This window comes from Poecile atricapillus, chromosome 4 (genome assembly GCF_030490865.1).
Source record: "Poecile atricapillus isolate bPoeAtr1 chromosome 4, bPoeAtr1.hap1, whole genome shotgun sequence".
In the NCBI taxonomy this organism is placed as follows: domain Eukaryota; kingdom Metazoa; phylum Chordata; class Aves; order Passeriformes; family Paridae; genus Poecile; species Poecile atricapillus.
The window spans coordinates 63790821-64034613 of record NC_081252.1 but is presented as its reverse complement, the minus strand read 5'-3'; the positions used below and the strand labels follow the sequence as shown (position 1 = coordinate 64034613).

Here is a 243793-nt window from a genome sequence, read left to right as displayed (position 1 = left end):
AGACTGGACCGTTTCAATTAACAGAGAGATTGGGGGTAACGATAAAGCCTTCAAGATAAAGCAGGCCCCAGTACAACATTGTCTCTTGCAAATATCCAGGAATGTAGCAATCTCTGAGAGGCTGCCTAATGAATTGTTTCAAGTTTTCTTCCAGGATTTTGAAAACAAAAGTCACACTTACTTAAAAAACTGTATTTTGCTGCTGATGGTCATTTTTCCAGTGGCAGAGTCAAGAGGAGAGCAGAGTTGTACATGGAAAATCTCAGCCTGTGTATTGTGTGGGTTTGTCCTTGGCCAGGGATCCTGTTTTTGAGGGTTGGCTGCAGAAGAAGGGGTGTGCAGAGCGGAGCCTCCGTGGCCCTGGTGTGTGTCAGGGCTGTGGCTCACTAACTGCTGCAGCCTCTGGTGCAGCCGTGTCCCAGCAAATTGTTGTTCCTCCCGTCTTGGAGCTTCTCGTGGCTCTGAAGAGATGCTCTGCTGTCAATGCTGGAGGTCTGGCCACTTTGATCCTGCTGTCTTCTTAATCTGCCAGAGGTTAAAAACATTGATAGAGCTGTCATGCACAGGTAGCTGTACTGGAAGGACAGCTGCTGCCTGCCCTGTGGATAGCCACGTACTCCTGGGTATAAAACAGATTCCTGCACCATTTCACCTGTATCAACTGCTTGAGCTTTATAGCTGCCGTTTACCATAAACACTCATGATTGCTTCCTCCTAAATATGTGCAATTAGGTCTTGGACAAGTCCTGCTCCCCTTACAGCCTGCCATAAAGAGCCAGCAGTGGAGAATGCTTTCTGTGGCTTCAGCACCTCTGCTCAGACTGTAACTTGGTAAAACCTCCAGGCAGCTGGAGGTGGATGAAAGCTGTTGACTGGGCACACAACAGCATGTCAGCCTCGTCCTACCAAATTATCAGTAACCTTCATCAATAAAAGAGAAAAAATTAAATAAGAGTATTTTCAGTATTCCTCTTATTACTTCATGTTATCAGAGTCTCATGAGTGGTTTCAAGGAACAACAGCAACAAAACCCTATATTTAAAGACTGCAAAGTTATCTTCTCTTTACATCATTTTCTAGAAAACAGCCCCAGTAGCACCTGCAGACCCCACCAATTGTGGTATCAAAGAGCTTCTCAGCATTTCTGCTCAACAGCAAACTGTGTGATTTTACTGTGATTTATGTCATATTCAGTATTTTCCTCCAAACACTGTGTAAATACTTTCAGGAAAGATTAATGGGGAAGCTATGTGGTGCAAACCTTATTTATTTTTTTTTTTTAAATATGAACAGCTACTATTTTGAAGGATTTTTTTCTCTGACTGTTTCTTTTCTCAAAATGGGAAATAGTATTCCTGAAAAAGGCACCAAGACTTGTCACCAGAGACACTACAGAAGAGCTCTTTGGTACAGCAATTATAAAAGGTATATATGCTATAATGAAAAAAAAAACCAACAAATCCAACTTTTTAAGTAATATAGAATAACTAGAAAATAGTCATTAAAGGAAAAGCATGCAAAAATCAAATTTAAAGGGTCAATTTCAAAGTCTTAAGTACTTCCAGGCGGTGTAAACAATATGGAGACACCATACTGAACACACATAAGAGAATGTGATGGGACATGAAAATACTGTAATTAAACAGATGAATAGAGGAGGCTATTAAAGCAAAAAATATGGGAACACTGTGTAAAAGGGCAGACACATTAAATGAAAAGCTTTAAGGCAGACTGAAAACAAAAAATTAGAGGAACAAATTGCCAAAAGCATTTTTGGTGGATTTTTTCAAGTGCACCAGAAATTCAGTGGATATCATTGAGTCTATAGGTCAATGTATGAGTGAATTATTAGAGGATAGCAGAGAAAATAGGAGTCCCAGGCTGACATGCTGAAGAATTATCTTCACCAATGTTGATGACAAATGAGCTTTGGAAGATTCCTTTCCTTATGATAAATTTGTCCATTGTCTCCAGTTAAAACATCAGTGAAACAGCTTTGGAACCAGTTGCTTAAATTAATATTGACAAAGCATCAAGACAATGGATTTTCACCCAAGGACTCTAAGAAAATTATAATTTTTGCACAGCTGAATGGAGAATGTAACTTACTCTTCAAATTGTCTTGATTGTTTGTTGGTTTGGAGTGGTTTTTGTTTGCTTGTTGGTTTGGGCCCTTTTAACAAGATCTTCAAAAAAGATCCAAGAGTCTACCAGGAGAGCAATAGAGTTTGACTGGAGACTTGAAACATCTCAGGATCTGAGCTACTGGTACAAGACTAATGCATTTGTAGGCATCAAGAGAAAAGACTGCAGTGCTTGGAAACTTATGTTGCAAAGTGTGGGTGGCAAACCTTACAAACTGCTAAATAGTGCAGTGAGAAAAATTTTGGCTCTGTCTGAGGAATAATTGCATTGGTCTGAGACACGCAAGTGCTTTCTCCCTGGAATTGTATATTTCCTTTGTATGTAAAATGCTGAAAAAGAAGGCATTTACTGCACTGTTCAGTTTAAAAGGAAAGTAAGAATCCTCTCAGTAACAACATGAAGCAAGAAAACACCAATTTTTAAAATTTATTTTGAAAACCTCTCAAACTGGCACAAAGGCAGAATGCATGTAAGGAGGACAGTGGAAAAAGGAGAGAAATAAAGCCCATGCTGAGTTCAAAAGATATCTCTGGCCAGCCTCAATTTTTTCAGTCTCTACAGAGGTGGTTAATAATGCTGATTTATTTCCATTATTTTCTTTTATCATGTTCCTACTTCCCAGGTCTACTATTGAAACAGAATATGGGGATTTGGAAGTGCTAAAGAAATATGTTGTTTTAGCACTGCTTCACTGTATTCCCTTTTCAGACATTATCTTTCTCTGTATCTTGATTCACTACACATATTTCAAACTCAATGCAAGCAATAGGTTATTAACCTGATGATGAGGTAAAAAATTAACTGCTATTTAACTCTTTCATAATTTATCAATCACTTTTTTCAGTTATTAAAATTGCATTAAGGGTTTCACTCTAGGGGTTTAGTTATTGTGGGCACACAAAAACCTGCTTACCAGTGTACTCCTGGGGCTGGGAAACTGGACTAAGAACCAGGAGATGCTGATTCTGTTTCCACCTCTGTCACCCTTTGGACAAATTGCAGCACTTTTCTGTGTATCTGCTTCTCTCATCAGATGTCAAGGCAGCTGCTGTCAAGAATGATGGAAGCTGAGAACTTTGTATCTCTAAGTACTGCTCTGTGTCTCACAGGTCTGAATGAAACAAGGAATTGCAGTCTGGTGTCTGTGATAATTAGAAAAGAAGGTGGCATGCATAATCAACGAAAATGTAATTATACTGAATGTATAATTATGCATGTATGCATTATTGAATATATAAAAATACAAAAGTAAAGAGAACAGGCTGGCTAAAAGCTAGCATGGAAAATAAAATATTGAACAGAAAAAGACTGCAACAACTACAGCAGGACAGAATGAAAATCACAAACATCTAATGAAAGCCAGTAGGAAACTTGGGACCACCAGGGAATTGCTTACAGCTCAGCTTTGTTCTCTAGATGAAGAAGAATATTGAAGTTTGTCTTTAGGCTGCATAGTAGGATAAGTTCAATGACAAAGAATGAAAAGTTGCCTATTCAACATAACTGTCAAAACTGCAGATTTGTTAAGACTAAGCCCTCCTCCCAAAGCACTGCAGTTTCAGAAAAAATAAAATAAGGCAATTGGTTTGTATTTCTCTCTAGCTCAAAACTGCAGACTCAGGTGAAGACACAAAGGAATGTGTGTGCACGGTCTCCTCAGTTAAAATATTGGAATGTTACAGAAGTGCAATTTCTCTCTTTTTGGTGTATTCTTGATTCTTTGGTGTCAAACCCAGAGCACTTTTCTGTCAGATGTTCAAAGCTTTTAAAAAATGTGAGTACCTTGACATGTTTCCTGTAATCATGGCAAAATAAATGCAGTCTGGGCCAGTCTGTTCAAAAATGACAATAGTGCAATAAATCATTTGTAGGAAGCTGTTCTCCAGTGAATGACTTATCTTGCTTTTAAGCTGATGCAGCTACAGGCTGTGAAAGCTTTATAAAGGCCCAGGGAGAATGAATGGATTGATGGAGACTTTGTGGTGGATCTAAAGCAGGTACCTGTTCCTGTGCTGAAAAATGTTAACTAAGAATAAATAATAAAATGTCCAGCTATGGATAAAAAAGTGAACAAGTGGTTCCAGTGGATATAATCATATGGAACAAAAAAAAAACCTGCAGGGGAAAGAGGATGAAAATGAGTTTGAACTGTGTCTGTTACATTTATTCCATGACAGTTCTGTACAGATATGTAAGTAGTCTCAGAGGCAATTATGCTGGGAACTGAGTGATTCTGCTGAACCAACAGAGTTTTCCTTCTCTTCACCACTGATCCATGCAATATTGATAGTGTGTGACACTGAATGTTGCACAGACTCCTCTCAAGCAGCGAGAAAGAGAGAGGCTGTACCAGCCACTGCAGGAATGCATCAAGAGCAGTAACTGAACCTCCAGTCAAATCCTGGCTGTGTCTGTGAGCCTGTATGAGCCATGAATTGGTTTTTAAGGTTCTTATTTTCTCAGTACTCAGATATCATAGTAGCATTCCTGCGGCATTGATTTCTGATGCTGGATCTTGAATCTGGTATCAGTCAGTGGAAGGGAATTCAGAGAGGGAAAAATTCTAGGTCCAAAACCACTATAGCAGTACAGAGCATCAGGCATTGCAAAATGTATTTGCTGTGTTTGAGGGTCGTGTGGAGGCTGTTACACTGCCTGTCCCTCCTGGCTGCTTGCTCGGTGCGTGGTGTCACCTTTGTGCAGCTGAAGCATCCCTCAGTGGGTCCTGCCAGGCTGTCAGGATGAAACTGAAGCCTCAGAAATGCAAGGAGTTGTTTCAAACGGTGTGCCTGCTCTCAGCAGCCATGAGAGGACAAAAGAGACCTTCTACTGACAAAAAAGACCTCAAGCCAGGCAGAGCTGCCCCTCCCCTGAGACTCCCACACCCACCACATCCTAAAGGAAAGATTTTATTCTGAAAAATCTGCAAGTGAGTTTGCCAATGTTGCAAATCAAGTGTCCTGAGTGTGGAGAAAGCAGAACAGTCTGAGTGGGCAGTGCATTTGCTTTGCCATTTCTAGATTTAGGATTTTACCTTGGTTTCTTGGTGTTTCACTTTGCTAGAGAAAACAGATGCTTTTGCTTTTGGTCTGGGGTAAAGAAGAGTGTAATAAAATGAATTTTAGAAAGTAGTTTTATTGTAGGAAACAAAAGCCTATTAATAAAAACTTTTACATCCCTTGGGATAAGTCCCGAGGAATAGATAAACCTGTGGAATATTTATCCCAGTTATTCTTCACAAGGGATGGGTACTGAGATCAGAACAGATGAGGCTTGTCTGTGTTGACTTTTTGAAATTCATGGATCCTGATGGACAGTTTGCTAAATAGTCAGAAACCCATCTCAGCTGTATGATTTAACAGCTACACAGAAGTAATGCTGATGGCTTGTGCAGATGGCCTTGCTGTAAAGCTAATTCTGAACATGTTGGAATCAGTGCAAAAAAAATGACTGTGTCATGAGGAATGACTGTGCTCCAGAAGGAACTATTTCATCTCCATGTCTCTGACCATGTCATGTGTTTTGTCTACTGCACCACAGATACAGAAATCACAAGGGGATTAAAAAATAAACAAACAAAAAACAGTAAATGTCCTAATGTCCAAATCCCATATTTTTAGAATTAGTTAGCAAATAACATGGTACTGGAAACATTTCTTTCTCAATAGAAAAGATCTAGCAATGACATTTTGTGAAGGATTTAAAAGAAGCTGGAAAGAAACAAAGTCACTATTTTTTATATCTCAGACACAGAAAATAGAAACCTGGAAGTTATCCATATAACTTAAATTGTTGAATATTATCACATTGAAAAATTTTCATCCAAGTAATTTTTACATATGATATAATTCTGTAGAGGGACTTCATAAAATAAGAAGATCCCAACAGTAGCAATCTCTCACAGGGATCCTGTCAGAGCTGGGGACACCCAGAGTATCCAGCCAAGATGGGAGCAAGTTGCAAGTTGATGGAGTAAGAGGCATCTTGATGCTGAGGGCAGTCAAGGTCTCAATTTGGTACCCACTGCTCTGTCCCACTCTTTGTTTCTAAGTTTAATTTTAATTTTTATTCTGTGTGGTATTGATGCATCCAAATTTATATACAAACATAGCCAAAGAATGCCTGGAATAATAAATCACAAGTGATCAACACAATTTCTTCCTCAAGCTGGTGACTCTTTAACTATTCCCATACCACCACTGCCTGTCCCTGAACACAAATAATTTGTATGGCTGATAACTAAGCACTTTAACCAAATGGTCTGGAAATTGCTCACTAAGGAAATGGAAGTAGTTAGCAGCTGCTTATTGAAACTGGCTCAAGGTTTGGTTCTACACAAAAGATAATATATAAACCCAAAGAAATTATAAACCCAAAGAGTTTGTAACACTCCTGTTACAAATTCCAGCAGTCTGGAGCTCAAAAAACTTTATCCCCATCCATCTCCTTTATTTCTAGTCAAAAGGTATAAAAAGGAAGTCTTAATGGGACATTGGAGTCTAACTGTGGCAATAAGATTTGCTTATTGTGGAGTACAGACTATACTCCTGTGTTACTCACATTTTTAAGTGGTTTTATGCAGAGAAACGTGTGCTAGAAAGAATAGAAGTATTTGGACTGTGAGGATTCAAGAGGACTCACACTGGGTGTGATAAAAATTATAACCTCAAAGCTGCTGGGTAGCTTGAACTTCACATGTTGGTATAACCCTCATGAAAAGGGATATGTTTTGGTTTACATCTCAGTCCTAAATAATAAGTGTCCAGTGGTCAGTAGGTGGTTGACAGGTGGAAATTAAAAATGTTGGTCATACCAGCTCATATCCTGCATCAGCTCAGCCTGCAGCTCCAAAAGGACTCTTTTCCCTTGGCTTGGCACTGAGGAAAAATGTTCATAGCACCCATCATCTCTCATGTTTTAGCCACAAAAAGAGTCACTTCCCCAAAGTCATGCAAAACCCGATCATTTATAAAACCCCTGTCTAAGTTTTATAGCAGCTCATGTGCTTCAGTAAAGCAGACATATTACAAAAACAGGGCAAGATTTTGGCAGTAAAATGTAGGTCCTGAAGCACACACACATCTTTTCAAAAATAATGGGCTGTATGCATGTGTATCTCACACTCCATCCTGAAAACTTCAGCCATTATTTTTCTGCCATCACTTTAATATCAAGTGCAGGCAATGATTGTGGAAATAGTGATAACAGAGCATGACTTCTGGGACAATAAGCAGCTTGGCTTGTCATCTGCTTTCCTCTGTCAGGAATAAGAATGGACTTTGATACACACAGTCACTTAATAATTTTCTGCCTACATGTTTTAAGGTTTCTCTTATAAATTGGTTCTTGCTGCGTTCTATTTTTGTGAAAATGGAAGAAGCTGGCAGTATTTTACAATTGTAAATGAGTGTCACTCTCTTACATCTCCTTTATTCTGCTCATTAATTCTCTTCTGTCAGGTTTTCATTCAACTATATCTTTTAGTGAAAAGGTGAAATAAAGAAGTGAGCAAAGGACCCTGATCAAGTTACTTTTTAACTGAATAAGCATATTGGAAAGAGTATTTTTACATTTTAAAACAAAATATCCAGAAAATTTATCATAAATTTGTCTGAAAATTCCTAAGTTTGCTTTGTTTCTTAAAAAGTTAGCAAAAAGGAGTCTATGAGTTGATCAGAAATTTAGACAATTTACTTAATTTACACTTTCATTCATAAAGAAGAAAATAATAACTTTACTCAGTGTAAATCTTATGGAATAGAGTCAAGTTTGTCCAAATATGATGAAATTCCCCAATTTGAGAAGATGTGCTCTAATTTCATAACATATAACAGAAATTGTTAATCCTGCTTAAATTACCTGGTAACCTGAACATCTCACAACTTATTCATCCACTTCCTATTCCCAGTGGTACCCAGGACAGCTCTCATGACAGGCAGCAAATAGAGCAGTGCATGGGAAGGTAATTCTGTATTTTGGACATTGGTTCCATTTGCTCCTGAAGGTGAGGATCAATGCATGGGAGCTGAGTGAGTGGCACAGACTGCCTCACATCCTTATGGCTAATCTCTAATCTGCAAACCAGAGCTGTTGTGTTCCACCTGCTTGTTGGGCAACCTTTGGTTATGATAACCTCTGAAATATGAAGGGATTTTCTTCAAAGAGTGATTTTGGCCTGGGAAAAATTGTGCCAGGGATGACGCTAACAATGGAGCTGTATGGAAGACTGCCTGTATTCTAATTTAAAAATTGGTAGAAAACAGCAGTGAAGGTGGAAAATGCAGGAGAAGGAAAAAAAAAAAAAGGAGTAGAAATGGAAGAAGGAGAGTTAAGCCCTTTAAAAATGAGGAAGGATTCTAAAGAATCCCAACCATGGAAATCTAATTAATTAAACTAAGTAATTATATGGCTAATTAAAAATATCTCAAAAGACAGCTTATGTAGCTAATGTCTTTTTTGGTTTGTTTATTAAAAATTCTTCTTTACACCTAGCAGAGGAGCAGAAAGCATGGGAGAGTTAATAGTGAGCTTTTCTTCAATTTCTGCACAGAGTGATCTCAGAAGTCTTTTCAGGAAAACAGAAATCACTGAAAAGTGTATGAATTTTCTAAGCATTTCTGAGTAAACAATGAAGACACAATCTTGCTCTGTGCCCAAGGAAGCTTGGGGCAGACCAGGGCAGAATTAAGATGCTGCTGAAGCAAAGACAACACTCATCACTTATCACTCAGCAAAATCAGAGTCACACAACTCCAAAGTGAAAATCTGTAAACTTAGATAATTTCCCCTTGATCTGGAGCAGACTCCTGCAGAGTCTCAGGTTCTCACTGCAGAGAACCAGTGTGTGCAGAGCAGCTTGAAATGGAACACAATCCTCCCTGCTGTCTGTGTTACAGCTGGTGTGTGTTTGGGAAACCTGGGTCCAAGCAGTAGCTCCATCTAACCACTAGCCAAGAGTGAATGTCGTGAATCTTTGGCACTTCCTTGCTAATGTTTACAGTTATGGCTTGCTTGTTCTTGGTCTCCCATGGATATGGACACACACTCAAGTGCATCTGGCCCACAAGTGAAGTTTTGTGCTGCGTGAGATGCCCTTGACTACCTGAGGCAGAGAGGGTGGTCAGACCACAGAGCACCTGTGCCTGCAGAACTGACGTTTAGAAATTATCTGAGTGCACCAATGTGGGATGGATTTTATGCCAGCTAACTGCAGACAACTGAAAGTTTAGTTCATGCTCTCTCTACAGGGTAAATAGAGTCACCAACCTGGATTAATTTCTTTGGGTTTAAGCTATCTAATGTATGTGTCACAGATCAATCTGGGGAGATACAAGTCTCTCCTCACTGAGTCCTAAAGGAGCTTAAACTAAAGAAATTACATTTAGATATATTAATTTGAAGGGATACAGGCTTGTTGCATCTCTCGAAAAACATATATGCCTTCCCTCTTTGAGAAACAGCTTCAAGGCCCTTCCTGTTTAGTGGCTTTGCAAGCTCACCACAGACTGCACTGCTTAACAGAGCTAATTTACTTCTGGATTAGAGTAAATTTGCACCCACACAGTGCAGGGGTGCAGAAATTGAATGGTCCCATCAGTCTGTAACACAGCACATGGTGATAAACTCTGCCAAGAGCTGGGTAATGAAATCACCAATGAGAACAGGGGTGCCATTGCCTGTTCATCCATGCAGATGTGCCTGTAGCATATTCAGGCTCTGGCTCTGCCAGCAGCAGCTTTTCTGCATGACTTGGTCTGTATCTTGAAAAGTACTTTGTCATCTAATTCCCATTAATTTCAGATATCTCTGAAAAACCTTGTGTACAGCCTGTGGGGTAGGAGTTGCTCTGTGTCTAACCACTATTTAAGTCAGTTTGTCTTTGACCTGGAACATGCTCTCTTGGTACCAATTGCTTTGATAGAAACAGTCAAAATCTCAGGTGTGTTTTCCTAATACGCTGTGATGTATGTGTCTCGATAGCTCAGTAGACTACCAAGTCATTATTCAAATAAATATATTTTAACTCCATTTAAATTTAAATTAATGATATTCAGACAAAAACTTATGCTTTATTACAGCTGAATGTGAAAAATAAAATTTGGGGGGCAGTATCCCCATGGTAGCACACACATCTTCTTTTACCACCGTCACTCATGGCATTTTCTGCCACCCTTTCCAAAAATCCTTGGGGAAATATTCTTAGAGTTTGGATAATTGATTCAAGCTGATGGCTTCTGCTGAGTAATTACACTCAGTAAATGGCTGTGAATATAATTTTCTATCAACCAGCAATTTATAATCAAACCTAGTGGGCTCAGGTGCACAGCGTGAGTGCCATGTGAAACACTGGTATGCAGAAGGCAAGTGAAAAATTGTACTGGGTGCTATAGTGTGTTGACCTGCACTGTCTTGAGATCTGAGGTTTATTCTGGGATTTGATAAAGTAAAATAAGAAAAGATATTAAGTAAATAAATGAAGACTTCAAATGATGTGCAGTCATTTAAGAAAATGTGACTACATCAACTGATTAACACTAACATTAAAGCCAGGTTTAGATGAGTAAAATAGGTGTATCTTAGAAGTGGGCTATTGTCTGTTCAAGACCAGGTACATCCTAACCAATGTCTGTCTTGTTCAGCCACATTTTAAAATGTGAACAAGTTTTCTAGTTTAAAATGTTTGCAGATCCACATCTACAAGGAATAGGAAAGCAGCTATGAAATTTCCCAATAGTATACTGTGGTTTAGACCTTTTGGAATGAGAGTGAAAATATTTTCTTTCTAGTTAGCCAAAATCCAGTTTTAGGACTATAGGCAGCTGTGCACAAATAAGGATATTTCTCAGCAGTGTGGGCCAATCATCATTTTCAAAGAAGATATTAATTTCCTAGCCTGCCTTTGGTGTGTATCCTGCAGGATGTAGGCTCACCTTTTTGTTCAGCTACATGCAGATGGACAGATTACATGGAGGTCAAGGGACCCACTCTGTAGCAGTTCATGAAGAAATGCAGTCTGCAGTGTGAGGAAACACACTGGAGCAGGGGAAGAGTGTGAGGGGGAAGCAGCAGCAGAGACAACATGCCCATGTGCCCCTGTCATGGAGGAGATAGAGGTTTTGGGAGTCAAGCTGAACCCAGAAAAAAGGGAGGGGTAGAGGGAAGGTGGGTTTAAGATATGGGGTTTATTTCTTACTTTCCTGGTCTTTTAGTTATTGGCAACAAATTGAAATAGCCTTCCCCAAGCTGAGCCTGTTTTGCCCATGACCGTAACTGGTGAGTGATCTCTCTCCCTGTCTTTTTCTCAACCCATGAGCCTTTTAAATGCATTTTCTTTCCCCTGCCCAGCTGCAGAGGGCCATGATAGAGTGACTATGGTGGGCACCTGACACCAGACAGGGTCAGCACACCACTAAAGTCAGTCTGGCTCTGCCAGACAATTATTTGACCTGACAATAAACATTCTCAGGCAGGCATATATACATCTGGGAATAGGCAGGTTCAGCCCTGCCCTTCTCACAGCACCAGACTTCTGGGAATTAAAGGCCATGAGTTGCCAGGGAGCAGCCACAGCCTGCACTCACCTCTTTGCAGGCTCATCTCTCTACACCTATTGCTTACGTAAGATTTCTCTGCAGCCCAAAACTTCGCTTCACAAGAGGTCAGATCAACAGTGCAGCTCTTTCACTCCCTGTAGGATGGAGCCCCCAAAAGGAGACTGAGCCAGGAGTTCACTTGTGATTGCACAGCATAATTTGCAGCCTTCCATTAATCACCAAACCTCCCTGTACAATGTGTGGGAAAGGTGGTGCCTAGCACAGGGATCCCCAGAAGCCACTCTACTGAACACCATGTCATCCAGGCACCCACAACAGGAGCATGGACTGAGCCCCAGGTGGGACACACAGGTCTTCCTAGAGAATGGGGGATGTGTCCTGGAACACAGAAATGGACAGTCTGAGTCTTCCCTAAATCTCTTACTGACCTAAGTCTCATTTCTTTCCCGTTTCCAAAAGGATATATATACACATACATGTTGCCCTGAAAACTAAACCTTCTGATCTTGTTTTCATAGTTTTAGTTACTTTCCCAGGAAAGTAACTGTAAATGTAAGTATTTACACATTCCTTCTAAGAAACATCTTTGATGGGCGTTTCACATGACCAGTGTGATTGAATAGGTGATAATTTAGTTATCTAATCCCTGGTCATTGTCAAAAATCTATAAGTACTGGAGTCAGAAAATAAAGTTAATTCTTTTCCTGTCATACCATTGGGACATGTTGGTGTGAATCATTACGTGTCCTTTAGCGACACACACATACTTGCATATATGCAATACATGCATACTTGTACATATGTACAATTTATATGTATGTTTATTGTTCAACCCCTGTGCTATTGTGAAGACTTTATAAAAATGGAATCCTTGTAAGCTGTGAGAAGCCATAAATGCACATACCCAGCAATTCCACCTAACAGAGATTCCCCTCTCTCACAGTGGCCCATTTCAGACACTAGTGCATGCTGTCGAAGAATAAGCTGAATGGAGACAAATGGCTGCTGTGGCATATTCCCCTCACTTCTGACATTGCCCGATTTCCTGAACCAATGACTGCATCAGAAGACTCACATCTCAAGAACCTTGATGGATTTTTTCCCATGAATTTCTTTAATCCTCTTCTGAATCTTTTTATATGTTTAACATCCAAATCACCAATGTAGCAACATGCTACATTTCACAGAAATGAATGTTTTGTTTTCTTATAAACCTACAGCCTGATAACTTTGTGAGCTTGGGTTACCACAAAGAGTGAATAATCATTGCTTAGTCATCTTCTCAGTAAGTTTCAGAATATGTTTTTATTTTTCCCATTTCTGTCTTTTCAGTTTCCACTCCTCTGAGTTTAAATTAGTTCAAGTTTTTTAAACTCTTCAACATGACCCATATCACCCCCCTCACCAATCCTGTTTTTCTTGAAACCTTCCTAAGTCCTTTTAAATCTTTTTTGAGATAAGGAAGCAGAGCTGTACACAGAATGGAAGATGCAGGTATATGTATATGAACATATATTTATCTGTAGCTGTTTTTTGCAGGAACATATCTATACCTTTTAGTCTTCCACTAAGCATTGTGCTATCCACAGTCTTTTCAAATGCTCCCTCCTTCACAACTGAAGCTAATTTTGAGTCTATTATCCTAAAGGTTAAATTTAGATATTCTTATTCTGACTGTATTTGCGTTTATCAGTACTGAATTTGAGCTGCTATTTTCTTACCCTGCAACTCAGAACCATGGCTATCATTATCTACTGGATTAGTTGTGACTATTCTGGTATCAAAAGTGAACTTTGTGACCTCACCATTCACCTTCCTTTCCAACTCATCTATGAAAGTATTCAACAGACACATGGACATCAGAGTGACTGGCAGTAATAATGTTATCTCATTACTGGCATTGCTTCAGCAACTGGCCACAAACTGCTTTCTTAAACAGGACAAGGAGTTCAGTCTTCATGACTCAGTTTATGGAGCCTCATAACAAGTGAAAATGTATGTTAGTATGCAACATAAAAAGAGATGAAGGTAATTACCTCATGGAGGTAATTCTCTTTGGCAATGGAACAGTCATGACCTGTTATGCATCCTTTATTTATCACAGATATGATTTGTCCCCTGTAACCTGCTTAAAGGTAAAATATTTGGTACTCAGAATTATACAGTTAATTATACAGTTGTGCTTCCCCATCCAAAGTCTGAGATGTACAAATGAAGACTCCTCTTTCCTCTGCCTGGGAACTGACTTCCAATTTTTATGAGTTGTATTCGTGTTCAGTTCTCTGTTAATAGAAACTAATTTCTGGCCTCCAGTGCTGAGCATCTGCAGCTGTTTTCCTGATCCTTCCAGGACCACATTTCAAAATGGAATGGAATATGCACCCCCATGCAACTTTCATTCCCAAAGTTGGATGGGGAAGTGTAGCCATTATAATGATATCATTACTTGTTTGGGAAAACTTTGACCATTTTTCCTGGAAGACTTTTAAAATGAGGTTCCAGACACTCATTACCCTTTGTGGTTTGGTTTTTTTCCCCCTCCATGAAACTGTGAAGTGAACAAATTACTGAAACAATGGCATTTGTATGACCTCCTTTCTCCAAAAAAAAGTGAATTTGAAGGTACACCTATAGAAAAATTACCAGTTTGGACTTGCTATGCTAAAACTTTTAGGTAACATGGTTCACTAAGAAGAGAGCGACATTTGGATTGATAATTCTAACCCAGTAATAATGGGCAGGAATCAGAGGCAGAAGTGAAAGAGCTCATGTGACAAGCAACAGTTATTACTGCCCAAACACAAACCAGGTTCAATCACATTCAGAAAAGCATCTTTCCAATTGCAAGAGCAATCTCCAAAAGCAGACATTTCCATTACAAAAGGGAGAAGAAAGGTTCAGTAAGAGCAGTGCAACCAGTAGAAATGCTCAGAAAGAAATGGATTTGAAGTGAATTAAGGCCAGCAGAAGGGGCAATAAAAGGACTGCAGTCTTATCAAAAAAGCATTCAGATATTAGAAGGATTATGATAAATATCTTCCAGAGACAGTAAGTGACATAAAAGACATATTATGAAAAATACATTCAATGAAGTACACTACAAATCATTATGAATATTCAATTTCAATCAAACTAAAATGAAAGAGAGTACTCAGGGACTCTGGATTTGAATCTGAAAAGACAATTAAAAGAAAAGAAAAAGAACTAAAATGAGAGAGATAATAAGTATTATCTTATTTAAAAATGCAGAGAATATTAAGTAAGATTTTCACCTACAATATGGAAAAAATCAGACAGCAGGATTTTATGCATCTTAATATGCTTAAAATATGATCCCTCAAGTTTTGCTGTTTATTCTGGGAACAGAGATCTGTATGTTTGTCTCGAGCTGTTCAGGATCATTTTTAAGAGAACTAGATATGCTCAAATGGTAGGAATGATAGCAGGAAAAGTGAGAGTAATGCAATTTGTGGCAGATTTTTTAGTGTGGTAGCATTGAACAAATACTGAGAAGAGGAATAAGGTGTATAAATATCTTAGGACAGAGACAAGTCTGTTCAGATCACTGGGACCATACAGCTGAATATCATAACTATGATACTGAAGCATACTAGTATTAAGTAAAAAAAATCTCCTAGTAATGTTTTGAAAGTTTTTACTGGAATTATTAAAAACATGGATATTTTCCTAATCAGTTCATTGCATTTGTTAAAACAGTTTTTCAGAATTCTAACCAATTTTTATGTACATTGGATGTATGAAATACATATTCTACTCAGTAAAATGAGGATGTTTGATTTTGCTTTCTTTAGTAGGCTGATAATTTTGATTAAATTTGTGAAGCTTCCAACTTAAGGGTTATTCTGCCTGAGAAGAAAATATTTGTTGTGTTTTCTTCCTTGTCCTTTGTTTTCTCACATCTTCAATCTTAAAGGCATCTTTCAGGGAGAAGAGGCTCAGGACCATAAAGGGTAAGAAATATGATTTAATTACAAGCAAATATCGGGTCTTTTTCTTAATTTCTGGTCATTTCAGGTTTTAGATATTCATAAAGAAATGTAGTTTTATGTGAAGATCTGTTTAGTGACAACAGCACAAAAATAGCAAAATAATTTGTTCTCAGCTTTTTAATAAAGCTGCAAGCAGAATGTGGCTTTATCTCTACAATCTCCCCCATCACAGCCACATAGACAGAATTAAAAAAATAAAAAAAGAAAATGCAGCCAACAGCTTCTAAATGATATCAAATTCTTGAAAAATTGCTGGCAAGTCTATGAAAATACACATTAAGATACTGGTGCTGCATTTCTGGATAGAATAAAATATCTATTCACAGAAATGGAATTAAAACCAACATATAATTATTTTGCCATAAAAAGGAGCCAAACAGATCCCTGAAACCTACTTCAGACAATACATTCAAGCTAATCAGTGTGTGGACCATTTTTATATCAGAGTTTGTTTAGTTTATGTGTTCAAAACTAAGAGACTACACTGACACTTTTAAGAATAGGAAACAAATCCCACAAAAGGATTTTCCTGTTATTTTACTTTGGATCAGGACAGTGTGTGTCCCTGTCTTTAAGGCGCTGGAAGATAAGGTCACCATGGTCAGATGCCATACTCCCATGTCATATCAAAAGACACACACACACACACACACACACACACACACACATGCATGCATTTTAATTTGTAGCTCACATCCACTGAAATATTCAACAGAAGATGCCCTCTGATCACGATGGTGTAAAGGATACAAATCTAATTTATTTTATCCACTGCTGAAAATCACTAACTTCATGTCATTGTCCATGAAACCCTTGCTTAAAACAGTCCTACAAATACCAGTTTTCCATTACTTAAGTACAGAAAGCAATAGAATAAAGAAAATGTGCACATTCTGTCTCTGTCTTCATTAACTGAAACTTTTAATATACCTCAGTCTCTTCCACTATGTTTGAATTCTTTTTAGCACAGTGAGCCTTTTGTCTACCTCCCCCTGCTTCCCTTGCCTGCAGTCTAAGAGTTTCTGATAGTCTCCTGAGCTTCTTGACAAGAAAGCAAGTATGACACATTGCAAGATTTGCAGTGTCTGTTGCAGGACGAAAGACACACAGTGGAAAAGAGGCTCTACAGCGTAGAACTACCATCAAGGCATTCAATAAAATCAGATTTTGCTTTTCATAGCAGATCTTTTACAAGTATTGGATTCCAAGATGTTGTGGAACTGAGTTAACAACAGAAAATTAACTACATATTAATACCTGAATTTATGTTCCTCAGTTAGAAGTATCTGAATTTTTTCCTTGAATCCTTGTAGTCTGGGGAATCTAATTTTTTGCCTTGAAATACATACTATTTTTTTTTCCATTCTTTATTAGGATTTATGTAGTGTTCTGTGACACTGAAGTGAACTGAGCAGGAGTCTTAAGTGACAATAAAATTTAGATTTTTGCTGCTGAATATAATGAAGATCTAAGGAAATACATAGATAGTTTCAACAGTTACTACGTAGAGGAACATGGAAGAGTACCAAACATCTGGCTTCATGAATCTGAGATGAATTTAAAGCCCTGTTTGGGATTGGCACCTCACCTAATGATACAATCACATTTTAATAGGTATTATATTTGTAGGAACAAATGGTTCATGTCTTTCAGCATCTACAGCTGTTCTTAAGAACTTGATAGACTATGTGGCTTTGGAAACCCATGTAAGCACAACCTCAGCCTGTACATCCAGTCCTGAGGGCACAGAGGTCTAAGGAAACCCACCCTGAGTTCCTCTAGTGAATACTGTGTAGCTTCTTCTGGTATGATGGTATCTGTGCCTGCCATTGCTAGTTTGTTCTCATTGACTTGAATTCACTTCACTCTTCAAACATTTGACATCTGCTTCCTCCCTTCATAACACTTTTTTCTTTGAAAAATATTGCAGAAGTCTCTCTGTCTTTCTTAAGTTATGATGCAATTTCAAAGAGAAATGGTTGTGATCTGGCTTTAGACAATGCAGGATCTGTGATAGGTCTATACTAAATATTCTTCCTTTACCTTCTCAAAGCCAATCAAGCAATGACCAAAATACATGCTTTTCTGATTGAAGTGCATGTGGTTTACCTTTTGCTTCCATTTTACTTGAACTTGATTTAAACTTCTTGATCTCTCATCAGCCTCTCAGAGTTCTTTATAGCTTGTGTTGTTACCATAGTTGTGCAATATTAAATGAAAAAAAATTCCTATACATAAAAAAGATTCAAGAATAACACAGTAAAATCACAAGAGAAATTGTTCAAGGTAGTGAACACACCAATGAGATTTTGAGTGTCTTACAAAATCTGGTGTTCCAACTTCTAGAAATTGCTGCATATTGGATATGCTCCATATATGACTCCAAAGCAGGTGGGAGACTAATATCTGGAAATTAATTACTTGTATGTGCAGTTTCTAGGAAACTCATTGAATTGATTAATCAATGTAATATTTTTCCAATCCTGCTATTATGATCTTAATAATTTTGTTGTTTTGTGAGTTAAACTACAAATTTCAAGTATTCATTAGTTCTCATTTAGAGAATCCCCCAAGGGGCTGACTTGGTCTGGCTTCTCTTCTTTATGACTTTTACAGAAACCAATGGCTTTCCTGTGCTAGACATCATGCAAAATAACATAAAGAATCTGCTGGACCTTCCTTTTCTGTCTAAGACCTTGTAGTTTCTGTGAGCAGTCAGTATCAGTCATAGAAATGTCCCAGAGATTGTAACAGGAGGAAAGGTAGATCATGGCATAATTTCCTTTGTGCTATTGTGTGAACTGTGCAAAGCTGACAGTTCCTTTCTCAGTTTTAATTACAGAGACATTAATTACCTGTATTGTATGCATTAAGTAAAATGCATAACTTTTTAATTAATTTTTTAACATTTCACAACTCTATTAGAAAGGTTTGCATATATAATTAAGTCAAATAAAACATGGAATACACTTGAATGAAATGTGATAATTTGACCAAAGACACAAACAACTCCATTGTTATGAATTGTATCTGCTAATACAAAAGGGTCCATAATGACTGCAACTTAGAGTCAGTAAATTACAAGAAATACAGTGCATTAATTGAGCCAGGAAGATTACTGATACCCTTGGGAGTCAGCTTGTGCTTCTGTCAACCCTGACTGATGCTTACATTAGAAGTTACTGCTTCATGTCTGGCATGGCTGTAATATTTAGCTTTGTTGAAATAGTTAATGCTGAAATAACTTTTTTTTTAATAGTGGGGAAGTATGAACAGTTTTTCCAAGTCAGAACAGTGCCATTTATGTCATTAAAACTTCATGAGTTATGACTTCCCTTGGTTTTTTTTGAGTTGTGAAAAAGCAGTACCTTTTATTGTATTCCTCTGCTTAATTATTGACAGGTTCTCTGGGGAGTTTCAGTAACATCTACCTTATATTTCTAACATACTTTAATCACAAGGTCTTCTGCTTGCTTGCAGGGATGCAAGAACTACAAAACCATCACATCAGAGACTATAAGAGGAAGAAATCAATGGAAATCCAGTCTTTTAGGCTCTGTTGCTGTGATCATTAATCACCTTCCCTTACACTGTGAGAAAAAAAATAGTTCTCAATTTAATTTTAGTACTGAATTCTAAAGAGGCATTAAGAAATGCACTTACTTCTCTCTGTTGAATATGATGAATTCTTTCCTAACGGTTTCCAAGCACTGCTGCAGGTGTACGTTCTTTAAAAAACAGCATGAATAGGTTGATTAAAAAGATGAGAAATCATAGACAAAAATCACAACAACACAAACAACACTGAACAAAAAGGCTTATGAATGAATGCTATCAAGAGGCATTTCATAGACTCATTAAATTGGGCTGTGATAGCACAATCAATCTCATTCTTTTGAAAGAAGTTCCCCACAAAGAATTCCTGAGGATTTTTACATCTGATAGCTCTAGGAAGAACAGCTTGCATGAACATTCAAAATCATTAGGAGTAGCAACGTAATTTGTAAAACCTCACTGAAATGATAATTCAAGTCTGGAAATTATTATTAATCTGCTCGGTACTCTTGACTTTTCATACAACGCATCTTTCTACATGGGACACATTAGTCAAGATTGGAAGAGACAGCTTTAACATATTTATAAATAACAAGACTTTTCACTGCATATTTTTCATTTTTGGTAGTAGTAGCAAATAAATACTCTTTGTAACTATTTGTCCATGTGTGGGAAGTGTTTTTCGCAACTGGCAACACTTTTTCATACTTTAAATGAGCATCTGTGATAATCTTAAAAATTATTATAGCTTAAAGATGTTGTTACTGCTTGAAAAAAATGGTTGCTTTTCATCTTGCTTTGGAGATGATTTATGCAACGTAAAATGACAGATAGAGAGGCTGAGTCTATTTTCAGAGATGATAAAACAGAACTTAACTGAGTTTGCCTATTAGAGTGTAAACAAAATGCCACTGACTGCAGTCACAGACCCCATCTTACCAGTGGGCAGGTTTCCTTAGCTCTGTCTTTGGATTTGTTTTTGGCAAGTCGCTTTTTCTTTTTATGGAGAGGCTTGGACTCTAAAATCATTTCTTCAAGTTCAAATGTGGGATCACAGTTCAGTCTTCCTTTCTGGTACAAAAGGATTCAAAGTTACTCTTTGAAGCATCCTTGTGCTTTTTAATTTGCTTGGCAAGTGTTAACAGCAGTAATAATGAACCAGCTCCTCAATCACATCTGTAAAATGAAAACTCTCTTTTTAGGCCTGGAGTGATGCTCAAAGTTTAAATAAGGGAGATAAGATAAAAATCATATTATAAAGCAATTATAAAGAGTTAGATCCTCTTCCTAGTTATAAACAGATCCACTCCTAGAGTGACTAAAGTTATGTTACTCCATAAGAGAGATTAATCTGGCCCAGGGTCTTCATCAGAATATCAGTTAGTGCTATAGAGCATAAATGACACTGGTAATAGTGCAGAAGAGCTGAGGAGCACCCCTGAGACCTTGCTGAAATCTGATTATCTGAAGTGCTGCAGTGGATTCATTTACTTAGATGCTGTCCATGAGAATAAAGGAAGGAGCAGGTCTGTTTTGGTTAGCAGCACTTATACAAAAAGGAGTTCACAGTATTATAGAATCCCAGGTTGGAAAGATCTCAAGGATCATCTGGTCAAACTTTTCTGGTCAAAACCACAATCCCCAGTCTGGACAAGATAGCCTAGCAACCTGTCCAGCTGAATTTTAGGAGTCCAGTTTTAGGAAATCCACTGTTTTCATGGGCAGATTATTGAAATGGCTGATTGCTGTTGTGTGAAATTTTGCCCTTGTGTCCAACTGGAATCTTCCCAGGAGTAACTTGTACCCAGTACCCTTCGTCTTTTCCATGTGACTCCCTGTAAAAAGGGAGTCTCCATCTCTGTAGCTAACCTTTAAATAATGGGACATGGTGATAAGATCTCCCCTAATCCTTCTTTTCTCAAGGCTCTACAACCCCAGTTCTCTCAGCCTTTCCTATTATGGCCTATTTCCCACTCCTCTGATCATCTCTGTGGCCCTTCTCTGGACCCTCTCCAGCCTGTCCACATCTTTTTTGTGTACTAGGGACCAAAATTGAGCACAGTATTCCAGGTGTGGCCTGGCAAGTGCTGAGTACTGTGGGGCAATGGCTTCTTTATTTCTGCTGCTGATGCATTTGTTGATGCAACTCAACATCCCACTGGCTTTCTTTGCCACGGCAGCACTCTGGTCACTCATGTTGAGCTTGCTGTCCACCTGGACCTCCAGAGCTGCTGGAGCTGTTCCTCAGCTGGGTAGACCCCACCCTGTGCTACACCCCTGGATTATGTTTTCCTAGGTTTAAGACCTTACACTTGTTGAACTTCATAAGGTTCTTGTTAGGTCTTCCTGCAGGTAGTTCTCCCAAAGTGTCACCTTCCCCACTCAGCTTGGTGTCATCAGTGGACTTCCTCAAATACATTTGATCCCATCATCCACATCACTTGTTAAGGTGTTGTGCAGATCCATTATTGATCCCTGGGGGATCCCACTTGTGACAGGCTGCCAGTTGGAGAAGGAGCTGTTTTCCAGCTCCTCCAGGGTGCAGCCCATCAGCCAGCTCCCCACCCATTTCATGGATCACTTTTCTATACTATAACACATAAATTTTTCAGAAAGGAGGCTGTGGGAAACTATATCAAAAGCCTTCAAGAAATCCAGATAAATGAGAGCCACTTGCCCCATGTCAACTGACCAGGTTACTTTGTCATTGAATATGATAAGGTTTGGAAAGTACCATTTGTCCTTGGTGAATCCTTCTTGGCTTTTCCCAGACAGGTGCTTCATTCTAATCTATTATTCTTTTTCTGTTCTATCCACTTTCTATAAAGGTTTTCCTTACCCATTACACACATTACATAAATATTTTGGATTCTCCATAAAAAAATGTTATGTTAATTTGTGATGCTTGAAGCAAATTCTAAGATTCTTTGTTATACCAGGAGGTCCTTCACAAAAACAATTTGAATTGTATAGTGGAAGATGTTAAAAGCAACCTGTTCTCCTCTGGGACTTCTGAGAGTTCAGTCATACCCTTGTCACTGTCAAGGTGGAAGTACTAAAATAAGTCATATATAAATGACAGATATTTTTAGTTACCAAAGACACTAAACATTAAAATCACATCAGAAGCTACTTGTGTAATTTGTGATGTCCTACAATGAAACATTTGGTTTAGAGATCTCTCCATCATTTTTATTCCTAGCAAATTTTGTATAGTCAGAGCTTAATATTTAGATAACTGATGCTTTTTCCTGCATACTATCCAGTCAGCTTTAGTAGAACATATTTGGTTTTTATTACTGGCACTTTACAGATTATTTATATTTATTAATAAATAAGTAATTCCTTAGGTTTCATCAATATCAGTTCCTTCCCTGAGCATCCATAGTTTTTAGATTTGACTGAGTAGTTAAAAAATATATCACTTTGATTCTGAAGCTTTAAAAATAAAAAAAATTATATTTAAAAAAAAAACCTAACAACAATTTATGACTCCAAGCTGAAAATGTAGAAACTAACTAAGCCATAAAGAAACACATGTGCCAGTTAAATAAGAACTATGTTTATGGAATCAAACTATAAGGGAGACATTAAGCTATGGGACATTGCTCCCATGGGTTTCCCATGTGCTCTCCTAGCTGTAGAAGGCAGACAAGCTCCTGACAGTCATGGCAAGCTGTCAAAATTTATAAAACTCTCTGGCTTCAAAACACTCTGCAGGTCACAGGGCCCCAATTCACCTTCTCACCAAAGGCTGAAAAACAAGAAATATTTTGTTGTGTGGCCCCAATTTATCAGTGAACATTTTGCTGGTGCTACAAAGAGAATGTTCCTGGAAAATGTGTGACCAAACTTGGTCTCATGAAACAGCAAAGTTTCCATAAAAAGAAATGTTGGGCTAGAAAAGGCACTTTGATTCTCACCTCAATGTTTTTCCTGACACACTCTATCAACCAGGTGGAACAAGCCCTGCAATATCAGACTATTCATAGAAGAGTCTGGTAGAGCTTGTAATGGGACTTTCAGATTAATCTGGATAGATAAATTAAACATTTTACTCCTATTTCCTTTTAAATGTAGAATATCACTTTGCTTCACATATTACAGATTTTCCCTTCCGTTTTATAGATGCCTGCCAAAACACAAACAAAGTGAATTCAAATGTGTAAAGAAAATCTGTCTTTGCAGGGTCTGAGAGTCTTGGAACCCCATATATGTTGTATCTTTGGGTATGGGGAACTGGATGTCCCTTATAAAGTACTGTGTTGTGAAGTTTTCCACGTGCTGATAACTGAGGATTAAATTTTAGCCAGGAGTAGGAAGTGTAAACAATCGGTTGAGTTTTGCCTGAAAAGCAAGTCCACCCCTCTGATATCCTAAAGAGCATCTAACTTCAAAAAAGGAAAAGAGGAAAGCCAGTCTCCTGTCATGTTGTAGATCCACACACCAGGAGAATGGAGTCCAACAGGCCAAGAAGGGCTTTGTTCTGCATTGCTCTGCCTGGGACAGCAACCTCAGTGTAGGGGGGACCCTGTCATGGAACTGCAATTATTCCAGCTGCATGGACATCAGGTGAAAGAGTCGTGGCCTGGTAGATATGACATTCACCTCTCCGTGTCTCTTGCACGAGGATTGAGCCAAGAAGTGGAAGGAAGGACTTTCCTCACAGGTGAGCATTGCTCTGGAGAGCCTGTAAGAGGGACCTGCTTGCCTTTCCCTTCTCCTGTTGTGCTTGTTACCTGCTGTGTTCTTGGTCTCTCTCCCAGTTCCCTGAGGGAGACGCTACTTACCCACCCACAGCTTTCTTCTCCTGCAGGATGTTGCTCCCAGAGAGGATCTGGTCAGGTGCCAAGAAGCCCAGCAAATATGGAGAGCAGTGTCTTGGCAGCACACCTGGCTACCTTTGCCCCATTAGGCAATGCTCTCTCTCACCTTTAGCATCTGAAGGGTTGGATCCTGTCCCCATCATGTTTATCATGAACTCTAATGTGCACCTGGATGAAGTCAGGTTCTACCTATTCTACCTTCCTCATCTTTATTTACAGTTGCATTAAAAAAAAAACAGAAACAAACCTTGGTATGCTACAGATATGTTGTTTGGACAATAATTACAGTGCAATATGACTGAAGAAAGTGAAGCAGCATATTAACTCCACAGTCATTGTTTTTTATTCATGGCACCTTGAAAATTATCAAAAAGCAACTATACAGAAAATACCAACAAAATGGGACCACAGGAAAAAAGAAACCACCAGATTCCCTCACAGAATAGGGATGTTTTATTGCGAGAAACTGTCACAAAGGAAATAGGTCAGCCTTTTGGAACACTATGTTTTAAGTGAAAAAGTAACAGCATACTAGGATGTTAAGAAGTTTTCCAAATGTTATTCAAATGTCTAACTTTCACAGCCACAACAGTCTTCTTGGTACTCTTTGTCTCGGAATTAACTCTGGCAATCATTTACTCTGACAGCTGAAATGCAAAGTCTGGAAAAAGTTTTCTTTTATTTGAAAAGGAATGAAAAGTGAGCCAAGGTTAATTAGTTTTTGTTGTGATCTATTGAAATGGGACGAATTTTCCCTTAGCTGTGACTGAGTAAATGAAAGTAGAATCCCAAATAAATCACTGAAGAGCAATAAATACAAGCATAAACAAGTAAAACGGCAGTGATAATTAAAGTTGGAGTTTACAAACACTATTCACCTGGAATATCGACTTACGTTAGGAACAAAGCCTGGGGTCACAGCTTTCTCTAGAACAGCATCCCAGTTGACATCAGCTAGGTATGGAGAATTTTGGATGTCTGCAAGGCTTGAAAGGCGGCACTCTGGATCCTTAGTGAGGAGCTGTGATCAAGCACAAGGCATTTTCTAAGGGACTGGATGCCATATAGAAGAGTAAATACATCACATACAGAAATTATATGATACATATTTATAAGGAAGAAAATAGCTAGGGAATCTTCTAACAGATGTTAGAAGTCCCATCTAAAAAAAAAATTAAAAGTAATAACTCATAGGATATGAGTACAGTTTAATTGCCACCAGATGGCTGTTGCAGGCATGAAGTGTATAAATGTATTAGCAACAAAAGCCTGCTTACAAATACACAAGAGCCCACACAAAATGAAGCACTACAGGTCAATGCCATGCAATAATTTGTATTTTCTCTTTAATATTTTGGAAGTTACACTGACCATCCTGGCAGCAGTTAAAATTATCCACCTCACTGCTCTATCTATTCAAAACTAGATTGCTAATTGCTGCGAAAGACATATTTTTTATTACTCTATTCAGACAATCACAAATATTTCCTGTTTAAGTATCAATATTGATGATCTTAAATACCTAAAAGAGACAGATTTTTTTTGCAGTTTGGCCAGGCAATTAAAGCAAACAAAAAACTGAGATTTTAGGAAGAACAATTTTTAGGGTTGGATGCACTCAGAAAGAGCGCTTCCTTGTAGCCTAGTGATGTTTCCAGCAAAGTGGCTCGACTTTTGTTGTTGCAACTATAGTAACATGGGACAGGAAGAAAAACAGCCATTTTAATTTCTAATCTCCCTATCTGGAAACTGCATCAGAAATTCAGAGGGCAGAGTGCTCCTTCCCTCCCTGTTCCACTTGCATATCCAGAACTGGGGGGAAATGGGGTCAGGGCAGAGATGAGGAATTACTGATCCCCAAACATTTACTATCACTAATGAATCAGCTTTAAAATAAAAGAGATATTAAATTTTTACTTCTTTGAAGCCATGAAAAGCCTGAGTCTAAGCTTAAGAATACTGGATCTTCTGAATAAAAAATATCAACCCACTAACATTCAGAACATCCTAGATATAAGCTCCGTTCTCTTATCCTTGAAATATTGACTACCTAATGTGTGTGTTTGTCTGATGCCTTTTCCAGTGTTGGAGGGGCTTCTGGAAGAGGAGAGAACAGAGGACAGAAGGTGTTTGTGCTTTCTTACCTTTTTCAGTAGTGCTATCATGCCCTTGCACCATGTGGATGAGTAGTGAACTCTTTCAATCTTGAACATGTTGAGTATCTCATCAATGGGGGTGGCTGAGTGAATTTCATAGGGCCTCTGGGATAAAGTTAAATCAATATGAAGTCAGCAAGAATGGATAACTGAGTGCAGACTATTCACATTTTCCTGAGCTCAGTATTTTTATCTTAAAAATATCAAAACCACGAAAACATAATGATTTTGAGACTAATCCTTTGTGTGTGTTCTTTTCTTTGGATGTAATGAATGTAATTACTCATAAATGCATTTTCTCTTATGAAAGGAAGTATCAATTCAAATGAGATTAATAAATAATTTTGTTCCTGAGGCATTCTATGCAAAATGTGGATTGTTTACTACTTTTTTCTTGTAATACTAGTGATCAGTTCTTGCGACCTAAACCAACAAAATTGAAAAGAGGCGGCTGAAAGGAGCTTTGTCATCCTAACTTTACTGAGTAGCAGATAAAGAAACTAAAAAATGCTCACAAAAGTATGTGTCAGAATCACAGTAAAAAAAAAAGACCCAAATCCCAATCCTTGACTTTTTTTAAAATCCAAAATGAACACACTACATGGATCTGATGTCATGTGCTTGCAGTGCCTAAATTCTTCTATAGATGAAGAAAAGCTCTGGTCTTTGGAGTTCTTTGTTCATGAATTTTTCTCTGATTTATCTGTTATTACATGCAGAATTTGGAAGTAAAATACTACATATAAATTTATACTCCTGTTATTTCCTGTTATTTTGTAAACAAGGACAGAGAGTGAATTGCTTGTGAATTAAGTTGTACCCAGCAGGTGATAAAAACGTGATATGAGATCTGCAGCTAAATGTCACCCTAGCAGCAGTGTGAAAATTAATGTATCATAATTCATAAACAACATAGAGCTTCCTATCAATCCAATATCCTGAACAGCAAAGGGCAGATGCTCATTACCTTGACTAAGAACTGATTCAGTCCTTGACTTTTGCTAGTATTGTAGAAGATTATAATTTAAAACTATTTCTAGGTGTTAGTTATCTAATCTGTTAAGGAATCAGAATCACACTTCATAAAGACCCAGGACATATTCTGGGAAGATTCATGCACATATTTAACTTTCATATGAAACCAAGTGCATTCCAGGGCACTGGAGTGCTCTAAAAATAAATCCAAGGAAGGTCTAAATCTTTTTGCTTTGAGTCACATTCAGTTAGCCCATTGTAATTTAGCTATATCATGTCCATATGAATTCAACAGGACCTAAATGTCTGATTTAAATGCATAATTTTCTTGAATTGGGTTCAAAATTGTCATTAGAAATAGTCTGTCATATGCTTTTCTCTACATGTGGTAATGTTGCCATAAAATAGTTATTACAAATGAAACTTTTACATGATTTCTGTCACCCAGAAGCAACCTACTGTTACTTTGCTTGATATAACAATGTGATCAATAAGATCATTGAGAAAGAATGTGCTCCAATTCTTGAAAATGGCAATTAACTCTAAAATTAGCAACTATAAGGAATTATGAATCATTAAAAGTTTTTTGTTAAGGATGTTTCTGCCCATGCATTTTTCCTGACAGGAAAATCCCTAAAGTTTACTTTATTTTCAAGATTATTAGCATTCTAAAGTCCTAATTTTTTGAGATTTGCAGAGATTTTACATGTTTTTATTAATTAATTCAAACTATAAATGGCCATTATAAATTTGGTCTCTTGAGGCCCTTCATATCTCTATCTCCCCTGTTTTTCAGCTATTCAATCCACTCAAAGGTCCTATCCCTTCAGTTCTATTTTGTGGAAAAAAAGAAAAAAAAATCTGGTTTGCTTTCTTTCAGGATTTTTTTATCAAAGTCTGTTGTTTATTCACATTGTAGTGAAAGTCAGAATCTGGGAATCCTACCTACTACTCATTCCTTCACATTGTTGTCTCTATTGAATTCATAGTATAGACATTTATTGTAGCATATTTCAGCAGCTGTCTGTAGCTCAGGAACAGACTGGCACATGGCACAGTTTGCATCATACAGTTAAACTACTGTTAAATTTCATGGACCTTGTGAAAAGATCACTGTTTGATGCAAGGCTGTATGAACTTGCTTTTTTTCTTCTAGCTTTTTTTATCAGCAGCTGGATAAGGAGAAAAATGGACAACTTATTGAGAAACCAAAAAACGGTGCAGAAAGCTCAGTACTGGACACAACACACTCCTGTATCTACAGGCTCATTTCAAGCAGAACATGTTTTTGGCTGTCCAGCAGCAGGAAGCCAGAAATGAGAATGGCTGGAATGCCTTGAGCACCCTGAGCAGTGGAGGCAAATAAAAACAATAATTCAGCTCAATGAAAAACAACTCGTTTTTACTCATTTTTCTTTTACTTATCACCTCTTGAATTCAGGCTGTCAGCATCATACACTATGCACAGCTCCGAGGTGGAAAATCAAATTTGTGATGTTCCTTATTTCTAATGCTCCCTCCTTTCCTGCCTCCTGCATGCACCAGGCTCCAGCTGCAGAAAGCCCTGTGCCCTGTGGCTCTGCCCAATGCCACAGCCTCCTCTGTGCCCAGGGCTGCTGCTGCTGGCAGGGTGGGTTTCTCTGAGCACCCACTCGTGTTCTTGGTGGCAGTGGGGCTGTTTCCTTGCTGCTGGACAGAGAGCTGTGGGAGCCTGCAGGAGCAGGGGCTGTGCGCTGCAGGTTTAGCTCGCAGAATTGTGTGCAAACTGTGCCTTCGTGCCCATCTGCTGCTGCGGCACACGGGGCTCCAGAGCTCACAGTGGTTGAGACAGCATTGTGCCTCGGGTTAAGCACATTTCCTCAACCCACTGCTGCTTCTCTTGTGTCAGCTTAGGCCTTGTCCGGTCTAAAAAAATTTTAAAAATATACACTTTTTCCTATCCATACAGTGGCGTGGGGTGCCAAGCCATCCTCTGGCTTCCTCAGTAACCAAGAGCTGCTCTTCAGGAGAAAACAAGCAGCTGGCTTGGGTCATTTGAGTGGGTTCATATGGGAATGTTTTTATTTTTAAAAAATCTAACAAAAAATTGATTCAGTCTCAGCTTTGTTTTGTTTGTAGCCAGACTGACTTATTGAGGAAAGACTGTATGGATCTTGGCAAATGGACATAATTCTATATAATTTTTCATTTATTAAAGTGAATTTGTCACATCAAAGTGATCTCTTGTGATTAGTCTTGGGAGTTCAGCTTTCATTAACAATCATTCATTGCTCTCCTTTCTTGGAGACACTCACTGATGAAAGGTTTGATATAAAACCATCAGGATGTTCTCTTAATTTACTGTAAGTGCAGCCAGAACTACCATATGTGGCAAGGACTGAGGATGTATTATACTTATCACTGCCAGACTTTAACTTCTCAGGAAGAATGTCAGTCTAAAAACTCCCTAAGGTTTGAGAATTATGGTAGAGAAAAAATGATAATAATTGTTAGTTTGCTGTTTTTGTTAAGAAAGGTGTTTAATACTGCTCTACTTTGAGAGATGAAACTCTGCGTAGGAGAGTCTTTGCATGCGAGACATTTTTGTCTCAGGAGCACGGCTTTTGTTATTTCTATGGAAATACAAAATAGATTGGCCAAATTTTAGGCCTTTGAAAAATGTAGCTTCTGAATTAGCAATATGCAGACACTCTGAAATTATATTTTCCATTTAAAAATAGGAATAATAATTATTCTTTATTTTTATTTTCCTTTATCTATCATCCTACATGAAATTGTGAGATCTTGTGAGCCGGATTGCCTGGCAAGACGAGGTAGCAGAACTGCATTAGTGTCATAACATAAAAAAGCATACTGCAATGCAATAAAATCCCTTTTCCAAAACAGGAATGAAAAATAATTTAAAAACCCCAAACAGCTGCTTTAGCTACGTCATCACCATGAAATATTATCTAAATTACTGTTTTCCATGGGGAATAGTAAATATTAAAGCAACTGACTGAAATCCTTTGAACCAAAAGAATTTTCCATTATCTTCCATGATATTAGACCATGCTCAGGAAGATTTTTCATTAAGCTTATTCACATAATTGATTAGATAAGAAACAAATGCACTGGCAAATAATAATTTTCTGTAGCTGGGCCAAGCATTTTAGGATTACATTAGATCTCTTATGGTATTAGCCAAGAGAATCAAAAATATAATATATATATATGATATAAATAGCATCTAAAGTAACTAAACTTCTATTAAAAAAAATAACATTGTTTGCAATTATAAACATTATAAAATTATAATTATAAAATTATAAGCATTATAAAGAAGCCATTAAGCATTGGGCCTTTACTTAGCCAAATTGGGGCAAATTTTCCTAATATATTTGAGTATGGGGTGAAACCCTCCCAAGAGTGTTTTCACCTGGGAAAGAATCAGAACAACATTCCTGACCTGGGCCTTGTACACTCAAATTTCATCCTGAAGAGTGCACTCAGGGGTACTGCAAACTTGATATTTTTGTTAGATAACAACAAACTTCATTCTTACCCAACCCCTCAGTAATTCATATGCTGTAATTCCTAATGACCACCAGTCTACTGGGTACGAGTATCCTGGACCTCCATCCATAAAAGCCTGGAACACTTCTGGAGCTAAAATAATAAATCAAATTGAACAAAAAGTATTTTGTTAAGGTTAGACTACGGGTATTATTTCACAGCTGAAAAATTAATGAAGAGTCAACAAACTGGAATTAAATAGATTTGGAAGCACAGCATTTTCAGGGTGTACTTTCAGTGCTTTGTTTTACTGATAACAAGCAACTTTTGCCAGTCCGAGTATTTCAAAAGTCAGTAATTTCATATATTAATTCTTACCTGTTTCATTTAAGTTTTATGTTATGTGAATAAAAATAAGTAATAGGAGGGGAATTCTTGGTCTGAAGTGTGACTTAGAACATTTAGGGCAATGTAAACATTTTATGGGAAAAATATCTGCCAGGTGAGGTGATTCTTCTTGATTGATGAAGGTGTTGGATGTGGTAAATCTCATCCTTATTCTACATTTGGATAGAACTAATCAGAAAGGCTTTAAAGGTATTCAACATAGGAAAATGGTACTAAATAGAAATCCTGACACTGATTTTATGACGTGAGAAACTGTCACGACTGGAAGAAAACACTCTGTCAATGAAGTAATGACTTCCATAAAAGTAATTTCTGTGGAGGAAAAGAAAACAAATTTTCAAAACAAGGATTCACTTTGTCTAATTTCATGAAAAAAACTGTACTAAATAATGCTACTTTAATTTCTTCAGAAAACCAGATATAAATAAGAGTGGATATGAAATGAAATGAAATGAAATGAAATGAAATGAAATGAAATGAAATGAAATGAAATGAAATGAAGTGAAAATTTGGTCATGCTTTTCTAATCATTTAACAGCAGAATCTCATTACGCTTTGTGAAAACAACACTTTCACTGGAGATCATCTAAACAACACTGTCCTCAGCCATCATGCCAGACTACAATTACCATGTGAGCCTTTTCTGGCCATGATACCGAGTCTAATGTACCACATTGCCCCCTTATTTGCATGGCCTCACTTTGTGATGTGCACACTGCAGTGAATGATGTAGTCTGGTCACACTTCTGACTGGCAGTTTGGGATTCCACTACTTATGGCATCTAGAGAAGCACCTTTAATAAATGGAAAGGCATTCCTTTTAGAAGAGTTTTTACAGTCCTTGCCTTATGGATGGCAACCTAATGATTTACAACTCCAAACCTGACTTCAGAAAGTCTTCGAGAACCAAATATAAGAGAAGATTTCAGCATCCATTCATTAGTTATGACAAACCTCTAATCTGCAGAATAAAAAGCTGTGAATGTATGAAAGTGGTCTCTTTGACCAGCAGGATCATGTCTAAACATGTTTGGTATGAGACCTGCAGGCACCTAAATAAACATTTTTTCTGGAATGCATGTGTTTGGAGAACAGATGACCAGTGGATCTCTGGCAGAGGAAAACTTATGCTGTGATCCAGTATGACATAAATCAACAGTGCCATAAAGAGTCATTACACTGACTTAACTCTGTCTCACCTCCAGATGACATAGCTTCCCTTGGCATGCTCTGTCTTTGTGTGTATTTTAACTCTTATTTGCATGCTGCTGGTGTGTAGGCACATCCTAAAGGAGTGCAGTCTATCAGAAAGATGGATGGTGAGAGCATAAGCAGGATTCTTTTTATTACTTTAGTGGATCGATGCACTTAAATTGCACATCAGGCACCAAACTTGTATTTTGAATATCACCATAGGAACCTTGTAGTGAAGGTTTGCTTGATTTAGCCCCATTTGTTATGGTTTTTGCCCACCATGCCTAGATGATGTACAATATCTCATTACAGAAAATAGCCTTTTGGCATTTTTACTGAACTATGCAAGCGTAATACTGGTTTTGCTATTTCTTTTATAGATTTAACATTTTAATAATGACACAGGTCACTATCTGATTTCTGTGAGATAGAGGTAAAAGCACTTTATTGATGTAACCTATGATATTGCCAGTATGGTGCAGGTGTTTTGCTAATTTAGTGACTGAGCTATTGACTTAAATTTTATTTTGTTTTATTTTATCTTATTGTTCTAAAATCCGCAAGGTCAACTCATCCTATATTAGGCACATCAGCAGAAAATGTTTTCTTTTGCCCTGGAGTTTTGAAGCTCTTTTCTCACCTTATGCTGATAGCATTCTTAGGTCAGAATATGAGCAGTTAAGGTCCCAGTTTTTAAAGCAGACAGCCCCTTTTTGCCCTCACTAACAGCATTATTTTCAGTCCAGCTGGAATGCCTCTCTGCTTTCCATCAGCTCCACTGAAGCGGTTGTAAACACTTCCCATGAGGGGGGGACTGGCAGAGGGTGCAATATGATTTGCAGTATCCTATACAGGTTTTTTCTCAGGGTGAAGTCTCAACCATGTTGAAGCCAGAAGACCTTTCTCTAGTTTGACAAGGCAGTTAAACACCCATTTCACACCAAGCTTGTGCTTAATGTGTCTAAAAGTCTTTTTGAACTGAGACATTAGGTGCAAACGAAGGGCTCCAGGCAGACTTCTGGAGTTTGCCTGCTCATTCAGAAACAGAGCATGATTTTACAGAAAGACAGCAGACCCTCCAAGTCATAGAACTAGATCTATGAAATACAGGACATAATATTAAGTTTTGCTGTAAGAAATAACTGTGCCTGGAGAACCAATTCAGAGTACAAATTGGTTAGGAAAAAAGCAAATAAAAACTCTGAAAGATGAAATTGTGCATTGATTTTCTTTAATATTGTTACTTAAATAGACTATCTGTAATCTTTTAAAATTTGAACTTAATCCCAGGGTCAGGTTGGACAGCCATCCTGCAGCCCACTCTGGGCAGATTCTTCCAAAGGATGACCAGATTTGAGCTTGCCAGCTTGGAGCAAGGGCAACAGCTCTGCTGTGTGTGCTCATTGTGAACACATCCTCTCTTGCCATAACATATTTAGGACAAGAAGAACACTTCACCTTTCACCCCCATGCATCTACATGGGCAGAAGTATTCTGCCTTTAAGAGTTTGTGTGAGCAAGAGCGAGAGTACCTGCAAGAGAAAGGTTCATCTTTTTCCTTCAGCAGCTTCCACTGAACAAAGGCTTTTCAGTAAAATAAATGGTTTAATATTTGGTTTGATCCTGCACTTTGTTTTGGCTAAGAGCTGTAGTCACAATCGCATGCACTTAGGGGAAAAGCAGTAGATGTTTGCATGGCAGAAGCTCAACTTTTAAACAGTGAAGATAAATCAAATCTAGCAGCAAGAGTGAAATCAAAGAAAAGTAGAGAAATGTTGCAATTGGTAGATCCCACAGGTCTTCACAGCTCCCCTGACCTAATTTCTTTGATGTGGTGGAGAACTGCATATTCCTAGAGCTGCCTGAAGAATGACTCAAGAGCAGGAACCTGGTGCAGCCTCACTGCTCTCCCTGCTTTGAGCAGAGTTGGAGCAGAGCTCCTGGGGGCCCTGCTATCACGAGTCACCCCACAATCCTGTGATCCTGGCGAGGCTCAAGCAGCCAGCTCCTCACAGCACATCTGAGTGGGATCACTGAGGCCAAAATCCTCAATGGGATCTTTACAGCTTCTTCCTCTTGGCAGTCATCATGAACTGCATGGACACTTCACCTCTGCTCTGATGCTCAGACACCTGGAAAAGCTATCACCCAAAGCAATGGGAACTTTTAAAAGTGTGGAACTCAGAAGACTGCAGTCTTTTTGTTTGGGTTATTGCTTTTCATGTTTCACAAAGTGTGATCTAACACCTTTCATGCAGCTTTTTAAAAACTACAAAGAAATACCCTTTAAATACCACTGGCATTCTAAGATAGTGGAACTGTACTAATTTTAACAGAGCAAATAAAATTAGGAATGTTTCTTTGCCTTATATAAAAATGAATAATCACACATACTAACTTTGCCAACTAGCCAAGCTAAAAGTCCTTCTATTGTTTATTTTCTGCATCTATATTTTTCTCTTAATAATACACTTTCATTATTTTACTGTTTACCTGCTCTGGTTTCTTGAAAAGTTACACAAATGAATCCACATTTGTACTGTATTGTGTGCTTCAGTGCATTTCTTGGTTGTCCCCAATACAAATACCCAGTCAATACTTTTTTTCCAATAAATTAAAAGAAATCCTCTTCAGAAATGTATCTTTTTATGCTTTTGCACTGTATCTTTTTAATAATGCCATACTACTACAGACTGTAGAAAGTAAATAAATGGTTATTTCTCTCTAAAATAAAACCATACTAGAGGACAACATATAAACAAATTGAATGTGAAAGCAAATCTAGTAGGTCTGCATCCATCTCAGAAGCAATAGCATACTGGGATATCCTTACTCCTGTTCTGAAGGTTTGTGCAAAAGGGAGTAATTTCGGACAAATCCATTAATGTATATAACTATCCACTGGAATTTTTACACCAGTCATATGATCTGCAATGTGAACTTTGTAGATGATGCACCTCATATTGTATACATATTTTCCTAAAGAACTGTAACAAAAATAAAGTTATAAAAAAGGAAATTTTATGTACCTGGTTGGTAATTATCTACCTTTAATTGTGGAAAGATATTAGTATCTAGCAATATAATTCATGAGCTTGAAATAAAAGAGAATATCCATGTAAATGCAAATAATGCTAAACCAAATTTTCACTATTTTTTCCCATTGTAAAATTCCATTTTGTACAAAGAACAAAACATTTTAAGTAGGGTTTCTTAAAATCTGCTGAGTATTCATTGGTATCACAACTTCATAAGCTGTAAGTGCCCTGGGTCTCTGAAATTCAGACTATTTTTAATTTGGTGCTCAGAGGTGAGTTTGAAAATGCTGTCCATGATAAAATCATCAATTTGAGGTCTATCTCTTGGTGTGGTAGGCAAGAAGAATGGCTGCTATTATTTCTAATGGAGCATCTACATACTAACAAATCAGTCTATTCAAGCAATAACTTGCAAGTCAGTCTTGCAGGATGGATTACTCTAAAGAGCTGTCCGTCCATGAAAAGCTAAATGTTGGCAATGACATCTGGTCATCAGTTCCTGCACAATGCCCTGTGACAGTGTTATTAATATGAGAAACTGAGAATGAGACAAAAAAAATTCCTAGTGTTTTTGTCTTTTTTTTTTGTTTTGTTTTTTTTTGAATGATCCAGTTCAGGTGGCTATGTCCAAAACATTTCTTAAGAATGAAATCCCTGACATTGCTCATCCAATTGTCTAGCTACAGCTCTCTGATGTTTTTTTGCATCTCAGCAGAGACCCTACATGTCACTAAGGGGAATCAGAGGTTTGTGGTTTACTGGAGAGGTTGCAAAGCAACACACTCTGCTGTAGTCATTGCAGCAAAACATACTTCAGTGGCATGGGTCTTATTGCAGTGCCTGAGATTTCAGATAGAAAATACATTCCAGTGCCATTAACCGAGATTCAGCATAATATCACACTGCCAGGTATCATTCTCCTTCCACATATTAGTCCCTGATCTTGGGAAAAAAAATGTGTGTATAAATTGATATATACACATATATATAATACACACAGCATAAGCAATATTTTGATTGACTAGCACAGGACAAGCTGTTGAAATGTTAGATGTTTGCAAATTTTAAATGTGTGAATGATGATGCATAGAGCACACTTATAGCTTCACCTTGCTGAATCAGGCTTAAGGCATGACAGATTGAGCTGAATAAAAAATTAACTTGATTTTTGGAATAATATTCCAAGAACCCTGAACTGAGATGTTTCAGTGAAATGTTAATTGCTTTCTCAGCACTGCGATGAGAACATATTATTTTTCACTTTCCCCTGAGAAGTAAATTCAGGGGTCAGTAATTTTTCTGGATTTTTTTTTTTAATAGAAAACAGAAATTAAACTACAATAATGACCAGTGATCTTCTATCCAGGGTAGAAGCTGTTTCAAGAGCAAAATGGAAGAAAACAACTTCCCTCTCCCTGAATATAAATGTAGATTAAGTAAGCTATCAGTTTACCTCCTAGTGTTTACTTTCTCATGTTCTAAAAAGGTCTAAATTATAATGGTCAGCCTTCTGACTCAGACCTTTAGACTAGCCAGCTGCTAACTTCTATTTTATAAGGCAAAATGCTGCTTAAAGCCTGGGCATGGTGGGATGGCAATTTTCTACTGTGAGGTTTATACTTGTTCTAGCCATGTAACTGATTTTGCACCATTATTCACATTATACACCTCAATAATTTTAATACTCATATTTAATGCAATTATTCAATCAAAGTAAATAATTTAGATACCATTACCTGAAAACAGACATGGCATTTAGAATGCCTTATTAGTTTTCCATATGGCTATATAACCTCTCCTGTCCTTATTCAGCGTGCTATCCTCGTACAACACCCTATTTTACTCAACCACTGAACAGAACTCACTTCTTGACCTTGCACAGAGAAGTCCTTAGTGCCTGAACATCTGGATCAGCCTCAGAGAAATAACCTCGAGTTGCTGCCCCTGTTGAAAGAAAGCCCAGCAGCCACGAGCATCTTGCTCAATCAATAATGGTCTCCCATTATTGAACATGAAATTGTGCCCAGGCACCTTTGTTACTGCATACAAAAGCTCACAGTGGCTGCAGGGCCAGTTTGTCTAGCAATGTTTAGACAGGATTTTGTCAAAAAATGTCCATTTGGTGTTTGGAAGATTGTTCCAGTGTATAGACAGCAGCTCTTCTGCCCAGTACTGAAATTAGAGGGTCTGCCTAGCTGGGGATTTTCAGGACAGGCTGTGCCTGACACACCAGGACTGTTACATGCTCCTGCATCACATACTCCTACCAGGTTAGAAAATATCTTTGCACCAGTTTATGCATACAAAAACCTGGGTGGGGGTTGGCCTGACCAAGAAAGCAGGAATTATCCAGGGGGCAGAATGGCCCTGCTGGACCTCTGCTCCCCTCAGATCTGCCTGCAGAGCTCCACAACACACCAGGCCCTTTCAGGCAGGTAATAAATAAAAACCCAAACAAACAATTCAACAAACAAAAAGCCCAAACCCAAACTACCTCTTGAACTTAGAGTGGGGTATTTATTAACTGAAATAGCCAAAGGAATTATTGTATTAGTAGTTTTGCTGGAAGATGGTAGCAGGTCAGAAAGTACAAAGTGAAGAGCAGCTGGAGGTAATAACTTTCCTGATCTCCTGAGGCTCCTCAGCTGCTTCTGTTCCTACTCATTAGAGCCAGAGAGGAACCCAAACCTGAATGCCTGCTCACAGCTGTGTTTAATCCCTTCAGCCACACAGCTCCTGGCACGAGCTGAAAATCCCATCAGTGTGGGGAGTACTGATTTCAGCACCTCAAAGTCTCACACAGGCACTCTGAGTTCTTGCTTATCAGAACAAACAGAAGCCTCCCTTGTCATGCTGACATCGTGAGATTTTCCTGGGATCAAAGGTCAGGTAATGATATGACCACAGAAACTCTGCAGACAGGCAGTCAAACCTCCAGTGGTATAAAGGTAAGCTTTTCAAAAACCTAAACACTGCCTTACCTGCATTCAAAATGCAATAAGCTGCAAAACATTATTTTTCAGAGCACTGTTTAATATGACTGCAAGAAAGACCAAAGCTTGACCACTTTTGAAACCTCGATTCAAGACTTTCCCTGCTATATTTTAACTATCTGAGGAACAAATTTAGCTCTATGGGATATTTTTTTCTACGTGAAAGGTTGCTAGCAGGACATCCACTGGCTTTCCTCTGAGTTCAATAGTACACTTACACAGTATTAATTGATAAATATGGATGACACATACGTTTTAGTTCAGTGGACCAGTATAAATCCACAATCCTCTGGTAATCTCAGGCATACAGTCGTTCTTCACCATGACAGCAGCCTATGAAAGGAGCTGTGAAAACCTGAGATAACACGCCTGTGAGATAGGAATGGGGTAGTTGAAACGTTTCACATAATTTATGGCTGATTTTATTGACTTTGGATTTTTGTCAGGTGTATTTGTGTAACAAAATGTATTTTACTGGTTTGATTTGAGGTAAAGTCACAGTTCATCGTTTGAATATCTTCAGTCTCTGCTGAGAAAAACATCAAAGACTCTACCTAGTTCCCCCAAACCCTCCTACCACTAAAACCAAAAGCTCCCAAAACACCAAAAAAAACCAAGCAGTAACAGAAACAAAACCACACAAAAAACACACATTAAAAAAACCAAACAAACTTTAAACCCCACAAAATATAACCTGTGAATGGAAAGTTTTTGCAACATTCAAAAATTATACACAGATCTATGGAAATTGATCAGTCCAAAATATTTCAGCACACATAAATTTGCCGAAGTGAGGAATGCTGAAACCTGTTATATTTTCAAGATGTGTTCTACTGTTTAACTTTTGGGTTTATAGCTGAGTACTCTATTGCAGGGTAGAGGGCCATCACTGCAGATGGGTGCCTAGCACAGAGCATATTCTTTGAGACACACAAATATTTCTTGCAGCCTTGTTCATGAAGGGAGCAATTTAAGAAATATCTTTTTTTTTTTTTTTTTTGTGGGGTTTTCTTGTCACTCATAAAGATGGAACAGTGTTGAAAATAGCAAGGCCTTACACAGGTGCTTCTAGTCAGGTGAACACACACTTCCCTTTCTCATAAGAGGCCAAAGTAATATCTTTCTGCAGGAGAAAAGAGCCACAGCTGAACAGACCAGCAGATTCAGGGACCATGTCCTGCCCTGGCTTTTCCTTTTCCACATCCCAGTGCAGAACAGAGGGAGTCCTCCACACTGCTTGTGGTGGTTTGCTGCCAGCAGCTGTGCCTGCCAGAAGCCAGCCTGGTCTCAAAGGACGGTTTCCTTTGCTTGCCAGGGTAGGATGGCAGCCTGAAACAGTACGAGTTTACAAAGAGCTATTCCTACAATAAAGCCTTGACAACACCCTCAGTCATGGGTGTTGTAAGAGGTCTGAGCAGTGAATTTATGAAGGTAAAATCAGGCACAGATGACACATAGGTTTCCCAAATCAGCAGAAGGCACACATTGCCTTCCACAGTCCCAGCCACCTGAACAGCACAAGACAGAAACTAGGAGGACCCCCCAAACTCTAAGAAGTTGATCTCATTTCAGCATTTCAGGGCACTACCTTTGAGAGGAAAAGCTGCAGAAGCAGCTGGAAGTATCCTGCCTTGCCAGGCTGTTGGCCTTGTTCTTTTCACATACACTGCTGTCCCTGTCTTTGCTCCTATGTGTGGGGGGTATTTCACTTGTCTGAATGAATTGGCTGGGAAGTGAAGGACAGGGTTTCTAGAAAAACATTCAGGTTCAGGTACAGTGCATTCTGCATTAAAATTTAATAAGTAGGGAAATAGGGAATATTTCAGGCTGAAATATTTGGGACTAATGTGAAGTGGGATTAAGCAAAGACTTTGGGGCTAAAAGGCTAATGTGAAGTGGGATTAAGAAAAGGCTGCAGGAGCTGACTCACACCATGCTTAGCATTACAAGATAGGCATCTTAATCAGAACAGCTAGGGCATTTTTACAACACAATATCAATTCACTGTTTTTTTCCTGGAAACCATTTTTATTCGGTCATGCTGCATGTGAACAAATCACTCCCTAGCAATTTCTCAGCCTATTTCAATCAGATTTCAAAGAGGAATGAAGGCTTTAGAGATAACATTTTTCTGTTTATTTCCTTAAATTTGCCATAGGAAGAAGTGAGAATTCCTGTAAGTGCTTCTGCTAAGGGAAAGGCTAGAGAGTGCCCTCATATCTGATGAAACATAACAGGATCCACATGAGAGTAAGACTTTATAAACCTTCAACAGGGGGAAAAAGCTTTCATCACATCTTATACTGTCATCATTGTGAAAATCAGCATAGAATTAGGCATGTCTTGCAGAAACTGCTGACTTTCCTTGGTTCTGGTACTCAGCAAGTACCATGCTTGAAGGTGACTTTGTCTTGTTTCATCAAGATTAAATTGTGGTTTGAATTCCTGATAATAGAAGCTTACCAGCCACCATAGAGCCAACCTCCCCAGTTCTGTTTTTTTCTGGTTGTCTCATAGTCTAAATGTCTCAGGAGAAGCCACATGGAAAGCCTTTGGTACAGCCTTACAACCAGAAATCACTGCAACAGAAACGTCCGTCTTTGTAGCATTTCACTGAAGTTAGAATTCTTCACAAAATAAAAGGTATAAACTAAAATAGGAAAGTTGCACCAATGAATGTCATATGGCTGGCTATATCTGTCACACACTTAATATTTGGTGTGTGGAAGCTTTGATATCCAAACTGTGCCACAGAGAATCCTTACCCATCACTTTTCGTCTGAAACAGAGGATTTTTACAGCTTTAAAAGTTTTGCTGTCTTCTTACAGCTGCAAATAAATGCAAGGGTGATTCTTCTGACTCTTTCTGAATGGCAAAGTCTGCAACTGGGGCTTTTGCAGCTTCTTTGCATTTCCAAGAGGTGAGTAAGGTGCCATGAAGAGAAGGTAAGTTTGTGGGTGGTGTGTTAACCTTCATAAAGGAAAGGAGAGAATTTTTTTGGTACTGTTTTTTTGTGTGAGGTTGATGGATATGGTGGAGATCTGATGAGTGGGGAGGAGGCTTCAGGAGTGGAAGGACTACATGAACTGAAGTGAACTTAGACCAGATCCATTAGTGTGAAAAGGTAAAATCTTTTCCCTGTCTCCCATCTTTCCTTTGACTCCTACTGCTCTGTATCCCATGCCTGTGCTGTGCTGCTCATTTCATCTAAGCAGATATAACATAAATTCTTGTAGTACAAATATGTCATATATTCTTGTCTCAAGATGTGGGGATTTACAGAAAGTAACACAGCTGAATTTCTCTGGAATTTGAATTCACGAAACCAAATAGAACTGACTAGGAGAGTGTAGAAATGAAGCTCCTGTATAAAATAACATCCAAACGTTCTCCATCTACAAAGATTTTCACTGCTGACACACATATTGTAGAAAAAAGCTTATCACATCTACTTTATGCTTTTACAACTTAAAATCCTTTTGTTATACCATTATTCAGCCTTAATGTGTAACTTTTCTTGCATTTTTAAATATCTTGAAAACTTACCCATATAGGGTTTTGTGCCAGCCATAGAAGAAGCTTTTTCTGAGCCTTTCACTATGGTTGCTACATTGAAGTCAGTGATATGAACATGTCCTGCAATTACACAAAGTAAAAACAGAAGTTAAAATAGCACATCATAAAAATATTCCTCACTTTATCTAACATTTAAGTGATAATGGAAAGAAACATAATTGGAAAGATATGTAACATTAATACAAACTTAATATTAAATGTTACTCGTAACTAGAAAAATCAGTTTGGAAGCACTGTGATGGAATACTCTTCTTGTGTGGTTGCACCCACAACCTGTCTGCACTCCTGAGCTGGTTTTGCTGATCACCCCTGAATCTTCTCATGTCATGAACAAAGTTGAGAAGTGGGCCCACAAGAACCTCATGAAGTTTAGCAAGTCCAAGTGTAAGGTACTGCACCTGGATGGGAGCAATCTCAGCTGGGAGCACACACTGGGAGGTAACTCACTGAGAGCAGCCCTGCGGGGAAGAATTTGGGGGTTCTCATGCATGAACAGCATGACATGCCAGCAGTGTGCATTTGCAGCCCAGGATGCCATCCTGGACTGTGCCAAAAGAGGCACAGCCAGCAGGCTGAGCAAGGTGATTCCTCCTACTCTGCCCTTGTGAGACCCAGCCTGGAGTGTGGTGAGACACTGGCACAGGGAGGCTTCGGATGGGCCACCCCTGGCAGGGCTCAAGGCCAGCTTGGGTGGGGCTCTGAGCCCCCAGCCTGGTCTAATGGGTCCTGTTCCTGCCCACAGCAGGAGGGTTGGAACAAGATGACCTTGAAGTACCCTTCCAACCATAACCATTCTGTTACTCTACGATTCTCTCTGTCTTCTCAGAGTAGTATGTAACATGCAGAAGCAGAATGTGAAGCTGTGTATGAAATTTGCCTCATCTCCACCTATGGTCACCCCTCACATCTCAGGTACTTGTGACACTGCCTACAATTGCATCCACTACAGGTTACCATCAGCCTTTTTCTGAGTCTTTTCAGGGCAAAGAAGGAGGGGAGAAGAAAAATTTTATTTTTATCACACAATAACTATAAAATTAGATCCGTACTAGTAGAAGAGGTGTATGTAACAGGAGCAGATCCCAAATAATCACTCATTTGACAGCAGGTAGCAAGATGAACAATAAGTGGCAGAAGTCTGAGAATGTGCTGCTTGACCAGCCAGACAGATGATTTATCTGCACTTAAGAGGCTGAACAGCCCAAACTTTCTATTACTTTTTTCCTGGGAGAGTTTATGATAAGCATAGGTTCAATTGCTCCACCACTGTGAAGTAATAGTTGTTAATCCTGATTTGTTATAGGCAGGTAAACTGAAGAGAAATCCAGTTTGAAACTATGTAGGGTGTTAATTTGACAAGTCTTCTGTTAGGTTTTGCATCTTTGCTCAAGGACTAATGTTGTGGAGTGATGCAGACACTATCCTCTCTGTGATTACATCTGGCAATGCCATGAAGGACAGGGGTAGGTACTCCCCCATTTTAGCTCTGCACTCAGATCAGGATTAATATATCTATCATGTTGAACTAGACCCCTGAGTGACAAATTTGTGTGGGGGGTTTTTATCAAGGTCTCAGTCTCACTCAATCCACAGACTGGATATGGGTTTGGGCATGAAACACCAGGGAGGCTTTTAATCATGTTTGCTGCCAAAGATGAAAAGAGTGTAACAAATGACTGATGGATTTTTCCCTGGTGCCTGATGGAGAAAGAGCAATCGCAACAAAATCATGCTGCTGCAACAGTCTAACCTAGATCCTGCTCAAAGTCTGCAAGAAATGTATCAAGCAACCTGTAATTGTGCAGCTGTGCATGTGTGACCTGAAATTCTCAGAGGACCCTAATTTGGCCAGATCTGAGCTGATTTTGAAGAGGAAAAGGAGGAAGGTACTTCCCAGTACTAAACTTAAAGCTGTTTCTCCAAATGGGAGAAGTTTTCAATGAAACAGTTTGCCTGCTTTTCCACATTTTTTTTTCAAAAAACCTTCTTGCATTTTATTGATGCCTTTTTCCTAAGATGCCCAGGCCAGGAAGCCCTCTACACATGGCAGAGAAAAACTGTGGGCCAATGAAAGCCATCCCTTTATAAGAGGTGGGAAGTGTTATGCTGCCATAACAAGAATTAGTGTTCACAGCCCAGCTTGACATAACAATTCCAAGGTGGTATTCCTACTCCCTGGTGGATGGAGTGAAGCATATTTGCAGTTTATTTCTGCCATCATAAAACACTGTGGCAAAAAGCTTCTTCAAAATGATAACTGAAAAAAGCCACCTCATGGCAGTAGTTTAAAGCAATTCTATGTACAATGTTGCAAGGATCTTGGTAGCTTAAAACTTTCTCTTTTTTTGACAGAAAATATAAATATAAATTTCTGCCACTTAAATGACAGCATTGCAAGTGATGATCCATTAGAGTGCCAATATGACTGCCCATGCAAAACATCTATTGCCTCACATCTATTCAGACTGACCCAAATAGAGGATTTGCAATGAAAATTTCCTCTACTGCAGTACATTGTTTTCTCTCCCTTTTACTAGATTTCATTTAACAAAACCAAAATAGCACACAGGAAATGTTGTGGGGTTTTTTTGTTAAAAATGTCTTTCTGTTGGGTAAGGGCTGGAATGTGAAGGTAGGTTCTGCATTGCTCCTCTGTATCCTGCTGCCCATACAAGAGACGGCTCCTGTACATGAGGTAGGGCGCAGCTGGAAAAGCTGCCCCTTTGCTTTTTCCCATCACTGGGCTGCTCCACAACCCTCAGACTGTCTGCAGTCTGCCTTTGCCTGGTGCTTGAGGGGCTGCTAATTGGTGCTGGAGTGAAAGGAAGGTGTTCTACAGGCAGGGGAGCTACCTGCTTGAAGCTGGGGGCATGGAGAGGGGGTTTTGCAGGACAGGGGCAGAGCAGGAGTGGACTCCCTGTGCCTGTGGTCAGTGAAGGAAGGGTGTTGAGGTGGAGCTCTGCCTATTTGTGTGTACCACTGCATGATTTCTACTCTTGTACGGCTAAGAATTAGGGGGGTTTGGTTTTGGGGTTATTTTGGGCGTTGGGTTCTTTTGTCTTTTGTTTTCTGGGTTTTTTGGTTTGGTTTTTTTTTTTTTTTTTGTTTGGTTTGTTTTGGTTTTTTGTTTTTCTGGTTTGGTTTGCTTTGGGTTTTTTTTAAGTTTTGTATTCTTGGTGTGAATATTTTGAGACAATTAGAGCCTATTGAGTTCCCTATAGGAGTCTTTCTAATCAGCCTCTAAGACAAGTTTTTACTGCAACTCTTGCACATTGGAAAAGAGAAGGTTGCTATTGCTGCAGTGAATGTGCTGGGATTCCACCTGCTTCACACTGTTTGCAAAATTTCTGTTTGGGGGAACTTTTTCCCATCTGATCTTCACACCTTGTGGTTGCTCTCCCTTTCTGGGTATGATTGTGAACAGCTAAATGTCCAAACTGTACTTTGGTATAATATTGAAGTAAGCAGAATGTCAGTGTCACTTGGATTTAGCCTTTATGAACAGTGAAGCAGAGCAATGCACAACAGATTCAGCAGACCTAAACTCGAGTTAGCCCAGGGAAAGAGCTCACTGCTTAATCCTTGGAGCTGCATGGCCCCATATATAATAAGATGATTGTAGAGAGAAGGGAAGAAAAAGCAAATGGCCACATTCCTTTGACTCTCTGCAGAGTGGCTTTTTCAAACCATCTCAGACTGCAGATTTCACATACACCAACACATTCATTTGAAAAAGAAAATATCTCATTGGAAATTGTTTCAAAATTACATTCTTTCAGTCAGCTTTCAGTTAAGGCTTTAACTACCCACAGAACAATATATGACTCTGGAAAGCTTTATGTGATGTGACTTTTTTCTCACTTTTCAACATGGCCTGAAATTGCAGTATCTGAAGTAAACAGCAAATGATCTGTGTTTGGATTTAATTTTTGAGCATATCATAATGACAGAACAAGTCTGAAAGTTGGCTGAGGTTAGCTGGTTAACATTCAGCAGAGGAATATGTACATGGCTTGGAGCCTCACTGGATTTCTCAAGAGTCTGAAACCAAAGAGGTGAATGTGATGTCAGAGAGAAGAAATGCTACACTGGAGTTAATGCCATCAACTCAGCAGCACCAGAGCTGATTGTAAATCTCAGAACAGTAACATTTTGAAGTACATTCAAATCTGACTTGCTCTCAGAAAGTCAAACCCTATGAAGAATTTAAAAAGCCTCTCTGGGGTCATCTGTACCATGTATGAGAACCTAAGCTTGTACCCACGCGAGCTTGGCATGACTTGGCAGTCTGACACATATCATTAGGGAGATTGGTAGAAATTGCATGGCTGTAGATGGGTTCAGCAAAGCTGTGCACTTCAAAAAGTTAGGCTGTTGAATGGCCATGTAGGCATGTAAGTTTAGACACACTTTCAAAGTCTAGACACTTTCAAAATCTAGACAGCTTCAGGTCGATGTATTATGCTGGAACCTTTTGTCGCATTAATCAGCATTGGAGGATTAAACAAGATAGAGTCCCTGCAAATTGTCTCACAGGCATCAGTATACAGCAATAATATTGTCCATTCTGGTATTCAGAAGTTAATATTGAGATTCCAGCAATTTATTTTTGGGTAGGTTTTTTCATCCCATTTTTGGTTTTAATGCCAAGATTGCTCATTGGCTACATCTTTCAGTTTTGCTGAGAGCTTTCAAATGAGAGCTGAAATGTATTCAAGGAAATAGAGTTTTAAGGAAAACTTTGATGATCACAAATCAATATAATAAATGAATTCCAGCTTCAATTAATTTTGTTCACTCATAAGTGAAATGATTTTTCTGAGTAAAATACATCTAAGAAACACCCAAAACCCAGTAACATGTAAATAGCCCTGTTAAGTCTAAGAGTGAAATATTAGATCTGTGATTTCAGTATGGAGAGCCATCAGGAGACAGTTTCAAAATTAGAAATAGCAATCATTTAGTGAAATTAGCAAGTAGGTCCTTCAACATTAACAACTAGCTAGTGAGTCTTCACATAATCTGTATTTAAGCTAAGGATGCTAACACGGGATCTTAAGGAAGATTAAAGTTCTCTTCACTCAAGGAAGCACCAGAAAAGGTCTCAGAAAAGGTTACTGAAAGCTGTTAATTATATGGAAATCATGAGCCAGGAAATGTTTCAAGCACAAGAAGCTGGAGGTTGGGTGAGTACGTGCGAAAGTCCCACAAAAACTAGTCTTTTTTATATTCTGCTCTATCATTCACTTTTTTGAGACTCCTGGACATAAGAAATTCAATTAGATGGGTTGTTAATCCACTGTGGTTGCTCTTCTGCTCCAAAATGGAAAGCCTGGATATTCATAACTTTATCTATGGCAAGAGAGAGAGGGGCAAAACATCTCCCCAGCAGGGAGACTTTAAAAAAGCTGAGGGTCTTCTGCTGACAGGAGGGTGCTGACAGAGGTTTTGAATATCTTGAATCCTGTGATTGTAAGTTATTTTTCATCAAATCCTAGAATTCTAGATGTTTGGGGATTTTTTGAATGAAGAATGTTTTAAAACATATTAAAGAAAACACTTTTCTTTCTTGAAGGATGGTAAATTTCTACAATTTGTTGCTCCAGGAGGTTGTGGGGGCCAATATCAGCTGCAGCTTCAAGGAGGCAGCAAACAAACTCATTAACAAGACTTCCTTCACATTCTAAATGGAATATACAAAGATGTTCTACTATCGTACCACAAAAATTTGTGGGTAGCTTCAGGCAGCATTGCAGCCTCTGATGGCAAAGAGGCAAAAGGCATATTCCACAAATTATGTTTCCTCTTGTCGCCAGTTACAACAAAATACTGGGCAAGGTCTTGGATCTGACCTAGCAGGGAGTTTTTCCTCAGTAAACAAGCAGGGATTGTGCTGCATCTCATGAAACACTCTTGTGGAAAACCTGCCTAAGAGGAATTCAAACTTTTGCAGGTTTTTTGTAAACAGGTTGTAATGATGGTGTGGTCACTTAGTACAAGGCTCAGTCTGGATGCAAAAGTAGATCTTGGAATTTCTGCAAAACTACCAAAAAGGTTAATTTTAATGGCGCTACCAAACAGCTATAGAAATAATGTCATCTTCTCTTAAAAAGTCAATTTGCTAATCTGTTTGCCACTGCTTGTTTTTCTGCATTTAAGAAATTGTCTCTTTGACATCGTAGTTTATAGATTGTGCAAACTTTTAAAGATATCTTTCATTTTTTGATATTTAGAAAAAAATACAACATGAACCAGAATTAGATTCCAGATCAAAATGCTGTAACTTCAGTTATATTTTTCTAAACCATTAAAATGAAAGGAATAGAAGAGGAACCAGAATTCTGTCATTGAGAGAACTCTAAACTACTTTTCTCTGTACAATACAATTGTAAGAGTTCTCCTGAAACACTAGGTAGGTGCTTCAGCTGTCACTGGAATAATTCTGTTTCAGATATATGTTAGCAGAACAGAGAACTACTGCTAAATTTAGAGATTAGTGTTAGTCATAAAAGGAAGAGCTTCCTGGGAAAACTGAGAAAGAAACATCATAAAAAGGAGCTTTATTGATTGAATTAATTTCCTTGGAGGGTCTGATTGTGGTTCAGAGAATGAACCCTGAAACCATCTCTACTTTCTCTCCTCAGAGATGAGATACATATTCTCTCCAGGAGACCATGCAATCGTCCTCTGATATGGGCTGAACACTATTTTTAATAGCTGTTTTTCCCTCTGTCACATACCACTATGCTTTTCAGGATCATCAAACATTTCCACTGATGCATCTGAACATGTGATCAGCAGTGCTGAGATGTGGCTTTGATGAAAAACATATGGACATTCCTCTGCCGGAGTGATTTTGAATATGCTGTATATGTTTCTGTGTTGTTTTTTTATTTGTAAATTAGATTGATAAGTTTTAAGAAAAATCTTTTGCTTTCATTACTTCTGTATTCCTGAGGTATGTTCCCTAAGCCTGAGGCATGTTGCCTAAGCCATACAGATAAATTATAGTGAAACTAATTTTACTAACCACAAATATCTATAATATGTATATGTTATGGTATATGTATCTTGGTTATATGTTATGAAAGTTAGTAAATTTAACTGCTTGAAGATGTACGGCAATGTGAATGGTGCAACATTAAATTTTTACTTCAGCCAGAATAAGTTTCTTCAGTGAGGCCAAAGAAATCTAAGTCACTGAGACAAAGTCTCAGTCAGAAATGTTTTGCATAGAAATGTTTTGCATATCCAATTACATAATATTTTGTGTAAGTATAATTTGTTTAATGGACTGTAAGAAGGACCTAGGGGTAAAGTCAAGTGTATAGGAAACTGTTGTGCCATCTTAGAGGCCACAGGCTAAAATAAAGCTCCTTCCTGTGCACCTGGTTAGGCTCATATTAAGTGAATTTGTTATGCTTACTCTGCAGCCAAATATATTTGTGGTGCATATATTCAGCACATTTTTCCATTAAGTGAAATCTGATGATTTTGTTAAAATGGTGTTACAATGTTGCAGCTTAATCAGAGCTGTTAGGGACTTCAAGAATAGCTTTCTTGCAAAAGAACTTCAGTAAGGTAAGCCTGAGGTAATTAGTACAGGACAGACACTTGTCCTACTGATACTGACACATTTAGTGAGTCAAAGTCAAAATTCAGGGAATTCCTTCCCCCAGCCACATGCCAGGTCTTTGTACCTGTTTGAACGCATGAATTGATAGCTTCTGCTGACCAAGATTTGTGTGCTTGTCTGGAGAAACCTGTTGCTTCACCACCTGTCTGCAGGTGTGCTCTGAGGGAGCTTTTCTGCTGCTTTGCAGAAAAGAGGCCATCCATCCTGAAATTTCCAGGCTGCCTACAGATAACTTTGTTGCTGAATAGTTTATAATCACAAAAAAAACCCCTTCATTTTGCATTGTAGTACTCACTCTGATGTAGGTTCCTCTTTGTGATGCTTGAGTGTCCCTAGGAAAGCTCTCACACGAGGCTCGTGTTGTGCACTAATTGACCTTCATGAGGGGCAAGGAGAGCTAAAGGTGACTGTGCTTTGAAGGCAGTCAGAGATTTAACATACTCATTTTGTCTTGCTGTTGACATCTTGAATTCACCAGGACTTAAAGGCAAAATATTTCTATTTCATGCTTGTTTTCTGATACTAGAGTCTTGGGGAACATTAACACTTACAGGTCTGAAGCATTAACTTGCTGAACTTCTAGATGGTTTAAAACTCCAATATTACTAAGCCTTATTAGCTTTCAGGTTCCAAAGAACAAATATCATCTATGCAGAATGTTACCTCTTTAATCAACTTTAACTTGTATACCCAGCAGCTCTGAGATGGATTTTGAAGCATAATGCTATCACTGGCATAATTTTAATATTCTAGTTTCTCAGAGGTTATCTACTTTTTATCAATTTCAAAAGTAAATGAAGCACAAGACTTTCCCACAGTAGCAAGCACACATCTCCTTTTTCCAGCTAGGCTTTTTCCTCTATGTAATTCTGTTCTAACTGATACCAGGTTAATGCCCTCTTTACCTATATTTCTCATGTTTTCCCTATAAACAGTTGCAAGAAGATACATAAAATTTTATCTAAATACTTCTTGGAGAGAGTATATGTTTAAAATTTAAGTTTAAAGAAATCAGCTGCTTTTCTTTCATACTGTGTCTTTTATCTTTAAGAACTTGGAATTAGTAATGAAAGCGCAAAGCTGTTTATTGTTGTCTACTCCTTTTTATGTTATTTAAGCCAGAACTACATGTAGGGACACAAACTTTGCAGCCAAATTTCCAAAATCCCTATCTAGATTTTAGAAAGTATATTTTAGATATCTACATGAGAAATAATTTGCTATGTGGAATTTCTTAGCCCTGCAGAAGTTCTAAAAGAGGAAATAAAGTGTTTGGTACTGTTCTATTGATAGGCACCTAAAAAGGGTTTATTGTGATTCACAGAATCCTGTTAATAAAATACTAACTCCTTTTTATCAAGTGTCCCTGCTGATCTCAATTCATATTAAATTCCTTTGTATTCAGACCTTGAAAATTGCTGATCCACAATTTCTTTGGCAATAGGAGGGAAAACTCCAAAATCCACAAGGTGTTCTGAGGGAGCTTTCTGAGAAAGCCCAGATTTAGGTAAGAATTCAACATCAGAGTTTGATTTACAAAGCATGTCATGAGCATGCCACTGAGACCTCAGGAATTAGAGATTCTGAGAAAAAGCAATACTCACCATGTTCATCCAGTAGTATGTTGTCAGGTTTGATGTCCCTGGAAAATAAAGAAAGGAAAATGTTACATTTTGTACCCAAAGGAAATCTGCAATTTTAAAGTTTTCCCCATTTGGGTATGAGGACTAAGTCACTTAAATCATTACAAACCCTAAGAAAATCATATAATATGTAAAGGCAAATGATTTTTATCAACATATTTTTGCTGCCTTGAGAAAATATGCATACTAAAGAGGCTCTCTGGGTTTCCATTTAGTGTTTTGTTTTCATATGGTTAGCATTGACATGGGTCTGGTTTTCAAGATTATGTGCTTTATTCTTTATAGCAGCTGTAAAAATGAGAAGGCAGATTTGCATCTAGAAGGTGCCTGATTGCTTCATGGATTCCACATTTGACAGAAATCATTTAATTGGAAACATGGGTGGTTTACTCTGTCTGCCAGACCCTGCTAATCTGCCATGCATGGTCACTCACATACTGCAGAGTCCTGTGATCTGTCTTGTGCTGAGTATGTCCAGCAGCTCTGCTTTCACTCCCAAATCTCCACTTGGCTCTCTGTAGCCAAGTACCATGCTGGGGAAAGGAGCAGGGATAAGGGAAAGTGGAGATTATGACAGGCTGAAGCATCAGCTCAACTCTGTAATTTTTGGCACAAGAGAACAATATTGCCCTAGAGAGTTGCACTTTCAGGATTATTTTCTGTTGACCTAAGTTCATACCGCTGTGAGGAGGGATGGAAACACCCCACCACTGTCAGGCATTCCCACCCTCTTTCTTGGTCCAGAATTATTGCCATTGGTGTGGGCTTGTTCAGGTCCGTAAACAGAAGATTCACCTCTTCACTTTGCTGGCTGGGTCAGGCCCTGTGGCTTGGTGAGCAGTGTTGGGTGACCCTGCCTCATCACTGGCTGCTTGCACTTCATGCACTTTTGAAACTGTTTGCTCTTGGTAAGACATTGCCAGAGCAGCAGAGGCATCTGACCGCCCTTAGCAACAGTTTTGGCCCTTGGGCTGAACTTTCAACTTTAGAATGTCTGCAAATGAACTTCAAACAGTCCCACCTCTGTAATCTCTTTTAGGTAAGAGATGGCTTGATCATTTAAATTTAAACATTTCCTAAGAAAGTTTTTTCACAACGTGCCCATAAATGGAATAATCAAAAAGTGAAGTGTTACAAAAGTAAAATGTGTTACACCAGAATATTTTTTTTCCAAATTTAAAGTAGAGAAAGACTTCTAAAGTAAACATTACACAGGAAAAAATATAGCAATATCAATTATAATATGTTTATTTCTTGCATGATATGAGTTCAGTCATCACCTAAATTTCATGTCTTTATTGACGGAAGGAAACCTACTCTTAGCGTTCTGCATTCCACAATTTCTAGCCCTTGCTGAGAATCATATGAAATTATGAAGTAATCCAAGATTATTTTTATAATTTGTATAGTGGCAACTGAGGAAACACAGAATAAATAAGAAATTAATTTGAATAATTTTCTGGAAATTTGGAAATTATGTAGAATAAATATATATATATGTATATGTATATGTCTTTGTAAGGAACAGGATCTCATGATGAATAACTATCTGGAATGGAAATTTAAAGTTATACCAATATTTCAGTGTGAAATACTTTCTTCTGAACAACTTACGGGCTACCTATAGCTGTCTAATTCAGCAGCAGTTCTAGTTATTTAAAAGTGTAATAAAAGGAACATCTGTCCTAGAGCCTGTTTCACCCAAAATATTCCCAAAATCACCCAAATCTGTCTTTCCTGTCCCATGTAATCACTTGGCATATCATTTATCATATTATAATCTTTCCTTCCCTGATTTCATATGGGTGAAGTAGTGAGACAAACTGTAGGAATAAATATATTTGTTTATATTATGAAACATGGTTGTGTTTGTTTGAATTTGGAGTTTTGTGTTTTGTTGAATTTGTTTGAATTAGCATGGGAGATTCTATGCAATTCTAAATGTAATGTCATATCTAATCTCTCAACTGATGATATAATTTTTGAAAGAGCTACTGCTCAGATGGTTTCTATATTTGCTAGTGACAATATGGTCTTTGGTTTCTGAAAACTGTTTTGTGATAAGAGTTTGAATTGTGATTTCCTGTTGAATAGTCTTTGTGGTTGATTTGTGACTTGAAAATAGCAATAACTTTCCATGAAAGTAAGTAAGTAAGTAAGTAATAGTTTTGACAGCTGAATTAAATATTTTAAACTTTATCTTCACAAATTTTAACTCTGCACTTCTCACATGTGTAAAAAGATTGGGGGTCATACACAAGTATATTTGGGTCTTTTTGTGGCTTCCTAAAATCAATGATACATTCAACAATGCTCCAAACTCTTTTCCCCAGTTTAAGAAAACTAAGAATTAGAATTATACAGTCATTAGCACTTCACCAAGAATAAAACTGTTCAAAAGGTGAAATTCATCTTTATGAGCTACTGTCATGTGTATAACAATACAGCACCCAGGGATTGCTCATTACAAGACAGTGCCTTTTCTATCTTTTTTTTGAAGAAGAAATTTTAATATCTGCTATGGTATTGCATCAATAAACAGACTATACATTTTTATCGCCACCAGAAAAGACATCAACAAATCCACTTGACAACTGTATGTATCATCAGATATATTCTTCATTCAGTTTGTGTCCGTAATGTTTGGAAAGTTGAGTGGTAAAATTAGATCTGTGCTTATCTTTCCATAACTAATTCAGGCAGTGGCTGATAGTTGTTACAGATGTGCACAAACCATGAAGCCTTTCCCGCCTAAGGGATGTTCCCCACTGCTGGCTTTGCTCATTTTGCTCCCAGGCAGGATGTAGCTGGCACCACAGGGCGTATGGCCTTGCACACAGCAGCGCAACCCCTCTGTCCCTGAGGCAACCTGATGGGCTCATAACCCTGCCTCAGACCTCAAACAGGCCCTTTCAAACTGCTTTCACAGCCAGTAAAAGTCGTGGGCTGTCTTCAGCCAGGAGCTAAACAAGTTTATTAAGTAAGACCCTGCTGTTTTGGGGTCACACGCCTGGAGACATGCCAGAGACACGGATTCACGTGGCAGGTGAGAAAGACGAGCACAGGATCACCATGCCAAGTGTGCCTTCCAGCAGCTCTCTGCTGTGTGATTGTCCCCAGCTTACACGTGCTCCAGAAGCTCTGTTCTCCATGGGAAGCTGGTTGAGAGCTCTAGAGACCGTGAGGAGCAGGGCACTGCGCTGCCCGCTGCCAGCCGGCTGCAGGCCAGAGAGGGTTCCGTGGCATCGAGGGGAGGACTGGGCAGGCCCAGGTGCATTGCAAGCTGCTGGATGTGTTCAGAACTGAGGGCTGCTGGAGTCTTATATTTAGTTCCTCTAGATAAATACTCTAATTAAATTCACTAAACCACTGCTTTGGTGAATTTAAAAGATAAATCCTCTTTAGTTAAGCAGTTTAAATTCAAAAATACTGTGTAAGTGAAATTCTGGTTTGATTACACATCAATTTTTCTGAAAAAATTTCCCATTAGCAAGGTGTTTAAACAGCAGGGTGTGAAATGCAGCACCTTAACTTCAGGATTTTCCTGTTATACATATACCTGGTTAAGAGAATTAATTGAAACCCTCATTTCATAATCCAAGTACTTTGAGCCAGCTCATAGGAGAAATTGAAGGACTTTTGCAGGGATAATCACCACGGTTTGGAACCAGACATGCCCTGGGCTTCTCTCTGACCATTCATCAAGCAAGGACAGGCGGAGCTATGGAAACATCCTTGACACTGATTTCATAAATACAGCTTTGTCAGTCTGTACAGCACTCCAACTGTTTTTGTACACAAAAATATTAGGGCCACATAGAAATGAGAGTAGAAAAACCTTCAAAGTCTTTTTCTCAGTGACAGGACAAGGCATAACTAACATAAAAGCTGACTCAAGAAACTCAAAGGTGTGAACAATTGAGAAAAAAATGAAAAACCCCACATTTAATTGCCACTTCTTGATATTACCTGTGAAACCACTTCTAAATTTTTTTAATTGCCTTAGCTACTAATATCAAAATAAAGCTGCCTGAAGGATGAAGGTTGAGTAAGAAGATGTTACATATAATTTCTAAGTAGGAAAGAATGATTAATAATCTACCTGTGTCTTCTATAATATCTAGTCTGTGTGTGCATCCCATGGGCTTGAAGATTTTCTCTCTGCCTGGAGTAAAACCATGCACATGGCTCAACTCATGCTCACTGCATGTGCCAGTCAGTGTCCTTCCTGGAAAAGCTCAGTGAAGCAGAAGCAGGTTTCTAAATCAGGAGGTGGAGAAGTCACGCAGTCTTCATCCTCATTGGTTTTCAAGACCTGACTGGATAAATCCCAAATAACCTGTTCTGATCTGAAGGCTGGCCCTGCTTTGGGAAGATCATTATACTGGAGGTCTCTGGAGGACCCTTCCACCCCGAATTAGTTTGAGTCTATGAAAAATAATGTAACCAGCTTCAAAGACTGTCTTACTTTCCTTCCTTTTGACTGCAAGGAATTTCATGAAAGATTGAACGAACTGGTGAGACAACTGTATATGTGGAATTTAGTGAGCCTTTGATATAGTCCATAGCAGCTGGCAGCAAGGGAGAGCTTTCAGCTCTTAAATTCTATCACAGGGATTGAATGCTCATGAAGAAAATATTAGGAATAAATAGCCTATCTTCATCCTGAAATGAGGTTAAAATTGAAATGCCCTGGAGTTCAGCACTGGAGAGGTGTAACACAATATTTATTAGCTATGTAAGTGATAAAAGAATGAGGATTATATCACCTGATGAAAACTGAGAAATCTCAGTAGGAATGTTCAAATCTAGATGACTGTATTGCCAGTGTCAGGAATTATATATATGTGTATATATATATATATATGTATATATATCTCAAAAGGGGGGAGTATGAATTGCTCGCCTGGATTAATGACCATAAATAGCCTTCCAGAGGTCATACTTTTGTGTCCCTAATTAGATTCAATAATTCTAAAAAAAGGACCGAAAAACATGTGATGATGCCACTTGCTCTAAAACTTGACATTCAGTACAATCTCAAAAAAAGTTTCATGTGATATGATCAATCAGGACTTCATAATTTTTGTCTCTGTTTTCACTGAGTGGACTTGAAACATCTGTCTCCAAAAGAAAGGAGTATCTCTGGTGAATTCAACCATGAATTTCCCAGTTTTCTCAAGAAAAAAATTGATGGCTGGTTCATTGGCTACCACTTCACATTGATTACAACTAATTTTAAGTAGGTTACGGAAAATTGTTGGAAAAAGGTGCTATGCCTTTTAAATTTAAAATGCCGTAGGTCCTTTCAGTTGTATAATTTCTTAGGATCTGTAAGAAAATGGTCAGGAAAGATCAAAGACTAAACAAAAAAATTCCTTGTGAATAAAGTACAAATAGATTAGATTGCTCAGTTAACAGCAGAGACATGTAAGACGTGATGAGACAAATAATAGTATCTACATGGTCAAAAAACCTTCTCTATTTGCTTTTGGAACATGAATGTAGATTCATATTCCCTAAAACCAAAGTAAGCTAAACAAACAGCTTATTTATATAACAGAGAATTAAACTCAAGTTGATTACTACAAGACATAATTTCATAAAAATGCTTCTGTGGCTTAAGCAAAGATTTAACCATTGATGTGAATAACAAATACCAGCTAGAGTTACTCCAGCTTAGATTAATCGAGTTGCTCAAGGAAAGCACTTCTACAGAAAATACAGACACTGTCTACCCCTCACCTTTTTGAAACACACCTGTAATAACACCAAACACAAGATCTGTGCTTTCCTTAAACCTGTGGGTATTGAAAAATTATCACTGGATAATCCATCTGTTTTAGTCTTCCTTTCAATTTTGCTGCACACTTATACAAACCACAGACTTAGTTTCTGCCATGTTTAATTTTGGGATTTTTGCTTTTGCCTACATTTTCTCATTTTATCAAAAGATTTCAAGTGTTTCCAACACAGGGACAGCTATTCTTTGCCAGTCCAAACAGCTTTTTAATATTATCGGCTTATAATGGCTCTGTATAGGTCTGAATTCACTGGTGTAATAACCCCTAACCCTTAATTTGGTATCAGCCAAAACTCAATACATTTTTTCAGATTTTAGTCTGATATGTTTAATTCTTTGCCTTGCTGGCTCAGACCAGGATCTAATATATTATCACATTTCCATTCTCTTGAGATTCTAAACTCTGACAGTACCATATATGAGCATTCCAGTTGATAGCAGTTATGCCAGCATGACTTATAATGGAGTATTTCTACTTTTTAATGATAATTGATTTCCTCAAAAGGAGGATAACTGAGGCTTCAACTTTCATTAACCAAAGGCAAATTAAAGAGAAAACACAGTTCTTTACCAACTGATGAAATTAAGCCTTAGATTTTTAGAAGTAGGTTCTGCCTGATTTTTTTGACTAGAAAGAAGACACATAACCACTTTCATTCAAAGGACAGAATCTAGCATATAAAAGACAGGGTGAATTGCAATAAGTGGGTTCAGACTGAATATATAAAACAACTTCCACAACAGAAAACAGAGAGAGGAACAGGATTCCCAGAGTGGTTGTATGGTCACCATCCCTGGAGCTTTTCAATACATAAGTCCCTGGGAAGAGTGGTCTGGTGTTGCATCTGATCATGCTTTAATTAGAAAGTTGGACTGGAGACCTCTAGGTTCAGGTTCCTTTCTACCTGAATTTTGCCTATGATGATTCATGTTTAGACAAGTTCTGCAGGGAGAAAAGAGACCTTTCTCCACCCATCAAGTCAGAGCAGAAGTTGAGTAACTTCCTATAAATGACAGCCAGCATTGCAGCCCATAGCCAGCCTCTTCCAAGGCAGTGGTGATGCCTAGAACCCATGGAAAACAAAACTCCGTGGTCCCAAGGTCTGGGTGTAGTAACCCAAAATTTATATGTGAATCACTGAAAATTCATTGGCTTACAGTGAAGGCAGCCCATGTCCTTGAAGAACATGAAGGGATTTTTTCTTAAAGATAGTTTCAACACATCCACAGAGAAATTAAATTAGATGGATTTTGCATTCTCACAAGGATTCAGAAGAGGCAGGATTGAGAAAAAGGCCCATGAGGTCAGAAGAATTATTACATCAGCTTCAGCAGACAGTGTTTCCACTCTAATAAAGGTCTCTACATTTTTCTCTTTAGTGCTAACAACCCAACTCTTGTGTAGGATAAACGTTAAAATATTGAGTTAAAGGTTTTTTCTTAATCATGTAGCTCGTGTCTAATGATAATATTTTTAGTATTTTTTTTCTCTACATAGAAATTGGCATTAAGATTAATACTAGATGCATAGCAATTCTCAACAGCCATAAAAAGAGCAAAGAGTTAGGAAATATAAGCTTCAGCTATGGGTTATTTGAGTTCACATGAGACATCACTGGATGAGAGCACTGAAGTGAGCCACATAATGTATGATAAAGGGTTTTCTGCTGGTTATGGAAAGAAAGGTAAACAAATTCTGATTTTCACAGAGAGGGAACTTATTTCCTTCCCATTTGTTATTACACTCACAAATAATACAAATGTCCAAGACAGGCAGTTCATAAAAGAAGTGACTGCATAGATATTGAGGTTTTCTTTAGCTGAATTTATTGATGCTTTGGATAAAGGAAAAGTCAATATATATTAGCTAGTGTACAGCCAAGAGATTAATTTTTCCAAACATGTTTTTGTTGTGTGAGGGTGGCACAGGAATGAGGTATCTTCCAGAGCTGAACTGTGCAGGGCACCTACCAGGAGGACTGGCTCAAGAAATAGCCTTAATGAAATGTGATGCATCTTTTCTTCTTCTCTTCAGCACCTCGTCACTCATCTTTTTATTTTTTTGTTCCTGACCAACACTGTTCCTAGTTTCCAGAACTGCTCAATGGTTTTAAAAAAAGATCATAGTAAGAATCTCAGAGTTCTTTATTTACAATTAGATTAATGGAAAATGAAAGGTTTTGACAGCTCCAGACCTCTGATTGTTCATATACTACTTACTTAGATCTCAGCAGTAATTGCTGCCACTTACTGTCCTTTCATAAAAAAAATCTTCAGAGCCTTCGGTTCCTGCTCAAATGAATGTTGTGACATTATATGACCCTGTGCATCACTGTAACTTTGAAATTTAAATAATTCAGTAAAACTGAAAATAAGCTGAGAAGACGAGGTATTAGATTATTCTGTTTTTCTCTGCAATTCCCACTCCTGAGCTTTAATTCAGAAACAAAAAATCACAACTACTTCCAACTACTTGTCTGGTAGCAAGCATTTGCTCCTAATCAAACTCCCATCATCCGGTCCATTATCACATTTTGGTGCCTTTTCTTTCTGTGGGACCGCCTGTGTGGCAAGACCATTTTCTAGTCTATGAAATATATAACTGCTGTAATAATTTTGACAAGTGAAAAAGCTCTCACCCTTGAAGGCCTCTGGAGGCCCTACCTCTCCCTATGTTCATCTAAAGAATATCTGCACACCTGGCTTAAGGCTTGGGATTGTAGTGCCAGTTATATAGAAAAAAGTTACTGTGACGCTGACTTGTGGGGTGCCTGGAGTTCCTTTATACTTTAGTACTGTTTTTTACCAGGTGTCCATGACATTGTTGGGTTTTCTTAACACTTGTACTAGCCAATTTCATTTAGCTCTGAAAATAAAGCTGTCAAAGAAGATATCAAAACATGTTTATTTACAAATGCCTTAACTGGAACAAGCTTGTTATTTTCCAATTTTATCCGCATGTGGAAATAGACAAATATGAAAATATCTTCAATTCTTTCCTTGTAGCAATAGGTGGCAGTAATGATATCTACATTTGTCTGGATGGTGAGTGGGCTTTGGAAGCACTATATTTGTCCGTTTTAACTTGGATAAATAACTGTAGTAGATATTGTTATCCCAGATTGAAGAAAACTACCTTTTTAGTAGTATTTTTAAAATAAAGGAATCCTATAGTTAACCTTTCAAATTTCTGGGCATATATAGCCAGATAATAATCTTCTTTGGGTAGGTTCAACTTCTGAATTTGCACAGATGTCAAATTAAAATAAAATTATTAAACACAGATTATTTCATTATGCTTTTCTTATTGAATAACCAAAATTGCTTTATCACAGAGGTAATTCTATACTGCAAGAGGAAGAAAAATAGGCAAAGATTCTTAAATGTTATAAAAGCTTGAAAGATTTGCCCAAAGGAGTCTGTGAATCTGTACTTTGTCTCCTCTGTGTTGCATTGTATGGTATCTCAGAGAAAGGGATTAAAAAGTACCACTGCAGCCTTATAAACTGAGCTTTTATATAACAAAGCCCAGGCTATATCATCCAGGATTTGTCTTCCTGACACAATGGCTCTTTTTCAACTAAGCATTTGCAAGCACAAGCAACTTGCAGGCAATCTGATGGTTAGTTTTCATTTTGCCTGAAGGACTTAAAGCAATGACAAATGTGACACTTCCTTTGCTAGAACTATTTTCCAGAGTTAATGTTACAGAGGTACAGGTCTTGGAATTCCATGCAGAGCTGAGGGGAACCCGGGACAGCTGTCAACACTGATGATGCCAAACATCACTGCATTTCAAATAAAAACCTTCTTCAGCCAAATGTTTCTTCAGATCATGTGGAGGAGTCATGCAAAATCACCACAGAGCAGTAATTTTTGATAATCTTACAGCTGATGACTAATCTTTTCTGTGGTGTAGAGTCAAGTATTATGAGACCTTATGTGTGTACAAGTACAAGGGTCAAACCACTCCGTGTGAAGCAGCTTCAAGAGCAGGTGACACCTCTGATAGCCACGGGAAGGGAACAATTCATTAGGCATTAACTGGAGCATGGCATTTGGGAAGAATTATCTGGTACAGCAGGAAAGTGTATGCATTGCAATGGTGATGCTTCTTTCCATGACCCTGTGTAGAGAGCTTTTGACTAGAAATAAGGGAGAATGTACTTGGTGTGTACTCTGCCAGCAATTGCAAAGCTATCAGTCTCCTTCCAGTAGAAAGCAAAGGCCCTCTTCCAATTTTCACAGGCAGAAATCCATGTGTGAGATGAGAGAATGAGAGAAGAAATTGATGACATTTGCCCTCTGCCTAAAGACAAATCAGGAGAGCATTGTTACTGATAAGCACATTTGGATTCATCTGTTGTAAAAAGCCAGCATCGTAAGTGCGGTGTTTTGTAATGACTGAAATTCATATAGCTGCTCCTTTGTTTTTCTCCGCATGAAATATGGAATAGATCCATTCAGATGTATCGCATCCCCAAGAGTTTGCTCAGCTTATCAGGCAAATTCAAAAAGAAAATTAACAAAACTCCAAGCACACAGGTGTGCTTGTCAGCCACTGTTCATAGTGTGTAATTACTGTATAATATCCCTAATATTTACCTTAAACCCTCTACCAACTTCTATACCCAAAAGTTAATGTGCCACCTGCTAGAAAAACAGTATCCACAGTAATATTATCACATTCTTTAAAAGCTGTTTCCTTCATCCATACCATGGTGCACCAAATTACACTCAACATGTCTGCCAACTAAGGTGTGGTTCAGCACAGTGCTCTTCATGTGCAGGACAAAGAAAGAAACAGCAACTTCTGAAGGTTTCAGGCTTTCAGCAAGTGCCCAGGCCAATGCAGCAGTGAAACTTCCCAATAAGGATGTTTTCTGCTGATCAGAGTTTCAGCAGCACAGTGCAGCAGGGAGAAGGGCTGCAGGCCAGCAATCAGGAAACAGCCATGCATGGCTGTGTTGCTCACTCTGGTCTGAAGCCTCAAATCACCCTCACCACTGACAGCATCTCCTGCTGGCTTGTACCTGTGACATGGGTACAAGTATTCAGACCTTTATTCCTCAGACTGACCACCTTGCATCCCAAAATATACACAACCAGGACATATCACCAGGAGAATATTGAATGTGTTCCACAGACAAGTGAACTTTGACGTCCTTCATAGGCTTCCCCTTCGGGGTCATTTTATGAATTTAATATATGTAAAAGTTTGATGTGGTAAACCAGGAAGGGAGGTGCACTCTATTCTAGAAAAGAAAATTATATTTCATAAATTATTAAAAACTGATGTGCTACTACCTGAAATGTCAGTAGCACATCCCATGACACCTTTTCCATGTTGAGCTTCACATATCGTAGTTATAGGCTACTATATATACTTATAATAATAAGGATAATTTTGCATGCTTTTAAGAAGGAGTATTTGCAAACAATATATATATTGCAATATATATACAATAAATAAATAAATAAATAAATATTACTGCATATTTCTGTTTAGAATAGATGAGACATGACAGGCAACATTTGACCCAAACCCAACTCCTAGTTTAGAACACCACCCTTCTAAGAAGTTTCACTGTTCTAGGAGATGTCAACAACATATTGCTTGTTGTTTGAAATCAAGCAGCCAAGTATTCTAACTCCTCTTGAAGAATCTGGATGAGGAATCAGGTATTGGCAATGCTGTTTGAGCCCACAGACTGTAGTGCCCTGGTAAACTGGTTTACTAGGCAAGAATAGAGGAGGGTTGAAGGTGAATTTAGACCGTGCAGAGAAACTGCTGTTACTGTAACTACCTGTACTGAAATGATTATCAGGATTGTTCTTGCTATTTATGCAGGTGAAAATAGATATGGGATTCTGATCTCAGGTTAAAACACTTGGATTAAATTCTATTGTGAATTGGGCATTTATATACCCATTTATTGCCATTAGATGTATAAACATCACAGTCACTGGAGTGCAGAAGCCATTCACATGACTGCCTATTTTTAGATGAACTGAAAGCTTTATAGATTCTTTTAGCTTTATAGATTTGTTGGCTAGGTTGGCTTGTTCGGACAGACAACTGAAAAAGTATAGACTCCCTCATTTAAATCTTGGTGAACTGTGGACTAAGTTTTTAAAAACATAAGAAGAATCTTGCATGCTGTGTGAAATTATGAAGACAACTGGGGATGTTCTCAAGTCAAATTATTGTAAGGTGTTATCACAGAAGTGCAGGCAGGTGTTTAAGCCTCTTGCAGGAGTCACGCTTGGGGCTCTCATTGTCTTGTTTGACGTCATCTCACACCATGAACAACGCAATCCTTCATACATGATTAATTGTGCTGTATTTCAGACACCTTGCACACTTAAGGATTTTTTTATTTGCTGCCATCAAAAAACCCATCTTTCTCATTTGCAGCATGAACCTTCTGAAGCTCTGTAATTCTTCTGTCTGTGTGAGGCTTAGAGGGAGAGGTCTGTGGAAGGAGCCCAGGGGTTCCTTGATTCCCTCCAAAGCAGGTGGACTTCACAAGTTCAGCTGTTTGTAGCATGCAGGGAACCTGGCAATACCACACAGTGGTACAACTTTTTGTTGCTTGTGTTCAACTGGAGCTACATTTCAGCTTGGGGAGTTAACATCCTGTTTCATGTAAGGAAACTTGTGACCAAGTGTTTCATAGGAGGGAACAACAGGCAATGACTGACCCCATTAACTGAAGAGTTACAGTGGTCTGATGTATAGTTCAAAAATCTAGACAACTAAAGCTTAATAATTCCATTTCTCAGTTGTAGATCTCATATGCTATTCCTTTTTGACACTGTCTCTTCCAAAAGCAAATATTAAACAATTATGATAGGACAAAAGACTGTTTGCTGGAAATGTACTTCCTTAAGTACATGCTTATAATTCTCAGTTTCAGCAGTAGAGGTACTCTGGGATTCAGGGAAATAAGCTGGTACTTTAATTACTGTTAACTTTCTTTACATATGTAAGTGCATGTATTTGCATTGGGGTGCACCTGTAAAGCATTTCTGTGACTTAGGAGATTTGCAGAAGACAGCTGAAGGATCACCACCAGGGGAAAATTCTGCAGCGTCTGAAATTAAGAGGCAAGCTATGACTCTCTGTGGGTTTTAAAGGCAGAACTCTAGATAACTAATATATTTAATTAGCGTAAAAGCTGAGAAATGCAGCAGGCTGGCAATAGGTTTTCACTCAGCAAGTCTTGTTAAGTGACTGTATTACTAATTGTTACTTATTATTGACAATACATCAATTATTTTTTATTTGATTTCATTCAAAATAGACCTCTGACACTCACTGAGTTGTCCTGTTGGTCTGATATTTTTAATAAAGATCACATCTTAATTATTGTAGCAACCTGGGGGAGAAACATAGGAAATATAAAACTGCATTTCCCCATATAATCACCTTTTCTAGAAACACACAAAGAGATTCATCTTTATGTCCGTGCATTAATTTCTATCTGCAGACCTCTAAGCAGAGGTTTTCACAGCTGGTAAATAAAGCTGTTTGACCCCTACAAGGACAAAGAAAGACATACTCAAAACCACTCAGCCTTCAGTAAATCTTATCCCTCTGACTGGGAATTCACATACTCCACCAAGCCCCTATTTCCTCTGCTCCTGCACACCTGTGTTTGCACTCTCTGCTCACTCCTAACTTTGGCTTTTAGGGTCTGACTCTTTCCATAGCAGTTCTCTCTTGCCCACTCCTACACCACTCACTGCACTCCCTGGTCTGTTCCTCAGCCATCCTAGTCCCCCTCTGGACATTTCTGCCCCACTTGATGTAGGTAGATGATATCCTTGTTTTGGTACCCTCAAATCCATGTATCTTACCATCAATTGCACTTACAAAGTACATCAAAATACACTTACAAATTACACTTCCTCTTTTATTGCTACTGTCTGTCCAAAGAGTAGATACCCTAAATATTTGCAATCTAAATTCAGCCTGATAGCAAAGACAGTATCTGAGTATAGAAAGAGGGCCCACAGTTATATCATAAACCCCTCACATTTATCTTCTAATGTAGCTGTGTCCATAATTAAAACCCCAAACTTAAAAAGAACGTTACATGTACAGTAAGAATATCACTAAAATAAAATTTGAGACTATGATGTGATTAGACACAGAATAGTCACTCTCAAAGGCCAAAAAAAGAGATTTTCTGATTTTGTATTGTGTTTTTCTTGGTCTAGAAAGGAACTCCTCTGAATTCAGAACACTACAAAAGTTTCACATCTATAACAAAATGAAGAGATAAATGTCTGAATTAAAATGGGTAGCCACTGGATAGAGTCTATTTCTCATTATTATTAGTCAGAATGTAGAGATGATTTTGATCATCACTATAAAGAACGATCCAATTAATCTGAACCCAATTTAATAAATTTTGGTTTATTGAGTGTGCACTGCCTACCAAGTGCTACTCCCACCTGCAAGGTCCCATTTTGGCATAGTATTTTAATGTCTTAAAATACTGCTGACAGTATTTCCTCATGTGCAAGAGCACCACAGATGTTGAATTGCAGGTTTGCCTTGTCTCCTTTACTGCAGGAAAGCACGATGATCCACACTGCATTATCCCGGGAAATTCCCCTGGGATAAATGTAAGCTGTGTACACACATGTTGGGAGAAGCAGTGGCTCATCAGTAGCACTGTCTGTCATACAACATCAAAGATTTGAGCTACTGTGCTTTCTCCTCTCTAAAACCCATCCAGGGGAGCTGGGAGAGGATTTTACAGAGAATATAGGAATGTTTGAAAATAACCTTGAGGGACTGTCCTGAGGAGCATCCAAGGAGGGGTGGAGAGAAGAAATGCAAGGGGAAAAATTGAAAAGGCAACTTCAGCATAAAAAACCTGAAGGCAACTTGTGTCTTAATTGCAGCCCCTGCTCGCAAGATAATTTATTTTGAAAGAAGAAACTGTCAGATGATCACAATTGCAACTCTCATTCTCTCATCTCTCAGTATATCTGTGAAGTCAAAAGTTGTTCAAAGGAGACCACATCTCACCTGAAATATTTAAGCTGTACTGAAAGCTTCTGAATGCATTTCCAAGGCACGAAGGAAGCTCAAATTGCAATATCCATTAATGAACTATCTTTTGCCATACCACAAACAGTTCACTCGATACCTGAGATACAGGAGACTACTGCAGGCATGAAGAAAGCAAGTAAAAGTGCACTTCTTTCTTAAGTCTTTTTTATTTCTCCATATATTAGCAAGAAGTACTTTGTAAGGAAATCTCCAGGGGAAAGATAGAATACTTTATGTATGTGTTGCTCATCCAAGCTGAAAAATATGTTGCCACCACTGAAGCAGAAAAAGGAGAAAGAAACAATTGTCCATATGTTGCTCTTGGTTCATACTTTGATTAGCATGAAATTTACAGTCTTTTTCCATATTGCCTTTTCCATCTACATACTTTAATCAAAGATTTTAAATTTCTTCACTGACTGCAAACAAAAAAGACTCAAGCACACTGCCTGCAGATCTGCCATTTCAGTGGAGAGAATATGCCTGCTCAGAGTCATGGTGGTGTGAAATTTCCAAGAAGCAAAGATATCAGAATACTTATAACATAAACACTAAAGCTTTGGGGGAAAAGAGATTAATGTTGTATCACATATGGTCAGCTCTTGTTCTCTCCTCTGTTAGTTAGGACTTCACATCATTGCTCATTTGATCTCTCTGGATCAGCCTTTCCTCCACTTTCAGCTGCATGGAGGGTTGGGGTAGGAGGTGGAAGGCCAGAAAACCAGGGTAAGCCAGGCACTGCCATATGATGCAGTGGATGCTGTTATGCCTCTGCAGAAAGAGTGCCTAATAATTTTAATTAGTTAGTAAAAATTATTTGCATGTAGTTATTAATACTCTTGATTATTATATTTAGCACAACAGTATCAACATGCTATTAATATGGTGGTCTTTGCTGGCATAAATCAGTTGGGAGCAGACATCCATACTAAAATCCCTTGAAGTTTTAAAGCAACACCAACAAATTTTTAATGAATTTCTGTGAAAGAAAGAGATGTCTGATAACTGGCCACAAAAAACTAGCAATATGCTAGAGAAGAAAACTGGCATTAACCAGATCTGATTTGTGGGTGGAGACCTGAGATAATCTTTAATATAAAGCTCTGTTTTAGTTCTTTCAGCATCTTTTGTTTCAGTGTCTGAATGTCTAAAAATGATTCATGATCAAAATTTTAATACTGAGGAGTGGGAGAAGGAGGGAAACAAAGCATTTAATTTTATTATCCATCAATAGGATGGATAAATTATGGAGATGAGGGATATGTAATATTTTAATACATATTATGAGCCCTAAAGCCTGCTTTTCCTAAAAGAATAAGTTTATGTAAAGGGATTATTAAAGAAAACCAGGAAGGGAAATGCAGAAACACAAACAGGTGATGGCAGCTGATCTACATGGGGGTGCAACCAATGTTTGTGTCTGTGGTGTACACAACACAATGGTTGACTTTCTTATTGGTTGTTTCTCCATAGACAAGGTGTAGATATGATTGAGACAGAAAGGAGTGTATGACATGAATCTAGAATAAGGAGTTATTAATTCTTCTAGACAGAATTTCAAACAATGTTATCTTAATCATAACTTTTTTACGCTGATTTAAAGGTTTTCCTGAATCCTCCCCTACTTCATTGTCATTTAGCTGCAACCGACAAAAAAGCCATGAGAAATCTCTAAAATTACAATGCCATCACTAGGGCATTGTGGAGTTATATATGTCTATATCATATCTACACCTGCCTGGGTGTCTGATTTTAAACAGAGAAGCAATCAATAAGAAAACCAGCTATTGTGCTGTGAATGCACAAACACACATTTAAGCTGGCCTTGATGATACAATAATGAGAAAGGGAAGATGAAAGAAAGGGAGAAGAGGTGACTTCATCTACTCACTTGAAAACTGTAAGAAAACAAGCAATTCCCTGCTGGCTTCAGTGAGGGTGTTTCAGCCCTGGGGTATTGAAGGAGTGAGGGTGTGATGGGCATCTTCTGGTATTTCACCTCAGTGAGGAAGGGAGAGCACATCAGGCCCACAATAAAAGATTGTACCTGTGCCAGTGGCAGGAACTGAAGCATCTGTTGGGACATCAGGCATCTCAGAGTGTTCTCTGTGTCTCTTTCCCAATACAGCCTCTTTTACTTTTTAGTAGTTTGTATACTCTGTACAAGCAATTCTCAGTATATTTCCAAACCAGCTTCATTTATTAGCAGTATCTTATCTGGTATATCAAATAGGTTTTTTTGCAGCTAAACAGAAGTAAAATTAATTTGTTCTTGTACAGAGAGAACTCTGTTCAGAAGCTGAAAGGCTTGTTCTCTCTGTATTTGTATCTTGTGGCATGTAATTCTTTGTTAAGTGCATGACTGAAATTTAGATACCCTTTGTGCCTAGAATTTGTGAATCACTTTCTTTTTTCATCTTGGCTGGCTCATAAGCATTCAGCAGGTGTTCACGGTTTTATGGTTTGCATGGTGCTTCTTTTTTGACTGGTTTTGATATGTTTTCTGATTTACTTCTCTTACGTAGCTCATTGCTCAGTTCCTGTAATTTTTCCTCGGAATAATGTGGGCTAGCACTTGTATAAAGAACATAATACAATGCCATAGAAGAGACATGGGAACATGAACTAAGAAAATTCAATGGATGAGTCTCTTGGTCTGCTATGATCTTTGATACTCCTTATGAATAGTGGTCATATTATGGTTATTTTTTCCCTAGTTCATCTACTTCAGACCTTACTACAGTTTTTCTTCATCTACACACACTTGCCAGAAAGTAAAGGACTACCAACATGAGCAGAAATCTGTAACGAACTAAGGAACTGTGTTTTATTTAGTATGTCCAGCTAAATCACAGATTGGCATTATTTTGCCTCTGACACCTGTCAAAAACTAGGGGCAAATTTTCCATTTCCAAATGGAATGTAATCTTCAAAACTGTTTACTGCTTACATACAAAATGGAAAATATCATGAAGGGCACCCTTTTAAACAGAATTTGTTCTTTTGTTGTATGTTGTCACAAGTGAGACAGGGAAGGCCCATTTTAAAGAAGTGTCCAACCATTTAGATGTAGTATCTTATTTCACCAGACCGTTGAACAACTTGGAAGACTCAATGATAATGAACAAACAGGTCCAGTTCTGAACCCAGAGTAACTCTTGTCTAGCTGGTAGCAGCAAGACAACCTTACTCTGCAGTGGGTCATCTGGCAGAGGAAAATGCAATGTTCAGTTTGCTGCCATTTTCCATTAGCTTTGGCCCACCCTAAGCTGCTACTCAGAGCTGGAGTAACTCCTGGTGCTATTCTCCCTTGGAAGCAGAAATTGGAGGAGTGGAAAACAGACCAGTGATCAGAGTAGCCACACAGCACAGACCTGCCAAGACAAGCTGATTCCAGTCATACTGTGCTCAAAAATAAATTTTTATGTACGCTTATATAGGTACACATACACACATGAATAGTTTTACATTAAATAAACCCCACTAAAATAAAAGTGTCCTGGGCACACTGATCAAACAGCTAATCTAGTATCCTAAAATTGCTCTGGAAGGTTACTGCAATTTCCATTCCAGACATCTGCCACATCTAGCCTCCTCTCTAAGCAGATGAAAACCAATGGAGCCAGACGACGATGAAAAGTTGTGAGGGCAATGCAGTTAACTCTTGGCTCTTAGAGAGAGAAAATGTGACTTTTTCAGTCATGAGTACAACATGAGTATGTTACCAGGGCAGCAGCCACAGCATTGCAGGGCCAGCACTGCTCTGAGCCAAGGCTGTAGCTGCAAGAGCGTCCTGGAAGAGACAACATGAGCTACTGCCGGAAGAACTCACTGAATGGAAACAGGCAGCCTACTTTGGTGAGGAGGCAGGTGGTTTTATTGAAATGTATGAACAGCAACATTTGTGAAAGGAGGAGGTTGAGTTACTCATGGCTGAAATAAGTTTATTCAGCCTTTGATGAGAAAACTTTTGTCCAATATATTATTCACTGGCATTATACAACCCATTCTGGAAGGAATGTGTTTAGTCATACCATCTTGAAATGGCAAAATTCTGGATTTGATCCAAGATTTGAGAATGTTTGAGATAGTATATACTGTAAGAGGGCTTCCTGTGTGTCTTGGGATCCAAAGGTCTAAAAGAAATACCACTCATCCAGCTTTAAAATAATCATTTTTTTTGTGTGAGAAATGTGGATAAAATATAATTACAGCAGGGCTGTGAGAAAATAAGGGTTTTCAGTGTAACTCTTACCTGTGACAACAATCTCAATAGTTAGCTGTTGTATAAGTTAAGTGAAAAATTTACTCAGATTAGTCTTCAAATAATAGCTTGAAACTTAGATATTTTCTTTTTAAAGTTCTCGTAATTCTGGGTGAGCATCCATGCAAATGCAAACATTTACAATAGAATTGCGAGACATGGAGCAGCATTCATAATTGTGCCATAATAAATAGATCCACTATTGCAGAATTATGTATGACAAATATGGATTTATACATATGGATGTGATTAATAAAAGTTGCAATTTTTTGTAAATATACCAGAACAGTAGTGGATTTTACTCTTTTTCTGGCTAAATTTGTCCCTGCAGTAACAATTGTCCTATTGCTGAAGTGATTGCCACATTCGAAGTACACACCACTAACCACATCAACAGACACAGAGGCATTGCAATGCATCTCCAAGGGGAATTGGTAGAGTAGTGATCTCTACACTTCTGCATCCCTTCAGACATGCCTGGGAATTCCTGTCCCCTTCAGCACCGTTTCCTTTTGTAGCAAACTCTTGGGGCCGCAGGTTAGAAAACCCCATTCCGTCATGTTGCTGGATGCAGCAGTAATGGAAACCTGAACAACTTTCACACCTGTATATTAGGAGGAGCTAAACTCCTGGTTCACTCCCCATATATTCAGTTTTTATGATACTGCAGTTTGAAAATCCACCAACCCAGTCTGATAAATAGTTTGACTATTCTTTGTAGCCAGGACAACATCTAGTAGCAGGCTCTCTCAATGACTCTCTGACTTATTAATATTTTTTTTTCCTTTTTGCTGCCAACACAATCAGTTTAAAATGAAAGATCTAATACAGTTTTGTAGGTCAGCATGTGAATGCTGACTGGAAGCACTTGGTAACAATGATACTGCTAAGGCCAGCTACCACGAAGTCTAAACACCAAGCAGATCACTGATTTCATCTCCAAACAAGATGGTGTGTTTGCAAGGATAAAGGAATGACTAGATGTGTCCTTACTGTGCATCACTGCTGGCTCTGCTCCTGAACTAATTTAAGTCAGTGCTGTGCTCTTGAATGCCAGACATACTACAGAGATTTAAGGCAGCTGAAGACCCATCCCACAGACTGCTGTTCCAGGTGGTGTTGAGATAGAAGGCAGAATGTTCTGGGATTCACCTGGCTAAATAACATATTCACTGGTGGATCATTTGTGATTTTGTGGTAACTAGTGAGAAGATGAGAGGCAAAAGACTGCTTGTGCCACAGTTGGGTAATTTGGGCAGTAAGCAATGAAGTGGGACAGACAAACTCAGATCTCAGGATTGACAGCTTCAAAATAAAAATCTCTTCCATAAGACAACAGAATCCTAGACAACAATCCTAGCTAACCAGTCAGTGATGCTGCAGGCTGAGTGCTATTTTGTCTCATCTCTTTCTGTAAAAATTTTGGTGCAGAGTGAAAGCAAAATCCAAACCCCTGAACCTGCCCCTGAATGGAGCCACCAAGCAGCTCTAGATGGCCATGCCTTCCCCCACCTCAGTGCAAATCAGCAAGTGTTGAACCACCACTACTCAAAAAAAAAAAAAAAAAAAGTCAAGTGTTTACTTGTTATGATTAAGTAATACAAAAGAAAGTGTCAAGCCCAGTTTCATAGTGGGACCATGACAAGGCAGACACTGTCTCAAAAAACTGTGAATAACCACAATGACTTCAATCCAGTCCTTCATTCTTTCCAGACATCTGTCACCTTTCTCGGGCTTTTCTTTGATACATTTTTATGCTACAGACTTCTAGCAAAATACGAGTTTTGATTACAAACTGGATTGTCTCATGAATATTTTGCCAGCCTATTTGCATAAAAGATCTCATCAATTTGTTTTTCACCAAGAACATTCCTTAAGGCATTAAAAACAAAGGTTGGCTCTAATTCTGAGCTCCACTTTTAAAATACTCACTGAGAAAAGAAAATTTATGCAAAATACATGGAAATGTTCTAAAATAGAAACAGTGTACTAAAGAATTTTCTTGCAATATTTGCAAGTTTTACTATATTTTGAGTTTTAATTGCAAGCAAAACAAGTGTTGCAATAATTAGGGGAATTTTGTCTAGCAGAGTTTCAGTAACACAACATATCCACCTACCACTGCATCTCTGCTCAGACAGATTTCATGCTGACCATTCCTCTAAAAGACTATACTTTTAATTGTATCTTTATTGTGAAATCATGAGGTAGCTCTGGCAAGGGGATGGGATGGAAACTCTCCATTAATATATTTGAAGGAATTTGTTTATACTGAACTTTGGGTGATATATGGCACAACTTTGTTTAGCTTGGCCTCTGAAAGTCACAGCCAGATTTTGCATACACAAAACTGTATTTTTGCATTCATATCACTCTAAATCAGAAAAGATAACTCTGAATTCAGCCTAAAAAAGAGTAAAATAAAGGTTCAAGTCCAGAATTTTATAATTTCATAGTTGCTATGTTAATATAAAAACAAAAGTTATCCCTGTTGCTTCAGTTAAGTGTCAAAATGTTTAAGGAAAACAGACCCTGATTCCTGACACCTTTTTTGAAATGAATACTATCCTTGCTTCTGTATGGCAGAAAACCTAACAGATTGCTATAATATGAAAAGTACAAAAAAGATGCAGCCTCTATCATTGTTACAATTGATCTGTGCTATTATTCCAACTTTCTCTTGTCTCTTCCTCCTGACCTTCATGCAGATGCTGCAAGTAAACAAATTATTCTCAGCTTTAGGTTCTATAACTGTTCCCTGATGTTGTGCGAAGCTCTTGTACTGGATTACAATGTTTTTGTGTTCAGTAACATTGGGGCACTGGAGAATTAAAAATAAATTAAAAGCAGCCAGGATGCTATTATGGGTTGTATTTAGTGTTTAAAGACCATGGTGAAAAAAGGTACATCATAGTATGAGATCAGAAGGAGAAAAGGGCAGCATGAGAAGGATACAAAGCTACTAAATGGGTGTGGACAGAAAGGTGTGGACACTTAAAAAGAAAACCTTTCAGAGACAAGTTCCACCCTTGAATAGCAATGGGGATTTTTCAGAGGTTTTGAATAAACAGAACTATAAAAACAGATATATGATAAAATTCCTCTGCTCTGCCAAAAGCAAGCAGCCCATTTCTCAAATGAAATTCTCTCACCTGTGAATGATGTGGTATCTCTGCAAATAATCCAAGGAAAGAGCCAGCTCACAAATGTACAGTTTAACAGTTCCTTCATTAAAGTGAACGTTCTGCTGCAAGTGGTAACGCAGGTCACCGCCGAGTAAGAGATCAACCACCATGAACATGTCTTCTTCATCTTGGAAGGAATACCTGGAGGAAAGAGTTACAGCTGAGATCTCAGGGCGGATGATGAAGTCACAGCTGTGCCTTGGGGTGGCTCTCATTAAGGAGATCCTGGGAAGTCCCTGATTTGCTCAAAAGGCGTGCACAGAAAGGCATTCTCAGTGCTGAGGTCCAGTCCTGCAAACAGGCTTCGATTGTGGTGGGACTCTGAACGAATCTAAAGCCTTGTGCTTTAACCCCAGTGACAGCTAAGTACCATGCAGATGCTCTCTCACTCCTCTTTCTCCCAATGAGCTGAGGAGGAGAATCAGAAAAAAGTAAAAACTTGTGGGTTGACATAAGAACAGTTTATAATGATAATGATAAAAATGATAAAATGATAATGACAAAACCAGTAATAATTGCAATGAAAAGGAGAGAAAGAAAGAAAACCCAAGAACAAGTTATGCATAACACCAGTGTTCATCATCCCCTGAATGATGTCAAGCCTGTCCCCAGCAGCAACCAGCCCTTCCCGTCCAAATCCTCCAGTTTATATGAGCATGATACTTCATGGTGTGGAATATCCCTTTGGAGAGTTTGGACCAGCTGTCCCAGCTGCGTGCTCTCCCAGCTCCTTGTGCAGCTCCTCACTGGCAGAGCAAGAGCCACTGAAAATTCTTTGACTTAGGGTGAGCACAACTGAGCAACAGCCAAAACATCAGAGTGTTGTGAACAATATTCTCATCCTGAATCCAAAACACAGCACTGTTCTGGTAAGAAGAAAACTAATTTTATCCCAGCCGAAACTGGAACATGAAGGCAAGCTACTGCCATACTGCTGTCTTATTTTAAACATGGATTAACACCTGAATGTCGATAAAACAGAATTTAAAATACCTTTAAGATTTTTACATTCTTAAATAAGCACATACTCATTCAGGTGACAAAACAGCTCACGAAGTAGTACCAATAAAATGGAAGGCCTTGAAACACACTTGGTATTTGCACACATACAGCTCTAGTTCAGTGATTTTGGAAAGTATCCTGGCAGCACTGAGATCTGCTGTCTCAGGGGTATTTCCCAGATTCAATAAATATACACAAGGTTCTATTAGCTGAGTATTTTTTACAACTTGCAGCGTAGGTCCAAATTCAATAAGGACTAAAACTGCAATTTTACTGCCTAAAAATACATCTTTTTTTCACTCAGCAACCTATATCTTTTAAAATGACAGAATCTTCATGGTTACTGATGAAATTCTTTTGGACCCTTTCCCAGAAATACCTACTGAACTCTCTGAGGACCAAATTTTGACATGATTTAAATCCTGTAAATCCAAAGGTGTAGCCAGTCAAGGTACAGTATGTATATACACATATATAGTGTTTGGGCAAGCAGGAATTTCCATGTGTTTCTACTTACCTTGGCTGTGCTGCCATTGCTCTGGTTTTTTATGGTCTGAGTGAGCCGACAGAAGCACTCTGGATTTCATTTCCAAATGCAACTGTATAAGATAAAGTTTTCCCAAAAGAGGAATGGCAAATACCTTATTTCTGATGTGAAGTCACTCTTTTCTTAGAAATTGTTTTAGAATTCATTTTGACGTGAAGTTATATTATCTTATACCAGATACACATGGACTACTGAGGGGTGATCCGCAGTGAAAGTGCCTCTTCTAGCACCTTTCCTCCCATGAGGTATGTAATATATGTTGGCTACAGATGTGATTCAGTTCTCTTGAACTGTGAAATTTATGCCAAGAAAATAAAAAAGAGAGGGCTTCCAGAAAATTTGTGCACACCCTCCCCCCAGAGGCAGAAAAGTCTATATTAGATTATTTTAATTGACAGTTACGTACAGTTTCACTTTCATTCCCAGGCTTGCACTTACTGAAATGAGGCACTGCTTAGGGCTTGTCACAGATGGTTCATTTCGAATTTAATGCTTGCTATTCTTTCTCAACACAGTTCTGAGAAGTGACTTTCTCTCATACTCTGCTCTTCTGTTGCATTTCTGTGGGACTGCCAAATGCCAGGAAGGTAAAGTCATTTTATTTGCATTAAGCTTACTTCTCAATAAGTCAAACCTCTGATGCAAAATGGTAAAGTAGGTGGCACATGATGTCTGCTTACCTCTAGAGAGGCAGAATTTTGTAACACACAAACTCATACGCAGGTCAAAAACCAGAAGGCTTCAAATATACTCAAATTCCTCCAAGTATTGTGTGTTACTGAGTCTGGAGCAATCACAGAAGTAGAGCTTAAATGTGTAGTTACATTTAAGGTATTTTTTTTCTTCTTTCGTTTTGACACTGTTGTTATTTTAAGTGAAGAAATTCTAGCATTTAGAAGAGGTAAAATCATCATCATAGAATGACTTTGGTTAGAAGAGGTCTTAAAAATCTATTTCCAACCCCACTGCCATGTGTAGGGACACCTTACACTAGACCAGGTTGCTCAATCCAACCTTGCCTTGAACACTCCCAAGGACAGGGCAGCCACAGTTGCTCTGGGCAACCTGTTCCAGTGCCTCACCATCCTCTGAAAAACGTCAGGTTTTCCCTTTGGTTTCCACTTGAGTCAGGTATAGATTTTGTTTCTTTTTTTATATTATTTTTTAAAAAATTGGAAAAAAAAAAAATGCAGGTTGAAAACTATTTAAATGATAAATGAAATATTGTGTCTTGTCTGGGACTAAAGAGCACTCTTGGTGCCTAAAGTCCTATGATGACATGTCAGTAGAAATGGTATTGATGCACCTCTAGTCTTGAGATATAAACATCCTTAGTCATTTTTAGGGCAGTGTGAAAGCAGATCTTGCAGTTACCAGTTTCTAAGGTACTGAATGTGGAGCAGGACTTTCTCCAGGTCCTCCTGTGCAGCTGGGTAACAAATGGTACTGTTTTTCTCCTACCCTGCTTTAAGGACTAACAGGACATTTTCTATCAGCTTAGACAAGTTTGGTTTGTCATGATCACAAGCAATCTAGTCCTATGCCTCTCTCAACCACACAAATCCAGTATTCCTTACATAGGAAATTAAATATTACATTTATCTTTTATTTTTTTTCAGTATTTCAAGAAATAAAAGCCTTTGATATATTAGTCTAAGAATTGAAATAGACAAGTGAAATATTGATCATGGGAGAAGGGAATATGAAAATGCTGCTGCTGGTTGGGGAGAGGCTGGTGGCAAATCAGACCAGTGAAGAGGAGTTTTTGAGCAAACACAGTAATTTAACTTTTGTAAGCTTCTTATCTGCTCAAAGGTAAATGACACAGAAATGGGTTGATTGGTTTTTGAAATAAACTCAGGGGTTGATTGGGATTTTTATGTTAACCAGGTAGCTGAGAAATACTTCTGAATTAATTTTAACATTGTGACTTATGTTGAATATTAATCAATTGATATTGAATACCAATAATACATTACTAGATACCCTAAAGACAAAATTTTAATCCTCCTTGAAATGAAGGAGTAAATTACTTGAAGGAATAGTTCTTGTTTGTTTCTTAAGTAGTATCATTCTCCAGTTATAGGAAAACTGTTGTAAATACAGACCCAGCCTCTGATTTTCCTTGGTTGAAGAAAAGTTTTAATGAATTATAATCATCTTTCTTCAAATTAAGATAAAATAATAAAGCCCATAGCAAACAGGGAATTGAATTTTTGATTATCTTCAGACTGGAAGATAAACTATTATTGAACATAGTCCTCAATGGAAACACATTTAAACAAAGTACTTTTTGAATAAGTTATATCTGTTTCCACATTTATACCTGTATTTGTTTTAATAATATCTAATTTTTGTATTTATATAATATTTTATTTATTATTTGTAACTCTGATTTCATAAAAGCAGTTACAGATAGATTAAGTTCATTTTTCCTCCTTTCATTCCTTCTTTTCAGTTAATCAGGGTAATTTTTCACTGAAATTCTTCCAGTTGAGGCACCTAATATTCATATATCTTGTTTCATATGAATTACCTGGGGAAAAGGACATAATGATGGATATTTTATATATGACTTAAATTAAAGATTAGAACCACATTAGAAAAATTTCATCATTAAGACCAAGCCTAACTCCATAATCTTGAGTTAATCAGTTAAAGCAAGATATGCACAGTTCATATGTTTAGATAACGCTTCTGCTTTCCACTGAATATGACAAATGATTGATCCTTGGTGTCTCCTAACTACAAAATTAAAGAAGGATCCTTTTCCAGAGTTCCCCTGGCAATATTAAAGGGACATGGTAATTTTTTCAGTGACATAACCCCTGCACCAGTAACTGTAGATTTTTCCAGTGTAGATGTAGATGTCATTTCTTGATATGGTTACCTTGCTTTTTTTTTCTTACCAGTCCATTTTGTGTAACTATGTTATAAAATGCTCCTCACCTGCTGTAAAGCAGCAACAGGTTTACCCAAGACTTGCTGCACTGAAAAAAGAACAGGCCACTTAAAGGCTTGAATAATTTGACATTTGCCAAAGAACAGTTTGTCAGAGAAGAAAAATAACACTCCAGAGCTCTCTTGTATGGGTATAGTGGAATAAAATATAGAAATAAGCTGATATAAGTATAGGTTATAATATAGGTGCCAAAAATAGCAACTTTGATCAGTCAAACATCAAATAATTTAAACTTCCCCATTCTGAGGAGGTGTGCTGAAAACTGTTACACCCACTGTGACTATCAATAGCAAATACTTACCTCTGAATTACGTTTTTCATAAAATGAAGTGTCCAAGCCAACCAAATTAATGTTTTTCTTTAAGTTTGTGTGTTCTGCCAGACAAGGCAAGCCTCAAGATTTATTAACTTTGTAAATACAAATATGTAAGTATTTTGAATGAATGTTGGAAATGTTCATAATATCTGTTTTGTTTACATTTCTATAGATTTCTTAGTTATTTCAGAAAATGGATAAACATTAGTGATTGGACTTTGAGATTTGTGCTTGCAAAGTCTTTAATAGAAGTCTGTTGTTGGAAAGAAAAGGAAAAATACCTATTTCCAAAGTCAGAAAGACAAGAGTAATTTCCACAAATGATGTTAAGAACAAAAGGCAATCACTTCCTTTATGTTTTTATAAAGATATGAAAATATATTTCAATATTCTTTTAGAAAACTTTTGAGAACAGGGAATTTCTTCTATAAGGAATTGGGTTGTTAATGCTTATATCTTCTCAAGTTCTACTTAGTGCTGAAGTGACCAAATAAAACCAGAAAGAAAAATGCCTAAATAAAAAATAGCCTGAAATTGAGTTGAAAGATGACTAGAATTTTTTTGATAAAGATAGTAAGAGACATATCACTACTAGCATAGTAAGTATTTACCATTAGCTCTCATGCAGACAAGGATTATTAATTAGAGACAGTTTAGTATTCATCCTCACATGGAAGAAAATTTTCTCCCTCCAGGAGGTTGAGAAAACTACAAATCCTCTTTGATCTGAGAAAGAACTGTTCATCATCTGGACATGAGCTGGCAGTGTGCACTCACAGCCCAGAGAGCCAAACGTGTGCTGGGCTGCATCCAAAGCAGCGGGAGCAGCAGGGCAGGGAGGGGATTGTGCCCCTCTGCTCTGCTCTCCTGAGAGCCCACCTGCAGTGCTGCATCAGCCCTGGGGCCCCAGCACAGGAAGGACATGGACCTGCTGCAGCGGGTCCAGAGGAGGCTACCAAGATGATCAGAGAGATAGACCCTCTCTTCTGTGAGGGAATGCTGACAGAATTGGTATTGTTCAGCCTGGAAAAGAGGCTTTGGGGTGACCTAACTGGGACTTACAAGAAATAAAACATGTAGGGACAGGACAAGGGGGAATGGCTTTAAACTGATTTAGATTAGAAATTAGGAATAAATTCTTTACTGTGAAGCCCTGGAACAGGTTTCCCAGAAAAGCTGTAGATGCCCCTACTCAGAAAGTGCTCAAGGCCAGGTCTGATGAGGTTCTGAGCAACCTGGTCTAGTAAAAGGCACCCCTGTGCAGGGAAGTTGGAACTAGACAACTTTGAGGTAGGTCCTTTGCAACCCAAGCCACTCTGTGATTTTATGATCATTCCCACATGCCCCGTATGCACCATCAGCATTTGGCTCAGTTGAGATACACAGACCATGCCATGGGCAGGCAGTGAGCAGTAATGAACTAAACATGAAAAAGCAAAATGCAAAATAACTGTTGCTTGCTCTTCTTTTTTTCAACTTTACTTTCAGCTGATGAAATAAACCTCATTACTATATTTTTGCTTGTGCAAACAGTTGTTGATCAATGCTGTTTTGAAGTGTTTAATTTCTTTGTGAGTCCTTGTCATTTCAGATAGTTTGTTTTAGAGCACATTTTCTTTCACTCCTTCACCTGGTTCTAATCAACTAATGTTTTGCTCCACCTAAAAAAACTTCTTTATTTCTGCCTCTGATTTTGCAAATGCTAGGGGAGTAAGAGGTCATTTGAGATGTGGGTTATGGCAATAACTGTAGAATTTGAAAAAGGGCAGGTTTAGATTTGGTATTAGGAAGAAATTCTTTACCCAGAGGCACTGGAACATGTTGCCCAAAGAAGCTGAGGATACCCCATTCATGGAAGTGTTCAAGGCTAGATTGGATGGGGCTCTGAGCAGCCTGGCCTAGAGGAAAGTGTCCCTACCCATTGGAAACAGATGATCATTAAAGTCCCTCCCAACCCTAACCATTCCATGAAAATATGGTATTTTGTTTGTCTTTCATCATGGTGTTACGGTAGGGAAACCATGTGGTTAAATGTAGGAGGTCATCTACTAAATGACAAAGAGTTCTTGCTGTTTCTGTTCTTTTTAGGCTGAGACTAAAAAGCTTAGATTCAGGGTTTGCATATGACCCAGTCATGTGAGATATTTACACTGTAATTAAGTAGTGTACATTCACTGAACATTAAAATAGACACATAGAATAATTTTGAATGGAAAAATTACTGACATCTTCAGATGTCAGTAATTCCAAATTCCAACCTCATCAAAGCAGGGCTAATTTCAAACTAGGTCAGGTTTTCTGGGGCCTTATCCAGGGCAGTTTTGAAAATCTCCAAGGATGAGAATTCCACAGCCCCTCAGAGATGCATGTTCCAGCCAGTCATTTAGTCTTGAAGAGACATTTTGCTTATACCCCGTTAGGATTTCTCTTGCTGACCTGTATCACTTGTGTCACTCATCCTTTCAGTGTCCATGAGTTTTTTCTCATCTGTAGGTATTGCCATCTTCATGTCATCAGCACCACACCTTTGGGTAATGGCTCTAACTAGTTCCCTCCCTCAGCTCAGCAGCATCATTTCCCTGCTCTCTCTAACCCAGGAAAAATTATGCTTCCTCAGATCTTGTAAAAAAGATGGATGAACTTATTCCAAGGAAGACCACTGCAGTAGTAAATTTTGAGACATTAGTGACATTAGTTGAAACTTTCATGAGCACTTGTTTCAAGACTAGAAAATTTCAAATAGGATGAATTTTTGGTACACTATGAACAATCAAATGGAGGAAAAAAGCTACACTGCTATCAATTACTGTGAATCTGGAAACATTTTTATTCCCATATATTAAGAGCTCTGTTTTTGCAAATGACTGGTCTCTAAAAGTGTTTTCTCATAATTTGTTTTTCAGGAGAAAATTAATTACTTTTCTGGCTCATTTGCTCATATACTTGTAGACTTAATGGCACAGTCTCATGATAAAGTCTGTGTTTTCTCAAATATTATTAGACCAATGATAAAGACTTGCAAATGAATGCAAAATAGGCTCATTTCTCAGTCTATTTGTTTAGGATTTTTAGTAGACTTGGATGCAATATCCTCAAAGCTCATTTTAATTGTTCTGCTATCATGAAAAGCATGGCAGCTTTCACCAGCCTCATTCAGTTTCACTCTCTGAAACCAAAGTCAGCTTCATTCTTCCTAAGTTATTTTCCAAGTGTTTTATCTTTCATATATCTTTGGTTGAGTGGAATAAAGAAAAGTCTCCACTATCTTCTGTTCTGTTCTATTTGTAGTCTTTAAAATAGGTACATCACAATTACACTTGAGAGCTCTATTCTGGTTGAGTGAACTAGAACATATATAGAAAGCACTTGGGATTTGTTGATACTCTCATCTGAATGCAGCCTCTAAAATCCATTCAGCTGTGTTGGAGATGTTCTGTGACTTGGCAAATGTTCACCAAGTTCTTCATTATCACTTTGTGTTATTATCACTGCCAATTTATAGCACTTCATATGCACATGGCACTACAGCAGTAGCAATTATGTGTACAGTGCCAACTAGACTCTCTTGTCCCTGGCTTGTCTCAAACACTTCCAATTAAAGCAGGCAACAGACAGCTTGTGTGATGAACTCGGGGAAACTACTCACACAAACAAGGGCCCCACTACCAATACAGGAAATCACCCACCTAGGAAAATAGGTACTTGAAAAATTTGTGGGTGAGGAAAAAGCTCATGGAGAATAATGGACTGAAAACTTGGAAATCATTTGAGATGCAGACCAAGATCTTAGTCTGTAACTTACAAACCTTGGTATATTCATAAATTATGGAATAACAGAATCTTTTAGATTGGAAAAGACCTGCAAGATCGAGTCCCACCATTAACCCAGGACTGCCAAGTCTACCACTAAACCATGTCCTTAAGAGCCACATCTACATGTCTTTTATACACCTCCAGGGATGGTTACTCTACCACTTCCCAGGGCAGCATGTTCCAATGGTCCATCCTGAAAAGTAGAAAATCAAGCATAAGAAGAAGGAAGCCGGGATGAGCAAGGACATCCTAACTCACCTCAGAGAGTAAAAGTAAGTGTACAGGAGGTGGAAGTAGGAGTGGGTGGTCCAGGAGGAACCAGGCTGTTATCTGGTATTGCAGAGATAGGGTTAGGAAAGCCAAGCTTGTCTCTCCAGTCCATGAAGAGTAAAGTGCAGGGCCACAAGGATGAATCAAGGACTTGTGCATTTTTCATATGAAGAAAGGTTGGGAGAGCTGAGACTGCTCACCCTGGAGAAGAGAAGATTTATTTAGATGGGATCTCATCAATGTGTACAAATACCTGATGGGCAGAAATGAAGAAGAGGGAGACAGACTCTTCTCTGTGGTGCTCTGGACAGGGCAAGAGGTAATGAGCACAAATGGAAGCACACAAACCCCATGTGAATACAAAGAAATACTCTGTGAGGATTGTCAAACATCGGTTTGACAGGCTGCTCAGAGAAGTTGTGGAGTCTTCTATTGAGGAGATACTAAAATCCCAGCTGGGCAACCTGTTTCAGGTCATTGCATGAGCTGAGGGCTTGCATCAGGTGAACTCAAGATGTCACTTCCAAACTAAACAATTCTGTTTCTACAACCTTTTCATTGCAGTAAAGGAGTGTTGAAGAATAGAATTTGAGCAGAGGTTTGTCTCATGGAGAGTTTCCTGTTTCTCTTCCCTTTTTCTCACAATCTCATTATCTGAGGTTCACAGCTCTTCATTTAGCAGAAGGTTTCTAAAGAAGTAGTTACCCATGCTAATAGCTAACAACAAGGATTTCAACCTGATCGAATAACCCAAAGTTTTAGAGCACAGAGGAATAAAATTGTGTTGGGACAACAGAAGTTAATGAAAGAAAACTGTTATAGGTCTGGACTTATGATTTCTTGAAACCCAAAGTTTAGCAATCAAACTTATGATAGATTACAATGAATGATTTCAAACTCTCTATTTTTAACTTCAAACATTGTTATATTTTAGAGACAATTTTGTGGGTTTTTTTCAGTTTTGGGAAGCAAAGAAACATCAAAATTGTAGCATTTATCATTAAGCTTCAATCATAAAAAATTTAATCTTCAGCACATGATTCATTGAATGAACAACAAATCACATACTGGGTTAAGAATAGGTATATTTTTTTGCTGTGTATAACCTTAGACACTGCACTGATTGTGTATGTGTATCTCTGTGGTTTTGGCACCCTGCATGCATTGAGAGGCTTAAAATAGTGCTTTTCTTTTTCATTTATTTAGGCATGAACAAGATTTTCCTCTGAGCTACACAAACCCCTTAATTTTCCTGGTATGAAACCTAGAAAAGGCAGATCAAGCTTTCCTTGCATTCATACATCTTCTGTAGTTAGTTTACTCCCTAGAATTGGACAGAATTCTTATCATCCCTTTTCCTCTTCCTGACTTCATTGTAAACAAAAATTTCTCACTCCTATATAAATAAAAGATTCATCTTATTTTGGTTTTGTTAGAAATATACAAACACTCTTAAAACAGCTTCCAGAGAATCTCTTCCACTCCAGTATAGTCCTGGTGAATAAAGCCAGCTACTCAAAAGGTTTCACTAAAGCAGCTTCTCTTATTTTCTGTCAATAAAATAGTTAATTTAAAACTGTGGTGCTAATGTATGATGCTTTCAATCACGTGTAGATGCCTACTGACATTCCTCTTAGTATGATGTACCTTATTTCTTAATTGTGGGCATTTCTAAAATGTTAAAATAAACTAAACAAGATGGACCAAAACGCTCTGTCAAATCTTTACTAGCTCGTTTCAGACTTACCCTCTTAATCGGCATGCAAGCTATTTTGCAAGCTTTCCAAACCCAAAAGATGAAGCAAAAATTTGAATAGTAATGTGAAGGATGTAGTGCAAAACAAATTAGGCTTATTGTTTCTCTGTCATTTTAAACAAGGACAGAAAGCTGTTTTCAGTTTCAATTTAAAGATAATTTCTTTCATATAAAAATTTCCTTACAAAATTCAATTTCCATGCAAAAAACAATTCTTCTGGAAGGAATGTAAGATAACTGTGATTTAAGTGATTATTCAAGCAGCATGAGCATGCATGAAATAACCTTTTCTTTTTACTGTTTTTTTTTTCATCCATACACTAAATCTAGGAGAACTAGGCAGGTGCTCAACAACTTACTAGAACTGAGTTTCTTAGACACAATTTTGTCCAGACTACCTTTGGGTACTGATTAATGTACTTTGGGTTAGAAAAGTAGTTTCTCTATGGTCACTTTGCAGTCAGCAGGACACCTATGGTTCTGCTCAGAGCTGTGGTAACTACCCTCTGGAATTTCTTTTCCCACTGATTACACAGGCAGGCCAAGGTGATGAGGCTAATGTCTGAAGTGAGGTGGGAAGAATTCAGGTTCTCTAGAACTTGTCTTTTCTTTTTGGGAAGTCCCTAATGTGGTCAGCACATCACATTCACATGTACATTTTGACAGGTACAAAAGGGTTAATAATTATGACTGTCAGAGATCATTCTTGTTTGATCAGCTGAGAAAAATATAAGACATTTTCTGACTTACACTGGTCTTACAAATTCTGAGTTCCTTCCTGTGGTGCATATCTTGCTTCTGATCTGTAAAATCAATCTGTAATTGATTTTACATTTAATTCCAGGAAAATAGACTTTCATCTATTTATGTTAAAAAGACAGGAAAGGCATTAACTTGCAAATACAAAATGTTATGATGCATAAGCCAGGAAAAACGGCAAATAATGAAAATTTCCCTAATTTTCTATCTATGTTGCTCAACTTCATCTGAAGAAGTTTTTGTTAATGTTCAATTTCATATAAGCAGCACCTTCTTTTTAATAAGAATAAAATTTAGTGCAAAGAGATAAGGAAAGAGCGAGGAGCCCTTCAGTTTTGGGATCCTGAATTAAGTAAATTCTTTAAGGCAGTTATAGGAGTAAGTAAATTAAATAAACATAGGCAATTCTTCTGTGCTCTTTTTTTAATTTCTTTTTTTATATTGCTGTCTCTACATTAACCCCAGAATATCAGTAAAGCTCAAAGGAAGAAAAGAGGCTCGAAAAATCTCCTTTCCTTAACACGTCTTACACCCACATAATGAAAAGCAATTGAGTTTCTCCAGATACTGCAGTGATCAGTCACAGCTGGTCACCAAGTAACCTGGATTGGCTCACAGCACTGTAAGGATTCAGGCTAGGACATCTCCATGGTTATTTCTCAGCTGGCAGCATTTTGTCCTCATCAATTTGAATATGAGCAGTCAGATAATCAACGCCCATGGTTCTGCTCATGCCATGCTTACTGCCATAGGAGGCAATGAGGCTTCTATTTGTATTTTGTGTATGGACCACTCTTCATATGCCCTCCTTTTCCCTCCTACACTTTTCTGGAAGTGGAACATCTTCCCTTGGTAGATCTTTTGGGTCCTTTCATTTTCTGAAATGTGCAGCACTGTAAGTACTGTTAGGAACATTCTTTGAGGCTCTCACCAGATACAGACCTTTTTTAATACAGTTCTTAGAGCATGGTTAGAACTGTATCTCTAAGAAAAAAAAGGAAGGAAACCTTTTTACTGCTTTATTTTATCTATGAATTAGGCAAATCTCTGAGTACAAATATATTTTTCAGAGAGGATGTGCTGAATGGGAATTTATGATCTCATCAAGTGAAAAAAAAAAATACCCAAATCCAAACTCTTGTTCTGCCTGTATTATCTTTGTTTAAATTTTCTGGGAATGCATCTCAATGATTCACTGTTCTTTATTCATTGTAACTGCTGCCAAAGAGCAATATTTTTGTCATGGCAGAAATTTATTTCAGAATATGAATAATCAAACCTTACTGCCACCCTTAGATTCAGCATCTTGTTTTTTCAATTCCAATTATAGTCTCAATAAATGTTAAGATCTGTTATAAAACTGAGATAACTCTTGCCTTTCTAATTTATAGTTAAGTTTATCAAGTTAATTCAGAGCAATCACAAAGATGCAACTTCAGATGTCAACTACTATCATTTAAATTACTCTGCAAAATTGTCTGTCAAGACTTCAGTGTTTCCTCTTTTTTTGAATTTAACATGTCAGTCATGTTATTTGTGGTAACATCACTTAGGTTAATAGAGGTGCAGAGAGGAGGAACATGTCAAACTGCCAGGAACAAGGGAGAGACCCCAATAAGAGCAAAGAACATCACCTTCAAAACCATCATTGCACTAAGGAGGGACCATGAACTAAATCCAGGGCAGTACAGAGGGCCTTTGTCATCAGGCATCTTTTTTCCAGATGCAAACAGAAGCAGACATGAAGGAGTAATACTGAAAGCTGCCTCACAGGCATTACTTCCCAGCTTCCACATATAGGGCTTCTTGAGTCGCTATTTCTATGTTAAGAATACAACAAAATGCAGCAGTTATTAATTAAATACAGTAGATATAAATGGACTTTCTGGTGTCTATCAGGAAGACTCTCCTGACTGCATGTTCTGCTCTAGTGCAGGCCACCTGCCAGAGACAGGTTGTGCTATTGGTTAAGAAGATGAGACAAGGAATAAATTGGATGGAGTAGCTGTGGATGGCCAAATTTACAGCTGAAGAGCTACAGTCCCATCTCTGTACTGATGAGCAAATGGCTGGGCAGTTGTTTTTTCCAGGGACTCAGGACAGGATGGTGTGTTGCTTCCTTTCCTGACTTGTTCTGCCTCTGGACAACTGTGTCCTGATCTTACCTTCAATCTCTCTTAACCCTTATAAAGAAAATAAGAGAGGAAAGGAAATTTAAGCTATTGTGCTTCAAAATTAGTTTCACTGACGCTTATAAACATCCGTGGAAATATCCATTTCAAACACTACAAAACACTACTAAAGCTGGGAAAGGCTTTGCCTTTTTTCAGCCTGGTGACATGACGTCTTCAGAGCAGGGCAGTCCCGACACTGAGGTGGGTGTAGATCTGGCTCAGGCAATCCAGCAGCCTGCATATGGGTGAAGAAGGCAAAAATCCAAACTGGGAACTCTTTCTTCTTCACAACCCACTAGCAAAGGAGTCAAGAGTCTATCTGTCTAACAGTCCTCCAGGCAAGACAAGAAGGGGGCAAGATTCCAACAAATTTTTTCTTAATTGACATGTCTTCAGAACATTTGATTTGCTTTAATTGAGGTTATTCTCATTTTTCTGTAAAATTCTCAGCCAAGTTCAAACACAGCAAATTTATCTTACTGCACACGGAAAGAAAATGATTATAAGCTGTCCCCCCAAGTTGTATTTGTCTTAATTTGAAGTAATAATTGAAGTGTATCTGACTCTCTGTGCTAAGGCTGGCAGCTGTAGTTAAATTGGATGGGACAATGGAAACAATGTATTCTTTGAATAAGCTAGTATGAAACTGAAAAACATTTGCATTTGGGACTGGGACCAAGAAAGAAACATCACTCTGTAGAACACATTAAGCTTCTAACAGAGGCTGATGGCAATTTACACACAATAGCATAAAGTGGGACAATACTTTTAGCATTCAAATATGTAGACTGAAGATGTAAATTTATCCTCTGACAGAGGGGACAAATAGTTGCAGAAATCATTCTTTGTGAATTCACGTGTTAACTACGGTCTTGAGTACAGACACGGTAATGCAGCAGAAGCAGTCAAGAAATTCTGAAATTCTGAGAATGGGGTTGGGTAACAGCCTAAAAAAAACCTGGCAGGGACAAAACCTTAATTTTTTTCTTGGTCTCACATTCTTCTGTAATTCTTAGGCCACGTCTTTAAATAGGCAGGAAAAAAGCAGGAAATTCTTTGTATCTATAAGTTCATCCATGTGCAAATAGGGAATCACCTGTACACACCCCTGAGCACTACACCAGTGTGATAAATCTGTCTGTCAGCTCTCCTCTCTTTTCTAATGATGACAATATTCAGCATCCTCACAAACTTGTCATTAGGAGGAAATGATGGATGCAGAGCATCCTGCACATCCTACTGAGGATGTTACCCCACTGCTCTGGTTTTTGGTTCTGCCTCAGGAAAGGAAATTATATTATTGCAAGATGTAGGACTGGTTGCTCTGCAAAACAGAAATTAAAAGAAAGGAAGGTTTTCAGCAATGGGCAAGGCACACACTGCCTTCTGTCACTGCTCTGCATTTTGTCAACAGCATCCCATTTTAACAGCAGCACATCTCTTCTGCTGTGACTGGTCAGATCCCCAGTTTTTTTAATCTGACTTCCCAGTGAAGGACTAATCAGACTGCACTGGTTTGATATGAAACAATCTGTTTCAAATGGATATTTATGAGAAAACAATTATAAAATATCTTACTCTTTACACACCAGCTTATTATGTAGACAGGAGGGAGCAAATGTTCCATGGAGCACTGTCATAAGAAAAGACCTGGTTATCCTTGTTTGACTTCTGAGAAAGGATTCCATTTGCTAGCAGGGAGGAACGGAGTCTGGGCTATGACACTGCCTAGATGTTCTTTCACATCCAGCCTGTGGCCTCCAGATCACATTCTCCCTTAGTTTCCCTGCTGTCCTGAACATGGGTTCCAAGATCTCCACCCCAGGTCACTGCCTGTAGAGATTTACATTGTACTAAAGAATCTCCCTTCCATTTTGGCTCTGCACCACATCACATCCACCCAAATTGCTTTCCAGTGACGCACCTCTGACTTAATTACTGAACAGTGATTAAGTTCACTCATTAAGTGCATACAGTTCATACAGAAAAGCAGATCCAAAACCAGAACCTTTAAGCAAGTCTTCTCACCCTCTGGGAGACAGGTCATTCAACAAGAAGCCCACTGTTTTTTGCATAGAAGTGACTGGCACTTTCTTACTTATGAAATGAAGAAAGAAAAACATTATTTAATCAGAAAAGCTAAAAAGTGGTCTTATCTGTAACATAACATTTATAGTGTGGTGAATGTGATGATGGTCTGTTCTCAGAAAGAAAAGAGCAGAGCATGAGATAAAAATTCACCTCAAATGAATCATCAAGAGAATAATATTAAAAATAAAAAAGGCTAATAAAATTATTTTCTGTAAATACCTTATCTCACAGCTTCAAGTCCTCTCTCACAATATGGCAGAAAAATAATTAATAACAAAAATATACATTCACACACACTGCACAAAATTCCAAAGAATTGGATAAAAGCAAACAAAGCAATTACTACAGAAGTAAAAGACCTATTTAGATATCTATAAGGGAGGATAAACTATTTGTTTGTTCCTTTGCTACAATTATAACTTTCTGCTTTTGTTATTGGCACTGCTGATGCACAGAACTGATGACAATTCTCAAAAGGATGATTTAGTGGGAACTGGAAAGGGAACAGATGAACATCAGCATTTAGTGGAATGTTAATAGGGTGAAAACTGTAAAGTCAGCTGATGGCAGCATGAGGCCATCAAGGTACCAGCAAAATTGAAGTTTGGTCTCCATGACAATGTCATAAATTGTGTATGAAATTAATACTTAAAAGGCAGGAAGGAAGTCCTCTGAAGCACCAGGGTTTCATCAGAGAGCACACAAAAAGGCCAGTAGATGCCTCAAACTAAATATTTCCAGAAAAACAGTTTAACAGCTGGGAAAGTCATTCAGTACTTTTTCCAAGTCCCCACCTGCATCAGGGATATAACTAAATTCTCTGTAGCAAAACCTTTGTAGCATTGATGATCTGCTCATAAATTCATCAGATCTGCTGACATGTACATTTGAATTTTTCAAAAATTCTGAAATATGCACCTATTCTGAAACTCCCACCTAAAGCAAATCATATTTTTTATGTATTTTTTATCAAGAGTTAAGATTTGGAAGGCAATTAAAATGTGTTTTAGGTGGTTAATAATTTCACCTCTAGCAAATGGACTAGCCTTGGATTTTGGTATTTAATTGCACTATATAACAAAAAAATTACCCAAAATGCTTTTAAACAATTGGTGAATATCCAAGTCAGCCTTCTATACCTTTTCTTATATGTAATTACAGAATACTGGGTATTTATTAATTTGCTTAGTAATATAAATTTGTGTGTGTTTGACCAGTAATTCACAAGAAAACATTGATTGTTTTTGCTTCGTTTTTGCTCTCTCGGCTTCTGTATTTCAGGATAGTGGGTCAAACCCTGAATTTTTTAATTTTGTGGAACTCTGAATGGTAAAACTTTCTAGGACCTTCCATTTCTTCCTTTTTTCACAGTCATGTCAATTACTATCCTACAGGTGCCAAAATAAAACACAGTAAGAAGCAGAAGACAGATAATGTTAACTGAGAGTTTATGTCTCAAATTAGTAAGAAATGCCATTTTCAAAAGGGCATATTAAGTTCACAATAAACTGCTTTTACTACATCAGTACACCAGTCACTTTTATGCTAGTTCCAAACTTTAAAAGACATGAATTCATGCAATTTCCAACCCACCTCATTTTTCAACCATCTCCTGCTCCAAATGAGAACACCCAGTTTCAGGGACCATGCCACCTCAGAGAATCAATCCCTTCATTAAAAGAAATCGGAAGTGCTCACAACTCATTAGCAATAATCTTGTCTATTAAATCATCATAATTGTCACCTCTCCCAGAACAGACTCATTTATTGTCAAGTGTTCTCATCCCTTACCAGCTCTTCCCCACACTTATCTGTGTGGTTCCAGAAATTTTTTTCATCTCAAGTCATATCCTTCTTTTCTCTTGCTCTTCAAGTTCACCTGTTCCAGGTCATCTGACCAACAGAATGCCCTTAGGATAAAGCACATTGGCAACCTGCTCTGTCTGCTCCTTCCACCCTCCACATCCCACTCTACCCACAGAGGCAACCTGTGTCAGTTTTATGAGCAGTTTATTTGTATTGTATCATCAGGATTGCTGTTTTTTGCAGGGCAGGACTTGTTGCTATCAGCAGAAAAGCTGCTGTGTAAATCCACTCCTTGCTTATCCCTCTATTTCTATGTCCAGGTTTAGCTTCTGTACCTCAGAAGTCACAAGATACAGCACAAATACACTGAGTTTTTGAAATAAAAGATATGAAGCAAGTCTCCTCCCCGCAGTCATCTTTATGCAGGAAAGGGAGAAATTTTCAAAGCCTTTAAAGAAGAAACTTATTTACCTTTTACTTATTGTTCATAAATACTTCTGAATGACATGTCACTCAACTATTTGTTCCCTGCGGTGAAAATGTATTTTATCCAAACCTCAGTTTAGTCAATAAATGTCCCTGGGGTCTATTGTTTTACTTAAAGAGCACGAGAAATATTCATGAACTATATTTTATTAAAGTGGTTGCTGATTTTATAGTTGCAGTTTTTGCAGTCAAGATGTCTAATTTGCCAGTCACTGACCCCTGAAACTTGGTTTCCACTTGACATGGAAAATGTATGATAAAGAACTGCATATTCTGACTTTGATCTGAACATCTAAGCCCTCCATTTGGAGGCCATGCACACATGAATCAAAGAAAAGTATAAAACTCTGGGGTATTTCCTAATTTCATAGTAGCAGCTGCACTATTAGTTCTGAACTTTCTACTTGACTATTCACTTAATGGAATGAAATAGAATTGTAGCAGGAGGCAGAATGTGATTCAAGCTCAAATCTGACTTTTGAATTACGAATGGCTCTATTATCTTTGCACCAAGAGAAAGGCAAAGTAGTAGCTAATAATCTGCAACAGAATTGACGTACACAAGAGAAGAGAAGTTAATTTGCATGCTTTTCAATTTTTATGGAAGACTGGAAAACAAAATCTAGCAAGCAAGATTAATTTATATGTTAGAAGAGTACTTTGAAGAGAAAAACACATGAAAATACATAAAGGGAGAGCAGTGAGGGAGAAAAATCACTCAGCAGGGAATTCTTCAGTTATTTGTCACAACTAGGCAGATAGTGATGCACGAAACAAGTCAACAATTTCCTAACAATTGGAAGATGTTCCCAAACAAAGACCAAAGCACAACAAGAATATTTTTGGGTGAACAGCACCACAGCCAGTCATTCTGTATGCATTTAAATGAACCTCAGATCTCTCAGTTTATAAATAAGATAACAGCTTGAGATGGCCCTGGCAGACACAGAACACATGTGAGCTGATCTTCAGCAAACCATCCTTACATTCCACATCACAAGCACTGAAGCCTGAAATGACAGACACTGCAAGTTCATACAGTTTTACCTCAAGTCAGGAAAATTGCTTCTGGCTTTTGGCTTGTTTTTTTCACTGATTTTAGATGTGCTTAATATGCTAAATTCACAGATTATCTTGAAGAGGAGAGATGAGTATTTCCCTCTTGAAAAAATAGTCCTCATAGTAGACTTCTCAGTGCTTAAAACAGGACAATCCCTCCTCAAAAAGCACCAAAAAACAAACAAAAAAAACCCTTGCAAAATAAAACTAACAAAAAAAGCAAGCCAATACCAGCTCCTCATGCACTGTCTGTCTGTGTTGTCACTTTGATATTTGACCTTCCTGTGAGATCTGACATACAGAGAAAGGGCAATTTATGAGGTTCTGGTCTATTGAGTAAAAGGAGCATCTAATTTCAAAATGCAGGTATCTGTGTACAGTGGGTAGACAGCATCTGTTTTACATTAATGGTCAGGAGAGCAGGTGCTAACTCTTCCTGTAGAATAGAAATAAGCACTATACTACCATTCCAAAAGACCTTTTCTGTTCTTGTGCCTTATACAGCTGTAAGATTCATCCATATTCCACCCATGTACTAATGATTTTCCATCAATCCCCCTGGCATGCTGGATGATCCTGGCATACCCTCTACACTCAGCCATTCTGAATGTAGTCAGTACAAAGTGACACCCTTTTAAAGTGATCCTGGGGCTGCAACATCACTGATGGCCCACATTTGGAGCACAATTCAAGCTGTATTTATCTAGACTTGAACTAATATTCAGTAGAAAACCCAAACCTTTTCTTACAAGTTCATCCAGCTGATAAGGATGCCGTGAAATTCTGTGGCCAGTCATCTCCACACATATGGAGGCAAAAGAGCCCAGTGGAGCAATGGGACAAGGGAGAACTGAACTGTTCCTTCACCTGGCTTCTCCCAGAGTTACATCACAGGAGATACAACTACTTGATGGACCACCAAGTCTAAGTCCCACTTCCCAAGGGATCCATGCTGTGTATATACATGTATATTATTTCCCAGTAGGAGACTATCATCCTGGATAAAGCCACTGGTGCTGCTTGTGAGTGCTGTGTGTTCTGCCTTTGTCAATCTGTGTGCCTGACACAAGTATGGGTGTGCTGTAGGGTTTGTTTACATATGTGGCTGGTGGGAAAACATGCTCAGCCTTACTCCTGGTGAGACCTGAAAGCACAGAGCTCTACTGGACTACTACACTTTGTAACCCATGGCAGAAACACTGATATTTCACCTCAGAGAAGTGAAATTGCACCAGCAACAAAAAGATCTTGCAATAGACTTCTTTCAAAATGGGAATAATTTTAAATCCCTACTTATCTGCATCTTACAGATCTGATTATAACAAACTCATTTGCTGATGTTATTTCAGTGGCAAAATCTAGATAAGACATCATGTCATTTAACTGTTACTTTCCAGACTTTAACACACATTTTTATGCTTATGGGTGTTCTGCTAGAAGGGATGGTGACATTTGAGTAGCCCTTTTAATTAATTTTGACCTTTTGCCATCAATAAATAATTTCCAAATACATCATGCCCTTGTTCATTGCAATTTTTTGCTGTAGATTGGATGGAGTGCTGTGTTTTCAGAGTAATTGGTAAACAATGCTTTTGATTACTAAGCAGAATTTTTCTGTAGAAGAGCAATCAATACTGGAACAATAGAACCACATCAGACTCAGAGACACAGACTGAGACCCAGCCAGAGGTGCTGGAAATTAACCAGAAATTCTTAAGTTCCCTAAATTATTTAATAGTGAGAAAAATCCAGGGCTTCCTGGCTGAAAAGCTTTGCTGAGCTAATCCTTCTGTATCAGCGGAAGATGTGTAGTGCAGCTGTAGCCAGTGCTGCATCAGGGCTAACCCCAGCTGGCAGCTCAGCCCCACACAGCCACTCACTCACTGCCCTGACAGTGGGATGGGGGAGAGAACCAGAAGGGGAAAAGTGGCTTGAGATAAAGGCAGTTTAATAGGGAATGAAAAAGGCACAAGCAAAGCAAAACAAGGAATTAATTCACCATGGGCAGGCAGATGTTCAGCCATCCTCAGGAAAGCAGAGCTCCATCACACATAACAGTGACTTGGGAAGGCAAACACCATCACCCCAAATATTATCCCCTTCTTCCCCCAGGTGTATGTGCTGAGCATGACTTCATCCATGAAGCCATATGATCTGGAGCATCCCTGGGTCCCTTGGGGTCAGCTGTCCTGGATGTGTCCCCTCCCAGTTCCTTGTGCACCCGCAGCCTCCTCACTGGTGGATGGGTGAGGAGCAGGAAAGTGTAAGCACTGCCCAGCAACAGCTAAATCCCTGTGTCACCACCTCTGTTTTCAGCATAAATCCTAGCACAGTCCTGTACTATGTGGCCAGTTAACCTTACCACAGTCAAAACCAGCGCAGCACCTTACACTCCCAACAGCTCAGGGCACAGACAAATTCACTATTTTTCTGTTGCAGTTCCCTTCTGTAACATTTACGAGTCTCAAACGAGGCAGAGTCAGCAGTGATTGCTTTCTATTGCTGTACTGTGATATGTATTTAAAGCAGAATTGAAATTCTAGTTTTTCACATTTGCAGGCTAGGTTGAAGTCCTGCTTGCTGCATAATGTTTGTCAGAGTATTTTTAAGTTTTGTGAGCAAGACATTAAAACATTTCAATTTGTCTCCAAGAAAAAGTATTTCCTTACATCCTGAAGTCCCCAGTCAATAAAAATGGATAGGCTTTCTATACAGATGCATTATCACAATGTCTTGGGGATTAAATCTCAGAATTCAATTAATTCTGATTTTGATCAATCACTTCCCAACTCCTTTGCAATTTAAAGAGCTGCACAAGGGGAAAAGAGAATATCCTAGATGCCCAGCTTCTTACTTTTGCCATTGTAGTTGTCATAATTTATTACGAATGCCCTATTTTCTTTGTGAACTGTGAATGTATCTTGGATTTAGAAATAACCACTGGGTTGTTTCCCCTTGCCTACTGCACAACACAAGCCAGAAGCATTTTACTCAAGCTTTCATTTACTGACAGTAATAATCAGTATTTGACTATATAAAATAGTTTAAAGGCATTTAAACAAATGGAATTCACACTTTAGCTGGTATTCACAAAAAAATGCAAAGATGTCCTGTGTGTACAAACAGGCTTAAAATGATTAAAAGTTAAGGTCTTGCAAGAAATTTATGGTACTTGCCTGATGATTAAAACCATCTTATGTTGTTTTGTTTCTTAAAACTCCCTCTCTTAGGATATCAGTGAGGTTAGATTTTTGCTACAGGATGTGATAACTAAACATATGGGAGTTTATTCTGCCCTAAAAATGCTCATACCCTATTTTACCACAACACAGACCTATTACAAGTAAACGTGATAATCTATGGCCAAAAGGAGCAAACCAATGCATAAGAAAACCCAGAAAAGATAATTTCTAATACATGATTCTTTCTCTACCCGGGCTTTGTAGATTTGAAGATCTCAAGAAAACCCTGCTACCACAGTTTGTATTATGCGACACTTTGTGATCAATGCGTATTTTATAGAAAGATGATAAAAAGTAAAGATCATTTCAGCCAAATCAGTCTTTCCTGAAGTTAGGTATGCGTGGCAAAGAACATCAGTAAGGTTTTCCAGCTAAAGTTAACTGTTATCTCCAAATCCTACTGAACCTTCTTTTCATCAGAAAATTTAGACCAACATGACCAAAGCAAAGTGCTAAAATCAGATGTCCTAAACTTTTGAGTAACTAATATGAAATGTTCGGAAAACCACTAACTTTCACAGCAATAAAAAGTGCCCACATTAGGCAATGTGAATGTATATTTTTTGCTTGCTAAAGGTCCAAGCTGAGACTATATTATCAACTGCTCTGCTTTTGAAGTCTAAACAGACATTGATGGAATTATCTGTAAGATTTCACTTTACCCTCCTCTTCCTGCTGCTGATCCAAAGGATGCACAGCTTGAGAAAAAAAAGAATTTAGGTGAAAAGATTGAAATAACAGTTAACAGTAGGAGTTAGTAACACATCCACCTGGTTTTTACATTCAACATCAGAGCAAAATCTCTCAACTCTTACCAAAGTATTTGCTAAACAAAGGGGATGTCAGCAATAGATGAGGACATCTTTCAAACCACTATCACAGCCACTGGCTTCTCGGGGAGAGCAGTGGTCTATGGGGCACTCACCCTCGCAGTGAGAATATTACATTCACAGTTCTCCTGAAAAAATTTTACTGAAACACCTTTGTACCCTGCATAGCAAAAACTCATTTCCAGACAAACACTACCTGAGATGTGACAGAACATTAATTAAGGGTCTGCTTAGTTACGATGGCTTCCATTGATAGCCAAATACACGTTTTGTGCTGAAGCTTTGACAGCAGATATTACATTTGGGAGACTGATAAACATCTGTTTTAACAAGACATTCCATGACTAAACAAGCTTCTCCATTTCTGATTAATTTTGTAAGGAAACATGTGCGAAGTGAGTAAAACCATTTAATTTATTCATTATATGGGTCATTAGATTTTCATTTATTAAAAGCAAACTTGTCACAATACTGAGCTAGGATTATAATTAAAATTCATATAAAGGCACTTTTGCTCCTGCTTCCTTTTTGTTTGTATTTGAATGGCAAGAAAACAAACAACAAGCTCCTAGCAGAAGCTCCGATTACCTTACCCTTCCAGTTTAGCTTAGGACCATGTCTTGCATCAGGACAGGCTGGGGGTTTTTTTTTGGATGAAAGCAAATTTTAAAATCACTAGTGTCAGGATGAAATTATAAATACAGAAAAAATAAGCGTGGTCTGAGGAATGAGTAGTATTACTTTTGAAAAATGGGCTTTACATTTAATATGCAATATTAAGATGTTAATGTTTTTTCTTATTTGGGAATTTGGGATTCTGAATTCTGAGAGATGTTTTGAGAAGAAACTAATATTAATAATTTTGACTGGTAGCAAAATATATTAAAATTACTTGACTTCTTTACAACTTGTATATATTATAAACTAGCAAAAATCTGATGAAACATCCGTATTTAATTTATTTTCATTTTTTCTCACTGATATATTTTCTTTTGACAAAGAAATATTTCTATCATCAAGAAATATATTTAAGTTTTCTAGTAAAATACTGATGAACATAAAATTGTGATTTTGTCTGGTAAAAAGAGAATATATTTTTATTTGAAATGGCAAACATGAGCATTGCTAATGCTCTGCTTTTTCTTCTGCCATATTTTTTCATTTACATGGTACCCTATGCTTTCTTATCATAGCAGGGTAGAGGGTGTCTGGGTGTTCAGGAATGTTTTATGTTTTACTGCTGGCCTGAGAGGATTTTTGAAAGAAGGTTTAACAAACAGTTTCTAATGGCAGTTTATCCATTTTTCAAGATGCAAAATTACAGGGAAAATAAAATAAGTGGATCCATGTCAGTAATTTGTTTCACAGTGAGACATAAATATCATCCTTTTACTCTTACTAAAAAAAGATCTGTTGCATTAGAAAAAAAACCCCTTTGATTTACAGTTTCTTAAAGTTAAAATATTTCTACAGAATAGTGACCCTTTCCTGGAATAAATCAGAAAATGAGCTGACTTAAAGAATGAATCCCTCTCTCTGATGAAGGACCCATGCACCGTGTGGACAATACTTAATGACTGAATGCCAAAGAGATTCTGGCTCTAACCAAAAGTACCATGAATGCAAACAACTTGACCTCAAAAAATCCTTTGAGCAGTTACTCCAGAACATGCATTTGGAAAGGATTAACACATTTGGCCACTGTGACTTTGCCAGCACCATGGATATTTGTCAGCAGCACAAAATCCTTTAGGGCAGACTTTACAAGAACAGAAAAAGCAATTGTGACACCAGCTTTCCTCTGGGATTCCCGAAACAAACACCATACTTAGGCACAGGAATTAAAGCAGTATTGCCCCATTCCTATCTTTATTTTCTCTATATATTTACAGAGTCATTCAAAAATTAATTTCACTCACCCAGTTCTACTCAGCTATTTATTGCAATATTATATACTAAACAATTTTTCAATATATAAACATTTTCTTCACTGAATATAAAATATTTCAGAATTAGGCATTATTATAGAGAACTGTGTGATAATGACTGTTATATGCTATTATTGTATCTTTCATTATATAAGAATAACAATGACTATTTATCAAAGTGATACTGTTTTCCATCTTCCAATGGAGTTCAAGAGACCTACAGAAATATTTGCTAAATAAATATCAAAATTACTGGAAAATACAAAAATAATAAAACAGTAGCAAGATAAAGTCTTCAAAATCAGGGATTTGAGCATACAAGGCTTCGAAGTGTCCCAAAATCTGTATGGTCTTACTGGAGGATAATGAAGAATATCATTGCTGCAGCCCTCAGGAAAAAGAAATTAAGCAAATCATAAGAGAGCACCATTGACACTTTGGAGCTGACTCAGTGTTATTAAGCTGCTCTAATGCAGCACTATGTTCTCTGTGCAGTGTTAATGCATGGAAAGAATGATATCTCAATGCACAGCACTCAAATTTACTTTGACCTAACACTCTGTTATTGGAAGTGTTGTCGATGCATTCTTCTTGTAGGAAGGTTTAGTGCCAACTAGTCACTGACCTGAAAATTTTAGAGATCATCTGGCTATAGAATGACATATACATACTGACAAAGATGTTTTAAAATTCAAGTCTGTGTAAAGTCTGCTAGAAACAAGCCATTTAGGCACTTCAGTAAGTTGCATGCATTTATCATGATTTGTGTTACAGGCAGCCAAAAGACCAAATTTTATTCCCAGAAACATTTCTACAGCCTTAAAACCTTTATGTGTACAATTTAGTATTACTAAATATCAAAGTTAATTTGGTCAATAATTGTTTGTTTTATTCAACCAAGTTTTTCAGATGTCATTTTCCATTCCAGAGAATCCTTGCATGTTCCTTTTACAGGGCACACTTCTCTTACATTCATGAGAAAATAAACTCCTCCTCTTTGTATCTGTTATGGTCACTTAAACATTGCTGAGACAGTCACAGCACTTGCCTAAATGAGGAAAAAAAAAAAAGTCTTCAGAAAGTTTTAGCCAAAATTAAACTGACCAATTGAAAAAAAAATAATATCTGTGAAACTTTGCTTCTAGTACCAACCTTTGTTGTAGCATTAAATATTTTTACTGACAAGCTCTGAGGCTGTAAATCAGCTGTAAATGGGCAGAGGAAGGCAGAGTTATGCAGCTATCAGAGGCTACCTGCTCTGCAAGGCAAGGACAGTCACACAACCATAATAACACCAGGCTGAAACAAAAGTAAGAACGGGGATAGATCCTTAAAAATAGATACAGTGATCTCTCAGATATTTAAATGTCTTTCTTGTGCCAACATTTGGCAAGTTCTTTGCTAGCAACAGAGCTGATTATTGACTACATACAACAATTTTAGTCACCTATATAATAGCAAATATGCATAACAAGATGATGTATGAGTGGTAAGATATTTGAAGCTTTGGGAAAGGGAGATTATATTTCCTTTATTTCAGAAAGTTTTACATTAATAATACAAATAGATGTACATTAATAAGGCAGGAAGAGGAAAGAAAATGGGTGACAAGAAGGCAGGTCCAGGGAATAAACCAGTTACACTTGAATAAGCTGAGGCTCCTCTGGTAACTGGTCCAGACACTGGCACGTAAGAGAAATTTGTGCCTTCCACAGCTTTCAATTTTATAAATTCCCAACCAAAAAGTCTCAGAACCTACTGAAAATGGAGAATAGCTCTGTGGTAACAGGAACTGATGTCATTCTGAGTCACCTTTGCTTTCACAGCAAGAAATTTTAATTGCTTTGTGATCAACATCCAAGAGATGTAAAGGAAGAAGAAAACTGTAAGAGCAGGTTTTCAACAAATAGAAACACTGTCTCTGTGAGAATTTATACTTTCAGATATTCATCTCAAGGAAAGAGAGATTAGAATGAGTATTCTGGGCTAAGAGCAAAATTACAGTGGCCTTATCAACTCCGAAAATTAAACTGGTATAAAACTGGTGATACAATTTAGACTTAATGCAAATCTTCTCATCCATACAGCCAGAACAAAACCAAACCCAAAATATATAATAGCTATGTCTGGTTATTTCTTGTCTTTAACCCGCTGTAAACCTTTCCCTTATGGAGTGATGAATGTTGCTAATTGCAATAAAAAAGCTGTCACGAATGAATGAAATAATTTCACACTCATTCTCTATGGGAATTTATATAAAGCTTGAAACAGCAGAGACTTCAGCAAAAAAGGAACATGTCTGTCATATTTAAATTAATTCTGTGCTTTCATAACTTTAAGTGAAAGACAAAAATTACAGTTTTTAAACTGTTAGTAGTAAATTCACTAGATCTCAAGAACCTCGCCCTGAAGTGGAAGAAATTCTCATCTTTATTCCATATATATATGTCTTTCAGTGTTATAGAAACTGAGGTGAAATAACCCCTAGGGTATGTTTTCCTTGCAATACTCTTCAGAAGGTTTAGAAGGAGTGTGGTGTTCCCAGCAAAGGGCATACACTTACAGGAAAGGCAAATGCTAGTGATGCACTGACAATGTGTGTGACAGCATTCAGCTGCAGACTCCTGACACTCGAGAAATTCAATGCCAGAGGAAGATGAAGGATAGGTAAGGATTCCTCTCCCCACAGCCAGCTCCTGATCTTTTATCTACAGCAGGGATAGATAATTTTGGCATTACAGATGTATCCTTTTTGCCTATATGGATGAGAACTTCATCTGAAAGGAGAGTTTAGGTAGCTTCATCAGAGAGACACATGCTTCACTGAAGGATGGACAGGTACCAGCTCCTTCTCAGCTATTTATACCTCTGAAACAAACTTTGTTCCAATAACCTGGCTGCTTCCTGTTTAAGCAAAAGCAGATCTGGCTGTTGAAAGTGCCACACAGATGCATCTTTCATTTCCTCCCTTTCAGCAGCTGTTTATGACTCACCATTAGCAATTTTAATTATAAAAGCCTCCAGTTATCATTTTTGTATTCTACCATTATCGCTTATTACTACACACCTAAATCTAATTACTATGAGGTAATTACTCCTGTTGAATTATGATAGCCCTCTATCTTTGATTTAAACTAGTAAAATCAATGGTTCTGCCTCTGAAGAAGCCACCACCAGAAAATATGGATCAAATAATTTTACACAGTGTTGGAAGCAGTATAATATGGATATTTAAGACCAGCAATTAGCAGGAGACTTTGTGAACACAATGACATTTAAATCAGTAGCGGATGTCTGAAATGCCAGAGGGAGTTATCTACAGAATGAAGGGGCTCTTACTGCTTAATGAGGGTTAAAGATTTTCACTGCCCTGAGCCTGATCCTTGAATACCAGTTCCAAAATTATATTTGTTGCATGGTGCCTTAGGCAGTCGAATTCTTGTGTTTCTGAGGAAGGACCTTTCATTTCCAAACATCTTGTCTGCCCTACTGGCACGCCCCAAAGGCACTGTGGTAGGGCTCTACCCAAAGGGAAACTGTCCCGTGTGCCTTTGTCTTCATGGAGCTGCTTTGCCAGATTCTTCAACGTGGAGTTTGTGGAGTGGCCTCATTGCTTTTGGTCTGTATCTCTCCACATTCCCCTTGAAGGTATAACTTTACAACCCTGGAAGTAACATGGCACATAATAATTTACATATCCAAAGATATTAACTACTATGATGGATGTGCAGGGCTCAACACACAACAAACACTCCTGGGGTGCAAAGGGTGCTCATGTCATCATAAGAAAAACCACTGAGAGGGAGTTTGAGGGAGTCCCAGTGTACAACATCATGGTCCCAGTCCCCAAACTCAGACTGAAGCAAAGCACCCTGAAATGAGCATAGCATGGGTCTTCAAACATCAGCAACCACTGCTTCACTCCAGAAATCCATTCCTAGAGGGCAAGCAGTGTGTTCCTCACTGATACAGACACAGCCTGAGGGGGCTAAATAAAACAGAGCTTTTAGCCACCACTCTGCTGTCAATGGTTGGCTGCAACAATTTTTAATCTTTCTCCAAGAAGGACTAACATGCAGTCCTGTGCTATGGGTAAATTCATTTACTACTTCATGAGCATTTTAATTTCTTGTAATAAGACAAATTCATCCCAGTTTGGGTTATCACAGTTCATTCTCCATCAAAATAGACCAGAACTAAAGAGCTCACAGGTTCTAGAAGACCAGCTGAGCTACAGGAAACCAAAACTTTGAATCTTTGGGATCTGTACTAAAACTATGGTGCCCCGGTATTTTCAAACACTGCAAATTATTTCCCTTCACATTTTTTTAGGCAAGAGATGCCAACTTCAGTTGAAATCTTAGCCTAGAAGAAGCTCATCTGCAAAACACCTTCCTGCAACTTAGATGGTAAGACAGCTACAAAATCAAAAGACAAGAAAGAACTCCAACTAATTTTTTCAAGGCCATAAAAAAAAGTGTTATTGAGTGTAGAAGGATATTAACATTGGCAATCTGGATAGAAAATTTTGTCTTCCGAAATGCAGAATATAACACATATATTAGAATTCAGAAAAGTAGATGGCAGATTTAAAGCATCTTTTGCTTTACAACAATACCTTAAAAGACAAACAAGAAAACAATCTTATGATCAAAAAAAAAAAAAAAAAGGAACACCCCACCTGAAAAAAGAGTCCTCCCTATATTTTACCCAAACTGACCCCAACTCCAACTGTGTAAGGTGTTGCTCTTCTGTGAACTGGTGAGATGCTGTGATAAGTAGATCTCATATGGGAAATAAAAATCAGGACTGTCAACATACCTTGGAAAACAAAGGAATGATGTAAATAAAAGCTGCTTTAAAAAATACAATACTTCACCCTGTAGTCATTTTTTGGCACAGAACCCTTAGTTTTCTCACCAGACTTAGATTTCTGCTCCACTCTGCTCCCTCTCTTATAAAACCAAGGTCAAGGAGCTTCTTTCTTCCTCCAGAAAAGTTTTTTCTCAGCCCTGCCACCTGCCCGCCCCTCCACAGAGGGTGGTGTTACAGAAGCCATCCTTGCCAACAGCCTCTTCAAGCATTAGGAGCTACTGAAGTGGCAGGCAAGGGCACACATTCCACAGCATCTTACGTTGTCTTTTTTCCCTCCCTTCTCTCTGTCACTCAAGAAAGGAGTCGAGACAAACTAGTCTTTAAGAGATATTTAGACTGGTTTATGTCAAAGGCCAAAACAGCATTACTGCAGGAGAAGATGCCACTTACTAGAATTATGATTGTTTCTGTTCTCAGCTTACTGTAACATTTGGGCTCTTCCTGGGGCAAAAGGTTTCTTCTGCAGGGTATTTAAGTGTCTGCTGCTTCCCAGCTGTTTGGGCACAATTCTTTCCTTCTACAGCATAGTTACTCCTCATAGTAAGTATGCTTCTGATTAAATTATGAGCCATTTCCATTTCTCTGAGGCCCTGAAACACTGGTCTGCTATGCCTCATCCAACTTAAAAGTTACTAGAATTGTATTTACTTCTTTACAAAGGCTTCTGCCCCATTCAATTTTATTTTTTCTACTTCTGAGACTTGTGCTTTCTGTAGGGACTTCGTAGATGAACCACACTAACCACATCCTCTACAGATCACTCTTGTGGGTACAGCAAAAGAGGATTCCAAACACTCTTTCCATATCCCCTTACAGGCCAAATATTAATCCATCCTTCACCTCCAAGACTTATTCCACTGTGTTACCGTGGCAAGGTTTTGGTAGCAGGTGGGCTGCAGGTGTGGCTTCTGTGAGAACTAAGTTAATTTCTCCAGGCTGAGCCTGTTTTGCCTGTGGTGGTCACCAGTGAGAGATCTCTCCCTGTCCTTATCTTGACCCATGAGCCTTTTATTCTATTTTCTCTCCCCCATCCAGCTGAGGAGGGCAGTGACAGACTGGCTTTGGTGAGCACCTGCAACACAGCCAGGGTCAACCCAGTACACTTAGCCTTTCCAGAAACCCCCATCACCATTCTCACTGTCTTTATTTCTACTTTCAGTCTATCTGTACTCAGATTATATCATCAGTACATAGAGCGAGAGGCAGATTTATTCCAAAATAAACTGAGGGTTTTGAGTATCCCCACAAGCCCTGAACCAGTCTCAAACCCTCCCCTGTAATTCCTTCTCTTTGAAGGCAGGCTGTCACCACTGTAATCAGATTCCCATTCAACTCACTCATTTTTGTAATGACCTAATTCTCCAATACATCCTGTATCAGGAGGTTCAGTCTGGGGTTTCATTTGTGATCCTTTTCACTCTCATCACATCTTTACACATCAAACCACTTTCAGAGTTTTCTTTACAGAGCTACCTCATAGACAGAGCCATCCTCAGGCTCTACAAGTGCCTGGTTTTTTTCAGCAGCCAAGCTTTGCATTTCTAAAATGTTACCAGAAATAACAGGTGTGCCAAAGCAAACCTTTCTTGTACAAAGCAGACCTTTTAATTGTCAAATTTATAGAATTTATAGAAATCGTTTCTCCTTAAAGGCAAGCAATAACAGCAACCATTTTCTCCAGTCCACAGTTACTTACTCGATGAAAGTTTATAATGCCCATTCTGATTTAACTTCTTGTGGAGACCATTTGTCTCAAAAGTCCTTGGCATAGCTTGTCTTCTCTTCCACTGCAGTTATTGCCAATATTTGTTTTCCTTTAAAAAAATCCTGATTAAACAATCAGCTCCTCCTTCCACTACTCAAGCCTCCTCCAGAGTGTTCATCTTTGAGCTGTTTGGTTTATGTATTTTAAATTAGGCAGGTTTCTACCATTTGTGATGCAGTGTCTCCTTGTATGCAGTAAGGTACAAAATCTGATTTCTTATGCCTAGCACATCACCCCTGTGGAGGAGCAGGGTGGGAATGCATCTTGCACTCTATAAATAGTGCAGTCAGTTGCTTGGGCCTTCACAGACATCCATGAGATGACATCTAGAAGGACCCAGGGTGAGGCTGAGGGTGTTTGGGGATGGGGGTGGAGCACACAATTTTCATTATCTGATCATTTACATACCACCAAGAATTGGGTCTGATGAAGTCACAGCCTGTTCAGACAGCTCTCCCCAGCTGCTAACAAGTATTTTTCAACTGAACACGTTGAATGGTTGAATCGGGCATTTGCCCAGCTTGTCATAAAATGTGACAACTGCCCTGCAGGTATCTGACCCCAGCTTTTGTGTTTTGAAGGTTCTGCTGCTTGAAATTTCTCTTAGAAGAAGTGGGAATGTCTCTGGCTTGTGCCAGTGAAACACAGATGCAACTTCTGGGGTTATTTTAAGAGATAGACCCTGATGCTCCAGAAAGACAGCTGAAAATAGGAGGAATTACTGTATGTGTGTGTTTCAACAAAATATGTCAGTGCTTTCCATCACACATACACACACAAAAAACGAGCATTTTAAGGTGGGAAACACTGTTCATGCAAAGTCAGCTGAATGTTTTGGAGTAGACTGGTTTATTTTGTAGACCCACATCAGATTCATTTTACAGAAAGAGTATTAAAATCAAATTTCTTCTCTATCAGCATTTAAGAAAATTTACACTGACTTCATAGTTCCGCTCTCTGTGGTTCTCCATGCGGAAACCCTCAGCTATCTTAAATAGCTTTGCTACAGGCTAACATTCATAGTTAAGAAATCATATATTTCTAGAATTTTTTTCCTAAGCATTTTTTACAGTAAGATACAAACTTTCTCTTAAAAATACCTATATAAATGTGTGCAAATTAGACTGTTGTGTACGCCTAAAATCCTCTCATTTTTGTCTCTTGTTTGAAACACTAAGCAAATGAAACCGACTTCAATTTGCAGTAGAATCAGTGCCAGCATTGGAGAATCAAGATGGTTCTGGATTTCAGATTTTTTTCCTAGTAGAAGGCAGACATTTAGAAGGAAAAAAAAAATAGATTTTAGTTGGTACACCATCTTCTGTTAAAACTGTTTCAGACACCTCTACACATGATTTTCATATAACTATGTAGTTAGCCTACAGCACAACAACTCCTACCATAGTTTTTTTACTCCTTATTACTGCATTAGTTAGGATAAAACTCCTTATTGTATTTGAATAGACTATTCTGTAAATAGCAGAGAGTCAAAATTACAGATCATCATCTCATAATAGTTTACATTTTAACAGAAGACTGCTATAAAAAAAGACACAGTAGTATAATATGTGACCAAACACTCAGGCAATCTAATTATTTAAATGTACATCACATTTTTAAGACTACTGACCAGAATGCAAATTGTGAGTTTTAACTACTGGCTTTGACTGATTTCTCTCTCTCTGCTGTCATGGAAACCTATATTAAAGGCAAAGAAACAATGAAACCTAATTAATGTCTCATCATTCTTCTGTACAGAAAATGTGTTGGGCAATACTTGGTAACATTATGGCAGCACATACAACACGGTTTTCAAATTCATATTTAAAAGATTTCTGCCAGAAACGAACACTTTGCTATAAAAATATTAATAAGTCAGAAGTACAAGATAGATAAAGGACAGTCTCTCCCACCACTCTTTCTCCAGATACATGTTAAGGGTTAAATTTAGAGGAGGAAACACCACTTTGAAATGTTCTTGCATTTAGACCCTGCAACCTGACAGCTTCTCTGTAAGATCAAGGATCATCTTGGGTTAGCAGCAAGAGCCTGTCAGGTTGCCATGAGAGATGTCAGGGTGTGGGTGCTGGCAGAGGGAGGCAGCAGCAAGATGGTGGCAAGAGGGTGTTAAAGCAATAATTGAGAAAGGAGGATCTTTCTTCATTAAACTCTTTGTCATCTGCCAGGTTTCATTCTTCTGTACTGTGATACCTGTGTACTTCCAGATCTGATTTTTTCCCCCAAAGACTCTGTGTTTTAAGTGGCACAAACCACCATATCTTGCTTTTCTGTTCTTGCCCTTAGAAGAAGGCTGTCCAAATGGTACATATGATGCTTTTATACCCTGCTGCAGCTTCATGTTACAAATTCAGTATTCACAGAGAATATGGGAGAGTATAGCATGGGTGAAAGTCCTGTAAGCTTAACTGGAATTTTTTATTTATTACATAATGAAGTTCTGCAAGTAGGTTAGATAGGAGATTAAGAGTAATATTTTTTTTCCCCAGTTTAAACAATGGATAGTCATAGGATTTTTTTCTTTACCACAATTCTAGACTGCAACAAAACCCATCATGTGTCAGGGAAGGAGATGCTTGTTGGACACTATAATTTAATTTCATTGTAACTTCACATCCACTTCTTCTGGGATTTATGAATGAATAAAACAAAGGCTCTTTGCAATGTTAAACAGAATCACTTCACACACAACTGAATAAGCAGGGGAAAAATTGTTTGAGCATATTGATTTCTGCTGATGAGCAGTGAATTGACTGTCCATGGCAGTGACAGGACCCTGGTTCCAGCTGTCTCAGGCTGTCAGCCTAGCTGGGAGCCTCAGCCATGGCTCCTGCCCTGTCCTGTGCTCAGCACTGCTCCCCAGCCTCACTGTGACTGACAGCCCCACTACTCCAAAGCTACTGGCAGCATCCCGGCTTCTAGTGTTCTCTAGCTTATAAAAAAATCATGCTTGCAAGGCTGTACAGGCACTGTTCAGCCAGGATTTCCTACTTAAACAGAAGCTGGACAACAATCTGGAGTGGCTCCTTCTTCTCTTGTCCCTGGGAAAGAGCACAGACATACCAGGAGTGCACAAGAACCTCGGTGACATAAGTTTTCAGTTGTCTCCCAGGTAAGACAGATAAAAGGAAAAAAGTATGAAATAAAACTGTTCATTAGAACAGATACAGAAAAATGAATATAGGGGGTCATTAAAGCAGGCTATACTTGTCAAAGGTTGTGATAATATTGATGAAAGATAAATTTCATCTGAATTAGGATTATCAGCCATGGACACTAGTTATGTAGATCCTGTGCACGTGACACCAACTGTAGCAAATGCACAGCTAAAGAAAGAGCCACAGGCAACTCTATATTTATTGATGGGGCATCCTGAAGCTGGCGTATCAAACCCTATTGAAAAGTTCATAAAATTTTCCCGAATTATCTACAGAAAGAAAAATAGAAGGAGAGAGGTATTAAAAAATATGTGGTTCCTCAAGCCACAGAGGAAACTCAGGAGATACATCTGAGCAAGCATTTGACTGTGTGTCACAAGTGAGTGACAGACCTTGCCGAGCAGGAAAAAGCCTATCGTGATTGATCAGGAACACAGACAGGCACTGCATGGAGTTATTTTAAGAGCTCAAAGGAAATAAGACAAGCTTGCTGAAAAAGCAGTGCCAGAAATGTTCAAACTCTTCTTCAGCACTGAACTTTGTCAAAGAGTCATAAGAGTATTATTTTCTTCCCCTGTTAGTCTAAATGAATCCTGTTGTGCTGTTTAGCTGCCCCATGCTGCTGAGGTGCACAATGGTCTGAGATTTGTACTTGCTGTGTGGGGGAAAAGCTGTTCTTTTCTTGATAGCACATGTGCATGAGGCAGTCACCCCAGAGCTAGTCCCAAAGACACCCTGTGCTCTGTGATTCCAGGTACAGTGATATTTTCAGTGTGTCACTGCTTTTTAAAAGACTGCCTCATCAATCTTTGTATGCTAATTGCTAGTGTCAATTTTTCATTGCAACTAAAATTCCACTTTCCACTTGAACAAATGCTAGAAAATCCTATGCTTCATTTGTACCATTCTGTAATTTAGTGATCCCAAATATGGATCACAATCAGAATTTTGTCATTATTTCATACTTGTTATACACTGTAGTCCACTGACTTTTAGAGGAGGGATAGGACCACTGCAGGTAGCTTGGCTAAAACCATACTTTTCTAAAGATTGCAGAAATGCAGGCAAATCCACCATGGCTGGAGATGAACGGAAGGCATTTCTGCATCAAACTTCCCAGACCCAGCAAAAATATGCAGGTGGTCACCACACGAGCTTGGATCATGCATAAAGCTGGTACAAAAAGTGGAAATTGTCCTACCTGTCAGCTCTACAGAGCTGGTTGCATGTAAGCCATGCTTATCCTTCCCTTAGGAATGCATACTGTACTGTCAAGACTACACAGATGTAGTGTAGTTTACTAAGTGATGAACAATAATTAAAAATACTTGAGACCAGCATAACATATTTTATTTCTCTTAGATGTTAGTATCCTCCATCGTAAATTATATCTCCACATTTTTTTAGTGCCTTATGAAGCTTAACTCCTAAAATTCCTTTTAAATCGGTATGGCTTAGAATGCACTGTTCCTTTTTATTCTATCATTTGATTATTTATCAATTACCAAATTTTCTCTATGAAGGAATATCTAGGTTTTGAATATTTTCTTCAAATAAAGGACATTTTCCTCAAGAGAGAATTTCAAGTGCTCTAGTTGAAGATTAACAAAATATTTCATTATTTTTAAAAAATGTTTCTGTTTTACACTTCCACATAAAGAACAACTTGTACAAAAATCTATAGTTCATCTCTTTCATTGGAGAGACAAGAAACAACATCTAATTTTATGTTCTGCTTTATTTTCAAATATCTGTAAACGACATCCAGACTTTGAAGAATCTGATTTATACACTGGCATTGGTTACACTTTCTAATTAGGTTAGATATTGTACCCACTGAAAGAGAAAAATGCCTTCTCCTTTCAGCCCACAGTTCACATTCTCACTGGGCTTGTTGCCATTTTTGTTCACACTTGTATTTTTCTCTCATTCTTCTCCCAGCCCATCTCTTGGTGAGGCTGTGAAAGTTATGGTCAAGAAGAGGAAGAATTATTTCTACAAGGTCTATTTCACTTACTTGTTTGTCAACAAGGTTCAATCCCACCACCTCAGCTTCTACAAGAAAGAATTTGCTCTCTGCACCCTGGATAAATTCTGGTTTAGGTAGTTAGAGAGAATTTGATGGGCAGAAGTAATTTTCCCACTGGCCATATCCGTTTTCAGAGGAATTTAAATAGTCATCTTCATAGCCCGTGACCTTTCTTTGTTTTGGATGTTAATTTGTAACATGTACATCACCATGGAAAAGGAACCTTAAATCCTCCCTTATGTGTCATGTACTTATGAAACATGAGAGTGAGCCTCATCTCATTAGAACTTTATGCTGCACAACTGTCGTTAATATTGAAACAGGATACTATTAATAATTTTCTGAAGTCTTAGTATCAGTTTCTCACTGCACTTTACAAGTACAATAAATATAATTTTCATTCAATAAAATGGAATTAAAAGCACACTTATGATGTAAAAATCTGTAGTTGACTTTTAAATTAATAAAAGATTCGATAAATTTTAATGAGTTAAGGCAGAGATTCTCCTAGGCAGGCAAATTTAATGCATTACAGAACTTCCTGCTTAGGTTTAATTGCACTACTTTCCATTTTAAATTCACTCTGATACAATTCCAACAATGGACATTTTAAATTGCCTTGCACTCATGATTTTTATGATTATTATTTAATAATTTATTTACATTTCTTATACCCTTGTATGCAGGCTTTTGACTCCTGTTCTGTCCTTTTGAGCAATTGGCAAAAAACATCCCCAACTTTTAATACTTGTCAACTTGAAAAATATACTTGACATTCTTGCATAAACAAAAAGGAAATATGACTTGGAGAACTAACATATCACCTGAAGCACACAGATATTCAATTACCACTATTACGATATCTCTTGCTAGTTCCATGGGGACTTTGGTATTTTTTAGTATCTCTGCTCTGACTTTTGCTTTATCCTGTTATAAATAAAAAAAAAAAAAAAAAAAACCTATGTGTTTTGTGTGGTTTGAAAAAGCATCATCACTAGAACTACAAATATATTCAAAAGCAAACCAGAAGTTCCTATAGCCATATAGGAATACTATACCAGTAGTCTCCAGGAACAACTGTAACATTTTTGGGCTAGTAGGGCTATCTGTAGGATCTGTTCAGTACCAAAGTTTTGCAGTGGAAGTATTAAGCATTTACTTTTATTCTGCAATGATTGCCTGCTTTGCATTCACACTCTGGATTGTTTTACAGGTGCACCCAAGACAGTTTTGCCCTCTGATGGCCATTCCACTGTGGTTGGGCTTTGTTACCACAGTGCTGAACTGCATCTTGTGTAATCTACATTTAACAGAGCCTTTACTACAGGCTAATTGCAGTCCCAGTTTCCACAGCATGGTAAGAATTGATCTTGACTGATTTATAGATGATATGTAGATTTATATGATGTACTCGTTACTCTGTCAAAAGAACCACTTTACCTACAGGACCTTGGTTTTAAGTCTAATTGCACACTCTAGCTATTGTGTTTAGCATTCATAACCTTTAAAGCAGAGAATGGAAAAAATAAAGAAAAATAAAATAGGCTCTGCTTGCCAAAAGTGTCAATTGAGGAGTCTAAAGCAATATTGAAGTGCTTTGTTTCTTTCCTGCATAAGGTTGAGAGCACCAAAACCCTACTTTCATGCTCTCTTCAGAATACCTCTGCCACAGCACCAGAGCTCTGCATCTGCCCAAAAGGAATAACACTCATTCCTGCCATAAATGTGCACAGGATTTCTGCAGCTGTCTACACCACGAACCTGAGACATGGCCAAGGCTCCCTCCAAGCTCATGAAGGTCTGCTTTGGGTAGCAGCTACCCCCCTGTGGAGCTCAAACAAGGCAAGAATTGCAAATTCATATGAGGAACACAGCTGGAAATTAAAATTTTTAAAACACAATGGATTCTTTTTCCCAGACATTTGATATTTATCAGTACATATAGTAAGATTCCTCATGCAGCTCTCTGTGAGAAAAGCTTATTAGGGTCAGCAAATAAAGGGTGTGTCTCAGTAAGAATACAGAAGGTACTCCTAAGAAGGGTCTCAGGATGCAGAGAGACACACAGGAGATGAAATACCTTGTGCAGCAGTTTCTAATGCAAAAAAGATCAAACCTTAAACTATGCCAAAGGCCAATTCCTGCTTTTAAGAGGAATGTATTAAAGCTGAGCCCAAAGATATATATTTCAAGGCGACAGAAATTTCTCACAGGAAACAATTAGTTGCCAGAATAAAATGTCCAGACCATGTCCCAATACTGTCAATTGTTACCTTAGGTTATTAAAATCAGCACAAAAAAATAAATAACTGTTGAATCCCACATTCATCATTTGGTGATGATGTTACAGCTAACATTCATTTAGCACAAACACCCAGGGGTTACCAGCTGGCAGTGTTGAGTCCAATGTAATTTCCACAGCTAGAAATAATATCCTGAACATTTACAACTCAAGTCAAATCTATTCTATACTCTTTTCTTCCAATTATCTAACACTTCCTGCTGCCTCATCACCTTTTTCTGCCCTTTTTCATCCATCATTATCTCTTCCAGGTCCCTAGAGAACAGAAAATGTTTTCAGTCTTTTTCAATATCTTTACCTATTTCAGATTAACATTAATGCAGTGATGAATTGATTTAGCTATTTGAGAAAACTACTCACCCTTTGCTTCATCTATGGCAAAAATAATTCACCCATCTAAGATCTGTGCAAGATGTTTAATGTATCTTCCTCCCTTGATTTACAATCTCTTCTTGGCTGCAAAAGAAACTTAAACACTGTCAGGTATCTGGAATGGACTAGGATTACACGGCCTGGCATTCATGACCTCAGCTAAATTCACAAAAGTAGGAAACACATGTTGCATCAATAAACTCATCAGTAACTGCTGTGCAAACACACTGAGACCAAATGGCACAGAAAAGTCTGTTCCTGGTCAGCTCCCAAACCCAGGGTGTGCAGGCTGCCTGCTGGGAACAGTCTGGCTGCACCTGGGGCTCCTCTGGGATGCTGCTCATGCCCCAGCCCACAGCAAGGCTGGGAGTGGGCCTAGAAACACATTTTAATATGAAACACTGGGTTTGAGAGCCCAGAAAAGATAAACACTTTTAAGTTACTGGTATAGACACACCCAATGAGGATGATACCGAAGTCTTGCTCCCCATACACCAGACTTGGAGCAGCTGGGTACAACCAGAGAACAATGATCATTAAGCAGCTGCATTACTCTCCAGGAAAACTGAATGTGTGTCAGGTTTTTTTCATGGCCTTTTTGGAATCCACCACATGCTATGAAGGCAGACATCAGTACAGCTTACCTTTCCTTTGCATCGGGACTTCTTACTGCTCACGGGGCTGTCAGGCCAATTACGAACACCCAGCCTGGGTCCTAGCAGGAAACAGCACAACCCCACTGCTCCCTTCCAAAAACATAATGCTACTAGATCATGAACTTTACTTGCAGCCTTTATTGTGGTGTCTCATAAAGCTCAGGAAACCAGTCACACCACATGTCAGGAAAGAAATTTTGAATCCTCCCATAAAGTCTCTTTGGTCCACATTGGGCCTCCTGCATCAAGGCGGGTTAAGCAGCCAAGAGACCACAGCCACTAAACAAACTCACCTGAGACAGACCTAAACCACCTCCTCTAGTTGCCTTGGTCTCTGATGGGTAATTGATGTTCCTCAGTTGGTCGTTTTCATCTCCACCCAGCAGTCAAACTCTTGGTCAGCTGTTCTTGCATCCCTAAGTTTGCAGATTTATGCACATTTTGGCACCAACCTGAAGAGCAAAGCCATGCTATGGGGTAGTCCAAGATGACATTGCTCTCAAAATACTCTAGAAAGAGCACCTTTCACAAGGAAGTGTTAATTTCCAGTTATGTATCTGTATATATGTGTACATTAAGCAATCCATCCAACACTTGAGACTGAACAAATAATTTATTGTCTCCAGAATGTTGGGTTTTTTTCTCTTTTTTACCTCCTCTTTCTTTTGAAGTCATGTTGGGGGATGAACTCAGAAATGCACATTTTTGCTGCAATGTGTGTTCTTCAGTTTACTGGATTTGAAACTTACTATAGCTGGCAACAGTAATGTACTTTTGTGGGTCTGTCATGGAATACATGCAGTTTCCATAGACTGATGAATCAAAACAAAAATACATCACAGTATGTAGCCACTCTGAGAATACAGCTAACACTTCTTCATGGCTTGTTAAATAAATCAAACTTACTCTTTTGTCTATTCTAGGAAAATTACCTATAAGCTAAAAAAGAAAATGGTTATTCGTCTCCCTCTGTTGCTTTAGAAAATGTTCTGGCAGGTTAAAAAATTTTAGCAAAGCTATTAAAAAGATCACTTCAATGTTTCAAAACTTTTGAGAAATGTTGAATTGAGAAATGGTCCAAATTTTTTTCCTTCATTTTTTTTCAGTTCCTCATCAGCATAGAAACCACTTTGATACATTATTTTTTTTGGTTTGAGAAAAAATTTCTGTCTTTTGTGGTAAGCCATGTTGTTTTCAGAGCAGCCAGTGGATGCTTCAAACATCTCTTCATGATTAAGGACAAGTCACACAATACCAAATCTACCTGCACTGGTACCTGGCAAGCAACCTGGCTCTTGGCTTAGTCCTAATGCATGTGATAAAAAATGCATTTAAAATGCGAATACTTTCAGGAACACCACTCATCTTGCTCAGGGGACACTCAGATATCTGGGGAAGAATGAACATGGATAAAATGCTGAATATTAGAAAGGAACAGTCTCAAGGTGGGACCAAGCTGGCAGCTGACATTTCTACAGTCCATTCATCTATGCCTGAAATACCCATGACAAATAACCAGGTCTGATAAAAAACAGGACTGCATTTTATTTCAAGAAGGAATCTCTATTATCAGAAATGCCTCTAATGGTGATAAAAGTGGCTTTAAGCATTTATTCAATTTCATTTATAAAATGAAGGTTATAAATCAACCCCAAACCCTTCCTGAAAAACAGTTATCCTCGAGCATTTACAGAAGAATGATTCCTTTCTGTGTCAGATGTTATGAAAGACAGTTCATACTTCAAATAATGTGATTTATAGGATGAGATTGTGAAGTTAAATTTAATAAAGCTCAGAGAAGATGCATGAGCCTCGAAAAGCTTCTTAATAGAGATATTTCAGAGTTAAGATGCTACCCTTGTTTTCTATGAACTGCTGTGTATTCTTGTGCAGTCTGTGGTTACTGATAGATCCAGCAGAACTACTCACCACAGAACGTTTACCTTCTTTCCTCTTCTTTTTCTCTCCACAAGAATTTAACTGGTGATGGATTGTATGCACACATCTCATTACTTTCTTTAGTTATCATGAAAATTAAAGGACTTTCTAGTATTCATGTTTGCTTCTTAAATTGCCAGCTTTTATTTTTGGTGATGTAATTTCTCAAAGAAATATTAATATTCTTACTTAGTATTCCCTTTTGTTCAAGGAGTTGTTAGGAGATTTATTACTATTTTAATTTTATTTTGAAGTCCAGATCATAAACTTTTGAAAATCAGTTGCTCTGGTCAGGCACAGTACCACAAACTCATGAAAAAGTTATCACGACAGATTTTCCTCCAAGTATACTTTTCAAAATTGATTTAGGATTTGACACTTTGAATTGAAATATGTAGTATTCTATTTCAATTAATCCAAATTTTTTTAAAAAGGCACTGAAATTATTGTTACAGAAAAATTATATTTTAGGAAAAAATAAAATATTTTAATTTCTGGGATTTAGTCACAAAAATCATACTTTAGACAGGTTTTCTAAAAGCTGATATGAACCCTAAGAGAAGTCTGTCTGGAAAGACAGACTAGTACAAAAGAACTTTGGCATTTAAACAAGCTGAAGTTGTCTTATTCCCCATACACCACGGCATAGCTGTTCCTTGTAAGATTAATATTCCAGTTTCTGAAACAGTACAGGGTTAGTAGCTCCTGTTACAGTCTGTTTGTACATTTGCAGTGCAATTAACAAAACAAACAGCAAAACCTGACTCTGAAAAATGAAACTAATCTAGCTACAATTACCATAGAAGAAATGCAGATTCAACTATTTCCTTCCATTAGTGTGTCAGGAACTGACTCATAGGAGGAAGACTCATGGATTCCTGCTAATCATCTAATGTAAGTTATAACTACAGTGTAAATGTATTTGATGCAAATTGTTATTACATCTAAACTGCAAGTAGAAATACATTAAACAGAATGCTAGCTCACCAACAATCAATGAAAATGTTATTTTAAGAAGTTATTTCTGGGAACAACATATTTAGGGACTATTCCATTCATAGTTGCAGTGTTCCTTTCACCATGGTAAAAATAAAAATGGAGTTTCAAATATTAAATTAAGTATAATTAATATGTTTAAAAGCTTAGTGTTAACAGAACAGATGTGACCATTATTCATGGGTCATTTATGATTTTTGTGCATTGTAGTTCAATAAAAAAAGTCATTATTGAAGTTATAATATGTAGAATATCTTGAAATTCAGCTGAGATTTGAGACAGAGAAGTCAGAGGTCTGGAAAATGCTACTGCAGCCTGCAAGTGTAGGCAGTCCAGAAATATATGACAAGATATTTTATATTAATTTAGGATTTTTCAAGGCTAATTTTTTATAGAAGCATATTATAAGGCTGATACAAGGAGAGAGTTATTTAGGTAGAGTAGATTAATTTTGGGAAGGCTCATGCTCAAGTTTTCCCTTTGATGTCCCAAGGTGAAATACAGGTTCTCCAGCAGTTCAGTAGCTCACTCTGGAGTGAGGGCTTTGAATCCAGACATTTGAATGTGCAGTGTTTGAGGTGACCCCTTCAGGTGAAAATAATAAGGGTCAATGAAATTATTTTTTAGAAAAATTCCTACAATTCTAATTGTGTTAGTCTGAGTTCAGGGGAATGTCAGTAGAGCCTCATACAGAATCATAGAACCACAGAACAGCCTGAGTTGGAAGGGACCCACGAGGATCATGTCCAGCTCCTGGTCCTGCACAGGACACCCCAGGACTCACACTGTGCACTGACAGCAGTGGCCAAACGCTCCTTGAGCTCTGTCAGGCTGGTTCTGTGATCCCTTCCCTGAGGAGCCTGTGCCAGTGCCCAGCCACACTCTGAGTGAAGAACCTTTCCCTCATATCCAACCTAAACGTCCCCTGCCTCAACTTTTCCTCAAGTCCTGTCACTGGTCCGGAGAGGGAAGACACCAGTGCTTGTAGATTGTTCAGCTATAACTGTTGCAAGAGACATCAAATATAAAAAATTATTAGTGCACTGAAGCATCTTGAATAGTGTCCTATTTGCCTGAAATGTTTTGTAAATCTGAAGTACTACATTTCCCTTTCATTTTCTGTGTTTCTCATATACACGTATAGTATAATATTTGAGTCTTGATATCCTGTGATGGTATCTTAGAAGTGTAGGAAGGATAAAAGCCATCATAATGCCTAATACATTTTAAGGTATTGCTTATTTGAAGTTTAATCTTTGGCATGGAAATAAAATGAGGAATAATATTTATCATCTGATTATAACTCAGTAATGAGAATCTAGCATTCTTTTTTTCACAATAAATATTTGATCTTCAGTCTTTCAGCACTGTTATGTTTATCTCTCAGATCACATTAACCTATGACTGTTTCTGTGCAGTGTCTGATTACACAGTGGAAACTTCCACACCTCCTGATAAAGAATAAAAGTTAGTGGGATTTCAAAAAAGGTAGATAAATACATAACAGAGAACTCCACAGGCTCCTAAGCACAGACATACCATATCTTTGGTAAAGAAATCCCAAGACTACATCTTGCTGGAACCTTGGAAAATATACTGGGAAAGTTTTGTATTACAGTCACAATGATGTATTTTACTTTAAGCCTTCAACAGGGTATTAGATTAGCTCAGATCATTCACACCAAGTGAAGAACACATATGTATGTATATAATTAGGTCCTTTTGGACCTATTTTGGAATCAATTTTGGGTTCAAATGCCTCCTGTTATGACAGAGTGCAATTGTGCTAAAGCTGTGTTCACTCAATACAGAACGCAGTTTGCCTTTTAATTTGTGAAAGGTGTCACCCTGGCACCAGGAGTGAGCTAAGGGATGGGTAGAACGCTGTAGGTTCAGCAGTGACCTCAAGTAAGACAGCTAAAACTCACCAAACACAAGATCAATGTGCATTGTAACCATCTTCAGCCAATCAAGCTATTCACAAACGGAATAATTTTCATATTGTAAAAGGTTTATGTCCCCTCCACCTTTTTATTTTCTGATGATACAGGTCATTAGATAAGGAGGAAAACTCTGCCATGACTACTATCACTACAAAAGCCAGCAAGTATTACCACACTACATAAGAGCCAGCAAATACTGTAAGCTGGTGGTGTAGTTGAAGCTAGTCATTGCTTGAGCAGCATTTTCTCCTACTCATGTATGACCAAAAGATTCAGTGGCTAGCATGGAGAAGGTAAGGGAAATTCCAGGTGACAAAAAGGCACTTTTCTGTTGTCCTGTGACAATAATTTTTAGAAAGTAATTGAGTTTTGAATTTTCTCTGAATAAAATCAAATAAAAAAAAATTAAATTAATGGTTGGGTTTGATATTCCACAGCTTTATGAGAGATGTTTTGTCCAGATATTTTCAAAAATAAATGGGACAGGACAACACATTTTCACACACTTGCAACAATTTGGAGAGAAACCAAACCAGAAATTAACAGATAAATATGATGTTTAAATATTCCGATTAAAAAAGACACCTTAAAAATATTAATGAAGAATAAAACTCTCTGCAAAACCTAATACCTTTAACAAAGGAGGTCACTAAAAATCTTTTATTCTTTTCAGCTTTCCAGCCTTCTTTTCTCTGAACTGATTCAGCAACAAGGAGAAAATGAGAGAGTCATGAAAGCATTTTAAAGATTTTCTTACCACAGATTGACTAGGAAGGGATGTTCCAGGCCTTGCATTATCTGCAGCTCCCGGAAAACATTGCGAACTTCATCTCTCTCAATGCACTTCTGTTTATTCATATACTTCATGGCATACATTTTCTTGGTGTCTCTCTTCTGTACAATGCACACCTAATTGGCAGCAAAGTAAAAGAAAAATTTTGACACCTTGAGACAGTGAATTCAGTTGTGACTTTGGAAAAAAAAGGGGTCTTTGATGATATTTCAGTAATTCAGATCTGGATACTGCAACTGAGTAAGACCTTCAGTAAGTTCACTTCACAGCTCTGCAGGATTCTTTGTAATATATTGTAATTAAAAATTAACAAAAAAACAACTCAACCCTGCATAAGAAGAAATAGGGACCCACAAAAATAATATAACTTTCAGAAGTTACATGGTAAAGCTGAGAGGAATATGTTGCAATGGCTGAAATCACAGGTTATTTAATTAATCAGAGAAATTACTGCCTTCTGCCTAAGAAAATGCACTGTCATTGCTTTCAATCCCACAAATCGATATTCACATCTTGATTACTGCATCATAAGCCTTGCCTGTGTTCCCAAGGCTCAATATTTCATCTATAATATCAGAATTATGCTCCCTTAATTATTGTTGAAAAGAAAAAGAATTTTCATACAGATATTCATCATACTGCTTCTGAATTCACAAGAGACCATTACAATGTTTAGTCTCTGGCAGTAAACTTCTATGCTTTAAATATATCTTTTTTTTTTTTTTTTAATACAAAAGTCAAATAATGTAAATGCATGAAGAAAACGTTAGTCAAGAGAACTCCCATGGGAAGTCTGGACTGTCTTCTGTCATGGTATTTTACCTTGAGAATGGAGACTGTCACAAGCAAAATGTCTGGTTTAGATATCCCAGGTCTTTAGTGTCTGAGAATCCAGGTATTCTGCATTCACTTGGTGTGGGCATTACTTTTTTTATTTGCATATTTAAATACATACAAACACAAACATTTGTATATTTAAATACATACAAAACCATACATGCTCCCATATTATGCACACACAAAATTAATTAATTAATAAATTCATGGTAAGAGATGTGATTACAACATGATGACAACCAAAGAGAACTCCTTTGTTGCTGAGTTTAAGGAATTTATGTGCCCAATATTTAGGAGCAATCAGGAGTAACTAAGGATACTTCCCACAGCCGAAACTGTAGAGGGCTGGTGAAGTCAGACCACGTTTATTTCTCTGAAACTCTATTTTTGTGAAGTGTGTCCTTGAGCACAAATCTACTCCAAATACAGGAGTTCATAGAGTATCTTCAACCTCTAATGATAAGGCATGATTAAGCAGGCTTTCTAATTACCTTTTCTAAGATCAGGAGATGTTCCACTATTAAGGAAAACACAGAGAATAACACTTTATTTTGAGCCCATCAGTGTTGCACAGTGGTGAGTACTGAAGTCTTGTTTCATTTTTCACCTTGGACTGTTATGAAAAATCTGGATATTGTTGATGCCCTTAAGATAACTAAATGTTCACACTTACATGGAAATAACCCTCGCTGTGGAACAATGAGGAATTGTGTTTGGCCTTTTGGAGGAAGAAAAAGTAGCAAGTGGGATAGAGCTGAAACTGAGTGGGAAAAGAAGGGACGGAAATTAATTGTTCAAGCTCCTACAGGTCCTTCAAAATCATAAGCAGAATTTCCAGGGACAAATCCTAACATCCTGTCTTAGAATATGTGGAGACACCAATTTAGCAAGTCACATTATAAAGTACAACACTTGAGGATTTTAGCTCAGAAACAAAGTCCAGAAATTCAGTCATGTACATTAGTTTCCATCATGATTTTCATGTACAATTTGGCCAAGAGTTAGGTGTTTGCAGAAGGCTCCTAGTCCATTACATTAAAAGCCTCCCTATTGAAGGGTTAACTGGAGAGACTGCTGAGTGAACAGGGTTTTACTCAGCTGAGAATTACAAGTTTGACCAATGTGGCAAACCAAGATCATACGCAGCACCAAAATATGTAATGTAAACCTATTTTGAAACACTGCTGGGACTCCAGAAGGCACTCAGTTCTCTTACCTGGCAGTAAAGACAAGGGTGTTCAGCACAGCTGAAACAGACCTTCTGTTGTTGGTAGAAGCTTGCCTAACACACAGCTTCAAAGCAGAATGATAGTAAACATTTTCTAGCAACGTGTACCTACGCAAATCCTTTAACATGGTTACAAAACCAATAGGATTTTAATTAATATAATGAAGCCACTGCCTACTAAAAATCAGAAAACATGACCTGCATCCATGTTGATGTTATTGTGAAAAGTGCCTGACATTGCTATGACAGCACTGGATCGTAGTGGAGATCCTCCCTGGCACTTCTACCTGCTGGCTGTCAGCTCTTCTCCTGAGCAGGACATGAATGGACTGAAACTTTCCACTAATGCAAGAAAGGAAAAGCCCTCGAGCTCTTCTCACATGTACAGTTTTAATGGGAAATGTTTAAGCTGGGGGTTTTTTTGTTCCAAAGGAGCAATTTTAAAATAGGGATAAACAGGTGCTCTGGCTCCTCAACAAAAAAAAAAAAAATCTGTGATGATTCATTATGATGCAAGCCTGTACAGAATTGCCTTATTTACATGTATCAGTATGGAAGCCTGTCACACGCACACTCTTTCCATTTTTCTGTGAATATCATTTTCCAAAGGCCAGACAGTGTGATGATTCAGAGCAAATATGTGTTCTGAACTCAACTATCCAGCTTCGTAGTCAGCAGAGAGGGACACTGGCCATGTCCACATAAGGTGGGGGACTATCTCTGTACCTGGAATGGTTTCCCTCTAACATCCCCTAAAGAGACTGTAGATTACCAATTTGGATACAGGCATCTGCATTGTACATGTTTAAAGGTAGGCATTATGAACCCCATTCATTTTCTCTGGAATGGTATAGTGCTATTTTTAAAAACCTCTTGTGAAAATATTCGCTTTCTAAAGAGATTTTTTTTTAACATATCTTAGTTGTTATCACAGGGTGGTGTCTTTTGTTATTTCTGGTGGAAGGTAACAATGAACTGCCTTAAAACCTACCAGGTTAGAAGAAATTTGACCAGAGTGACTTGGAGCCACTTTCCCTCAGGATCTGGGGAAGAAAGATTACATTTGTAGCGCTAAGCTTCATTTTTCAAGAGCAGCATGTGCTGTGGCTCACTTCTGAACTACCTTCTTGGATTGCCTCTGATCTCACATGCAAAAAACAGAGAAGCTTGCTGAAGGAAGCTGCATGATGTTGTGTTGGCTGAGCAACCACGAGTAGCTTTAACAAAGTTCTTCCCAGAGCAGAAGATGGTGATGGCTGAAATATCAGACTTGGTGCAAAGCACAGATTTCCCCTATTTCCCACTAGAAGAGACTTAGAGCTATGTGCATGCTCTGGAAAGAGCAAGGTGCACTTAGACTCAATTTTGTTCTGAATTTAGCACAGGAGTACTTAGACCTCTCAGACTGCCACAAGATGTGGTTTCACAGCAGGTGATAGAAGAGGAGAAATGCAAGCCCACAGCCAGAGGAAGCCGTGCACAAGGGCACTGTTAGGTGGGGAGTGGAAGCTGGGGCGCACACTCACCATGCTCCTGTGTGACACTTTGCATCTCGCGTCAGTAGATGCGGTGGGGCAGCTACAGCCTCCAGGAGCACAGCAGAGGGGCTGTGCCACTGCACGGGCAGAAACACTCACCACAACACAGAGGACTACAAGGCAGAAATCAGATACACTCCAGATGGGAATTGATGAACCTGCTGTTGAGTATCTGCCTGAAATACTGCCCCCTTGACTGCCCATGTACTCTGAAAAACTAGTTCTTAGTCTTAGCCTACAAGAAGAGCGGGAACGATTTACATAAAGAGTCTGGAGAATGGATATCATAGGCTGCCAGGGGATTTCCTTTAAATAGGGAGATTCATTCCCAGATTCCCCTGAGCAAAGCATGACATCTGGAGCAGCTGAAGCATCTGCTTAGTATCCTTTCATATTAACTCAAGCTAAAAAACAGGATGTTATACTGTCAAACAATATTAATATTTTGCAGTTGTGTGTTATGTTGCTTTTAGGATAGAAGCATATTTTTTCTGAAATATTTTGCATATTATTTACTAAAGTACCCTCAATCAGTGCAGACATGATTCTGGGCTTCCATCTGGTTTACACCACCGTAATTTCATTTACTTTATCGCAGGAAGTCACTGTTTTATGCAACCAAATTAATCAGAACTAAGCCTTGTGTCTCAGCATCTTAGACAAACAGGAAAGAGTTTATACATTGAAATTATATTTTGAATTTAATTTAAGGAGGTCAGAGTGTTTAATATAACTACTCCCACAAAGAGAGAAGTCAGAGAAAATTGGTACTATAATATCTCTGAGAACCAGTTGTTACACCTGAATACAAATTATTTTGCAGCGGTAACCTGCAATTACATGGTTATTGTTGCAGAAAAGGACAATGAGAATTTTTCTATTTCAATACTCTTGGTTTTGTACTTATTGAATGATCTTCAAATATATAATTTTTTTTTAATATTTTGTTTGAGAAGAGTGATAGCTCTACATCTAACAACATGGGAAAAAATATCCAGATTAAGCAGGAGACAGCGCTTCTAACATATCACGTGTCTGTCTCTACTGTCTGCCCTCGCAAAGGAGCCCTCACCCTTTCACATTATACAGGAAAATAAAACAAGCCTCCACTCTTCTTCACAGCACTCAGGGAGCTGGTGAATGTTTCTATGATATTTCTAGAAATATCTCATTTTCTTACAGGTTTATATGAGTGTGGCTCTTGTGAACCCGCTTTGGGGAATCTGTATTCGTGAAAATAGAGTTGCATGATCCTCAGGGAACATGCTTAAAGAATGAGTTCCCTCTGAACTTAAATCCTTATTTTGCAGTTGTCAAATGCAATGAGAAAGTCCTTGGTGTAACAGGTTTCTTTTTCCCAGATGAGTACAGGCTTCTGACAAATCACCTTGTTTTTCCTTCCATGAGCAAAGGGAAGAAAGAAGCCCATTTTAAAATGACCTATTATAACATAGCCAAAAGCACAACATGGTAAATCAGTCACCATTTCAAATGTCTGTCTCTGTGAGTCAGTCTTGCCTTTATTGTTCATTTAGTAGCCTAGTTGCTGGCAACTTTTCCTATTATTGTCCTTCTGGAAGTACCTGGCAGCAGAAAATGTCAAAAAAAGATGCAAGACTGTTAATCTCTATTGCAGGGTGTTTACTGCTCGGGGTCTGTTGTGCTCTAGCATCTTGCAACGTATAAAACCATGTTCAGTATCACGCTTTCCTAAAACTGCCTGCTTCCTTTATGGCCCCTCTGTGGCCTTTTCTGTTTTCTGAGAGCAATAGGATGTTTTAAGACATGCTCTATTTTTTTATTTTATTGCTCTTGGTACAATATCTCCGTCTCTCTCTCTATATATTTCTTAAATTACTCTGGTTGCTACAGCAACCTTAGGGCTCTGCAGGATATTGCTGCAGGAGGTAACTGCTATGGCAGAGCCTCTGTGCTCAGCTCGCTCCTGTGCACAGAGCTCAAGGTGATGCTCAGCACCTCAGCTCCTCCACTGGGGCTGCCTGCCTCAGCACCTGTCATCTGGCCCCCCAGCTGGCTTTGGCTTTGGCATTTTCAATTCTCAGTCACAACTTTTGCTGTCACAGGAATTCCTGGGCCATTTGGTATCAAATACTTTGTATCTCAAGTGCCAGTCTTTTCTGAGAAGTGGCCCCCAGCTTTCAGCTGCTGCCTCTGTACCCAGTTCTTAGGGACACCTTAAGAGCAGGTGCAGTATCGTAGACACTGTTGCATATTTTAGATACACCACAGCAGTTTTGAGGAAATGCATGTGGAGAGAAGAGAAACCACAAGCATGCTCTTTTTTCTGGAAATGAACAGGCTCACTTCAAAGGTGTCCTTTGAGAATTCAGGTTGCTCCTTGTTAAGGGACAGATAAAGGAGGTGAGGTGGGAGCCAGGTAGGACCATCACAGCCACAGCTCCCGTGTAAGCTGCCAGTTCTTTTGTTCAAGCTAAGTGGCTGGCAAGCAGAATGTGTGTGGCCACGGAACAGCTGCACTCCTGGGCACATGCAGACTTACCTGGGGTATTATCTGTGCAGGCAACCACTGGCACAGACCTGCTGCATTATCTGCTGCAGAACAAAAGAGGCACAGAGCAGGACAGGGAACAGTGCTACCCAAGCGAGGTGCAGGGCACTACTCAAAAAGACTTTCTGGCTTCAGTGACCTTGCTTTGCTTTAAAGGTAGCTCTTTGCTTATGCTTTGGTCTTCATAAATAACAGGAAATTCTTTCTTTCTTTCTTTCTTTCTTTCTTTCTTTCTTTCTTTCTTTCTTTCTTTCTTTCTTTCTTTCTTTCTTTCTTTCTTTCTTTCTTTCTTTCTTTCTTTCTTTCTTTCTTTCTTTCTTTCTTTCTTTCTTTCTTTCTTTCTTTCTTTCTTTCTTTCTTTCTTTCTTTCTTTCTTTCTTTCTTTCTTTCTTTCTTTCTTTCTTTCTTTCTTTCTTTCTTTCTTTCTTTCTTTCTTTCTTTCTTTCTTTCTTTCTTTCTTTCTTTCTTTCTTTCTTTCTTTCTTTCTTTCTTTCTTTCTTTCTTTCTTTCTTTCTTTCTTTCTTTCTTTCTTTCTTTTCTTTCTGACTTTTAAGCTAGTTATGCTTAGCATATTTCAGCATATTCCATAGTGATACGTTGTAAGAAGGCAGGTTAGAAATTCTTATGAAACAAGTTTTATTTGTATATTAAAAATTTGCCAAAAGAATTCAGAAGTAGACAATTTGAAACCAAAAATGCTGAACTCTGATCTAAATAGCTGTTCCTTTGTGAGGGTCAGTATGATTTGGACATCTTTAATTCTTTTTCCTGTGCATAACTTGCACTCCTGGACCTTCATTTAGTTTGATATGGCATTCCACCTCTGTACTGTTATAATAAACAGTCACAGATCTCTGCTGCTCTGGTTTTAAGGGGGTTTTAAACACCTTTTTTCCCAAGCAGCACGTACTCCTATTGACCTCAATGACAGTTTCTGCTGAAAACTACTGAACTGAATAAGGACCATGCCATGAAGGACCATGCTGTTCTGCAAGAAGTATTTCTGGCCTCTCTAAAATTAAAGTCATTGTTCTGCATGGAGGCCAAGAACCAGCAAAATCCTTTGTGTGCTCTTAATGCATGGTTACAAAGTGCCTTACCAGCACTGAGCTGGCATGTGCTCAGGAATCACTGAAATCAAGATCTAGACAGCTGTTGTTTGATCAGTCACCCAATCAAGTGTCAGCTATATTTCACCTTCAGATGTACTCCTGGGAGAAATGGTTTCTATTATTTTTAAAATATTATTTTCTCTGACTTTGTATTTGTATTATATGTGGCTATGTGGCTTTGTATTATAAAATTAAAACCTTGTTATAATCTATTATAGGAAAGAAAGGTTGTCTACTCAAGTGTAAACAAACCATTAATCTTCTCTGCTTCAGAAAAATCCTGTTGAATTGGACAAACATTTACTCAATGATCATAATTATATTGTATGCCAGTTTACACAGTCCCAAGAGGATTTATTCTATGTAAAGTGCCTTTAAAATGCTGCAATTATTTTAAAGATACAAATAAGGTCAGAGATATAAGAACAAGATCACTTTGGTGGACTGTCTAAAGAAGTAGTCTGCTCCTACCTTTTTGTTCATTTTTTGTTTCTAGGACTGATTTCTAAATTCTGCAAATCTCCATTTGGGATAATTAATTATTATAAGTTATGCTCAATTAATTTTAATGAATAGATTATAATGGAAATATTTTAATGAATAGACAGTTTATATTTTTGTTCAGTTGTCCTTAAGAAGGAAAAGGCTACAAAACTTCTGCTCTTTGACAATAATCAAACCAGAAAAGAACAAAAGTATTCCCTATTAGAAATTTAACTGCTAAAAATAAGTTGATTCTTACCTTTCCAAAACTCCCTTTCCCAATAGCCCGCAATATTTGAAAGTGGTCAAAGTTAACTGCAAAATAAAAGAGAGAAGAAAAGGAAAATAGTTTGTAGTGTGCGAAGTCAGAATCAGAAATCAGATAAGAGAAGAAATTATTGTGTGTCCAACTAATGTCTTTTTACCACATGGAATTCCATTTTTTCTCTTAAAACACCAAATATACTTAATAGCTAACAAAGAGGAAGTTTGCTTTAAAATATGCTGCATTCATTTTGTTCATAAATGAATATAAATGAACAAAAGGACCAATGCCTTCAGTGCCTAGTATCTCCAAAAATAAATATACCTTTGTCTTAACCAAGTAACAAGACAAAAGTTAGCATTATGCAGCCATTAGGAAAAACTGGTCAGCATTTTCCAGAAATATTGAGATCTATTAAAAGGACACTGAATAATTCACGTAACACCCTTTACCTGCTGATACCTAATAAAACATGGTTAGTACTTTTACAGTACTCCTCAGCATAATTACCATATTTTGTTACAGTGGTGGAAGCTTGTCCCATGATGAGATAGTATGATCAGCCTTACCAAAGTTTTCCACCTTAATGCAATCCATAATGCTAATATTGTAAGACAGTTCCATAATTTTAGCATGTTTGTTTTGAGAGATTTCATTTTAGGTTGGCAATATAATGGATTTACTTGCACTTCAGGAAAATCTGACAGCACAGCCTGCTCTAGACACTGAAGTGCTTTGCTGGAAGGTAAGTGAGATTTCATTTCTCAGAAATGCCATTTTTATTGGTGCTACAGGAGTTTAAACACAGCATGACCTTCAAATCTTCATTGCTGTATCTGGTGGTTTTAAAAAAATATCGAACATCCTGAACAAAATTGATGCAAAGTCACTGAAATATAAACATGACAATGTGTGATACAGTTTTTACAGTCACTTCTCAGAAAAGAATCACACTTAGAAGTAAATTCAGTGAACCAGAGATTACAAAGTTCAGTGCAACCTAACAGGATTTGTTTTAAATTAAAACTTTCTTATGTTCCTGGCTTTGACCATGGACCTTCATCTATGATGTAACACTGATGTAACAATAACTAGCAAAATTGTGGAGGCAGACTGTCACTAGAAAAATCATAGGACCACAGAATGGTTTGGGTTGGAAGGGACCTTAAGGATTAACTTGTTCCAACCCCCCTGCCATGGGCAGGGACACTTTTCCCTAGACCAGTTTCTCAAAGCCCCATCCAACCTGGCCTTGAGTGCTTCCAGGGTTGGGGCATCCACAGCTCCTCTGGGCAACCTGTGCCATGTCCACCCAAAAATGGGTAACAAGAACAAATATGACAAAAATGTCATTCACATTCAGATGAAGGAGAAAACTCATAATACTTTAAATTCTACCAAAAAAAAAATTCTGATAAATAAATAAATATAAATAATTATATACAATTCTATAAAACTCATAACACTTTAAATATTTGCCAAAAAAGTTACCCATCTCGAGCTCAGCTTTGCATAGCAAGTTGAAAGGTTGATAGCTATCAAACCTCTAAAAAGGGTTAGTATCTTACTTTCTCTGTTGCAATAATATCTCATTTACACAATTAACACCACAAAGCATTTGTTTATTTATGCTTGCTTATACTGCCTTCAAGGAAACAAGGTTGCTCCTTTCATTAGTGCTGTATAGCAACCACGTTCCTGGTAATTGCTGGAGACAAATCAAGCCCAGAGCTGAGAGCGCTGAGAGCAGCAGACTCTGTTCTACAGGAAAAAAGATGGTGAATATAGCAGCTTTAGAATTTGGATACTGAAATAAAAATGCATAATCTTGCAAAGGATTTATAACCTGCTTGGAAACTGAAAATTGGGAAAAAAAATTGAGCTGAATCCTGTAAGAGTTAGAGTTGCCCAGATATTTGATTGTCTGTCAGCAACCTGCAGCTGGGGTCTCTGCTGAGAGCTTTTACCAGTGGGGCACTCTTGTAGTTCTTGCTGGCCAGTACTGGTCTGATGAACAAGATAGTCAGTTTAGCAAAACCCCTTTCCACACAAACTTAGATCCACTTAAATCCCGTTCCCAGCAGTCATCCCTCCCAAGTGCATGACTGCGCTGTATAAGATGATGCTTAATTTCAGAAGGAATTCAACTCAGTGTTGAAAATATCCTAAACAACATGTTCATCTCATTAATTTCCTTGATAGGAAAAAATAATCCAAAAATTCAGCACAGCATGCTGGTGGTTTCTCTGTCACTCCTCTGTTTTCAAACTTTCTCATGTTTCCTGCTTATTTTGCTAAATTTTTAATGAGCACGTTCCTTAAAAAAAGCTTATTTTGAATTTATTCTTTACCTTGCAGTCATTCAGCTCAGTCCAGTTGCCAAAACAAGTGAGATATTGTTGAGACAGTCCGTAATTACCTCAATTTGAGTCAAACCACATTTCAGTAATACTCAACTATATTATATTCTGAAATCTGGCATGTTTTGAAATACATCAGCTTGAAGAATAATTTTGTTTTTGTAAAACTAAGATAAACCGTTTATCTGTAGCTATGAAAAGGACATTTTTTATTGTCCATATAACTTCTATTTCTCTGAACTTCCATTTATCCTGTGTTTATTGCTTTGAATGACTAGAACAAGTTAATTTTTTAATTAGATTATTTGTAAAGTGGACTTCCATAAGAATGAAATTATTAAATGAGGCACTAGACCATGGAGTTGATGATGGATTACTAGTAAGCTAAATAAGTGGTTAAAATCACAGCCACAACAATTGATCAAGTTTGCTTAATTTCTATGTCTGACTTGAATAGAAAGTGGGATGTTACATTTTCATATCTTCATTAAGAAAAAAGGGATTATTGGTTTTCTGTAGTTAACAGTCCCATGAGACTTGTTTAAATTAGCATACAATGATTGTAATACATTTTTAGCAAGAGGAAATACAGCCAATTTTAAATGACTGAGGAAATGTGTAAACATGCCTGAGCCTGCATCTAAAATGAGCAAGGCTTGCATCCACCGTGGTTCTCTGGAAAGGGATAATTCACTAAAGCGAGACAACTCAGTCTCTTTTGATCATTCAAACATACTGACAACATTGCAGATTCACAAACGGAGGAATTCCTCCTTTGGGATATAAGGAAAGAATAAAAAATGGGCTACCTTGCAGGTGAGACTAATACCAAATTCACTGAGTAACAATCAAGCAACAATCCCATCTAGAACTGAGCAGCCCCTCCCTGACAAGAGTGAAGGGTTGAGCTAAGCACACTGACACCTTGGTACTATATCAGCCATACACCTCAGGTGTTTTCCTCAGATGTTTTTAATCTCATACTATCAAAATTTTGGCCTAATTTTGTTCATCTCAAATTTCTTTTTCACATTCTTTATGTGTTTTTTTGTCTTTTCTGGTGAAAATTGCCAAAATATCACCACTAACTCTGAGAATTACAGCTCATCATGACCTCTGTCATTTCCAACGTGGAAATATCAAGTTCAGACACTGTCATTTCCTCTGTGCAACAAGGACATCAGGAGTATTAAATTCTAGTCCTCCAAAACATGACATGTCTAGTTCTTGTGGTGCCTGGTGTTGTAGCTAATGAGATTTGTCCAGTGCAAAGCCCCACTGAGATAATGGTGTGGCTGGCAGAAGGACATTTTCTTCAGTGTCAGCAATATGACTATTATTCTTTTGAAAATAGCTTTCTTTACTCAAGAGAAAATACTTCAATTCTCAAGAGAATACTTTCTTTTACTCAAGAGTAAAGAAATATTTTCCAACTCTTTGAACACTTCTTTCATTTTGTTACTACACCATACTTTGGAGGTCTTACACATTGTCTCTGAATTTGAGTATAAGAATGTAAACTATTTTCAGAAAACAAATTTGTTTGTATTCAGGTAATTTTTCATACAAATAAACCCACTGAATGGAACTTATTAACAACACTGTGAGAGCTTTTCTTTCCAGTTTCTTTGATTTCCATCAATTTGGAAAAATTAAGTATAATTTCCCCTTCCTCACGTTCCTCCTTCATCCCTTAAAATGTCATCATTAATTCAAAACTAAGAAGGAATATGGAATAAACCAGATATTTTTCTAAAAGACAAAATAGATCAGCATTTATGACATCTGTTTCATTTTGCAGTATTAGAGCAATGGATGCCTGTTAATTTCAGCAATGTGTTGTATATATACATATAAATATTTTATTTTGTTACTTTCCATTTAGTCATGCTCAGATACACCTTAAATTCATTCCATTGCACAGATTCAACTCTCCATTAACAACTTCTAGTGCAAGCATACCTTACTTCGATTGGAATCATATTTTCAAATTAGCCCCACGTAGAGCATTTTCCAGTAGTTTGATCTTGAACAAATAAGAGCCAGATGATGGTAATGGGGTTCATATCTGAACTAAAGGTTTCAGGCTGCTTGCAGGAAAAGCAAAAAAATGTGGTCCTAACCATTTCAGATACTTGTTCAAATATATTAGTGTATTCAAAAACCATCAGGAATATCTACAAGGATGGTGGTTTGTGACTGAGTTAAACACAGGAGCAGCTCTACTGCCACAGTCTTTTCATGTGACCTTAGATGAGTGCTCCAATATCTTCTGCTGCTGTCTATAGAAAAATGAATCTTTACATCTCCAGGCAGCTGTAAAATTATAGGTAGTATAATGAGGTATAGGAAGTACCTCAGAGCTCAGGCACACAAGTAATTGTGAGAGCAGTAAGAGCCAATTCAAGTAACAGTGCTTTATAAAAGCACCATGAAGACTGAAAGCCATTTTTAAAGTGTGAGGAATCTATACCACTGTGGAAGTGGAGGTACAGAAATCAGCAGACTGATTCAAACCCCACACATCATTTCGTGGCAGAGCTGAGACCAGAACCCAGCTTCCACTTCATACCACACCTTCTCATGCGTGTCTTCCAAACTGCACAAGCCCTGATGGAGCAGATATTTGGTATAAAACTTTCTAGTGAAAGATAAAATTAATATTTCTTGCTCCACTGATCCCCCAGGAAAAGTATACTTTGGGGAAAATATTCACGTCACAGACCTGGGTTTTTACAAACACACTGCAGAAACACTAGATAGTTTCAGTGGAAATGCCTATTTTTTTTTTTAATCAGCACTATATACATAATGATATACGTTAAAACAATGGAGTATTTTATATGCATTCTTCCCTGCTGCATTATTCACAAATACTTTGTTTACATGAATCAAAAAACCCAAAGAAGTTACATCAAGAACATACCATTATGTATTATGTGTTTGATTTATGATCTCACAAAGGAATATAACATTTTTACCCTTTCACTTGCAGTTTTACTGTTCAAACTATTGTCATGTTGCACATCATTTGCTCAAGGGTAAATTACATTTAGCTAAAGAAGCAATATGAATATTGGGTGGATTCTAGGTAGAGCTGACATCTGTTTTCTCACTGCAGCTGAGGAATATTAACTGAATGTATATGGTATTAGTCCAAATGCACTCAATAACTTTTGTTTCACCTAGCGAAAATATCCAATTGGACATGGCCAAGGCACAGGCATACACATGCTTTGCAGAACAAAAAATACAGTAGAGGCCCTTATGGAAGAACTTGATAAACTAAATACAGACTCTCTTTCCCTGGTTGATTCCCACTGATGTACTCAGATTGTCTGGGAGTAGCCAAAACCAGAACATGAGCACTAAGGCACTAGGACGTGTACAGTAAAAGCCACATTTTTAACACAATGAGCTTTTCAACACATCGAGAGTCATTCTCACTGATCTCAAGAGAAAACAGAAACAAGGAGATATGATGTGGCCATTAGCCAAGAAAATAGATTTTTATTTAAGCATGAGCCCTGTCTTGCAGGTCTGTTTTGGGGTGGCTACATGCTTCCTGTTTCTGTGAATCAGGAAAACAGAATAGTAATTAAATCAAATCTCCTTCTTGATTTGGCTTGGCCTGAGACTCATTGGATAACAATGCCATTAGGATTTCAAACTGGTTCTGCAGTCTTCCTACTTTCTATGTCTGTCTCAGATGCTCCAGCCTTTTCCAGGGCCACAGGCCACAGGCTGCTCTGACAGAACCTCAGTAGATCTTAGCAGCCATCAGGTCTTGTTAAAATTGTTGCTGTCCTTCCACACAAAACACGTAGGATGAGTAAAAAAGTATACACAGTCATTTATGTTCAATACTAATAATAAAATCCCCTGCTTGAATGGACATAGATAGGACAAACATTGACAGTGCCTAAAAATTAAATTAAGGGTCATAAAATTTGGTTTGGGTAGTCATAAGGAGTCACAGTCCATCATGCTCTGTTCATGGTAAGTGCATTAGTGAAGAAAGACACTGCTTAAATTAAGGAAGAAATTAATTTCTGCTGTCAGAATTATAAACCCAGACATGCCTTTGAAGTTAAAAAAGAGTACAAATCTGCATGGCTTCATAGGTTTCTGAGTAAAATGGGGCATTACTATACATTATTTGACTGGGAAACTCAATAGTTAGATAGAGATACACAACCAAAAAGAAGTTTCAGAGCTGGTTTTATCTCACTAATGATGAATCATGAAGTTTCCAATCATATTTAGGGGTTTGTATTTAAATTGCATTACAATGTCTCAATTTTTCATGATTAATGAGTGTTTTAGTCTCAATATAAACGGATTATGTTAATACATTTCTATAATTATTCAGCTTTATTTGCAATTAGAAAGAATTTAAGATCTTTGTATGCAAAACAAATTTTATTTAAAATTCAGCTACTTTTGTTTTGAACTTTACAATGCATTTTAATCTGATCATGTTTGCATACTTCACTCTCTTCAGTCAAAGTGAAACATTTCTGTATTGTCAAAAGATTTTTGTTTCATAACTCTTGACTGGTCCAAAGCGTTTTTTTCTCAGCATCCCATTTCTGTGTTTTGCTTCCTTGTGAAGCCACGTGCAGGATGGGATCTTTGGCTGCATCTCCCTTCCATGGGTGTCCTCAGCTCCTGCACGACCTGTGCCTTGCTCCCTCCGAGCTGGTGGCTACAGCAGGTGAAAACAGGTGCAAGGTGTGGATGTGCAGAATCAGATTCCAGAACCCCTGAAGAAGTGTCACATCACAGAAATGTAGTGCAGCTTTCAACTGGGCCAGAAGGAAATCTGAAAAGGTAAACTTGAATTCCTTTCAAACTTTCAAAACCAGCTTTGTTTTCCCAGCATAAGGCTCAATTTTTGTCAAGGAAAACAACAGAATTTTAATTTGGCAACAAGTTTAATTATCCATTAAAATTGTTTTCAGAGGAAAAATCTGGTTCAAAAAAAAAAAAAGGAAACAGGGTGACAGAGTTCCTTGTTCTCTTCCATCTATGTCACTTTTCAAACAAGCCAAAGGGGAAGCAACTTTTTCCCTTATTAAAATGGGGAGAAAATCTCAGTACCAGGCTGTTGGAAAACATGAGATATGATTTTATTTATACCTCTCTTATTTCTATATTCTATAAATAAATAGCTGATACTGTAGATAAAAGAGTGGGCTAAAGAACATCTGCTGTGATGCATTACAGACATTCTGATTTCCTTATGTCAATCCTCCTACAAGGCACTACTTTACATGCAATTTAGCTCCACATTTGATGAAATTCACAGAATATTTAGACCATGCATGGTTTGTTCATCCAAAGCAGTGGCAGCATCATGGGGTTCTATGCTGTAATTAGTGAAATCCACCTCACATCACATAGTTAAAATGAGTTGGGTTTTCCCTAAATGGCTGGGGAATTTTCTGAACGTGTTAGTTAAAATGAATACTGGAAAGAACTAAAACAGCCTATCCTTTTTCAAAAAAATGCTATAAAAACAGACTAGAAGAATTTGGTGAATCAGCTAATAATTTACGCTGTTACAGAACAGGCATGTGTTGCCACAGCCAGCAGTAAAATTGAAATTCTAAAGAAAATTAGCATTTGAGAGTAACCAAGCTGCTAAGTAAAAAAGATCTTAGAACTTATTCTCCAAACTCTTCTTCCTTGTTAGTCCTGTAAAAGAACATAATTGTATTTCTAGTGCTATTCTATAAAAGCTGAAAAAAAAATTAAAAAAAAAGATGAGATTTTGAGATTTTCAATTCACAAGGAAACTGTGACTCCTTGATAAAAAAGAATCTGTTTGAAGCCAGGACCAAATGAAAATTCTCTCCAAAGCTGCTTATACCCCCAATAAGACAAATTTTAATGATACTGCCATTAAATATATCTATTCTGAAAAATGTATCAGGCAGCTACCTGAAGCCTATAAAACTAAGTTTGTTCCCTGGACAAGTAGAACAGACTGCAAATCATTACAGCTTTTCTGTGAAGGAAGTTGAAACTGAAAGTCCATCCCACAATCTCCTTGTCTGGGAAATTGGAGTCTATCACCAAACCAAAAATCAAGGAAAGACATCTGATGCTTTTAGGGATGAGGGTGTCAACTTGAGTGAGCCACTGGGAGGGATTTGTCTGCCAGAGACTGAAGTCAGGACAGAGCCTCAGAGCTGTAAACTACACTGGGATTTTGGTCTACGAGCACAATCATCAGTTTTTGCCTAAAGTCTCCTGAAAGTCTGTTGTAGCCCCAGTAAAGGCTTCACCAGAAGCACCAGTGACTCCAGGCATTGCTGTTATCGTTGTCCTGTGGAAAAACAAAAATTTCTTGTTCTGTGGAAGGGGTGGGGATGTTTAGCTGCCACTTTTCTCCACGAGAATTTTAACACAGATTGGATAAAATTAACTATTCCTTCTGAAGGACTGAGCACAAATAGGTGTTTACCGGCAAAGATTAATTGCACTGATTGGAACAGGTCTTGTGGCTGTATCTCTCTCCCACAGTGTTTCCTGGGAGCATTAGATTATAAAATAAAGTTGATTTTTTTATCTTTATGTCTCCTTAAAACTAGTCCAAATTTTACCATAAGAATTCCTAATTGGAGATTTTAGTGTGCTGCCTCCATCTTCAGACAGGTTACTCTGTTTCAGAGGCATACAGCAGTACTCTCAGGTGGCTGGGGGGCAAAAAAAGAGAAACTAGAAAGCCAATTTTTGCCTGTGATGGTTTTTATGAGCAAATGCAGGAGGGGGTGAGAGAAAAAAAAACGTTCTTTTAAATAAATAATCTCAGCCTGAAGGATGCAGAGCAATATGAAGTTCTGTTTTTATAAGGATGTGATTTCAGCTCAAATGAAAGCAAACAGAAAGTTACCCAGTTTTGGAGACTTTCTCATTATTTTGCTTTGTGCCCTCTTTCCATTTTTCGTCTTTGTTATTGGAGAAGGAAGAAAAAGAACTACAAAATCAAAAGGTCTTCACTCATCTCAGCTGAAATGAAAAATTTCTGAGTATTGATTTGTGATGGTTTCTGCTTCACTATTATTGCTGTCTGTGCCCATTTAGAGTGACTGCATTTCTGATATTTTTTTTCTGAAATGAGAAAATTTCAATAAATTCTCCATTTCAATTTATTTGCTTTTGGCTTTTCACAGGAAAGATTTCTATTTTCATACAACCTAATAATGAGAGGAAGAAGACAATATTTGTATTTCCCAACATCAGAAGCATATGCTTTAGGCCTTACACCATACAAAATATCCCTCAAAGACCACTTCACCAACTGTATTTTAACCCTTTATGAACCTTTTCATGTGATGCTGTGATGAGAGCACATGATAATCCAGGAAAAGACTTGTTCTTTACAAAAAATTGACAAGAAAATGAGGCAATTACAGAGACACCATGTCTGGCATGTTGCAGACAGCAGGAAGAGAGGAGGGCACAAGCATCCCTTTTGATGGCAGTATGGGTGTTCAGACTGGATTAAACTGATTGGGACACCGTATGATGCACCTACAATGTTGCTTTGGTTATTAATCTAGTTGCAAGGGCAGTGAAATGAGAAGGTCACCTTCACAGAGAAGTTATAATGCTTATTAGTAGAGAAATTGTGCATTTTTATAAAGCAAGAAATTGCTTTATATCAAAGTAGAGAGCAAACTCTGATCCCTGCCATGCTAATATATACTGATACTAATATTTCATTTTCCCTCACTTGTGAGCACAGGCAATAAATGTAAAGACAAATTTAAAACTATCTGCTAAGCATGTCTTTTGACTTTGATGGTAATTCCAGGAAGGTAACTGATTAACTTTCTGCAAATAAGTAAGAAAAGTAGTAAACATCCTATATCAGAAAAATTTAAGCTAATATAAAGTTCAATTCCTATTATTTGAAGGCAAAATTACTCATTAAAGTTAATGGATTTTAAATTGTTTCTTATTCATAAACAACAAAAAGAAGGTCAAATATTGCTGTCAGAGCTTGGCAGAAGATATAAGGAACATGAAACATATGTTAGCATTGCAAAAAGTCATCTGGACAATCTGGTAGGGATCAAGCCCAAATTCATAGTATGTCCTCATTGGCAGTGCAGTACAAAACAGGAAAGAATGACTATCTATTTAACGTCACCACTGATGATGTGAGCTGCAAAATAAATAGCTCAGACAGAAAAAAATTAGCATATCATAGATTAGTTTTAGTTGTCTTTTTTGGGGGGATAATGCAAGATCATCAGCAAGAAATCCTGATGATGACTAATGGTACAGGCAACTACCAAGGTGAAGTTCCCCTGACAAATATCTAAGATTTAACACAGCAGCAGCTGAGACAGCTTAAAAGAGACAAAATCTGACAGTGGCAAGCATGAATGGGGGATAACACTGCAAAAATCAATTATTTATAATAATTTCTGTCCCAGGATATTATCAATTGAAAGGCAAGTTCAGAAAGGGAGAGAACTAGCACATAGTGAAGGCACAAAATGGGAAAGACTCAGACGGTGACTAAGAAGAAAGATCTGTGCAGAGCTGACCCTTTGCAGGGCAACCACAAATAACACTCTTTTAATACTACTTCCATGCCCATGGAAGTGGAGGGTCACTGATCTGGTCAGTCTGACAATGCGATACCATGCACTGAGAATGAGAACTTGAATGTTTATGATCGGCTGTCAGCTCAGATGGTCTTGACTGTGTGGGTCAGTTTAGTGTAATCCTTCAGCAGCATAATTTTAAAGCAGACCTTTTCAACATCTCATTATCTTCTGTTCTGATGTCTGATTAAACATCCATCAGTTGAGCTAAAAAAACCCAAAACAATTGGACTTCAAATACATTGGCTTTTAGTATTAGATTTAACAGAAAAGCAAAAGTAATTTGGAATCCCAAATCTACCACTCTTTTTCAACAAAGAGCAAATAGCGATAGATTGCTGTGAAAAGCCTGTAGCAGCTGATCAGGAATTTTCCATATTGGTGTACAACTCAGTGCTATGAAAAATGTCATCAGAGCTCAGATGTTCCTCTGGATGGACAGAAATATGGTAACAAACCTCACCTTTCTTAAATAACAGATACTGGTGTCTGGAAATGACCAGAGCCTGGTTATCACAGTCCTGAAGTCAGAAAAGATTTGTTAGTAGTTTAAAATAACACACAGAGTGGTAGGTGTGTTCACTTGTGCACAGGATTCAGTGTGACTGGTTATGTGAAGCTGGCCACACCATTCTGTAATTCTGTGTAAGAACATGATTCTCTCACTGTTTAGAGTGGCACTGGATCTAAGTGACATGAATAACTGGAATTATTAGGTTATTATTAGGTTTGATGCATTGGCTAACAATTAAATTCTTTTAAGTCCAAATCCCTGACCTCACTGTCACACAGAAATGACCAGGACTTAGTCAGGCAGTGCCAAATCTTCACTATAACCAGAGGTTAGTTTATCATAACAGAGCTGTTTGGCTGTTTCTATTTTCTGTTAGCATACAGCATTCAGGTAACCTATTTTCCAGTAGAAAGGTTTCTTTTCACTGACTCATTTGGCTTACTGGAAAGTAATTGGAGCTTCTCACCCATGTATCCTATTATAACCAGCAATTTACAAAATTTTACTATTATAAACCCCCAAGTCAGTGAATTATTTTTAAGATCAGTGAAAGTATTAATTAAGGATCCCTTTTTGTTGCCATGAAGACAGTTCTGTTTTGTGACAGGATGCAGATTTGATTAACAGCTGTTAACTCAGTAGCACCACTGGAAACATCAGAAGTCATCAAGGAGCAATTGAATTGATGTACTGGCCCTTATCACAGCCAGTGAATGGCAGGGAAGCCTCTGTCAGTCTCCATGCTTTTCATAGCTCTTTCAAAAGACATTGACATCAAAATTAGGGAGAAAACTTTCAGGACCTGCTCCAATGTAAAATGTAAGACTTTTGTTAAGTGATAAAACATAGCACTCTTGAGAAAAGAGACATTCTGATTGTCCATGTTGTTCTCTTATGGATGAGCTGACAGAAACGATCTCTGAAATCATTGCAAGGAGAGACAGGTTGACAGGTATAAGCAGAAGAAAAGATACTCCTTCAGAAAATGTATTGCTACAATATAGAAAATCTACATTTCACTTTACTGTGATAGACTTCCCTGTGAGATCAGGATACACATAATAGACTATGAAGCATTTTTTCAGCTGGAAAGTGGGAATATTCACCTCCCTCAGAGTTTCTATGAAAATAACCTCATTAATAACTGAACTGGAAGGTTCTCTGAGGGAAGTTGCTATGGGAATAAAATGTCAAATATCAGTGTACCAAACTGTTTTCTCCTGCAATAAAATTTATCAGAGTGATCCCCAGGTGAAGGAAAATTCTTTAAATTAAGTTAACAACGAAATCCTCAGTGAGACATCCATCAATCTTATCCATGTAAAGGTCTCTGTAATTCCAAACAGAGTAATTCCAAGCCAGAGGAAGCTAATAAACCTCTTTGCTCTCGGATCCTCAGAGCCTCAGGGCTCTGAAAGCACTGCTCTTGCAGATCAGGGTTTCACAAAATGAGTTTTGGTGCTATGTCAGTGGAAGGTTGGGGACCCATGTGAAGAGGATTTTACCCAAACACCTAGAGACAGTATGAGTTGTTCTCTTCTAAATTCAGAACCCAAGACATGAGGAATGTCTCTCCAGAACTGAATCTTGAAGAATTATCTCTTCTATTTTTAACCACAACTACAAATTAAATACTTGGGGTGAGTAAGGATACTAAAGATCAAAATTATTCCCATTTCAATTGGGATTGCCTCCCATTTAGTGATTTTAAACCAAGCCATCACCATGGGCTTCAAAGAAACAATCCCAGTGCTAACTAGCAGAGGAAGTATGCCTCAAGTGTCCCTGCCTGCTCCAGCTGCAGAATGGCCAGTGTAGCCTGGGCTGTGGATGTGGGATCCTGCTGCAGGCAGTGGGGTTGCACAGCAGTATCTGTGGGTAGAATGGGGAATGTAAACAGGAAAAGCTGCTTCTCATCACGGAAAAAGGCAGTATTTAGTTAAATTAATAGCACATCTAGTGAGTACATTTAAGGGTCAGATCTCCAGTACAGGAGAATAAAAGAAAATTTTGAGTATTCCATTACTGTCTGGCCACAAAGTAGCACCTCAGAGTCCAACAGACACTAAATACCTCTTAAACTGGCCAGATTTCTATTGACTATTTAAATAAAAGGCACAACATACTTTTAAGAGGGCTGACCTCCTCCATTAATTCTATCTGTTAGCCTACCCATAGTTATCCATCCTCTGCAGTTAAATTACTTTCACTCTGTACTTCAGCACTCAAGTTGCATTTTATTCATAGGTCTTGTAAATGTTTTAAACTAAATTATACTCAGAAAAATAATAAAATCCATTTTAGAGATGGAACCTCAAATCCCAGCCTCTGAAGTTGTAAAAGCACTGACCTGAACTCATCTTGGCAGTTCTGATTTTTAGAGTTATCTGGAGCCAGGAAGAGGCTTCTTTTTGATTCTAGTAGGGTTCATAATATTTCACTGTGTGAATCATCTACTTGCCTAAGAATCACTCCACTTTTTCTGCCCCTTTGGAGAAAAGCAGGTCTCACAAATAAGGTTTTTTTTTACTTACATGCTCCAGACTAAACAATTGTTGATCAAACATGATCATTTTTTTCCAACTTCAGATGAAGTGATATCCTGAGCTATTAGTTATCATTAACATCTTTGTATACATCACTTTTTGTGGCTGTTTCTCCTCAGGGTGGTATAGAAAGGGAAGGGGAAAAAAACTGATTATAACAGCTATATTTAATTTTTAAAAAAATTCCATATCTTCAGTGTAATGCATATTTCTTCATCTAAGTGTTTACAGATAAATATTTCATGATGGAATGGGTAGTTTTGCAATGGAGACTGAATAAAATGGGCTGACTGCTGTACATAAAATGACCACCTAACTGTAGAAGTTTTTTCACTCAGACCTGATGATTTATTCTCTCATCATTGTGCTTTCTACCTCTGGGAAATCTTTGTATACTTATTTACACTCCACAAGCAATTACACTAAAGCTGATAGGACCATTCATTGCAGAAAACAGTAAATATGAATAAAGAAAGCAGGGGCTTTATCTTATCTATCCACTACTAGGACTAGGAGTTGTCCTTGTTTCAGCTGGAATAGAGTTCATTTTCTTCTTTGTGTCTATCATAGTGATGTTTATTATTATTATTATAATTTACTTTTATTCAGTTATATTCTTATCTCAACCCACATGTTTTATCTTATTTTGATTCTCCTCTCTATCCAGCTGGGACGGTGGGCAGTGAGCAAGCAGGTGTGTGGTATTTAGTTGCCATCTGAGATTAAAACCACAACTGAAGTGAAATATTAAAGACTTCAAGCAAAGCAAACATAGATACACTGATGAAACAGAACAAATCCACCTCAGGTCAGCTGGTACAGAGGTGACTGAGGACAGGAGGAGGATTTCAGAGCAGCCACAATTCCCACATCACGGCTGGGTGTTGGCATTAACAGCAGAAGGTCAGTAGAATCTAAGCTACAACTTAGATTTACCTCATATCATCACACAACAGGAAAAAATAAAAATATTCACTTGGTGAGCAGGGTGTGGAGCTGAGAGATATTAATTAAAGAACCTAAGTTCTAATTTTAACCATGGCAGTTATTAGGTGCAAAGCACAAACAAATAGTGGGCTGCAGAGGATACAATTGCTCAGTGCAGCAGAAGGCTTGTTAGTGCCTGAAACATTCAGTGGCACTAAATGCACTTATACCAGTTCTGTGTAATCACAGAAATAGAACCTCAAATAAGTTTAATTATAGATGTTAGATAAAAATAATGAATATTGGTGACTCAGTTCTAGAGTTCCCCATTACCTATCCTGGGTTTGTTTTGATGTGAGTAAAGTATATTTAAAAAATCTGTGTATATATACAGAAAAAGAGGGAGATAGTCTCTAAAAATATATTTGTATTTATATTATATTTTCTTAGCTAGAATTAAATGGCAAATCAGTAAATCAGAGCTTCTTCCTACTGTCTATGAAAATTATATTAAACAACCATGGCTTCTTCACAGTACAGAATGGAAACCTTTAAACATAGCAAAAAATTATTGTGGGGGTGTTCTTTGGTTTCTGGGTTTTTTTTGTGTGTGTGTGGTTTTTTTTACAGGTTGTGGAAAGGACTGGAAATCAACTTCATGTCACTAAAGCCTAGAAGAAACACACTGTATACAATAGTAGCCAGCAATCTCTTGGGTCATCTGCTGGGGTGTATTCTTCTTTTCTAAATTGGAATGTAGTGCTTCAGGAAGATCTTAACAATATCCATGACATTCTGTCATTCAAAACTTCAGGATGTCATTGATCCACATATGTCTGTGGATCACAAGATGTATATGAACAGAGCAGAGGAAGGTTGGAGGGCTGAGAACAACCTGTAGTTACTCTCAAGTATTTGTATGCCCAGGGAAACATTTAAAATTCTCTGCAGCTCCCAAGTAATAAACTTGAATGAATCTTTTCTCTGTAATGGGCAGCGACAGCAGTGAAAGGGCCGCCTTCTGTGAAGGCATTTTAAAATCCATGACTGTGTTCCATTGATCACTGCTGAGACACTGATGGCTCCTGGCTTAGGAGCATCAACCACCTGAAGTCAAGGCAGCACTCAGCATAGGTGCTTGAAACCAGTGAAAACATGGTGTGTCTTCACTGCCACATATCACTTCATCCTTTCTAAACAGCAGGCATAACCTCTCCTCACTCTCAGGAGAGCCTTGTGAAAGCCATTCAGAGAGCAGATGCCATCCTAGCAACAGCTGGAATCTGCCTAGCCACCGACAAGCTCCACTTGGATGTCCTGCCTCCCACAGCCACAGACATCACCTGTGAACCTGATGCCCAGTCCTCTTCCCAAACTATAATTAATAAAAGGAAAAACAGGACAAGATAGACTGGGTGATCGCAAATAATTTTTTTGCTATTTTGAAGCTGCCCAGGCAGATTTACTCTTGCTGCTCTCTTCTGTTCATCAACAGGGAGCTCACTAAATCCAAAAGAAAAATGATTGCCCTGCTGAACATTCAGATCAACAGCGAGTGTTAACTACTCTAGACTCCAGCAAAATCGCACAGCACTTAGTGCTGACAATTCTGTTCAATAAAGATCAATAAATTCTTCCAGAAAGTCTCTCAATACTGAGATTTTTATGGAGAATTTCACACTAAAAATGTATTTCTCTTTCTAAATTACTTTTCATCTGCTATTATTATTTGCACCATAAAAAACCCTCTAGTTTAATAACTTAAAAACTTGAGCAAGACATCTCAAAGACATGTCACTGGGCAGGAAAAGATGTGGCAATAAGGGCATAATTGGCATGCAATTACTGAAAAATCACATGCCAAAGCTGAACAGAAAAGAATCTCATGAATCTGCGTAAAACTTCAGGCTAATCTGTTCCTCATGTTATGTCCAAACCAATCTCAATAAAAGCTAACTTGGTTTTACAGCACTTCCCCACACAGAAGATTGTATTTCTGTAATTTTCACATGCTAAACGAGTCAGCTACAATCTGGGCTTAAGAGAATGATTTTTCCTAGTTCTCAAAATGATCTTTTGATGATCTCTTGTTTGATTTGAAGCTCTGTGTAGCAGTTTACAGTGCTTAAGATGAGGTATTGCCCCAAAAGCATTTGCAGGCTTTACAGCTTGGACAAAGATTTATCCAAACATTACCCCAAAAGGCACAAAATCAGTCTTCATAACATAATGTGGAAGCAATCCGGGGGGAAGTGGAAGATAGTTTCAGAAAGGTGTGAAGGACACTCAGGAGGCTGACAGTGATTTTGTGATTATATTGCATCTTTGCTTTAACAAGGTAGCTAAGAACAGTTCTCATTGCTTAGCAAGGGAGGTGGAACAATCTCAAAAGGAAATAATAATTAGTGGAAGGATTAACTCAGTTTGCATTTTTAGATCTTAAATAAGGAACATAAGGTGTTCCCTTATCACTGCAAAAATAGGAAAAAGAAGGAAAGTGTTTTTTTGTCCACTGCAGCAGATTGCCTTGTAGTATATTTATCTTACTAAATACAACAGTCCTTCTTACACAGAACAGTGTTAACAATAGAATGATGAAGTCAGTGCTCTCTTTTACTCAGTATCATACCAAGCAAAAGATGACAGGGCAGAAAAGTATATCTGGTGTAGAACTTTTCTAAATGTTTCTAAATTTCAATGAACTAGAATTAGTATTTCTTAATGAAAAAGAAAAAAAGAAAGAAAATGAGACTGAAAGTGGTAATAAGCACAAAATTAATAAAATATTACCAGATAGAAGTTAAAAGCATTGATTTATTTCATATTTTGAGTCAGATAAAGACACTGTAGGGTAGATTTCATGAATATATCTAAACCAGCTTTTTTCAAAATAGACCAAAATAGAAATAGTTTCATGAAGTATAAAACAGAAAATTTCATACTTTGTTGTGATATTATAAAGAAAAGATTTATGGGAATATAAAATTTGGGAAATAAATTTCAGATTCATCAACCATGTTCACTTATCATTAGAGCCTCAAAAACCTGCATAAATAAGCTGCCACTGACCCTAGTAATGCTTTCTAAGATGCATCCTTCAATTTAAAAGGAAAATACTTTTGTCTTAATTATGGGATGAATGAAACTTAAGTATCTGCATTGTATTTAATACTCATATCAGAAAATACAATACAACATCTCTAAGAACAAAAGCACTGTAAGTGTTTGATACTTTTGTGTCAACACCTGTGACAGCAATCATAGAAAAGGGGGGTAGAAGAAAAACTGATTATAGAGAATCTTCCATTAGTTGCAGCAGAAATAAATCATATGCAAAACTGGAAGAAGAACCTTGATGGACTGACAACCAGTAAAATAAGTTGAAACCAAAGAATCATACAATTTTTTATGCTGGAAAAGGTCTTTAATGTCTTTGAGCCCAACTGTAAGCCAACACTGTCCACCATTAAACCATGTCCATAAGGGCCCAATCTCCAGTAAGCTTTCCTTGCCAGGCTGGAAAATAGAGAAAGCTGATAGTCTTTAGAGGAATGGTGGTGAACTAAGAACACATCTACAAACACCTTTTTGCAGAGTTTGAATTTCCAGTGATTAAAATCAGAACTGACCAGTGACCTCACAAATCCTAGCCTTTCCATTGAGACTGTTTAATTTACTTATTAAAATGTACATGTGGATGAGAGTCAAAGTTGAAATTAAGGAGTTAAAGATGAGGTCATCTGAGCATGTGAGAGACAGCTGCATGTAAATAAGTCTTCTAATTATTGGAGTGGAAGATAACTTATTTGGGAACAAAAGGAAGGAAGTCCTCATTTCTGTGATACAAAAGTACAACCCTACTCATACCCTTGTTGATGGGTATTTGAGGTGAATGCTGTCTGCCTAAGGGAACAGACCGATGTATAACATTAAGGTTTTCCTGAGGACAAGCTGAATACACATCACACGTGCTGCTTTCATTCTATTTGTCAGATTTTGGTAAGTCAGGAATCTGTAAGGGAAAGCCTGGTAGTACTCACCAGTGAACAGATGCCTTCTTTCTTTCCTCCAGAAATGTGTTTTATAAAGGTACAGTACCACAGTGTAGTATAAAATTAGTATATATTGGCCTAACAATTAAAGTGTACTGTATACATGCAATGTAAAATTTAAGCAGTATAATGTTAATTTCTGAGACTTTAAAATTAAATTAAAGGATGTTCCATCAAATACTGTATTGAGAGAATTAGTTCTAGGTCCTTATGAACATATTTATGCTCAACATTCTCTTGTACTGAGAAGGTGGGCCCCACCAGTGCTCATCTGCAGATACAGTGTGATTTGAATGTACATTTCTGATAAGGAAAATAGTGCAGCCGAATAAAAACCAGTGTTATTCTGCAAAACATTTAATGTATTAGAGACTGAACCTTAGAAAGTAAACCAACTTTGTTCTTCTTTAACCATAAGGGAAGAAACCCAAGACATTTGCCTGTTCTTTTTTTGCCTGTTCTTTTTTTCAAAGACCCTGTGTTTGCTATTCATGCCCAATTTTGATTGAGTCCAAGGAAACTCAGAGCATGATTTAGTTAAGAAAACAACTTTTATTGATCTCTTCCGTTTTTCATGTTTGCATAGTAATAACATTTTACTTTTTCCTGTTGCAGGTAGGTTTACATGTACATACACATACATCGTGTTCAAAAGCACAACAGCAAATTAGGCAACAGTTCAACGCAGGCCTACATTAGGCAGTAAATAATGTCATCCACGGTAATCAATTTAACTAGTTCATGAAACTAAGTAGAATCGTGCTCAAGAGAGATCACACCCTCTGATGTGCACACTCCTTACTACTGCTGCTCTTCCCCCTCCAAAAAGCCCAGGCTTTTCCTGTTGAGTTTGGTGGGTGTCCCGCAACTTTTGCTATTTCCCCTCACATATTTTACCCAAATAAGTTGCTGTGGAGCTCCTCTACCAGGAACTAGAAGTTTACCTTTTTAATTGAATATTGTTTAAGAATTTTTACTTTGTTTTGATTTATCCCAGTAGCAACCTTTTCTGTTCCACACCTTTCCCATCATCTCAGCATTAGCTCACTTTGGCTAAGTCAAAATGTTGTGAAATCTCAAAAATAACTTGACATTCTTTCCTCTATTCCTCCCTTCAGTGTTTAGTCACAGGTGTTCCTTCCCACCAGGAAGGTCCAGGAAGGTTTCTATCTTCTCAAGCTTGCTTTTTTAATGAGAAACCTAGAAAAGAATTAGTCTTGTGCTTGGCCCACAAAACCCTGCCTTCTTTGGTTTTATACCCACATTGAGAAAATACTGTACAAAGATAGTTCTGGTGAGATAGTTCTCTGAGGATCTATGAACAATGTAAAGTTAAGTACAACTGACAAATACTTTATCTGCCCCTGGAAAGGATCTTTGTTCTGACAGTGTGGGGTAAATCTGACATTGCACAACATTTTTAGGATATTCAAATGGAAAAACAGAGATGCATCTCATTTAAGATAGCAAGAAGCTAGGATGGAAGTACCAGATTGATCTTTTTTAGATTTCCCTGTAAAAAAGGGAAAACTGATACAGTATTAAACTTGTCCTACAATTATCATTTAGTGTCTGAAGACGTTCACATTATTTATGGTACCAAAGCCTGAGTCAGGAAGGTGAGGGCTGATGGGGATTGCAATGTCAGGATATTCCTTCTGGACCCCCTTGGACACAGACCATGTAAACTGTCAACAACAGTTTGGCATTTGGTACCTCTGTGGCTACCTGAAGTTGTCATATTGTTCTTTTGTGCTCTCCTTTCTGTCTATATTCTCCCACTGTCTCATATCATGCTGTAACTGTAAACTCAACACTGATTTATTTAGTTCTGTGATTGTACAGACACTGGTATTAGGGTTTCTGAAGTGTTTTGCACTACACATAATGATAATTTCCTTTCTAAAGTTCAATGAACAGAAAATAAAATTGTATGAAATTCAACATGGTCATAAAAAAAAGTATAAAAAAATCCAGTGGTCTGGATTTAATTTATCTAAAACACTGGTATTCAGCAGAAAATAATGCCTTTGACAGCTGTGGTTTTCAACACAACTGCCTCTGAGCAGTTTTTAAATCACATTTTGGTATTCTTATCCAATTCAGTTCTAAAGGGAACTGAAATATTCATCTTTGCAAGGAAAAATTTAAAATGTGATGTAACACACCATAGAACTTCCATGAACAAACTAAAAATCAAGCAGAAATATTGATCCCACATGATGTTTGCAACTCTCTGTAACAGAAGGTATTTAGGTTCCAAGCCTTTATTTAACTGTTCTTTAGGGCTGTATTTTATGACACAAGTACTTTGAAAAGAGTGTGTTATTATCCTCATGACCCGAGTTGTGTGCAGCAGCTCTGTGGCTGCACCAGACAATGTCCATTGTAGCTGTGTGACAGCAGGATGATGAGCACCATCATATCACTGACAATAACTGGACACTGCATACTCTGTTCTCAATCTGACTCATTTTGACATTTAACCATTGCTTTAAATTGGTTCCAAGCAAAACTCTTGTAATTTTTCCCTATGTCACCTTATATTTCTTCAGCTTTCACTGCACTTACACATAAGCTCAGCCATTATGCTCAGAATTTAGCTAGCTGAATCCATACTAATTGCAGGCATTTTTCTTAGGCTCTTTATCAGGGTTTTAGGCTTTTAGCACAAGTCTGTTCAGCAACTGGCCATTTAATAATGATGTTTTCTGACACTCGCCAACAATTTTAAATCCTTCATTTAAGCTGAAGGCTTTTCTAAAGAGGAGAGGTATAAATCAATTTTAAATTACAACTTCAAATTGGAAGTTTAACTCCAGAGGACAGATGCTATATTCTGCAGTACAAAAGATTTCCATTGAGCACTGTAGTTATGACACTGCAGCAGAACAAAGCCTTATGGCTCAGGCAAGGAAAGGGGACTCCAGCACTTCCTTGGAGTGGACACATAAGCACTAGGGTGAATCAGGTTCTGGCCATGCAGAACGAGCCAAGGTATGTTGCCATGCCTCGTTTCCCACATCCAGGACTACACTACTGAGACACAATGACCTCCACAGAGGGGTGCTGGAGCTTCAGGATGCTCAGTAGAAAGTTCTCTGGAAATACATATTTACTTTTCATTTAAAGTCATATGCGACATAAACCAACCCAAGCTCTTTTAAAGTTCAGTATACTTATTTCTAAAGGTAACTGTAGCAAAGCTGATTTTTTAAGCCCCAAATAATCAAATACAACTGCCATATCACTTGGCAGAACCAACTTCTAACTTTCTAACACTTTGTTTCTTATCCTTCCCTCTGTATTTTCCACCACAATGTAGGCAAATGCATTATTCCTGTTTGATAGTAGCAATATCTCTCCTGAGTCAGCTCTTTTCTAAATTACTCTTTTCAACTATTTCATTTTCACATTTTGATTATGACTGAAATTTTAAGCGAACACAGTCAAGCAAATCTAGCATTAAAGACACTCTTTACAGTCACTAGGTTATTGCTAATATATTCATTACTTGTGATATTTACTGAGAATTTGCAAGAAGCATTTACCAATGATGAATATTAGCCTTACATTCCTGTTGCCATTTTTGTGAACATATTGCTGTTTCTGAAGAGTTGTACATGAGGAAAAATTTAATTCCTTGCTCTCCTGATAGGAGTACTGGATATACGTATTCAGGAGAGGGTAGTTATGAGAATAGAAAATATTCAAGGTGAAGAGTCAGGTTCCTTTGCTTCAGTAATATTAACCAAAATAAATCTGTTTTCCTTTTACCTGAATTGACTCCTCAATTTGAGTAGTACCTTGCTTAAAATGCTTTTTAAATGACTGAAAAAAAGGTTATAGTTCCACACCATATAAGGGTCTAGCTTTGGTAAGAGGTAGTGATGCTGCAAAACACCAGACCTAGTTCTTTATCCAACCTATGCAGCAGTAAAAATCAAGAAATGAAACACATTTTTCTATATCTTTAGCCAGAGTATAAGTTCTAGGCAAACAAAGGGCTTTGTTCCCTGGATTATTCCTAGCTGTTTTTGTGCCTTAACCTAGGCTAAGAAGAAAAAAATGAGATAAATACAGCACAGTTTTACCAGAAGTTTTTTGCACATGAGTAACTAGACATTTCTTCTTGATGACAAACTTATTTTCTAGATAATAGAGTTGGCTTAAGTTTAATTTTTCTCAGTTCCAGTGGAATGAGATTTAAGAAAGTATAAGCAAAGCTGAATAAAGTGAGGATAAGCTGATAAAAGGCAAGGTGGGCATCTGTGCTGGTTTTGGCTGGACTAGAGCCCATTTTCTTCACAGCAGCTGCTGTGGGGCTGTGTTTGGGGTTTGTGCTGGAAACAGTGCTGGTAGCTCAGGGATATTTTAGCCATTGCTGAGCAGCACTTCCACAGAGCCAAGGCCTTTTCTGTCCATCAATCCCACCCCACCGGTGAGGAGCCAGGGCTGCACACGGAGCTGGGAGGGGACACAGCCAGGACAGCTGACCCCAACTGAGGCAGGGACATTCCACACCATATCCCACACCACATGGCTTCGTGCTCAGTATATAAAGCTGGGTGAAGAAAGAAGGGGGAAACATTCAGTGTGATGGCATTTGTCTTCCCAAGTTACCATCACACACAATTGGCCCTGCTCACCTGGCTATGGCTGAACACTGCCTGCCCCTGGAAAACAGTGAATAAATTCCTTGTTTTACACTGTTTGTGTGCACAGCTTTTGCTTTCCCTATTAAACTGTCTTTATCTCAACTCATGAGTTTTGTCACTTTTATTCTTCGGATTCTCACCCTCATCCCACCTGGGGCAAGTGAGCAAGTGGCTGGGAGGGGCTGAGTATGTTGCTGCTTGGGGTTAAACCACAGCAGTAACACAGGAAAAAGTATTATTTAGAACTGGGAAATATGAGGCTGGCAGGGGTTAACAGCAAAGAAGATTAAGTCTGGATATGATCCAGCTGAATACTTACACAAAGTGTTCAGTGGTCTTGATAACTGACATGGAGCTGATCAGAGTGGTCATAATTTAAAACATTCTATAAAGAAGAACCAGAGTGCTGCAAGGAAAGAAGTGAGTGATCATCTTTGAGACTATGAATAATAGAAATAGACCAAAATTCAGTCCTTCAAAAGACCATGTACATAGGAACACCAAAAATTTCTGAATTGGAGTTCATCAGTCGAAATTACTGAGCAGGGCACTGACCACAGGGTAACAGAACTATTCACATGGCATGTCCATGAAAAGGGCATATGTAGTTACAGGCTGTACTAGAACTTACTTCCAGTAGAGAGCAGGAGGTATTTTTTCCAACACAAGCTCCTGGTGAAAACTCACCTGCAATTCTGTGTATAATTTGGGTTATCTGTGTGAAACCAAGACAGGTTCAAATGCAGACAGATGCAGGGCACAGGAAATGAGAAAGCAGTAGAAAAATAGAAAAGGTTTCCCTACAAATCAAAGAGGGAGAGGGGACATTTTGTTGTCTATCAAAGCCCCAGAATAATCCTGGAGGGGGAGAGCATTTGAAACTAACAAAAACTTGAATTAAACACAAATCTTTTAAGTAGGTTAAGAAACCTAGTCAGGAAAAAATGTTTCTAACCATTCAAAGAGTGAAGTTCTGGAAGATCCTTCTAATAACAATGGAACACAGAGAACTAATGTAGCTGGTAAAAATTGTATACATTGCAGCCTTTAAAAAGATTAGTGTATGATAATGATGTGTTGAACTGGCTGTAATAACTAGGGACTAACAGCACGTAGCTCAGGCTTCTGGCTCTCTAGAATATTTCTTCTATTATCCTGAGCATGGAGAGGAGTCTACATACAGCTTATAGTTTTTAGATCTACTCAATGGATCAGCACCTCTTCTCATCAGAAAGCAGGAGTTGTAACTCTGGAACAAACACCCCATAGGCTTGTCAGGCAGCACCTGGGTCCCCTTCACACACTATTTCCATATATTTATTTATTAACTAGTACACTGAGTAAGTAACTTTTTTCTATGATTCCCAGAGTGATGATAAATTGTTTTAAACCATTAATTCCAAAATTAATGTTTTATTCTACGTCCATAATAAACATGCACGGATATAAAATGACAATACTTTTTTCTGCTTATTTTTATAATTTTAAGAGACAGCTGTGACATTATACTCAATACAATAAATAGATTAGTTGCTAATATTCCTACATCTTCATGCACAACTTACCTATTCCAGTTCTCTATGAATTGATTGTCATTCTTGAAAAATCATACCATCTCAAGAAACAAATCCACTTTCTCTTGTTATACTTTTTCATTAACTTTTTTTTTTAATTACATATTGCTTCCAATATTGTTGGAAATAGTGACTTTTATAGCTAGTAGTGGGAATATGAAAAAACAGCTTCATTTTGTATTAAATTCTGTAAGATACATTTTCAAGGGGGAGATATATCCCCATATTGTTTAGGTACTTGGGAAAATGCCATCCTGAATAATATTTTGTAAGTACTATTGGAAATTGGTTATTGTTTCAAAAGCAATGGACCCTTCTGAACTAGATAGTTGTTCCAAGCAAAGTATCTTAAGAGGAATAAAAGATTATGTTAGGAACATCCATAATGGGAAAAACTGCCTCAGAACAAAACAAAACCATGCAAAGAATAAATAATGACCTAATTGAAGTCCATAAATACTTCATGTGCTTTTTTTTATTAGCTGTTAATAATGGCTGCGTTGCAGAAATATTTTCTGGAGAGAAAGAGAACTAGGTGCCAGGAAGGCATTTCTGCAATAATTTATTATTGAACTTTGTTCATTTTGTTCAAAAACTGACCACAGTTTTGTACTGTGGGAAAAAAAAATAAAGGTAGTAATAATTCATGGAAACTGCTAACTCAAGAGAGCCCAATTAGAAGCCTTCAAAGGCAGGAACATGGGTATCTTTTTACCTTAGGGTGTCTAGACAGGACTAACAGCATGCTTTCATTCTGGAGTATTTCTCAGTGAGTAACCTCAAGGTTTACAACTTACGACAAGGTTTACAATAGTGCATGGATGAGACTTTACCTGGGGGGAGGCAAGGGGGGCTTTCTTGCTTGTATGTTTACACAGCATGACTTATGGTAAAGTTCTGAAATTTTTTATCAGTACAAGAAAATGGCAGCTATGGCTCCACAATATACAAACGGTAAACAATCTGTCCCACTCCACACACAAACAGTGGAATGTTGTAAACCACACCTCATCAAGCTTTGCCAAGGAATAGGAAATGGTAATCTCAATCTTAAATGCAAGTAAAGATGTAGTCACCCTTTCAAGCACTTTACATGCATTTAGATGTTTCCCCCCACTAGCAGAACAATACAAATATGTGTCCTGAATATACAGGGCAGAACATACATATTTTGGTCTTGTTATGAAACTCAGGCAGTCAAAACAATGCGAGTCTATTAAGGCACAATCACTTCCTAATAAAATATATTGGGAACTTCTGGGGAAGTTCCTCAAAATTAAGCACCCATTGTCCAGATAGGCAGCAATATCTATCCCATAAGTAATATTAAAACCATTTCTAGGTTAATATACAAATATCTGCTTTCAAAGAGTGCTGTGTTCTCTCTGCTTCAAGACCCAAAATTATTTTAATTGAAATGCATTCACATAATTCCAATTATATACAGTCTATACTGGAAAATTACATTGAAATGCATAAAGAGGAAACACTACATTTTAGGCAAACTTTCCCATTGCCTTCCACAAACTTTAAAAGATACACTTTCTTATGACATATTATCTAGGTAGGGAGTAGAAACTTGGAGTAATAGAACATGCTAAAAAAAGTTTCAGAAAGTAAAGGTGATGGAAGAAGTATAGAGTAAGAAAGACATCACCATTTCAAACAGGCAGGTGGGCAAAGAGAAGACTATAAACAGAATTGAAAAACGTGGGCATCCATCTCAAAAACAATGCCCATTCATAAACGCAGGTTTGAAGTTACCTGCCATGTGCTTCAACCCCAGCTGACGATGTGCTAGACTTGAGCCTGTGCCTAAAAGCAGCCACCCAAAAGCTGTCTCTTTCGGTGAGGATGGCTGGACAAAGGCGGGCTCTCCCGCCGCTTCCCCGGGCAGCGCACCCGCAGCGGGCAGCCCGGGGGAGGCTCCGCGCCCGCGGCTCCCGCACGGAGCGGGGCCGGACCCGCCCGGCCGGAGGTGCCGCGGCCCCGGGCGGGGCGCGGTTCGGTACCGCGGACAGCTCCGCACTCACCGTCCTCGTTCTCGTCGAAGACGGGCGCCCTGTGGGAGTGGCCGCCCCCCATGTTAGTCCGCGGCCGGCTCCGCATCCCCCGCCGCCAGCATCCCGCGGGGCACCCCGGCAACGGGGCAGCTGCCCGCCCGCCGCCTGCCCCGCCCGGCCCGGCCCGGCCGGGGGAGCCTCCGCAGGGCTAGCAGTCACCCTGCGACATGGAAGCGATCCGTCTGCCCCTGGCAGAGACCGCTGCTGGCTGGCGCGCACCGACTTGGCCCTTCTCTCATCGCGGAGGGGCAGGGGAGGGAGGGAGGGAGTTAGGGGAGGAGGGAGGGATGGAGGGGGGAGGGAGGGAAGGAGGAGGCGGAGGTCCTGCTGCTGGTGGCTTTTGGTAAGCGGTAAAAGCTGGATCTACCTGGATCCTCGCGGATCCTCCCTCCTCCGCTTTCCCTCCTCCCAGACCTCCACTGGGGAGCGCGGAGTCCCCGCTCCCGCCCCGACAGCGGGGCCGGGGCCGGGCCCGCTCCCTGCCCTGCCCTGCCCTGCCCTGCCCTGCCCTGCCCGCCCGGCGCCCATGTCTGATGGGGAGTGCGTGCGGAGCTGCTCCTGCCGCCCGGCCGGGCTGGCGGCAGCGGGTGCCCATCGCTCCCGAGGCGCGGGAGGGGCGGGAGGATGCACGTTACCCTGGGTGCAGATGGTTTTTGGTTTTCCCTCCCTAGTGGGAAGGGGCGTCCATGGCCGGCAGCCCGGCGGGACGCGGCAGGCTGAGCGGAGTTGTCTGAGTTTACAAAGTGTTAGAAAGAAGCCGAGGCAGCTGCTCCCTGCCGCTCCCCGGGCGGGGCGGCCCCGGGAGCCCGGGCGGGGCGGCGCGGGCAGCCCGGCCCCGCAGCGCCACCTGCCGCCCGCAGCGGGCAGCCCGGCAGCGGGGCGGCCGCGGGGCCCGCGGGGGCTGCGGAGATGGACACGGGAAATACGTGCCGTGTATTTCGTGTGATGTGTAAATATGCACCTGTGTGTGTGCCTGGAGATGGACACGGGAAATACGTGCCGTGTATCTATGTGTGATGTGTAAATATGCACCTGTGTGTGTGCCTGGAGATGGACACGGGAAATACGTGCCGTGTATCTATGTGTGATGTGTAAATATGCACCTGTGTGTGCCTGGAGATGGACACGGGGAAATACGTGTAAACATGTACATGCATACACGTGTGTGTCTGGAAATCACTGCCCTCTAAAAGTGCATTAGGGAAAACTGCCAGCACCGGTAAGGGATAACATGGATCACCTGGCATGTAGCAAACAATAAGAGCTTTCTAAGGTTTGCTGTTGATATTTATAGGCAGAAATAGCTGTATCACTCCCTTGCAAAAATTCTACCGTTAGCAACTTTTGAGGTGAAGTAGAAACAATTACGTTTGTCACTTTCTCCAAAGGGAAACAGGTAAAAAAATCAAATATCTATATTAATATTGTATTCAGGTCCCTTTGCAGTTCTTGCAGGGGGGAAAAAAAGAAAAATCAAATGGAAGTTGCATTTTTGGCTTCTTCACTGTTACATGAGGAGAAAAGGGAGACAGAATAGAAGCTTGAAGCCAGGGTATACGTATTTCAATATATAGAGGCAGAAAGGCTTTACCATTCTCCTGTAATATTTACCAGCCTTTTTCAGTATAGCTATTTAGAAAAGCACAAGAACAAATACTACAAAACAGAACTTTCACTCTCTTTGTGTATGATTTTTACTTGCCTTTGTTATTCTCATCATCTGCTTTGAACCCAATATAATGCTACTATGACCTCTCTGGGAAAGACTGATTAGACTTAAATGAAGTAGGTAAGCTCCTGCGCTGTGTGGCTGAGAACTTGGAGCTTACAGGCTCTACAAACCCAGAAAACTGGTAAGTTCAGACATGGTGATATTTTTTCCACAAGTAGACATGGACAAATTGTATCATCTTCTGATGTCCTTTACTTAAATTATTTGGTTTACCATTATTTCCATGTGAAAGCATTTGCAAGATAGGGAAGCTTTCAAAACTTTGACCCATGATTATTCTTCTAAAATGGACTCTGGAAAGCATGACTTATTCTTTATTATTCTTTTGTTTATTACTCACCCATTCAAAGATTTAGTCACCCAGTCAGAAGCAGAAATAATGTCATGTTACTGAGTTTGTGTTCCTTCAGGCGGAAGACAGCAATCACAGACCTTCAGCTCTCTTTTGGGTTAGCTGGCCAACACGGTGCTTGATGTTAATCCATTTTCTTTAGCAGGAACAAGGAGGACTGCACTTATGTTTCAGCTGATAAGAGTTACCTTCTGCCTGAGCTAAGGGCTTACATCCAGTCAGTCTGCTTCAGTTCACATGGAAGTGTTTCAAAGTGACCTTCCAAGTACTGTCAGGAACTAGCTTGCCAGTAAGTCTCCAGGCTGATCATTTTACACACAAGAAACCCATCCATAGAATACAGGTATGAGGGATGAGCAGGAGCAGTTTGGCATTCCATTGCATGCAGAAAATACAAATTCATTAAAAACTACTTAAAACTGCCTCCAAGAGTTGTTCTATTTCTTTTTTTTTACTTCATTCACATAGACCAGAAGTCTAACAAGTTTTCTGGGATGACTTTCTTGATTTCATATGACAAGGCCCATCATGAACCAAAACAGTTCTAGAAATTTACAGAACAATGAGCTGTATCTATCAATTAATTAGTCACTCCAGCTAGACTGGTGTGTCGTTTTGACTCCTTTTTGACAGTTTTGCAATTAATCTGCCCTTGATTTTTGCAAAATTCTGGCTTATGTTTAAGCCTCAGCATACCTAGGAGGTTAAGACAAATGGCATGCTGGGCTAATGTGAGATGTGAAAAATTAACATTTAGTGATAAAGTATTGATGAGATACTATTTTTTATTAATTGTTAACATTATATTCCTCTATAAATTTTGCATTTGAGTAGTGCCAGCCATTATGCTTCACAGTCATTTTCTATAGAACCAGACAAAAAAAAAAATTATAGTCTGACAAGAATTGTTGGGTTTGCTGTTCTAAAAGCAATGCAATGTATTCTTTGTATCTGAACCAAGTGTATTTGTTCTGAACTAAGATGTCTTTGTATCTTCCTAGGGGCATCAGTGCTTCTGCAACTAAATCAGAAGTTGTTTACATGATGGTGTCCAATGGTTCAGAGCTCAGAGCCCAGCAAAGACTCAAGGAAACCAGTGGCAGTTTTCCAGTACCTTTGAGAGTCATATCAAGCCTTGGACACATGGGCTGTTTATTCATGTGGTCCTGGTAGTTCCCCTTTGTCCTTTGCAACCCTGAATGCATGATAAACTCTGAACAGATGCATGACTCCAGTATCTTTTTTCTTAAAAATATTCAGAACCATCTGAATTCCATTGCATCTGCTTCAAATTTAGCAACAACTCTTCAAGAACAATTACTCATATGTTTTTCCAATTGCTTTTGTAAACCAGAAATAAGTCTGAAATTCTCTATCATAACATCATGCATATCAGTAAAGCTCTCTGAAGCCTGAGAATTCTCAGAACAATAAGTGTTTACTCTTCTGGGACAGAGATTTCTAAGCTACAAGAAGTTTCCAAGTCTTGTGAGACCAAAACCAAACCAAACCTTTCATGCTTGTCTTTTCTCTGAAAAGACAATCAGGTTTTGCTTGAGATAAACAAATTAAGTTCTCAACTTAAAAACACATTTAATTTTTAGCAGGTAACTGCTCCATAACCTATTCAGAAAACACAGTAGGGAAAAAGGACAGTCTAATAGAGCTCTTTTCTTCTCCCTCTTTTCCTTCCCCCTTCTTCCTACAATCAGCATGATCACTTTAAGATATTGTTTCACATTTTCATTTAAGGCCTATGTTGTCTGGCTTAGAATAATAGTGATTTTTTCAGATCTCCATACAGCATCAGCAGTAAAGAAAATCAAATATGATTACACTCCTTTGCATTATAAAACTTCCCTCAGGGATTTCAGTGATTTAAAGCCAGTAATTTTATGATTACAGCTTTTGTATTAAAATGCTTCTGATGAGACTTGTGGGGTGAGGGTGACCTTACAGTTCTTGATTTCACAGCATACCTTGTTGATATGCTAATATTTGTAAATTGCAGACTGTTTACAGTGACATTTTTGTGTTTGAATACTATCCTGGAGTTAACAAAGAAGATATTAAAATAACATCTTTTATCTTTATGATTATGACTACTTTAAAAGGAAAGATGATGGTTTAAAAAAGTCCCTTCCTTGGAAACCAGTAGGGTCTTTATTCTATTCTATTCTATTCTATTCTATTCTATTCTATTCTATTCTATTCTATTCTATTCTATTCTATTCTATTCTATTCTATTCTATTCTATTCTATTCTATTCTATTCTATTCTATTCTACTCTACTCTACTCTACTCTACTCTACTCTACTCTACTCTACTCTACTCTACTCTACTCTACTCTACTCTACTCTACTCTACTCTACTCTACTCTACTCTATTCTTTGACTTTGCACAGAACTGCAGCAAGCTCACTTTGGCTGTTCACTATGTCAGCTGAAGCAGTGGTAAATCTGCTCAAACTCTGTTTCCAAACCACATGCGTTCTCCTCTGACCCCTTTCAGGTCAGTAAGATGTGATAAAAGGCAGAATGTCATGAAATCAGAAGAAAAAATTTGTCTTTCCATAGTTTGTTCTCAGAACATGGCCTTTGTTCATATTTATTTTTGTTTTAGATAACTTACGCACTGGGAGAATTTGCTAAAGAAACAAGCAAGAGCCAAGGACCTGAAGGATGTGCTGACAGTCTTCTAGTCCCTCTTCAGGCATAAGTGGTTACTATTCCCAAGAAAGGCCAGAGACTGTATAAATTGACTGACTCCTATTTCACTCCAGATGAATTTGGAGAAGACTCTTTCTCCTAAGACTCTATCAAAATAATGTTAAAACCTTGGAGTTTTATTGAGATTATTTCTTGTGAAAAGCAGTGAGTCTAATTGGCATCATCTGGCATATCCATGCAAGAGACAGTATAAGTTCAAGTATAGATCAAAATTTCCAACAAATGGTCCAAGCACAGACCAAAGTTTCCTTTACTTTTCCAAGGTTAAGACAATGCTGGAAGAGAGTGGCTTAGTCTGGCTTCACAACATGCTCTCCCAACTGCTCCTTCTCCAGCAGTCCCACCTTTATTCCCCAAGACACCAATTTAAAGCATAACAGAGTTTTGGACTAATCCCAGTATGGGATCAGGGTCACCAGGCATGGATTTGTGTGAAGATACAAGCATCTACAGCCAAGATAATGGAGTATGGAATAAATTAATGGACAAGTCATGCACAGTCAAATCTCATGGTTAGAATGTGAGTGTTTGTTTTCCCATCATCTATTTTACAGGGAGGCTGACAGATTTCACTGAGGGTTATTTATAAAAGGCTGCCAGCCAGATCCTATATTTGGATTGCATCTGTGTGAACACAACACCACAATGCAAAACCACAACAGTGACCATTTACTCAGACCTGCTGTACCTTCAACCTTCTTTCATAAGAAAAAGAAAGTTTAAGCTTAGAAAATCATAGAAAGCCACCACCTTGAAAAGGACATAAAGGACAGGAAGAACAAGGATGCCTGAGTAAGTAATATATTAGAGCAAAACTGGAAAATTTTGTTTGTACAGAACCTAAATAGATAAAGAAGGGAAAGTTGGTTCTGTACCACATGAAATACATTGGGGTCCTAATAACAGTAGGTTTAGGACTGGGCTTCTACTTAAGTTCTAGCCTTACTTATCCTATATACTTTATCTGTACAATACTGGAATGCCAGCCAAGTAATCAAATGAGATTAAATTACCTACTTGCACAGCAAATACCATTCCAGCATTGGCTCTACAAAGAGTCCCCAACCCACTTGAGTCCATCAGAAGCTGATTGCCTACAGAAAGGAAGTCAGCTTCCTGTGCCTATTCAAGGAGTGAAAAGAAAATGGTTGCTGGAATCTAAGATCAAAAGTAATTACAGGTCCAGAATTGCTGGCCTCACTTTGGACATATTTTTGTTGAGCTGTGTTTTGCAATTGGCTTCAGTCACAGCCTGATCAGGTCCATTATGCCCATCTTGTGATTTGATACTGTTACACTGAGTCTCAGACTGATAAATCCTAAGCAATTTTCACTGCAGTATATAGCAGAAATCACTTCAAAATAGAGAGCATTTTGTCCCTTTGCAGCTTTTACCTGCTTTCTGTGGAATTCAACGTGGTATGCATTATTTCTTTCCCTCAGCACAGAAATAGCATGGAAAAGTTGTGAAAGGTTTTTATAAGTACCTTCCTTGATATGACTGAATTTTTGAAGTCCAGGGTGTGAGAAAGCAAGCCCCAATGGTACAGCTGGAATGTGAGAATCTTGTTGTCATCTCTCTGCAGAATTATGTGTGGCTGTCCTCTTAAGATCCCTGGCAATACTTTGGTCTGAAACAGCTGTGGTGGAGCAGAGTCAAGTGATGTAAGACCAAAAAAAAGCATAACAAAAAGTCAAGAGATTGGTCTTTACTGCATGCAGGAACATGAACAGGAAGCATGGACAAAATATCTTCTGCCTGCACAGAATTTCGGTCACAGCCTTTGGTTTTGTGTTTGGGACGTTGGAAAGGAATTTTTCTGTGACTTCTGAGGTTGTCCAAATAGGTATAGGACAAAAGACTTGGGAGACAACAGGATGCTGTTCTGATCAACTTACTGCAACATCACGTACTTCAACATATTCAGCTTGGGCATGAAACTGTGACTTGGGATCCCCACGTTCCAGTCCTGCTGCTCATGGTCTGTGACCACTACACACTTCTTTGTCTTTCCACCAGGTGTTTTCATGTACAAAGTATATTTTTCAAAGTAGACTTCTTGTAACTTAAGGAAGGGGCAAATTAAAATGTCTGGAGTTCCTTTCCTTAGAGAGACAAACTGGTTCCAGCACCTAACATACCTCCTGCCTCTTCCACAGCTAGGTATTCCAAAGAGGTCATACTGGATCTGTGCTTCCTGGGGCAGCCTGCTCTGCTGTTCTGCTGCTCAGCAGTGCTGTCATTACCCTGTAATAGCTCAGCTGTTCTCTTTCACAGCCTGTACCAGCCCTGCATGGTTTATGTTCCCCTCAATCTTAGCTGTTTAATAAGCTTTATTGCTTAACGATTTTTTTCTTCCTCTCTTCATGTAATATAGCTGTATCTGGAGCGCTGGGGATTCTCCATTAATAACTTGTCCTATTGTGTTTTGTCACGTCCTTTCTTGTGACTAGTAATTTATCAGTGGCATTGATTGATGTAAAATTATAGACTTCCCAATCTTTCCTTGCCTGCAGTGTGTCTTTCAAGAACTCATAAAGTAGCTCAAGTGATGAAGAGCCCTACTTTGAAGAATAGTTAAGAGGCTGCTCTTTTAGAGCTATTACCTTTGAGCTATTAAGGCAAAACACTTAAATAGGGGTGCCAGGGTGACTTACAGCTCTCTTGTTTCTTTTCTTGTCAGGAATGTAGCTACACCTTCTCATTTTGGTTTTGTATTGTTTTCATTTGGACGTAAAATCCAAAGCTCCTCAAGATGTGTATCCTCATCTCAGAGATAAGAAAATATAAGCTTGTTATTTGAAAACTGAAGTCCTCTGCTGAATTCACAAGATAAAACCATGCAGGTTGAGGATCCGTGATGGTTTTGAACACAGGTAGCTGAGAAATGAAAGAAAGAAAAATCAATTGTTCACAAAAGTGGCATCTGGATGAACTGTTATCAACAATAATTGGATGTATAAAATAAAGGAAAGCATTAGTTGCTGAATAACCCATTCCATTTGCTGAAATGTGTCAGAGTAAAGCCCAGACAGATGCATTCATGAATTGTTCAAGTTTGCAGCAAAGAGGGGAAAATTCACATTCAAATTTACAGAGCAAATTAACAAAATTTATAGGTTTTCATGTGTCTGCTAAAAAATAAGTGAGAATCCAAGGTTTTATAAGTGTTCTTGAAATTAGTAATTTTATTATTTTGCACTACCTTAATTGCACAGGGGGTAGAAAATAAATACTTGCTGATAATTTTCAGGACAAAAAAACCTAGAGAACAAAATACTGTAGTCCTAAGAAAGATATCTATATTTTCCTCTGTTTTGTTTGCTTTGATCTTCTTCAGATTTAATCACATCTCTCTCTGCCTTTGTCTCATTTGCTGCATGTTCATTCAGTATATGTACATGAGAATCTGTGCAATAGGATGGTGGAAGAGACAAAGTAGGAGGGATAGGCTTAAGTGTGCTATGTAGGTGAGGCTCAGTGCTTGAGAGCTACATGGGTTTGGAAAGTTAAAGGTCTGTAATTGTACCTTATGAAAAATAGCAGGAATTATGTATCTGACACCTTGTAATTTACCTTTGGTCACGCATAAGCATGGAAAGCATTTTGCTGCTTGTTGCTATTACATTTACTGGAATAATTTCCAATTAACACAGGAGTCAGAACCTTGTTATAGAGCCAAAGTCATAGCCAGTCTCTCTAAAATAAATTTCCATGAACCCACTAAGCTCCTTTACCCTCCAATCATGCATTAGTTCAATGAAAAAAATGAGACTAATAAAGCTTTCATGAAGGTGTGTTTATCTTCTCAGCTCAAGGATTTTCCTCAAATGAAACTACTGCAGAGATGCCCTGAACAAACATGTCCCTAGGACTGTGACAAGATGCATTTTTGTCCCCCAGCACCAGCTACACTGACATTGCTGGTTTGGTTTGACACAGGAATGCACTTTTCAAGCAATCCTCACGGTTTTGTGTGAACTCAACTCTGGGTCCTTTTGGGGAGCACCAGGCTCAGAAGGAGCCTTGCAGGAGTGGCACCCTGAGCAGCCAGGTGGTACTGGGCATTCAGCCCACAGCACCAGAAGAGAGGTCATCCAAGTGAACCCTCATAACACACACATGGCATGGATATTACAGCCTCAGCACCAACTCTTTCCCACTCCAGATCTGGTCCAACAGCACTGAACTGATGGCTAATATAGGTAGAGAAGACATCTCCAGGCCTCTAAATGTTTTAGCTGCTGTTTCATGATTTTTTGCCTCCCTCCTCCCTTCCCAAAGCCCACCCCCAATGTTTCTGTCATGATCATGGACATGAAGCAACATATTATTAGACCAATTGCAGAGTTTACCTGTTATTTCTTTCTTCGCTCCTTCTCTAAAAAAAGAGAAAATAATCTGAAAATGCATCTTATGGAAAAAGAGTGGTAAATAGTTATCTATAGTCACAACAGCATTTAGCTCCATGTTACACTCCAGCTTATCTCAACTTACATTCAAACAATGATTCAAACAGAAAAATGTGTAAAAGAACCAGGAGAGGCAGCCTATTAAAGTCCTTGGTACAGTGCAGGGTGCAGGTGATGAGCAGGTAAATCAGCTGTGCCTGAGAGCCAGTCAGCTGTGAGAAATGAGTTTGGCTCCTGGGGGGAGTCCTGCAGGGTAACATACATTCACAACAGCAATTTTTTTCTTGCTAAAGTACAATTGGACACCCAGTTTGGTATAGTCATGCTTGGTTAGGAAGAGGATGGAGCTCTTTCTACACAGACTAGTCAGACCAGAAGGGGAAAATTTGCTCTGCTCATGTTCTCTGGGGTTTTCTAGGATCCCAAGTATATGCAGCTCTGTAGATGTCATGGATTTGATGCAGTTGTAAGTCCTTATAGTGTGAAGAAATTCCTTATTATTCTCCATGTCTATTTTATTCAGATATTATAGCACTGTTTTCCTCTGAAAAATCTGTGGGATGGCATTGCTAAATTCAGGAAACTTCTGTCAAAGATTAAATTTACAGTAAAATTATGCTTTTAAAATATCTTAATTTAAGCTTTTATTATGCCTTTAAAATAATTTTATAATGAAAAATAAATTTTTCAATAAGTATAGATATATTAAAGAGTTATTTTATGTGTCTGGTATTTTTATGACTTTTCAGGATACAATCAGGAAAGAAGAGAAAAAAGACAATCAACACTGAATGGGGATCCAATTTCTCTTGTTCTGATTCAGAAATGAGACTTATGACAACTTAGTCTAGATTTTAAGACTTTCCAGATCTACTGTAACCTTCAGTCCTCTTCACCCTTCAAGACTCTTTATTTTATAAATTTCTTGAATTCTTTTTTATCTTCCTGGACCCTTTCATGAAAGAGAACAGAGAGAAGTAGTAGTACAGTAACAAATACACAGAATTTCCTATAACTGCGACACAATGTAATATGTGATTTTAATATGAGTTTTATGATTTTACCTCCCTTTAAGGGTGTTTAAAAATAGCTTTAGAGTACATTTGTGGGAATCATAACATTTATAAAAAATTATCATTCCTGATAGAGCCTTAAAAATGGATCTAGCTTCCAGGAGGATCCTTTCTTATATGCATATAGAGGTGTTTATCTCTTCTGCTTCTGAACAAACATTCATGACCACAGAGTTACAAAAGTCAATGCTCAGCAGTGACTGCCACCTGCCACATCCATTCTTCTGCCTGTGTGTGCATTTTCAATAAGGAAAGCCCCATTGCATCCTCAAGATGGAAAATGAGCCTAAAGTAGTGATGTAAATGGTAAATTGGAAATTAAAGAAGCTGAAGAAAGCATGGCTTCTGCTCCCATTACTCTGAAGCCAAAATCTGATTAGCATCACTGCAAGCTGTTTCATTTGGTATCACAGTTCCCAAAAGTAGGAATCTGTTCATGTCTCCTGAAAGGCATGAGAAGTTTCCAGCTGCAGGTCAAAGAAGTGTGATCTTAACCCTGCAAAGGCTTTACCCTGAGCCTGGAGAGGAGAAACTGCAGCAAGAGCATGGGAAGGAACAGAAGGTAGGCAAAGTGCAAATATTTGGGTTATTTTTCGGGGGGTTAGCTTGCTTATCTGTTTTGTTTCAACTCAGTTTTTAGCCTTGTCTTGCTGGGCTGGAAGATGGTGATTTGGGATTTGGAGCACATTTGTGTGTCTGAATGAAGTCAGAGTGTGCTTGCTTGGAGGGAAATGTGTTACTGTTTCTTGCTGTGACACTGCTGCTGTTGATTGAAAGAAGCCTGCTGTGCCTTATTGCTGAAATTACAGGAATCTTCAATAGAGCGACCGACAGCCCTTGGAGGGGGATAAAAAACACAGAAAGGAAAATGTTGATATAAAATTATGTTAGTGGTGAAGTTTGTTGATATTAACTGTTCCTGCTATGAGCCCAGAAGTGACCTTTTTTTCACACAGGGCACTGGAGCTTGTTCCAGGAGAAAGTATTTGAGCGTGTACTCACTAATGAGGATTTTCCAGAAGTCCAGGCAGCTTCCATCTGAGTGATCTCACAAGAATGGGGTAACAGCAAGACTGCAAGAGGCCAAACACCCCAGCTCATGCTGATCTACTATGGCCATGGGCATGGCAGCAATTTGGGAGCAAATATGTACTCTTGCTGGTTTCAAAGCAATTTGGTTTCAGTTGATCACTGAAAATTAATAGACCAGAAAGCATCCCATTTCCTTAAGAAGAATACTACAGGACTATGTAGAAGGTGGTATGTGCAGAGTGAGAATGCACCTCCTATACTGCACTGACCAAGGGAAAAATGAGTGTCCAGCAATATCCATCCTAGTGTGTAGACTCTAGCTGTGTGTAGTTACTGAAGCACTCAGTAACCCAATTATTAAAGGTGCTTTAAAAGCTGCCTTTGAAACTGAATATTACACAGGAAAGAAAAGGAGGCAAAAATGTAAAAATCAGAGCAAAACATGGTGAAACAATCAATGAATTTATTTTTGGTTTTGATTTACACACTACCTGTACCTAAAGAGGTGTGGTATATTCAATTACTGAACAGATACATTCCAGGCCAGTGGCACTGTGTATGCTTGAAACACATCTGAAAGTGTGTTTTCTTCCTATATTTTGTGAAAACATTTACTTTCTTTCCATAAAGACAGAAATTCTCTTTAGGCAGCATTGAACACACAGCTTATGCTTGTATGAACACACAACTTGTGTTTGCAAGCTTGCTGGTCATTTACCACCACGATTGCTCATCCACAGTTCATTCTGTGCTCTCCTGCTTCCCCACGCCCTCAGGGTTTTCATCCTCACTCTCAGTGAGGCATTAGCTCACAATATTTCATTTTCAGTCTTCAGTGTCATCAAGTTTGAAGCCACCAGAGAGAAGAAAACAACTCTCAAGCATGTGGCACACACAGTCCAGTGGCTGGCACTGGACTCCTCTGTCCAGTGCCAAATGAGCCTCCATTAGAGAATTATGGACATTAAAGTGACAGAAATTGAGCTGAGGCCTTCTGAAGCTGAATACATAAGCTGGAGCAGGATAGCCAAGTTCTGTGCTGTGAAAGCTCTCTATCCTCTGGACCAGATACTAAAGTAGTAGTACAAAGGAAGAGTTTGCTTTTGGGGTTTAAACCCAAACAGAAGAAACTGTTTAGACAGACCAACACAGTCAATGTGCTATTCATCCTAAATGCTGCCAGATGAAATAAATTCCAAAAGCAGCATTTCTTCTTCTAGGGAAAACTGTTGGAGCAAGAACTGGCCAGTCTGAAAATCCCATGTACACAAAACCCCCAAACCAGTTACAGACTTTTTCAGATGTATGTATGTATGTATGTGCTTTTAGAAGGGAGAGAAATTTGAGTACCTTCTCATTGTGCTATCTCAAGAAGGAATCACTTATTGATGCCAGTAGACACAACAGTGAGAAATCCACCATATTAACACAGACATTTTTCATTTATTGATTCCAAGAAACAAGTGTTAAGCAGGCATGCAATTGCCAGACAAGCAAATACATCTTTATTAATGGACTGTAAGGAAACAACCTGCAGAGAAAAATGGCAGTAGGTTAAACAGAGAAGTGTGCAGAGGTTACAGCAAAGTTCTGGGACCCAGAGATCATCTTTTCATCACGTGTTTACACAGCTTCTAGCTCAGTGGGAGTCTTGATCTATGGCTTTTCCCCCTAAGCTGTAATCCATACAGCAGTGCTAACAACACATGTCATCTGGAAATTAGTCTCCAACCCTCAGCAGTGTAGTAGATAATGACATGTAGTGTCTTCTTATTCTGCTTCAGATATCCACTAGTTACACTAACAGTAGATTTCATTCCCTCACTGAAGGCTGTGAACCAAAAGACAAAAGCAATGAAAACAAAAAAGCATGCATAAACAACAAAAAAAGCAAAAAATCATTACAGTCCCTAAGGCATCTATGCTTCAGAAGGACCTATGGCCACATGATTTATTAAAGAAGATTCTGCATTATGCATTAAAAGCTCCAGCAGAGTCGACCTAAGCAAACCTCGCTTGAGTAGGTACTTGTACACAAGTATTTGTCCACAACTTTTTCTGAGTGGTTTTTATGCTCTTGGCACACACATGCACAAAGTTTCAAGTCAAAGGGTGCCCTTACTGAATTCATCAGCAGGCTGTGAACCTTGAGTTTTACCTCAAGAAAAACAGCATCATCTTTTAATCAGTGCTCTCTTTGAAAAAAGTTCAGCATCTGATGCTGGTCTCTAAGCAGCAGAAGGACTTTCAGGGATTGCACTGGAAATTCAAGTAATTTATGTACCAGTTCCATAGCAAGAATCTCTCAACATCAGCAGTCTAACCCAAAATTATTTTGTATTTCTTCTAAGAGTATAGTTGTCACATCAACTGTTTAATGTTAGCTTAAGCACCAGAATAATCTGAAGGGGAAAGAAACACCCTCATTGGTTCTTTCCTAGTTTTTAAGCACCTGCTTTCTAATTACGAATAAAATTCTAATAAACTCATTTGCTAATAAATGTTGGTGTGTCCAACACTGCCCAAAACACTTCTAAAAACTTTACCCCTACCTAGCAGTGACTAGCTGCAACATCCAAAACAAGCTGCAACATCCATTGCAGAGCTTGTGAGTGGGGTAATTTGTCGCCCTGACAATCAGGCCTTTCAGTATTGTTTTTCACAAGTTCTAGCCACTTTCCCAGTAAAGTAACTATAAACATAGGTGTTTATACTTTCCGTTAAAGATACGCCTTTTGATGGACATCTCTCACAGCCAGTGTGATTGGGAAGGTGGTAACCTGATTATCCAATCCCTGGTCGTTGTTGAAAACCTATAAATACTGAAAGAACAAATAAACGAGAATTCATCTTTCACCACACCTCGAACTGCATCCATGTGAATCATTTTGTGTCCAACAGTGACAGTAATTTGTCTGTATCACTGCAGCATCAAACACTGGCACCTCTTGGTCTTTGTTCACCTAAGACAGGACCATCCACCTTCTTCTGCCTCTTGCTCTACTCCACTGGGGGAAGCTGGTAATGGAGGGAGCCCTGAGAAGGAGAGTCTTTGAGCCATGAGGGGCTGTGATCCTCAGGGACTTTGCTTGGGCAGCTCTATCACTAGGTATGGCAGGACAAGGATATCTCATGGTTTGTCCTCATGTTTGGTCATCTGAACCATATGCAAGCAGCCCTGGTGTCTTTAGTTCCTGTGGTGAGAACCTACCAAAAAAAATAAAGTTAAGTAAATAAAAGTCTTGATAAATAAAAGTCCAGTAAATAAAGATAAAGAGAGAGAGAAATGTGTTAAATAAACTAAAAAATAAAGCACTAGAATATAACACAATTCCAGAGAGGCTCTGGTTTAATAGCAGCTCTGTTTCAGGGCTGAAGCCAAGTCCTAAGCAAGGGTCAGGCTCTGATAGTTTTAATCAAGTTACTGTATCAGTTGTCCTGTTCTTGACATCAGCTGCCAAAGTGGATGCCAGCATCTGGCTCTGTCCAAGAATAAAATAGATCTTGATTTTTCTCATAGCTCTGCCTTGAGTGAGTGAAAAGAAAAGAATGCATGAAAGAGTGGTCATACAAATACGACTTCTCTTACTTCCTGACTTGCATGGTTTTTCTCCAGAGTCACAAGCTGTGCAGCAAAATCTGACTCATGACAACAATTCCCACTCTCCATGTCTGTATCACACATGGCAGAAACAAGAAAATGCTGCATATGCAATTTTTTTCCTGGTTTTCTTCATTGTTTTTTTTTCCCAACTCTGACATGGCCAGAGGATATAGGGCTGTCCTTGGACAGTGCTCCCTGTGTTCAGAAAATGCCTGTATTGGTCTACAGCCCAGCTGGTAAAAACAAAGAATGTGAAAACACAATTCAACATGCGCTGAAGTTCAGATTCCAGACCCAGTACTGGTTTATTTTCTCTTCAAGCTTTGAATTCTTCTAATAGAGGGCTTGTGTGTGTGCATGTGTGTGTGTGGTTTGGCTTCAATATTTCCTGGAGGAATGTGTCCACACAGCTAAACAAAATACCTCCCTGGGGGCAGCTTGGGCTTCACAGTCGCTGCAGCACAGAGAGAAAATTTGATTTTTCAAAGACAGAAATGGAGTACATCCTTCCAGAGTATGAGAACAGCTTCACGCTTGACATCATTAATGGTCAAATGAAAACATCAAAAATACAATATTTTCCTTCAGTGCATTTAGATCAGGTGCCTTGAAACCTTGTCTATGTCTTTGGGAAAATAATGGCAGATAGATACATAAAAATAATCAATATTTTCCAGCTATAAAAGGACTATAGTCAGGCACCTTTTCCAAAATGCTTTTATATGCCTTGTAAGTTGCTTTTTTTCCCTGAGGCTTGGTCTGCTAACAAAGAGGCATATTAAATACAGATAAAAAAAAAAAAACAAACCTGCTCAGAGCTTTTCCTCGTGCTTGCAAATGCTGATTTGTCTATATGGCTACTCAGGCCTGACACCAAGTTCCCCTCAATGAAGGCTCAGCTTCCTCAAAGAACAACAAATACATTTAGCCTTTTTCTAGCAAGTTCAAAACTTGATAGAGAGGCTTATAAGATGCAACTCACTAAAGATTTTTTGTTCCTACTCCTATCAAAGCATAAAGCTAAACAGAGCTGGTTTATTGGCATCAAGAATGGACAGAGTGTGTTTGGAAATGTAACACTTTGAAAAGTATGTGTAAAGCAGAATCAAAGAGTCTGCTTTGATCACTTTGATACTTTCCTGAATGTGTTTGGTTTCTTTGACTCCATTTGCTTCATTTCTCTTTGGTGTCAGCGAGACAATGGTGTGGACAATGCTATCATTCTCTGCCCAGTGCATTACTGCAGAAGCTCATGTACCTAAATTATGCAATAGGAAGAATTGGAACTGTATCTTTTTGATGTGAACAAAGTTGATGCCAATCTTTTTTTGTTAGCATATATTTAATGAATAAAGCGGGTTGATGTTGCGTGTGTAGCAGCTGCTTTGCTGCCTGTACATGTGCTTTTCATGTTCCCCAGGAGCAAAACCAGCCTTTCTGAGAGTGCTGTGTAGCTGCACAGTGCTGCTGGCACAGCAGTTTAAATGCTCCATTCAGACCAGGTGGGACAACTGTCCCTCTCTGGCCAGTGCATTGTCACGTCCTTCTCTGGGCTGGACTCCAAGGCCTCTATTTCAGACAGCTGTGAGCTCTCTCCTAGAAAGCCATGGACCATTGTCCCGTGCCTCTGCAGCTTTAGTTCTCAGTCAGAGCGATAGCTACTGCTCAGCCACCGAGGCAGAGGCCAGCACAAAGGGTTGGGCACAGAAGCAGAGTTCCTTCCTTGCCTGGGCTCCACAGTCTCAGGGTGCCTGACCTTGAGAGACTGGGATGTATGACAGGAACAGCTCCCTTTGTATTCCTGCTGCAGAATTCCCCAGCAGCAGCCATGGCAGAATGGATTGTGAGCAAGGCAGGCTGCGATGGGTCCAGAGTGCCCTGAGCAGCACAGCTGAGAGCTGGCTTTGGCAGGACAGCAGGGCGAGGACCCAGCTGTTGGAAAAGTAACTGGGCTGACAAGGAAAGAGGAGCAGGACGGAAATATGCACGTGTTGTCCCAACTTTCCCATACACTGAGTATTCTCACTGTTTCTTTCTGCACCCCATGCAGTCTGAATTCATACTCCACAGCTATGGGTGGCCAAAAGCGGCCAATATTCCAGATGAGCAGATCCCTGCATTTACACCAGCATCAATATCTCCTCATCCCTTCTGACTATAACTCCTCCGATACATCCTAAGATTGAAATCACTCATTTCATGGCAATTCTAACTAGTGACCAACATTTATCCCATGATAAATGAGCAAGTAAGTAGTAATTTACTTAGCACCTTTTCTGTTTTTTGCATCCTCCATCATCAATATATAATGAGTTCTTGCACTACAGTAGAAATTTTATGTGAAATCTCATAGACAAACACATAGTATTATTCAATTTGATTATTTCCATTAATCCAGTTTCTAGCTATCTGCTTTTTATTTCTGATCATTTATGTTGATACAGACTCCTAAATGTTCATGTTAGGTCAGTGGAAGGCTATATGGTAATACTTGTCACAAAGATAGATCATGATTAATATAGTAAAGTTAAAACTTTGGCTGCGTGTCTTTGTGTTACCAGGAAGTCATTATTTCACAAAAGCTGCTTGGTTACAAAGTGATGAGTACATTAAATCTGGATAATTGAAGATAAACAGACAGGGTTTTCCTTTAAAATTTACTCAAGATTATTGGGGAATTGGGAAGTCTCTTTTCCTCTTGTGCAGTCACGCATGCTTTTACCTTTTTTGGGCTATTTATTTGAGAAAGGATGTTTTAACAAAGAACATTTAAATTGTCCCTGCATACTTTAGTGTGACTTTACTCTTGTGTATTCTATATATATGTATATCAGAAGGACACTTTACATTTCAAAAGCAACAGTTCTCAGTTTTTTGAAGACAGCTGCTTATTTCAAGAGAGCTTCTCACTTGCAGGGGTAGCCTCAGTTCTCAGCAAGAGAGATCACTGTAGTGATATAACTAACTCTCATTGCTGATAAGGTTGCTTTTTGCCCAAATGCAGTTTGTCTAGTTTTCAGCTTGGGAAGCTTCTTTAAATTCTCCAGTGACTTTGCCAGCCAGACAACGACAGCATCAGAGTGTGAATCACACCATTTCAATGGGCTGATTGTGAAATAAATATGAACAGGAACAGCAGGGGGTTGCTTTTCTTTAGCAGTCAGAGTTTCCTTTTCACTATATGCCCTTAAAATGCCCAGGCAGACCATTAGCAGAGGGGAAGACTGATAGAATTGCATTTACATCTTTAATCAAGCCAAGTTCTCTCTTCCTCAGCCACAACCCTTCCAAAACATCAAACAAAAAAACAAAACAAAACAAAACAAAACAAGAAAAGCTGCACCCAAATAGAAGGGAGGAAAAGAAATGTTGATTTGATTAGTCTTCCACTAGAAATTAGCTTAATGGTCCAAAGTTAAAAGTATAGATATTTAAGACCTTGGCTGGTTCTACACTTGAAAGATATAACGCTCCAGCTAGAGTTATTCTTCACTCAAAATATTTCTCTTTGTGCCATCCCTCAGTGCTTTCCTCACTACATTACCCAGCTGTAATGTTGTCTCAATTTCGTGTCACTATTTCTTGTTTCTTTTGGGAATAACTATAAACTGAAACTTCATAAAAATGTGACAATAACTAGACATTGTTCTGCTGAGGAAGGCCCCCAACCAGCCTTGGCTCTGCCATGCCTTTCACCCAGGTGGTGACCATGAACACATCCCTGGCCTGGTGCCTGCTGCCCTGGCCTCTTCCTTGCAGATGTGGTCAAGACTAGCTGAGAGGATGAGAGGGCAACCTCTGGGTGTAGGCAAGACCCACCATAAGCTACAGGCTTATTCTCATAGCAAACTATCAACAATGCCAGGTATGTATGCAGCAGCTACACTCCATGTATCTTCAACTCATTCTTTCATTAGTCACCCAACTTAAACAAAACCAAACTAAAACCACACTTGTAGGGGCACTTAGTCATCTGGGAACACATGTAATATGTGATTCAGAAGCAAAAGGAGATCCTTTTTCTGTTTTATTTTTATTGAAAGAATTTAAAACAGAAAAGTTGTTCTGGTTTAGGTGGCAGTTGTTACATCTGAAACACAGTCTGTTGTTAACATCAGTTTCTGACATTGTCTGGTATTTATTTTTTTCATTGTTTCTAGGCAAGCTGACAAACCAAAAATACAATTATTAAGTTTATGGATTTTCTTAAATAAAATGAACCTCCACTCATTTTCATCACTTCTGGATATTACCAAGTAGAATAGATCCTCATCTATTCCCTTCTATTTTATACATTTTTATTCCTTTGAAGAATATTTTAGCTATAGAAGGTATTTGTCGTATCATTTGGTTTCAGGACACTGACAAAGCTCTGAATCTGTGTTGTGCCACCAACTCACAGGACTCCAAAAGTAATACTCTGAGAAACAAGAAATAATGTGACTCATTTACTCTTACTTTGGCTTCAGGGTTTTTGTGCTACTAAGGCCAGTGAACTGAACACAAGTTTTAATCTAAAGTGAGAATGTGGATCCACAGGCATCTGTGACTTGTGTTACTGATTTCAGGGATGACAGGATTTCTTCCACTATGTTCAGTTATAAAACTTGAAAAGCTGTGCACAGGAAGAAAGCAGAACTAAGAATGATGTATGGTGTGGACTTGTACCTTACCTTCTCAGCCAGCTGAGAATTTATGTCACCTTGCAGTTGCTGGAAGCACTGTTGTTTGTATCTAGAAATACACACAACAACATAAGCTATGACATTTGCAGTCTTCTAGGCAAGAATAAGCAGAAAACTGTGCCTGCTAGCATGCTAATCAGCTACTAAAAATCTCTAGTATAGGCAGTACTTCAGCAAAGTCTCTTTGGATTCTTGTTTGGCTTGGATTGGATTATTATACAGAGCTGCACTTCCAGTCTCATCAATTTTTCTTTCAGTGACATAATTGTTCTGAAAGGTGCTGGAATACCAGTCCTAAAAAATACAGTCCCTCATCTCCTTGCATATTTACCACAGTGTAGACAAGAGCTCCTTGGAGGGACAGCAGAGAGCTTAGACCTTGCATTTTTTAACATTAGAATTCCCCAGAGGGCTTGTATCAGGGGCAAATTTGGTAGATGAATACATTTATTTATATCACCTCCGGTACACTCCTTGGTGGCTGACATAATTTTTCATCACGAGGGTAATCAGGGAGTGTGGGAAGCTGACCAGCAACGATAAGACCTGGAGCTATCTGCCACATTTGCATGTGAGAGAGAGAGAGAGAATGAGAGAGAGAGAGAGAGGGGAGGATGGAAGGCAAGGCACGGCAGGAAAGTGTGAATAACTTGAAATACTGCTGCTCTAAACCTGACACACAGGAGTGGTCTCAAAGCCCAGGCAGGCTCCAGACAAAGCACTTGTGTATTACTGGGACAAGGCAGCTCTGCCTATGCCCATGGCTAGAGAGGGAGCCAGGCTGAGAGCACCACCTACTTCACTGGAGAAGTCTGCAAGTTACTCCAAACTAAAATTGCCTTTTTCTTAGAAAGGCGGTGAAGGCTTAAGCCTTTAAATCCTGCATTACTTGAATCAATACACCTTGCAGTCACTGAAAAGAGTATCCCTGACAAGGCTAAACCACATAATCTCCTGTCTCCCTGGTGTTGATGGCTGAGTTCCCACAGTGTCTGTGGGAAATACTATTATCCCCATTATGGAGACAGCAGCCAAGAGAGACACAAGCCAGGCTGTGCCTGCACAGGAGTGACAGATACTTGTGTGGACATCTCTGAGCTGTCCCGGGCTCTGCCATCATCCAGAGCCCCGTGTGCCCTCTGAGTGGAGGATGCTGCTGCCCAAGCCCCTGCTCTGCTCCAAAGGTGGGCTGGCACTGCCTGTGGGGAGGGCTGGTCAGCACAGAAAGTGCAAATGATTTGATCACTGGTCTGAGGCAGCACATGGAAATTATTCCTGTCCCCCAGCTCTGCTCGGCTGTCGTGTCTGTCCTGGACCACAGGACTCCCCATTTCCATATATTTTCCTTCAGGGAAAGCTCCCAGTGCCAGGTTCGTGCTAGCAAGACTGACAGATTTCAGAAGATCTAATTTCTTTTTCTGACCCAGATGGCTTTACCTGCTTCTGTAACTATTTTATGTAAGAACAGGCTATTGAGCAGTAGCATTAGTTTCCTCAATATATATGTAAATTTTGTAAAATAACAATAACAGGGAAGAAAAAAGAAGCCTGTACCATTGAGTAAGTGAAAAGGACTTTTGTTTAATTATCATGGGGAAATGGCACTGAAGCACCAGCCCAGAGACAGTTTCGAGATCCTGCCTGCCTTTTCCATTGCTCATAGCTTGGCCACACCATGCAGAATCTTACTGCTATCATGGAAGAGAAAATAAAACACATGGGGTTAACCCCAGCTTCAAATGCAGGCACACAGTGCTGCCATATCAGACTTCCTCTGTGCCAGGAAACTGTCAGTGCTGTGCACCCCCAGACTCAGGGCAATGTGTGAGGCTGCACAACCTCTGCACTGAATTTCAGCTGATGTTCACAGAAAGACTCAGCAAAGTGTGCTGTTGCACAGCAAGGACAAACACGACAAACAAGACCCTAACCAAGAGGCCAGGATTTCCAAAAAGTCCTGTCCTGAGCTGGAAGCTTGAAGAGCAGTTTAGCCCTGCTCTGAAGCAAGAAGTGGCACCTTCACCACAACAAACAGCTGTCACTTGGGGCTTTGAGATGCTGCTTAAATACAAAGGGCTTTCTCTCTTTTGCTCTTTTTATGTTTAACTTTTCCTATTTTTCAATATAATCAGAAGTTCATTTCATGACGTGTCTCATGACATCCCTCAACTATTTTAAAATAAATATTTGCATTAAGCAAGTGGATTTTGATATTAAGAAATCAGCAACTTGCAAGTGCTTTTATCAAAAGTTGGTGGACACCCTGGTAGACTGTTCAAACATGGGAGGAATTTCTGGCTGCATAGTGAGTCCTTAGACTTTTAGAAAAATATTATTGTTTGAGTTTTCAGTAAATTAGAAGCAAAAAGACAACATAGTCTTATATATATATATATATATATATATATATAAATATATATAAATATATACGCAGTTATGTCATTGTAGGCTTCTAAGTTTCTTCTCAGCCCTTGTGTCTGATTTTGCTATGGAATATTCCTCATATAAGAGTAAATAAATGCACTGTGAAGAACACTCAGAAATGTAATGACATCACCAGCCTCAAGAGTTAATGCAGAAGTGTGAGAGTGGTCCTGAGCCTTTGAAGGCCCATGCTCACTGAGTGGAAGAGCGTGATAAAAATGTGTTTGTGCTGGAGGTATCCACAGTGTGGTGGTCGTAACAAGTATGGTGGCGTTGACTGACTCCCACTGTGATCCCTCCCAGTACCAGCCTGAGCACTGTCCCACAGACTGGAAGGGCTATAAGTAGCTACTTCTCCACAGAGGAAATCCTTAGGCAAGTTTTGACTATAATATATTTTGATCCTCTTCCCCTTCCCCTCCTGTAGCTCTAAATTCTATTTCAAGGTCCATTTTGAATATTGCCTCTAAGAGGCTATTAGCCTTTGTGAAGAACAGCTTGTGTTTCCCTGTTAAAGACCTTCTCTGCCCAGGGCAAGGAATGCACCAGAATTAGTAAGTGGCTTTGCATAAATGGCTGGATAAAAACAGTCACCAAAAAGATTCTGGAGTTCCAAGAGCTTTAGTATCTGTGTATCTGGTTCACAGGTGTGCCAGACTGAAAGGACTCCCAGTGCCTGGTGTCACTTGCAAGTTCTCCTGAAGTCACCACTGAGCTTCTTTGAGAAAAAAAAAAATTATTTACTCATACCTGGACTCATAAACTGAATGTACTCAGAGATCAAAGATAATCTTGCTGATGGGATACAAACAGAAATAACTGAGAAGAAACTATTTGTCTTTGTTTAACTGAATTGCAGATTCTGCATGCTGAGATAGGCAGTAATGCTGATGAAATTCTTGATATTGGAAAATACTCATTTGGGTCAGTGTCAACTGTGCAATTAAATCTGGCCCAGGGAAAAGATGTGAATGAGGAAATTAAACTCCAGTACTTTGTGTTTTTCAGGGGAAAAAAACCCTACCATTTCTGAGGCTAGTTGAGCAAAAACCTCACAACAAATTGTCTCAGCAATTTTTCCCCTTCACAAAATAGCTACTTGGGGTGTTTCTTTGTTTGTTTTGGGTTTTTTGTTTTGTTGTTTGGGTTTTTTTTAATTTTATTAAGTGTATTGGTGAAACCTAGATCCAGCCTTTGCTTTCCTAAGTCATCCTTGGCAGCATCTGGGTTGCTGACTTCTAGTACTGGGACACCATTTATTCTGTTCAGAAAACTGCTGTTCTGGCAGAGCTACTACATTTTAGCAGCTTGCCAACCATGAATGTGATAGAAGGATAGTATCTCACTCCTACCTGCAGCTATTCTTTACAGCAATGAGATGGTGATTAAGAGTCTGTTTATTTACCAGCAAGACTCACAGTCAGTAGGATCCTTCCCTTGGATGTGCACCAGGTAACTGTGTGCAGATTCATGATCTGGCTGCTTGGGGGCCTCTCCAAAGGCTTCTTATCTCCCTCTGGCCTCTTAACTGACTTGTCTGGGCAACTCTTCCTGAAAATAGGACCCAGCGGTCCAAGACCAGTCCTAAAATTCCCTCAACCCAGACTCACAACTTTTCTGTCCTCTCCAAGGATCTACCACTTTAACATTCAGGAGCACATGATGTTACTAAACCAACTGTTCTTTATGAAGGCAAAGAAACACATAACAACACAGCAGTATACAGCCCTGTGCTCCTATTTCCCCCAGGTGTTTTAGTGGATTTAATTCAGAGCTCTCTGCAACATCCAGAGGACATATTTTTGTCCAAAAGTAGTTTTCCCACCTTCAGATGAATCTTCCTGGCGTACTACAATGCCAAGGACTGCAGTACTTCATCAGATACTTTATTGTTTCAGTTAATATCTTACTAAAATCTAAATTTAAAAATTTGGGGGGGGGGCATACGTTTCAAAATAACCAGTTCTTCATTCAAGGGTACCTCGATTTTACAGGAAAATTAACATATAATACAACATATGTTCAGCTTCAGGCCTGCATCCCAGCATCTGGATTTCTCAGTTCCATCTGGCATCTAACAAAAGAGCAAAGCCTCATAAATTCAACCCAGAAAGCAAAATAATTTTTCTACTTTTATCACAGCCATATAGAGATGTATTCACTTTGTTTGAGACTATGAATATGTAAATACATAGTTCTCCCCAAGCAGCCATCACAAGCACTATTGTTTTGATTGACAAATTGTGAAAAATAAAATCATAGAATCACAAAAATCATCTCGTTCCAGCCACACGGTCATGGATGAGGAACATCCTCCACTAGAGCAGGCTGCTCAGAGTGCAATCCAACCCAGCCTTGAACACTTCCGCAGGTGGGGCATCCGCAAATTCTAGAGGCATCTCATTCCAGTGCCTCACCAACTTCACAGGAAAGAATTTCTTCCTAATATCTAGTCTAAACCTCTTCTCTTTCAGTTTTAAGCCATCCCCTTTGTTGTGTCACTACATGCCCTTGCAAAAAGTTCCTCTCTATCTTTCTTGTAGGCTTCCTTCAAGTACTGGAAGTCTGCAATTAGGTCATCCTGAGGTTTTCTCTTCTCCAGGTAGAGCAATGCCAATTCTGTCAGCCTTTCCTCATAGGAGAGGTGCTCCATCCCTTAAATCAACTTGATGCCTCCTCTGGACTCACTGCAGCAGGTCCATGTCCTTCCTGTGCTGGGGAACTTCGCTTTTTGGAAGGATTTGTCTGTATCTGCAGCCTATGTAGTCCCACAGCTCAAAGAGACACATATGCCAAAGCACCTACAGGATTAGGATTAGGGCCTATGACACTTTGAGAACCCTGAGAACTTCTTCTTACACATATTTCTGTTGTTTGAGATGCTCACTAGGTTGTTTTCTTTCTGGAATGAAAAGAGCCAGCGGTGTTTGTTTTTGTTACCCTCATTCCCTCTTTCGCTGCTCCGGGCAGGAAAGCTCTTGCAGCTCTGCCTCATAGGTTGGCAGGAAATTTAATACGGCAGTAAACTGCTGCTGGGACCACCCCCAGACTTTTCTTCCTGTTCATGCAGGAGACTATTTAATTGAGGGCTGATTTGTCCAGCTTACTCATTGGCGCTCAGCAGTACCTACCTAAGCAGAGGGAGTGATTTTTTTCCTCCTTTCCTCCTCTTTTGGACAAAGTCCCCACAATGAAGATGCTGCTGCTCCTGGTTGCTGTGCTCTCTGCTGCCCTGCTAGCCAGTGCAGCCCCTCCAACATGCTACTCCAGGGTGTTGTCTCTGAGCAAGGAAATCACAGAGTCCTTTAAGGAGCTGCAGACCTCCAAAACCGTGGTAAGTCCACCTGAAAACTGCTCCTGCACAGACACTGCAGGTTGCCACTTGAGACGCAGATTTCTCTAAAAACAAAATTGCAACGAGTCTTTCCTCTTTCCCTCAGGACTCGTGTGTGGAGATGCTGCCCAGGCTGTACTTGGACATCCACGTAAGTTTCCACACTTCTTTCTTACTGTGGTACAGTAAAAGCAGCTAATGAAAAGTGAGAATAACTCTTAATATTATACCCCAGAGGAGTGATTTTAAAGGATTTTTAAAAGTTAAATTAACTAGGTAGATGAGTGACAAAAAAATTTCTCAGTTTGAATGTTATTATGTTATTAAAATCCCTATGGACTTTATGAGATTTTACTTGATTATAAATTTTAGAATTGGGAAATCAGTATTTTTAACTTATTACCATAGGCACACAATTAGTTTGCTGTGACAGCCTTCTCAGAAGATAAATAAGTGCAACAAAACTTTGAATAATAGTGTAAAAGAAGAAATGTAGGATTAACTTTCTTCACTTAATAAATCTACTTCATTTTATATCCTGAGTGGTTTTGGGCATGTAGTTATAACAAAAAGCAATGCAGGAATACCTTGTTGGCTTTTTCTCTTTTAAATAGCTACTTATTAAAAAATAAAAAAAAGTCTGCCTGAGGATGTGGAAGTGTGATACTGAGAAAAAAAAAGCAATAGTTGTCTCTCAGCTAAGAAAAAATAACCTGCACACACAGTTAGTGTCGTAGTGTTCTGCAGTGGGATATTTGATATGTTTTGCTTTTTTTTCCAGTGTTCAACACAGTAAATAATAAATAGAAAATATCAGGCAAAACAAATTTCTGACACATTTTCCATAGACAACTGCACCAAGTCCTGTAATTCAGGGCACTCTAGATCGCAGTTCCAGAGCTGCCAGTATCTCACATCATGGCAGGGACCAAGAAATATGATTACAGTGCCTCAGTTTCCCTGGGTTTAAAGTAAAAACTGGGATATATTCTTACCTGCTTCACAAGGATGCTGTGAATTTCATGTAGTCTGTGGTTATTTTGATAACACAAAATCTGAGGTAAAAATTACTTTGAAAAATCAGGACTGGTACGGTTTCTCCTATTGTACAGGAGCAGAGGAATCGAGTTTGTGAGATCTTCTACTAAATCAAGTGCTCTCTAAAAAGAGAGACAGTGCACCTATTCTGTAGAATACTCCACCTACTACGGGAGCAGATTTGATTGTGTGGCTGCTGCTGCCTGCTAAAATTTGTGAGAAATATACTGGCAGACTAACACTGTATATATGTGTTTCTTCAAGCATTTATTTGGACCAAACACCATTGTTATAAAATATTGATGATTAATTTGCCTGACTAAGGGTTGCATAGATTTCATATACATAGAAGCAGGAATTCAAGGTTCCCACAAAGCAGTAAGAATTTTGGAAGTGGTGGATGAGAAACATAAATCTGTATTTGTGCAGGGTTACACAGACCTGTTTTGCATGCTTTGCAGAATTACTGTGTGTTGGCAAAACTCCGTGATTTTGTGGCCTACCCTGGATGTGACAGAGTGGTTGAAGTGAATGAGCTGAAGGAAAAGGCCCGGAGCCTGTACACCATCTTGATCTCCTACTGCAGAAGGGTAAGTCAGGATGCATCGACAGGGACAGAGTCCCTGCTTTTAGCCCTGCTTGTCTCCACACTGTCCCCTGACCACCAAAACTGGATCAGGCCCAAGCTTCTCACTGTGCTATCTTCTGCCTTCCTCCTTATAAATTTTAGCCTTCTTTTTCTTTTTTTTATTTGTTTGTTTGTTTTCGTTTTCGTTTTCATTTTTGTTTTTGTTTCTCCAGGACCTGGTGTTCCTCACTGATGACTGTAATGCTCTGGAAATTCCTATTTCACCTCCCATTGAACACTCCATCACTGAGAGCTAAAAGACAGTTAAACCAAAAAAGTTATACCTGGGAAAGTTTCAAGGAGACCAAAAGTCAAAATATGTATATGCAGTCTATAACATTAACAACTGTGATCTTTTTCAAGCACACTAGCAGTATAATCTCAGACCTACCCATTTTTCTCTGCCTTGGCAGGAAATGAATTGCATGCCTTGCATACCTACTGAGCTGCTAGGGAACCTACTATTAGGAAGCAGTTTTTCGTTTGGCAAGGTACGGTATTTTAGCTTAGCCAAATATAAAAGTATGTTTTGTTTAAACATCAGAAACTAGATTTTTTATTTTTACTCTTTTATGAATAACTGGACTCATATATACATTCTCTCTTGACTTAGCTGTTTTTCTTTTATTAGATGGGCATGGAAGGGACCACATTTGTTTTCCTTAGAATGTTTGATAAAAGGAGCATAATGCTGTACTGGCAGATTTCTCTGCCTGTATAGCTCATATATATCTCTTGATAGTTTTTGATGTCAGATTTGTGAGAATAAAGGTGAAATAAAGATGTCTCTGTGGAAAACTAAATAAAAACAATCTTCTAATCCAAGATGCTTGTGTTGCAATATGTCTTTCAAGATCAAGCTGAAAGGTGTCATTCTTATAAACTTACTTTTCACAGTCACTTGCAAGTTGTTTTTCCCAGCATAACCTTTGTTTCCATAGCAATGCAAACCCTGTTATGTCTGCGTGCTTTGACAATGCAAGTTTCTACTACTAGAATTTTTCTATACTATAAACAATTTGTTTGATGAAATTAGTGATTTGTTTTTAATAGTATTTCTGGGTTGTGAGGATGTAAATTCTGAGCCAGAGGCTCAGAAAGCCTATTAACATTTCAAACCGTTTTTGAGATATAACCCATATAGTTGAGCTAGCTGGATTAATTAAACTTCCAGACAGGAATTCCAGTCATGGATGTCTTCAGAATATACAGCACATAACACTTTCACAACTAACAGGTCTTTGGTGCCAAGAATAGAAAGCATCTTCCCCATATTCTTGGAAGTAGCTGCTGTTACCTCATAGAATCCCCTCCTGCCCCAGTGAAAGTAATTCCTCTCTCTCCAGAATAGTATTTGTTGACCATTCATCTGCAGCACTGCCAACTCTGGTGACTTGGTCTCACCATGGTTTATAAAAGCTCCATCTTCCATAACTGGGTGTTAACACCACAATCACAGCTCCTCTACTTGACATCCTGATGGTACAAGTCAACAGGTTTGACAACTGTTACGTAAATAAGTGAATAATAAGATTAATTCAAAGCAAAAAGAGTGTTGAGGATTGTCACTGTTGGACACGAAATGATTCACACAGACACAGCTCGAAGTGTGATGAAATTAGAACGTTTCTTCTGTTCTTTCAGTATATATAGATTTTCAACAACAATCAGGGATTGGTTAGTCAGGTTAGCACCTTCCCAACCACACTGGCCATGAGAGACATCCATCAAAAGGCATATCTTTAATGGAATGTATAAACATCTATGTTTATAGTTACTTTCCTGGGAAAATGGCTAGAGATTATGAAAACAATATCAAAAGGACTGATTTTCAGGGCAACAGAGGATGGACAGGAAAGGGTTTTTTCTTTATTGTGGAATCACCTTGTTAGGTTTAAACTGCTAGTCTGATTTTAGCTGTAAAAAATTTGACTGTCCCTTTGAGTCATAGAATAAGGGTAGGAAAATCTGACCCCCGGAGAGGTACAGGGGGAAGAAATAAACAAGTAATAAAAAATAAACTCTTCTTTCCATTTTTGTTTGGAAATTTTGTTTGGAAATGTTTCAATTTTACGTGTACATTCAAGGAATGTGCCTATCAGGCTTTGTAATTCCCTCTTGAAGATTAAGTCTTCATGTGCTAACCCTACTAATCCTTTAGATGAGCCATTCTGCCCGCAGTGGTTTCACTCAAGTGTCTCTACAAGCACATGGTAGAGACAGCAGCAACTCAGCAATTTCATCTAGTTCTGGTCTGAACTCAAAAATGTGCAGCAGCTCAGATAGTCCCACTATCTGATTTTCCTACAGGAAAATCATTGCTTAGTTTGCCCTTCAGAATCCTTCTTTCCAAGCCAACAGCCTCTGTACAAGACCCAACACACTCTAGAGATACCAGTACCTATTTTTCTGCATCACCTGGACATGCCTAAGGCCACCTCCTTCCACATCAGCCATATTCTGCAATAAGGGCACGTCTTAGCATGCTGGCAGGTCGCCTGGTAGCCACAGGAGTGTGCAAGCAGTGGCAGATCCCTGGATCAAGGAGAAACACAGATAGAGTTGAACCATTTGCTGTCAGACTCTGCATTCAAATTTTTGCTCCCTCTAACCAGGGACTGAGACCCCTCCTGGGGAAGCAAGCAGTGCTGGGATAACATCAGCTTCTATTCACTTCCATACAAGTACCAAAACCACATCACAACCTCTAAAATTATGAAGCTTTTAATATCTTCATACAAAGCCAGCCATGGATGAACCCTGCAAGAAAGTGTGTCATGGTCACACTTGGTCACAGAGGCCATGGTGCTTACAAAGCTAACCCAGGGACTGGACAGGACACATGTTTGGAAGCTGGCAGCAGAAGCCGTTAACTTTTGGCTGTTTTTTTCCACCTCCAGATGTCACAGGTTTTAAACACTGGCCTGTTGTAAAGCTTGTATTGTGACTTGGCAAGCAAACTTCAGAGCAAGATGTGTTTCATCTCCTGCAGAAGCCCATCCCACAGAGCCTAGAACCAGACCTTGGGTAAAGGTGCAGGTAACTGAGGCATTTCTGCCCCTGCTTTTGTCCCAGGGACACACACTCTGAAACTGAGTACTTGAGGAGGATTTTCCCATGGATTTTCTCAAAACTTCTCTTTTTCTTTATTGAGGCTAATAAGCCTTCCCTAGATATTTTGATGGAAGTTGTGATCCTAACTCCAGATTTCTCCCGTGATGTTCCCATTCCTTCAATCATCTTCCAAATATATTTTCTCCCATTTCATGAAATTACTTGGTGAAGAAAGTATAACCAAAATTATTCAGTACAAAATAGAAGTCTTTATCGGAAACAGAATAGAAATCATTGTTTCATTTGCACTGTTTTTGTTGGTAACTTTAGCTTTTCTATGGCTGACAGGGACATGCTCTGCAGTACACTCAGCATGGCTGCTTCCCAACAGCTCTGTTCTGCACTGATACATCCAGCTCTGCAGAAGCTGCAAAAAGCAAGTTGGTGCTTTGGGGCTGTACATACTTGAATGGACTTTTAAAGTCTATCCCCATTTGCAGATGCTGTATATTTTATTCCCAGATTCAGGTTTTTCTGGTCGTTGGTGTGCTTTTACAACAAGCATATTCCCTATGGATTATGCTGTGACTCTCTCTGCATCTCATATGGCATTTTTAATGGAAAGTGTGCTGAGAGCAAAGCTATGCTCTTTCAGTTCACAGTAACTTCCTGTCATTCACACTGTCTTAATAAGTTCTGTGATTAGATGAAACCTTTTTATGATCAATGTATTTTTCCAGGTTTTCACAGTTCAGGGGCAAAAAAAACCCACTCATAGAGATGTAATCCACTTGCAATTTGACAAGAAAACATCCACCTCTCCCTTTCAGTACAACATTAAGTTTACCAATTTTTTAAGACCCCAGGTATATAAGGAGCAGTGGATCCATTCATGTAGCTGAGCATTTATTCCTGCAACACAGCAGTCCAGACTCATTAGGGCTCTGGCCAAGAGGGTGACTGTGGAGGGATTAAGGACATATTTGTTGTGATTTTCCAACTGGCATCTTGCCTAGTTATTGCAGAATATTACTATAAGCACATCATTAAAAAACGGCACTCAGTTTGTAAGTGATTAGGGGAGAACTGTAGAAAAACAAAGCATCTGTTCTGTTTTCTTGCCTGTTGAAGGAGGTTTGTTGGAAGGAGCGGTCAATCCTAGGAATAGGTTTTCTTTTGCAGACTTCTCTGTCTCTGCAAGAAGCCTCACTAAAGACAAGTCCTAGGACTGCTAAACTCTCCTTTCTATTATATGTAATCCCAAGGTCTTGGATATTGTCTTTGCAAAGCTATTAAAAATATCAATTTCCAATTTTGCTGAAAATTCATAGATCAATTTTACTAGAACCGGCTCCTTTCCCTTCTTTTCTTTTTCAGTCAAATGGGTTTTCCTTAAGTAGGGACTCTGATCACTTAACTCCTCATACATTGGGTTTTGTGAAATAAGGAAGGATGGCAGACATCAAACAAATAATTAGGTCATTTAGGGCGGTGAGGTTCCACTGGATAGAATGTGATTTGCTAGTAATTAAAGTGGTACAAGTATTAGGATATATTTTTCTTTTTTTTTCTTTTCTTTTTTTTCTTTTTTTTTTTTTAAATAAAGGAAAAGCATTAACACAGCATTGAGGAGGAATCTGATATTTTAGGCTGTACACTTTGAGCAGAACATTGGTTTGTCCAAACACCAGATTTGGGAGTGCCCATTGCACCATTTCCAATGCTTGTGGTGTTTGTAGGTTGCCTTAGTAGGATGCTGACCTAGATTTTCCAAAAAAATTTGCTACAGTGCTAAAGTCTGGTAAATAATGTTACCTTACAAACATTTAATCACTGTACTTGGACCATTATCCACATTAAAATCTCATTTTTGGACTGTATGGCAGTGCAAGTAAAAATTACAGTGGACAAGCTCCAGCAACTTCATTTGTGCAATCTTTTGGGTTCACAATTTTCTTTTGCTATGGCCAGGAACCCTGTGCCGTGCACAGTAAACAAAGCAGTCTGCAAGGGAGCTCTTGGTATCTAAGTCAAAATTCAGAGACAATGTCCAGAGAAGGGTCATGATCTTATTGTCAAGGGATTTTTCATAGCCTAAGTTTCCTCAGCATAGGGTAAAGTATATCCTGAGATAAATAATATAGCAATGAACAGAAAACCTATCAAAGTATTTATCTTGCTAAGACAAATAGCTATATAGATATATACCCTGAAATTTTGTTTCATATTTGCAGATCTGTAAAGAAGATATGTTCAGATAAGAGGATTTTGAAGCCAAACAGTTGTGGGGGAAAGAAAAATTTCTCTGAAAATGTTTTGTAATAGATTGAAATATATTGACATTACTTCATTAATATAAAAATCTTACAGAAGAAAAAACCAAAGTTACAGAGCAAGAAAGAAACTCGAGATCACCTACTGCATCCCTTAAGCCCAGGACTAGCCCGGCTGTTAGAGGTCTTTTCTGGTTGAAAAGTTGAATAGTTGGCCTGAAAGACTTTATGAAACAGTTGATCAAGAAAGCCCACAAAAGTTCAAACCAATCCATTTCTGACCTCCCTTTTTTTACAAAGTTTTACCAGGAACCGAATTTACCCTCTCAAAATTTAAATATTTTTCTTTCAGATTTATTCAGATTATTATCACAGAAATGGGGATTGGATTTTTATTTTTTTCTTTACAACAGATGTTAGTTGAAACACTTCTGTCTGTCTCTCCCTATTCTACAAATCAAATTCTTTCAATGTTTTTTTGTTGATCAGAGATCTAGAACATACTTCTTTTTGTCTTTCTTTTATCTCTATTCACTTGTTTCCCATCTTTTTTGGAGCACAGTGCCTGATGTTAAATATAGACATCCAGCTGAGGCTTTATCAGTGTCAAGTAGTGTAGAAAAAAGATTTATTGGTATTGCCATGAAAGCAGTAGATTACAAACGAAAAATTATCTCCAAGTATTTGGAGACTGTTTCACTTTTTTATTTAAATTTTAATATTAATATAAAAAGTTAGAGTACAAGTTGTCCTTACTACTCCATAAAAAATAAAATGTTTGGGTGAAAACAAACAAAAAAAACAATGGATAATGAAATACAATAGCTGTTTCTTTTGCTGTCCTGTCCTAACTAGTAAACACTTGTCTTCCTAATCAGAGTGGCTGCAGCCAGGTTGCTTCTTGGCAATGTTCTCTGGTCCATGCCATCCCCTAGAACATATCCAAAACTTGTTTGGAAGAGTGACATCTGCCCCAGGTCAGAACTGTTATAACAATTTCCAAGTATAGCCAGCATGCTTCAATACCTGGAATGTTCCTAACACTGAGCAAATAACAGACTGATTTTGGTGCACAAGGTTTCAGTTGTTCTCCTGGGAGAAAAGCTGTGCTTTTCAAATATTTAATGCATTTCATATTTTTTTAGTTCAAACACAAACCCTGTAGTAGTGAAGAGAACAGACCCCAGATCTTCCCAGTCTCCTGATGACTTTCTCATTGGATAAGTACCAGATAAATGAGTTAGGAAGGTGTTACACCTGCTAAGAGAAAAAGGGAAGCAAAAATATCACTTTAGCAAACCAAGGTCAGACAGAACACTAATGACTTAGAAAGGGGAAAAGGTGTTATTTGAACATCACAACCTTTTTGGTTGTTTGTTTTCCACTGTTTAACACAGAGGGATCTTTTCCTGCAGTTGCAGGATTTAAGCTTTTTTTTTTTCCCCCACTGGGAGCTCTCTTTGGTCCATAAGTGCTTGGCTGTTCCTATCTTCTTATGACAGCTAGACAGTCAGAAGATGTGGACTTGGAAAGCACATTGATTTTCAAAATTTTTTCCTTGATCAGGACACAGAGGCCAAGTCAAGGAAGAAAAGAAATACATTGAGGCTGTTCTATAGCCTCCCTCTTCTAGTGGATAGGTCCCTAGCCATACATCCAGGAAATAACTACTTTTGATGTCCCAAAGCAGAACAGTCTATCTCTTAGTTGCTGTGAAGTATTCTGCTTGCCTTAGTGTCCTCTTCTGAAATTTTAATAATGAGCCATAATTGATTTTTAAAATATTTTTTTAGAAGACCTGCAAGCTCAGTCCTAGACTAAAGCATGTCATGAGTACTGTTTGTTCAGCCTTTACACTCACCAGATTGTACAGCCTGGGTCTGACTCACATCCAGCTGGTGCAGTTCAGAGCTGGGGAAGCCATACCTTTCCTCACTTTCTTCTTTTATTCCATTCAAACACTACTGTCTCATTTGCATTAAGTATCTAAATGTATAATGATGAAGAAGTCCTAGGAGTCTGTGTCCTGAGCTTTCCCAAGCTTGTACAGATAATAGGAGAAAGTCTATGGCCAAATTATTTGCAGCATGGGGTACATATGTCCTCCCTGAAGCCCTCTTTACTAAAGGTAAAAAATGCCATGAAGTGATCCAAGAGAAAGAAAGAATGACACAGCATCACTGTTTGCAGGAGAAGGACGGCTAGGCAAATTTCCACCATGGCCACAAACAGCACGTAGAAGGTCAGAGCCACATCTCCCCCTCTCCCACACCCCAACTCACTGCTCAGCACTTGTGAGAACAAATGGACTTATCCAAGTGCCTGAGATAAACTTGACATAAACCTTGTCATTTTGCCATGACTGAGAGTGAAAAATTCTCAGCTGATCCTAAAGGTCATTTGGTCATTTTGGCTGAACAGAGAGCAGACAATGGGGATGGGAATGAAGAAAAACTAAGCAAGAATATCCTGCCTCCTTGTTTTTTTCAAAGAAAAATACTTACGTTTCCACAAAACTGTTTTTCTCAATCAGTGCAAATTCATCAGTCTTTCTCCAGTCTCCTGTAATAGCATTTTATCACTTATGTCCTCATAAAGGAGGCTTATGCAGAAGAGAAATTATGCAAATAAAATCATTTCTAATCATCACTGTCTTCAAAGGAGGACAACAAAAAGTTGTTCTCAAAAAAATCTATTGATAAGGATAATTATGCTATTAGGCTTTCTCAGTCATCTCGTCATTCACACAGTAATTGCTTTCAACTTAGAATTTTTTATCAGCATAGCATAAAAATCTGGATAGAGGTGTAGACAGGTGAAGAAAATATCATGAAGTGTTTTATTTACATTAATTACACCTTATAATACCTCTGACAACTCAGAAAGAGATTATTAAGTTCAGGCATTGAGATCTCTAAATAGACTGCTTATTTTGTTATTTAAATGAAGTTTTGAGGATGTGTGTATGAATACTGTAGCACAAACAGCTAGCCTAGAATCAGACAGCAAATTGATGACAGTGACAAAAATAAAACAGATGCTTTTTGAGCTTTCTTCTCCAGCACTCTGAGCAGTGACTCCAGCACATGTCCTCACACAGTCTGGGTGTGGCTCACTACCAGCATTTTACATGGCAATCAAATAAATTGCTATTTTATTGTTCTTGGCAAGCTTTTGACCAAAGCTAGGTTTGTGGTCCAAATTTAAAATGTATTCTTATTACATGTGCCAGAACCGGTTGGAAGAAATATTTCCTCTGTGTTAAAACTATTGTCAAGCCAAAGAAAGGTCAGCCTATTCTCTGTAATACTCTCACAGTGACTTGCATGGGACTCATGATATTGAAAAACAAAGACCTGATGGTCACAGTAAAATGTACTTTATAAATTGTTTTTTTGGGAAGGACATAATCCAGAATTCAGCAGCAAACAATAACTTCAGAAAAGCCATTCCTAAAAAAATGTTCAAATCCTAAAGAATAGTAACAAAGTGCTTAAACTGGATCACCAAAAGCACAGTGATTAATTATTAATGTCTTCAAAAGTCAGTTCTGCAGCCACCACCACTGAGACCATATGATGTGTCTCCATACACATGGCATGTTTAGAGTCAGACATCAAGACAGGCCCCACAACTCTTCTCTCTTTTACCTGGGCAATCAAATGCAGTTTCATACAATGCCACTGTGCAGCTGATGAAAATCAAGAGTCCAGTCAGGATCAGGGTTGACAAATCTAATTAAAAAATGAGGGAACGGAATCAACACATACAAGAGGTGTTCACTTTGTTATTTTAAGTTAACACTAGTATTTTAAGTGGGATTTCTAATGCCTGTATTATGTTAATGAGAATTTAGGGTAGAGATCAGATCGAGTAATGGATTCTAGCAAACAGGAAGCTCTAGCAGGCTATCCTGCTAAATAAATATCCTTTTATGCAGTTATGCAGACTAATCAATACCAGGATCCTACACAAATATGCAGTGTAGTTAAAGGCATGTTCTGCCATACTGCAATTGCTGTGGGACCTAGAAGAAAACCTCCCAGAAGGGGATGCACCCACAAACATCCTGTCCCTTCTCCATCACATAAACCCTTGCATGGGTTGGCATTCTGCTAAAACTTACACAAGGAGCACAAAGGGTCTGCACTGGTCATAGATTTGTTTAAAAAATCTTTATAGTTTTCTATTACTGCTACTTGAAGCAAGTCGATCTGTTAAGTTGTAAGCAACCCTTGTTCATTGCCTGTTCCATCTGGAAAACGGATGCTGTGTCTCAGCATCTGAGTCACCGAGCTGGACTCAAAAGAAAAAAACACAGCAGAAACACTCCTATCAACTTCTGAAACTGCCTGAAGGTTACATAAGTTTTAAAAGCCCATTTGCAGTGAAAACAGAGAAGCTGGCAATAATAACTCACACCTTTCATCTCTGTTTTTTTTCTAAGCTTAAGCTCCCCCTTAAAAGACAGTATGCTGGTAGGTTCAAACGGGTTTTACAATCAGGACTTTGTCATTTCACCATTTTTGCTTTTCATCTGTTAATTTATGACTCAATTCACCAAGTCAGATTGCAAAGTCAGATAGCTGCTACATGGACTGTTTTTGTCTTCTTCACTCCACTTAACATCATTGATTTTGAAATCTGCCTCTCTACAGCTGACTCAGGGTTTATTATTAACAATAGCCAGGCAGATTCTGATGCTGCTTGATGCTGAAGATAGCTTTGGATAAATTGGAGGAAGATTGCTGTAATACAAGAAAGCATGAGGATCAACTTTGTAAGTCTGGACTATGGAGAGTTCATTGACATATTTCATTTCTCTTTGCTGGAAGATACATGAACTCCAAGAGATAAATTTGTCCCAAACATGAAGAAAAGAGTGCATCTCATAAAAACTGAGTTCATTTGTTCTTTCAATCACTTCCCATAAATCAGCTCCCAAAAATGCTGTTTATTAGTATCCTATTACATAAGGGAAGTTGCAGACTATAAATCTATTCCTCTTGAAATGACATTCCCTGTGCTCCACACTTTTCAAAGAGGATTTCTTTACCCATGCTAAAGCAAGAGCACCAAAAGACCTGCATAGGTGACCAAGGAGATCCTGTCAAAAGTCAAATACAAAAATAAAGCTCACATGAGGTGACACTGGGGTGAAGACACAGGAGGAATATATGGGCACTGTCTGAGCAATCTGAGACAGGGTTAGGCAAATCAAAGTCCATCTGGACATGAATCTGGAAGAGGCTTGTAAGGGGCTCTACAGGTCCCTGGACCTACATTCCACAGCAGCATGGAGTCACTGCTGAAAGACCAGGAGGCAAAGCTGGAGGCAAAAGTACTCACTGCCTTTTTCATATTCATCTTTACTGATAAGATCTGACTTCAGAAATCTCAGGCCTCAGAGAGTAGGAACATCTGAAGCAAAGAAAACTTACTCTAGGAAGGACAAGAGCTATGTGAGGAACATTAAGGTGATCTGGACCTACTTAAGTCTGTGCAGCCTGATGGGTTTCGCTTGTGAGCTGAAGGTTAGTGTCATTGCAAGGCCACTCTCAACTATTTTTGAAAAGTTGTGGTATTTGTGGGAGGTTTCCAAGGACCAGAAGAAAGCAAAAGTTATTCCTATCTTTGAGTAGACAAGAAGAATTTGTGGAATTGCAGGCTGCTTGAAGTAACCTTCATCTCTGAGCAAGTCCAAACGTGTAATGGGAAAGCAGGTGATATGGTTGGTTGGGATTATGAAGGGAAAAATCAAGTTTAACCAGCCTGACGGACTTCTACAACCAGATAATGAGAACAGTGGGTGAGAGGAAAACAGAGGATTCTGTTTACCTCAACCTCAAAAAGGCTTTCACAGTATCAAAGACAAACTGGCATACAGCCTAGAAAAAGAAACAATAAAATGGATTGAAAATAATGGATAAATTGCCCATTCAAAGGGTTATTATTAGCAGATTGAAGTCCAGTGAGAGACTGGCCACTAGTGACATACCTCAAGGGCTGATGCTGGGGCCAAGAGTTTTGGTCTATTGTACAAGGTCCACACCTGGAGAGAATCAACTCCAGGCAGAAGTGCACAGACCAGGAGTCCAGAAAGAGCCTTTGTAGAAAAGGACCTGGAAGTTTTGATGGACACCAGATTAAACACACACCAACAATTCCTAACAATAGCTGGGATGGAAAGAGTGTTGCCAACAGGTCAATGGAAGTGATCCTTCCCCTCTGCTTCCACCACTGTGAGAGTGGTCAGACACTGGGACAAGTGGACCAGAGAGATTGAAGAGTTTCCATCTTTGTATATATTTGAAGTGTAACTGGTCAGGGTCCTCAGAAACCTGTTCTAGCTGATTCTACTTTGAGCACATGGGGTGAACAACACTTTCTGCAAATCTGAACCTTTCTGTGATTCTGCAATGCCATCCATGTGTTTTCACAGGCACATGCTCCTGATGAGCATCTCTAAGGAATATAGGTTAGTGCAGCTTTACCAAAGCTATTTGAAAGGTTTATTCAGTTCTTAGCAGAGAGGATTCCATTAAAAGGTAGTTTATGTAACAGATTCTGCTAGAGCAGTTTTTCTTCTTAAAACATTTTCCTCCAAACTATTAGTTTCTCTGACAGAAGGACTAAATATAGACTTGGTCAGAAGAATAGTTGCAGTCCAATCTATTTAAACAGCTCATGTGGGATTTTCCATTTACAAGAACTCTTTGCTAATTTTTAAATTTGCAAATAGCTTTCTGTTAAGTCCCTTTGGAATAGCAGAAACAGTTGCTTCTGTCATAGAAGAGTGAAGGGTGGGGAGACCTGAATGCTGTCTTTATTTGGAGGATAGACATGTTCCTTGAGAATGGAAAAACAAACTAAAAAAAACCCCAATTACTCTTCAAAAGCACAGAGCTGAGTAGCACTTGACAGGGCTCATTCCATGAGCTGCTGCCTTCCCATGCTCGATCACTTCCCTTTCCCTTCTGTTCTGTGACCATATACTCAGTGCTAGAAATATTCCTCTAGGGAAGACACACTATTTCCTTTTGTCTCCTTTCTAAATTAAATTCCTAATCAAGTCTCAACAAAGAAGAGATTTAAGATATCAAGGGCAGAACCATCACCACCTCTTGACAGTGTAGGATGATGTGAAGAAATGTGAAAAACCTCCTGATGGCCTTAAAGCTCACATTGTATCTTTCCCTCAATAAAAGGAACAGTGTTGATGTGGTTCCATAGTGAACAGAAGGGCTGGATGGCCCACCAAAAAAAAGTGTCATCTATTATCACCTGTTACCACCTTGTTTAATGCCTGTGGGCTCAGCTCAACAAATTAGATAGATAGGTATTCATTAAATCTATATTCAAATGTTATGCTGACTTGGAATGGACTTTAAAACACAGCATAGAGTGAGCTAACTGGATATTATAAAGAGTTTTGGAGGAAAATGTGTTCTAGGCAATGTACCCAAGTAAGATGGGCCTATTTTACTTAATCCCCTTATTAAAACTAATTGTTTGTGCTGTTCCAGTAAGAGAATAATAACAGTAAGGTTACATAAGGTGTTCTCCTGAATGATATGATTTTTTTTGTATCTAGGGAAATCAAAGTCTCTTCTCAAAGTACATAAATGCTGAGATCATCCAGGGAGCTATTAATAAGTCAACATTTATGAGTTCTAGAAACGCCTTGTAGACCAATAAATTGGAGGAATCATGCAACTGAACCATACTTTGCAGATATGGGCATGAAAAACATCATTTTAGTAATCCTTTTGAATTCAAGAGATTATTCTGAAGACAAAAGTTACCCAGTACCCCTAAGACCAAGCTTTCCAAATGTCAAACACACATATACCTTGAACAAGATCGGGTACAAGCATCTCAAGAATTGTATCACAGTAATAGAAGCTGTTAGGAAAGTGTGAATAAAATTGATACCCACTGTAAAAGACTGGAAAAAGCTTAAAAAGATTTAAAGACTATTATGTGTCCTACCAGTGAGGAAAAAAGTGTAGGAAAGAAATAAGGCATTTGCCCAACTGTTACCAAGTCAAGCAGTTTTTATAATCACCAACAGAGATGAGTCCTGCTGTGCCTATCAAATTTACTTGTGGACTAAACAGCGTATCTAGAAAAAAGCTAAGAGATATATTTGCCTCAATTTTAGAAATTTCTGAGACAGGTTTGATTTCTGAAAAGTAGAAATTCTAGCTTTGTATGGGCACATCCAGAAGAACAGAGTAATTCAATGCTTTTACAGAGCAAGGGTACCAGCTTTTGTTCCCTCTTCAACTCTTCCCCACTCCAGGAACTTGTGTCAGTTAATTGATGCTGATAAATACTAAATTTTTAAGGAACACAGGTACATACTGAGATATGTGTACATTTTTTAAATCAATTTTTTTCCTCCAAAACTTATTGTTTGTTACTTTAACTATAAACACAACATCCAATCACCTCATTGAGCCAGGATCTCACTGAGATTTTTTTTCTGTGGTAAAGACCACAGAGGAAAGTAAAACCTTATCACAGCAGAGAAAACAGAAAACAAATGTGCTTTATTCAGCATCACAGGAGGAAAGATCTACACAAGCCAAACAATGAAAAGTCACAGCCAGGGGGCCCCCCCAACTTCTTGTTTAGTTAATTTCAGAGCTGCTGTTTTGTGTCATCATGTTTATACCCACAAAACCTGGAGTGTTCCTGTTTGTTTTAAGTCTGGTATTCAATGTTCAAAGCTGCACAGTACAACTAGGTCAAAGTCTAAACGAGCCTGGCAATATCATGACTTAGATGAAGAGAATTAAAAGCTTCATTAAAACAAAGCAAAACAAAGCAAAATGAAGCAAAACAAAGCAAACAAACTCCAACAAACAAACAAACAAAAAAATTAACAAAGAAAAAAAAATCTTTGACCTGTAATCCAGCTAATTGATCCACGTAACACTGAGTAACTTGAAGTTCTGTCAAATCTAACTATAAAGGATAAACTCTGCAACAACTTGCAACAACTAAAGTGAGAACAGTTCACAGACTCCTGTGAACCACACAAGTTCTGTTAAACTATTAATCTTGCCTCCACTAATTGGTTTTGACTTGAGATAAGGGTGAGGTTAATTCTGCTTTGGAGACAGCAGACTAGTGGCAAGATAGAGAATCCTACTCTAGGAAAGAGAGTGATTATTGAATGACTGTATTTCTGCCACTTAAAGTATCCTTTTTATTTCTTATGCAAAAGTGTGACTTGAAAGTGTCCTATTCCAATTACTGATCTTGTGAAATCAGACACTCGTTAAGGACTTCACTTGCTGCATTTCTGAAACTTTTTGGTATACACTGACAGAAAATGGAAAAGACATGTAATTTACAGATAGCTCATATGAATTATGGACAAAGCAAAGAAGAGCAGGTTATGTTAGGAATACTCTTGTGCTAAGCAATGGATGATAGAGATAAAACTTGAGATTGAGAAGTGGGGAGGCTTTTTAAAAAAAAAAGATTAGGAGAGATGGAAACCAATTCCAACAAACATCTGTCCAACAAGACAGGGTTAAACTCAGAAAACTGACAGGCTTTCTTGGAAGTGGGTCTGCAAATCTTCTCTGTCTGCTTTGTGGAGAAAGCAGAAGATGCTCCTACTGGCACTTCTGGGTACATACAGACCAGCATTGCTCTCCTCCTGTGCCTGACAGTGACTCAGGCCAGGAAGATCTGTGGAGAAACTCTTGTGGACAACACCCTTATCCTGAGTAGCCTTTGAGGATCCAGTCCTGCTTAGGCTGGGCAAAAGTGTCCTCCTGCCTCCAAATGCCCCATTCCCCCTCCATACCTCCTCACACCAGCTTTGCTCCCTGTTGCTGTGAAGACTCTTAAAAGACTTCTTCCTTATCTCAAGTGTCTTGCATGGATGTAGGCAAAACCACATGCTTTACAGTAAGAGATGCAAAAATTCTGTTCTTTAATCACTTGAAGTGTGATGACTCCAGTTTCATGGTCCCATAAAGCATTGTCTTTTGCCTCATGTTTTATGAAATCTTAAAAAAACCCATTCATATAAAAAATGCAGCTCTCAACAGTATTTCCCTTCCAGGCTTGCTTGGAGCTAATTTTAGATCCAGCCACAAATTCCTGCTAGTTCACAGACATCAGGGATGGTGGGGAGAAATCCTCCATCTGTTCCCTGACTTTCTAGTCATCCCTTTTCTGCCAAAGAAAATGTTATTGATAGAGAGAACCAAAATTTCCCACTACCCCTGCAGACAGGAGAGGCAGAACACACATGTTTATAAGTGCTTGGGATGCTCAGCTGTCAGTCTGGTCTTGTAGGGCCTGTAGCTATTTAATATCTCCTTCCAAGGATGGAGGGAAGAGCGTTATGTGCAAGCTGTCCTGCACCTCCACATCCCATCCCAATGCTCCTCTTTGCCCTGTCACCTTACAGAGCACAACTCATGCAGGCTGCTGCAGGAGAAACCGTGTTCAAGGGACAATGATAACAACTACAGAGGTGTTATCCAGCTTTCCACGAACACCAGAACAACAACTTCTGTATGCTGATATTTAGTAGTAACGGAACTGATGCATTTTATCAGCTGGTGTCAGTCCCAAGGAGGCAAATTTGTGCTTGTGATGGACTTTAATCACATGCATCCAGCTGATTTTGGTGGGATTTCCCATCAGCCATACTTCAGTACATGTGCAAATGCCCACTGGATCCAGAGCAAACAAAAATGACCCTGACACAGCTGAACTCCCACTTCCACCAGCTGCTGAAGACAGCCAAGGAGCAGCTCTGGCTGCAATACAAGCTGGAAAGAGTAAAACCACACGGTGGCTTTGTTCTGTTGTGGCAACACCAGCAGTGAGTAGGCAGGAAGGATGTTGAACAGCTCTCCCTACACACACACGCCTATTCAACATGTGAGTTGGCAAGGTTTCCTAACCTCAACCAGCAACACCCCACACAGCCACTCACTCACTTCCCTCCACTGGGATGGAAGAGAGACCCAACACAGTAAAAGTGACAAAACTGGTGGGTTGAGATAAAGGAAGTTTAACAGGAAAGCAAAAGTATTGCATGCAAGCAAAGCAAAACAACGAGTTCATTCCCTGACTCCAAGGGCAGGCAAGTGTTCAGCCATCCCCTGGAAAGCAGAGCTTCATCACACGTAACAGTGACTTAAGAAGATAAAAGTCATCACTCCGAACATCCCCCCTTCCCACTTCATCCCCCAGTTTACTGCTGACCATGATACCATATGATCTGGAAAATCCTTTGCTTCAGTTGGGGTCAGCTCTCCTGGCTGTGTTCCCTCCCAGCCCCCTGTGCACCCATAGCCTCTTCACTGGTGGGATGGGAAAGGCCTTGGCTCTGTGTAAGAACTGCCCAGCAGTAGTTAAGACATCCCTGTGTTACCAACACTCTTTCCATCACAAATCCAAAACACAGCCATACACTAGCTGCTCTGAAGAAAATTAACTCTATCCCAGCCAAAATCAGCACACGCCACAGTTTTCTGAAAAGAGTATTCCTCACAGAAATATCTTGTGCAGACACAAACACATTTGAGCTACAAGTAGGATAATTTACAAAAAAACAATATGAATAAATCAGACCTGGACACAGAGCTGTCACCCTTGGCAATCCCTCCCTGGTTAATGGAGTTTTAAGAGTGCAAGGATTCTATCTCGGGACTCATTGTCGACACTCCCACCACACCAAATTACCTAGCACCATGGGTGGCTTTCACAGTGATTTTTATTTGGCGTATTATATCAAGCAGTAGATCTCTAAATAAGCTATGCTTCTTTGGCTGTTCAGCTAGACTTCTGTGGAAACTGAAATTTCCTATTACTCCACTTAGATTTTGCAATCAGAGAAACATGTAATTATTTACCATATAGCCTCTCTCTGTTCAAATATTAGTACTTACTTCTATGTAAAACCAAAAAAATTCTTTTCCTCTTGTCAGTGTAGTGTTCTTCCTCCAATTTCTGATAAGACATCATAGCACCTGCTTCACAATACCCTAGATTTGTCATTCAGAAATCTGGTCAGCTTATTTTCAGTGCAAGAGAATAGCTTATTATCTTGCTTTAGGGGATTGTGATTCTATTTTTAATTAAAATAGATTTATTTCCTTCTGTTATCACTAGGTTCAGACTGCATTTTCTCAAAATGGATTCAGGCCAAAAAGAAATGTGGAAACATGCAATGAATCCTATTAAACCTAAAATAGTTGTTTTAGCTGTATTCACTAGCCAATCTGGTTTTGAGGTTTAACCCAGCTCTTGCAAAGAACATCCAGTTCATTCTACACTATACAATTGATAAGATGGATTCAGATTGTTAAAAAAATAACAAAAGGCAAATTCTATTTCATTCTCAGTCATAAGTGTGTTTATTTATTTCAATTTGATTAATACATCCTATGGAATTGATCTTTGAAGATGCTCAGAGTTCTCTGTTCTCAGTACTTCTCCCACAATTCTTAAAGCTTAATTTTTCAATTCCTGAAGAAAGTTCTTTGAAATTGCAAGGATTTGAGCTTTCCCTGAACTTCTTTGTTTGGAGCGGGATGATAAGGACAGGAGAACAGAACAGCACTTTACTCTGATAAGGACAGTAGAACAGAACAACACAGCCTTGGAGCAGTAGATAAAGGACGGAACTTAGGCAAAGAGGAGTCATGCAAAACACAAGCAGGATGCCAGCTCAGCTCTGCCAGGCTGACAAAGCAGAAGTTATGCAAAACAACAACATTGTGCTTACTCAAAAGTTGAGGTCGAGGAACAGCCACCTAAAAAGAATACCAGACTTTGAAGACAGACCCCAAAGAACCAAGTAAGAACTTCCAATAAGGGTTACAGTGGTGTAAAATAAAGTAATACACAAACATCAAGTAAGTGGGCATAGACAATTAATATGTAATTAGTGTACATGATCAAAACCCTGTTTACTTGATGCTCGGAGCACTTGATTAGAGGAAGGATCTTTTGAGTAACCAGCATGCTGCAATAAACAATTCCTACTTTGTAAGACTCAAAACTGTGTCAGAAAGTCTCTATCTGGCTAATTTCAGTATCAGGATTCAAGGGAAATTGGTGTTATGCAGACCATTAGCATTAAGGAAAACCCCTCACCTGTTCTATTTGAAATGTATGGAAAGAGGGCAGTGTCTTCACAAAAATGTAGTTCTCTAATATTTGTGAATGTTGGAGTGATACTTAGGCCTTAGTGAAGTAAAAGAGGTCACTTATTCCTGCTCCCTTGGAATTAGGATTTCAGACTTTCATATTAACCAGTAGCCTACACCATTAAAAACTTGATATTCTTAAATAAAAAGCTCCTGACTTTCATTTTCCTTCAAACCCAGTGACTTGTTGTATCTTGTGACAGCACAGGCAGCCAAACAGAAGTGATTCACCTATTTTTGCCTTTCTTCTGTTCCCTTTCCCTCCCTCAAGGATCTTGGCTGTTTTACCCAAGCAGGAAAATGAGGGTGGGCAATGAGAATGTTTGTGTGGTGGCTGTAGAATTGTCCTCTTTTCTCAATATATCTGCTTGTTAAAGCTTTAGCAGATGGAAATTTCTTTATTCTTCCTTCTGTGTGGGACAAAAGGAGATTAAATGCTGTCACAAAGGATGGATACATCATTTCAGGTGCAAGACTCAGCTTCATGGCAGGATTTAATATCTCCTTGATGCTCATGTGGGCAGCTGCCTTTTTGGTTTTGGAATGCTGAGGTATCTGATCTGTTTGATAAGCAATTTGGGATTGAGGATTTCTTAAATGGGATAGAAGAAGGTACTGTTCAAGTCCACACTGCCCCACTTTGTGAAGCGTGGCAAATCTCACTCGTAAAATCCTCTGCAGAGATGCAAGGTAGCCATCCAAGAGAAACTGCTTCCTTACCCAGAGGAAGCACAGATGGATTCACAGCCTTACAGCTGAGAAAAGCTTTCCAGAAGCCTTTATGGAGTACATTCCCCACAGGAATGTGAGTCTGCTCTGAGACCTTAAAGCAAGAATCCCATATTAACTTCAGAGCTGATGCCTTGCCTCATTTTACGATGTGTACTAATTTAATTCCTTGTCAGGCTATAGGGAATGAAGTGACAGCACAGATGCTGGGCAATTAAAATCAAAGTGTATATGAGGTGAATATGACCAGTGGGTGGTTACTTGCTGGTACCAGGTGGAGCACATCATTTCACCCATGGCTCATTGACAGCAGCACTGTGGGTGCTGACACAGCCACGTGTTAATTGCGTGCCTCCTCCCTATGTTTCCCATCAGTTCAGGAGCTGAGCACCATAGACTTGTAAATTCTCCCCTTTCACAAACACGTATTTCTACTTGCAGTGGATTTTGTTGTGGGAAAGGATTTATAGGCCAGCACTTAGGACCATCTGGTCAGTGTTTAACAAGAAGCTAAAGCATATTTTATTCATTCAGGGGCTACCCTCCTGGCTAGCAGCTAGCTGCCAGGCTCCCTAAGTCATTTTCCCCTCCCTATCATATGCTTTAGAGACTGATGCAGTAAGTTAAGCATTGAAAAAGCAATCTCTAAGGTAAGTAATCTGTCTCACCTTACATATCTGTTCTACAGACATGTAGGACACCCAGGGTTAGGTACTGGGGTGTCAGACATTGGTGTACACAACCCCTCCTGCATCCATGCCAGAGCAAGCAGAAATACCTGCAGCCATGTTCTCCATCTACATCAGTCAGGTGAGAGGTTTCAAAACAATCTCAGCAGATCTAGTGGGGCTGCTGCACTCCTGCTTTCCTCTAAGACACACCCACCCACCTCATCCTTTGCAAAAGATGTTGATTTTCAGACAACTCCTTCACTGCACTGCCTTACCCCACAATTGCCTGTGTCCTAGTGGCAGGGTAGGAGGCAGCTCACACAGCTGTGGAGGGAAGAAGAATCCAGCTTAGACTGGGACGAGCTGCTGGGGAATCATGATGCTGCTTCTGCAACAAGCTGCCTCAACCCAGGAAAGGTGCAGCTGCACTTAGGAGGCAGCAGCAAGCCTCAGTGAAAGGTAAAATTGATTTGGACTTGACTGGGGCAAATGGGGATGCATGGCCTCTGTGCAGACAGGGCAGCTGTGCCCACTCTGGCAGAGCATCCTCAGGCTGCTTGCCAAAGCCAGTGCAGACATACCCATAGTCTATCTTCCTTTCACAGCACATCTTGTGCTCTTCAAGCACTTTCATGTCTCAGCTTTATGTGTCCAAACTACACCCACTCAGCAGGTCATTCTGACAGACAAACTACTGTCGGCCTCCATCCTGCCCAGACTGATCCTCAGGGTACAGCACCCCTGAGCAAAACAAGACCTAAAGACAGACCCGATCAGGGCTGTACAGAGAAATCCATGAGATGGAGGGATAAATAACAGACTTAAGCAACTCATCCTCCTCCTGACTCTACTGGGACAGAAAGCATTTTCCAAAAGGGTAGGGTTTATTCTCTCCAGTACATGCAACAAACACTCCATAGTTCAGCTTTTCAGAATGTCCTGAGCCAAAGACTTTAAAAGCCTTAGAAAATAACTGGAAACACCACTAAGAACAAATCAATCAATCTTTTTGTGACAATTTTTTAAGTAATTCTGCAATCAAAACCCCATTTCTTCTTCTTTGAAATGGGCCCAATGCCTGGAAAATAGTGTCTGTAATTTAAGTCATTAGCTTGAGTCATTAACTGCTCAACATCATAGGTGTCTGACACCTCTTGTTTATTTTTAAATTTTAAATTTAGGAAGAATTCTTAGCCTTGGCCTTCTCATCCCTTAGCAGGGTTTGGTTTTGTTTTGAGAGTGTTTTTTTCCATGAAAGAGAATTTCCAGAGGGTAGCTAAATTAACCAGGACGGGAAGGTATGAATTTAGATACTTTTGCATTTGTGCAAGCCCTGAGGCAGAAGATGTGGATGGGATTATATCTGCATGAATCCCACCTAAATTCCTGATAGCTGTGACTGTATTTTCCCCCAAGGATGTCCTCCCTTCCATATCACTTGAACTGTGATGAACTCACTACAGAAAGCTAATAAACAGTCAAACAAATTGCTGTTTTGTCTGCCCATGTTTTTCACTTCCTTTCTCCTCAATAGCTCATTCATCAAGCCAAGCAAGAAAAAACCCCACAGAACTACTTAAAATAGTCCAGCCAACATATTGGCTTTGCTACGATGTGTACTATATGCAGACTGCCAGTAAGGAAAAGTGGAATTCACCTCATCAAAGTTTACAAATTTGTTTGAGGATAATATGTCAGTAGAAAAGCAGATACATATTTGAGACCCAAATTAAACACCAGTGTACAGTTCTTAAGTTACACAGTCACTGTTACAGCTACTGTTTATTAGCAACCCTTTGGACACCTCAACCAAAACATTTAAAACACTTTTAATTTTTAGTTCATCTGATCTAGTCTCTTACATTTTACTCAATCTGTGCTTTAGAGGACCTGCCATCCACAATGCTGTAAACAGAAGAGACCTCCAGATATTTGAGACACAGAAACAATCAATTTATGCTCAAACAGTGGGGTATTTCTCCCATTGACACTTAAAATGTCTGTTGATTTTAGTGTGGCAAATGCTTAGATGTAAAATGGCTTTTGTTTTCTAAGGGCCGGTGCCTATCATTCCTTATTTCTTTTGGCATTAATGGCATTGTGTTTGATAACACAAACTGTTCCCATCTTAGGAATCAGGTGTTATCTTATGTGCCAGATGTCAGGGCTCATGAAGGCAGCTGGAGACAGAGTCCATTCCTTTACCTATAGAAGGAAAGGTCTGGTCCAAGGGGCTTTCACTCTATACTTTTGTTCAAATATTCAAAGCTCAGTTTAAACACCACAACTGTCTATACAAGCACAACAGAGTGAACTCCATAACTGAAAAGTTATGGAAGCAGGGAATTCCCTCCTTCCTACCATGCCAGGCAGTATTGACAGGACTGCCTGCACTCCCAGACCATGGCTGGAGGGGCTGGATAGCCTGTCCCTGTCCAGAGGTAGCAGGGATCATTAACACTTTGAACTTCTGTCAAGCTCTAGGATCAGTACCACAGCAAATTCTTTGTCATCCACAGAGATGATTCAGGAATGAGAAGAAGGAAAAAGATGAAAGATATCAATTAAAAACTGTAGGATTTTTCTGGTGCTTCTATGTCATACAACTACACACTTCCCCGTCCCCAGAGCTATCAGGCGCCCATAATAGGGCTGGGAGCAGCAAGTGTTCTCCACAAAGAAGAGTTTTGCTTCAGGTATGAGGGAAATTCCTCTTGATGCATTGTGGCAGCAGCAATCTAAGAAGACAGATGCTCCTGAGAAGAGTCAACCTTAATTCATGAAGTTGTTCTACACTGTCTAAACGCAAGTATATCTTATGTCTTTGGTATTAAATGACCTTTGGAACAGCACTTCAGATTTATCCCGAATTGACAGTAACTGACAGGCATAAACTACATAAGGCCAAAAGGAACTTAAATTGAAATAAATAAGCTCTTACTAACAGTACTAAGAACTTGGCCATGCTGGGCAAAAGGTCTCTCATTAATTCCTCTCCCAGGCAGGAGGGTGACCACAAGTAACAACTGAGTGAGACTCTGCTCCTATCCCCAGTTTTCAGCATAGCTGAGTCAGTGCAGTCAGTGCATCCTGCAGCACCCAGGTGTCCTCTCTCCGTGGGGCAGGAGAGAAATCCATCTCATAGAAATATCTATGAGAAATATCTCTTCTCAAAGCCTCTTTATTCAGACCTGCAATCCCTCTCCTGCCTTTCTCAGAAACAAGCAACCACTTTAATTCACAGCAGTCCCCCCAGTGAGATGTACCTCTGTTTTACAAGTCATACTTTAATGCAGAAAACAGAAAGGCATCCTGATAGTTTTTTGTGTGAGCACAAGATCTTTTTTCCATAAGGATTCAATTTTCCTGGCTGCACAGAGATTAAATCCTTATTTTTTAAAAATACACTAGGGTCAAAACATCAACCCCCATCTGACTTGTGTTTTGTCTGTCATCAACTGCTACCCTGTCCTCGTGCTAACCAGGGTCTCCAACAAGCCAAAGCAAGACCAGCAGCCATAGATCTGAGGGCACTGTGGGAATTTGAAGTATTCCTATATGCTTTTCCCCTTAATTCAACTTATTAAAATATGAGAAGATGACCCATCTTCAACCTTGCTTAGCTATTGATCAAGTTACTATGACCAGACTGAAAACATGAATACAGCAACTCATATAGAGGTTAAACTATAAGCAAAACAGACATAGGCTCAAGGTCCCAGATCTTAGAACCCAGTAAAAATGTAAAAGACTAAGCCATACCAAGATATCTCCTTGAGTTTGCAGACAATGTGAGATGATATCTTTAGGAACTGGAAATTCCACCTGTTTCCCTGTGATGGTAAGATCAGAATTATGGAAGAAAAGGACTAATCAGGACTTCCCCACTGTGCTGGTCATTGCAATGTTACTACACATCCAAAGCAGTGCCAAATCTCAACTTATTTCAACATCTTACATGGTTTTTGTCCTTCCTAATTTCAATACCTCTCTAAACACAGAGAGGGCAGAGAGCTTTGCAGAAATACCAAATTTCTGAAAAGAAAGACAGCATTTAAGAGAAAATATATTAACCACATTTTTTTTGTTTTTAAGATGACAGCAAGGCAGTAAATACCAGGTATTGTATGAGGTTACCCTCAGGGAGAGCATTTAAAACACATATACAGTTCTGAATTATTTCCTCTAAGCTTTACACAGAAGAATTTTTTCCTCTGTAAAAGAGACATAATCAGCTTACATGCACCACACTTTCTCTCCCTCCTTATATTTAAGATGTGCTTTTCAACTCACCAGTCCCACTGTTTACTAGTTGCTGCCCTGTCTGGCAGCTTTTGCCAGAATAACTTCATTTTGAATTCAAATCCTCACTCAATTTTCACTACACAAATAAATTTCACCAATCGATCTAGCCTGGTCCCTAACCAAGGTGAGATGAATTAGTCACATGTAAATTAAGACAGATGCACATCTGATGCAAGTCACTGTATTTATCAATAAAAGCCCAGCTCCACTGTCTCCACTGGGGAGCAAGCTGTAAGGGATTATCATAGAGGAAACAGTGAAGCAGGGCCACAGCAGATGTCAGGACATTACAGCAATGTTGGCAATGGCCACAGCCTGCAGGGCCAGCGCCATCACCAGCAGCCTTTGAAGTTTCTGCCATCTCCAGCATCAACAGCTTCTTTCACTAAATTACTGTAGGATTCAGCATCGAGTGTTAACTCTCAAGCGTCCTTTGGGGCAAGTGCTGAAGTACCTGAGCAGCCTTTCTGCACCAAAAGAAAATGCAAAGAACAAGGACACCTTGTTTTACCTTGATCTTGTGGGCTGATTTTGAGAGCACTTTGTTTTTCAGCAAGTGCAGGCGACGGTACATTTATGAACCAAAAACTGAGACACGAGGGAAGCGTCTGAGGTTTAAAAATAATAGGGAATTCTTTTCTCTGCTTTCTCCTCCTGCCATTTTCCCCGTGTCTGCTCTCAGTTTGGGAACAAGCACTGTGTTTGGTCAGGCAGAAGCCGATGGCCCCTTTGGATGCAGCATTCATTGCTGCACACTGCTATCTAGCGGCACAGCTGCAGATGGTCGGGGAAGGAAGGGTTCACAGATCTCATCCCAGGTGCCACTGCTTTTATACTCTCAGTATCTCTGTTATGACAAGAAAATCTGTGACCCTATAAATATTTGTTCCCCTTAAATAGCCAGCACCCGTGGAAATAATGTATTTAGTGAAATAGAACCATTCTGAAGTGTACTTCATATATGCTACATTTCACTGTTTGTGAAGGAATTCTTTTATTTTGGGCCAATGTGTGAGTCTAGCCCCATATGATTATGGAAGACGAAACGAAAGGGTTATTTGAAAAGATGAATTACCTTCCTTAGGGAGAGAGGTTACATGGTAGAAGAGAAATCACAGACCTCTCTTCCTTCGTTATTGGTCCCTGAAGGAGCACCTCTGTTGGAGGATAAGAACAAAAGAGTGGCTGAGGTTAGAAGGAACCTCTGGAGATCACCACATTCAACCCTCTGGTCAAGAAGGGCCACCTAGAATCAATTGCTCAGGACCAGGTCCTGGGTTTTGAGTAATGACAGGAGTTCCACAACAACCCTAAGCAACCTGTACCAGTCTACAGTCACTCTCAGAGTAGAAAAAATCAGTGTCAGAGGAGATGGTTTCTGCTCTGTGGCTGCAGGGCCTAACCATTGCCAGCAGCAAGAGTGCCTGAGCAACCCCTCTGGGCTCTAGTTCAGAGTAGAAGAAACAACGGCTCATAATCAGGAAGTGATACAGTTTGAGGTTCTCATCTTTATTGCACTGAAAAGAATAATTCTGTTGCCTGTGGACAAGTCATCCCACATACACAATCTGAAAAGCACCAGACATTAATTGAACTGAGGTAGTAGTCAGGTCTTAAAGAAGAGGACTTCTTAAATTGAATTATCTGTCATAAATTTGGATCGCTCTTATTTCTCAAACATGGGTTCAGACTCCAGATCTGTATTACTGTAACAGCCACTAATCATCAGTGAGACATTATTCTACAACCTGTCAGTGCAGACTTCTGTTTTTTTCTTGGGTATTAAATATACTGCATCAGCCATTACTCTGTACAAACTCTTCTTTCTCCGGCTCTGTTGTAGTAAATGATGAGGACTTGCTCGGAAATAGTTTCATGTAACCATTGAATCTGTGGAGCCTAATCCTGTTTAATCAACTGTTTTTCCCTCAATATCCTCAGTTTCTCTGAACTTCTCCACAAAACACTGCCCACTCTTTGGGTGCCAGGTATCTGTAGTGTACCCACCACCATCTCCTCAAAACAAAATGAAACAAAAAGTTTAATGAATGACAAAAGAAGAGGGGAGTTGTGAACTGACAGTAGCCCAAGCTGCCCTTGGTAGCTTCACTGGGAAATTAAACAAGTTGCTTTATTTTGCATGCTTCAGTGCTTGAGTAGGAAAATAGTTTAGAAATCTAGTATGTCTTAATCTGCCTGCTGAAAATGTGTATCTGAAGATGAGCTGCTCTGTAATACTGGATCTTCCATGAGATATAATGAAGCAGAAGAAAAGCATTTCAGGTCTAGGATGAACATCTGTTGTGATAATGAGCAGCAGAATGATTGTTCTGGAGGCAAATAAATTACAACCCTTCCACCTTACATCACAGCCATACCCAATGGAAATGGGAAAGCAGGCCTGAGCAAAGCTAAGATTGAAGGGGACAGTATGAGTGCAAAGCATCTCTGGCTGGGAAATTTCAGCTCCTTGAAGTTTGAAAAAAGTTGCCAGAAAAGCTCCGACAGGAGTTGATGAAAACACATTTGCTATAATGGATGATACTGTAGGTCCTTATCCAGTGAAACACCACCTATATCTTCTTCCTCCAGCTCACACCTTTCCAAGCCCTGCTGCAGTGGTGGGATTGTGACAGGATCCCTTTGATCAGACACTAGAGACAAGCTAGTCCCTGAGCTTTTATCAGGTGAAGCTGCTGCTGACCATACCACCATAATATACTCCATGCCATAGGATTTTACCACAGTACTTACAATATTTCTGGAGTGAACAGAGCCCCATTTCTTCTTAAGACTCATTATGAATCCCAGGGATGTGGAAAACACACACACTTGAAACAGCACCAGTCTCAGGCCTGAATTTTTGTCACAAAATAGTTTCATGAAAGCATTAAAACAGCTTGAATCTGGTTTAGGGTCTTGCCTTTGGATGCAGCATTGCACATAGGAGCACAGAGGAGGCAGAAAATGGAATGATTCATTTTCTTTCTTCTGCTTTCCCATGACTTTTATGTTCTCCCTTCAGGATTTTAAGACAAAAACAAAACAACAAAAAAAAAAATCAATTGTGCTGTTAATTGCACTTCTCAGATTGAACCTTTTGTTGAAAACACTGGTGTAGCTTGTTGTCCACCAGGTTCCCCATGTTCTTCTTGGCAGAGATACCCTCCATCAGGTTGGCCCCCAGCCTGTGCTGGTGCCTGGGGCTATTCTCCCCCAGGTGCAGGACCCCACATTTGCCTTTGTTGGATTTCAGGTGGTTCACATCTGCCTATTTTCCAACCTGCCCAGGTCCTCCTGAAGGGCTGCACAGCACTCAGGGCGATCAGCCCAAAGCTCCTCTGAGCTTCGTGTCAGCAGAGAGCTTGCTGAGGAGGCATTTTCCCCTTCATCCAAGTTATTGATGAACCAGGTAATCAACTCTGGCCCCAAAAACTGCTGAGGGAATCAAACCCTTCATCTCAGCATACCGCAGCTGAACTATTTGAAATGGAAGGTGCCAACGGTGCCATTGCTCCATTGGCTGGCAGGTTACAGATATTTGTCCTGCTGAACATTTATCCTTTGGAGCCCCTAAATCACATGTGTACATTGTGAATCACAGATCTGTCATCCAGTGGAGGAAAGCAGAGGATTAAGGCAGCAATGGCAGGTAATCCTCTGTCCTAAACAGGCAGGGGAGCACATGTTGTTATCCTAATTACTGCCATGCCCAATTCACTGGGAAAACTGCCAGGGAACAGATTCACAGTAATGCATCTGAGCAATGAATAAATTACATAAACCATCTTAAGTACAGTAATTCTTCCGAGTTTTGTCTGTAAGATGTTACTCAGCGATATCCAATAGAAATGAGTCAGTATCAGGCCTGCCTGCTTGCCCTTTCAGTCATTAAATCCTTGCTGAGTCACTGCCTTGCTGTGGTTAAGACTAAAGAGTTCAGGATTAAAGTACATTATAGTAAAAATGTATTTTACAGAATTTGGTCAAATTTCTATTGTCAGCTACAGTAGTGCTGCATTGTGCAGTGTGTGGTCACACTGATGCTGCTCTGAGGTAAAAATCTGCATTTCACAGCTAGAGAGAAGGCAGTATTTTCACCATTTGAAAAACATGCCAGCTCATTAAACTCCTGACTTTCATCCCTGCCATGCACACACTCAAAAGAGATTTCATAGTGGACAGTTAAAAAGATAAATCTTTACAAGCAATAATGGAGAGAACCACATAGAAAACACTATCCCACACAGCATCCCAATATCAGCCTGATTTCCCACTCGGGAAGGAAGGAATCTTGCATGTCTCTTTGAATGCAGGAGAGACTGTGGAGAGGGAAGAAGCCTGGGCAGTTTGTGGATTCACGTGGAACAGCTGAGAAATCACTGAAACCATTTGAAATGCAGGCAAGGGGATTAATTTATCTTGCTTGAACTGAGAGCCCTAAAATGTTGATGTCACCCAAAACATCAAATAACAGAATTAAAGGAAGAATATAAAGAAGAAAATGAAATTTGAAGACTTGTCGCAGATTCAGGTCACTTTCAGAGAAACCTAAATCCTTGGCAGAAAGTAAACATGTTGCATGTTAAACTACTGCCCTGCATTTGAAGTGAAGGGATTTATGCTAATATCTGCCAGTTGATCAATAGTTACATCAGTGTATCACACAGCTGCGAAGATTTTCCACCATAATGTTGAAAAGTACCTTTGTAAAAGTAACTCATTTGACTACAACATTCTCCTGCTATCACTTCTTTCACATGGTAGACTCTTGGATTTATTTCCAAAAGCGAAGGCAAGTAATTATTTCGTTTGTGAGTTTAACTTTGACCCAAAAAAAAAAAAAAAAGAGAGAAAAGAGAAAAGACACCAATATAGAGTAAAGCAGAATGGAACATGGAAATAATTTTGTTAAAATAAAAGCACAACTGACCTCTAGTGGCTTCTTGTCAAAATTAAAGTTGTTGAAATTCTCCAAGAGGAAATAAAAACACCACATTTTTCTGATTAAGTCTTGAGTATGGATTGAAAGATTCTTTTTTTCCTCTATTTCTCTAGGAAGTATCATTTTTCATGATGCATTTCTTTGCCAATCCCAGGCCTCCTCCAGATAGCACCTTAGAGTTTTGCAAGAAAGATAAAAAAGATAAACTCAAATGTTTCTTCCTTTTAAGCCAATTTTAACTGTAACTTTCCATTTTTCTAGATTTTTAAATATTTTTTTAAATGTACTTTTAAAAGTACCTGTGCTGAATAATTCATTAATTTGGTAGCACATTTATACCTTTGCCTCATGTATTATCCTGGGCCTATTGGATCAGGTGGGTACAGCTCCATTTTTTAACGTGCAGTGAAATGGAGTTATACATTTTTAAGTAGCCATCCCAAAGTCCATACATGTGTCCGGGATAGGGCTGGACGGGCATGGTGTGAACAGCAGCTCACAGCTGTAAGCCCCAGTTGCCTTCTCACCTTGGGAACAGCTTAAACTCTTACCCAAGTGAGGCCAAAAGTGCCTCTTGTACCCCCTCCCTTCTTGCTCCCCTCACCTGCCTGCTGGGCAGACTGTGTGTGATGTTCACAGTGTGAGAGCCTCTGGAATCCCTCCTCCATGGCCTTACTCCTCTTACTCATCACATCACATCCAGGCACATGAAACTGCCATGAACACCTGGTATTTGATGTGAGGATGTCTGAAGTGCTTCAAGATTCTGTGTTTTTTTATTTTTCCTGCAGATGAGATGGGTTTCTTCATAAAAACTTTCTTTGTTCTTTGGAAAATAGTCAGGTGGAAAGTTTTTGGTCAGTCTGTCTGTAGTACTTAAGCAGGGCCCATGGCTCCTGTCACTTCTGCAGAGTGTCAGAGCCATGAGTGTGAGTGCAGGGCACAAGAGAGGAGCAAGCCTGACCATGGAGAGCCCAAGCACATGATCCAGTGTGTTGTGGGCAGGAGACCAAAGGCTGGCTCAGACTGGAGAAGCACTTCAAACCACAGGACCTACCTGTGTTCAACCTGCTTTGATACCCAGCTGGACCAACAATCAGCACAGAGGTGTGGCTGTGATGGTCTAAGGGTAGAAGCAATGTCCTTTGGGAAAATGTAATTAGTTTTATTCAAGCAGCTGAGAACTGGTGCATTCAAGAGTGTCCCTGCTTCTTCCAGCTCTACCACTGGGCATATTTTCCCCTACTTGGTTTTTGTTTTCTGGGCATTGATAGGGAGATGTGAATAAAGTATATAATTCCTTGAGACCTCTGGGCGGGGGGGCTGGTTTCTCTGGGTGAGGCCACCAATGCTGCTGTCACTAGGCTGAAGATTCCACATGTTGGGACATCTGTACTCCAACCAAACTCCCACACACCTGGGTCAAGGTCGGTGTCTGGCTCACAGGTGGCTCAGATGGCTCGTGCTGCTGCTGACAGACACCTGCCCTGGTGACAAAGCAGCTCAGGACAAAGCCTGCAAATGACCTGGGTGGGCTTCAGACTGAGCTTTAACCGAGATCCTTGCAGGCTGTCAGCTGGCACTTTTTTATTCGTATTGACATTCTTAAAAAGCCAAGACAACAGAAGATTTTGAAATGGAGCCTAGATGCATAATATTTTTCTTGTAAATCAGTCTCAGAAATTGCACTGGGCCTGTACAAACTTCCAGAATGCTGAAAAACTTGTATTGACGTGTGTTTGAGAAGTTCCAAATCAAGTCACTGTAATACCGTATAAAAATAGCTAAAATGGAAAATCGTCAACAGAAAAACTAGAGCACTAAATGATCTATGTTATTATTCCCATAGTGACTAACATACTGCATTTTCCCAGCCTGTTGAAATTTATTAGCCCATGTTCTTCTGTATCAGTATCAAATATTATTTCATTATAAAAACTTGTGTGCCTGTTAACAAAAAAAAAATCCAAATTAACTGTCAACATATGTTACTTTCACTTTTTCAAATTAGAGTAAGCAAACTGGCTCTAATTAGTTTCTTGATTAATGAGTGCATGGTAAGCAAGAGCATTACATTAAGAACAATTTCCAGTTTAAACTGGTTAGGAGGAGGTAAAAAAATAATTTTTCAACAGGGATCAAATAAATCTACAGAACCCCATTTTTTTACAATGCTGTGAAAATATGCAAGGCATCACATTGTAAATTGCTGGTTAGGTCACTGGAGCAGGATGAATAAATACTCTTTGCCATATGAAACTGGCTAGTTAAATGAAGATCACAAAATTGTTTGTTGCTATATAAGGCTCATTTTTGTTATAAAAAGAGCAATTTTAATTTACAGGGGCTTAAGGCAATTTTCCATCTAATTTTATGTTTTATAATGTCTGCTAAAACACTGGTGCCTTATTAGTTTGTGTGGTCGAATATATATGGTTTCCAAATTTCAAGGCTATTGATTTATCTTGACCAAGGCAAAAGAAGGTCACTTTTTTTTCCTAAATTCTAAAAAAATCCACACAGATCACATTAAGACAACCAAAGTAACTGCATCATAGATACATCTCTTTTTGTGACCAATAGAAAAACAGCTTGATTTATTTGGGTATGAGTAATGACAGGTTAACTTCACTGGTCAGAACTAAAATCCTCCCCATGCCATTGTTGCTGTGCAATTTCACTCCTAAAAACTTAAAACTGAAGTGAATTGAATGGCTGTTGTAACACAGAAACATCTGGATAGCTGTGAATCACACACAGCATGATTTCTTGAACATCTGAGCTCTGTTTTCTTCAGCAAAGGTCCTGGTCAGAGGAAGCTTAAGGCTTTTCATGTTCCTGTGGATCAGAGGCTTCAATTTCCTACCTCCTGCCCTCCCCAGCATCCACTGTGGGAGGATAATGGCACTGCCCTGTATCCATCAGCCCAGCCCTGGACAATGTTGGGTTAACAGACCCAACCATCTGCCCCCTGAGAGGCAAGAGTAACCAAATTCTTGTTAATAGATCCCTTGGGGTGGATTAGAGAGAAACGACACTGGATGATGGGTGTTTGTAAATATGTATGTAGGGTTTGCAATAGAAAGCAGGAATGTAGCTGTTTTAGTGTTATCTGTAGTAATATATGAATATGAAAGCATAAAAATATTACTTAAGATAAGGAAAAGAGAGAAAGAGAAAAGATAAGAGTAGAAAGATACAAAATCACCACCAGTGCATCTTTGATGAGGCTTGATTGCTGCAGTTTAGATGTCCATTGGTCTTGGTCCATTTTGATCTGTTGGAATTAGGAGAAGAAGCCCCCAAAACACAAAGTCTGATGGGTTAAAATACGGCCCAGGCTGGCTGGGTTCCTCCCCTGGGGGAGAGCTTTCAGTCCTGTGGTGGAAGGCTCCAGAAATGAGTCAGGGGATGCTTGGGAGCTCTTTGATGCTTCATGACAGCTTCTCACTGCCCCTCACTTCAGCACAGCTGAGACCTTACCGGGGTGTGGGGGAGAGTTTTACAACCGAGTGAGTTGTGCAAGGCAGAGCAATTAGTACGATAAAAGCACCTTCCTGCCTTGCCCCTCATCGGCCTCAAAGCCCAAGGAGGTCTGTGGCCTCCAGGCAGTGATAGTTCACCCCTCTGCCTTATGCAGACCAGCCATTACACACCCAAAAACTCACCTCCTCCTTCGAGGGATGCAAACCTGGCCTTTGCTGAGCACCTCAGAAGCTCCACAAATGGGTAAATGAGTCATTAATCTTTAATTGCCCAGTCTCTCACAGTCTCCAGTGCTGAGGGAAATCAATCATCTCACTTCTTGGCCATGACACAGACAAGAGAACAACAAGCAAAGCATCAGCTCTCCACCTACAGGCTAAATTGCTCTGAAACCTTGGCCATTTATCTCTTATCTAGTTCAAAAAGCAGACAAGCTTCCAGACAGATCTCTTTGGTTTTTTTTTAGTTGCTTAACAATCATTTGCCTATCCTTATTTCAGACACAGTTTTCAAAAGCCAAGAAAGTATCTAGACCATTTGTGTTTCTTCCCTGGTTCACTGTGAGATATGGAGGTCAAGGAGTGGTGGATTTGTGGTTGGCTGGGATTTGATGGCAGATCTACGCTGACAATACTGCCCCATTTCCTAATATTTTCCTTTCCTGAGTCCATCTGCACAGTGGCAATAACACAATCTAGCTGTGGCTCTCTCAGCCCAACATACACACTGGATGAACTCAAAGCAAGGATGATCTCAAAGACACTTCCTCCAAAGATTTATCCAGTTTATGGGCCTCAGCCACTGGTATTGTGTTGCCTTTGCTCCAGAATTTCACCAGTTTCATAAGCTTCTGTTTTTCCTTTCTGCATTCAGCTCAGTTTTTAATTCCTGTCATCAGCTGTTCTTTCTGCCTTCCCTCAGGTGTGTCACAAACTTTTACCCCAAGAACATCCTAACGCAAATTAACAATTTTATTTTCAGGTAATGAGATTGTGTATTCTGAAGAAGCAATTTTTTTCTAGTGCCAGTGAAATGGGTGAGGTGAAAGTTTGACAACAGCCAGTGCAACAGAGCTGTGTCATTTTCAGTACTGCAATAGGCTCATCTGGATGCATCAGTGAGAGTTATGTTCTCAGCACTTAGCAAAGTCAAACCACATTTATTTTCTAAGCAGTGACAGCCTTATGTCAGGAAACTGGGTAGCACTTGTGGGAGGGGATAATACCATGCCTGTTCAAAGGGCCAGTAAGTCTTCTTCCATTCTTTCAACTTCTGAACAGATGCTGATGTGGAGGGGCAAAAAATACCATTTTTTATCCTTTTTTATCATTTTTATCAGCAGCCCTATTTTGTTGTACATTTCTTTGTACTGGTACTGCACAGGGCAGAGGACTCTCACCAAAAGTTTGCAGCTGTCTCTGCCTTGCTTTCACATTAGTTTGAACCAACGTGTTGCTGAAGAGTTAATTGGAAATTTTGCCAATTGCTCAGCTCAGCAGAAGCAGCTCCTGTGCCCAGCTCAGTACAAGGTGGCAGTGGCCTGGTGAGTGCTCCTTTCTGCCAGCTGGGTTTGGCTGAAGATGTGAACACCATCAAGGAGAAATGGATCTGGGAGAAAGATGCAAGACAGGGACTGTCTGAGGTGTATAGGCTGTTTCTAGCCAGTCAAGAACAAATGCAAGTTTTGTGCCCAAACAGGAGACAGTCCCATCCCTCCTCTGCCCAGAAGAGCCCCACAGCTGCACTGTGAGTACAGTAACATAAGTGCTGTCCCACAAAAAAAAAAACTAGCTCAGGTAAGATGTCCTTTATAGACAAAGATAGGATTAATGTGATTATACTAATATGAAGCTTTAGCAGATGTTCCAAGTAATTATCTTTCCTTTCCATGATCACAAAAAAAAAAAAAAAATCACATAAACATTTTCAAAAAACCTTTCTTTTTTTTAAGCTAACCAGGATTTCTGGTCATAAAGAATAATGGCAAGGGCAAGCGTTTTTTCCTTTGCATGAAAATTCTTGGAGCAGCATGCAAACAGACCTTCTTGTGGTATTAATATTGCCCCATTTATGCTGAAGCTATGCAAACAGAGACATATAAAACCATGCTCCTAAAAACTTAGGTTGCCAATAAATATTTTTACCACTTTTAATTTATACTGTTTGCGACTTTGCCCCCTTGCAGAAAAGTGATCCCAGAATGAAAGCTAAGTTTTTCTGAGGTTACTGAAGCTATCAGACATTTAAAATAAAGATAATTGATATTCCTCTTAATTTAACCTGTTGCTTCTTTGAAAAGATTTGATTTGGCAGTTTGCAAAGCTTCATCTCATGGACTAGTAAAAAAACATAGAAGTTTTAGCTTGAATTGATAGCAAGCAGCCAAACTGTCTCAGGAGATTTGAATTCCCATCTTGACCTTACTGTATATGCCCTTGCTGCAAATATTGGGCGTATTTTCACAATGTTACCATTCTCCCATCAGCTGTCTCGATATCTCTGTATTAAAAAAGTCTCAGTATTAAATGGGTTTAATGTGCCTTGCTACATAAAGATACCAACCTGTACTCCATTAAAACAACAACATAGCTTCAGGCTTCCTTTATAAGCTTACTGAGTTAATGGAAGTTACAAATTCTCACCACACTGAAAAACTGGTGTGAAAAAACAGCACCTCTGCTCTGGTGCCTACATAGTGCCTGCTGGATTTACTATCTAATTTTCAAAGTGCTTAAGGTGATATTAATCTTTAAAAGGTACAAGCTGTGCCTCAAATAGCTGGCTTATAAGTAAGAACGTGGCTTGAAGTAATGAACCTGTGCATTTTAAAATTTTTTTAAGACTTTTGGGTTGAAACTCCAAAAATTTTATCCATATTCAACAAGAGGACAAATATGACAGCTGGAGTTGTCACACAGTAGTTAAATATGTGAGCTGTGGAATTCAAAGGAAAAACAGAAAATTGTGACAAAAGCAGGGTAGCTTGCAACTCAGTCTGCCTCAGGGGTTGCTGAAACTTGTTCTGAGCTATTATATTTACAGTTAAGTGAATAGGAAAAGTTAGAGAATACTTAGAAGGTCACGGGCAACCTTTCTTCATTTTTGAGTGTTTGACTTAACAAATTTTTGACTGTTCTTTTAGACACATACATAAATGCTCACACTTCTGCTAGATTCCATATAGTTTTCATTTCTGTCACTTCTTCATTTTACAAGGATGTTAATTATGGCAATTCTGATATTATCTATTCTAGTACTAGTTATTTATTAAAGAAACCAAATATTTTTATTTGGAATTTGCTTTGGTTTTAAGCAGCATTCAAAGCATTGATGTAGCTCCTGACTGGTGCTATAATTTTGGGACATAAGCCCATAAAACTTCATGCATTGGCAAGCCTCTGATCTCCTTTCATTCCAAAATTCTCCTCCTTGAGATGAAAACAAAGCAGAAATATTTGCAATTATAATGTCGTAAACTTCTATTTGCTCGTTACATGTTTTGAGCTCTCAGCCTGGAACTGAGGATGATGGATTGAAACCTGCCAGCTTGCTAATGAGGCAGCCTCGCCTCGGGGAGGGGGGAAATCTGGGCAAACAGGTACAACTGCAAAAGGAGACAGCTGCAATCAAAGCATCTTCTCGGAGGAGCTGGTAGTGCTGGGGGTGGAAGCACCAAGCTGTGAGCACCTCTCAGCCCTGTGCAGTCAGTACAGGGCAGCTGCGGGGCCCAGGGAGTTACCCCCGCATCTCCCAGAGCACCGGTCCTGCCTACCAAGAACAGATCCTGCACAGCTCTTAAAATGTGCCCTGCTGCTGGGGGTTCACATCTGTCTGCAAATTTTCTCAGACCGGGAAGAGTTTTGTGCATACACATGGAACAAAACAAAAGAAAACCAAAATATAGCAAGAGAGAAAGTAAAGCAACATGAGAAAAACAGGCAAAAAGAGAAAGACAACGGCAAATGTTCAACAAAGCTCAGTTTTGATGAAGGTCAATGAAGCCGGTTGGCAATTAGCCTTTGGCTGTGTGAAGAAAGCACTTTTGACTAGTTCTTGCATTATTCTGCAGAGGTTAGTGTTATACATGCTCCCAAAGTCCTCCTATGCCACCCAGCTTGCAAGCATAAAGCCAGGAAAAAATTATACTTTTTGCCAGTTGGCTATATAATTTTCAGTGGCCAAAAGCCAACTAGTTGCTAATTGTTATTGCAGTGAAACCGAAAACAAAGCTCTTGGTATGAATACTTGGACTGTTTGTCATATTCCCCTTGAGATTCTTCAGGAAGTGCCATGAACTGCAGCTCACACCCGCAGCTCCCAGAAAGGATGAACTGGGTGCCTGTATCTGCACACAGCACCTGGTCAGCAGCCTTGCTGAATATTTTCCAAAGGCTTTCTGCAGTTGAGATTAGCTGTCTGCAAAAAAATTGTTATTTAGGTACTGTGCATACTTAGAATATTTTCCAAAAATCGAGTGTTTGTAGGTCCATGGAGGCCCCAGCAAACACGTGTGAGAGGAGAGAGCTGGTGAAAGGTGGAATTGTTTTCAATAGCAAGGGAGATAACTCACATCTATTACTTATTATTTGTGGAAGAAACTCCTGAGGCAAGGAACAAGTCTTTGTTGGGTATTTGTGTAGCAGCCAGCACAGTAGAGTGCTAATCCATGACAGGGAAAGCAGGGCACTTCCATCAATCTAAATAATAATAATGATTATTTCCAAGGCTGACTGAGCAGGCACAACTGCGTCACCTGTGCTCATCCTGTGAGTCACAACCACCTAAAGTAAACATGAGGAAATTGTGTCTTGGATCATTCTTATCCCTCCTTCACACAATCCACTCCACAGGACAGCAACACCGAAAAAAAAAATTGTTTCTAAGTGAATTTAGATATATTGATAGGCACCTCCATGAGTGCTTGGTTTCCACTTAGTTACAAGCTGAAGGCATATCTGTGAACCAAAGTTTTGTTGCTATTAGTTAGGTTCTTCCAAATACCAATTGTGTCCCCATCAGCTGCTTTTACTGTGCCTGAACATCTAGCAAGGGTACAAAAGGGAAGCATCAAAGGGTGCACTTAATTACAGTTACACTTTCAGCCCCCATAAAGGCACGAGCAAATACACATATTTCTCAGACTTCTACCTGCTAATGGTTTTCCCCGGGGGGAGTGTCACTAGCTGCAATGGAAAGAGGGGGGAAAAGATAAGGGACCTTGTGTACTAAAATTGAGGGACAGTATGTCAGAGGTGAGCAGTAAGCAGTGGAAATGGTGAACTTCGAAACAAAGAGACAAAGAAAATCTTGTATATTTGCCAACAAAGGAAAGTTGTGGTGAAAACCAGCTGTGGGTGCTTACTCACAGTGAATTAGCCTATCTAAAGTACCTCAGAAGAATCTATACCTTTGATTTTATGACTAATTTAGCTGTTTATTTAATATATGCTAAAACTTAATATTGTTCATGCAAACATCAGGGGTGTTCCACGATTACATAAAACCTCTCTTGAAAAAATTGTACTTTAGAATATCTGCCAATTGGATGGGTAAATATTTTATCATTAATATGTACTATTATGGGTTCAGCCTTGTGCATATGTTGCTAGAACACAGAATCAGAAACTGGATCCAGCTGTATGGTCGGTTTGCAAACACATAGCAAGACATTGTCCTTCCCCCAGTGCAAATTTGAAGCGCTGATCAGCAAATATTTAGGCAAGAATTTCTACAAGCAATAGTCTAATTGGATTTAAGAGGATGGCTCGTGTTAGGTAAATAGTCTGCACACATTTGCAAGATCAAAGCCCTACTTAGGGCAATTCACACGTTGTGAAAAACACTGAGATAAAGAGAAAGAAAGGCTGAGCACAATAGTGAAAGAAACATGACATGGCACGTTAACATAATAAACTGTTTTGAATGCAAAGTTGTCATTCTAAAAACTATTAATGATGTTATTAATCTCCATAGTAGATGTGTCTACCATCGTTTGTCACTCATTATTCAATTTAATAGTACAAAGAGGAATATATTAGAAATGAAAAAGGATTATCACTGTGCAGAAGCAAAAGAGGGAAATGTGTTTCCTTCTCCAGAAATTGCTAAAGGTCACTCTGACATTGCTGTTAGTGTTATTTTGGAGAACTGAGAAACGCTCAAGGCACTGACCATGTTCAAATCACACGGGACAGGTCAGTGGTCAGTGCTGCTGTCCCCAGCTCTCCATCCTCATCGTCAAGGGCTCCAAGAGCCACATTGCCTCTGGGAAACCCTGGGAGATGTTCTTCCTCGGGGAGAAATAGATGTTTCCCAAGCTCAACAGCTGCTTTATGCAGAACCCTTAGTGCAAATAGATCTTAAACTGTGATTTGTCTCCAAACTATCGTTAACTTGATTTGTACCCCCAGCCACTCCCTCTTCACTCCCTGTGGTAACTGAGGTTATACTGTCAGCCTCAAGTACTCAGATAGTCTTAGGTAAAGAAAAAGTAGATTAATCTGTGATTTAAAGAATAATATGTTTAGTGGTTTTTAGCTGGTCCTTGGATTTCTGTAATGTCAAGAAATGCATTTTTAGGTTTATCTTGGTGAATAGTAGGACCATGAGTTAATCACTTAGTTTAGAGAAACTGCAAATCTACTGTAATATTTCTCCAGTTTTTATGAACTTAGAAAAAATACCCAATACCATCAACTTTAGAAACAATGCTCAAGTAATTTGGCAAAATTCCCCCTCCTGAATCAGGTGTCTGAACACCCATACACAGGAGGATAGAAAAAAAGGATAGAAAAATTGCAGAGAAATTTCATCATGGCCACAGAAATGTGTCTGCTGCAGATCTTGTTGGAAGCATTCCATTCATATAGGAATTTTAAAGTTTTTCTTTACTTCTGCCAGTATTGCTGTAAACCAAAACTCTTAAAATAAGTGGAAAACAAATAGCAAGATGCGACAGGACAAGGTAAGCCAATGTGTCATCACAAATCCAAATAATCATAACTTCTCTGGAAGATTCATTCAGCCATGGATTTGATAATATTCCTCAGCTAAAAATGCCTAACACTTGTGTTGTATAGCACTTTTTCTGAATGGCTTTACAAAGGCACTATCTATCTATCTATCTATCTATCTATCTATCTATCTATCTATCTATCTATCTCTCTCTCTCTCTCTCTCTCTCTCTCTATTTATATATATATATATATATATATATATATATATATATATATATATATATATATATATATATACGTATTTCTGGCTTCGTTTGTATTTTGCTAACATGACCATTCAAATAAAAATCGCAATGAAGTGGGGTACTTGAAAGCATTTCTACAGCAGAATTTTAATTGCCTAGAAAGAAATGTATTCAGGTCAGCAAATGATGAACCTTGAATGGTTTAACAGTTACTGAATTCTGCTAGTAGCTCCCATTGCTTATGCAGGCCTAAAATCATCCACTGTTATGATTGTTCACAGGTAATTTGCCAGTAACAACACATGTTTTTATTATATAGTTTTAGGGCACACCCCAAAACAGACTTCAGCACGGGAAGAGGCAGAGGAGGGCTCCCAGGGTGTGAGAAAAAAAGTCAGCTCCAGAGAAACAGCTAAGAACTGTGTTTTCTCTAAGATATAGTGTATATATTTACCTTTAGCCTGTGGTGTCCTGTTTAATGACTGTAAGGTAGCACAAGGCTGACCTTGTAAGTTCAGAAAAGAATCTCATTTTTTAGGCAACCAGAAAACTGATGGGCCACCTTGCAGAGAGATGTTTGTGGCACACAGGAGTGTGCCAGGAGATCCTGCACTGTCACAGGGGTGCTGCAGCCAAGTGTCCTGGAAGATCTGTCCAGATCTCACAGAGGACTCATTGCACCACAGCCACACTAGGGAAGTATTTTAAAACTCAGAAGCAGGACCCCCTGTGCTCTGGGGGCCTGGGGATTGACATGTAACCACCTTTTGTCATAAAAATATGTTCTTCAGTTGCAATGTGTGTGGCTCTGCTTTCTGAGAAAAAGCTTGAAAACATCTGAGCAAGAGAAGTGCTCCTGAGCCATGACTGCAGCCTCAAAATCTGCTGTTTCCTATTATGTTTTAAAACTCAGCAGTTTGGGTATCAAAGTAACAGCTTTGCTCCAGGCAGACATCACATGGGGTTTTTTCTGTCCCCTTCTCAGTGAGGACTTGCCTCCTGCTGCTTCCCTTTCCCTGCAGAGAGAAGTCAACTGGACAACAGGGTTTGTACTTTCTACTGTTTTATGGAGATGGGCAGCTGTGTAACAGAGAGCCAGTTATTATGGCTTTTGACAGAGACCTTTCCCCTGGTGTAATTATAATTACCTTGCATAGCTAGGGTATAATTACTGTCTGGATAATGCCAAAGTGATTAATGATCATTCTTTCCTTGTGAAATAACATTTTTACAATCGCTTTTAGTATCTGAAAAGTAAAAATTAGATCTGTATTTCATTGTTGTCTAATCTTGTGTGTGCACTTCTTGGACTTCTAATCTTAAAAGTATATTAACAGCAGTGTCTGGATTTTCAACCTTGGTAGCAGCCACATCTCGCTATTTCCAGACACAGCACAACATTTTCAAATGTAGATTTTTTAAAAACCCCTTTTTTGCTACAGAAAGGTTGCCTTGGGTCTTCAACATTGCTGCTGTTAATGACAGCTGTTCCTGCAGAAATCTCTCACGACAACTCCTTATGAGTCTCCCTTTCATAGCAAAACTTCTTGGTGTACAGACTTCCCTGCAGTGGGTAAGGCAGAGCATGTGGAATTCCAGAATGGAAATGCCAAGGGAGATTTGCCCCATACTGTGAGATGAAGAATAAAAAAATGAGCTATGAAATCCAGTGGTCACTTACCTGGCTGCTCATGACTTTCTGGTGTGACTCAAAGAACCAGATATTTAAAAGCTTTCAGCATCACTGTTTAAAATACTTTTTCAGAAACTTCTGATCTTTCTGTTCCTCTTTATCTTTCTTCCATGGGGCTGTGGGAGATTAGGAAATTAGATTTTCCCTCTCTTTCGTTGGTGGGAATAAGTGTGAGGGATTAAGAAGGTTTTTCATGTCCCCTTCACCCCTCATCCAGTTTGGCTAAAAGAATTGTTCCACTTGTAAAAACTCAAGTGATTACTAACACACCCACTAGTTCTCAAATCATCTGAGACATTCGTTAGAAAATCAAAGGTCTTTTCTAGCTGAGAAGAGAAGTCTTTACATTAAGTACTAAAATAGAAGCGCTTTGGCATTCTGCAACACTGTATAACAGATCATTACGAAGGGACAGACCCGGCTCCAAATTTTCTTCCGGGCAAAGCCAACAATGTTTTACTGAAGAGAAGACCAAACCCAAAGTTCCTGAAACATCTAAGTAGGTGCTGTCTTTTCCACAATAAAACATTTCACATATTTTGAAGCTTTTTCAAGTTTTGTCACTTATTTTTGTGTGTAATGTGAAAGAAGTGCCAGAAGCTTCTTTTTTTTTCCAGATCAACCAGATTTCTTTTTTTTTCTCCTTCCTAAGAGTTGAAGCCACTGCTGTTCCATGTATTTCCTATTCAGCTAAAGATGTTTAGATACCTTCTTTTGGTTTTGAATTATGCTGATTTGCTTTTAGGTATCAACACCTCTAAGTTTGCCTTGGACTGTCTTGAATTTTAAGGTGCTGTAGGAAGGTGTTAGGCAATACAGACCAAAAAAAAAAAAAAAAAAGTAAGCAGTAAGCAGTAGGGTGCAGCACATGACTGAACACCCCTGAGCTACAGCATCACCCATGATGAGCTTCCATTTGTTAACCCATTTTTACTGTTTCACACTGAACTGTGATTCCATGTCCACAGATTTCAACCGTTCTGACCTCTCTGAGTGACTTAAAGTAGGACTAGATATCATGATTGTAGTGGTGTCAGCACATATCCTGCCAAGTGCTGTCTCAGCTAACAAGATGCATCCAGCCAGCACAGTTCTTTCTTGCTGGTACATTATCTTCTTCAGTGAGACCCTAATTCTGGGACTGTCACCCAGAAACTTAAAACCTTCTGATAATGTATTCACAGTATGTGTTACTTTTCCCATGAAAGTTCTATAAACATAGGTTGTTAATCACATTCCTTCTAAGAAACGTCTTTTGATGGACGTTTCACATGACCAGTGTGCTTGGGAAGGTGGTAACTTATTTATCCAATTCCTGGTCATTGTGGAGAATCTATAAATACTGGGGACAGAGAATAAAGTTTCTTCTTTCCTGTTCTGACATTGAGAGGCATTTGTGTGAATCGTTCTGTGTCCTTCAGTGACATGGGACAAATTTCTTATATACTCTGTAAACAAATATACCTAAACAGAAGATAATGGATATAGTAATAATAATAATAATAATAATAATAATAATAATAATAATAATAATAATAATAATAATAATAATAATAATAATAATAATAATAACAATAATCCATATGACCACACAAGGTGGTGTAATTTAATAAACAATTTTTCACATAAAGCTATATTTTAGCCATGGAAATATGAGGGGAAATTTATATGATTTCCTATCAGCTCCTGGTTCAATGTAGGCATGGTCTCTGATTGATTTTCCCTCTGCTTTCTCTCCTGTTCATTAGCTGCAACATAGGGAAAGTGCTTTAAAGCCTTTGAATATGGATTTCTGCCTCCAAAGCTGCTTGATTCCAAATGAAATGTCTGATCTTTAAGTCTTCTGAGGTTTCAGATTTGTGAGCTTTAGCAGCTGCACCCATAAAATTACATATACAAGCAAATTAGTAGAGACCTGAATCTTTCCCTAATTCCTCATGAAAATTCTGGAGCAAAACCAGTCAGACTGATGCATTGCCATCTTCTCAGCTGTTTCTTACCACCACTGTACCTGTCAAAGGAATCAAGCATAAAGGCACCTGTGGGAATTGTAGGGAAATCTAGAGGGATAAGATAGTTCCATGGTTGCTAGACTTTGTGTTAAAGTGGATTTGTGAGTGGATTTTTTCTTCTATGATACTGATAAGTCCTTTCGATGTCCCATTGCAGAGCTTTGTGCTGAGCAGTGCTTCAGTTGCCCAGGAGTTCCCATAACTCTCCAAAAGGCTACTGCAGGAAAAACCAGCAGCAGACACAGACTCCTGCTTCCTGACATCCTCATGTAAGTGAGCAGTGGCTGAAATGAGCTTTTTTTCCTCCTGGTTTGAGATTAGGAAACCAACTCACCACGGACAGAGAGGTGAGAGTGAACAGCAGCAATTAATACCAACACCCAAAATCATCACCACTGCATAGTAACCTAATGAGAAGAAGGGCAAGCAAAGTGCCTTAGCTTATATTTAACTAGAAACTGTTAAGGAACCTTTAAAAAATACCCCTTTGAATTCCATAGCAAGGACATAGCTAGAAAGTGTTAGCAGAGAACAGCTGCCCATGGCCCCAGACTCTGACACTTAATAGCTTTTTTTTGCCAGGTACCAGCTCCATTCTGCCAGCTTCCCTCTCATTTTCTTCCAGGTTTTGACAAAAGATCTTTCCTTCTAGCTCAAGCTTCAGTTTTCCCAGCAAGTCAGTCCTGGCCAGAAGGTGTCTGACTTCAATATTTCTTAACAGAAACAGAACTTCTAGATTTACAAGGCCCAAGAGAAAAGCTGTGTTTAACCAGAGCAGTGTCTCTTAGAACTGTGAATTCTCACATGCTGAGCATGGGACTTACCCTGCCGGTTTCTCCCTGAGGTTTCATGGTTAGGGATCTATCCACACAGTGCACTGTCTCCCCCATTTCCCCTTGGAACAGAGTAGTCCAGAATCTATTAATGAGCAGGAACTGATACAGGGTGATGGATTTTGAAGGCTGGGGCCAGCAGGGCTGCCAGGGCTCCCATGTTCAAAGGTGCCATTGGAGACACCTTCCTCAGCTCCAGACACTGTATCTTATCCTGAACACCTGCATGAATCAAATACCTTTTTATTATGCTATTCATAGGTTCATCCTAATCTATAATCTAGTGCCCAGACAGAGACTGCCCCTCAACATTTGACTGGAAATACAGCATTAACCCATCTGATTCCTACATAATCATTCAAAACTATGGGAGGGGCTACCTATATCTGTTTGAAACACAGAAACTATTCTGATGTGAAAATCTTTTACATCTAAGAGCAGTGTGGTTAATGATTATTTGAGGCTGTTTGAGCACAAAAGCCTGGGTTCACTGTTTCTGGAAACAAAATGTTGTCTGGGACCAAAATGTTGTCACTCAGACAGCAACAATGTCCATTAACGAGGCAAGACAGGGTTTTATTTTCCATTTCCATCTCTTGCATTGTGACTTCTCTTTATCTCAGTCCATTTTGAATAAAGGCTTCAAAATTTTTACGGTTCATAAGCATGAGTACTTTTTCTCCATTAAAATTAGGATGATCTCTAGTTTTAATGAGTAATATGTTGTGGCAGCAACTTGAAACCAATGAATTACAGAGCAGAGGTTGGCAGCAGAGACCTGCCATAAGTTACAGTGTGCCCAGTTATGCTAACAGGCTGGGCAGCAACAAATGAATTATACCACAAGAATATAAACCAGCATAATTATTTTCTTGCAATTTTTATATGAAATGTCACTTTTTTAAAAAAAACCCCACATTTCTTTTTTCCTTTACAATAGTCTCCTGTTGTGGAGAAGGGGAATCTCTGCCTGATCAGTTTGCTGTACCCATTGGAAAGAGAGAACCCACTGATTGTATGTGGATTAAGCTGCCTGTTTCTTCACAGATTTTCTCCTCTGATCTACCTTTAGGAAAGAGACCTGCCCAAGGGCTTTCTCATGGACACAGTCAGCAGCATTAACTTTCAGTGTGGGTAGGTTACAAACCCTGAGCTGATGCAACTCAGACTAGCTGCTGTCTTTTTGCTCATCTATGTTCTAAAACCCATAGCAAAACCACAGCACATTACAGGAAAAGAAAGGGCTCCCTGACAGCACAGCTCCAGAGATCCTCACACAGGCAAGATGCAGCGACACCACCCTCAAGTGTGGTGACAAAACCCTCAAGGGTTTTGCTGCATAGTTCCTTCCATGAGCGAACACAGGTTCTTTTTTTTTTTTTTTTTTTTTTTTGGTGGTTGTTGGGGTTCTTTCTATGCTGTTATACCATATTACATAGCTTTAAAAAAAATTAAATTCATCACTGAGACCTGGCCTTTCACTGTGGCTCTTTGCTCCAGTTTTGGGCAAGGCTAAAGAGTGACTATATATAAAACATGGCTTACGGCAGTTTTGACTTTTTACAGTAAAGATTTCCACCAAAGTAGCTTTATGGTGTTGATTTCTAATGATGGAGATCCCCAGCAGGGACAGTTAAAAAGAAAAAATATTCACCAACACTGATTTGTACTTGGATTATATTTGGGGTGAAATTTTAAATAAAAGTCAACAAGGAGCGTGAGGATAAAAGGAGTCTTTCAGTCTTTCAAGTTGCCCTCTTCCAGGGGTACAGATTAAAAAGATATGACTGTTCTAGTATAAAGACTTTACATATTTCTCGCTCCAGAAGCCTGTAAAAATAGCAGTCTGGGGTATATTTTATTTTACTTCATTTTTATTTATTTTATTTTATTCATTTAATTTCATTTAATTCCTTTTCTTTTTTCTTTTCTTTCCTTATATTCACAGACTTTGCTGATCAGAGAGCCTTCAGTATTCCAGCAGTAAGTGGTTCCTGAAAGAGCCTGGTGGCTGTGGCCTTTTGGAGTCCCAGTGATGCACTTTGGCATTCCCAAGCAGCCCCAAGCCGTGGCCTCTGGCCATGCACCCTCTGAGAGGCAAGGCCTGACTGAGCAACACCTTCAGCACCAGGAGCACACAGACCCTGCCCAGCCCCACCTTGGGACATGCAGTGCCATGACCTGAGAAGAACTCTGCAGCACCCTGGATTTCAGGCAGCATTTTTCCCCCAGATGTAGCAGGGCATTTCCCTGCCACCACCCCTGTGTGCAGCCTGCTGCCCCTGAGTGGAGTGAATTCACTCCAGAAAAGAATGTGCAATCAAGATCTACAGTTCAGACCCAGGAGCAGAATGCTGTCTTTAATTTATAAAGTGTATACACGAAGTGAACCCTCAATCTGATTTGTATTGTTTGTGCATATACTATTTTCCTAGTATCAACATAGATTTATGCACATAATTTCATTTGTTTCGGTTGGGTTTTTAAATTTTAAATTTTTTTTTCAGCTTCTACTGCACAACACCCTTCCTGTCTCTTTCTTTCTCTTGGTAAATTCAAATGTGTACATGTGGCTGTGAAGAGAAATGTGCGCACACAGAGCCTCCATTCAACCCTGTGCTGCATTAAGCTTTCCAAGACGTGCATTGCCCAGCTCCAGCATCTCAGGATCTGGAGCTCTCCCTGTTTATGTGTAAGTTGCTCCTAAATAATATTTCCTGCATCATATGAGAATTATTTCTGACTATGTTTCCTGCAGCATTAGGAATATCTGGTGAGAAGGGCCTTTAGGGATGATGACAGCAGATATTACTTTTGTCTCCATCACACAACAACTTTAAGAAACTCATCCCATCTTTAGGCTCTACTGGTTACCAGAGAACTTAAAAAATTGTAATGAGCCAAATAATTTTTAAGAGGCAAACCCACTTCATACTAGCATCAAATTCAAGCAATATGCCTTTTAAAGTTCCTTATTAATAAGGCAAAAGTATTTTTGATTTTCACTGCATTTTTCTATGTTGTACAATGTCCAAAATCTAGAAGATCTACCTGGAAGATGTTTGAACACTGTGGTTAGGCAAGCCAAATAGATTATTAAGAAATATAGGAGCTTTGTATACAATAGTGAAAAAATGTTATTATGGCTAGAAAACAAACTAGAAACAGAAACAAAATAGTTTATGCTTTATAAAATATGTTAAATTGTGAGTCATGATATTTCCTCTTTTCACCCAATGAATTGGCCAAGAAGTAAGGTCTGGATATTTTCATCACTGCTGTTTCAGTACAGGACATATTGTTAAACATGATCCCACTGTGACTGAAGGATGTCCTGCAACAAGTCTAGTGACTGGGAGGTTGATCAATGCCATCTGCTTCCAGGACTGGAGAACTCCTGATCTGAGAATTCAGCACAGGCACAAAGAAATGCAGCCCAGCCCCAGGACTGAGTGGTCAATGGTGTAAGGACAGCTTGTGAAAGTCTTCAGGGGACAGAGTTTCAAAGGTGGAACTTGGCATGAAGAAGCAGGGAAAAAGATCCAAGAGCAGAAACAAGTAACAAAAAAATTTAAAATGCCAGCTGTGGGAAACTGAGACACAGGAATCAGAAATTAAATACAATCAGAAGTGTATGGTTGAGAGATCCCAAAAAGAGGTGGAGAGGCTTTACCAGCTTGTTTGTGCAAAAGTTGGAAAAAATGTCACATTCTATTTGTTGTGTATTTTGGATGGTTGAAAAGCTCCTTGAAGTCTTCCAGCATTTCACAGGAAAAGATTCTGGGATTTTTCCTGGGGGTGTCAGAAGGGGGAGGGGTCCTTTTTCATTTAGCATTTTTAGTATTCAAATTAGAAGACTTTCAGAATCCTGGGGTGAAACTCAAAAGACTTTCCCTAGGAAGCCTGGGAGCATATCAAAAATCAATGGCATGGAGGATGGAAAAAGTTTCAAAAATGTGAGACTGGCAGGAAATACTGGCACATTTCTGGTTGATATTTACTTTCTTGGCATTCAGTAGCTCTTTTAGCGCCAATGGAAAATCCTTTAGTGCCAAGCCACTCTCAGATAAATCTGCACACAAATGTACTTTGAATTGGCATGTAGCTTTTGAGATTAAGGTTTAACCCTTGCCAAAATATGCATTTTTGGATTCTAGCATCTCTCTTAAGTTAATTAGATAACTTAATAATACTAAAATGCTACACATGACTGATTTGAATTTGATGCATTTGAGCTGAACAAAACCAAATGAATGGGGAAGAGTGAAGACACCTGTCATGGAAGAACAGCCAACCAAGGCTCTGAATTTTGTAGAGACACCAAGGAAATTGCAGCCAAAAAAATGCACAGCCTAAACCTAATCTCTGGGGATGACTGAATGCCATTACAAGAGCAGAGGTGATTTTCACTTGAGTGGGGAATGTGGAGAGGTTGAGGAAACACAAGCAGATCTTACATCTAGTCCTGCTAAGGAATTTTAAAGCCCCTTAGCCATTCTTATTAAATCCATACTTGCACTATAACCTACTCAAAATCATAGACTTTCAAGTTTAACCTTCAACTGTGTAATCCTGAAAGAAGAAACTAAAACCTTACATTATTCCAGATCTCATGGTTTTCAGCTTAGCCTATTGACTGTCCTGTCCCCAGGCTGGTCAATGACCAGGTGGAGGTTTACTGCTCTCTTTTGCTAATAAAGCACTTATGTGGGAATATCTTGGATCAGTAGTGCTCCCTGCAGCAGTCTGGGAGCAAGTACTGGAGCCCCAGGTCATGCAGGGATTGATCATTACTGCATTTCAATATAATAAAGTCCATGTGGCATTATGGACACAGGCAGGGTGTGCACATCACTGGAAGCAGTGCCATGAATCAGGGGTGTGGTGAGAATCAGGAGCCAAAGCCAGGCAGCACAAAGAAACATCTGCAGACCAAGAAAACTGTGGATATCAATCAAAGCCTGGAGCTGGATATTTTGCCCATTTCCCAGTTATTTCTCCATTTTCTTCCGTCAACATATGAAGAATATTTCTCAGGAAGGGAAGGTTCCTTGCACCCTTTCTTTCCTTGCAACTTTGCAAAACAGCACTTCTGACAGAGTGCATCTCTGCTGTCAGTGGTACAATGAGAACCCATTGAAACCTCTGGGAAATTGGAGAATACCACTGGATCAGCTGGAACTTTTGAAATTACACTTTTTCCTGCCAGTATGTGAAGACAATATAATTAATTGCAAAGAAATGAAAGGTAGAGAACAGAGATCAACTCAAGAAATTCTGCTGGTGTTGTTTTTATATAGAGTTTAATTAAGCTGTTTTTAAAAGGCTAGGACACATGAAATCAGCATGAATCTGAATTAGCTGTATTCCATAATCTCATTATTATACCTTGTCAGAAAGAAATTACTTGAAATATAGCTTGCTCTAAAACAGTCCCTTTTTGGTAGCAGTAGAACAAAAATCTGAAAGTTCAGCCAAATCAGCTACGACAAATCCTAGTGCTGTTAAAAACTTCAGTTATGCAAAGTCTTCCAGTGTAATGTAATAGAGTAATATTAACTTTAACAAAATACAATGGACATTCTATTCAATAAGGTGTGATATACCTTGTTTATGTCATTTATCTCCTCTAATGTTGCTTCTTTGGCTTCAAACCACTAAAGTCGGAGAAGCCTAGTACAGAGTCTCTAGACCAGTATTTCTAGGCCTAAGCAACACATGAACAGTGTCAGACTCCAGATTATTCTGACTGTCCCACTGCAAAATTACTTCAAATCATAGATTTATGAAAAGAGGAACATCAGCTGTCATCCCAGCTTTCCAGCATTTGGCAAACTTGCTTCTACCCTGTCAATAAAAGTAGGTGTTATTAATAGAGCAGGAACTCAAAGGAATTGCTTAAAGCCTGTTTCTTAGATACACAATTTATGGTATTCAGACAAATTCACCAAAAATGTGTCAGGGTAAAAAGGTTGTTTCATATATTTTCTGATCAAAGAGCTCATTATTTAAATACTGTCAGGTTGTCTTTCATCTTCAGAACTGGCAGGCATAGGAAAACATATTGCAAATAAAAGCAGCCTTCCAAAATGTCATACTGATTATGCATTCACAAGTCAGCTACTTGAAGCTCGGCGAGACAACAAATATCACAGGAGCCCTCTATGTGTTTTAGCTATTGTGGTTTGAGAGGCTGGACAACAGCCTTTTCTACACATATTGCCAGAACAGCCATGTCACAATGTGTATAACCAGTGACACATTTCCTAACCTACACATTTCCTAACCTACACATTTCCTAACCTACACATTTAAGTTCTTTTGGTGGTTGATAGAATATGGTAGAGACAGGCATCAAGTTCCTGGCATTTTATCATACCACTTATTTCACAGGACATATGTTGACATGTTCTGTAATTTGGTCAACTATTTTTTCCCCCTTATTTCCCCACACTATGACAGCAACTACAATATATGACAATTTGGCTCTAGGAACCTAGGAAAACTACTGTAATGGATGGTTAGACACTTGTTGTGTGTGCAGGATCTTCTTCAAAGTTATGAGATGTTCCCCAGTGTGTACCTCTCCAACATTAATGAGGTGTTGAGAAATAAAAAGAATGAGTGTTAAATTGTGACTGTTAATGGGCAATGATTTACTTCCACTGACTTTAACAGTTTTTCTCTCTCAGAAAAAATCTTTAGTGCATATTTTCATTAGTATGTTATCCTCAGAAGAACAGGGAAATTGAGACTATTTAATGTCTCTTGAAGGAATGCTTTTAACTGCTGAGAATTGAGGGGAAAAGCCATGGAAGTAATTTGCTACTGAATTTCTTCATAATTACGACACATGCAAAAACAATGAGTCTCCTTTTGAAATTTTACGTGGGTGAAAGGTGAAGACCAAGCTGAATTGGGTCACTTGTTTACTCTGACAGTGATGACAAGCTTGAATATATAATAATCAAGAGAAGCCAAGAGCCACATTGACATGAATGAAAATTAGCACACCCTAAATTTCAGAAAAGCCTAAAATTATTCAGTCTTTATTTTTCCAAAATAGTTTTGCAGACTCTGGTAGCACGAGTCAAAACTGATAAAACACCAATATAGCTTAATTATCCCCATATTTTTTCATGTTGATATAGTCTGTGTCTGTAGTAGTGTCCATTGTGACAGCCTTTTGTCCATTGTGGAAAGCTGGCAATAAGTTAATGTTTGATAATACACAACAATTCAGCTGAATTTATGTTCGATGGTATAGGAATAAGGTTTGTGAAGAAGCCAGTACAGAAAGCCACTGACATCTTAATCCACTAGTATTCTTTATCACACACAGGTAGGAAATTCTTCACTTCAAGGATGGTGAGGCACTGGGACAGGTTGCCCAGAGATGTTGTGGCAGACCCATCCCAGGAAATGTTCAAGGCCAGGCTGGATGAGGTCCTGAGCAACCTCACTGAGTGGAAGGGGCTCATGGCAGGGGGGTTTGAACTAGATGATCTTGAAAGTCTCTTCCAACTCAAACCATTCTATGACTCTGTGAATTTCAGCTGAAATGAAAATCTTTTTGTCAAAGAGATGGTGAATGAATCATCATTCCTCATGACCAGTTCAAAGTCCTGCACAGATCAAAAAGCCTCTCAGATGGTGTTCACACGTTTCTCTTTACAAATGCAAAGATGGTGTTGATAGGATTTCCTCTTCTGAAGAAACAGAATTATAACTCTTTGTGATCATAAGACACACCATTGTTTCCTAATTTTTTTTCCTAGGCTATTAGAAACAAAATATTAGACTCAACCTGCATGATTCATGTAATTAAAATCACTTCATTTCCTGCTTTAGCTCTGTAGAGATTCACATTATAAATCAGCAAACTCTCCTGCTTACTTTGGGTAGGAAAGGAGCCTTTTTGTGCTCAGAATTATATTGTAGGATCCATCCTCTTGGGTATGAAGAAGCAGACCTTACCAGGTTTTACATAGTGAAGAACTAGAGATTCCACACAACCAACTAGAGAACAGGTAAATTCAGTGAGCTCTTTGGAGTTGCACTGAGAACTCATAGTCAAACCTGGTCTAAAATCCAGACAACTTCTGTACAAGATCTTCCTTATTCATCACCATGAGCACCTGAATCTTGATTGAAAGGTAGTCTAGGTAGGCCTATAATTATAATTAGGAGTATTATTAGGAATGTGTTTTGAGAACATCTTCCAGGAGACTTTGATCTTAACAGTGTTACTTAAAAAAAAAAAGTATTAGAGAAAAAATATAATTTCAGGCTGAAAAAGGGTACTTGTTATGAACCAATGAATTAACATTTTCTTCTAGATAAAATATAATGGCAGTATGCCCAGTTTGTCATGGTGGACAAAATAATTTACTAGGTTTCTTTCACCTTCAATTTTTAAAATCACTTATCTACTTTAACAGGATGGGGTTTTTGACAAGGGCCCACAATAATGATGATGGACATACCCTTTTCACTTGCAGGGCTTTTTTTTATTTACATATATAACATTTTTCATAATATTAACAGTATGAAAAAATATACTGAAAAGGTGATTGAGGCAAGTCTAAATCTGTCTGTCATGTAAATATGTGAACTGCAAATATACACAGGATGATTATCAGTAGCTTGTCTTTTGTCATAATGGCATTTAAGCCTTATTTCATGTGTTCTAAGGTTATTTTTTAAATTCTGTTATCTAAGAAGACAAATCACTTCTTGTGATTTCTTGCTCAGCCATTTGACTAAGAATTACTCTTTATCCCCAAAAGCCTGCAGCTGTTCTAGCATAAAGCTTAAAGTCAAGATATTGTAAATATCAGGAATAATATTGCAAAGATTTTATTTAAAGTGTATTTGTTTACCTGTTTTGGTTCTATTAATTTTTAAAATATAGTTCTTAAAAGTTATAACAAGAACTCATTTAAGTATCAGCTCAAAAAGGCAAAGAACTCTTTTTCATCCTTGCTATGTTTGGTTTTCATTTTGTAAAATTAAGTATGAAATGAGGCCTGAAGCACAAAGATAAAGAAATACAACTGTAACAAAAATGTCACCTTTCTCAGTATATGGTTTCCTGCTTCTTCTGATGCCAGTATTCATTTCCCACAGCAGTATTTCTGTTTCTCTGCAGAGACATATGGGCCAGAGCTTGATTTCTCAGCTATGGAAAAGAACAGTAGTATTTGATCTAAGTACATTCTTTTTGCAACTTACTTACTTACCTACATATACCAGTACCCATCACTCCTGCAAGGGGATGGTCAGACAGCATGCAAAGAAATCTCTCTTTCCAGAAAACTCAGCCTAGCAGTAATTGTGGGTTTGCGGGAATAACTCTGTCATGAGAATTGACCTAATCAGAGCCTAAAGCAAAGAGCAAACATTCCTTTGCCTACACAGCTCCCTGTCATCCAGCTGTCTTCTGCACACCCTTGCACAAGTCAGAAGCAATAATATGTCCTCCCAAAAGCAACTGCTATTTTGTATTAAAAAAAAAGAACCAGGAGGCTTTGGCTGTACTGATCCACAATGCTAGTTCAGAGCTCAATCAGATAAAGACAGAAAATGGAATCAGGAGGAAATAATGGAAAGTGCAATATCAAGAACCTGAGAAGAAGGTTTATTGAAATGGGAAAATCTCATAATTATATTGAAGCTATTGAATACAAAAGTAAAGATGGTTCCTAAGCCAGCAATGCCATGAGGCATTTTTGATGCTAATTTTTGTATTATAACATCAGTTATTTAGAACTAGATATGTGCCCTTCTCAAGATGAAAATCATGTGATGAATAGAGAAGTTAAAATTAATTTTTCCCTATTAGTCTGTTTGTGATTTTTGAGAATAGGCTTTCCTCTAAGCCCACCTTTTGTCTCACTGGATGTGAATAACAAGATTAAAACTTCAAGGGCTCTGTCCTCAGCCAGTTTACATTTGAGTACAAGAGTTGAGGCTTTGGACTAAACTATTCAAAAGCTCAATTGTGTTTTAAAAATTCAAACAATCTTAATATTTTAATATTCCCCCTCGGGTTATTGAGAAAAATCAGATTTAATACTCACCAACCATCTGATTTATATAAATATCTTATAAACTTTAATACTGGTGCCTTTGCACACTTAAGAGCCACATGGGATATGAGAACAGGGAAAAGTTGCAGAGAAAGTCAGTGGGAAAAGATCTGGTTTCTTAGTTATAAAGCAATAAAAAGCATGCATTTAAAATTACATATTTTAATATTTCACATAACCTGTACTGGATGCTGTGGAGAATGAGGCCATGGGTTCTGAGCTTTGTATGTGCTTGTTGATGGTAACAAGCCCAGGTGGGGGGCCCTCGCTGTGTGCTCAGGCACTGTGTGGTCAAGCATGCCTGCTGAGGACTGAGGAAAAATCATCCTTCTGAACTCAAGCTCCACAACCACTCCTGCTTTTTATGTTATTCATATCCCTCAAATCTGTGGGATTTATCATCAAGAAAGGTAACTGGGCTGCTGCTGACACTGATGGCACTGATGTCATTTGCTGTATAGCACTAGAATGACAGAATTCATTAGAATTCATCACCTGACTTGGACAAAATTCCTCCCTGCATAGAGGGTTGATATGAAATGAATGTACTGCAGAAGTTCCAGTTAAATCCTCAAAATGAGCTGCAGGCTGGAGAACACAGAAGGGAAGCCATGGGGATGGAGGCAAGAGGAGTCAGAGAGCGGGACAAGGTAAAAATGTGTCAGGTAGGCCTCAGTGACAGCCATCCTGTGTGAATCCTGGAGGGTGTGAACACTCCTGTGCTACCCTGGAGATGGAGTGGGAGGTATCTGTGGGGTTTTGGCACTGGATAGCCCTGTAATGGCCTGGATGTGCAGAGGGAGGACAGCACTCACAAGGGGACTGAAGAAGGAACTCAAACCCATACCCTTACCTGGCATCATCTATTGCTGTATTACTTCTCAGTATTGCAGAAGGTTCTTTTTTTCCAGGACTGTCTGTGTTATCTTATGCTCTGGGAACTGGAGGGCTAGAACAGGGCCCTGTGCTGAAAGCTGTCATTGACCCGAGAGTGAAATGGCAAAGAGCTGCAAAATGCCAACAGCCAAGACAAGCACCAAATCCCACAGTGATTGTTCTTGCCATGCAAACCCCTGGCTCTGTGCAGAACACTGCGCTGTGATGTCACTTGGAAATCTAAGTGTCCTTAAAGCCAAAAGAAACTGACTCTTATCACAGAGCAAGCACCTCTGCAGACAGCAGCACAACAGTACAGCTGCACTGGAGCCAAGGTGCAGAATCACTGGTGAAGCCTCCCCATGATGACAAGCCCCCAGCTTGATGCTCCCTCTGGAGCTCTCATGGCTGCAGACACAAGGAGGCTCAAGAGAGAGAGGCCCATGGAAAGGCAGAAGCAAAGGGCAGCCTCTGCACAGTGTCCTCCTCTCCCTCCACTCATCTTGGACAATGTCATCATAGAGAGGCCACCACAGGATCACTAAAAATTAAAAGGAACTTAAAAAGGTATTTTTTTCTTTAAAAAGAAACTGAAAATGTTACTCAGTCTCCTTTCGCCCTTTCAAATGCAGGATCAAATTTAAATCAACCCATGACAGATGCCTGTTTCCCTGTCCTTAAGAAATGTCTAGTTACGGATAGTGAATACTTTTTCTTAGTAATTTGGTTTTGTCTTTTTCCAGTCTTTACCATCAGATATGTTTTCCCCAATAGCCCACGAAACCAAGAAATTTAAGCTCATCATTTATTTTAGCAGACAGAGAAGTACTTTTTTCCCTTCCTCACTGAGGAACACCTGACATGTTTGAGGCTTCTAGGACATCTTCCAGAACTCATCTCCTCAATTCCAGACTGGGAAAGGCAGGCAGATGGTAAATTACTTACACAGAAAGCTTATGTGTTGGACTATCACACCCAAGCCTGTTAAAGTAACACAGATATAACAGGATAATCCATCAGGAAGAAGCCCTCTACTAGGAGCAATTATCTTAATGGAGAAATTGAACAAATAGTAAAAAATTAGAAGAATCCAATCATTTTATTGAACTCTGTGCTCCAGAGCTGACCTTAATCTGATTTATAAAGCTTCTCTTTTTGTTGTCAGTGAAAGAGTAGAATATGATCCTTAACTTCAGACTAATAGCTGAAGAGACTGGGAGTGGCAATTCTTAGTTCTGATAAACTACTTCTCCATGACCCATTTTGTATATGCCACTCTTGCTGGAGACAGATGTGAAAATGGAAGTGGTGATCTGCACATTGGCCAAGCCTTTTGTTCCATAAGAGCATTTTACAAATATAAAATGTTCAGATGATTCCCAAAAGAGGCAAAATATTGATTTTCTGTAACTTCTTAAAGTCTCAGATGTGTCTGTCTCACTGCACACTGAGACCTAAATTCACCCCCTCTAACTGAATCATCAAACTGAGATCCCAAACAGGCAGTACAGAAATATAGGACCCTCCAGAGAGCAGCAGGAAAATCAGTCATTAATTGCCCATTGGCTTAATTGAGGAATTAAAGGCAATTTTATTCCCAACTTTGTACCTTCAGCCAACCCAAAGCTCTAATTATGTAGGCCTAAGAGAGGAATTTAAAGGAATCTGATCTCTCACAGACACTGAGGCCTCCAGCCTACATACAGTAATTGCCAACAACGTTTTCTTGCATACCTTGTTCTGATTCCTGGCCATAGCTTTTCTATACTGACTCCAACTGCAACCAGTTCCTCTGATATCTCTGCTACATTGTATTTATGATACACCAATCCAAGCTTTTTCTCCTACAGAAGTGTTGGCATTTTGAGCAACATTAATAGAAAAACAATTTTGAAAAAAAGGAGAACAGGAATCATTTTATATAAAATTTCTGTCTTTCTAGAAAGAAATGTAGAGAAGAAATGAAGACATGTAACTGTGTAAGCAAAGAAACAACATTTATGGATTGTCAACAGGTATAATTGGACCTGAGAATCAACCTTCAAAGCCTGAGACTTATTTACTACAAGCAGGAGGCATGTAAAGGAATATGAAATTTCCCACACCAAGGTCACCTCAGAAGTTCTCCATGTCAACAGAAACCCAAAAACTTTTCCACCTGGCAATCACTTCAGTGACCTGTGCAAAATAAGTAGATGGTCTCAGCTGAGTTTCCAGATGTAAAGGGGCCACAGTGTGGAAATCTCCATTAAAATTAACAGTAATTGGCAGATACACCAGCAAGGTCTCAGATGTCCCCTGAGAGCTGGGCAGGAATGGGAAGAGCACCTTCAGTTTACAGCCACTGATGAGCAGCTTGTGCCTTGCTAGTCTTACAGTACAGAACCAGTAATGGCCTCATAACTTATTTACAAATGCAAGATCTGAAGTATAATTTTTACTTTCCTTTTACAGCATTTATTTCTTAGCACCCTGCATACCTGCACAACATTTTTACTGCAAACATCATTTCTATTTTATGTATTTCCACCACATAAATGGGGAAAAAAAGATCAAATTCAAACATGTGTCATAAATAAAATACAATACAGACTCACAAATCTGACAGGGAATTTTGTTAGCAAAAGCTTCATTAAGATAATGCAGGGCACACTGTTTTTATAGCTGGGATGTGGCTGCTGAGGCAGCGGAGTTGGACCCTGCTTGGACAGCAGATGGTGTCCTACTGTAACACTAAGCTGCAGTGCTCAAAGAGGAATCTTAAACCAGCCTTAAAATACTCTCCAATTTTCATTTAATTGCTTTAATTGGCTTTACAGGCAATGTAATAAAAATGATGGATCTTTTTAAGCTCTAGGTTGAATTGAGGAGTTTAGTGTGTCAAAAACAGTGATTTTGAAATATATGTCCCATTTCTATGAGTACTTTTTCAATATTTAAATGAATTTTCTAAAAATGTGATCTGCCACTTAGATGCCTGAGCAGTCCTTTTCAAAGGTACCAGGCAAATAGTTACTAAGAGTCCCACTGAGTGTCAAGGGAATCAAATGCCTCCCAATTCTCTGGGCCTTTGAAAATGTTCTCCTTACAGTATAAGTTATCTATACTGATATATAATATAAGAATATATATATCATATATATAAAATATATAATATACACTCTATATAATATATAATATATAATATATAATATATATTATATATATTATATATTATATATTATATATATTATATATTATATATTATATATATATAATATTATATATATATAATATAATAAAGAAAAATTTAAACTTGCCATTCTTCTGATAAAGGCAATGCCAACTTATGAGCCTTCATGGGAAAGGACCATCCTTTTTCTTCTGTGTTGTATAGCATCTTGTGTTGTAGAGCAACTTGTTCACTGGGCATCTAGTCCCTATTGTAGCTCTCAGATACCAACAGTACAATTAAACTCCACAAGAATTAAATTTATTCCTGATAAATTACATGTTGTTGCTGTAATGCTAAATCTAAAGGAATAATTTCATGCTTTCACTCTGAGACCAAAGATATTTTTCCTTGTATGTTTTTTTCCCGATTCCTTGGGATCTGCAGAAGTTCCCAGCATTTTGTGACTAATAACATGAACTGCATGGTGAAGAGAAACCTGTTGTATTAAGAAGCTCCAAGTCTGCTGAAGCCCCTGGACTTCAGGAAAGTAGAGAGGTAAAAGTGAGAGATCCTTCCAGGATTTGCACTTTGAGGAGGCCCCCAAAGTGCTGCACAGAACCTGAGTCATGACTGAGCCTGGTCTGAAAACCTTCTCCAGATTGTCCAAATCACAGCTGTGGTCACTGTGGTGTCTGATGCATTGCAGCAGACCAGTGTGACTCAGCTCAGAGATATCTGGAGTTTGCAAGCCTAGATTGGATTTACTGTCACTGGGAGGGCAAAATTTGTTGGGAACAGTTTTGTCATTCATACTGGGATGTGATGAAATCTTTGCCTGCTGGAGCAGACAATCATCTTGTATAGGCAGACCCAGGCTGGGACAGTGGAGTCATAAATGGTGTTATGTGCCCAATCATCACTGAATCACTTTTTTTTTTTTTTTCTTCACACAGAGACTCTTGTAAAATTCTACTGTCTTTTTGCTTTTTTTCAAAGAAAAATTATTATTCTTCTAGCTCCAAGTTATGAGAGTAGTCTCACTAATTTTGGTGAGATTCTTCACATGAGAAAGCACTCTGGACCTGATCCCTTAGAGAAATAGGTTAGGAATACCTGTAGAATGAGATACCTGGTTTTCAGAAAATGCTTTTTTTTTCTTCCTCATCCCAGATATGACAGTGACAGAGGATGCAGGGGCCAATGTTCTCCAAGAGCATTTACATAACTTCTTCAAAAGCAATAAAATGATGAAACCCAAAATCTGCAAATTGTGGTGATTTGTAGTGCTTTGATTTATAGCCCTGTTGGGTTTGGAATGAATGATTTCTACAGAGACCAGTCCCTCTAATCGGAATTTTACAAGAAACGGATGTGCTAAAAGAAACAGAAAGCTAACAGGGCTTCTGGTTACATTTTCAGCCTGATTTATAGAGCTGTAAAACTCTCTGTATCAGGGAGCTGACACCAATTTCTGGAAAGCTGTGAACATTTGTTTCCATCTGATTTTCCTGCAGGGCTCCTAGGCCCACTTCGTTCACAACCGACCCCAGTGAAATCCATGTCAGGTGTTAGAGAGTGTGGGACACTGGTGGAACAAGTGACCTGGCAGCAAAGGAGAACAAGCTGGTCCTGGATTGTTGATTCTGGGGAGAGGAATGTACTTTTAAGGAGTCAGGAAAGGGAGTTGAGGTGGGAGTAGGCTTGAAATGGCTAAGGGAGCTCTGATCTGGCACAAGGGATGCTGTAGAACTGAGCGGTGCCTGCTTGAGGACAAGCAGGCACAGGAGGCAGATGGCCAAGCTTGGAGCTGCAGCAGCCATGGCCCTGCAGCAGCAACTTGCACCCTGACAGATGCAAATGCCACCTGCATGTGAATGCATTCAGACAGCAGAAGAGCAAGGTTGTGAGAAGAGGAAGAACTGGAGAGAAAATGGGCAACAAGCCAGGGAGAGGAGGTGCAGTCTAGTCCAGGCTGCAGCCTTGGTTAGTGCATGCAACACAGCACAGGGGCATGGCAAGGCTGGTCAGACAGGCAGAGAAGTGCCCGTGAGCTGAGAGCAGGGAGGGGGTGGCAGGAGAAATGCCATGGCTGCTCTCCTCTGCAAACCTCACCAGAGCTGGGCTGCAGATGGGAACATGCACTTAACAGGTGATGCCCACAGCCACTTGTGACAGCAAAATTGCCCATTTGGAGGACCAAACCAAACCAGCACATACACCCAGCCAAGTACAACCCCCAAAATGAGGAAGAGACAGTGGTGAGGAGCAAGACAGGGCATGGATCAGGAGAGGAGAGATGCAAGTGTGGGTAGATCACAGAGAACTGTCCTCTGGAGCTGGGCTGTGATTCACAGTAAAACAACCACCTGCCTCTGTGAGGATGCTAAATTATTTGATTCACAGCAGGGAAAAGCTCCTCAGCTTGGATATTTCCACTTCCACTCCTTCTGATAGCTAGAAGTGTGAAGAAATGTTTCTCTTGCAATTTCGTGCCTGAAAGGAAGATGGTGTAGAGGTTCAAAAATGATCTGAGGTCTCTTTTGAAAAGGTAAGCTGTTCCTTTACCAGAAAACAAATTATGTGTCAGTCATGGGCTTTTACAGGTGCTTGAACTAACATTCCATTCAAAGAGAGTTACAGAATATTTCAGTGAAAAGGAAAATAGAAAATTACTTTAAACCAGCACTTTTAAGTTTAGTGGATCTTCAGATCCAAGATTCTGACCACTGATTGTTCTAAGGCCCTCTACATTCAGGGGCACTTAGCAGGATGCCCAGTTGTCAAAGGTTTGGGGATCTAAGTCTGAGGTCTTTGTGTCTAGGCTAACAGGCAACAAAAAATGGCAGCTTCTGTTGACGTAGCATTTCAGAAAATGTTCTTACCTTGTTATGCTGTTTAAAGAAACACTAACAAGTTGCTTTAAATTGTATAATATTATTAAGTATTAAATACATTATTTAATAAAATAGTTTAGAAGTATGTAGAGTTATCTTGGTTTTAGAGTGCTAAATTTAAAAAAAAAAAAAAAAAGGATACTAATTAATAAACCAAAATGCATTTTATTGCAAAAGTGCAGCTCCAACCTTTATTACCACTTTCCAAGGATTTACTTCCTTTATCTAAAAAGAAATATATGGGTATCTTAAATTATTTATAAAGACCAATCTTACATGGAGAAGCCCCGATCCAGCAAATACATATGCTTATGAGTAATTTAATTGCATGAGTAACTCCATATAATTCAATGGGTGAGAGGGAAGCTGTGATCCATGGAGCTCCTAGTGTGGGTAAAGTTATTCGTGGGCACAACTGTTTGCAGGACTGGAGCCAAGTATAACACTTAGACAAATTCCCATCTAGAAGAAAAGGCAAATAAATACATAGTAAAATGCAATTACATCCTATTGAATGTTCTAACAACTGTATATTCTACAATAAGTGCAAGAACACAATTACAGGTTTGAAGATACATAACTGATGGATAATAAATGGAGAGGTGGAATGAA

General features: G+C 38.8%; 2 protein-coding genes across 2 annotated transcripts; one reads left to right on the top strand and one right to left on the bottom strand.

Annotated features, from left to right (window-relative positions):
- Positions 1–386: 386 nt before the first annotated feature.
- Positions 387–154968, bottom strand: STK32B (serine/threonine kinase 32B). Its single transcript, XM_058839041.1, has 12 exons — positions 154698–154968; positions 127401–127456; positions 119378–119529; positions 73495–73668; positions 51167–51204; positions 41897–41986; positions 30766–30869; positions 26235–26351; positions 24986–25111; positions 20204–20335; positions 19373–19437; positions 387–525 (listed from the first exon to the last, which is right to left on the bottom strand). The coding sequence occupies exons 1-12, from the start codon at positions 154771–154773 to the stop codon at positions 387–389; spliced, it is 1269 nt and encodes a 422-aa protein (XP_058695024.1). The 5' UTR covers positions 154774–154968.
- Positions 154969–179903: 24935 nt separating this feature from the next.
- Positions 179904–182564, top strand: CYTL1 (cytokine like 1). Its single transcript, XM_058838478.1, has 4 exons — positions 179904–180105; positions 180212–180256; positions 181605–181733; positions 181945–182564. The coding sequence occupies exons 1-4, from the start codon at positions 179962–179964 to the stop codon at positions 182026–182028; spliced, it is 402 nt and encodes a 133-aa protein (XP_058694461.1). The 5' UTR covers positions 179904–179961; the 3' UTR covers positions 182029–182564.
- Positions 182565–243793: the final 61229 nt, after the last annotated feature.

Coding starts and splice junctions, on each gene's coding strand:
- STK32B (XM_058839041.1), bottom strand. CDS start 154,773: ATGCGGAGCCGGCCGCGGACTAACATGGGGGGCGGCCACTCCCACAGG. Junction 41,987..51,166: donor CATACTACTGGATGAACATG/GTGAGTATTGCT, acceptor GTGTAATTGCAG/GACATGTTCATATCACTGAC. Junction 19,438..20,203: donor CTAAGGAAACCTGCCCACTG/GTAAGATGGGGT, acceptor TGTTTTTTAAAG/AACGTACACCTGCAGCAGTG.
- CYTL1 (XM_058838478.1), top strand. CDS start 179,962: ATGAAGATGCTGCTGCTCCTGGTTGCTGTGCTCTCTGCTGCCCTGCTA. Junction 180,257..181,604: donor GGCTGTACTTGGACATCCAC/GTAAGTTTCCAC, acceptor CATGCTTTGCAG/AATTACTGTGTGTTGGCAAA. Junction 181,734..181,944: donor TGATCTCCTACTGCAGAAGG/GTAAGTCAGGAT, acceptor TTGTTTCTCCAG/GACCTGGTGTTCCTCACTGA.